This window comes from Tamandua tetradactyla, chromosome 6, assembly GCF_023851605.1.
Source record: "Tamandua tetradactyla isolate mTamTet1 chromosome 6, mTamTet1.pri, whole genome shotgun sequence".
Taxonomy (NCBI): domain Eukaryota; kingdom Metazoa; phylum Chordata; class Mammalia; order Pilosa; family Myrmecophagidae; genus Tamandua; species Tamandua tetradactyla.
Window position 1 is genome coordinate 168078812 of NC_135332.1, and position 280980 is coordinate 168359791.

Consider the following 280980-nt stretch of genomic DNA (forward strand, 5'->3'; position numbering starts at 1 on the left):
CAAGAACCACTCCTGTCTTGTTCCACCATCTGGCACAGGGTCTAGCATATAGTAGCTATTCAGTCAATATCTGTTGGCTTAATAAATTCATTATTCACTTTCCTAATCAACCTACTCTATGAACAGTATATGTAAATACCCCCATTTAAGCACAACTGGTTCAAGGTGGGTCCCCAGCAACAGCTTATTTTTCTATCTATTCCTAGAAATATTTAAACAATGGTAACAGGTTTCTGGAGAAGGAATATGTCTCAATAGGCAAATGATAAATACATTCAGCATGATTAGAGAGCCAGCTGGAATCGACGCAGAAAAAAAATGCACCAGTGTGTGTTGTTGGAAAAACATTTATTGCAATTCAGTGTCAAAAAATTTTTTACAAAAATATGCCACCGTCTGGTACAAACAACTATAAAATATCAGTTCATCATGCAAGAAAAGTGTGCAAATAATTTATACAGAAGGAGTCAGCTCACACAATATTAGATGAACATCTTTGCATGTAATTGGTCTAACCTTACACTTTCAGTTACGATATTCAACCCCTATGATATTTTTCATTTAAAAAGTACGTTAAAGCATCTAAGCTTAGGACACAGAGTGTAAGATACACCTCCGCTAGCCAGGGGGATTGGCACTTGGTGGGATAAAGATGGCATCAAGGCTTCTCAAGTATAGAGCAGCGCCAGGAGCCTTCTGCTTAACAGACTTGTGTGTTGTAAATTCAGTCTCTAAACTCAAAGACAGAAAAAGCCATGTTCGAACTGCAGAAGTAATGTTGGAGCAGATGGATTTTCAGGGGAGCTCTGGGTTTTTTTTTTTGAGCCACCATCCATTTTTGGCCAAATGGAGCACAGCCTAAGTTTTGAGAGATGTTTTTGTTGCATGAATTCAAGGACACTGATGCCCAGAAGACAGGGTAATGAATATCGTGATCCCTTGCCCCTTGCTGCTTCATGGAATAATTCCTCTCTGCTTAGTGAAGATAAGGTTCAGCAGAGAATGAAGTTCCACTAAAAGAGAAGCTGACCGATCTCACAGCAGGCACTGGAGGACGGGGTGACAGAAAGGAAGGATGAAGTGTACCTCTTGGTCTGAAGGGAGAAGGAAATACCTGCTTGTGGCCATCAAAGCCTCAGTTCTAGAAAGTAAGCCAGCTGCTCAGCCCTAATCTTCATAATTAAAGGGCTTACCTTTGTAATTAAAATACGAGTATCCTGGGAGAAAAAATGAATGTCAAATTATGCTGCTTACTTTATGGCAAATAGGTTGTACTCACTAGACGTCTGTATAAAAAGTTACGTGCCTCCTTAATTTTTCCAGTAAGAATCAGGAACTCAAAATGTTTGGAAAAGTTAGTGGCCAGAAGCCTGACACTGGGCAGTGACAGGGGCCTTCACAGAAGGGGGTCTTGGGAAGGACTAGGTCACGTGCCTCCGGCGACACTGGGAGATGCTGGGAGGCAAAAGGCGTGGCCTCAGGGGCCCCCAGGAGTGTCATCCACCCGCCACCCTGCACCAGGGGGCCGAGCCTGTCCCCTAGACGCGCTGGACACGGCTCCTTCAAAGGCAGCCGGAGCGTGGACTCCACCAGCTCTAACCTCCCCTCCAGGTTCTAAAGTCTGGGGTGGGATTTCCTTCCCTTGAAAACCATGGAGCGTTTACTGTCCTTAACAAAACGGGGAGGAAAACAACTAGGAAAGAGCAGAGCGTGAAGGGATGGTGATCTGTTTGTTAGAGACATCAGGGGCCCAAGATGTATCAAAGAGCCACGTCTCTGCGTTTGCCTAGAGGTTCAGAGTGTTTCTGAGCTCTGTTTAAACACTAAAAGGATTTTAGGCCAGCATCCAGTCAGAAGGGATGGTTCACAGACTCAGATACTTGGAAAACGATAAAAAAACAACAGATGTCAACGTATAAAACAATGATAAAGTTTAGTTTTAAAAAAAAAACCTCACGCATTAAGTTACAGTTTAAAAATTTCACACACAAAATAGAGTGTTTGCATAGCAAGACATTATTGCCCTACAGCCTGGCAGAAAAATATAAACCCAGGTGCGTATTTTATAATAAACACTGTATTGGACATTAAGAATTATATACTGCTGAACATCTCCTGAAATGAGATGTTCCCTCCTTGTAAATTACACCACTTTGCTTAGACAAATGAAATGCCAAGCTCTTTCTTTTCTTCCATATAAAAACAAGAGAAACAAGGAACCTCGGTTCATAGCCAGCGCCTCCTGAGAAGCTGTGAATCACAAAGAGGATAAGGTCGGACCACAATACACACCCGCTGTCTGACTTCACAATCACAAGTAAAGCCTGCTCTTGCTGGGAGAGTTTTGCAGAGTAAACTCAATGCATTAAACCATCTTTTCTAAGTCACTTCACTATAAAATTGATCATCATTAAAGAAATGTCATCTCACAGCTGACACATCTGGAACTTTTTATTTTTTACCTTGTACTTTTGTCAGCTTCTGCCACCCTCCCATTCAACTGATCATCTGTTTAAAGTGCCAGCATAAATAATAATACAACCTAGTTTTTTCTGGAGCTTTCTATAAAGCGAGCACTCCTAAACTTTACATAATCTTTTTCCCCAAATGCTGCACCTTTCTAACAAGAGAGCAGGCTCGTAGCTCATAAACCTTTGAGTTGGACCAGGTTATAATGTCCCTGTGCATCTACTCATATCGTCCTGAGCAGAACTCTTTCCTTCTCTGGAAGTCTCAATTATTTCATATTTGCCTTCACTTCCAAATTCTACTTTATAGGGTTTTGGGGTAGGTATTGGTCTCAGAGACAGCCAAGAGAGTAGAGCATTCTATCTATTCCAGCAATTTCCACTGTTATATCCCTTCTGACTTTTAGACTAGCAATTCTCAGACAGGGATTCCTTGTTTTTGTTTTTTAGGTCAGAGCGTTCTGGGAGGGCTTGCCAGTAGGAATTCTATAGACCATTAGTGCCCAGGGAGCAAGATTTAAAAAAAAATTTTTTTTTTTATCTCACTTTATTTTTATGTGAGGCTGTGTCCATGCTTAATAGATACCATGTGGAGCTAAAACAGACTGTTCCTTCTGGGACCTTCCCTTTGTCCTCACACAAACCATGGCATCAAAGATCTTCCATTTCTACTCCTTTCCCTGTCCCTCTCCACCTGCCATTTCCTTCCTTAGTCTCCTCTTCCAAGGAAAGAGGACCACAAACTCTGTTATTTTTCTTCAAAAAGTTCCTTGATTCTGTCATACTCCACCCCCAAAGGAGAGCTCAGAGGCACCGTCTTGGTAGACATCTCAGAAAGTCTTAACTCTGTCTCTTGGGGTAGGGATCATTTTGCACAAATGTGCATTATTGCCTGGAGAGTGAAATCACCTCCACTGCTGACAGTGCAAATGAGACCACTTCACCAGTTTTGGGCCAACAGACCAAAGTTGGCAATATTTCTGGGACTGCAAACCTGAAGGTGTCTAGGGCTTTCCATTTGCTTGGACAGTGGTTTGTGGCCCTCCAACCTCAACCCTACCTGACAAAATCTTATTCCTTACATTTATTTTTCTCATTAGGGAGGATTCAATTCAATATTTATTTTTTCTTTTTAGGAGGTGATAATGTAAAAAATGATTGAGAAACACTGGTCTAGGCACAGACATTGCAAAGTCAGGAGAACTAAACAGGGATACTTAGATTGCACATTATTGACTGAAAAGGCATGAAGAGGACATTGCATTACCAGCTTGTCCTTTGTCTTAGTTCCCCCCCTTGTTCCTCTTCCTGACCATTCCAACTCTCAGTTCAACCCCTGAAGACACGTTGTTCCTCAACCCAAATGTGAATCAAGTTCCTATTCTTTCTTCACATCTTTGCCAAGGGCATGGAGTGTGGCAACTTTATTTGCCAAAAGAAAGAAAAAAAAGCAAATGTAACTGCAAAAATATGTACATTGTTGTAGAAAAGCAAAGTTCCATAAAAAGTAAAAAAACCAAAAACACCCTTCCCCCAGGAATATTTGACAATTAACTTGAGTCCTGAGATTTCCTTCCTTTCACAGCACTGCCTCACAAGATCCCCTGGAGTAGATTTTCACTAGCCAGCCCTGAAACAGGTTTAAGATGAATTTACAGTCCCTCCTCTCCCTGTTTGGCTGGCGCTCCAGGCTTTATTTAATCACCCTTCAAGAAGACTTAATGCAGGTTGACTAAGTTTTGAACTGAGAGAGAGAAAAGCCAACTCCTCAGCCCATCACCCTACCAAGGGGAACAGCAGCTGGCAAAATGTTTCATCAGCTGACATGTAAAACTTGTGTTAAAAGCCTTTATCAGCACTGGGTCTCCAACCAGTCCACGTAAGACCTCCTATCTACGAAGATACCCCAGGAAGCCCCCACAAACCAGGAAGTTAAACAGGAATAAGGAAGTCTTCACAGCTCCTGGGTGACTCATTCTCTCTTTGCTGTAGCAGGACTTCCTCAAGGCCTGTCTTTAATTGTCCCTCAGTTTCCCCTAATGAGCAACAACACAAAATAATAATAAAAAAAAAAGGCATTTGTGCTTTGGGGCTGTCCTTAAAGGCAACTCCTAAGAGGGCCCTGTTTGCCTAAAAAGGAAGTCTGAAACAAGATGAGGATTGCTTCCAACATCTCCCAACATCTTTGATCTCTTTTAAATCACTTTTTATAGTGATGGAAAAACTTACAAGAAAAACAGACACTGCCTACTGGGTAATGTACTTTGTCAGAAAGAGCATTGTATGCTTTCTGAGGTAGACTATTGTGTGGTATCTTTGTACAAAAAGGCCCTCGCGCCAGCCCGGTTTAAGATGGGTGGTGTTTCCTTTACCTTTTCAAGACAAACACAAAATCAAAACCAAAAGCCCAGGGATTTCTCATATGTGGCTCCTCTCTCTCTCTCTCTTTTTTTTTTCTGCAAATCTTCATCATGTTGTAAACAAAGAGTGTTCTATCTTGTATTCGAGTTTTGTTTTTTTCTTCCACTCTCTAGGGAACTATAAAGGAGTTTCAGTGAACAAAAAGGAGAGTTCCATTTTCATCAGTGAAATAGAATTCCTGCTCCCACAGTCTTGCTGGCAAATCACTAGAAAAAAAAGTTTATTTACAGGATTTCTACTTTTCCATACCAATTCTAAAGAGAAGTCCATATTCTTAAATCCCAGTCAGCAATTGCATCTCTCTTCTCCAATGTCTTCCCCATGTCTTATCTCAGGAGCCAATATTTAAATTGTACACTATTTACAAACAAAGTGTCCATTCACTGTATTCCCAATTATCCAATCAGCAGGGACACTGTGAAGTGTCGTCATGTGCTGGGATTCAGAATTTGAACAAGTTGATAAAGTCCTGGGGTGAAAGTGAAACGGAGCAGCTCTCTGGGTTATTGGCTGTGCACGGGTGGTCAGTGCCCTGGAAAGGAATAGCATGGTTAGGTTTGAGTTTTCAGAGGCACCTCCCTGGCTTTTAGCAACCTAAGGTGGTGACCAACCTCAAAACAACATTCCTATGTCAAGAATGCCACAGATCTGGAAAAACTAAGAAGCTACATGAATGTGTGCACACGTGTGTGTGTGTGCGTGCATAAGCATACACGCATGTGTGTACCCGTGCACACATCGATAGGAGAATTTGGGGATGGGTGGGTCACAGAAAGAAGTAAATTTAAGGGATGAAAGGGATAAGGTCTTTGTAAGTTACTCTCCCCAAAGACTGAATCAGTCGTTACTCCTGTCTTCTGTGGGGGCTGCAGTCCCACTGCATGGGAAAGGGCAGGGGTCTGGCAGCCACCTGCTGAGACACATACCTTCCAGGAAAGAATGTGGCAGTGTCTGCAAAGCTGGAGGGTGTCTCCATACTGCTCTTTCCTTGGGTAGCATCGCACGAGTTTAAAATACATCTTCTTCCAATCCAGCTGCCCTTTGTCTGATACAATTAACCGCTTGCGGATCTAAAAATCAAATTAATAAAAGTAGTTGCAGTCCAGTTTGTCGAGAAGATGGTTTGAGGTTTTCTGGTTATGAAAAGTTCCGTCCCCATGCCTTTTCCCCCATTTTCATCTCTACCCGGCAATATGCAGAGAAAAAAAAAAACCAGCCAAGCTATAAAGGATTTCCTACTTGGCTCACCCCACTTACACAGTAGCTTTTAACTAGTCTTTTAAAGAAGCAGGTAGCTGGCGACATCCTACTAGAGACCTTGACTGAATGGTCTGTGGCTGGTCCTTTAACGTTTGGGTGCGCTCCACCCCCAGCCACATCTTTCCTTTGCTATAGACTTGAGTGAACATTTACAGGGAAGGGCACTAACTGCTTGGCACCACAGCTTTATTTTTGCATCAAATATTAGTGATTTCATGAATGGAACTTGTTGAATCGATACATCTATATAAAGCAGAAGGGAAAAAACAGCTTGGAGACAGTGTGGTCTGGAGTTGATGTCAGAGGCCCAGATTCAGATCCAAGGCCACTTTCCTTACCCAGAGAGCCACTTAGACAGCATGGGTCTGCCACTTAGCTGCCACTGGCCTTAAGTCTCTTCATCTCTTTTAAGTGGGAATAATAATGCCTACCTTCTCTGGGTTGTTTGAATGAAATGAAATAATGTCTGTAAAAGATTTTAACTGTAAAGTACCATAAAGGTCTACGTTATTTTGTTATAGAAAAATGAACTGGAACCAATTTATGAATTTTTTTTAATGACTTATGAAATGCGAATAGAATGTAAGTTTTTTGTTTTTCTGCCAAAACCATCTGCAAAATGCACACCCACATATGTGCTTATGTGTTCTTAAGAAACTCCTTGGACTGAGGTGTTCTAGTCAAACCAGGGGGACCTGGAGAGAGGGCACCCACACCTCAAGCTCAGGGATGCAAAGGCAGCTTGAGGCTGGGGGATGAAGGAGACGGGCAGGAAGGGTCTCCACACCACCCACCTGGCGCTCAGAGAAGTGGTACTGGCAGAGTTTCTTCCACAGCAGCCGGTCCTCGCTGAGCACATGTAGGTCAGGGGCCACCTGGCCCAGGCTGACCAGGTCGCGCCCATCACTCAGCCTCTGCATGATGTTGAGTTGCAAACACAAGGGCAGGTCGGTGAAGGTGAGGCCTTTGAAGGCAGGCTGCAGGGAGCAGGATGATGTTATGTCAGAGGGACGGAGAGCAATGCACAAGTTGGCACCATCTAAGCGGGCATCTGTCCCTCATCCTCCACCCTCCAGTGGTCTACAGATCAGAGATGAAGAGCAGTGAGCCCCCCCATCCTAGCTGCAGAAACAGGATCCATGGCTGAGACCAACAGACGACAGTCCAGGGGCTGGGAGTTGACAGCTGCCAGAGAAGTTTCCTAAATTTCACAAAGCTTTATACTTTGATGCTTAAAGATACTCCAAACAGCACAGGTTGGAATTTTGTGCTTCACTTGGTCCACTCAATCCTAAGATTTGCTGCCTTCCAAAGGACTCACTGCCCTGGACACAGCTCCCAGCCTACCACCTGGCATCCCATCTCACTGCCCCCTCGTGATCTCTGATCCCTCCAAGCAGGTTTACTTGCCAGCACCGGGACAAGCCTTGTCCACCTGTCCACAAGGTCCCTGCCATCCCCAGCCCCCTCTGCATGTCCAAATCCCACTCGTCCTCAGATCCAGTTCAAACCCACTTCCTCTGAAATACTTTCTTCACTGCTGTGTCTGCCTTACGCCTTACTAACAGCACCTTCCTAGAGCTAGGATCCCTCTTAAACACCTTTTGCAAGGCCTTCCTCTTTTGTTATGTATTTCAATCCTTTCTTCAAAGAAACATTTAATGGAATGTTCCTGCTAGAATTTAAGATCCATGAAGGGGAAATCTCTTGTCTTTTTTTCTTCACTGTATCCCCAGTGCATTTAGAATAAAACTTAGCGTTCCATGGAATACTTTGGAAAACCATCAGTGTGTGGATAATAGAATGGCAATTAATCATGAACTTATGTGGGAGTGTATTTTACTACCCCCTGAGCCTTTAGTTAAGCCCTTTATTCTTACTGGTATCGTGATGAGCTTATGTCTACGTTACCCGACCCCAACCACTGTCCTTGAATCCCTTGCAGATTAGCCCAGCAAAAACAACCTCTCTTGGCTGCCTACTATGGCCTGGTACTGCAGCTGCTACACTGGGCTCACTGTAGGTGGGAGACCCAGAAATCTAAGTGAAATATTACAGAACAAATGCCAAATGTTAACGAGGAGGTGGGAACAGTCCACATATAGCAGGCCCTCGGTAGTATAAGCAGATATGTCTTAACAGCAATAGGATGTTACCATTTGGATAAGAAGTCATCAGCCATCTGGGACTGTGGTTCCTTGTCCTTCCTAAGCCAGTCCTGGGTGAGCTCCTAATTTGGGACTAATGACTTTTTTAAGCCAATATTTTATTACCTCTAAAAGGTCCCAGGGTAAAAACATAACACAAGGAAACCCTTCCCTTGCTCAGAGGAAGATACCCTGGGGTTAGCGTCAACTTCCCTCAAATTTTTAGGGAACTAGACTATAGAAGGCCCATCAAAGCCCAAACACACAGAAGATTCCAGGGGGACCACTTGGTCTCAGCAATGCCCTACTGCGTCTCCTACCAGGTAGGGTAGGAGTGTTGAGGGACGGTGGCAAGGAGCTGTGGTTAGATCAAACTAGTAAGAAGAATGGAAGGTGGCACGGAAAGGACATCAATGGGCAAGCAGCAGGTGTGGACCTCAGACGCGCAGGGGAAATGTGGGCCTTGGTGTCCCCACACACAAAATGAATGGTTTTCAAAGACTTTGGCGATCTCTTCCAGCTCTAGCAGTCAGACTTGGAGTGGCTTTAGACTCCAATTTCATCAAAAGTGTCTATGACTTGACAATTTATAATGCTTGATTCTACCTCAGGCTGCCAGGCTGAACTCTGAATAGTTTGCAGAATTCAGGACTTCGTTGGATTGCAGGATGCCTTAGACCTATTTGTTATTTATCATCTGCTGCTGATCATATGAGCTAATAAAACTGCCATGAGATTTTCTTTTTGTGTGCAGCACTTCAAAGGATCTACTTTTTTGGTTAAAACTCCCAGGCCGATTATTACATTAGCTCCTATTAAAGGCAAGTCCACTTGGCAGAGCACACTGTCAAATTTTCAAATCCAAAGTTTTCCAAAAACCTTGCCCAGACCCCTTGCCGAGCCCTTACTCCTGATAAATGGTTAACTGCTTGCAGGCTTTCTACCTTTTGACTGTAAACACATAAAAGAAAAAACGAAGTTACTTTTACTCCACCAATCAAATACCTGGCTAAAATCCATTGATACCTAACCCTGCTCCCCATGCTTCAAAACACTGCCTTTTGCCGACAGCATACTCTCAGTGTAATTAATTTTCTCTTCCACAAGCCAGTTCTCTTAATTTTTTTCTTTCATCCTTATTATATTAATTATTTTTGCCAAATAAAAATTGGCTCCATAGAATTAGATACGGAAAATTTGCAGGAAAACAAGACTATGAGCTGGGAAGATAATGATAGGACTCTGGCAAATAGAAAGCAATTTCCATAAATGTCACCTTAACATTTTCGTGTAATAACATATTTCTCTTTGGTCCAAAACTGCTGAAGAGTAAGTTTTAAAATATGATCCAGACTGAAGTAATTAAGTCCTGTATTTCATTCTTTCTTTCTTTCCTCTGGAGGGTTGGGCCTTTGTGTGAAAAGTTTTCAAGACTCTGCATCCCCAGCTATCTCTCCGGGATGTAGCTCAGAGCCAAGGAGGGTTGGGACCCTGGGGCCAGAAGGCAGTAGGGTGTCAGGGTTAAAAGCACAGCCTCCAAGCGCAATCCCTGTGCTACACCCTACCTGGTCCCAGGCCAAATTATTTCCACTCAGTCTGTTTTCTCATTTATAAAATGGGTAAATGTATATCTTATGTACAGAGTGGGTAAGATAATGCATATAAGTACATGGCACAGTGCCTGGCTATCAGGAAAAGGCTGATCTTAGGAGGTGCCCCTTGAGCCCAGTCTCAAATGTTAAGAAGCCACCATACAAAGAGGGGACAGTGAACTTAAAATCCCCAAGGCAGGAAAAAGCTTGGAGTGTGTGGAAAAAAGGCAGGTTTGGCCGGGGTGCAATCAGCAAGGGGAGGATGAGATGAACTTTAGTGTTGGATCTGTTCTGCCTGAGATTTCATTGGATTAAAAAGGTTTGACAAAAGATGGATCACTGGATAACTAGCTGGGAGAGGGCTGAATTGGAAGAGAGTTTAGAAATCACTGATGTTAAGAAAACCTCACCATTTTAGGAATAAGGAGTCCAGGGTGCTGGCCCCAGTTATGCATAACCCCAGGGAAGTTATGGGGCTTCTCCAGCCCATGCCCCACCCCAATCCCACCCTATCCCCTAACCCCTGAAAGAGTAAAAGCAACTATAATAGCTATTTCTCAGGAGTGTCTTGTGGATCACCTGAGGGGAATTCTGAGCAGTAAGTTGGTGTAATGCAAGGTGCAGGGGCAGATGTGAGCAAGGAGGCCCCTGATGTGGACGGGGGAACAGAGCGCACTGCAGGTAGGCACAGCCGTATAAATGGGAGTGCGGCAAAGGAGCTGCAGGGAAGATGCCCGTGGGACAAATCAGACTTACTCAGTTATAGCCCTGGCTAGGTAATTCTCTTAGGGGTGCAGAAAAAACAGCTAAGTTTTAAGTCCAGGCCATAGAGAGGATGCCAGAAATCAGGTAGAAAGGGTAAGCGGGTTTTCTTTGTGAAGTTTAACTATGAATTTGGGCCTCAGATTGACATTGTCAAAACTATGCCCTTCTTGAGAGATGGGGGTGGGGTAAATTATTAGAATAAATCAGGTAAATGCTCAGAATAAAAACTCCTATTTCCTTAAACTAATCAAATAATTGAGATATTTTTTAAAGATTACCTGTGCTTGAGCTCTGTTCCATGTACGTGCATGCATGAGTGTGTGCCTGTGTGGATGTCTGCAGTCTAAGCAACTGTGAGGTTTTCTAATTGTTCCCTTTATTTTAGAGCTTAAGAAATTAAGGCTCAAAGAGGTTATTAACAGGAAAGTCAAGGACATTGTATTTTGAAAACATCATAGAGTAAAATAAAATAAAAGAAGTCAAAGAGGCTTCTTCATGCTACCTTCTCTTCAGATGGGGCAGCCCCAAACTATCAGCTCGGGTCCCGGAAACAACTTAGGGCAACCATGTCGGTGATTAGATAAGTAAGCAAAGTGCTAAGTGAGCTGCCCAAGAGCATCTGTCCATTAGTGAACCTTAAGAGATTAGACCCACATCTTTGTCACATTCTTTGTGTGCCTTAGTCCTGCTGGCTATTAACAGGACAAAAGCTGGGGGCCAAGTTATCTTCTGAAAGCAAAAAGAAACTATAGATACAGGCAGCCATGTTTAATTGGTGATGCAGAGCCTTTTTTTTTTTGCTTTGAATGAGATCTGCTCATCTCTTTTCCTACACGTGTGCTCACCATCTTTAATCAAAGGCTTTCTTTGTCATGACTACCCATCATTAGAACCAGAAATGCGGAAGATTGGTACCAGTTCTCCAAGCCATAACTGCTCTATTGTACTCCAGGCAGTGTCCTAAAGCTATAAACAAGTTCTTTAAGAGGAAAGGGGCAAAGAGGAGAGGTCTCCAAACGCCATTAAGAATTTCTGAGTGATTCAGCTGGAACTCCCCAAATACCAAGTTTCCAATTTTCCCACGAGGTTTCACTGGGCTGTCACCCTTCACCTACTTGCAGCCTGTTTTGCTCTCCCGTTCTCAGGAGTCCCCCACCCCACCATCAGCATCCACTGTAAAGCATCAGCTCAGAGCAGTCCAGCCTCTTTGCCCAGCACAGGGGATTTAAAGCCCAGCCTTGCCGGGGAGGACCCACCTGAACCCTTCCCTGCAAGGGGAAGCTTGAGCATTGCTGCTTACCCTGGTGATCTGGATGCTGTTCAGCTGCTGCTGCCAGTGCAGGATGGTCTCCATGCGGTGCACCCACATGTTAATGTTCCCGACCAGCACGGACTTGCCTACCCTTTGGACCAGCGTACACAGGGATGTGTAGAGGGTCTGGAGCAGTTCCCGTATTAATCTAATGTTCTGCTGGTCTTCAAGGACTTGAGAAGGGAAGAAAAAGAAGATAAACATTATGATGCTGGAACTCTGTTTTGTAAGTGGGCTTTTCTTCTTGTCCATTCTGCTCCTGTTACCTGGGCACTGCCCCTAGGGACATGGTTTTCTTTCTTGCAGGTGTTCTTTCTATGCTTGGCTGAGCTCCTGCACTGGAGGTTACTGGATGGAGTTTCTACTACCTTTGTTCTCTGCTCCCCAGTTTTCTATAAAGCCTCTTTCTCTTTTCATTGTTCCACCGATACTGGTGGCTCACTTGATCTGAAAGCCATTTCTTGTGCCCATCAGTGACATCCCTTTGAGGTGATCAGTGGAAGGAGCACAGGTCTGAGATTCAGGAGCGTGGGCTCTAGTCCTATCTAGTTGACTCTCTGTGTGATCATGGACAAATCTCTTTCTCCATGGGCCTCAGTTTCTCCCTATGCATGAGTCAGCTGAACCAAAGAGCTAAGGATCCTTCCAGCTCAGACAGTCTAAGCATCTGTTCTGCCTTGCCCACAGCTTTACTTTTTAGAAATTTGGAATCCTGAGGCTCAGAAGCCTGCAATGAGAAGCCTGAGAAGCTCTTACTGAGGTAAATGGATGATCCCAATGATGGGACAGGAGGGTGATGGTTCCACTCTTTGCTCTGAGTATGAGTTGCACCCCTTCCTGAGTTGGAATACGACATCCCTGAAAATGCATCTGAATTTATTCATTTCCATCCACTCACATTCTTTTATATCTAATGACATGTCCACTCTATTGGAAAATCCACTCCCCCATCCCATGCATACAAAAAGGGGTGAGAGAGTGTGGGAGAGTTCACCTTTCAGTACCACTTTTTCCAAAATGTTCATGAAGTTCTTTTGGGCGATGCCACTCAGGGATGTGAGCTGTGACTTTGCTATCAGTTCCAACAGCTGTGGATAAAAATAGAAGTTTCCACGTTTAGAATACAGAGATATTTTTCTCCTCTAATCTTCACTTTTGAGTCACACGATCCGTAGATACAGGCAGACAGGGAGAGATAAATGGCAGGCAGGGCCACAAGGCAATGGAAAGCAGATACCGACAGTAAAAGACAAATGGGGGCAATACAAAGCCCAGAAATAAGGCTGAATACTTCATGCTTTTTTTTTCTTTTAAGTTTTTCTTTTAAGTTTGGCTAATCCTTCCTACTTGTCCTACTTCAGCAAGTGAAGCTGACGTGCTCTGAAGGGAACAACACCTCCCATGACCTGTCAGCTTCTGCATAATCACCCCCAGGGGGATTTCTGCCCCCACTTGAACTCCTTCTCCATTAGCACTTCTGCTCTCATTCCCCCGAAAACTCAGTCAGCAACACTGTGCATTGCCCAAGGAAGGGGCAATTCTTAACCAGACAGCTCCTGCCTATGCAGTGCCCAAGAAAAGTATCTACCATTTACACTCTCCCTTTTTCTGGCGAAAAAGGCCAATCATGGAAAGAGAAAGAACATTCAGGGATGTATACTATATATACATATTTCTATTTAGAGGTAGTGAGGTCACAGTGGTTAGGAGCTCAGGTACTTAAACTCTCAGCCTTAGGTTCAAGACTTGATTTGTCCACTTAATAGCCCCGTGACTAAGGGCAAGATCCCAGATGTGTGTGTTTGGTGCTCTAGTTTCTTCAGCTGTCATAATAATTCCTAGAGACCCCCAAGTTTTCATGAGTTTTAAATGAGGGGATGCACAGAAAGCTCCAATCACAGTGCCTGGCATACATTAAGTACTAAAATAAAGGTTGGTTGGTTTGTTGATGCTTTATGTCCCATTTCCATTATCCCTAAACAAAAAAAAATACAGATAACTTAAGTGGTGTCCCATGGTTGATGTCTTCTTAGCGCAATCTTTCTTTCCTTCTACAGCAAAATTCTTTACAGATGTGGTAAGACTTTCTCAAAACAGCAAATATTCTATTGTTGAAAAAGAAAACGTCTAGAGATCATTCAGTTCAACCTACTTCACAGATGAGCAAAGAGAGGCCCAAAAGGCTAAAGTGTTACTAGCTAGCTACCTCACAGCCCGCAAGGGGACTCAGTAATGTCTTTCTTAAAGGAAAATAAACAGACATGCTTCGTACTTTCGGGAGACTATCAAACAAAAGAGGTTGATATAAAGTGAAAATGAATCATTTCACCAGAACCCATATGGCCTTCAACCATAGTTGATAAAGTAAACTAGATGTAGAGAACCAAGACTCCTTTATGGAAAACCCTGGATCTCTTACTTCCACCAAACTACCAAGGGGGTGTCATCTCTGCCAGGCCCTAGCCCAGCCTTCATCTCAGGTCAATAAAGGCCAAGTACACATTGTGCTGGGCGCTGGAACCAAGGCCCAGAGCCCCCAAAGTGAAATGGTTCAAAATTGAGCTTCACAGGAGACAGGTAAAGCTGTATCAAAGCCCCTGGCAATCCCGTGCACCTCTGCTTCCGAGGCATTTGTTTAGAATTTTGGTCTCCATGGAGCCCTATAGGAGGCTGTCAAACCACGTATGGACTTTCAGTTTCCTGAACATAAATTTTAAGTTAGAAAAAGAAAAAGCAAAACAAAACCCTTTTCCTGCCTGTCTTGTATATCTTTCACACCTGCAGGGAGGGGGCTGGTCCTCTGTGGGAGGAGGGGGCAAGGGAAGGCTGAGGTTTGTTTTTTAAGTTTAGATGATCTAAGGCTGGAAAGTCAGGAGCTGACCGGGTGCCCCTAGGAGAGGTAAGACATCAGAACATCAGCGGAGGCCACGTCCACGGGCAGTGACCACATGGGATGCCCGCTGCCTGTCTGATTCGGCTCTGTCACCAGCCAGCACGTGACAGCCAAGAGAGGATGGAAGGTGGCAAAAAGAGACTGGCCAAACTTCCATTTATCTCCTGGACGCATATTAAGATTCAGAAGACTGAGCGGATGGTGTGTTAATACCCTGAACCTCACACATGCAGTCCAAAGCAAGATGAAAGCAAACTGCAGCCCTCAGTCTGCTCTCAGAAGGGCAGCGGCTGTGTCCTGTGACTCACGGCTGGGTGGGGGCGGGTCCAGGTGTGGAGGAGGGAGGGGGCGGGGCCCTGGTGGCTGACGGAAATCCATCTGCTCAGATGCCATGTGACCACTGTCTCATGAGGGTGTCACTTTTAATCATGTCTAAAAAGGCACCTATCACAAGGACAAGAACACTCTCATGGCTATGACCGCATGTTTCAGGGCACAAAAAAGCCCTCTGGTCTGAACTGAGATTATCTTCTTTAAGGAGGAGGAGGACTAGAGCAGGAAAAATCTGTCAGTTGGCAGAATGACATGTCAGGCACCTGTGTTTAATCCTATCCCAAGGGAAAGTCCCTCTTTCTACTGCCACGCAGCAACGGGGTCGGGACACAGAGCCCCAGAGGAGGCCTGGATTCTCTTGCTGGGTGACCTTTGTAACTGTCATTCATTCACCCAGTACCTACCGAGCAACCGCTGTGTTCTAGAGCCGTGACAGGTACTGGAGATGTGACGACACAGCCACAGTCCCTACACTCATGGAGTTTATCCTCTAGTCTTTGGTCTAAGTCATTTAACCACTCTGAAACCCAGTTTTTTTTTAATCTTTCAAGTGGAAATGAAAAGACTTTACCTACTTTACAAGGTTATGAGAATTGTACGAAATAGAGATGCAAAAATTCACCATAAATGCCAATCAATCAGTCATTATTATTACTGTAAGGTATTATTTATTTTCTCCCCAAACCCCAGTCTCTCAGTGGGGTTTAAAAGTCACTATCAGGAGCCGGCAATTTTTTTTTTTTTTCTGAAAAGAGCCAGATGGTAAATATTTTAGACTTTCTGGGGCATATGGTCTCTGTTGCAAGGGTTCAACACTGCTGCTGAAATGCAAAAATCCCCATACCCAGAATGTAAACAAGTGGGTGTGGCTGTATTCCAATACAACTTTATTTAAAAAAACAGGCAGACAGCCAGATTTGGCATTTGGACCATAGTTATGCTGACCCTTTGTCTATATGGTAAAGTTTAAGGGTGAGGACTCCACAGCCAGGTGCCTGCCTCAGTTTCCCTGCCTGTCAAATGTGCATATTAATAGCACCTACCTCCAAGTTACTGTGAAGATTAAATGTGTTTGTAAAGCATTCATAACAGTTCCTGGTACAAAGAATATACTCAATAAATTATCATTAGCCTTTATCATAACATAGAGAGCACTGGTGGGTAAAATCATTGCCCTGGAGAGAATCATGGATTAATAGGGCAAAGTAGAGCTGTTTTAGAGTCCTTTAAAAAATAACTGTTTCAATTTTATATACCATTAACCAAATTCTTTGCTTTCCAATTTTAATACTCCTTGCTGTCATTTTTATTATGTCTGTGATACAATTAATAGCTCTCTGTTGATAAAAGTTCATGTTGACACATTTTTATGCCTTACATAGTTGCGTCTACCATGCAACTTTATTTTGTGAACAAAAAATGGGGGTTTACTATGTGCCAGTGGCTGCGCTAAGCACTTTACACACATGATCTTGTTTAATCTTCAACGACAACCCAGTAAAGTGGGTTCTATTAACCCAGCTTGATAGTTGAGGATCCTGAGGCTCAGAGAGATTAACTTACCCACAGACACACCAGTAGCAGCAAATGGTGCAGCCAGGACTTGTGCCCAGGTGTGTCTATCAGGGATCACGTGTTTTTTTTTTAGAAATCATTCCATTCTACATATGCAATCAGTAATTCTTAACATCATCACATAGATGCATGATCATCATTTCTTAGTACATTTGCATCGATTTAGGAAAAGAACTAGCAAAACAACAGAAAAAGATATAGAATGTTAATATAGAAAAAAAAATAAAAATAATAATAATAGTAAAAAAAAAAAGAAAAAAAGACAAACAGACACAAAAAAACCTATAGCTCAGATGCATTTTAACATGCTTACTTTACAATTAGGTATTATTGTGCTGTCCATTTTTGAGTTTTTGTATCTAGTCCTGTTGCACAGTCTGTATCCCTTCAACTCCAATTGGCCATTATCTTACCCTGTTTCTAACTCCTGCTGGACTCTGTTACCAATGACATATTCCAAGTTTATTCTCGAATGTCGGTTCACATCATTGGGACCATACAGTATTTGTCCTTTAGTTTTTGGCTAGACGCACTCAGCATAATGTTCTCTAGGTCCACAGGATCATGTGTTTTGATAGCCGAAGGACTTCCATTTGTCAAGGCCAACTGATTTTGCATTTAGGGCCAAGTTTTACTTTAAAAATGGAAGCAAGACCATGCATTACGCTCCGGAGAAATAAGAGTCTGGACATTGTATATGAACATTATGTCGTGACTTTTAACATTAAAGGAGAAATAATACCCAGAAAGTGTTCATAGACTGTTTAGGGTGAGGCAGTTCTTTGGGTAAACCATTCAGGTCTGCTTTCCACATCAGCTATAATTCTAGAGGTTCAGAACCAGTAAGTAGCATTGTGGGGAATTAGTAGTAAAGAGGACAGAACTGATTAATTTTATTTCTGTGTGCCTGGGGGAGTAGGTTTGTACCTGAGCTGTTCGCTTACCAAGATGCCTTAGCCAGTGTGATCTTTGCCTCTAGCCACAGAGAAAAGGAGAGTAAAGAAAAATGTCTTGCGTGGAAACGGCTGTTTGTTTTCTGGCCAGCAAATTTTAGAACAGGTGCCAGTAATGTGTGGCAGTGTTTCAGCAGAGGCAGGGGGTGCAGCGGCACAGGGAGGGGGCTGGCGGCCTGGCCTCTCCCGAGTCCCACGGTATCGTCCCAGCGTAGGCAGCTTGGGGATCTAGCATGACTTACAGGGACCACGCCATGCAGTAGTAAGAACGGTTCTGAGCAACCAGAGGAAGGATTTGGTGGCCACTGCCGGCTGAGACCACATCCTGCTCTTGCGCTTTTGCTCATGCTCGTTCAGTAGATTGTTGAGCAGGAAAAAAAGCTAGTTGCGGGCAGTATCCTAATCTAAGAGCAGAGATCAACCTCGATTTGAAGTGAATGGGCAGGAGACAGAGCTCCACGACTCTACCCACATAAAAAGTAGGTTTCTTTTCTTCCCCTCGATTCATCTTGGCATCCATTCATATTAAAAAAAATGCATCAGCTCATCTTACTTCTTTGCTTGATGCTCTGAAACGGCTTTCCTTTACATTTAGAAAAAAACCCAGGCTCCTTTGCACGACTGGTCCTTGTGCCTTCTCCAGCCTCATCTTGCCCGCATTTCCCACGCTCATTCCGCTCCAGCCACAGAAGCCAACTATTGTTTCCCAGCAGGCCAAGTTCATTCCCACATTCCGGCTTTTGTCCTGCCTGAAATCCACTTCTTCACATGGCCGGCTCTCACTCATCTCAGGTTCAGTTCAAATGTCGCCTTCGTGGTGCCCAGAGCCCTCCTGTATGAAAAGCTCCAGGAACCTGTCATTAACCCTAGTATGAGTTCTCTGTTCTTCACGGCACTTGGACGTGTCTGAAATGAGCCTGTTTATTTATTTGCTTAGAGTCTAATTAGGATATTAATTCCAAACAGCAGGGGCATATTTTGTTCACCGCTCTGTCTCAAGCCTGGCACATGTTAGATACTCAACAAATTCTTGTGTTTTTTTTCTCCTTTCTTTCTTTCTTTCCTTTTATAAATACATTTTCTTTTAGAATTATGGAGTGTTAGAGCTGAAAGGGGCCTGAGAAACGATTTCCCCGAATTCCCTCCTGCTGTAAATGACGAGGCTCGTGACGGCCGAGGGGCATACCCAAGGTCAATGGTCAGTGGTCTGGACTGTCAGAAAGGTATGCATATGGGATCTGGTCCTGGACTGATGCCCCAGGAGCAGCACATGGGCCTAGGAGTAAATCACTTTTAATACAAACATATTGCAAACATTTTCCAGCAGCTGAGATCTAGACAGGTGCTAAATAATCAGGGTTTCAGAAGCAACAACAGAAACAGCAGCTTCCTTGGCCTGTTAATTTAATGAGACAAAAACCACGCCAAAGTTGATCATGAGGCTGTTGCCTAAGCAAGCTCTATCTCATAGACTATTAAGAAAATAATTTGTCCCCCAAGTCTACCACTGTCCCATGACAGTGGGACTTTATAGCCTGAAGTATATATCTGACTGGAAAACACTGACAGTTATCAAAAGAGTTCCAGCTTTAAGAAGCCCCTTCCATGTCTCACATGCTCAATATCCAAGTTAGGTGCCTATTAGAAGATTATGTCTTTTGCAGCAAAACTCTTGGTTACATTTGGCAGTGCCTCTGCCTGCTCTGAGTGCTGCGTACTTCCAACACCCTTATTTACTCAATGGATGATACAGATTAAAAACCTGGAAAGTTTTGTCCTAACTTTGAGCTTGAACACTGACAGGCTGGACAAGCAAAGTTTTCAACTACGTTAATAATCTTCAGGCGTGTCAAGATTGGGTAAATATTATTTGCAAGTGAAACATCTCTCTAACTGAGGGAGTTAAAATAAGAAGATGATGGCCAAGTTTACACAAATTAATTGTATTCTCAGCGGAGAAATTTGCCTGTCTGACTGGCTATCATCCTTCCAGATACTTTTGAACTTAAGAGTGACACCCTACTCCCAACTGCTGCTCAGTCTGAGCAGCTTTGTGTGGGTCAGTGGTTTTGCTTAAACTGGGTGTTCTAGTTTGCTAGCTGCCGGAATGCAATATACCAGAAATGGAATGGCTTCTAAAAGTGGGAATTTAATGAGATGCTAGTTTACAGTTCTAAGGTGGAGAAAATATCCCAGTTAAAGCACGTCTATAGAAATGTCCAATCAAAGGCATCCAGGGAAAGATACCTTGGTTCAAGAAGGCTGATGAAGTTCAGGGTTTCTCTCTAGTAAGAAGGCACATGGCAAACTGGAAGGGCACATGGTGAACATGGCGTCACCTGCTAGCTTCTTCTCCTGGCTTCCTGTTTCATGAAGCTCCCCGGGAGGCATTTTTCTTCTTCATCTCCAAAGGTCGCTGGCTGGTGGACTCTGCTCCTCGTGGCTATGTCGTTCTGCTCTGCTCTCTCTGAATCTCTTTCATTCTCCCAAATGTTTCCTCATTCATAGGACTGCAGAAACTTATCAAGACCCACCCAAATGGGTGGAGACATGTCGTCACCTAATCCAGTTTAACAACCGCTCTTGATTAAATCACATCTCCAGGGAGATGATCTGATTACAGCTTCAAACATACAGTACTGAATAGGGATTATTCTGCTTTTACGAAATGGGATTTTGATTAAAACATGGCTTTTCTAGGGGACATACATCCTTTCAAACCAGCACACTGGGCCTCTCTTCCATGCCAGACTCTCTCTCTCTACCCTGTGATTCTATGAAGTTGAATGGCACATCCTCTGTCCTTGGACACCATCGCTCTTCCCCCCACTCCCCAGTCTTGGTTTCTGCTCATGCCATTTGTCTAGGAAAAGCTTTTCCCTTGTGGGGTAGCTAATTTTATGTGTCAACTTGGTTAGATTATGGTGTTCAGCTGTTTGGTCAAACACTGGTCTCGATCTTGCTGTGAGGTGTTTTGTGGATGTGATTACATTTACAGTCAGTTGACTTGAAATAAAGATTACTCTTGGCGATGTGGGTGGGCATCATCCAATCTGTTGAAGGCCTTAAGAGCAAAAGAATGAGGTTTCCAGAGGAAGGAGAAGTTCTGCCTCAGTATTACACCATCTTTTCCCCTGAGTTTACAGTCGGCTGGTCTTCCCCACAGATGGTGGACTCAAGACTTCAACATCAACTCTTGTTGGAACTTCCAGCTTGAGGGCCTGCCCTATGAATTTCAGATTTGCAGCCCCCACAGTCAAGTGAGCCAATTCCTTAAAGTAAATCTCTTACTGCACACACACACACTCCACACACAGATCCTATTGGTTCTGTTTCTTTGGAAAACCCCGGCTAATACTACCTGCCCCTCTCCTCTGGCCAAATCCCAGCCATCCTTCAAGGAAGGAGAATTTCAGGTTCTTCCTGTTCTAAGAAGCTGTCTCCAATCCCTCTTCTGTTCTCCTTGCCAGTACCAAATTCAACTTGCCACTTAAGAAATTGTGTTTTATCCTTCAAAGGATCCTAGAAGCTCCCAAGAAACAGCGGCCAAGTCTGACAAGATCCTTGTTTCCATTCAATTAGCAATGGCAATATTGGATATATAGCATGGACTTAACAGAATTATCCGTTGAGGAATTCAGAAGCATTGACTCAATGCAAATTCACTGCATATGGGAACCTACCAGGAGGATATTGTTGACTTTTTCTTTGCCTTTAAGAGAATTGAGGTGGGTTTGTATCCTAGCTCACAGACACTTAAAATAAGCCTCTTGTCCTACGCCCAATCAGAGCCACTCAGAGTACAGTGTGCAGTACAGCGTGCAGAGTCAAAGGCTCTCGGAATACCTCTTTTCAGATGGGAGAAGAGCCCGCTGAAATAGCACTTAAAACTTGGCTCACCTGTTCTGCTTCAACAGCTAATGCACTTATAGAATAAACAGAATTGAGACTACACATTTAAATTATTTTTTTACTGTGAGGGTCCATATCAAAAACACCACTGTTCTGATCTTTCAGCCTTCCCCCATTCCCCAGGAGGCCCCCCCATACTTTTGCAGGTGACCCCCACCCACTTCTTTGGGCACTGAAGGACCTATTTGCCTGCATGATAATTCTGAGAGACACTGGCTTTCTCCAGCAAAATTACTGGCAGCCTAAGCAGCATTCACCAAAGAACTGACCCTTTGTCCTCACTGTTAATTCCCTGCAGTCGGTTCTCTTGTCACAATCAGTGGTCTGACTCATTTTCAAATGGGCTCACGGCTCTGCTCTTTTGATTCTGTTGCTGCTGCAGTGGCTGGTCTCCTTCCCTCCATCCTGGCTTCTCTGTCCCAATGGAAAAAGACACCACTAGTTTTGAGACCCAGGTGGCAGAGGCTGCCCTCCACTGGAGGAGGGCACTGAGTGTGAGCTGCCCCACATTAGTCCAAGGTCACTGCAGTGAGGGGCCTGCAGGAAGGGGCCAGGCGGCCACGCACATCACGTTCCATCAGAGGCTTGGCAACAGCGTGCCCTTAATTGAAGGCACTGGGTTTAAATTTGACTCACAGTGCCATATGTCAGCCTTTCGTTTGCCAAGCCACCAGTCAACTTAAACTAAAACACGTTTTTGGAAAATGTTTTTAAGTGTGGTAGGAATGAAGCAACTCACTGGAAACATTCAAATGGACTAGGGTGGTAATGCAGAAAAAAATAAGCATGTGTGTCAATTCAGGTTGCGATGTTCTTTGCGGCGGCGGGCAGAGGGTGGGTTACAAGCTATGTTTGTCCTTCTTGATCCATTAGCAGCCCTGGGCCAGTTTATTCCAGTCAAGAAATTGGTGTCATGTTCTTCACGCACTTCCTCTAATGATGATGGCTGCAGCCTCTGTATAGTTGGCCTCATTCTCATCTCCTAGACAGAGCTGAGAGTGACCAGATCAAAGGTCACTCTGCATTAGGGCCCTTTACCGAGAGGGTATGTATGGGCGTGTGCGCACACACATGCAGGCTCGTATTTCAGTTATGATAAAAGACAGCAGGCTCCGTTAGGTATTCTGCCATCCAGGCAGTGCAGTGGAGGGGAAAGAGCACTGGACCAGGAGTCGGAGAGCAGGTTTAAGCCCTCCCACATACCCCTTCCTGGTGAGGCAACCTTGTGCACATCTCTCAGTTCCCTGCTTCTGCTTCCTCATCTTAAAAATGGCTTAACAACATCTGCCTAATTCATATCCTGATTGTGTTCATCAATAAGCAGATGTATAGGGACATAATTTGTAAACTGCAAAGCGATGTACTTGTAATTTGATAGCTGATGGTATCTGGGGGTGACAGAAGCCATTCTGGGCTGGGGAATCAAGAAGTCACAACTTTCTAAAACACTGCTTTTGTCAAGGTGCTCCGTTTCTCAGTGGCTCTCTTGCTTACCAAATGAGCATCAAGTTAAGTAGCCTCACCCTCCTCTGAAGTCTTTCCAATCTCCTTTTCTAGTGATATTTAATATGAATAATATAATCACCGACATTTATGGATCTCTTGCCATACATGAAAATGCAGTATAAGCTGCTTATCTTATTTAAGTAGTAAATACCCCCTGCGATGGCTCCGTGAAAGGGGATTATTATCTTCCCCAATTTTTTTTTTTTTGCATGGGCAGGAACCGGGAATCGAACCCGGGTCTCGGGCATGGCAGGCGTGAACTCTGCCAGTGTGCCACCATCACCCACCCTATCTTCCTCATTTTATAGAGGGGGAGTGAGATCACATATAACTAGCAAGTGGCAACACCCTTATTTGATCATATATTCTTAAACACTTTCCTATTTTCGTCCAGAAAAAATGTTCGGCTCACTGGTCTCTGAACACACCTGAGGCTTACTTGCCTCTATTCCCTCTTCACAAGTCTTACCCTCAGCCAAGACCCAGTTCAAGCCCTACCCAATCCCTCAAGTCTTTCTCGAATATCCTGTCCACAGTGACCCTACCTTCTGAAACTGTAGAGCCCTCCTGGCTCTATCACTCCTGGGTTCTTTTCAAATACTGCCTCATGGGGTCAGGTCAGATAGCATCTTTTAATGAATATTTTTCAGCTCCCCAATTAAACTGCAGACCAGGGGTCAGCAAATTTTCTCTGCAAAGGGCCAGATGGTAAATATTTTAGGCTTACAAGCCATAAGATTTCTGCTGCTGAATTCTACTCATATTTCTTTTAATTTTTTTCAACCATTAAAAAATGTAAAAATCATTCTTAGCTTGCAGTCGATATAAAAACAGGTGGTAGGCTGGATTTAGCCTGAGGGGGGCGGCACAGTTTGCTAATCCCTGCTATAGACTTCAAAGCGGGGACCCTGCCTTTTTCATCCTTACACTTCCCTCAGTGGCTAGTGGCAGGGCCTGGTGGAAATAATGCAGGTTTTAGAGTAATACAAGTTTTTTTTTTAAAGAACTCAAGGATTTATTAAGTCACAGATACAAAACATACCACTAATTGCATTAGCAAAAGATCAGTATAAAAACACTCCACAATTTTGCAACTGTCAATTAAAAAACTTCGGTTCTAGAGTTCAAAGTTCTACCATGTTCTTGCTGGTGTGTAGGATGTACACAACGCTGTCAGCACTAGCTCAGCTTACAGAACTTCACAGACCCCAAGGAACGTTCTAAGGAAAAGCAACAGAGGAAGCCCTTGTCCGTGAAGGTGAGGTAAAGGGCAGGGCCAGTATGAGTCAGGTTTCAGTGTCAGTCAGCTGGCGAGACAGTGATAATGCAAGTTTTGGAGAACTGCAAGTCTGAGTTCAAGTTCCAGCTTTACTTTACATAACACATACTTTGCAACTATTGGTTCCCTACCCCTAAGCCACATTTTTTATTAGTAAGGCTCACTTTTCATCCCGTATCATGATTCCATCCCACATCAATAATACAGTTTTCTCCACTGACACACTGGGGCGCAGGGGCAGTCTGGGTAAATGTTGGTGTTTTGTGTCACTCAGCCTCACCAAGGGGAACATAAGGATTTTAAAATTTAACAGCAATTTTAAGTACTCCAGAAGTCCCACTTCAAATACACAATATTTGCCTCGATCGTATCTGGCCTATGAATTGAGACCAGAGCTTAAAGATCCAGGAAAGGTGACTGCATATGATTAAATCCTACTTCTATTCTGAAAAATAAGTTATAATGCATTTTGAAATTTATAAATCTTCTTCATACCCATTACTTTTTTTCCTCGTCACATTTTTTTTCAGTTCACAAAATGCATCAAATAGATCTGATTATCCTAGTTGTATAGTTTGGAGAGAGAAAGTGATTTGCAGAAGGTCTCACAGCTACTAAGTCTTGAACTTTAAGTTGGACTCACTCAGTTCAACTTTAAATCTCCGTGGGAGGGACAGAGATTCCTTTTATGTGACCACATTCCTGATAGATGATGGTGTATTCCTCAGAAGTCGTATCTAGAATATATTGCCTCAGTATCTTGTTTAAAAACTCCTTATGCAGAATATAACATTTGGGTTCCAAAGCAGCTTTTGTAAAAGCCTTTTATTGTTATAACTGATATAAAGCACAAAATCTCCCATTTTAACCACATTCAGTGGTTTTAATTTAGTATTAATTCTATTTACAATATTGCACTACCATCCATTGCCCCTCCTACTCATCACCTCAAAGAGAAACTGCTCACCCATTAAGCTGTACTCCCTTCTTCCTGCCCCACCACCCCTGGTAAACTATAACCCACGGCTGTGTCTTTTGAGGTGGCTGCAAACTTTAAGCACACTGCAATCACCTGGGGGATTCTGAAGACAAATGCCTGGGCACTACCGGACACTAATTAAGTCAGAAGCTTCCTTATTCTAGCAAGTTCCAGCAGTTGCTCAATTATGCAGCCAGGCTGGGAGCCTCACTCAGAGGGATGCAAGTTTGTGTGTGGTCTCTGACACTCTCCCAGGCTCATGCTGGAGACCCACTTTCTTCCCTGGCCTCCCAGTGCCCTGACTTAGTTGGCACTCGCCTCTTCTCGGTTGCCAAGGCGCAGCCCCTCCATCCCCCCACCCCCCTGCCCGTGCCTCTCCAGCTCCCTAGGGGAATTTCCAAAATGTGTTGCTCTTGAGGCTTAGGGTAAAGCTTTTTAATTTATTTTTTATGGCCTTCTACAAATGGGTAACTTGCTGCTTCTAAAGATTTGAAATCATCTTAAAAACCTATAGTTAAAATTGTATTCAAATTATTGGGAGTGTGTGGGGGAAGGGGCAGGGACAATGAGGGCAGCCTGAAGTCAATTAAAATAAGGCACTAAAGCTATATAAAAGTCTCTCCAATTTATAGTCCGCATTTTTCTGATTCCAAAAATTCCACATAATTTTTGTGCTAGCCAATAAAAATCATAATATTTTAAGATAGCAGTGCTGACCATCTCTTTTATTGCTTCTGCATGTCTCTCTTTTTAAAAAAAATGACAGCCAATATAAACACTACAAATTTTTTAAAATGTACTTTGGCTTTAGAGAGATTAAAAAATATAACTTAAAAAAAATGGCCCTCAAAGTTTGTTTAGTTTATTAATGGAACCAAGGAATTGTAGTATTAAAACACCATTAGGTCAAAGTAGTAAGATGGGGATAACACGGGTGTATTCTGCAGAGTTGGTTTTAGGATACAAAGAATATATGAGAAGTGTATTAAATTCCTTGGAAGAAAAACCTCAAAACACAGTACACGTCATTAAAATGTTTTAGGCTTTTTGTAAAAATAACATATTATTTTTCAAATTACAGAGGAACTGTAACAGTGAAGGGGGAAAAAAACCTGCTCTTTCCAAAATAGGAATATTCTTCCACTACTTTTGAACCTAGTAATAACTTTGAAAGCATTCAACAATTCCTTTAACTTTAAGATTATTTAAGGGGAAGTGTCTAAATAATTAGATACAATCAGACATAAGTTCTTTGTGCTGACTCGCAATCAAATGCAAGATTCCCCAGTTATGTTTTCAAATAGAAAAACATTTTTTAAATTGATTAAATGGAAGCAACACATAAGTTTAGGGGGAATCAGCAGCAAATGGTAAGTGGGTAATAAGAAATATTAGTAGCTAACTTTGCAGAGTGGGTTCTGGTGGGCAAAGTACTTCCATATGTGAAATATCACGGAGCTTTACAGCTACACTACAAAGTTAAGACAATTATAGGTCCCTCTTACATAGACGAAACTGAGTCTTAGAGAGGTTGACACAGCTTGAAGGTAGTGGAGCTGGGATCTGACCTCGAGGTGTGTTTCTTTAAATTCTGGGCTGAGTCACCTCTGCTTACAAAAGATGTATTGTAGCAGTTAAGAGAATGAGCTGTGACACTGCCCACATTTCAAATCCTGCTTTCTACACTTAATGTATCTTTGTGACTTTGGACAAGCCATTTTAACTTGTGGCCCCTCCTTCTCTTTAAATGGAGATGACAAAAGTATCTGCATATCATGGGGTTATGGAAAGTATAAAATGAGATAATGCACAAAAAGTACAGTAAGTAGATTTTAGCCCTTATGATCTTTGTTCATTTGCTTAGTTTTATTGTGAAAGGAAAAACAGGAAGGAGAACCAGCTAAAAATGGATAATTTTGATGGTCAGTTTCTAATAAAGACAAAGATCTAGGTGTCTTCCTTGAATACCTAGAAGGTGGAAATTATCCCTGTTCACTGAGAAGGTGGAAATTATTCCTGTTCTCAGTGAACAAGAGTTTCCTGCTCCAGCCACCTGGACGCAGCCACGGCAGGGTCACCTCCCTGAACTGGCAGAGTCACCCTGAATAAAGTGAACACTTTGCTCAAAAAGGTCTCTTATTTTCATTCCTTTTTGGACTGGGATAAGGGCTCACTGAAGGACACACAGTTTGGCTCTCATGGTCACAGACTCAGCTCAGAGTTCCCAACCTACAAGAAGGCCTGGGTTTCATCAGGTCAGTTCAGATGGCCAGGCCTGCATCGCCCAGGTGACAGGTGAGTGATTCGGGCCTCAAGGGGGATTAAATGTCATCGCTCTGGCTGAGCCTTTGGAATCATCTGACCCGATAACATGGCACTCAGAAGCACAACAACCCAGGGAGAGGTAAACAAAAACCAAATCAACCCTCACCCACAGGGGGAAAATTCCCTCCTACTTCAAAACCTAAAACCCAGACAGCTGCTACCTCCCAGGTTGAACCACTGATAAAAATGCACAAGAGGAGCTCAGGGAGAAAAACAACAAATAAACCAGCAAAGCCATGGTTAATCAAAATGATTTGTTGTACTACCTTTATCATTAATATGTTGCTAAAGTGCATTTAAAATGCCTTTTTTTTTTTACCCCCTAAAATAAGATTTCAATTGGAAAGTAAATGACTTAAGCAGGTAGTGTCTAAGTGTCAAGATTTAGTAAACATGGGACTGAGCACTATGACCACATGGGGGTGGGGGTGAGAGAGAGTAGTGGGGAAAGACAGGCCTTTGAACTAGGTTTCGTGGCCTAAGTCAGGAATGCCTAGGGGTTAGATAATTCTCAAGCTGACCCTGAAGTCAGCTGGAGCATGACAAGAGGGAGGACAGGGAGAACAGAGTTGTGGAAAAAATTTTAAAACAAACCTACATGCTTCATGGCTTGCTTACTGCTAAACTCTCTCTTGCTAAGGTGGTTGCCACAGCCTGCCCTGCTTGCAGCATGCTCCCATTGTAAGGCCTGGGCTGGGCTGGGCAGGAGGCGGGGAATGAACGGCTCACTCAAGAGGACTGATGAGGTGTCTGGTGGGGCCTGTCTCAGGCTCCCATAGAAACTTAAAGTTGGGGGGGGGGGGGCGAGCAGCGTTGAGGAAGCTACTTTCTGCTTTCCTCAAAATTCTCAGGCCCCTATAAAGTTATTTTGGGTGGAAACTACTTCAGGATAAACAGAAGAAACAAATTACCTTGAGAGAGTCTAGATAAACCTGTGGGTTCTTGAAACTTACCCGAACCACATAGTTGAATCGCCTGGAATCCAGAATAGCAGTTGAGAAATCCAGTCTGTTGAAAGCTTCCCCCAGAGTGCAGTATCCATGGCGCTGAACGTGAAAACAGAGGGTGCAGTGATGATTCCAGTCACACTGAGGCCATTCTCCGTGACCATCTACACAGACCTACTGGACAAGCTTGATGACTGCCTTCGTGGACCTTTGGCCATGTGTTCCCCCATGGTTGGCTCTTTCTGGAAATCCCCGTGAGTCACAAGGATGATGGCTAACACAGCCAACAGCCGCTGGAGTCTCTGATTTACACGTTAAACCTCCCATTTTCATGACCTGTACCACCTGGGCCCTGGCTCTCTGTTCACACTTGTCTGGGAAAATCAAAAGTAGGATAGGTTGGGAGCTGAAGCTATGATGTGTGGTCCAATGAGGGATGGTGATTGTGACGGATTCGAGGGAGGAGAATGAGGCTTCCCCGTGCCAACTCTGCCTCCCACCTGGCCTTGTGTTTCTAGAGCTTTGCTCATTATGGGCATCAAAAGAGTTTTTAAGGCTTCATAAGGAAGCAAAAGAAGCTGTGACCCTTTACCTATGGATGTACAAGGAATCGTGAGTTTTGAGCCCTGGCTGGCAGTCCCAGCTCTGCTCCAAGTATCGGGGTGGTCTTAGATATGTATATCACCCACCCTCTCTACGCCCCAAGTCATGGATCTAGATGCTCCTCGAGGCCCCTGACAATGACAATGACAGATCTCATCCTCCATTCACACTGCCTCGTGCCATGGTTATTTCGGCAAATGCGTGTGCAGAGAGAAAATGTACCTAAAAGGGTTTCTAAAGTGCCATCCAAATGTAGTTGTTATAATATGCTGTCCCTTTCCACATCTATCCTGGTCCCTCACACTGAGCAGGCACTGAAGACCTCTGCCACATTTATTTTCCAGGGCTAAAAGTTATCCTAGTTGAAGTCTGAAGAGATCTTAGAACAAAAGGGAGACACAGTCCTCTAGGCAAAGCCCAAGGCAGTACAGTGATACATTTGAGATGGGCATATTAATTTTTATAAAGCACTCTACATACATTATCTCACTGAGTGATTCAGAATCCACCTAGTGACTTCTGCTTCTTTCTCTGTCTCTTTGTAGCCCCAAATTCTGCAGGCTGGCTCGGTAGCTGGCTGTGGCCACCAGCACCCACACCCAAAGAGACAGGCAGAGGCACATGATCTGAAGCAACACTGTTGCCCAATTCCCCCTTCCCTGTCATGGGGAGGCAGAAGGCTAAGCATAACTGTTTAATAAGTGCAGGGATACTCACCTCTTTAGTACTTCCTTTGTGAACATAGATCCATTTTTCTTGGTGGAAATCTAGAGACAAAAAAAACCAAAATCACAATTTTATAATTTGCAACATGCCCAAGATTTAAAGTGTACTTTCTTTTACATGTATCCAGAAGTTTTACAAGTTTTGACAAAAAAAAAATACAAAGACTCTACTGATAATCTAAGATGAATTGAATACCTAATTTTTGCAGTACATAAATATTGCAGCTATAATTGGCTTTGAAGCACTCCAAATATTTGAGGGCCATATTTAGGATACCAAAACTGAAAATTAAGAAAATTCTAATACCAAGTACTAGTTAGTTCTAATTGCCAAATCTAAATCTTATACAAGACCATTAAAAAGTAGAAATAAAACAGATGAAATAACATGAAGAAATCATGCAGTACAGATGGATTAAACTAAAGATCTGTAAATCATGCTTATTAATAGCATTCTATACTCTGTTAATACTTGCAGCATCTAGAAACATGACTAGTATTTATATAAGGAAAGAGGGAGAAGCAAAAACCTTTTTCAAGGCCTCAAAACACAATTCAAAATAAAAGTACACACTGGAACTGATTCAGTCAACCATGTCACTATAAAGTAACTATATTTCCCTATGCCAAACACAAGTGACAAGTAGGGGGGAAATGATTTATAAACAGTATCATAAAGATGACATAAATCTCCCTTATAAACGCCCAGCCAGGTTTTTGAGTGCAAAGATCCCTGTAACTTCTGTCAGTGACATGGTAAATATTAAGGTAGATATTTAACACACAAGGTATGATTTCTTTTTTTTCAAGAACCAATCATAACTATCTTCAAACAGTTTTCTTCTTAAATTCAAAACAAATGACTTACACTGAGTTTTGGTTTTGCTATTCAGCATGTCCTTCTTTCTCTTCTTGGCTGCCACATCATAATTGAGGCTGTTGAAAAGATTTTCCTTATTGTATACCTCCTTGTTGCAGTAGCTATGAATAACAGAGGACAGGAGATGAGTGTAACAGCTCAACTTTAATAGGCACTGCTCCTGTAAATAGCTTACTGGGTTATAACACACACACCCTCCTCAAACAAAATAAAACAAAATAATCACTCCAAAGTTTACACACACACAGACTTCTATTAGGACAAAATATTGTCACAGCTGAGTGGAAGGCAGGGATGGGAGCTTCTACTTCTTTTGAATTCCCCAACAGTGCCTGCCATTGTGTTCCACACACAGCACAAACTCTCTGACAAGAGCAATGCAGGGTACTACAATATTACTTTACGCACGAATGATGAATGGGGGTGGAGGGGTGTGATTATTGGTATCACTGAAATACACAATGCCTTCATTTTGCAAAAGCCCAAGTTCATCGAGATATAGTTCACCTACCATACAATTCACTCATTTAAACTTTTTTAAAGCTAGCATCTTCCTATCATGTCTTTAAAACATCACATTTACAAAACTCTGACTTACCACCCTCCTTTCTAGGAGATACTTAGTCTATACACTAGTTGTTTAGGTTTCATGTAGTTTCTTTACTAACACTAGGTGCCATGCTGCGAGGTGAAGAGCGTGGGTCCTAATTGAAACAAGCTACATTCATAATTCATAAATCTATAAGGGCTAAACAGAAATAGAATGTCCCTTCCCAATTCACAGGTGATTGAAGGATGGGCAGGTTCATCTCAGGTCAGGGGCGTGATTCCCTTAGTTGGCTGAACTATCGCTTGGCAGGGGGAGGGGCTGATCGAGTTCTGTCCGACTGCCCTAGGTAACTGCAAGGGAAATCTCCGAATAGCTTCCACAGAAGGGAGGCAGGAGATACAGTGAGGCATAATGAGATGCTAGGTCTCCCAGACCCCAACTCCCATGGGGTATGTATATTCAAGGCGGAATTTAGAATGTCACCTAGTAAACATAAATCAGAGGATTTTTGTTAAACAACCAATATATGGTAGCTTCCCTGCTGGATTTAAAATGTGATATGATTTATATCTTTTTTTTGGCCATACATTCGTTGGGTGAAATGGGCCCACCTGTACTTCCCCATTCCACTGGCACTGTGTAAATGGTAGAAAAGAGGGTTTGAATCAATTTTCAGTATCCTGTTGTAATCGTCTCTCACGTTAACGCATCAATTAGTAGAATAAGTATCTTGCTAAAAATGCTTGTACATGATTATCACAGGTATACTCAGTGCTGCTTTTCTGCACCCTTAGAGAGAAACTTGATGGATAAGCAATCATTGGTTGATCCTTCTTCTTAAGACCAAGCTTGAAATATCTTTAGCCGTCTCCTTTTAATTTAGGGAAACAAGTTATTTTTAGGTTTCAGATGGATTATAGCAGAAATGTCCTTCCCTTGGCAGCACTCGCTTAAGCAAGCCAGGGGTGAGTTTTGGGGTCAGGCTTTGTTTGACATATGAGTGTCTGTCCACTTAACTGACTCTAGGGGTACAAAAGTACAGGCCAGCCAGTTATCTGCTCCAAGGTCAGGAGGAAAAGAGGGGCAGGACAAAGGGAGAACAGAACTCTCAGTCCCTGAGGCTAACTTAAGAAATTTCAACTGAAGTTGACGAAAAGGGGAAGAGATGGAAGGTCACTTGACTGGTTCATGATGTACTGAAGCCTAGAACAGCTTTAGAAAGCAAATCTAGAACGTTTTGCATGCAAAAAATACCACATCAAGGCTTATTTTTAAAGGAGCACACATGCTTACAACCACAGACAATAAATACCTACAGTATAAACTCCACATACAGAGAACCATAAAACGAAGCTGTCCTATTCTCAATCACACACGTAAGATTCAGCAGAAAATTTTCATTGCTTGGATCTAGATTGTGACCATTTCTTAGAAATTTAAAATACTTATATTTCATCTTACTCTTTTCTAACTGAAAACATTTCTCAAAGGAATTTGAGCACTTGCTTTCCTCACAGAAACAATAACCTGCCTTAAGCCAGAGTGAGTCATTTCAAAAGCTAGTGTGAGAAGAATTTACATAATGAATGATGCTGTCATGCTGCAGAATGCTGAAAAGCTTTAACCAAAGAGAAACCCTGTGCTTTTCACTTGGTTTTAGGTTTTGGACTCCGCTGGAAGGGCCTGGAAGGGAGGGCCATGGGGTGTATTTGTGTTGCCTACTTACATGTTTTCTTTTAAGCAATAATCAACTCAGTTAGAGGCTATTTCGAGAGTTCAATTATGTCCATTTCAAGGAAATGCAAAGCCAATGGAAAATTGCAACTGAATTTTTAACAAGTAAAACCACTGCCATTTAGGAACCACAGTATTTAATTTTAAAAAAAAGAACTGAGCATAAACCATCTTAAAGAGGCTGATTTCTTCACTAAATTCAGTAATAGCCAACACATCGTTACTTGGCAGTCAGTTCTTACTAATCCTGATTTTTATACGCCTGTGCCAGAATAAAGAAAAGATCTCTCCCTCCCCTACACTACAATCAGACACATACCAAGATACTTGAGACAACTTTAGGAAAGGTAGAAGGATTTCAAAATAAGACCACTTTGGCAGTAGAGACAAAGGAAGGGAAGGGGAAAAAAAAAAACCCTTTATTTCTCATTTCAATTGCAATAGCAGCCCTTTTGAAAGTTGCCGCTTATTCCAAAGAACCTATTTGAAGTTATACGAAGTTTGATTAAGGCCAATGAGATTTCTAAACTAATTTGCTGCAATACATACTCAAATTGCCAAACTCCCAGGCCCAGTGCCTGGACTGCACTGGTGAAACAACTTTGTGTATAAAGCCCTTAGAGCAGTGCCTGGCTGCCTATAGTAAGCACTCTATAAAATCTTAACTATTATTTTTATTTTATTATGCACCACTCATCCAGGGCACCAAGTAAACTTCCTGCTTCCTGGTTCAGCCTTAGGTGTAAGGTAAAGCCACAGAGTTTTCAACTGCAGAAGTGTAGGCTGGGAGAAGTGAGGCTGAAGCTCAGACCTGTTAGATTACTCATCCTGGGGGTGGGGTGGGCAGCGGGGCCTCAGGGTGTGAGGGAGGCCCCAGGGGGTGGGGGACACTTCAATCTCCACCTCCCCGAGGCACTCTTGGACCACCCCAACTCATGCTGAGCTCCTTCTCTGGAAGATTTTAATTTGTCCCATCAATTTTTTTTTTGCATGGGCAGGCACCGGGAATCGAACCCAGGTCTCTGGCACGGCAGGAGAGAACTCTGCCTGCTGAGCCACCGTGGCCCACCCTGCCTCATTCCACCCTGCCTACGTTCCCCTTTTTCAAACAGGGGTCCTGTTTGATGCTTATCTTAACTTCTCCCATTTTGTTCTGTTCGCTTAGCCCTGACTTGCAGCTGGACGGCCACAGGGAGAACGGCAGGCAGAGTTCAGGGTGGGTGTGTTGTGCAGACCAGCCGGGGTCAACATTAAACAAAACGGCCACACTGAAAAATGCTAAATGCGTCCTTCTCCTGCCTCTTATTTGGGCAGTTCACAGGCCTGCACCTGGAATTAGAGAAGTATACCTTGCCTCTGTAGTCTTTTTTAACAGCCTCCCCACCCCCTTTGAAGGGTCTGCCTTTTGTTTTCTCACCACAAGAGAAGTATTCAGCATCACCTGTGCGGGCAGGCACTCAGCCCAAAGCTGACCTCACAGAGAAGCTGACACCAGGACGGAAAACAGTGGGGAGACCTGAGATCACCAGCCCAGGCCTCGGAAGGCCAAAGGCTTTTAAGAAGTTGGCAGGCTTCTCATGCTAAGTAAGGAAGGGTTTGTTTACAATTGCTGGGAAAAAAAAAATACCCTGCAAACAAACAGCCAGTTGCTTTGCTAGGAGGCTACCAAATGATTCCTAAACAATGACTCACCCAGTAACCACAGGTGGTCACTCTACTGATGACCTTTGCTGATGGTGAACTTGACAGTTCTGGCTCAGAGGGTGCCAAATGGGAGGAAAGAAAGGAGGCAAAGGGACAAGAAAGGAGACCAGCTACCTGATCCCAGCCTAGTCTGAACTTTTGAGGTAAGTTAAAACTATCTTCAGATCTTCTTACTGTGTGGAGAAAGAAGCACTGCCATTTATTTCTAAAGGAGAGCGATACCAGCTTATCTTCTGGGGCAGGGACAGTGTGACTACTCTACAACTAGAAGGTCTGCATGTTAAATTCTCTCCTGCTGAACCCAGTAACTGGCTCCCCGCCCAGGAGACCCTACAGTTACATGTGGGTGCGCCATTATGGGCGCCACTGCTGCACTTTCCTAAAAAGAACCTGAACCTCTACACAGAACCAAAAGCCAAACTAGCAGATCATCATTCCTTAGGAAAGAAAGGAAGTTTCTACTCTACCCCTTCCTATTTGTTGAGGGGGAATAATTTAGACATAATTAGTCATTTGATTCTCTAAAAGATACCGTCTGATGACACGAGTTGGTCTTTTTTGCCCCTGCAAATAAACTAAATCATGATCTGGCGTAAATAAGATTTTAAAAATAATGCTCCCCTCGGCAGCCAGGTGGGCCTTCTGCAGCGGATAAGCCGCACTGAAATGGGTTTGCATCACTGAACAGTGAGGAAGAAGACGGACCGGACCGGTCAGTTGAGGAAACAGCTGCAAATGGATGGTCCTCCGGCAAGCAGAGGGCTGTGGGTTTGATCTCTGCATCCCTGGCCGCTGACCACCGCTCGGGACCCCCGACAAGCGCAGGTCCCTGAACAACCATCTGGCCGGTCTTGTCGCCGCAGCTTCCTGGTTACTCATAACTCCCTGCCCACCCAGCGGCGCGTGGGAAGAAACAGGGGGCGCTCTGGGCAGGGCCGGCGTCGGATCCCATCTCCCGGCCCGCGCCCACCGCGCCCCGCGACCCGGCGGTGAACGGCGCGCTGCCACTCGCCCGCGCCCGGACACACGCAAACGGCTCCACTCCGGGGTCCCTAAGGCAGGGTCCTAATCTGGGTTCGGGAACCCCTAGAGTAATGTGCGTAAATTTGAGCGTCTGGGGACATGGTCGACGATTGTCATCAAATTCTCCGAGAGATCCGGGGCTCCAAGGAGTGATGCCCACTTGGGGACGCTGACCTTGAACCAAACTCGGAGCTCGTGCTCGGGCGACCTCTACAGAATTGCGGGCAACTCACCCGGCCGCCTGGTCAGGGCTCCCTCCTCGGCCTGCCCCAGCCCCGCCTGGCCCTCACCCTTCATTCCTCTGCCCCGCGACCCCAAACCAGCTCCGGTCGTTTCTGCGGGCTGGAGGGTGGTGGCGTGTCCCCTCACCTGCTGAGGTCGCCTACAAAGCTGCCGCTCTTCTCATCCAGGAAGCGCTTCCAGCCGTCGGCCGTCTTCACCCAACTCTGGCCCGGGGACCGCCAGTCCTGTCCGAGGAATGGCATGACACCGGCGAGGGGACGCGACGAACAGACTGGACGGACAGATAGACGCTATCGGCCTGGCGGCCTCGAGCACCCGCTCAGGGGGGCGGGGGGCGGCGAGGAAAGCGGGTGCAGAGAAACGCGGTGGGGGCCGCGGATTTGGAGGAGCAGAGCGGGGTGCCCTGAGCTGGCAGAGAACGCTGGCGCTGGGCAGGGTCGCACGGAGCGTCGCGCCGCCCGAGTGCTGCGCCGCTGCCCCGCGCGGTATTTATCCCGGCGCCTGGCCGCCGCGCTTTGTTGCCGGAAGAGCCGCCTGCTCTAAGCCCGCCCCCGGCCCGGAGCCCACGTGGCTTTGTTTATGGGCTCCGCTTGTTTTCCGAGGTGCTCTTGCACAATCGCTCGCCTGTGGAAACCCGAAGCCGCGCGGCGAGACCGGCTCTCCCGCCGCCCCTCCCGCCGCCCCTCCCGCAGCTGGCACCGCCGCGCCCCTCCCCGCCTGCCGCGCCCAGCCCCGCGCAGCTGCTGCGGTGGGGAGAGCCCGGCCCAGCGTCGGAGAAGCCGCGCCGGGTCCTCCTGCTGCTCCCGGCCGGCGAGATGCAGGGCAGGCCGAGGCCCGAGCGGCGTCTGGGTCACCGCGGGGCTGGGGTGGGAAGGGAGGACTGCCCCCTTTCCGCCCCAAGCTGTCATAGTCGAACTCCGCAGTCAGATCAGCTCTCCAGGGACGGCCGTGCAGTGGGGGCCGGGCAGAGGGCAGCCTGGCCTCTCTCGCTGCCCTGATGCGCTGTAGGGCGCCCAGGGTTGCGGGGGAGGGGGAGGGGTGGCCGCGTGGCGTGAGAGGGAGGAGGGACAGCTCCCACCCATTTTGCCCCTGAACTGTCATTAGCAAGTGTGCTGTCAGGCTCGCCGCCCAAGGTGGCAAAGGAGAGAAGGAGGAGGCCGGAACGGCCTGGTCCCCGCGGGGTGGGAGCGGATGACCAGGACGGACCAGCTTCGCCATCCCAGCGCCCTGAGCGAGCAGCACCCGCGTCGGCGGTGCCTTTCCAGTCTCGGCAGGCCAGGGCTCTTCTGAGCCCTGTCCCTGTGCAATCTGGCTCTTGGCGCCGCAGCTGGACTTTCTTTTGTGAAAACACAGTAGCACCTTTCTGCTGGTCGCATCCTTTCAGCCATTGAGTTCTTCCTGAAGAATATCAGGCCAGGGGTTCTGTTAGTTCTGGCGAGAGTGGATAGAGAACAGCCCTGCATGTTCTCCCTTTCCCGGCCGGTGGGGACTAAAGAAACTGCATGTTTACAGTGCGGGTGAGGCCTGAAGCACCGTGTACTGGAGGCCCTCACATGCCTTAGTTTATTAACCCTAATCAGCGAAGCTCTGGCAACGTAGAAATTATTATCCTGCTTGCAGATGAGGGGACCGAGAGCCTCAGAGAGGGGCTAAGCCAGTGATGCGCCCAGGGTCATACAGCCAGTTTCTTCACAGCCCTTACTATAATCTGAAATCACCCTGTTTGTTTTTTCCTTTACTTTTGTGAGGTAGCAGTTTACCCCTCTTTGCAAAATGGAAGCTCCATAAGAGGTCAGTCTTTTTGGAGATGTGTCCAGCCCCAGCATCATGCCAGTCCTGGAATAGGCCTTTAAAAACTGCTTGTATGAATAAGTGAATGGATGTGGGAGGCTCCAGTATCACCTGGCTTCTTGCCCTTTATGACCTCCACTTATAATGCTTTCCAGTCTGACCCTTTTGGCAGTTGGATTGCACAGGGCAATGGCAGCAGAGTAAAAATCCCATGCCAAGAATTAGCTTCAAACTAGATTCTTCCATTCTTCTTTCTTGGCCCACATTGACTATGGGCAATCTTTAAAGCTCAGAGTAGGCAAAGAAATGGTGTGTTTTCTGTGAGGCAGAAGAGGATGTTTTTTAATAAAGTCTGTTTTCAAGAAATCCGGTTTCTCTGATTCAGGTTTCCCACCATAAATGATTAGTCTAGTAATAGCAAAACATCTTGCAAACACACTGCAGACGGTCCTAAGCAAATGTTAAATGCTATGTTCATGCTAACAGATCAGATGATGTTGTATCTGGCCTTTGTTGGAGAAAATATCTGTAAGGATGCAAACTTAAAGGATGTGATTATTAAAGATGCATGCTAGTCACATATCAGTAAGGTACATCCTAGCAGAAACCACAGAGGGCTAGAAAGTGGAAATATTTGAACTCTAACTTTGCCAAGCACCTTACTCCCTGTCTGACATTGGATTAATGACTTAAACTTCTGAAGTTCAGTTTTCCCAGCTGATGTCAAGAAAAAAAAAAAGGAGCCAATAATGCCTTCTTTTAAGGAATATTTAGAAAGTGTGGTAGATTAGATTATTGGTACCAGTTCTTCACTCCTATTTAGTAGTGCTATCCACCCATACCCTTATAATGTCCTTGTGGTGGGTGATGTGAATTTCCCCAATCCTTGACGTTGGGACTGGCCGTGTGATTTGCTTTGACCAATGGGATGTTGGTGGATGTCATGTGAGCAGACGACTCACTGTGCGTTTGCCTGGTTGGACTTGTCATCTTGAGCTTCTACCAACACCATGAACAGAATGTACCCTGGGAAGCCACTGCGCCTCTAGCCTGGAGTCCAGGATGAGCAGACACCTCAGCTGATCCACAGATGTATTAGGAAGAAATAAGGGTTTATTGCTGAATGTCCCTGAGATTTTTCTGTCATTTGTTACACAGCTTTATTGTGTCAATAGCTGACTACTACAAAGAGTTGAGTGACTGAAAGTTTGTAAAACTTTTGTAACCTATAAAATTCAAACACAAATAAGAAATCACATTTTTTTTTGGCTAAGAATTAGTCTTAGGAAGCTTCATTGTTCGTCTCTAGCCCTTAACCTTTCTTCTTCTCTGCCCCTTCAAAAAAAAATGTGGCTGTCTTATTTTAACTCAGAGTATTTTTCAAAGTATGGGTGACTGCTTTAGATTTCCACACTGTTAAAAATCTAACTTGACACTTCCTCAAATGCATGAAATCTACTGGGCAACCTTGTAATGCTGAGCCCCTCAAAATAAAGAATGTGCTAGGCTGTGTCCAGAGCAGTTACTTCCACATCAGATGTTGGCTTAACTTTGCAAAGGCTCTCTGGGAGCCTAATCATAGCGGTGCATATGAGAATCACCAAAGGCAAAGGGTCACTACTGCAGCTTCAGGCTGAAGATGCAAAGGCAGATGGAAACTTGGAGGATTTTACAACGCTTAGACTGGTTTGGACCCAGTGTGGTCTGGTATTTTGAGCAGTATACACCCTTCGAGCACCATGGCTGGGGGCTGTCTTGTACTGCTGTGCTACAACAGCTTGCTTAGACTGCTTGCAGGGTGTTTGGCTTTTGTCACGTGCATCACCCCTGTAGGGCCATATACTCCTAGACAGGAGGATTGTGTCTTATCAGTTGAGTCACTACAGTGTCTGACATGGTGCTTGGTACATGGAAAGTAGTCGATGAATAGCTCAATAAATGTTTGTTGAACTGATCTAGAATGCTGTTATTCCTTACTGACATCTCATTACCCCTAGGGACATAGCAGCTAGTATATGATAACCTGGATTGGTTCCCAGGTCTATCCCTAGCCCCCACTAGAGTCAGATTTCCTGGGTTTGAATCGTGGGTCCCACCTAACTATCTGTGTAACCTCGGGAAAATTACCTAATCTCTCTGTGCCGTACTTTACTAATTTGTTAAATGGGAATATTATATATACATATATTATATATATATATAATCCTCCTTCAGAGGATTTATTGAGATAATACGTTTAAAATACTTATAACAATAACAATGTCAAGGTTGGTGTTATTATCAATGTATTATCTTCATGCAAGTTTGTACCTCTATGTTTTACTTGGTTCAGTCCATGTGCATCTTCCCCATTAAATTGTAACTTTGGAGGGCAAGGAGCATGGCTCACTCAGCTAATTTGGAGATATAGTAAAATGTGCTTATTGAAGTAAAAGTATAATGAAAGATAGCTTACACATTATTCGTTCTTATTGCACTTAAATGGTGGAAATGAGCCTTATTCTGCTCAGAAGACTACATTTTCAAAAGTAGACCTGGCATGGGTTTAGCCTTTCCACTGCCTTGTAAGGCTATAAAGCTGTTTAGAGAAACTGTTTGTAAAAGGACTGAGGAAACTTGATAAAAATGAATTGCTCTCTTGCTTCTAAATCAAAATGACATACATTTATAGTTTTGGCCAAGAGACTGACTACTTCTTACTGAAAGGCGATGGTATTTTGTTTTCTCATAGTTTCTCCTTCTGAAAGGGTATTTTATTGTGAAGAATACTTATTAGTGGTAATTGTAAGTTAAAAATAACTTGAGCTTATGGGGTGAAGCAGGGACAAGAATCAACCAAATCTGTCTACTTACCCTGTTCTAATTGGAGTGAATTTTACAAAAGAGGAGTTAGAGGAACTCAGCGGATTAAATTCAACCTGCCATGGTTCTCACAGGAATGTATGTCTAATGTCACAACCGTTTGCATATGACCTTACACCCTTCTCTGTCTAGGGTGGGGCATCCTTGAAACAGTGGAAATTCATCTGTTAGGTGTGTTTGGGCAGGAACTTCCAGCTGTGTGTGTTATTTTTGGGTCTCTGTTTGCTAGGAGTCCTGCCAACTAAATTAAAGTTGGTCAGACACATGTCACTGAAAATATGCTCATTCCTTTAATGAAAATCATTTGGCTTCCTCAAATGTGGGCCTGGTTCTGTTTTCAAGAGAGGGTCAAGGGCATTTTTCTATAATCCTCATTCTCCCATAGCCCAGTTGCTCAGTTTTAATGAAAACTCTCTTTTTAATAAGCAGCAGAAGGATTTGGACATGAGACTGCTGCTCACTTTTGTATAATACAGGGAAATGGATGGAACCACATTTATCAATAGCCCAGACTTTCACTGTTTTTAAAAAAGACACGCACATAGATTTTAAAGAGATGTTGACTTTATTATAGATGCAAAGCTTTAAATGCAGTCTTAGTACCTGAAATTTGTTAAAGCCAGTTTATCTATAACCCCCCAGGTGATAGATTTGGTGGTTGAGTAGCAAATTTTAGTACTGAGATTTCTCATATGTGAAAATAGCTTTAATAAAGTTACATAATAAAATTCATGAAGACATCGTGTCTGGTGGTTTATTTATTATCACTAATGTTTACCTACCTTGAAAGGTGGATATTTGTATCCTGTTTTAAAGATGAAGAGACTGAGGTTCAGATATGTTAACAACTTACTCAGAGGTGTGTTTAATAAGCAGAACAAACTGCTGAAGTTACCTAATCCAGTGCCTTCCTTTTACCCACAAGAAGGCCAAGGTCCAAAGAAAAGAGACTCATCTAGGAACACAGAGCTAGTCAGTAGCAGTCCTGGGAATAGGGCCATTTTTGTTCCTATAGCACCAGGACACCAAACCAAGAGGGTTAGACGATTTTATCTAATTTTGCTATATACTGACCAATATCTCTGAGAAATGTAAATTTCGAAGTAAAATTCAATTCAAGTCCTCTAATTTACACACTCTAATGATTGGATATTATCAGGACTTCTTATTGAATGAGTGTGGTTCAAAGAGCACAAGACAAACAATAACTTTGAGTTGAAGAGGCTATTCCTTCAAAGTCAACCAGAATCCTAGAGAAACAGGAGATTTGAAAAACCAGGTGCCTGTTGAGTCCTTACCTGACCATCAGGTTAAATGCAGATCTGCTGGCTGTCCTTTTCTTGACAAACCATTATAATCACTGTGTGTCTTGACTCATTAATCAACCTGGCCTAGTGATTGAAGAAGCATTTGGTAAGTCTTGTTAACTGTGGTTCCTCACTTATGAGTCAGCTACTGATTTGTTAAATCCTGGAGAAGTCGTCTAACCTGTTCAGTGTTTGGTTTTCCCATTTACACACATGTGTTTAGAAAAAGTCGAAAGAGTCTTTGACATCATTCATTGAAAGGTGATCATTGACAATAATGACAAATTTTCTTTGGGAAATAGAGAAACAGAATTGTCCTCTATCCTGCTTCTTGGGTAATTTGGGTATCTCTGCCTGATTTAACTGTCACTTTTCCATAGAAAGCAAAAGTTTAGAGAAATCTTGCTGCTGTCTACCTGGTACGTGGCACACATGAGGGCTCTGTGTATGTGTAATTGAACTTGTTTGTTGTAGCCTAGCAATTGAGGTCCATGAATTGCAAACCATTTTATTGCTTCTCTCAGACAATAAGATAAAAGTAAAAGGAAAACGAACCCGTGATTTATTTTTTTTTAAACAACAGTACATTCATTTCAGGAAGAAGAATAATTTTAAAAAGGAGGACAGAACAACGTTCATCTTCTTTTCTATTCTGACTATAGCCTGAGAAATTCAATCCCTTAAGGGACATGATATTTTCAACCAGGGTTTACTGTTGATATTAAGAAATAATTAGATCTTTTAAACATCTGTCTTGCTAAAAATGGTATTCCGTAAAAGCGTTTGCTGAATGTCTTTAAATTGTGTTTATGAAAAGGATGGTGTATAAATTAGATTTTTTTTCCTCCACTGTCAACTAAGCAAAGGACTGATTACCTTTAGTTGTACCTCTGATCATTTTATGGGTTGGAAAATTTATTATAGAATATTACTAATTCACTGTCTTAACAGGGATACATCACGGTCTTGCTTTGTTCCTGGCACACTTCTAAGCAGGTTTGCGAACAGAAAGATGAGCACTTACCCTCAGGGAGTTTATAGGCCATAAGGGGAGTGTTGCGGGTTGAATGGTGTCCCCCCCAAAAAAGATATGTTCAACCTGTGAATTTGACCTTATCTGGAAATAGGATCTTTGCAGATGCAATCAGGATAAACTGAGGTCATACTGGATATGAATGAGCCCTAATCCAATGACAGATGTCTTTATTAGAAGAGGGAAACTTGAACACAGAAACACAGAGAGACACAGGGAGAATGGCACATAACCTCAGAGGTAAGTGATGGGTTTATAAATCAAGGAATTCCAAGGATTGCCAGCAACCACCCAAAGATAGGAAGAGGTAAAGAAGGATCTTTTCTTAGAGACTTTAGAGAATGGTAGTCCTGATGATACCTTGATTTCAGACTTCTGGCCCCAGTACTGTGAGACAATAAATATCTGTTGTTTCAGCCTCCTAGTTTGTGCTAATTTGTAACAGCAGCCTTAGGAAATTAAGTAGAGAGGTAGACATATAAATATATATTCCTAAAACCATGTGGCATGTGTGGTAATAGAGAGGGCAGTGAAGAATTGGAATTTGGATGTGTCAAGTTGGGTGGCCTAGGGAACATCAGGTGGACAAGTTAAGTTGAGTATTGGACATATAATCAGAGCAGAGGGCTGGATTGGAGAGAGAGTCTTCAATTTAGCAGTTGCCTAAACCATAAAGATAGTTGAGATCACCCAGGGTGAGTGGGAGGAGTATGCCAAGGATGGAGTTCTGGAGAACATATATTTACAAGGGAGAAAGAGAAGTCTACTGAAGAAGTAATAGACAAAGGAGTAGACTGGAAGAAGTGAGGAGAACTCAGGGACCTGGGCATAGTGAGCTTCAAGGAGGAGGGAGTGGTCAATATTGTCAGATTTGATGGAAACATCCCCTGGGACCAATAAGAGGGGGTCTCACTGGATTTGGTGAGTGTTTCAATTTACTAAAGCTGCTGGAATGCAATATACTAGAAATGGATTGGCTTTTACAAAGGGAATTTATTAAGTTACAAGTTACAATTCTAAAGCTGTGAAAATGTATGAATTAAGGCACCAACAAGATAATACTTTCTCAGAGGAAAGACTGCTGGCATCTGGGCTTCCTCTGTCACACGTGAAGGAACATGGTGACATCTGCTGTCCTTCTCTCCAGGCTTCTGGTTTCAAACAGCTCTCTTAGCTCGGTGGGTCCTACTTGCTTCTCCCTGGGGCATTTTGTTTCTGAGTTTCTCTCCCATAAAGGGCTTCAGGAAAGGCTTAAAATCCACCTTGAATTGGGTGGGTCGCATCTCCATGGAAACAGACTAATCAAAAGGTCCTGCCTATAATAGGTCTACCCCCACAAGGATGGATTAGAAGAACATGGCTTTTCTGAGGTGCATAACAGATTCAAGCCAGCACAGTGAGGAAGAGGAGAAGGAGGAGGAGGAGGAGGTCCAGGTGACCAGAGAGGTCAGGTGACTTTGGTAGAGAGGTAGGAGAAGCAGTCAGAGGTGTAGCCAGTATAGGTTGATGATTCTTGAGAATTTATGTGTAGAGTGGAGGATGGTAGCTAGAGGGGTACTTGGGAAAAGGGAGGATTTTCTTTTAAGTCTTGGAGGCATTTAAGAGTGTTTATAGATGGGAGAGAGGGCAAGTCAGTGGCAATGAATCAGCTAAATAAATAAAAAAGAGAATGGGGATATATGATAGAATAACACCCTGGAGGAGGAGGAGGAAGGATTGTAGCAAGAAGAACATGTAGGAAAAAAAACCTCATTCCATGAGAGTAGAGAAGATATGGGAAAGGAGGAAGTGATTGTGGGCATGGGAAATGGAGGGAGAGAAAGGCTGATGGCTTCATTGTCATGAGTAAGCACAGTACAGGGTTTTCTGCTGAGAGGGATGTAGGACTTGAGATCTGAGAAGATGGATGAAGATTTGGCAAAGGTTTTCAGAAGAATGGGAGAAAGAATAGGTCAAGGAGAGCTGGAAGGTCTGGTGGGCAGCACCAAGGGCCCAGATGAAGCTTTGACTTTGAGGAGAACCCATGTGTATGGTTGTGTGGTGGGTTAGTGTGGATTGATGTGGTGAAGGGAGGAAGGGCAGGGGAATAGACAGGGCTGGAGAAGAGTTACTCCAAAGTGAAGCTAGGAATCCAGTCTCATCAGGGAGATGAGAAATCTCAGGAGATGGTGATAAACTGTGACAAAATGGGGAAAAGGGGACTAAAGGTCTTTGGGAGATGGAAGTGAAATGTAATAAGAATGAAGATATGAGAGAGAAGAAAGGATGAGGAAGTTGAGGTCAGAGAGAGATTTCAGGTTAAAAAGTCTAAGATCCTGGGTGTACCCCAAGAGTAGGTGGTTCTGTAGGAGTCATTGGAGTTGAGAGATTGCAGATTATGTGGCTGGAGTATTGGATGCATGGGACACTTGGACTTTGAGATCTCTTGGATTCTGGTAGATGTTGCAGTGGAGATGAGTTCCACGAGGAACTATTCTGGGTCTTCAAAGAATAAGGGGATGGACTGGGTAAAGTCATGAGATGGGGTTACTGAATAAAATGAATCTCGAAGGAGGATAAATGTTTGCATGGGGGGAATAATGATGGCCTGGAATTGCAAAGGAGCCAAAAGAATTCTAGCTCCTTCTAGGCCACTCCCCTCCCGCATTTTTTTTTTTTTTTTTTTTTTTTTTTTTTTTTTTAAAGAAAGACAGAGAAGGAAGGAAGGATAGAAGGAAGGAAAGGAGGAAGAAAGGGAAACATCTTTAAACATTTTCTTATTTTTATTATATTTTGTTTGTTTGCTTGTTTTTTACATGGACTGGGGCCGGGAATCGAACCGGGGTCCTCCGGCATGGCAGGCAAGCACTCTTGCCCGCTGAGCCACCGCGGCCCGCCCTCCCGCATTTTTTTAAACAGTGTTTACTACCAAATTTGTGTAATAGCAAAATACATTTGATTAAATGTCACCCAATTTACAGAATTTGATTTATGCACAACTTATCAAGATGTATCTTCATTGGTGATTGTTGTACAAGACTTATACCCAGGGCAGAGAGTTTGAGCATGCTTTCTGGGAAACTTGGGGTAGAGAATTTTTAGGGAGCCAGTACTACAAGGCAGGAGGGTTCAGCTGAGGGAAAGCAACAAGCAGCTGGGGAGAAGAGATCTCTAAACTCTTGAACACAGCCTTCTGGGCCCTTGATCACCACTTAGCTCTCCGATATCATCTTAAGTCACTCCCCTCCTACCGCCAGGAACCAGCTAACCTGAATTACTAAAGTTCCATCTCACAACTTAGGTACCCACTGTTTTGTTTTCCCAGAATATTCCTTCCCTCATTTTTCAACTGGTAAACTCCAGCTCATGCTAAAGGTCCCAAAGTAGGCAATACTTTCTCCAGGGCTGAATTAAATGCCCCTGCTGTGTGTTGTGATGGAACCTGCATTTGTCTTCACCACCACTCTTCCAGTGTTGAATGGGAATGGCTTGTGGACTTGTTTGCCTCCCCTCAGATAGGGAACGGTTTGATGGCTGGGACCGTGCTTAGTCCACTGGCATTTTCCCAGCAGCTGTCCTCATGTCTGCACAAAGCAGAGGCTCGCTGACTGTTGAATGAATGAAGAAGTGAACGGTTGGGCGGGTGGCGGAAGAATAGGGTCTCATTGTTCTGAACGAGCCCTTGCTTTCACTGGTTTTAAGGCCAAAAACAGAAAAAAACCTCAGTGTTTCCTCTGCCCCCGCAGACGGTCTGTGCTGTTGGAAAGGTTTCTCCCTAACTGTCCAGGCCTGCCCAGAGGAAAAGGTAGGAACTCCGGTTGGAACAACATTCAGAAGGAATTTTCTCTTTTTGTCTTCACCGAACTGATCCATGAATAAGATGGTTTTTCTTTGCTGGTGGTTATGGGATTCTGAAACACAATCCTGTACGTATTTCACATGCCCTAAAAAGAGGTATAAATTTATGTTGTGTTAAATTTCACTGATAATAAGTTGTAATAGACTTTCTTTTAAACAAAAAGCAAAGGACAAAATTACCAAAAATTAACAAGTAGATGAACACGTGTTGAAAAGTTGTCGCATATGTATTTTTTAAACAGTCAGTTAGTAGCTCTTTCCTGCTAAGCTCCTGATTTGGGAGAAGGCGTCACTGAGTGTAGTGTTGGTAGAAGGTGTGCTCACTTCCCGGTACTGGACCTCAAGGCACATCTCTAGAGGCATGTGGCAGGCTTGACCAGCCATGTGCTTTCCTGGGAGAGCGACAGAAGGAGGCTGGCAATTCGGCATTGGAGTGCATTCCCTGGCAGCATCAGTGGAAGCTGCAGCAGCTTTGCCAGTGTCCTTGCTGCCTGGTTCTCTAAGACTGTCAGCCCCACTTGCTTTTTAAGATGTTTCCTCAGCGTCATGTTAATGTTATGGATCCTGATAGTCTTCCCAAAAAAGCTTTGTGCTTAAGATAGCCAGGATGACTTCTGTGCTTGCAGTCAATCTGGCCAGGTAGAATTTCCACGCAGGAGAGGTGTCAGAGACAGGGTGTTCCCCCTCCCCCATCGCTTCGCTCCTCACTCCCTTACCCTCCTCCAAACTCAGGCCAAGGCTAAATTAGACGAGAGAAGATGATTTGAAAGTAATAGGACTTACTAAAAGAAATCATCTGCTGAGAAAACTGGACTCAAGCCCAGAGAAGGGATTTTCATTTGCGTAAATCGGGCAGATTTAGAAATACTGGAAAAGAGAAGAATGTTAACTGCCCATGTGTGAAAGTTAAATGTGAAGAATGGCAAAGCTTAGAGCTGTAGGTTTTTCCTATAAATCCATGACATGGGGACCATCAGGGCAGCAAGACTGAGCCCAAAGAAAGTCCATCTGGTGAGATTTTATTAATTTCCCGAAGGTATGCGTTTAGTTATAAACATTTTCTCAGCTTTGGAATTTTGCTTGAAGACATGGAGAAGGGAGTAATATTTATTGAATGCCTATCGTGTGTTTGACTACATGGGTTTATTAATTCATCCCAGACCCCTATGAGGTAGGCATCATTATTCCTACTTTATTCACAAGGAAACTACGCAGTCAGGTGACTTGCTCAGAATCACATAGCTTGTTAGTGACAGAGCTGGGATTGGAACCCAGGACTCTGACTCCAAAGCTCATGCTCTTCTACAACACCATTCTGCCTCCAGAAGTTTGCATGATGGCTATGGGAAAGTAAGGAGGGAGGGGAGAGAGAGAGAGAGGACTTCTGGACCTTGAGAAGAAAATTCTTCTTTCATATAAACTAGAATTGGGACTGGAGACTTAGCTGGCTAGTGTTTTGTTTTGCTTTGTTTTGTTTCCAAATACTTGGTCACAAGGACCTTGCCTCATAGGTATTTGTTTTTATTTTTAAAGTATTTTTATTGAAATATCTTCACAATCAGTGGTTCACAGTATCATCATATAGTTGTGTATTCATCACCGGAATAATTTTTAGAACATTTACATCACTCCAGAAAAAGAAATTAAAAGAAAAAACAAACAAACAAAAACCCCATACAGCCTATGTACTTTACCCCTCCCTCTCATTGACCCCTAGTATTTCAATCTACTAATTATTTTTTTTACCCTTTATCCCTCCTATTATTTATTTATTTTTTACTCATCTGTCCATAACCTGGATAAAGGAAGCATCAGCCACAAGGTTTTCACAATCACATGGTCATGTTGTAAAAACTATATGGTTATACAATCGTCATCAAGAATCAAGGCTACTGGAATTCAGTTCAACAGTTTCAGGTACTCCATCCACTCCAATGCACCATAAACTAAAAAGGGATATCTACATAATGCATAACAATAACCTCTAGGATAACCTATTGACTCTGTTTGAAATCTCTCAGTCACTGAAACTTTGTCTCATTTCTCTCTTCCCCCGTTTGGTCAAGAAGGCTTTCTCAATCCTATGATGCCAGGTCCCAGCTCATCTCTGGGGGTCATGTCCCATGTTACCAAGGAGATTTACACCCCTGGGAGTCATGTCCTATGTAGTGGTGAGGGCAGTGAATTCACCTGCATGGCTGGCTTAGAGAGAGAGGCCACATCTGAGCAATAAAAGAGGTACTCTGGGGGTGGCTCAGGCATAATTGTAAGTAGGCTTAGCTTCTCCTTTGCAGGAATAAGCTTCATATGAGCAAACCCCAAGATCAAACTCAGCCTATAGAATTGGTTGTTCCCACTGCTTGTTAGAAAATCAGGAATTCTCCAGATAGGGGAGTTTAATATTTCCCTCTTTCTTCCCAGTCTCCCAAGGGAACTTAGCAATATTTTTTAATTCTCTGCCCAAATTATGCTAGGGTATAATATTGGGGCATCACACTAACCTGTACAAATCCACAAGATCTCACACCCTATTCAAGATTCCATATAATTATGGTGTTTAACTAAACTGACCACACAAGTTAAATTAGATAATGCACTACCAAAAATATAAATTTTGTGCCAAATAAACATCTCTTCCTTTGGTCTCATACAAAGTCGAAGTTTTAAAATATAGACCATATCATTCTTTACCCTGTATTCTGTATCTTAGTCCTATCCAGATCAGCTTCATTCATATTTCTAGTGAAGTCTGATCACTTTTTCAACTTTTTATCAGTTGCAGTATGGGGTAATGCGACATTCATAGCTTCAGAGCTCTAACTCTCAGTCTCAGGTATCACACAAATACCTGAAGTTTCAGGGAATGACCAGGTTATACACAAATATCTAAGTATCTCAAAATTTAGCAATAACAATTACAAATCCTGCATATATATATATATATATATATATATATATATATTACTGCTGTAAGATCTTACAATCTAGGACCCTTTACAATAGGCCCTGTGGTAGTTAGATTCATTGCCAGCTTGGCCAGGTGAAGGTACCTAGTTCTGTTGCTGTGGCGTGAGCCAATGGTACATGAACCTCATCTGTTGCTCATTACATCTACAGTCAGCTAAGAGGTGTGCCTACTGTAATAAATGTTGTTTGATTTATTTGACTGGTGCTTAAATGAGAGAGCTCAACATAGCATAGCCCAAGCAGGTCTGCATACCTCATCTCAGTACTCACAGCTCAGCCCAGGTCTTTGGAGATGCAGAAAGAAATCCCCTGGGGAAATTAGTTGGAACCCAGAGGCCTGGAGAGAAGGCCAGCAGAGATCATCATGTGCCTTCCTATGTAAGAAAGAACCTCAGTTGAAAGTTATCTGCCTTTCCTCTGAAGAACTAATGAAATAAATCCCCTTTTATTAAAAGTCAATCCGTCTCTGGTATGTGGCATTCTGGCAGCTAGCAAACTAGAACAGACCCCAACCTGGTAACCCATACTCTCAACTTAAATTCTAAGTTTGTATATTATAGTTAATCCATATGAGTGAAGCATGATCATATTTGTCTTTTTGTTTCTGACATTTCATTCAACATACTATCCTTGAGTTTCATTCACCTAGTTGCATGCCTCACAACCACTTAGTAGTCCATTGTATGTATATACCACAGTCCCCTCTTCCATTCCTTAGTCATTGTACTCTTAAGCCACCTCCATCCATTGCGAATTATGAACACTGAGCTGGCTGGTTTTTAATACAAGCTGCCATTTCACAGTCTGGAAGGACTGTCTTGGAACCCCACACAATCTCACAACTGAATAATCAGGGGACTCATTTTATGTCAAAGAAATGTGACACAGGGCTCTTGATGACTGAATTAAGTGGTTTGATGGAACCGTGAATGGTATCTTAAAGACAGGCTTGGAAGTAATTCCCAGAATGTTTAGGAATCCTGTCCTACAGAATATAGAAAATAGTGTTTCTGTTTCTTCTAGGATATATGGTCTTGGAACCAAAAAAGGAGGTAGGAGTAGCCCCAACTCACTTATAGACCATTAAATTTAATAACATACAGCATTTTGGCTTCCCATGCCATAATGTTGGGTTGAGGGGTTGGAGGTCCTGGAAACAATGACATGTTTCCATTAAATTTGAAGCTGAAACTGGCCATTTGAGGATCCTAATTAACAAGAGAAATTAGGTTATTGTTACTTGATGAAAGCAACAAAAACCACGTCCAGAAACTGGTGGACTCACTGGTCACTTCTTAGCACTCCCACATACAAAGTAATGATGGTTAATGGAAAACTATGACAATCCAGTAAATACGGGATCACTAAGGTCTCTGAGAATGTGGAAATAAAGATTTCATTCCTCCTTTTGGGTAAAAAATACAATCATCTGAGATGTAGAGGCTAAGGAGAAGATAGAAAGGGGAGTGAAAGAAGGAAGCTATGATCGTTAATTTTGGTTCCATGACCATCTACTGAGGTGTGGACTGTATGTCTTATCCAATTGATTATTTCTCTTTCCTTCAGCCTTTTTTGCTACCTTGTGTGAAAAGTTTAGAATTTAGGTTCCAGGTAAGAGTGTGACTGAATTGACATCATGTGACCATGATATGATCGTTCATGAGATATTGTATCAGCAATATTAGGGATGAGAGTTTCTTCATCTGAATGAGGGGCAAGAATGGATACTAAGCAGATGTGACGGGGGTAGACCATGCAGTTATTCTCTGCATCAACACTCCTGGTCCACTTTCTGTCCTTCTCTCCCTGGCAGGCTGAGCCTTATGGACCACTTCACCTGGGCTCCATTGCCTCTGGTTTCTGGTTGGGATGGATCAATGAGGGTTACTGGTAGGAGACCAGAGAGGGGAGAAGGAAGAGCTGGGTATTCCTTCCTGCATCAGCACAGTTGTCTTAGCCTTTCTATCACCTCAGTTCCTGCCAGACAGCTCCTTCTCCCTGATTTAAGCCCTCACTGTATCCTGTTAAATCTCTTTCTTTCCTTTGCCCCTAAGACCCAGAGGTAGTAACAGCTTCCTGCTGCTTTTTGACTCTTATTGTTCCTTCAACTCTGTCCACACCTCTGGAACTGGTTCCTTCATTAAAACCTCTTAAGTTAAATCATTTGAGCAGATTTCTGTAACCTGCTGTGTTGATGAGTAACAGATTGGAAGCCGGATTTCATTTTATTGAAGCAGTTCTCATTTTACCAAAGGATAGCTGGTGATGTTTCTTGAAAAAGCTAGAGTTCCTACATTACTTAAATTATTTTAATCTACAAACATATGTTTTACATGAAGCTTTCCATAAAGATAACTTTAGGTAAAGTTTTTTTTTTTAATTTTTTAATTTTATTTTTTTAAATACCAAAAACACCTAACAAACTCAAACATTACTATTTTGATCATTCCGTTCTACATATATAATCAGTAATTCACAATATCATCACATAGTTGCATAGTCATCATCATGATCATTTCTTGGAACATTTGCATCTATTCAGAAAAAGAAATAAAATGAAAATAGAAAAAAAAAATTTATGCATACCACACCCCTTACCCCTCCCTTTCATTGATCACTAGCATTTCAAGCTAAATTTATTTTAACATTTGTTCCCCCTATTATTTATTTTTATTCCATATGTTCTACTCATCTGTTGACAAGGTAGATAAAACGAGCATCAGACACAAGGTTTTCACAATCGCACAGTCACATTGTGAAAGCCATATCACTATATAATCATCTTCAAGAAACATGGCTACTGGAACACAGCTCTACATTTTCAGGCAGTTCCCTCCAGCCTCTCCACTACATCTTGACTAACAAGGTGATATCTACTTAATGCGGAAGAAAAACCTCCAGGATAACCTCTCCACTCTGTTTGGAATCTCTCAGCCTTTGACACTTCATCTCATTTCACTCTTCCTCCTTTTCATCCGGAAGGCTTTCTCAATGCCTTGATGCTGAGTCTCAGCTCATTCTAGGATTTCTGTCCCACGTTGCCAGGAAGGTCCACACCCTTGGTAGTCATGTCCCACGTAGACAGGGGGAGGGTGGTGAGTTTGCTTGTTGTGTTGGCTGGAGAGAGAGGCCACATCTGAGCAACAAAAGAGGTTCTCTTGGGGGTGACTCTTAGGCCTAATTTTAAGTAAGCTTGACCTATCCTTTGTGGGGTTAATTTTCAAATGAACAAACCCCGAGACTGGGGGCTCAGCCTATAGCTTTGGTTGTCCCCACTGCTTGTGAGATATCAAGGATATTTTCTTGATATTTGTGGAGGTTGAATTTTCCCCCGTTCTCACCATTCGCCGAAGGGGACTTTGCAAATACTTTTTATTCACTGTTCAAATCACTCTGGGATTTATTGGGGCATCACTCTGGACAAACCAACAAAATCTCATGTCCTACTCAAGGTTCCATGTACTTATGGTGTTCAATTAAGATGTCTACATAAGTTATATTAGGAAATCCACTAGTCAAAATATAAATTTTGCACCTCTAGGTAAAGTCTTCCCAGAAATAATTTAAAAATAAGTATGTGTGTGTGTATATATATATATGATATTTTTAAAATATATTTTTATTGAGAAATCTTCACACATATACATTCCATACATGGTGTATAATCAGTGGCTCACATCATTATCACAAGTTGTGCATTCATCACCATGGTCATTTTTTCTAATGTTTGTATGTGGTATTTTATGTTTCTTTTACCTAAGGAACTTCGGCAAATGTGATTTCTTGCTAGCACTACATGTAGCAGGGTACATGATTTCCATGTTATAAATGATTTAAATTATTTCTACAGATGTGGTAGAATTTAGTTGTTTATTTCACCTTTTTCTATCTGCTCTCCTTAAATTATAATCCTTTGGGGATATGCAATAACTAAGCATTCAATTATTCCTTCTTCAACCTTTTATTTTGAATTTACTGAGTGCCACACAAAGTACCTGCCATTGATGAAACAAAGACCAATAAGATGTGGAACTTGTTCACCAAGCACAAGCTGAACATAATTTTCATTCATTCAACATATATTTGTTGAACACCTGCTATGTGCCTATGCTAGTCCCTGGGGGTAAGACTGAGGGGGGTAAAAAAACTGAAAAAGAAAGAAAACAAACCCACCAAACCCTAAAATATGCAAACAAATACAAAAGCAAAAAAAAAAAAAATTCTTAGGCTAAATGGTCTCTGCAGTCCTGGCATTTACAGTCTAAGGACCTATTTTGCAGAGTTGTGGTGAAAATTAAATGAGATGTTTATGGAAAAGCATACATATACTAGATATTTAATAAATGCCAGAAATTATCTTCCTGGGGTGACAGACCCATTGCAATAAAATGAGAGTATGGTATATGTGTGCAAAATAATAGAGGAGAACAGAGAAGCGAGAAACTCATTCTGTTAAGGTAATTATGGAGGGTCCCATAGAAGAGGTGACATTGAAAAGACGAGCCTGGTTTCACTAGACAAAGGACCAGGAAGACAACATTCCAGAGAGAAGCCAAAAGCCTGCACGAGTGAATGTGCCTGTAGCATTTTGGAAATGATTTTGAACTTAGTTTGGCTGGAGCCGAGGTTGCATGGACGAGACAGAAGATGAGGCTGGAAGCAAGCTGGGGGCTGATTGCGAGGAATCTCCTTTGGCATGTGAAGTCCTTGTCTAGGGTAGAGGCAGAGAGCCCTTTGCAGAGAAGCAAACATCTTCCAAATGCTCAACCCTAGAACACTGGAGAGATGTTGAACCACAGCATGCACCCATGATTGTGTACTGGGTGCTCAAGAAAGAATGCCATGTCAGAAACAAAAAGACAAATATTATCATGCCTCACTCATATGGACGAACCACAATACACAAACTTAGAGAATTTAAGTTGAAAGCATGAGTTATGAGGTTGAGGTCTATTGTGAAGGATCCTAGATTGTAAGCTCTTACAGCAGTCACATACATTCAGGAGTTGTAACTGTTATTTCTAAATTCTGAGATACTGAGATATTTGTGTATAACCTGGTTATTCCCTGAAACTTCGGGTATTTGTATGACACCCAAGACTCAGAGTTAGAGCACTGAAGCGATGAAAGTCAGCATTACCCTATATAGCAACTGTTAAAAAAATTTAAATAGTGATCAGACTTTGACTAGAAATATGAATGAAGCTAATCTGGATGGGACTAAGGTAAATCAGAATACAGGGTAAAGGATGATATGGTCCATATGTTAAAACTTTAAATTCTGTGTGAGACCAAAGGGAGAGATGTTCATTTGGTACAAAGTTTATATTTTGGGTAGCACACTATCTAATTTAACTTGTATGGTCAATTCATTTGAACACCATTATTACGTGAAATCTTGAATAGGATGTGAGATCTTGTAGGTTTGTATAGGTTAGTATGATGCCCCAACATATCCCAGAGTGATTTGGGCGGAGAATAAAAAAGTATTTGCAACATCCCTTTGGGGGACTGGGGAGAAAGGAGGAAATATTAAACTTCCCCATCTGGAGAATTCCTGATATTCTCACAAGCAGTGGGGACAACCAAGTCAATAGGCTGAGCCCTCGATCTTGGGTTCGAATCTATGAAACTTATTCCTGCAAAGGAGAAGGTAAGCCTACTTGCAATTATGCATGAGTCACCCCCACAGAACCTCTTTTCTTGCTCAGATGTGGCCTCTCTCTCTAAGACAGCTCCGCAGGTGAACTCTCTGCCCTCCCCCCACTATGTGGGACATGACTTCCAGGAGTCTCCCTGGCAGTGTGGGACAAAACTCTCAGGATGAGCAGAGACCTGGCATCATGGGATTGAGGAAGCCTTCTTGACCAAAAGGGGGAAGAGAGAAATGAGACAAAATAAAGTTTCAGTGGATGAGAGATTTCAGAGTTGAGAGGTTATCCTGGAGGTTATTTTTATGCATTATATAGCTATCCCTTTTTAGTTTATGGTGCATTGGAGTGGCTAGAGGGAAGTACCTGAAACTGTTGAACTGCATTCCAGTAGCCTTGATTCTTGAAGATAATTGTGTAACTATACAGCTTTTACAATGTGACCATATGATTGTGAAAACCTTGTGTCTGTGGTTCCTTTTATCCAGGGTATGGACAGATGAGTAAAAAAATAACAATAAATAAATAAATAATAGGGGATGATAAAGGGTAAAAAAAATTGGTAGATTGCAATACTATAGTCCATGAGAGGGAGGGATATGGGGTATAGGATGTGTGAGTTTTTTCTTTTTATTTCTTTTTCTGTAGTGATGCAAATGTTCTAAAAATGATCCTGTGATGAATATACAATTATGTGATGATATTGTGAGCCATTGATTTGTACTATGTCTCGACTGTATGTGTATGAAGATTTCTCAATATAAATATTTATAAAAAAGAATGCTTGTTTTCATCTTCTGTGCTTTAAATAGTTTTAAAGGCCAAAACAACATTAGAAGCCAATGGATCCAGAGTGCTGTCTCAAAGTAGAAAGACTACAAATATCGGCGAAAGTCAACCATGTTTAAATGGCATCACTGCTTAGCACAGTTCTTTATAAAAAAGCTCATGGATCATGTGTGACAATGAGTTTCCTTTTGTAATGTATCAAGAATGTAAGGTTTGATTTCTGTAAGCTTCTGGGACTGGTGGACATCAAGGGATCAATGTCTAGTGTAGTCTTATTTTTCTAATCTATTTTCCGGAACCAAAAGAAAGGAATAAAGGACGAACAACTGATTTACAATACATAAACCAACATTTTCTGGGCATGTACAGTGTACCAGGCACAGTACTAGATTCAAAGATGAATAAAATGAGGTCCCAGCCTGGGATGAGTTTACAGTACAGTGAGAGAGTGTTTGCTGAGTATCAGGCAAGGTGTCTGGCTTCATACATGTTATCTCACAATGACCTTGACAGTTATCCTTGCTCTTAGTTGGGAGAACTGAGGTTTGAAGAAGTTAAGTTACTTGCTCGAGGTCTCGTAGCTGGGATACCAATCAGGGTCCCTGCAGGACACAGCCGACATAGCTCACACAGGGTAACTGAGAACAATTAAATAAAGGGACAATTTGCAATGGTATCAGAAGGTTAAGCAAAATGATCAAAGGATGTTGGGATACCATGAGATTAGCAATGGGAGGTTGGGGTTGAGGGAGGAGTATTACCACATTTAGACCTAAAGAGACAAATGGAAGGAGGAGGTAGAGGAACCTGGAGAGTGGGACTTTGATCATGGGAAAGTTTCGGTCAGATGGGACTGGGCCTTTGGTGGAAGGAGTCAGCCAACTCCCAGCGACTCTGGAGGAGGGAGCCAACAAAAAGGAAAAAAACATGTCTCTTGCTTTTTCTACTTTGCCATCTTGAAGCAGTGGGCCTTTGACATATTCGTGTTTTACCTTCAAATTACCTGGAGGATAACATGAAAATTAAGCAGGATTACATCAGCCTCATATGGTGGAAAGTTGCAATAGATGTACATGGTTTTTGACTACTCAGCCCCCTTCTTTTGGCAATCACATCTCCATTTTACCTGCAGTGGACAGGGCTGGAGGCTTGGCTAGCACGAGACTGACCCTTACAGACGGTACAGCTCTCTGTGAGAAGCTGGAGGGTACACTCTAAACAAGGAGTACCAGGAGATTTCGAGCTGGAAGATGTTTGGGGAGAACAGCTTCCTCTCAGGAGACACACTGGGATTTAAGGTGATGAGATTCTGCCTGTCCAGGGTGAGGTCCTGTGGAAACTATGGCAGTGATATTTTAAGCCCCATTGTCTGGCTCTGGCATCTAGTTTCTGGGAACAATTTCTTACTGGGCCACCAGCACCAACTTTTTTTTTTAGCACCAACTTTTTATGCAGTCAAGAGCATGGGCTTGTGTCGTCATTTCTATAGAAGATCCTAAGAGGGGCTGAGCCCAATCATTGTCTTGGATATAGTGATTTAAATAACTTATATGACCCAAATAGGGCCTATCAGAGCAAACTGCAGGATTCTCACTGGTAAGACTGGGAGAAGGTTCCTTCTGCAGAAGAAGCTGAGTGAATGGCATGTAAGCCTGTTGCTGTTGGCAGCCATCTTCTCACAGTAAAGCAGGGGCCCTGCTAGAGAACAGAGCTAAGAGAGAGGCCAGCACAGCTGAAGATGTACACTAAAATGACTAGCTCATCCCAGTTTTCTGGGACTGTCCTGATTTTTCTTTTTTTTTTACATGGGTCAGCACCAGGAATTGAACCCGGGTCCTCTGGCATGGCAGGCGAGCATTCTTGCCTGCTGAGCCACGTGGTCCACCCTGTCCTGATTTTTAAAACGGAAAGCCCCACATCCCAGGATGCACTCATCAGCCATGGGCAAACAGGAATAGTTGGTATCCCTGAATAGTGAGTGAGAACGTGTTCTGAAGACATCATCTGAGCTCTTGGGTGGGACTGAGTTCTGCCTGTGGATTTTTCATTGGTTTCTATCCTTTGTATCCAAAAGGGTCCTGATTAACGTAGAAATGGGCAGCTCAGGGGACAGGAGCAAGCGTGTGGCTTTGCCTCCCTGTTTTCTTTGATTTTAAAATGAGGGGTTTGATGATTTTTATGTTCTCTTCCAGTCCCATAAATATCCCCCTTTCTCTTTTTTCCATTAAAAAAGAAAAAAAGACCTGCTGTGTAGAGTGTTCCCAGACGCAAGCAATGTTGCTTCAGTTGATGTTATCATCCCTTTGTACAGTTTAACCTAGATGAAAGCAAAGACTATTAAAATATCTTCTAGTAACTTTTATGTGAGAGGAGAGCTGGAGCACAAGGCATGAAATAGTATTCTTTGTACTTGTGATTCCAACAGCTGGAGTCTGCAAGCGTTGGACATGTTGCTCCACCAAGGCTGAGCTTCTGCAGGGAAAGCAGAGGCCAGGGCTTTTTTTAAGTCACAGCTCCCCAGCAGAAAGAACTAGTCTGGGAGTCAGGATTCCCGGGTCCTAGGTTATAGCTTATATTTACTCAGTGCTTTAGAGTTGAAGATGCTTCCTAACATATATTTCCATCTGTGAAACATTCCCTCTACCTTTGCTTGTAGTATTCTTTCGCAGTACTCGACTTTGTTTCAGCAGTTTGTTCTTATTGTCTTGGTTGTATCTTTTTTTTTTGGCATGGGCAGGCACCGGGAATCGAACCTGGGTCTCCAGCATGGCAGGCAAGAACCCTGCCACCGAGCCACCATTGCCCACTCTCTTAGTTGTATCTTAAATGTCCTTAGGGAGGTTTTTCTGACACCCCTGGAAAGGGCTTGGTTTCAGTGGTGACCATGGGTAAGTGTCATAGAGATCATTTGCAAAGCACATCTCCCTGTGCCCCCATTTTGGTAACACCCCATCTTTCCTTGGTTGGGGTGGGGGTGTGTGTGATATTTCCGCCTTTCTGGGTGATTCAGAGGGGGCTGTAAATAGGGTCCTCCTCCCTCTCACGAGGAGGTTGCCAGGTAACCTTGCTGAGCCAATTGCAGTCTCCACCCCTGGCACAGTGATTCGTCCACAGGTGAGCATGTGACCTAAGCAGGGCCAATCAGAGTCTTCTCTGGAAGTCATCTATAGAGACCTGGAGAGAGGGAGTCTCTTTCTGACAAGTCTGCTAAGGCAGAAGAAGGCTTTATCTCTTAGCAACATGGAGGAAAACCATCAGCATTAGGAAAGAAAGAACCCAGGGGATCAAAGGGAATTTGTGATGAGAAATGGAATAAGGGCGAGAACCCTGGAGACATTATTTTAGCCACTGGATCCACCCCACGCTTGAAACTGGATCTATACCGAATCTCCTGTTTTGTGAGCCGCTATTCCAACTCCCTGTATCTTGTACTTTTTCATATAATTTCTTTTGAGATATAATTCACATACTGTAAAATTCACCATTTTAGTGTTCACTTCAGTGGTGTTCACTATATTTACAAGGCTACGCAACCATCAAAATGGTCTATTGCAGAACATTTTAATCATTAAAAAGAACCCTGGTTTATTTAAACACCATAATTACATGGAACCTTGAATAGGGACTGAGATCTTGTTGGTTTGTACAGGTTAGTGTGATGCCCCAATAGATCTCAGAGTAATCGGGGCAGAAGATAAAGTATTTGCAAACTCCCCTTGAAGGACTGGTGAAAAATGTGGAAATATTAAACTTCCCCACCTGGAGAGGACCTGATACACTCTCAAGTTCTGGGGACTACCAATTTAATAGGCTAAGCCCTGGATTTTGGGGCTTGCCTTTATGAAACTTATTCCTGCAAAGGAGAAGCTAAGCCTACATACAATTATGCCTATGAGTCACCCCAAATAACCTCTGCATTGCTCAAATGTAGCCTCTTTCTTTAAGCCAACTCTGCAGGTAAACTCAACTGCTCACCCCCTTATGTGGGCCATAATTCCCAGAAGTATAAATCTCTCTGACAATGTGGGACATGTCTCCAGGGGATGAGCTTGACCCTGGCATTGTGAGATTGAGAAAGACTTCTTGACCAAAGAGGAAAGAGAAATGAAGCAAAGTAAAGTTTCAGTGGCTGAGAGATTTCAAATAGAGTCAAGAGGTCATTCTGGAAGTTATTCTTATGCATTATATAGATATCTCTTTTTCAGTTTTTGGTGTGTTGGAGTAGCTAGAGGGAAATGCTTGAAACTGCTGAACTGTAACCCAATAGCCTTGATTCTTAAAGATGCTTTATGAGTATATAGCGTTTATGGTGTGACTGTGCAATTTTGAAAACATTTGACTGACATGCCTTTTATCCAGTGTATGGACAGATGAGTAAGAAAATAAAGACAATAAATAAATAATGGACGAGGGTATAAGCATAAGGATTTTTCGGTATTCTTTTCTACTTTTACTTTTATTTTTAATATTATTTTTATTGTTTATAGAATAATGAAAATGTAAAAAATTTGATTGTGTGATGGATGCACAACTATGTGATGATACTGTGAACCATTGATTGCATACTTTGGATGATTATATGGTATGTGACTATATCTCAATAAAATTGCATTAAAAAAAAAAGAAACCCTGTACCCATTAGCAGTCACTCTCCATTTTGCTTTCCCCCCATTACCTAGCAACAATCTACTGTCCATCTCCATGGATTCTGGCCATTGCATATAAATGAAACCATACAATATGTGGCCTTTTGTGTCTAGTTTCTCTCACCCAGCAAAATATCCTCAAGGTTCATCTGTTTGTATCCTATATCAGTATTTCATTCCTTTTTTTTTTTTGGCTCACAAAAGGACTTTTTATTTGAGGCAAGCAGAAATCTGAATGAAAGGAATCCAATTCTAAGCAATTAAAACTGAACATTAGTGGCATTATTTTGACATTATAGATTTTTTTCTCCTTGGTCAAAAAGGGGTATTCAACCTGGACTTCCTAAATGGGAAAAAAAAGGCAAAGAAAACTGGAAGAGACTTCTATCCCACAGATACTGCTCTTCAAACTCAGCTGGGTTGGTCATCAGACTGCTAATGCACTGATGAGGAACTCGGGTCACACAACACTTGCAAGAAAAAGGAGGCAGGAAAAGCAGGAGAGGTCACTTGGGGAAGAGCTGGCATCCACAGCTTCAAAACTCAGTAGTGAAAGGGCAATCCTTGTGGGAGGAAGCGCTCACCAAGGCACAGACCTCCAGTTCCTGTTGTAACTGAGTAAGGTGGTCATATCTACACTACTTGGTTCAAAGTCAAAGACCTGAAAGTTCTCAGTGATGCATTCAGGTGCCACAGACTTGGGGGTCACCATCATATTCCTCTATGTGGGGAGATGGATCAGCACCTGGGCTGTGGTTTTATTATGTTTGGCTGTGATTGCTTTGATCCTGGAATTCTGCAGTAGGGAAGGGTCCTCAGGCTTGGTCCAGAGCCTGTCAGTAGAGTCTAGGGGACTCCAAGCAGTCACCATGATGCCTTTGGACTGACCGAACTGGAATAACTTTTCCTGATTTAGGTATGGGAGACAATCTGGCTAACCACAGGCTTATATTTTAAGCCAGGTTTGTTGAAGATCCTCTTGAGTTGGAGATAGTTGAAGTTAGATACTGCAGTAGCTTTGAGCAGCCCTTTATCCACCAGCTCATCCATGGCTGACCACGTGTCCACAAAATCGGTGTCACTAGGAATTGAGTTGCTTGCTTCATCCAATGGGAAAAACTCCTTCCCAGGCTGAAAGCCTCTAGGCCAGTGAATTAGGTAGAGGTCAAGGTAGTCCAGCTTGAGGTCACTAAGTGTCTTCTGGAAGGCTCCTTCACCAGGCTTTTCTCATGGTATGTGCATCAACGCTTGCTGACAACGAAGAGGTTCTTGCCCTTCATCACCTTCTCCTTGAGCTCCTACTGGATGGCCACCTCAACCTCATTCTCATTCTGGCACATGTGAGTGCAGTCAATATAGTGGTGCCCAACATCAATGGCTGCCTTCATATCCTCTGTCACTTTGCCTTGGAGGGAGCTTGCAGGTGCCCAGCCCCAGGATGGCATCTTGGCACCATTGTAGAGCACAATGTGGTTAGCCATGGCTACAAGAATTTGTATACCTGACCCAGAACTAGACCTTCGTTCCTTTATATGGATGAATAATATATCAAATTGTATGTATATACCACATTTTGTTTTTTCATCTGTTGATGGACACTTGAGTTGTTTTGGGCTTTTATGAATAATGAAGCTATGAATTTTCCACTGAACTTCAATTGGTAGAAAGCCAGGGCTCCGACCTGGGTCTTCTGGCTCCAAATTTAATACATTATCGCTGTTTGATAGTTTCTGATGAAATATCCAGTGCTCTGAACCTTTTGAGTCAATGAGAGCTTCATCTGATTAGTTTTCATCTACTCCTTCCACTTGCCAAATGTCAGGCGTCAAAGCTGTGACAGGTCATCATGTTCTCAAAAGGCCTATTAATTTCTTATCTACCCCCCACCTTTTATTTTAAAAGCAAATTCTGCAAAAAACGCAGTTCCCTTTTAAAGGTAAGCAGGAGTTGATTGCCAAGAAAAGAAGGAAAGAAGTGAAGAAGGAAGTAAGAAAGGTTAGAAGGAAGGAAGAAAAGGAGGGGGAGGAAAAAAAGAAATAGAAAAACACTAGAGTTTCTGCCTGTGATTTTGCTATGCATGTGTGATTGGGGAATTTCCCTGCTGTTTTAGATCTTGAATGGAGAGAACTGTTGCCTCTGTTTTCCCATCCTCTGTACTAAAGGGGAATAGATTGAGAAATGCTTGGCTTTTCCCCTTGGTTATGCCCCTAAGACTTTTCATGAGTGAATTCTCTGTGTCATTTCCTCAACATTACCTGCCCCAGCGTGTCCTGGACCATCCACTTGATGCCTATTGAAAAAGAGAGGTTGCACTGCACAAGAGACCCTGTCCTGAATTGAGCAGCCTTTAATTAGAGCAGTGCGAAAAATGTACCCACTCTTCTCTGCCCTTGGGTGCACAGATAATTAAGCTGCAAAAGTACTCACACCCAGTAAGGAGATGCCAACCCACCTGCATTAAATCCAAGACACTTAAAGTTTGCCCCTGTAGGAGGATGACATTCCAGAGAAGGCCTTCTTCTGCATTACCTTGGGTATTTGAGCTGGAGGGAACTTAGAGAGAATCTGTTCCATCCCTTCCACTTTACAGAGCAGTAAATTGAGACCTAAAGAAGGAAAGTGACCTGCTCAGCCTTGCCTAGCTTAGCAGTGGCAGGGCCAAGGCAAAACTTTGGTTCTCCATCTCTAAAATGGAGGTGATAAAAATAATAAACTACTCTGTGAATCACAAGCCTTGTTATGACAGCATATAAGAAAATGCATATGGAAACACTATCTGTAAAAATATTCGAAATATTCAGCAGACCTTGAGCAAATGCTTAATTTCTCTGTGTCTCAATTACATCACCTGTGAAATGGAAATAACATTATTAGGAATAGCCCCATCTTGGTTGGGTGAAGATTAAATAAATAAAAACAAGTAAAGTGCTTGGGGCAGGACCTGTCATAGAGAGTATACTAGATGAATGTTAGCTATTATGTTGGTTAATTTTTGGTTAATGTAATAACCTGAGGAAACTTTAATTAGGTCCTATGACTTAATTGATTAATTAAAAAGTTAATTAAGTGATTAACTTACTCCCCTCCGAATTTTCTTGTTGGAACTCTGTCCCAAATGAAAGGTCTAACTGTCCTGCTTTAAGGACAGTGGCAACAGAAGGGAAGGTTGTCACAAAGACTGGGGTTCTTGACTGGGTCATTTTTCTGTACAGGCAATGCCTGGGTACAGTCCTGTAGGTATGAACTTGTTTCAGGTCCTGGCTCTGTTAGTTGCTGGCTCGGTGTCCACAGCCTGACTCCTTCCTCTCTTTGAGCATCCATTTTCTCAAAGAGAGGGTGAATATGTTCCTCTTGGTTCTGGGTGTTTCTGTAGAAAGTATAGGCATTGGATCAGAATTTATTGATTTTCTAGTACAGTATAGGTTAAGCATGTGGACTTGGCATTGAGTACAGGGTTCAAGGGAGTCTGTGTGACCTTGGGCAAATTATTTAAGCACTCTAAGCCTCAGTTTTCTTGTCTGTAAAATGGGTATGCTAGCTACTTCCTTCAAGGGTTATTGTGAGGATTGAATGTGATAATGCATGTAAACTACTTAGCATAGTGCCTGTCATCCCTTAAGCTCCTAGTAAGAATAGCTATAAAAACAGCAGCCACCTGAAGTAGTTTGTTTCTTAACCTAATCCCCCAATATTAGCTCCTTTCCTCCATATTCTTCATTTTTTTCCTCTGAAGTAAAGTGCAAAGTTTTGGATAACTGAGTTCTGATTGGTCAAGTTCTGGTTGGCTTCCCTCCCATTTTGTAGTTCATATGTATTTATAGACAGAATTTACAAGGGGCCTGCTGGGCATCAGATGGCACTTGTCTTCAGCACGTTTCATTTTGAGGGAAGGAAATACATGTGGATTCCCATGGCAGTGGCCACCATTTTAAACCATTAAGGCAGTCAAGCCTCTGGGAGATCCAGGCCAGACAATATCTTACCAGAAGAAGAAGCTACTTCCTTGGGAAAAGAAAAATATATCAAATATCACATTTTGTCTGAGTGTATCAGGGAATATATTTTTCTTGGAGATAAATAAAAAGAAGCATCCTCTGCTGTTTCCACACACAAGTAATAAATAGTAATAAGATCTCCTGTGAATGGTCACTCTTAGTAATTTGGACCCAGAAGATGTAGGTTCAAAGTCATGGCTAGAAGGATATTAGATGCATCACATGAAAAGACAAAAACGTGGAGAACTTGGTTGTGGATTTATGACACGTTTATGAGTTGGATATATTTTTTTTAAGAGTCTCCTTCCCATGACTTTGAAAGGAAAGGTGGCTCTTGGGAATGTTTCTACTCAGCCTCCTGGAGAGTGATGGGGGAAGGCAGCAGAGGGGCTGTTTATCTGGAGATGGGGGAAAGAAAGCGAACTCGTTCAAGAGGATGTGAGCTTGTTCAAGAGTCCCAGTCCCTTTGCATAGGAAGTGAACTCAAGGGTCTTGGTGTTAGGTCAGCGTCTGGGCAAGTGGTCCTTCTGGAGGGGAGATCTTACAGGGAGTGCTGCCTTCAGCCAGCTTTTGGGTTCCTAAGTCCCTGGCACATGGATAATGGTGATTTATCTTCTGTGAATCTCAGTTCTTCTACAGTTCCTGGTCTACTCTGTAATTTCCTTATCATTGCAAGTTGCTGTCTGGTGACCTCTACCCTACCTGACCTTCCAGTTCCCTAACAGATCCCTCCCCCAGGCCTTCTTTCAGTAGGTTTTCTACCCTCACCATCTGCCCATTCATTGAATCTCTCACTCTGTCCCTTATGGTAACATAACCACTGATACTAATGGACACTTACTGTGTGCTTGCTGCTAGGTGGTTTGCAAATATTGCATAATCTCCTTACGAAGATGAATGTTCTTAGCTCCACTTTTCATATGAGGAAATGGAAGCTCAGTTTGGTTAATTGACTTGCCCTAAGTTGCGCAGCTAGTTAGCAGCAGGGCCAGAATTTGACTCCAGACCCTTTTTCTCTAAGATCTGGGCTCTTTCTACAACCCCGGTGGCCCTCAAACTACGTGCCATGGAGCGTTTCCCGTAATGAAGTCACATAGAGATAAACAGAAGTGGACCTGTTCCAGGAACAGCAAGGATGGTTAGGCCACTCTGTGGTATATTTGCACTCTCATATATTAGTTACTCATTTTGGGTTAATCGCTCAGTAAATTTTATTTATAAGTTAATTCAGTGGGTTTGAGATATTCTTGAGCATATCCCTTCTTGTTGTAGGTGAGACTGGGGTAACTCATTTGCCCTCCCTGCATTTGTAAAACAGCAAGAGTAGAGCCTCCTTGGAAGGTTCTAAGGTTTAGAGGCGGTACAGTTCTAACCCCGGAAAGAACTATGATTTTATGCTTTATTTTAGGCAAAATACCAAGATTATGTGGATTAATTTCTCATTTAATGGATGACCCAAGAGGGTTTCTGTTTCCTTAAAGATGCCAGAATCCAGGTAGGTCTTATCAGCTGCTTGGCCCTGTGCTAGTGGTGCTAAGTAGAGAAGGCCACGTCCACCTGGGAGAAAGGAAGCAACTGGGAAATGTTTAATGACTTGGAGGGGATGCATACATCTACTGTCCCGAGCTGGCCATGCCACCAGCAGAAGATTCTGAGATGGGGCAAACGTGTTAGCAGCTTCCCAATTTTTTTTGTAAAATTCATCTAATTCCATTGCTCTTAATCAGACTCTGATTCGGACATCGGCCCAGCCAGAGGATGGGCAGGGAATGCTTCTCTCTTCTAAATGTCTTTCTCAGTGGCTGACTTCCCTGGAGATAGTATTCCTCCTTCAGGCTACATTTCAAGGAGTGTTTTGCACCTGGACCAGAGCTCAGAGCTGGGCAGTGGGTGTCTTGCACTTGGACCAGAGTTCAGAACTGGGCAGTAGGAGGGACTCAGGCCAGGAAAAGCTGTGCTAGGAAAGGGGTTGGGAGGGAGGAGAAATACCCACACTCTCTTGCAGCTGTCACAGATCCTCTCCTTCTCCAGCTGCCACAGGTTTCCATATGGAAGCCCTACAAGAGCCATGGAGGTCTCCAGTTACCCTGGAGTATTTATTAGTGTTATAAGGACAACATAAGGCAAAGAAAAGTAGAGTTATCAGGAAGGGCCTATGGTTATATGAGGGTTTTCCCATGCAGACTTGGGGGAAATTGCATGTGCCTTTGGACTGAATGAAGCAAGTGAAGCCAAGGGTGTTAAAGTATCTATTAGGGCTTTAAAAACCTGGAAAGGTTTTCTGGGTCCTGATCATTGATTTAAATCAGAGCATTTTAGAGCTGGATATAGGAGACACTCCAGGGTTCAGGAAAGTTGTGACTTGCCCCTACAGGTATTTCTTGAGTATATTAGTCAGCATACTTGGCTGCAAGTGAAAGAAACTTAAATTAGTTTAAGGAAAAAATAAGAGAGTGGAGGGAATTTATTGGCACATGCTCCTGAAAAGCCCAGGGGTGGATCTCAGGCTGTGGGTACAGCTGGAGGTCCATCTGCGACTTTGCCTCTTTCTCCCCACTTCACTTGCTTGCTTACTCTGCACTGGCTTTAACACCAGCAGGCTTTTCTCAGTTTACATTGTCCTCAGAGCTGGTGATCTTAGAAAAAAAGTGGTATTAGGAATGATTCCAAGCATTAGGAATGATACCATTGACCTGGTTTGAATCACTTACCTGTTTCCAGAAGCACTGCTCTATCCAGGAGAATTCTGGTTAGCACCATCTAAAGCTGGGAAGGTTCAGGCTATCCCACTGAACACCTGGCCTGCATGTAGGTGACAGTTGCAAGGTGAGAAAGCATGCCTCCTCTGCAACAAGCACCTCCTATGCCTTCCTCATGGAGCAAGGGAGGCCTGACACCTGTTTTCTGAGAGATCATAGCTGCTTCAGGAAGTGTGGCATGTCCTTTCACCCCTTCTTCTATAGTGATGGAATTCTTAGCCATGACTACTGGTGGTAGGCTGAATAATGGCCCCCCAAAGATGTCCACATCCTAATTCCTGGAATCTGTGATGTACATGGCAAGGGGGAATTAAGTTTGCAGAAGGAATTAATCAGCTAATTGCTAATCAGCTGACTTTAAAAGATTACTCTGGATTATCCAGTCAGGCCCAACATGATCACAAACATCCTTAAACAGGAAAGACTGAGGCAGAAGAGTCAGAACCAGAGGGAGAGCATCATGAGAAAGGCTCAGCAAAACCATTGCTGGCATCAATGATGGAAAGGGACCATGACCCAAGGAATTCCTCTAGAAGCTAAAAAAGGCAAGGAAACAGGTTCTCTCCTAGAGTCTCCAAAAGGAACGCTATCCTAGTTTTTATCCTAGTGAGAAACACTTCAGACTGCTGACCTCCAGAACTGTGAGATACTGTATGTGTTGTTTTAAGCCACTGTGTTTGTGGTAATTTGTTATAGCAGTGATAGGAAACTAATACATTGTTCAAAACATATCTAGGTGTGGTCTTGACTAAGTTCTGGCTAGAGGTAGAGCACTTGTGTAGCAACTCCTGGGAATCTTAGGCCACTATGGCCCCCACTCTGCCCTGTTCTTCCTTCCTCCTCCATCCAGCTGCCTAGAAGACGGATACCAAATGGATCACAAGGATGGTGGGGGTGTGAGCTGGACAGACGGAGGTTCCTGAGGATTCACAGAGCAGAGCCACAAGGCCTGCCTTGAAATTCCCACCTCTGCACTTTGACTTGAAAAAGAAATAAATTTCTATCTTGTTCAAGCCATTGTTGTTTTGGACATTTTTATAACTCACAGCTGGAGCCAATCCTAATCATAGGAGAAAGAAAAGACATTGACACTGACCTTTAAGGTGGCCCAATAGATCCAATCTCTACATTCCCAAGATGAGAGCATTCTGAGAGTGTGCTGGCAACAGTTCAGGAACTCCTCCTGGATCCCTGACTCTCCCTCCAGCATCTTTTTTAATGGACTCTGCAGTCTTGGCTTTGCAGCCCTCTTCACCATCTTGACTCTTGCCTTGGCACTTGGTATCTGTTTTTAGGCAGTAACCCAACCTAACCCTGATTCAACTTAACCTTATGGCTGTCTGAACCCTGGGCAACCTTGGTGAACACCCCTACTCAGGCTAGTATCCCTTCCCATGCCACACAGAGAAAGCCAAATAAGAATACAGGGTTTAATTAATAGTGGAAGACTTTTTTAGGTCTCTGAGTGTGTGTCTTTAGAAGAAATCATAGTTATAAGAGCTAATACTCTTGACCACTTTCCATGGGACAGAAACTTGGTTGTGTACTTTGTATTTTAACTTCAATTAATCTTTACAACACCCATACATGGGGCAGGTATTTGTGTTATCCCACCTTACAGGTGAGAAACCTGAAGCCCAGAGAAGTGAAATAATTTGGCCAAGGTTGCTCACTGCACAGTGGCAGAGCCACTGTTGAAACAAGGCAATCCGATTCCTGAGTCCACTCTGTGGTTCATTATGTGTGTGGTCTCCAAAAACACCCTCTCAATGCTGCTTTCATCTTCTCAGTCGCACTGTGTCTAGAAAAACGTTTAGGCAATCATGATACTGGCTCAGGGCACCAGGGAGGGCTGCCGCGTATGGCTGTGTGGTCTGTACTCTGCACAACTCAGAGTGCCATTCCCATATCAACTGTCAATTGTATTTCTGGAGTTGTGAGTGGACAACATGCCCAACTATATGTGATTGCTTTAGGCTTTGGGGCCTGCACGCACAAGCCAATAGTGGGAGGTCACATGGAATTGCTGAGTTCAGTTGGAGAGCTATTAAAAACTGTACTTAGGAGTTGGTGTTGAAGATTAGGAATCAGGGAAGCAAGCCAGGGTAATGGGAGACAGGAATGCAGAGGACTCTTGCTGGGGCAATCTGAAAAAAAATCTGCTGGATGGTTGCTTTTATGCCCAAATCTGCATTAGAGTCTTCTTTTTAATAAAGTGGAAGGGGTGTAGTTTTGGTTTTGTATCATAACAGCAAAACATGCTTATTGGACATGTTTTAATAAAAGTTTAAATAAGAAACCAGTGGTTGCCAGTCATTGTCCCATGACCCAGAATAAACCACTGCTAATATTTTATTGTATTTCTTTCAGAATTTTCTTCCCATCTATCTCTTGCTATCTACCTGTCAATTGATTGACCTATCAATCTATTGATCCATCATCTATCTACGTATCATCTTCTTTCTATCATCTATTTATCTCTATTTGTCCATGGTTGATCATGTTAGAAATATTAGCTTACATTAATTGCATAGCTTTCACTTGGTCCTCTTGAAATAGTTTGTACGGGATTGTGCTGACTTTTCAAATATCATCTGGCCATTGACACAGGCTACCATGAGATTCTTTCAAGAATTAGTAGTGGAGAGGCTTAGAGTGGAGAGGCTGTTAATGGTATCGAAGGGGAGAAATGGGAGTGACTCTTGGGATTGAGAATGCATCACATTCCTGGTCTTCAGCCCCTAAGCTTGGGCTCAGTGGAGGGCAGCCATGCACTCTTGCAACACTTTTCTCTCCTATCAGAGAGCAAATTCCTGAGAATGATGGAGGCTTTGACCCTGTGTGACATCTCTTACATCCTCAGGTATTGAGTGCTGAGGGGTCATCAAAACATGGGAACCAACACCCAGAGGCAGGGCCCTGCTGGTCCTCCAGGGAACTTGGTGACCTCACAGATGATGGAACATTCTATCTGGAGGAGCCCTTTGAGATGATGCCTTCCAGCTTCTTCCTTGCTTTACGCCGTCCTCCTGCCTTACCTTGACAGCCCACACACGTTTTCTACGTGAACGACCTGCTTGAGGCCATACAGAGAGCCATGGCATACAGGGGCCACAGTGTGAGGCTTCTGACTTCCTTCTGAGATGCCAGCCTGTCTGAAAATGTGTGCTGTACAAGACTGGTTTTATGATATGCTCTGGAACCATGGAGTGCCCCATGGTCACTGAAGCACAGAAAGAGCTGCACATTGTAATCGCCTCTTGGAGATTCACAAGCACCTCAGCCTATTCAAGGTTCTGAGAAGTCCTGCAACAAAGAAACCTACTAAACAGTCTGTTTGTCTTGAACTTATCTGGACAAGAAACGCTTTTCTTTTCTTTTCTCATTGATTGTCTGTTCACATCCTGAGGAACATTACTCGAGAAGGAGAGTCAGTGTTATGTCCTGCTGCCTCTCTACTTCAGCTGGAAAGGATACCTGAGGATGTACCAAATGTCAGACGGGGTCACAGCCTCCGTCCTTCTAGCCTAGGAATTTGCTCTCCGATGGGGCCACCAAGGAGAGGGAGCGGGTAGCTACCCTCTGCGGAGGCCAAGCTTAGGGCTGGAGACTAGGCTTTCCTTAATGGCCTGACAGCTTGAAATGACACTGTTGTCCCCAGATGGATTTAAACTTCTGAAAATTTTAGATAGTTTACACTCAAATAATCCAGGAGAGCAACTTTTCGGGCTTCCCGTTCATTCCTGCACCGTCAGGGCCTGGGACAGGGTAAGCACACAATAAGGACTGTGGAACGAATGAAATTAAAATTTCAATTACTTTTGTGGGTGGCAGAGTTCAAAAATCACTTTCCTCTGGACCACATCAAATCTTTAGCTTTCCTCTTGCAGGCTCTGAGATTTACAACTTCGGGTTCAGATTTAGCAGCTGTTTATTGGGGCCTTAAAGAGTGCAAAGCCCCGCGCTAGCCATGTGTTCAATGCTCTTATTGAATATTCCCGATGGCCCTGTAAAGTGCTGCCTTTGTTTTTCTGGGAGACGAGCCCTGGAGGTGCAAGGTGATTTGTCCAAGGTCATGTTCTCAATAGTCGCAAAGCCAAGAATGCAGCCAGGCTTCCAGGCCAGATCCGCATGTAACTCATTAATGGAGCTCGCCTGGGAAGACCAAAGCAGACTCAGATGAATCCACGAGAGGCAGGTGTTGGTCGAAGTCTCCCTCCGGTTTTAAAGAAAGACATTTCTGCTTCTGAAAAGTGGTCTGCAGCAAGGGGCGGCCAGGCTGATTGTCCTAGGGGCTGCAGGGAGGACCCCAGGCCGCCTGTCATGTGTCTTTGTGGAAAGTAACTCTGCCCAAGGCCACTCACTCCGAGAACTGAGAAACATGGCTAGTTCCCAGGCCACAGGACAGCTGAGGCAGTAAGCTTCCCAGGCCTTGGTTACAGCAATACAGAGGCACAACACAGCAGCATGGCTTCAGCTTGTCCGAACCCAGACTGACTTTTTTTTTCCTCCCCACTTAGCCCCCTGAATGTGGAGGCATTAATCTTACTAGTGCTAGGGTAACTATTTTTCAGTTTAAGAATTAAAGAGAGAATACCATTATAACACCCTGGGAACAGTGTCTGTTCCTTTGAGCTGGTGCAGAGTTCTACTGATTACACTGCGAACCAGAGAGTGTCTGTTTTTTGGGGGAGGGCTCATGGGTGAAAGATTATTTCTCAGTAGATTCATAGGCTATTGAATTGGGACCAGTCCTGAGATCTTCTAGCCCCTCATCTCACACAGAGGAGGAAACCTAGGCTCTGTGAAAAGAATAGGCCAAGGCCACGTAACAAGTCTCTTGATTTTTTTTGAAAATCTGCAACATGTTGAATATAATTTTGGCTCCGTCACTCATGCTGGGTGTCCTTGGGTGAGTATTTAACCTCTCTGTTCTCTGCTCACCTATAAAATGCAGGTAATAATAGTTACCTCCCTTATAGAGTAAGGGATGAATGAGATTTTGTCTGTAAAGTGCTTTCCCAAGTGCTGGACACACATCATTGCTCAGTAAATTAGAGTTTTTAAAATTTGTAACATTATTGTCAATATCCTTCTACATTCTAGAACAGCACAATCGCCCGCCCTAGTTGGGAGGATGGTTTTATAGAAGAATGAGGTATCTCTGTCTACCTACCCCTTGTACCTTGGGCATCAGTGATGCTCATATTTGGGGCTTTCCTGCATGCTGGCCTCCATGTTTTGCAGGTTATACAGTGAGACCCTGGGCTCTTCCTGCCATTGGGAAAATTAATCCCATAAACCCATCCACATTTGCAACAATGATAATGTCTTATTACTCTCTGAATGCCTGGAATATGCTACTTAATTCATATTCAAAAGTAATTCCCTTCTGGTAACAGTGCCAGGTGGATGGGAGAGAGAATTTGGGCCTCTGGGACCACAGGAGATGCTCACCTGCTTAGCCTATATCCAGAGTTCTCCTTGCCCCTCTTCCATCATCCCTCCAAGATGCTCCCATACGGAGGACTTGCAGTAGAGAATCCAGGCTGGAGGGAGCTGCTTCTTGGTGGTGGGAAGGGGCAGGACTGAGCTTTCACCCCTGAGTCAAAGCACCTGAGACATGGGCTGCGCTTAAGAAGCTGGAACGTGCAGACTGAATGCTGTGAGGCTTTTGTAGTCCTCCATAGTCCAGTATGGGTTCAGGGTTCAAAATATACAATACTTGAAACCTTTTCTCTCATATGGGAATGTAATTAAAACAGAGCTGGCCTCTCAGTGCTGCAGCCAGGGGAGCCCTTTCAGTGGCAGTTGTGATTGTGAGGCTCTGTGCTGCGCTCCTTTCAGTGGCTTCCGATTGCCCTTAGGGGAGTTCTGCAAAGCCTCACCTAAACCTCTTGCCTCCCTCCACTCCTTGCTTTCTCTGCTCTGGCCCCAGGTGCTTCCTTACATAGCTGGGGCTGCCCCATGCTCCCTCCTGCCCAGGGCCCTTACACATTCTTCCTGTCCTCCTTTCCCAGTTCAGCTTTGATTCTACTTCCTCAGGGAATCCTTTCCTTGCTTCCAGACCAGGTCGGATTTTCTGAATGTGATCCATTCTTACGGAATTGAGCTCTTTCTTTTCATTGCACTTGCCTAAGTCTGTAACTATAGACTCCTCAGAGTGATTGCTGATGTCTGTCTCTCCTTCCAGACCGTAGTCTCCAAGAAGGCTCCCTCCCCAGGGTCCATGCCAGAGCCCAGCACATAGTAGGCATCCAACAACTTGTGGACTAAATGAAGGCTCACTTATAGTCCAAGGTTAAAATTGCAAAAGGGTAAGATGTGATCCTTGTAAACCAGCTGGTAGATGAATCATCATTGCATGAGAAGTTCAACATTCGAAGAGATAAGAATACAATAATTGTAGTTCATGGTTGGCGTGTGGTTAATTGTTGAACAAGTACAGTGGATGTCAAATGCATCAAGTTCAAAGGGATAACACTCTCCGGGGGGTGGCCTGGGCTGGCCTTAGACTATATTATCTTTTGAAATATAAAAGCCATATGTGAACAAACACATATTGACGTCTGATGGATGCTGAAATCTTTGCTTGTGATACTGAAAGCATAATTTAATCTTGATTTACAAGAGTCTCCAATTCATCCCTGAAGTCATAATGATAATGTCATCTTCCCAGATCATTCCAGTGTGAATAAAATCTGCCCCCTCTGTCGGCTCCCGATCCACTATGGCCTTGAAGCCAGAGCTGTGGTTTATTAGCAATAACATCTCTTCTTAGTCTTGCAACAGCTTCCCTTCTGGTTGACTTTTGACTGGGCTATCGTGTGGTGGCTTTTTTTGTGTGTGTGGTTTTGTAATAAAGGGGTTTGTTTTCCTGTAACCTGGTTAATAGAGAACCATGCTCTTTGCATTAATTTAGAAGGTTGTAGGCTGATTGGTGAAGTTCAGCCTGACATTAATATGATCTGAGTTTGTTATTGCCCAAGAGAAGCTATTTGCATCTGTTTTCATTTCAACACACACTTCTTTGTTTCTTTACAAGGCTGTCACTTGTCTCTCTCTATAGTATGTAAGTTTCATGAGAGCAATGGCCTTAAATGTCTTGTCCCCATTGTAACCTCAGCACTTAGAATAGTGCCTGGCACAGAGCAGGGGCTCAGTAAATATACGTTGAGGAAGCCACGAATAGGGTGACATTCTGGAGGGTGGAGTTCATGGTTGCATTTCAAGGCACTTGGGCCAGAAGGCTCTACACTATTGTGCCAAGATCTCTCAAACTTATAAGTAACTTGTGGGCCAAGGACAAGTTTTGTCATCTTTGTGTTTCTGATACTATTGCCTAGCAGTAGACTCTTGCTCATGGTAGGTGCTGAGAGGGCACCGATTAAGTGGAAATGAAGAGAACTGCGGACCGTCATTTGAACATGGTGGTGGAGAAAGAAGAGCAGGTGGGAGAGGATGGACTGTCAAACGAGAGGACCTGGCGTGAAGATCCAGGTCCCCTTCCCAGCCTCAGTCACTCGTTTTGTATAATGGGGGAATGACAGCGGGGGTCCTTTTTCCAGGGCTGGTGTGAGGCCTCCTGTAGGGGAGGGCTCTGTAGAAAATGAAATGCTGAGGGGTGTGAGTTCTGATGGACTCTGACCAAGGCAGTTAAGAAATGCTAGGGATTCCCAGAGCTGTTAGCTGTGTCCTTGCCCTTCAGGTGGGTGCTGGGCTCAGAAGCTGAGCCTTCAAAGCTGAGTCTTTCATCGCCTTCATTTATACCCGCCCCCCTCCCCACTGGCTTTACTTCCCCCTCCCCCCATCTCCCTTTATGCTGGCTCATCCAGTCCGTCTGGATTGCCAGATGAAATGCAACTTGATAGCCTGAGTTATCTAGTATTACACTGCACACACCTCTGCATTTCCTCAGGGGAGGAAGGAAAACAGGGTCCAGGGCCCAAGAGGGCACAGAGGACACGTCAGCCGTGTTCTACCTTCTCCTTTATGCAGTTACCCTATGGGTTTCTAAAGAGTTTTCCAAATGCCAGTCCCGGTCCTGGAGATGGAATAAGAAGTCTCCTGCTGGGTGTGGAAGGCGTTCTCCATGCTACTCACCCAGCCAGGGGTGTGGGCAGGGAGAGGAGTGAAAAACAAGCACGCCCTCGACTCTGACAGGCAGCAGGGAAGTGGGGGCTTAAGAGGCAAATAAATAAGCCTGTCCAGACACCGCACAGAAATCACAAGAAACTGCAGGGGCTGAGCGAGTTCGGGCTGTGCTCTGAGGGAAAAGAATTCCAGCAGGAACAGGAAGCAGTGAGGGCACTCCTGGGGAGGGGAATTGGAAGGCGCTCCCCTCCCCAAACTCGGTTATTGGCCTGTAATTCTTCCATTACCTGCATTTTTTTTTTTAGTTCATAGCCAACATGTTATCACTGACGATCATTATCAACCATCATTCCCTGAACTCCAGTGAGGTATTTCAGACTCCAAGGACATGGAACACAGAAGAGGTCGGTTTTGATGGAAACGACAAGCTCAGGGAAGTATCACCTTGAAAGGACATCATGGAAGGGGAACCCAGAGTAGCTTAGGGCACATGGAAACTCCAGAATTGAACCAGGGGGACAGAATGGAAAAATTCAGATGGGGGAGTGGGAGAAAGGGTTGGAGGTACTTAGAAAATAAGCCAATTGCCTCACGGATCTGCCCAGAGTAACTCTGCTCTGCCTTTTACATTTTAATCCTCAATCAACCAATTAATAATTAGTTAATTATTAATTAAGATGGTAGAGGTACTGTTATTTTATTATTATTATTTTATTTATTTATTTTTTGCATGGGCAGGCACCCAGAATAGTTACTGTTATTTCAATTTCAATTTTAAAATGCTGGGCAGGCCACGGTGGCTCAGCAGGTAGAGTGCTTACCTGCCATGCCAGAGATCCAGCGTCAATTCCCCATGCCTGCCCATGCAAAAAATAAAAAAATTAAAGAAATAAGATGCTCTTTATTTTTCATAATATTTCTATTATTTTATCATTATTTCATTAATTTTAAGCTATACAGAGAAGATGGTGGGCTTCTGATAATAGTGTCTGATTGCTTTTCTTGATGCTCCCTTCCCGTGCCCATGGTTCCATCCCTTGTCCCATGCTCTGCCACCTCCACCCTTGCTTAGGCTTCCCCTCCCCAAGACTGTCCTCACTGCTCCCTCTTCCTGTTGGAATCCTTTCCTTCAAAGCAGAGCCAAAGCTTGCTCAGCCCCTGAAGTTTCTCCTGATCTCTGTGGGGCGTCTGAACACACGTATTTGCCTCGTAGGCACCCACTCCCCTGCCTCCTTGTCAGAGTCAAGAGTGTGCTGGTTTTTCCACTCTTCTCCCTGCCCACACCCCTGGCTGGGCGAGTCACATAAGGAATGCCTTCCTCATCCTTTGTAGCCCCTAAATGTCTGTTGAATTGAATTGGATTGCACGCAGTTGGTGCACAATGTACTTCTGTAGGGATTTCAGCAGACTTGGAAAGAAAACACCCAATTCCCTGACTGATGCCCTAACTCCCCTCCTTACATGTGCACTTTTGCTTTACTTCAAAGGCAATAGATACTGAAAGGTTTGGAGTTTCCAGGTCTCCTGAGAATATCTGACCTAACCACCCAGATGCAAGCTGTGCTCTATATTCCATGCACTCCACTCAGGGGCTGGGCAGTGCGGGAATCAAGAGCTTGGGCTCTGGGACCAGCCCATCTGGTTCAGGACCATTGCCTAATCTGTATAGTTTCCACACACAAGGCTGCCGCGAGATTATCTGGACCCATTTGCAATAAAGCATCAAGTACACGGGCCTGTCCTGGCACATGCTGGCACTCAGCAAGTGGTGTGGCCGTTTTTGTTAGTGTTTCCTTGTCGATAGTGTCCATCTCATTTAAATGCGGCTGCACCCCTTTGGGCAGCCTCTTCTCTCGCTCCATATCCAAGCTGAGACCAAACTCAGCATCACTTCTTAAAATCAAAGTGAACTCCAAAAGTTTTGGTGAGAAATGCAGACTTTACTGAAGATTTCTTAGGGAAAATGGAGCATAACATTGCACATGATATAGAAAAGATATGCCCCCTTTAAACATCTCTGTTCTTTCCTCTAAGTTCATCTTTCAACATTAGCAACCTCATTTCCTTCTCTTCCCTGAAAGCTCTCCCACCCCCTTTGGTGGGCAGGGTCACAGGATACCAGAGGCCACCTTTGCAGGTAAGTGAATACCTAAGGTATCATAGTAGCAAACTTGGCAGATACACCAAAAGATGTTCACCATAGCCTACACAGAGAACCACTGACAAAAACAGAAACTAACCTACAAATGGAGATAAAGCACTGGGAGAAAGAGAGAGGAGGCAGGTGGGCTTGGGTAGGTGAGTGAAAGCAAAGAACTCTCTCTTCTACTTCCCAGTTAAGATGGGAATGAGTTGCTAGCTTGTCTCCCTGGATCAGATTTTAGGCTCTAATCCCAAGGGCCTGGAAAGGACAAATGTTCCCAACGCTGATTTCTTGGCTGCCTTTGGACCTCTCATGCCAGTGGAAGGGAGAAAATCAGATGGACTGGTGCCCAGTCTGCAGAGAGGAGATGGCTGGCTCCAGAAGGGGTTGGCATTATTCAGATCTTGGTGACTAACATGGAGTTGTTGACAATGGGGGAGGGTAGAAACCCCGAAATGAGAGAGCCATGAGAGGCCCGGAGCTCTACAGGTGAGGCTGTCTGAAAGTGGGGTGAGGGTGGGGTGGCGTAGAGAGTGAGGGTAGGAGTGAACAAACTTGCCACACAGGGAGCTCCAAGGCAGGGATCCGAGAGAGCTGTTCTGTTCATGATTCTGTAATTAATGATTCATTGAGTGTCTATTCAGGCCAGGGGTTATAACGGTGAATAAGACATAGCGTCTGCCATCATAGAACATAGTCTAATGGAGGAGACAGAAGCAGTCAGGCGATTATAGAGCAATATGATTGGTGGGTGTTGTAAGAGAGGCATCTGGTGCCAAGGAAGCACATGGATGGGGCACCAACCTAGGGAATCAGGGAAGGCTTCCTGGAGGAGGTGATATACAAGTTGGGACCCAAGGAGCAAAATAAATGAGATTTAGCCAGGTGAATAAGGATCATGGTGGGGAATTAAGTGAGGAATAGAATTTCCCAGTTCTGGGAAGCATCCGAGGAAAAAGGATATATTCAGTTCTGTTCCTTCTCAGGTTTTATATTTATTTACAGCACATAAATATAAGAGGATTTGAAATAGGGGATGTTCTAGTTTGCTAGCTGCCAGAATGCAATATACCCGAAATGGAAAGGCTTTTAACAAGGGGAATTTAATAAGTTGCTAGTTTACAGTTCTAAGGCCGAGAAAATGTCCCAATTAAAACAAATCAATAGAAATGTCCAATCAAAGGCATTCAGGAAAAGAGACCTTGGTTCAAGAAGGCTGATGAAGTTCAGGGTTTCTCTCTCAAGTGAGAAGGCACATGGTGAACACAGTCACAGTTTCTCTCTTGGCTGGAAGGGCACATGGTGAACACAGCGTCATCTGCTAGCTTTCACTCCTGGCTTCCTGTTTCATGAAGCTCCCCAAGAGGTGTTTTCCTTCTTCATCTCCAAAGCGTTGGCTGATGGACTCTCTGCTTCTCGTGGCTCCGTCATTCTTCTCTGCTGTCTCTGAATCTCTTTCATTCTCCCAAATGTTTCCTCATTCATAGGACTTCAGAAACTATCAAGACCCACCCAAATGGGTGGAGACATGTCGTCACCTAATCCAGCTTAACAACCGCTCTTGACTAAATCACATCTCCAGGGAGATGATCTGATTACAGATCTGTTTCAAACATACAGTATTGAATAGGGATTATTCTGTCTCGTGAAATGGGATTTAGATTAAAACATGGCTTTTCTAGGGGACATACATCCATTCAAACCAGCACAGGGGAGATGGGAGTAAGAAAAGAATTTAGCCATCCAAAAGATACTGAAAAGAGATTTATGAAATCGTGACTGAAACCTCAGAGGTGGTGGATTGAATTAATTTTAGAAAATGGTAGACTCATCCCAGTGCCATAGGATTCAGTGCTGTAATTTCAAGGACTTAAGTGCAGTTTGAAATTTCTTGGGTCCCCTGCCCATGTTTTTACTTTCTCTTATACATCCAGAAGTCCTCTGCCTCTGCAAACATCAGCCTTGATCAATGCTTTCAATAGGTCATTACCAAAATGTAATTCTATATTTAATATTGTTTCCCACAATGAAAAACGAAATCCCTCAAGCAAGAAAAGATAAAATCCCAAGGAAGTCTGATTCAGAAATAGAGGCTCCCACGCTTTTTTCTTTTCTTATTTCTTTCCTGCTAAGAGAAATTTCTTTTAGGGGAAAAAAAAAAAACCTCAAGAGGTTATATTGCCTGAAACCAAAACAAGTGTCTCAGTCGTCTTAACTGGAATTCTGCCAAGGAGACAGCTGAGACCTAGGTCATTCCCTTGTTGATGTTGATACTTGAGTTTAACCAGCAGAAAGAGCCATGAACTAACGACTCAGTACCGAGGGCTGTAGAAGGGGCCTCCTTAGACCTGGCAGTGTAAATAGTATACTTGATGAGCTCAGACATTTGCAAGAGGCAAAGACAGATGATTTTCTTCTTTTAACCCTTTACAATCTCATGCAAAACATCCTCTTTGGATGGAAGAGGAAGGAAAAGCAGGACATTGATTATTCTTTACAATTGGAAATGTTATCAGGGAGTGCATGAAGTCACAGGCTAAACATGTGAACCTTCCCAAAGTTGATTTGGGAAATTCATTTAATTTTATTGAAGGAAAGAAAGAAAAAAAGAAAGGAAGACGGTGGGGAAGAGAGAGAAAGAAAGATATACTGTTGGAGATGGAATGTCCCCCACAGAAGAAATGTTCAGGTCTTAATCCACATACCAGTATGTGTGAACTCATTTGTAAATAGGACCTCTGAAGACATTATTATTAGTTAAGGTGTGGACTCATTTGCGAAAAGCATCGTTGAAGATCCTTTATAGATGAGCCAAATTGAATCAGGGTGGGCCCTAGCTGTATGGCTGCAGGTCTTATAAAGAGAGGAAATTTGAATTTAGTCAGTCATTTGAGGCCAAAAGTCAAAAGAAGCCAGAAGTGGCTGGAAATCAGAGAAGGAGCAGACACAGGGAGAGAGAGGACTGTTGGTGCCGCAGACTCCAGGAGAAAGCAAGTCCTGCCAAAACCTTGATGTTGGACTCCTAGTCTCCAAAACTGTGAGACAATAAATTCCTGTTGTGATATGTGTCACGGCAACTCTGGCAAACTAAGACACACACACATACACCTTCACACATACTATAATATAAGGCAGAAGGCAAAATACATGTGGATTTTTTTAACTGTGAAAAATAGCACATATACCAAAAAGCAGTAACTTTCAAAGCACACAGCAACAATTAGTTAGAGAACAGATTTAGAGTCTGGTATGGGTTACAACTCCACAATTTTACGTTTTTCCTTCTAGCTGCACCAAGACACAAGAATAAAAGAAATATCGATATAATAATTCAGCAGTCAAACTCATTTGTTACACCCTGTCTTCTCTGCTATAATTCCACCTTCTCTGTTATAATTCCACCTTCTCCTTTGATCTTTCTTCCAATTTTTAGGGGTATTTGGGCTATGCCAGTCTAACTTTTTCATGTTGGAAAGGGCTGTTGATATGGAATAGGGGAATGGAACTAGTTGATGTTACATGTGGACTTTTAAGATATAGCACAATTTTAAAGAAATTATGTGCTTGTAGTGGGGCATTTGGGGTTTTGACTCTCTCCAAGATCCTCTGTTTCCCTGGGGGTTTGCTCTCTTCTGCTGTTTAGAGAAACATGAACACGAGTTGATATGATATCCCGGGGGTGGGGAGGGGTGTCATTCAGTAGGGGAAGAATTTGTGTGGAACCCTAGAAAATGAGGACCCAGAGAAGAAAGAGATGGCAGTGCCCAGCCAAGATACTCTCCAGGGGCTAGCCCAACACAAATCCATCAAATATTTATATCATATTACACAAACAAACAAATACTGCCTTTGTTGTGACTTCTTGTTTTCTCAGCAGCTTCCACTGTAAGTTGATTTCCCATGTAGTCTTTCTGCAATGAAAGCATCTGGCCTTCTTGGCAGTTACAATTCTTGCTGTAAATCAGTGCTTCTCCACTGGTGACAATTTTGACTACTCCTCCCCAGGAGACATCTGGCAATGTCTGGAGACAATGTTGGCTGTTGTGACTTGGGACAGTGAGAGGGTGGTACTTTGGACACAGTCATCTAGTGGGCAGAGGCCAGGGGTGCTGCTGGACATCCTAGAATGAACAGGACAGGGGCACCCCCCCACCACTGTCCCTGCCGGCCAACACAGAATTATCCAGCCCCAAATGTCAGTAGTACTGAGGCTGCGAAAACCTGTTGTAAATAAACGAATTGATATTTCTAGTTTGTCTCTTGTGAGCTTAGTTAGTTTGAATGTGTTGCTGAGGGATTAAACCACTGTCTCAGGCTGCGTGAGGGTCAAAGCCTGGTGCATCAAATTCACCAAGGCAAATGCCACTACTCTTGGTTCTTGAAATGAGAGCTTTTGAAAGTCCTACTCTGGCTTTTGGCAGACAGTCTGCCTCTGTTGACTTGAAAATTCTTTCAGCTTTCTATTATCATGATCAAAATACTTTCAGTTTTCGAAAAGTCAAGAAGTGGTACATGAATGCACATTGTAAAAAATTTAGATAATAGAGACTGGCGACAACTCCTTCCTACATTTGCATTCACACACGGATACACATAGATGTTTTTTTAACCGTAATTAGGACCAGACACTTGTATTTTTCACTCATCAGTATATCCATCATATACTGATCATATCAAAATATCTTATATTGCTGTACGTTTTATTCCTTAATATGAACATGTCATAATTGATTTGACCATTGCTTTATTGATGGTCATTTGGTTTGTTTACAGTCTTCTGCTATGGGAAACACCTATATGAGACTCTCTGGTCATAAAGCCTTTGCACATGTGTGAGTTTCTGGTTAAAGTCTTTACATTTGACCTTTTTACAGATGTTTCCAATTGCCATGCAAAGAGGTTAAGCCAGTTTATATTCCAACCAGCAGTGAATGAGAGTGTCCATTTCCTCTGAGCCTGAACAACACTGGATTTTATGCAGCGATTTTGCTGTTTTACTAGTTGCTAGGGAGGCTTCCGCAACTGTTTGCATGCATATGGCCATTTGTATGCCTTGTGTTTTCAAAAGCCCTCATTTCAACAGAAAAGATAGACCTGCTTCTCAGTCCAGACATCCAGGGATCTAGGTTCTAGGAACCAAAAATGTTCTCTAGTTCTCAGGCCCCTAAAATAACCCAGCTTTAGTGAAGCACGGCAGGGAAAGGGTTTCTTCTTGTTTTTGAAATCCCTGGGCTCTGCTTTGGCCTTGACCTGGCTGGAGGAACTGAGGGGATCTTTTGGGTCTCAAACTTTTGTACAAATGCAGGAACCTTAATTTCTTCCAGACCACAGACCCATCCCACCCCAAGGATAGGCTCACTCACACCTGTGATTTTATGCTTCCTTCTGCAATACCTTAGGTAGTTGTCCTTTCATTCTATTTTGCCACTCATTGTTTTGTGATGCAGTCATCTACATTTTTGTCCCAGATCTTAATCAGAAGGTTTTGGCATTATTCATCCCTGCACCTCCAGGCCTAGCAGTTGTGTCTTCCGGAGCTTGCACCTTGTCAGTAAATGCTGGGGGAAGGGCTGGTTTTTTTCTCTCCACCTCCAGTAGAAGAGCTCTTTTGACCAGAAGTTCTCAGAACTCCTTCAAAAGTCACTCGCTTCATCGCTGCCAGACCTGGGAGGACAATCCTTTGAAAGCAGACCAAGCAAATTCCTGCAGCCTAGCCATTAGATAGACATTTCAGTGGGTTCCCATTTCTCAATCCTGGAAAAGTGACAAGAGGACTATTTTTGTTTTGATTTGTTTTGTAAACCCCACTTCCACCCGCTCCTCCCCAAGAAGACAGTCTAACCAAAAATATCTTCTTCATCAGACTGCTGCCAACAAACAAAATTCCACTGTTAGGCATGAATGTTCTTGGCTTAGTGCCTTTTCCTTTATTAAAATAATATAATTTCCTTGACCATTTCCCCAACTCCTAGTAATGATTCCACTCTTCTTCTATTAGGTAGGCTGTTTTTAAATGAAAAAAAAAATTAAGGCAGGGGGAATTGGCACTTTAAAATAGTTTCTGAAAAAGCTAAAATAATGATCAAGGATTACATTGAAAAATGAGATAGATATTTGAGTTGAGAAAATAAGAGCACGTATTCAGAGACATGCATGAAGAAATAAGGTTTTAGAGCAATAAATTTTGTCACAAAAACAGAGAGGATCTCAAGATGCTAAGAGTAGAAGTTCAAGAAGGGTATTAGTTGGGGAATGTTAAGGACCATCTCTCTTTTGGAGCCATAGCTGAGGTGGGAAGTGTGCAGAGTCAAGAGAATAAAGAGAGAAAACAGAGTAAACCCAAGGACTGTGAGGCAGAATGCTGGGGTTCAAACCCCGCTCTCCCATTATTAGCTGTGTGATTTGGGGAAAGTTATGGAGCATCTCTGTGTCTCAGTTCCTGTGTGGACTCAGGTAAAGATGAAAGGAAACAGAGAATTTAGCACAGTGTTTGGCATAAAGTAAGTTATCATTCTATACATATTAGCTGTTATTATTGAGGCAATTAATATCAGTGGTCTAATTTAGATACAAATCAGAATAAACTGGAGAAGACCTGGGGGTTAGTTGAGCTTGGCTGGATAACTGTTTAGTGACAAGTGTATTTAGGTTATTTATGCATACTTCACTCTGACATTTATTATTATGTTGTTGCAAGAAGAAACTAAGATGTATAAGAACGTTGCGCTGTTTACTCAGTAATGAGCAACTATCCATTTGGTTGGAAAGCATATTAATTCAGTGACAGATGACCATGTTTCTCCATGGTAGGATGTTCTAAGGTGCTGGACCTATTAACAGGTACAGCTGTTCACCTGTAGCAACTACTCAATGTTCAGACACAGAATTCAGATGGAATGAGCTCCTATAGGAAAGTCGCGTGTTTTCACCTCAAATTTCTCAGGTGGCGGATGATCCAAGCAGAGCCCACACATCCTATTTATTGAACACATTATTTTGTCACTTCTTTCAGGTGATACACCCACCTGAAAGGGTAGCTCCTTAAAAGAAGTGTAAGCCATGGTTCAGGTGTGATGAATTCCGGCTAGGGGTCTTGAGAGGAGGTAGAACTGAGGTGAGAGGGAGGGACTGGGAACTATGGAGAAAAGAAGGGAACTGGATGCTTGGAGCCAGGAGGAAGCAGAATCTTTATTTCTAATCTCACCTGAGGAGGGATGAGGCAGTTGAAAGACAAAGCGGTTGGGGCAGAAAGGGAGGCTTCTTCAGCCTCAGAGTCACCCAGGAGGGCTGTAGATTAAAAAACAAAATAAGGCAGTTCCTAAGCTAGTTGGCATCAGTTGTCTAATTTTAATATATCCTCTTACATTTTACTGTTGCATTTTCTTTTCCTTGATCAACAAAGTAGAATTGACTCATTGTAGAAAACTCTAGAAGAATTACAGAAACAAACAAATGAAAATCCCATAAACTAATCACACAGTGATAAACTTTGCTACACTTTGACAGTTTCTTTCCAGCTTTTGTTCTAATCTAGACATTTTTCTTTATTTGACTGAGGTCGAGCTCTATATACATGGCTTTGTATGTAACTTGTCTTTTCTATATAACATGACATCACATTTCCCCATAGCTTTACGTCCTCTTTGTGAACTCTATTTTTAATTGCTGCCCAATATGTCATTGCATTGATGAGCCATGTTTTATTCATCCATTTTCCCTAATGTTAGACATTTAAGTTGTTTTCAATTTTTTTTCTGGTTATAAATAACATTAGCATGGCTATTTTAAAACATACAATCATTGTCCATATATCCAATTACTTCCTTAATGCAGATGTTTAGCAGTGGAATTGCAGGACTCAAAGGGAATGTCACAGTGATTTTTTTGGAAAACGTATAATAATTTATGCCCTCATCTGGCTTTTATAAAGCATGGGGATTTTATAGGCTCTATTTCTGTGCCTTTCCATATATGTAGCTCCCTATTTCATCTCTCCGTCCATATCCCTCAGGCCCTACTCCTATGTTTTCTCTACTTTTCACTGGCAGCCATGTAGGAGGCACATCAGCCTAGAAAGCTAAACTTGATGATCAACTTACTGCCTGGAGGATATTGAATACAAGTGTTTTTTCAGGGCTGAGGATGGTGTGTTTTCTCACATTTCTCAGGGACCCCAAGGCTCAGCCGGTGGAGAAGGAATATGGGTCGTAGTGCTACCTGAATCTTATATATACGTAATTTCCAAGCCCTTCTCTCTTTTCTTCCAAGCTCACCTGGAAAGTAGGGCGCTTTTCTCCCTCTCTCTCACTCCCTGCCCCTGCCCCTTCCCTTGCCTCTTCCTCCCTGTCTCTCTCCCTCCCTCCCTTCCTTATCCATTCATTCATTCACACACTGAGTACCAGTTAGATATTAGGCACTCTGCTAGAGGCTGGGATTAAGAGATAAGTAAGTCCAGGTTTATCATCAAGGTTCTTAGTTACAAGACCCAGAGGCTGACCCTACGAATACTTATCCATAAAATGGGTATGTCAGAAGGATATTGGTCACTTCTCTGAATTGATGGGGAGGTGGAGGACTGGGCTTGGGCAACAGACAGGGATCAAGGGAGCCAGACTGCTGAGAACATAGCCAAGGTTCTACCTCATGGACAGTCTTCTGGTTAGACCTCACTTCTGCACCACCCCACTGGAGAGCCACCACTGATGGCTAGAGCGTGGATAAGCTCTAAATGAACCTACCTCTTTATTCTACTCCCTCCAGCTTTTTAAGCCTCTGGTTGGGTGAATCCAGGCCATGCGATTGTAACTGTAGGGAGGAGGGGTAATCTGGTTTTCTTGGCTACTGTAGCTGGAGGTGAGGCCCTGCTTTTCACCAACTCTCACTTAATGGGGGGTTTTCCAAAAATAAGAAGAAGGTATTCACATTCTGTACACATCCCTTTCCTCCAAGGCAAGGGTCAGTAGCTCAGGTCTTTGCCATCAAAGGATTCACTGTTAAGTTATAAAAGCAGAAAAGTACACAGATGACTACCATTCATCATTGCAAGTGGGGAGGGAGAAAACTGAATAAGAGATATTGAGGCGTTAGAACTTGGAGACTTATTGAAAGTGGGAGGTGATGGAGAGCAAAGGAGATAGAGATGGTTCTCTGATTTCACAACTGAGCAAGGAAATGGATGGTGAATGAATCAATAAGATAGAGAACACAAGAGGAGGGCGAGGTTTGGAGGGTGTGGTGGTTTGAAGCTGTATGTACCCCAGAAAAATATCCTCTTAAATCTAATCCATTCCTGTGGGTGTGAACCCATTATAAATTGGACATTTTGATGAAACTACTTCAGTTAAGGCATGACCCACCTCATTCAGGATGGGTCTTAATCTTCTTGCTGGATTCTTTAATAACTGGAATGAATAGAAAGGGTGAGAGAAAGCCACAGAAACAATAAGCTGAAAGCAATGAAACCTGGAAGAGAAGGTAGACACCAGCAGATGCCACCATGGACATGTCTTGCCATGTGACAGAGGAGTCGGGTACAACCGACAGCTGGTCTTTGGAAAGATAGCATTGCCTTGATGTTGCTTTGATTTAGACATTTTCACAGCCTCAAAACTGTAAGCTAATAAATTCCTGTTGTTTAAGCTGTAACCATCTCATGGTATCTGCTTTAAGCAGTCTAGAAAACTAAAACAGAGGAAGAATAAGTTTTATACAAATGGAGCCCAAGGGAGTCCAACTAGAGATGTCCAAAAGGCTGCTGGGTACAGCCTCACTCATTGCTTTAACTGATAGTTATTAACCCCCAATTATGTTCCAGGAACTGTTCTAGGTGCTGGAGGCACATCAGAGAACAAGAAATGGCAACTGTTGCTCTTGTGGAGCTTATATTCTAGAAGAGTTTAGGTCAGGATCGCAGAAGAAAAGTCAGAGTTCTATGTCCAGATTTGGGTTTCATCCAAAGAGGGGGGCAATTGAAAGCCTGAATGGGGTGACACTCTACTGGAAGAGAAGAGGACTTGGAATGGGACTTTAGACACTCAGGATTTAAGGAGGAAGAAAAACTAGCAAAAGAGGCGTGAACAAGCAGTTATCTCCTGTCTGTGGTCTCCCTGGAAGCTGTGGCTGAGACTGACTTGGAGTACGTTAAATGAAAGGCATGAAAAGGCTTGGGAAGAATCAAGGAAACAGCTAGCATGGGGTGGGCACTTCCCAGTCTCTGTGGTTCTAGAACAGATTTGAATATCAGCCTGCTCCCCCTCTTCTTCCTCTCCCTTAAACTGTCTCTCGGAGACAGTCTTCTCTTTTCCTCTGCAGCAGATGCTCTGCTCTGCAACATCTCATTATTCACTAGTAAAGAACAGTTTCCTTTATTCCTGCAAAGGACAATCTAAGCCTACTTATAATTATGCCTAAGAGTCATTCCCAGAGAACTTCTTTTGTTGCTCAGATGTGGCCTCTCTGAATGCACTGTCCTCCCCATTGTGTGGGACAGGACTCCCAGGGGTGTAAGTCTCCCTGGCAATGTGAGACAGGACTCCTGGGATGAGTCAGGACCCAGCATGGGATTGAGAAAGACTTCCTGACCGGAAGGGGGAAGAGGGAAATAAGACAAAGTTTCAGTGGCTGAGAGGCTTCAGACAGAGTCAAGAGGTTATCCTGGAGGTTATTCTTATGCATTATATAGATATCACCTTTTTAAGTTATGGTGTATTGGAGTGGTTAGGGGGATGTACCTGAAACTGCTGAACTGTGTTCCAGTAGCCTTGATTTTTTTTAGTAGCCTTGATTTTTGAAGATGATGGTATAACTATATAACTTTTAGAATGTGACCATGTGATTGTGAAAAACTTGTGTCTGGTGCTCCTTTTATCCAGGGTATGGACAGATGAGTAAAAAAATAAGGATAAATAAATAAATAAATAATACGGGGGATAAGGGGTAGAATAAATTGGGTAGATTGAAATATTAGTGGTCAATGAGAGGGAGGGGTAAAGGTTATGGGATGTATGACTTTTTTTTCTTTGTTTTTTTTTGTTCTAGAACAATGTGAATGTTCTAAAAATGATCATGGTGATGAATACACAACTATTTGATGATATTGTGTGCCACTGATTGTGTACTGTGGAAGGACTCTATGTATGTGAAAATTATGCAATACAATTATTTTTTAAAAAAAGTTTCTGCGCCTGGGGACAACAGCATTGTGATGTGGCAAGCAGCTGGAGAAGTCCTGACAGAAGATGGCCAAGCTAGAGGAACATGAAGCTATCTCCAGGGCAGAAGTATAACCTCCCATTTTGGATTTCCTCTTGGCTGCATTCACATCAGTTTATGTCTCTCCATATCCCTACAGTACTCCGTGTACCAGTTCTGGAACTACTGGTATTTATTGCTGTGCCATGGAGGCCCATTGCACAAGCCTTTCTGAAAGAGGACATTGTCCCAATCACTTTAACAGCCCTGCCCTGGGATGCTGCAGCTGAGAAATGGGCCTAACTTTCCCTTCCACAAGGCTTCAGAGCTGGAAAGATCTGTGGTGTCTTAGAGCTGGAAAGAACCTTGTTGTCAGCTAGTTCAGCCACTCACTCTGCAGGTTGGCCATGAGTGATCTGCCTACCAATTTAGTGGGAGAGTCAGGATGGAAATGCCCATCTCCTGACTCCAGTCCTGTGCACTTTCCACTGCTCCCCTCTCAAGGATCTCTTGCCCCTGGGGCTGGGCAGAAACCAGCACATGGCAAAACTGGAGCCATAGCTTTGGCACCAAAGAGAGACATGTCCCACCCCGGCATCCTTCCGATGTATTGGACTGGCTTGCTCATGGAGCTGTAGGGTGTGTTTTAGAGGAGAGCTCTCTTAGGAAGAGGCAGCCTGGAGTGTCGTATGTATTGGACGGCCTGGAGTGTTTTTCTGGATCCCCCAGTGTGGTACCTTGGTTAGAATTGCAGGTAATGAGTGGTGGAAACCTGGGCATCTTTTCATGCCTTTAATCAGGCCATGCATCCCCTCTGCAGTATGTATCACACTGTCTCCCTTGTTTTCAAGGGAATTTTATGGTACAGTTTTGAGCATTTGCTACATACCTCAATAAATACTTGTTGGATGATGAATAATATAGAATCTGCCTTGGCTTCCAGCCTGGGTTGGGAAAATAGGGTGTGATTCTTTACCATGGCTGTGACCCATCTTCTGCCTTTTTTCTAAGTCCTGCCTCTTTCTCCATGTCACCTATTCAGGCACCTGCTCCCCTGCCAGAACTTGCTATTCCCACCTGCTCTGGGAACATATTCCAATCCTAAGTCATGGAGGAGGGGTGGACTCAGTAGCAGAGGGTCTATCTTTGTGGTACAGCTGAATTTAGAAGTGACAGCAGTTGTTTTATGTAAGGATAGTGATCATACTATGATAAATAACGGTGAGTGATCATATTGTGATAAATTACGGTGGCCTTTTATGAACTACCATAAATAATTCATTTATCTGGCAGAGAGATATCCTGACTATATCAGATCAATTTTGTTTTGGTGGGGGGTGCATGGTCCAAAAATCAAACCCAGGTCTCCTGCATGAAAGGCGAGCATTCTCCTGCTGAGCCACTCGTGTCCCCGCCCAGATCAATGTTAATTCACAGTCTGGGGCAGAGTGCAGTGCTTTCTTGGACGGCACTGGAGTTCTGATAACCATAGAGAAGAATGTCTATGTGAGGACATCTTCCATCAAAGCAGCAAACATCATCTGTTTAGATCCTCACGATTTCCTTGCATTATTAGGAATGATTACTCTCCCCACTTCCTGTTGAGGAAACTGAGGCTCAGAATGGTAAAGCAATTTGTTGGAGACCGCATAGGCTATTGGGATGTCTTTCTGGGAAAAGGGCAGCCTCGTAATTCCTGTGCACGTCCCTTAGTGCCTCTGTTGCTTGGCAAGCATTCACCGAAGGCTTGCTGGTTGGAAGGCTGTATGGAGGATACCCATTTAAGGCAGAGGTCATGTACTGGGATCCCATGTTGGGAATATGAGTTCAGCAGTTCCTTGTCTCACTGGGTAGAGGGTGGCTTCCCTGAAGGAAGATTCCCTGGATTTCATGGAAATAACCTGACAGTAGACTTTGATAGCTGGCTAAATAAAAATTACTCAATATAATCCTCTAGCTGGAAAATGCTTAGTACAGTCTTCAGTAGCTAAAAAACTGTTTGCTATAATCACTTCACTGAAGCAGCCTTGAATTATTTTATTATTGTTTTAAGCCTTGAATTATTTTAAGTTGGTTTAATGTCAACAAAAAGAAAGCTTACTCTGTTCCCAGAAACCCTCCCTTGCTCTGCTTGCAGGAATGAAACATCATATGAACCAATATCAGCCCTTTCTCCTCTTGAAGGACAAGCTCAAAGGCCTGAGTGGTCAACAACGAGAGAAGGGCCGACCAGCCAACAGGATATGCCGACTAAGCAAATGAAGCAAGTGACCGTTACTCAGTTTTAATGAATCCTATGACTGTTACTTAGCTTTTGAATTTTTTCCTGCTTCCTTCTGGACTTTTGCCATCTCTTTGTCTGTTTGCGATTCTAAAAGCCCAAACCACCCTTCCCACTCCAAACTGGTCTAGGAAAAGTTTTTCCTCCAGTTCCTTGATGATGCATCTTCCATAAACTCACCTTCTCACCAAAATTAAGAGACTTATTTCTCTGATGTGGGATCAGGTGGGTCTGATTATTTAGGACCGTGTTTTCTGATCGTGTCAACCTTCCTCGAAAAGGGATTTCAGGTAGTAAGTAGAGACTCTGAATGTGGCTCAGTGGATCCAAGGCCATTCTGTATTTGCCTGTTCTGACTTCCCCAAGTGTTCCAATGAGCTGAGGGGGTGTGTCCAGTTGTAGTTGACAACTCTGGAGCAGGGTGCTGCCAAAGTGGGAAGAAATGGTCATGAAGAAGAGGAGGTGACTTCCTTCCAGAGAGAAGAACAGAACAAATGATTGAATTTATCAAGCAGAAGAACAAGTATAGATTTGGGTAGGGGGTAGGTGGGAGAAAGATCTGGTTTTCAACCCAGCTATTGTGAAGATTTAGTGAAATGATATATGTGGGGTGCTAAGAACAGTGCCAAGAACATAAATACTTCCTGGCTTGACTCAAATCGAGGCTATCCAACTACAGAAGAGAATCCAGATGAAAGTGAGTCTTCCTTGTCCCTGAGACATTCAAGCATTTCACCTACTATTAAGAGTTAGTAACCCAACAGCCACAGCACTACCACTACCAAAGAAAGAGCCAACATTTATTTGACACATCCTCTAAGTGACTAGAATTATCCCTTATTGAATATTTCTTGTGTGCCAGGTGCCTTGCTAAAAGCACTTTATGTGAATTTTCTCATTAATCCTCAGAGCAACTCTAGGAGGTAGATACTGTTGTTATCTCTAATATGTGGATGAGAAAACTGAGGTTAAATGTGATTAAAAAACCTAGACAAAGTCAGCCAGTGATGGAGATGGAATTTGAAGCCAAATCTGTCTCTTGCCTTAACCCATGTTGTTAATCACCATAGCACATGGTTTCTATAAAATGAATCCCTGCTTGGGCGAATATTCCATGAGATCGGTGGTTCTCAGCCTTTCCTCTCTTATCAGTTATTTCTGTCAAACAACCAGGAGCCAATTGTGACAGATTTAAAAAGCCTAGTTTTCCCAAGTATTTTTTATATCTTTATAGACTTGAAAAAATAAGTTTTAGAAGCAGATAAAATACCAAGTCTTGTTGGAATAAATTCTATGGCTTTACAGGACAAACAAAAGCAGTAAGTGTTTTGGCAGCTGAAGATGGTGGTAACAGTAGGAAACGTGAAGTTTGCTACTGACTGGGCTGCCCTCTTTGCCCAACTTAGAACCCAGGGTCCACTGAGTCAGCAGCCCTTGGCCCCTCTCCTTCTATTCTTTACTTGCACCGAGTAGCTGGACCAACTACTTAATGACGTTAACTAACCTCACTTTTAATCGGGACCACCATTTTTAAGAGGGTCCTAGTCATATCCAGCATTGCCTTCAATTCACTGGTCAATTTCAATGCCAGTCTCCCAAATGACTATTTCGTCACTTCTCTCCTCTGACTCCTAAGACCCCTTCCCTCATCCTCTGACTGAAGAAATAGAAACAATCAGAAGAGAGTTTCCTTTTCCTTCCACCACCAAATCTATGGACTTACCTGCTGTGGTTCCCACAGATTGAGCTAGTTTAGCCTCAGTGAGGCCTCACAAGGAAGCAAAGTCAGCATATGGTCCATCCAGTGACATGATAGGATATGGCCAACCAAAATCATGCTCAAGGAAAGATTTTGTCTAATAGTTCTTTCTCGTTTTTTTTCATATTATTTCATTTATATGAAATTCTAGAAAAAACAAACTAACGTCATGACATAAAGCAGGTTAATGGTTTCTTGCTGCAGGGGTCAGGGAAGGGAGGATACAAGAAGACACAAGGATCTCTTTTTTTTTTAACATTTTTTGTTGTGAAATATAACATATATACAGGAAAGCAGTAAATTTCAAAGCACAGTTTAACAAGTAGTAATAGAGAAAATTTCAAAGAATAGTACGGATTACAGTTCCTCATCTCATTTGTTTTTAAAATCGTGAGATGTGGCGTACATTTAGAAGAGTCCATAAAATATCTGTGCATAATTTAAACGATAATTATAAAGCAAACATCCATGAAACATTGCAGCACCTCAGACTCATCCCCTCCCCTCACAGTGCCCTCCTTGCCTTCTTAGAGGTGATTGCTATCTGAGTTCTGTCATAATAGTTTCCTTGCTTTTCTTTATAAGTTTTATCACTTATGTATGCATCCTGAAGCAATATACTAGTTTAGTTTTGCCTGTTTTTAATTTTTTTGTGACTTAAAAAATAATTGTATCTATTTGTTCAATATTTGTGAGTTATTTTCATTGAGCTGATAGGTCTGATACATTAAAGCTGACATTATACATTCGTCAAGGTCACAGTGCAGTTTTTTTCTTCAATCTACCCAATTTACTTTACCTTTTGTCCTCCCTATTTTTTGTCCTTATTTTTTTTTCACTCATCTGTCCATATCCTGGAGAGAAGGAGCATCAGATACAAAGTTTTCACAATCATACAGCCACATTGTAAAAGTTATATTGTTAACATAATCGTCTTTGAGAATCAAGGCTGCTGGAACACTCAACAGTTTCAGGGACTTCCCTCAATTATTCTTATTTCTTCTAAAAGCTCAACATTGTGTTTGCAGCACTCATCCATGGTGTTGTCCCTGGTGGCTCTTTTTCATCGCTGAAGATCATTTCATTGAGCCAACATCACCCAATTTATTGATCGCTTCTACTACTGAAGGGCATTTGGGTTGTTTTGTGTTGGGTGCTATCATGAACAATGTCACTGACAACATCTTGTGTATGTTTTATGGGGCATGTGCGCTAGGGTTCTCTGTGGTGGATACTTAGGAATAGAATTGCTGGGCTGTGGGTAGACGCTTCGGGATAGAATTGTGGGTTATGCAATATCTAAACGTTCACCAGATACTGCAAAATGTTTTCCGTTCTGTGTTTCTTGAAACTGTGCCAATACTTTAAGAGTTATTTTTAATCTTAGTATATTTTCTTCAAGCTCACCAGCTATCTCTATGTCGCCAAATCCAGTGATCAGTTCTGAGTCTGCATCTTGACCTGTTAAGAACTTTCAACACTATCGATCCCTTCCTCTTCAACACACATCCTCACCTGTATTCTGGCTGATTATTTTGCCTATTTGCTGCATGGGCCTCTTCTTCACAACCTATAAATCTTGGAGTGTCCCAGGACTCAATCCTTAGCCTTCTTTTCTATCTATGCACATTCTCTAGGCTATTTCATCTGGTCCCATGACACTGGATATCTTCTATTTGTTGACTCTCAAATTTGTGTTTCCAGTCCCAATATCTCCCCTAACCTGCAGACTCATATACCCAACTGTCTACTTGATATCTCCACTTGGAGGTCTAAAGACACTGTTATACATGTGAAATAGAACCCTAATACACTTCCTCACTCCCTAAAGTCCCTCCAACTCAGTATTCCATATCTTGGTGATGTCACCACCATTCAGGCTGAAAACCCTGACAAGATTCCATTTTGCCATCTCTTTTTCTTATACCAATAATAAAAAATATATATAACAACAAACAAACACAAACATTCTTAACATATGATCATTCTTTTCTACATATATATTTAGTAATTCACATTGTCTTCACATAGCTATATATTCCTCATCACGGTCATTTCTTAGGACATTTGCATCCATTCAGAAAACAAAATAAAAAGACAACAGAAAAAAATTCATACATACCATACCCGTTACCCCTCCCTTTCATTGATCACTAGCATTTCAATCTTCCCCCTATTATTTATTTTTATTCCGTATGTTTTACTCATCTGTCGATAAGGTAGATAAAAGGAGCATCACACACAAGGTTTTCACAATCACATAGTCACATTGTGAAAGCTGTATCATTATACTATCATCTTTAAGAAACATGGCTACTGGAACACAGCTCTGCATTTTCAGGCAGTTCTCTCCAGCCTCTCCATTACATCTTGACTAACAAGGTGATATCTATTTAATGCGTAAGAATAACCTCCAGGATAACCTCTCGACTCTGGAATCTCTCAGTCATTGTCACTTTATTTCATCTCATTTTGCTCTACTCCCTTTGGTTGAGATTTTCTCAATCCCTTGATGCTGAGTTCCAGCTCATTCTAGGATTTCTGTCCCACGTTGCCAGGAAGGTTTACACTCCTGGGAGTAAGACTGGGGCTCAGCCTATCCAAGCTTCTACTCTTGCTTTCTTACCATTTATTTCCAATCAGCAGCAGGAGGATCTTTTAAAAACATAGGTCAGTTCATGTTTCATTATTACTCAAAAGCCTCTAACAGCTTCCCATGTGGCACAGATTAAAATTCAAAGTCTTTGCATGGCCTTCCAACTTCTACCTGACCTGGCCCCTGCTCTCTCTCTGATTTCACCTTCTGCAGTTGCCTTCCCACATAAAGTAAAAAACTGTTTAACTCCTTTTGAACACTTTGCCTTTCTTACTACTTATAGACCTTCTGTGTATCCTCCCACCTGCAGCTTTTGCACTGGCTGTTCCTTTGCCTGGAATGCCCCTCCCCCCCAGATATTAATATGTACCATTTCCTCTTTTCTTTCAGGTCTAATGCCACGTTCTCAAAGCTTCTTCCTGACCACCTCATCCAATAGAATCTTCCACCCAAGGCTTCTCCCCCATTACTCACAATCCTTTTATCTTAGTTCACAGTAAGATCTGATGACCTGTCATTTTATATATTTGTTTACTGACTGTCTTCTTTCTGTCCATGAATTCAGGGTCTGATTTGTTCACTCATGTTTCCCTAAGGCCTAGCATAGTGTTTGGCACATAGTAACCATCCAATGAGTATTTGTTGAATAAATGAATAAACCATTTGTAAACTATATAAAATACATTTAAAAAGTATATTAGACTAATGATACTGTGAACCACTGATTGTGCACTTTGGCTGATTGAATGGTATGTGAATATATAATATATATCAATAAAATCGTATTAAAATTTAAAAATTAAAAAAAAAACTAGGGAAAAAAAGTAATGCTAGAGCAGCTGCAAGAAGGAGTGAAGATTTGAGACATGCAACAAGGTGAATAAAACTGAGGCCAGTATGTTGAGGGAAATAAGCCAGAAACAAATAGACAAATACTGTAAGCCTTCACCAATATGGACTAACTATAACGGACAAACTCTGAGAACAGGTTATGAGGCAAAGGCCTACTGTAAAGATTCCTAGATTGTAAGCTCTTAAAGCAGTCACATCTGTTCTAGAGTTGTAATTGTTACTACTAAATTCTGAGATGCTGAACTCTTTTATATAACCTGGTCACTCCCTGAAATGTTGGGTATTTTTCTGTGTGACACCTGAGACTTAGAGCTAAAGTTCTGCAGCTACAAAAGTCAGCATTACTCCAATTAGCAATGGTTACAAACACTAAAAAAGTGATCAGAGATATGAATGAAACTAATCTGGGTAAGACTAAGGTAAATCCGACTAAAGGGTAAAGGATGATTGTGATGGTTAGGTTCTTGTGTCAACTCGACAGTATTTAAAACTTCAACTTCTGTGAGAGACCAAAGGTTTACTTAGTGCAAAATTTAAATTTTCGGTAGCACACTATCTAATTTAACTTGAATGGTCAGCTTATTCGAACCCCACAATTACACGGAACCTTGAATAAAGAGTGAGATCTTTTTGGTTTGTACAGGTTAGTGTGATGCCCTGCAACGTCCCAGAGTAAGCTTGGCAGAAGATGGAAAGGTATTTGCAAAGTCCCCTTGCGGCACTAGGGGAAAAGGTAGAAATATTAAACTTCCCCACTTGGGAAGACCTGATATTCTTGCAAGCACTGGGGACTGCCAAATTGATGAGCCAGGCCCTTGATCTTGGGGCTTGGCCTTATGAAACTTATTCCTGCAAAGAAGAAGCTATGCCTACTTATGATGCCTAAGAATCACCTCCAGAGAACCTCTTCTGTTGTTCAGATGCCTCTTTCTCTAAGCCGACAGCACAGGTGAACTCACTGCCCTCCCCCCTACATGGGACAGGACTCCCAGGGGTGTACGTCTCCCTGGAAATGTGGGACATGACTCTAGGATATGAGCCTGGCCCTGGAATCCTGGGATTGAGAAAGCCTTGTTGACAAAAAGGAGGAAGAGAAATGAAACAAAGTTTCAATAGCTGAGAGATTTCAATTAGAGTCCAGAGGTCATTCTGGAGGTTATTCTTATACAGTATATAGATATCCCTTTTCAGTTTTTGGTGTATTGAAATAGCTAGAGGGAAAAATCTGAAACTGTTGAGCTGCAATCCAATAGCCTTGATTCTTGAAGATGATTATATAACTATATAGCTTTTATGGTGTGACTGTGTGATTGTTAAAACCTTGTGACTGACACTCTCTTTATCCAGTGTATGGACAGATGATTAAGAAAATAAAGGTTAAAAAAAAATAGTAGGGGGAAATGGAGGGTGGTATGGGATGTTTTGGGGTGTTTATTTTTTATTTTATTTTAATATTTATTTATTCTTTATTTTTTTGGAGATTTTAATTTTTTTTGGAATTAAAAAATCTATTGTGATGATGAATGCACAGCTACATAATGATACTGTGAATTTTGAACACTTTGAATAATTATATGGTATGTGAATATATACTATATCTCAATAAAATTGCAAAACAGAAAAAAAAGTAATACTAATGTAAAAGCCTAGGGGTTAGAGCTTGGGATCTGGAGGCAAACCCAGGAGGCAGACAAACCAGAGTTTGAATTTATGTATCTCTCCTTAGGTGTGTGATCACAGGCAATTTATTGAACTTCTACCATCTAAAATTGTTGTATCATGTTTGATACACATGCAAAGTGCTTGGCTTGGTGCTTGGCTCGTATTAATACTAAACGACTGGTGTTGATTATGAGTTTGGATATATCAGGAAGTTAGGTGGCTAGGCAAAGGCAGGTGTGCAGGTGAACTGGGAGATTGAGGATGAGTCATTCTTTTGAATGCTAATGAAAACTCGCTTAGACCAGTACTAAGAGATCCCGGAGGACATGTGGCCTTTGGAAAGAGCATGAACTGTGGATTTAGAGATGAGGTTCCTAATTTTGTCTCTATCACTAAGGGGTGGCCTGGGACAAAAGCCTTTAAATTTATGAGCCTTCCTTTCCTCATTTGTAGTCCCTCATAAAGGTACTTTGATGATCAAAAGAAATATTGCATTTATTTTATTGCAAAACATTGCATTTTATAAAGTATCAAATAAAAGGAAATTTGCCCAGAAATGATGCCAGAAATTGTGCAAAGTGCTTTCTCTATATGAACTCATTTAATCCTCACAGCATTCCAGGACAGAAGTATGATTATTATCCCTGTTTTTTAGATGTAGAAATTAGACATGGTGACTGGATCCGGATTTGAATTCAAATTGTCTAACTGCAAAATATGTGCCTGTTTTGCAAAGGAATGTCATTACTGCAGGGTGCTGAAAATAGATGGTAATTAATATTTTAAAATTTCAACATATATGTGAGACTAAAGCAAAAAATGTTTATTTGGTACAAAATTTATATTTTGACTAGTGCATCTCCTAATATAACTTATGTAGATAGTTGGTTGAACAACATAAGTGAAAGGTTTTAAGATATGAGGTATGTGAGAGAAAGGAAAGTAGACGAAATGATTTTAAGTGAGTGTGCTTTATTGGCTGTGCTCCCGGGCACAGCTCATCGAACCCAAGATGGAGTGAGGTCAGTCAGCGCACGGGCTTTGGCGAGTGCAGTTTTTAAGGGCAGAGGTAGGTGATGGCATGAAAGGGGCGGCACATTAAACAAAGGATTATTCTGCTAGTGGGTTGAGCAGCGGGTGGTAAAGACCTTGGTTGTAATGATTCACCTCCTGTTCCAAAGTAACTTCATGAGTCCAGGTGTAGAGCCCTCCCTTATTCCCCCGACCTAACATGAAGTACATGGAACCTTGGGTAGGACATGAGATTTTGTTGGTTTGTCCAGGTGATGCCCTGATGAATCCCAGAGTGATTTGAACAGTGAGTGGAAAAGTATTTGCAAAGTCCCCTTCGGAGAATGGTGAGAACCGGGGAAAATTCATCCTCCCCAAGTTGAATTCCTGATATTCCTACAAGCAGTGTGGACAACCAAAGCTATAGGCTGAGCCCCCAGTCTTGGGGTTTGTTCATATGAAACTTAACCACACAAAGGATAGGCCAAGCCTACTTAAAATTAGGCCTAAGAGTCACCCCCAAGAGAGCCTCTTTTGTTGCTCAGATGTGGCCTCTCTCTTCAGCCAACACAACAAGCAAACTCACCACCCTCCCCCTGTCTACATGGACATGACTCCCAGGGGTGTGGACCTTCCTGGCAACGTGGGACAGAAATCCTAGATGAGCTGAGACTCAGCATCAAGGGATTGAGAAAAACCCTAGAATGAGCTGAGACCCAGCATCAAGGGATTGAGAAAATCTTCTTGACCAAAAGGGGGAAGAGTGAAATGAGACAGAGTGTCAATGGCTGAGAGATTCCAAACACAGTCAAGAGGTTATCCTGAAGGTTATTCTTATGCATTAAGTAGATATCACCTTGTTATCCAAGATGTAATGAAGAGGTTGGAGGGAACTGCCTGAAAATGAAGAGCTGTGTTCCAGTAGCCATGTTTCTTGAACATGATTGTACAATGATACAGCTTTCCAATGTGACTGTGTGATTGTGAAAACCTTGTGTCTGATGCTCCTTTTATCTACCTTGTCAACAGATGAGTAGAACATATGGAATAAAAATAAATAGTAGGGGGAACAAATGTTAAAATAAACTTAGTTTGAAATGCTAGTGATCAATTGAAAGGGAGGGGTAAGGGGTATGGTGTATGTAAAAATTTTTTTTCTGTTTTCATTTTATTTTTCTGTTGTCTTTTTATTTCTTTTTTGGAATTGATGCAAATGTTCTAAGAAATGATCATGATGATAAATATGCCACTATGTGCTGATATTGTGAATTACTGATTATATATGTAGAGCGGAATGAGCATATACTAAGAATGTTTGTGTTTCTTTCTTGTAATTTTTTTTAATTAATATAAAATTAAAAAAAAAAGTGCCTGTTTTGGTTTGGTAAAGTTGCCGGAATGCAATCCAGAAATGGGTTGGCTTTTACAATGGGGATTTATTAACTTACAACCTACAGCTTGTAGGCTATGAAAATGTCCAACTCAAGGCATCAATAGGATCATACCTTCTACCCCTAAAAAGGTAGCTGGCATCTGGGGCACCTCTGTCATATGGGAAGGCACATGACAATGTCTACTGGTCCTTCTTTCCTGGGTTTCATTGCCTTCAGTTTCTAAGCTTCTCTTTCTTAGCTTCTGTCTCTCTTAGCTTTGCTGGGTCTTTTCTGTCCTTTATCCTCTTAAAAAGGACTCCAGTAAGAAGAGTAAGACTTGAATGAGGTGGGTCACATCTCAGTTGAAATAACCCACAGTAGGTCTACACCTGCAGGAACGCACCCACAGGAACGGATTAAAAGAACATAATCTTTCTGGGGTATATAACAGCTTCGAACTACTGCAGGGCCCTTAACCACTCGAGTCTGCTGCTTTTCTAATGCTATGGAAATGTCAAGTATTCGTACTGGGTAGGGCTGAAAGGGAAAGAAAATAGCCAGGGGAGACGGTTGAGGTGATACCATGAGGAACAAAGCAAACTTTCCATGATTGCACAGGAGATAAACACCAAGACATTTTAAAAAACCCACGTACTAAATTCCAGCTGGCTATTTATTTTCTTAGTTGCAGAAGTTAATAAGCTTAAGTGAGAATAAGAAAGCTTGTTGGAACCAGGCAAAATGTTGAAAGTCACATGAAACAGCACGTAGTAGAGCAACTAGAGGCCAGAGGCAAAATTGCATGCAGTACATAACCCTGGATAGGCTCTAATAATGCAGGAGAAAAGGCTCAAAAGGACATTATTAAGACATAAGAAAAAAACTGGAATGCAGACTGTAAACTTTTTAATCAATATTAACTTTCCCGAATTTAACTGTACTTAAGGTAGTCACAAGAGTGAATAACCTTGTTCTTAAGAAATGTGTAGGGAAGTATTGTGTGTTCAAGGAGCATGACATGTTCAGTTGACTCTCAAATGTTCAGAAAATAGATAGATAAATACGTAGATAGACACGTAGATGGCCAGATAGATGGACAGATAGATTGATAGATAAGTAAAATGATACAGCAAATGTGGCAAAATGTTAAAATTGGTGGATCTGGGTGTCTGGGGTAGGGTTATTTTGGAATTCTTTGAATGGGTTTTGTATTAATTTTGTAGCTGTCCTGTAAATATGAAATTATGTCAAAATAAAATTTAAAAAGGCACCCAGTGGGTCCTGACGGACAGTCAGTGCTGCAGTCAGGCGGTGTAGAAACTCCGCCCACCCGGCTGCCCTTCAAGGCCCAGACGCTCTTGGCAGTTCTTTAGCTAGCTCTGATTTTGCTGTTAAGAATCTTAACTAGTCTTAAATTCTCTTCCTCCAGATCATGCACTTTGTATATGTTATAATAGACTCATTCAATCATTTGTTTACAGGATTTACTAAGTGCTGTAACGTGCTAGGTCCTGTCATTAATGCTAGAAAAGTGAGGGTGAATGAGAGGCAAACCCTGCACCCAAGGAGAAGCCAGTCTGAAAGGGGACAGGCACATAAGCATGGTGTATTGAGTGTGATTAACACCACGACAGAGACATGCACGTGGCCTTCTTTGTGTTTGGAGAAGAGGGGGCGATAGAGGTTTTGTAAGAGATGTCAACCCCTGGGCAGAGTCTTGCGAGGTGACAGAAATTCAGTGAGGCAGAAGGGGTGATGGAATACAGAGTTCAGGGCCTGGGAGCAGGAAACAGTCCAGAGAAGTTCGGAACTGCGGAAATCGTCAGCTGTGGCTGAGCCATTAAGTTTAAAGCAGGCAATAAGGCCAGGGAAGAGGCTGGAGCAGCCACGGAGGACAGATGCCGGAAGGCCTGTGCTCTCATCTCAAGGAGCTTGGCTTCACGTGCTAGATCAGGGGCCAGGCACAGCATGTAAACTGGTGTGGCTGTTTATGGAGACCAAAGCCACCTGGGCACAACTGCCTTGTCTTAGGGGCAGCTGGAGCTCATCAACCCATGTGGGAATGCCAGGCCAAGATTGCCCCTTCCTCCAGTTATCCAAGGAACGCTCTTGGCAGTTCTTTAGCTAGTTCTGATATTGCTGGTTAAGGAAGCCAGAAGCCTGGTGTATGGGTAAAGTTTTTCAGTTTTTAATGTGGGAAACTAGTTTTTAAAGTAACCAGGCAGAAGAGAGACAGGGCTGCTGGGTAGATGAGCCTTCTCAGGAAGGTCCTGATTGCACTTGTGGAGACAATTCCATACTCTAAGGGAGTGATTTTTATAGCACATGCTAAGCTTGTGGAAGCTTTTGGGGTAGAGCATGGAAACCTTTCTGACTCCTCAGATTACATCAGTGGTTGTGGTGGGGCAGGGAGACCTAGGATAAACAAATGCCCCATTTTATTTTGCTTATTTCACAAAGAGCTGCTTTAGAGCACACATGTATTTTATCTCCTTGAATTGACTGTGGATGATGGTGGTCTGATCGAAAGTTTCTTTTTAGTGACTCACCGGGGTGAGGAGAAGGGGAGTCTACCACAGAGAAGGTCAAATCCAGCCAAGTACAATGTGTTTGTTCCTTTCCAAACTCACAAAGAGAAATGAAGAGCTCATGACAACTATTTGGGGTGATTCTGTCTTTGAATCCCGCTACAGAAGAGAGTAGGCTTAAAAAAAAAAAAGTTAAGGATGGATGTGTCCCAGGTGGTTTTCGACATTTATGAAACTTGCTGAAGAGTTTCTCTACCATTGACAGCCACTCTGTCATTTCAACTCTCTCTCCCCTACCGTAGTTAGGTTCAGAGTCTCTCTAGAGCTGCCGTGCTTTTTTTGGCTCTCTAATTCACACCCAGGAGCTCAGGATCATCCCACACTCTGGTACCACTTCCTGCCTAGGCAAGAAGTTTCAAAGATTCTCTGAGATCAAGCTGTCTCAGCTCTCGGCCTTTGCCCATGGCGTTGCACAGCCTGGAATGCCCTTTCCTTTCTGTCTGGGGCTAACTCCTCCTCCTACTTCAAGACATTTGTAGGGCGTACACCGGGCAAGAGCACGTCCACCTGTTCCCTCTACAAAGGCACCTGGCTGAAGGGCTGAATGGCGACTGAGATCCAACCTGTGATCTCCTCGCCAAGCCCTGAGCTCTGTGTCTGCCCAGAGGTGGGTGCGTCTTTCTAGTAAGCCTACCTGAAGCAGCAGCATTTTCCGAATTTGCCCCAAGGCATCATCTAAACTAGCGGAGGCCGTGTAGACCCCCTTCAAAGCTGTCTACCCCCACCCCCACCCCCGCCCCCGAGCTTTTCCAGCACCCCTTAGGCAGAGGTTGTTCACTTCTCTGTTTCTGTGACATATGCACATTCCTCGATTAGATTCCTCACCAATCGCAGGGCTCGGTCTGTACCCCTGTGCCCGCCTTAGTTATCGCGGCAGACCCACTGCCATGGACAATGGCACAGACATGGATGGCCCCAACAATAAATGCTTTTCTCAGGTTTTAAAACAGCTGGCCACATACCTTTCACTGCTTGTGCAGGGCCCTAAGCGCCGGCCTCCTGCATCCCGGCTCCTTCTCTCTCTGCTTTGACGGTGAGCACCCACCTCCTCTTTCCCTCTGCCATCTACTTGCATCTCATGGAGACTCTCCTTTTTAAAGCTGCCATTTACCTGAGGCCTTGAGCTCACCTGGGCCAGCTCCCTGGCCTATAGGCACTCAAGACACAGGTTGGGCATGGCCTGAGAAGCCATAACACAGGGCATTAAACTAAATGACATGAGAAGACTTCCCTCCCCTTTATTCTCCCATTTTCCCAAATTAGATATTCTTCTTATGGGCTCCATAGCACCTTGTCCTTGCTGTATTATAGTATTTTGCCATCATATGGATGTAGTATGATGAGGCCTAGGTTTATTATTATTGTTATTATTATTGTTATTGGGGACTGCCACCCTTCTGGCCTGTGAAGGGTCACTTGAGTTGAGCGCCCATTTTGGTGGCTGTAAGGTTAGTGGGCACCCGTGGTCCAAACAAAAGAGTAAGTAGGGCACTTGAGCAAGACCTGTGTTTCTCCTTAATCTGCAGAGTTCTGGAGGAAAGGATGGGAAAAAACTATTTGAGTAATGAGCCATGGCCTTCCAGGAGGAAAAGACTGGCACCCCAACTTCTGAGATCCTAGGACTGGAAGTTAGGGAGCTTTTCTAGGATAGACCAGAATGGCTTTGCCCAAGGCTTAGTGGTAGGGAAAGGGCAAGAGAGTCCCTGAGATTAAATTCCTTCAAGCAAGGGGAATCCAGGCTGGGTCTCAGGCTCCAGGAAGGGTCTAAGGGTTAGTGGGGAGGGCTGGTCCAGTACTGAATGTGGCTGACACTGGAAATTTCTCCAGACCAAGCAAGTTGGGCCCACAGCTTGAGGTTTGGAGAATAGTGACTGAGCAGGGGGAGTGGAAATCACAAAGGACCCCGCTCACTGGCAGTGCTGGGGGGTAGGTTGGGATCTGGCCTGGACTGCTTAGTCCTGTGGCAGCAGATAAGCACCATTTGTTCAGCTGTGCATACCCCATGGCCCTCAGCAACACTGAGAATGGCTGATTCCAGTTCTTCTTGTGCCTGGAAGAAAAATGGCTCTGCCACCACCTCCCACTCCTTTGGACTAAGTCCCCTGGGTTATGCCCTAAAGAAGGAGACGCCTGAATTTCTGCCAATATTGGCATGTGGAAGCTTGAACTATTGATTGCAAAAATAAAATCGAATGAGTGGATTTGTACCCTGAGTTGAGGAAGCAAGCCATACTGAATATAGAAGTGCATATTTCTAATTATCTGTCTGTGTCTCTTTTCTCCACTAGGCTAAGAGCTTTGGAAGGCAGGAATCATGTCATTTATATCTCCAAAGCCCCAGCACCCAGCACTGCGCCTGTCACTTAGTTTGTAGCCCTGAGATGAATTATTTAATTGGGCAGTTTGATTTGTGCAGATTCTAAGTCAGTGCATTTTAATGCTGGGGCTAATAATGAAGGCACATGCCAGCTATGTATGAGGTGCCTGCAGGTGCAATGGACAATATAAAAATGAACCAGCTCTAGTTCTTGTCGTTAAGAAGCTGACGTTCACAGAGCAAAGAGACAGACTCTCCCTGCTGAGTATTTGATGAAGAGTGGTAACATCCATACTAATGAATCGAATAAGGGTATGATGGAATGCAGAAGGAGCAGTTCATTTCAATATAGGAACTATGCAAGGCTGCAGAGTTATTCTGAGGATGAATATAATTTTAACATGTGGAGAGGAAGGACATTTCATGCTGAGGAAATGGACAAGCAAATTAGGAAGACATTATTAGTCAGAGGCATTTAATGAGTATCCAGGAAGAATGACAGGCAGGTGGCAGAGTGCTATAACTGGTTCACTGGCATTCCAGTTGGGAGAAAGACTAGCATATCTGTCAAGAGAAGAAGGTATATCAGTCAAGATAGGCTAAGTTATGCTGCAGTAGCAAATAATCCCAGTATCTCAATGGCTTAGGATAACACAGGTTTATTTCTCACTTATATTGCATGCTTACTATGAGTCATCTAGAGACTGTTTCCTGGCCTCCTTACTCTGTAACTCAGGCTGACAGAGCAGTCACCTGTGAACGCAGGTAATCACTGAGAAAGAGGGAATGTAAACTCTGGAGAGTCTCCTCCCATAAGTAAATACTCTGCTGGGACACATCACTTTTGGCTACAAAAAAGTGATTGGCTGAAAGTGGTCACGTGATCCTACCCCCCCCCCCAGGGAACCAGGAAGTACATTCTTACCATGTGCCCAGAAGGCAGAGAGCCAGTAATAACTGTTGAACAAGCAGCAAAATGGTCATCCCAGAGGGCAAGATTGAATGCACTGTGGAATACAGGATCATGGGCCTCCTATTCATTCTTTGATGGTGACAGATTTGGGATGTTTGTGCAGGGGGAGGGGCAGTGCATGAGTGTAGAGGGAGGGGATTTGCCTTCTTTTTAGTTTTTTTTTTTTAGGTTTTATTGTTATTTGTTATGTCATGTTTTTGTAGTAATAGCTAACCAATATACCTGACTAGACATGGTCTTTCCTCAACTGAGCTCCCACAGTATTTGCAGTGCCTCTTTTTTTTAAAAAATGAACTTTATATTTTGAAATAATTTTAGAGTTACAGGAAGATTGCAAAGATGATACAGAGAGTTCGCATGTACCACTCACTCAGTTTCAATTTCCCCTATTTCTGTGGTACTTCTTTAGGTTTTAGATTTTAAGAACCTTGAGGACTATATCCTTTCACAATACAATTCCTTGGTATTCTTCAGAGAACTATGACAGTTGAAGAGCTTGAAGACTGATGCTCTTCTCTGTTGGCCGTAGACCTGTTTGGGCTTGTCCAGCAACCAGGAAGGTCAGCCTTCCAGAGGTCTGTGAGCAGAAGACAATGAGGGACCCCTTGGTGATGAAAGAGAGTAGAGGCGGGGGTGGAGGTACCCAAATGGTTGGTTGGTGTTGGAAAGGCTTTTGAGCCCAATGAGAAGTGTGTGGCTCAAGATCTTTCTTTCACTCTCTTAGCTCTTAGACTCAGGTGAGAGGGGATGGTTATACTGACAGAGCCATAATCAAACTTCGGCAAAGGACATAGAGTACAAGGACCACAGTACTCTATGAAGTACTCAGTAGAGCATGGACTGAGGTGTGGGCAAGAGGACATTATGTGTCTGAGCTGCAGTAGGAAAGGGACACCATGACCTGAGTTGGGAGCCAGTATCCGGGTGGAGCAGATGCTCCAAGAGCCATCACTGGGGCAGGAGACAGATTTCACATGAGATCCCAGAAGATGACATTCTCTGGCACATGTGAGCATCCTCCTGTGGACAGCCTGAATGAGCTGGGTAGAGTTAGTGGTATTGGTGGTGGGGGTGGGCTCATAAGTGGAAAAACTTTGCATTGTTGTTGTTGAGGCCCTGTTGTACCCACAAGACAACTGTGGCTGGGCAAATACAAGTAACACTTGTGTATTGGACTGGGACACTTGATAAATATTGTCGCCTCATTGTCCAAGAGCCTCTCAAGTGAGGGAAAGTCCCCAGGGTCCAGGTATCCAAGAGATGAGCGTTACCTTGACCTGGGCCCCTCAAAGATGTAATTCACCTACTTGAGTTGATTGTGCATCTGAGGGGACCTTTGACTCCAAGGTCCACTGGCAGAGATGCTGGGCTTTCATGCCGGAGGAAGTTACCATGCCCCCTCCAAAGGAAGAGCTCAGGAGGTGGGAGTTTGGTGAGCACCTCCTTCAGCAATGAAGGCAGAGAACCAGAACTTAAAGGCGTTTCCAAGGACAGTCTCAGAGAGAAGTCAGAACCACATCCTAAGAACTTCATGGCATTCTGTAGGTTTCAGAAAATTATCTGTATTGTTGTCTGTTGCGTAGTGAGGCCTGTGGGCAGCAAAAGTGTGTCTGCAAGGGACACGAAGCCATTCTCAGGAGGAGAAACTCTAAGGTCAGCTGTAGGGCAGCAGCACGAAGAAAGGAGAGTTAACTCCTGGGTCCAGGTAGGACCTGATGGGGCAGGTGAATAACTAAACTTGGGGCTTCTCTGTGAGTCTTTTAACATCACAGTTAGGCTTGGAGTCCCCTTATCTGCTCCCAGCCTGTTAATTCCAATTATTGGTGTCATCTTTTCTGAGGACCTCACCATTTCCTGGTAACCTGGGCTAGAAAGGACTTCTGTGATGTGCCATCAGTCCATAGGAAGTAAACTTGTACTGAAGGTCAAATGTACCGTGGACAGTACTGGGTGACTGACAAGTAATTTTGCATTTAATCCTCACGCCAATCTTGTGAAATGGGCATTATTACTCTTATTTTTACAAATGATGAAACTAATGCCAACCAAGGTTAAGTAACTAATTCAAACTTAAAGGATAGAGATTAATATTATTACCACACGGCTGATATAGAAACAGGATTAGAGAAAAAGTTGAATCTCTTGCTTATGGTCACATAGCTAGTAGATGCTGGGGTCAGGGTTCAAACCCAGCCCAGACACTAGGCATTCAGGGTCCCAAGCTCAGTGAGTATGACCGTCTTCTGATATTTTTAGCTGAATGGATCAACCATTCCTTAGTGAATCTGCCTTTATATATTTTTTGAGCCTGAGACTCTGCTGGATGCTGAGGGAGCCCCCAGAAACTCACAGAGTAACTACGAAAACTAGTTATATGCAAGTAACTATAGAAAGTCAAATGAGTTTGCTGGGATTTTCGCTCTGTGGTCTGTGTGTGTGTGTGTGTGTGTGTGTGTGTGTGTGTGTAATGGGGGAAGGGGTGTGAGAAGTGAAGAAGGCAGCATTAAAGTGATCTTGGGGAGTTAATATGGCTACAGAGGGCAGAGGGAACGCATGTGTTGGTTCTCAGGGGGATACAGGGTCTATCTGGCTGGTGGGATGAAAGAATTCCATGTGGAAAGTGATACTCAAGTTCAAGGAAGAGGCACATTAGACCATCTGGGAAGCTTTTAAAACGACCGATGCCTGGGTCCTTCCTGAGATATTGATTTAGTTTGGCCAGGTGGATGTTGGAGATAGGTGAGTATTTTTTAGAAGACCCAAGCATGATTCTAGTGAGCCTCCGGACTCTGAATCACTGGGCCAATGCCTGCTTTTTCCGCGTCTCTCTTGGCCTGCTAATTTGAAACCCAGCTACAGATCTTTCAACACATTTCTCAGTCCTGGGCCTCCTTGTTCTCTCTTTCGTGTGACTGAGAGGCCCGATGACCACATATATGCCTGCTAGGAGCAGCCACCACCTGTCGCTGTAAATCTGGTGCAATTTCATCATCTCGTTGCCCCACAAATTTTCCATATCTTAGAAGTACATCTGAATGATCTGTTGTTTTCTGCTTTGCAGCAATTTGTTCAGTCACAAGGGGATGAGTGCTGTGGTGTTGCTGGGTTTTTGCCTGGTAAATATAGGCTGGGTGAGTTTATTTAAGGAAATTGGGCTGATTGCATTTGGTTGCTATTGACCAGAGTGGGATTTCAAGCAGCTCATCTTTCCTTAACTTGTTGGTGGGAAAAGACTCTCAAATATACCTTTGTAAAGGCCAAGTGAATCCTAACCCCTTTATACACATTTCCCCTAATAGAGGCATTTGGTGAGGTCAGAAGGGATCGAAATTTCCCCAAAGTCAGTAGAAAGATGGAAAATCTAGGAGAGAAGATCACTGATGCACTTGACAATGCATTAAAGGAGTGGATCTCAATCTTGGCTGCATATCAGAATCTTCTGGGCAGCTTAAATAAAAACCAAATCCCAAGCTGCCCCTTGGAACATTTAAATAAGAACCTCTGGGGCACTGAATCCCGCGTCAGTATTTTCTTAAAACTTCTCCAGTGATTCCAATGTGTAGCAAAGTTTAGAACCATTGCATTAAGGGATAAGAAAAGCTTAAGAAAATATAAGGGCTCCCCAATATGTTGGAAGGAAGAAAGAAAAACAGGAAGGCAAGGTTAAGGAATAGTGATATACAACAGCTTCGGAATGTTACTAGTTAAGCCCAGCCAGTTCCAAGAACTCAGTTTAGCCTTAAGAAACGGATGGCCGCTTTCCAAACATCCCTGCAATCCCCAGTTTGTTAGCCATTTGCATCACGCGGCCCCCAGCACACGCGAGGGCTGATAATGACGGCAGCATGCCCCGCTTCTTCTGCTCCTCCGTTCAGGCAGGAAGGGAGAGAGACCTTCAGGATCACCCCGGTTCTCTATGCAGCCAGTGATCCAAATGGAGGGCTGCCAGGGAGGGCTAGGAAGGTACCTGCAGCAGGGAGGGTGTGATTGCTCCTTGGGGCACAGCCAGAAAGAGCCACCACTTCCGCATTTGTGATTGTGTAAGGGGAGCAGACACACCGAAAAGTGACCCAGACGAGCCATGAGTCCTCATCCAAGGTCTTGGGTGAACAGGTGTGCACTGTTCTGTCAGGATGTAAGCAGTCAGCTGGGGAAGCTTTCAAGACACCTTCCATTTTGAAATAATTTAAAACTTGCCGAAGAGTTGCAAGAATAATCCAACATACCATTCACCCAGATCCACTAATTGTGAACTCTGTCAACCCATTTTCTTTATTGCTTCTTCCTTCCTGCCTTCTCTCTCTCTATGCATGTATTTTTTTCCTGACCATTAGACAGTTAAAGGCAGATGTCTTGTCCCTCTACCCCTAACTTGCTTCGGCATGTATTTCCTACAAACAAGGACATTCGCTTATATAACTACAGTTTGATAAAGTCTGGATTTAACTTTGGCTCAACAAGATTATCTAATATACATGCCACATTCAGATTTTGCTAATTGCCCCCATAATACCCTTGATCCTTTATGCCCATTTCCCCAATCCAAGCCACAGTCCAGGCTCACGCATGGCAGTTCGTGGCCACAGTGTGTAATCTCCTTTAACCTGGCGCAGCTCTCAGCCTTCGTATGTCTTTCATGACAGTGACATTTTTGAAGCCCACAGCCCAGTTGTTCGTGGTAGGGAAACTCTCGAAGCCACACGTCTATCCGAGTCAACTGTGAAAATGTGCCCACATTCATTGCAACTTTAGGCCTTGCTCCTTGAGTCCTGTCCTAGCGACTCCGGGAACTGTCGGTGTTTACGCAGTTCAGGTGACTGGGTCATCAGCCCTTCAGGGAGGTCACGGAAAGTCACAGCTCCGCGCAGGCGGAGGAGAAGTGTGTAAGCAGAGAGTGGCACCCACCGTCGTGTCCTTTCGCGCTAATCTCACTTCACAGGGCCAGACAGTTTATGAAATATGTTTTGTTTCCATTTGTGGAAATATGTTCTTTCAGTGGCTCAGCCTCTCTCTGCATTTTACATAAGCAGACTCATTCCCCCCCCACTCCCTACCCTCTTCCCTGCCTCCTCCCGGCCCCAGCTCTCCGTTCCTACAGAGATGACACAAACGTTTTCCAGGCCCAGCGCGGGAGGTTCAGGGGGCCCTGCCTGCAGCATGGCCTGGCTTCTTTAAGGACGTCAGGGCATCAGAGAAAGCTTTGTTTGGAGCCTGAAACGCTTTGGGGACTGTCCTGGCACTCTGAAAACTTTCGCCCGCAGGAACTCACACAGCGATTTCCAGGTCTGTCAACAGCCTGGATCGAAGTTAAAATCCCCTTGATCCTCATTCCTCTTGTCCGGAGCAGTGACAAGCTTTCTATATGGGGGGTTTGAACTAAAATAAGTTTGCTGCGTGCAGTGGTTTTGCTTATGGGCTTTGGCATCAGCTCAGCTGGCTTCAATCTTGTCTCTGCACCTAACCCCAACTCCCTGGGCAAATCAGGTTCCTCGGCAGTGAAATGGGGACAGTATTAGGTGTTTTACAGGGTTATAGTGAAGATGAACCATCATGATAAATTATGGCATTTAGCACAGTGCGTGACAAATAATAATAGTCCTCCTTGAGTGGTGATCATTATTATTACTTTTCTTCTCACTTAAATGGAAAGGTAAAACTCATCTGCTAGAACTCATTTTCAGTGGCCAAGTGGATTTGAATCCTGGCTGTGCTCCCCACCGAGCCTCAGTGCCTTCATCTGGAGAATGGGTATGATGATATCTTTTTTGCAAATTTCTCAGGAGGCTCAAATGAGGGTGCCCAGCCCAGTACCTGTTGTAGAGCAGATGCTTAATCAATGGTACCCATGTTTATTTTCTGCTTCTCCCTCCCTCCTTAGTTTCCTAGGGTTGCCATATCAAATCACCACCAACTGGATGTCATGACATGTCAGAAATTTATTGCCTCATGGTTCCAGAGGTTAAAAGTCTGAAATTAAGGTGTTAGCAGTGCTGTGTTCCATCTAAAACTTGCAGGGGAGAACCCTTCCTCGCCTCTTCTAGCTTCCATCCTTGGTGTTTCTTAGCTTGTAGCTATAGCCTCCTGCCTCCTCTACCCTCACGTGACCTTCTCCCAGAGCTTGTGTCTCTTCTCTCTATCTTATAAGGACCTCCTCTGAATTTAACCCATGATGACCCTATTTCCAAATAAGACCACATTCTGAGGCACTGGGGGCTAGGACTTCCACATCTTTCTTGGGGAAACACAGTTCAACTCAGAACACTCCCGACCTTTCTGGGCTGGGCTTCACCAGTTGAGTCCCATTTCTCGAATGGGAAAGAGAGACGCTAGAGTGACATGTGTCAGGGCAGTGTGGAGTTTGCTGTTGAGTTCCCCATGGGGTTAGAATTCCTCAGGGTCATTCTTTGAGTAGTTACTTACTGATCTTCTGTGGTGTCCCTCAGGTCCAGTGAGAAGATGAGCCAGCTGAGCTCAGAGGCTCATTTGAGGTAAGGGGTAATATGGCGAATAGTTGATTAATGTGCCACCGTTTTGAGGCAGTTTATTTGTATTTTAAACAGAGGGCTTCAGTCTTGGAATCCTCGATATTTTAGGGCGTAGAGAATTTCCATTGGGTTTGCATCCTGTGTTTGCCAGTTGAGGACACTGAGACCCGAGACCCCACATTAGCAGGTGTTCTGACTGCCAGCCCAGATTTCTTCCTGCAAAAACTGAGTCGTGACAGGAATTTCTGATTCCAAGGTGGGCGAGTTGGAAAAATTGCTTTGGTCAGAGGGACAAATTTAGTGCTTTCTTCTCCTCCGCAATGAGCCAGGGCCCAGGGCTGGGATGTGCCTGGAGTGTAAACCACCCACCCAAATGTGCCACAGGAACAGACAGTAATGGCTTGGGAGGATGAGTTTCAGATTTCCATTTTTTTATTCAATTTTTGAGTTGGTTTTATTTTCCATGTTAAGAAAAAATATTTTGTTAATTTGGACAAGAAAGAAAAACTAGATACTAGGTCCCAGGAAAGGTCACTTTATACCCACATTAAGAGGTATTCTTTATACCCACATTAAGAATATCTTTTTCTTTTCTCGGTACCTGAGTTCTTCTCAGTTACTCAAGATGGGACCTGGGACTTCTCTGGTCATTACACACACCTGGTGGCAAGGAGACCGTGCAGTGCTTTCTCACGCCATCTCACACCAGCACATGAAGCTTCCACTGCCGGTTACCTCAGGGATTGGCCTTTTGCCATCCCTATCAAACTGCAAAATGGAACCTGAGAGACGATAATCAAATTGTAGTCTACTCGTGCTATGGGAAGGATTAGTCATCTATCTGCTTAGGCTTGGGAAAGGCCCAGAGGGGATGGGAACTGGGAATTGGATGTTTTGATGGAAGGGTGGCTGGTTAAAGAAAGACTGAAGAAAGATGTGCTAACATTTCCAGAACATAAGTTACTTCCTCTCTAAGCCTCCTTTGGGTGGGGAGCCTGAGTTTGGGGAGTAACTGAGAAACAGAGAGGTAAGATGAGGATAGAGAATAAGGAAAACGGGCCAGAGGAGACTAAAAACAGGACTGGGAGGAGGTTGCTGAAGTAAATTTTACCTACTTTACAAGTTTGCTCACACTGATTCCATATTTGCTAACTCCAGGCTTGCCAGTTTGAGATTTATCAAATGCCCATGTCAAAGTGTTTGCCTCTTTTGACTGACTGTTGAGAGAGGTGAATAGTCCACCAACTTAACTTTCAGAGATATTTTTTTCTTTTTGTTGCTCCCAAATAAACCTTTGAGCAGGAAACAACATGCAGACTTTGACCTTGTTCATGTCTAACTGAAGCAGGACTGTGGGAGGCCAGTGCCTGAAAAGCACGTTTCTTATCTGAATTCCTTAAAGAAAATCTTCTCGTGGAAGCAGCTGGCCTCAGCCAGACTTCACCCACACTGACCAGCCCTTTGAAACTCTGTCTGCAGATAAATGGCAGACTCACAGCCTGTCTGTCTTCCTGAGACAACCCTGTTGTCTGTGATACAGTCCAGAAGAATCTCCGAGGTGTCTGACGAGATTTGCTTTCTGGAGGAAAAGATAACAAGGATTAGAACACATTTGTTTTTCCAAAATTAAGAGGCTGACTAAACCTTCGAGTTGAATTTAGAGTGATCACTGGGTTAAAGAGGGTTCAGGTACCGCCATCTCCTGAACTGAGTTTTTCATAGATACAGGCTTTTCTTTCCATGAGGCAGCCCGCTTCATTTTCACAGTTACAACCCTTGAAGCCTGATTCTAGTTCTGTATAATACCCCCTACCATCCACGAGAACGAGGTTCAAATGTGGATTGTGATTTCAGACCGTAAATTCCTCTACCAGGCTAAGCTGTTCTGGCCCAGGCCTGTGCATTTCCTGTGTCCAGCCTGGAGTCCCTGGCACATTATAGGTGCTAAGAAAATGCATGTTGAATGTTCTTGAATTTACATACAAGCGCATTTACATCAACCTGGAGAGTGGAGTTGGGTTTGATGTGCATGTTGAGTTCCTCTCAAATAGTTCATTATTGCAGTCATATTTTCTCCAAGTCAGAATCACCCCAGGTAGTTTATGGGTAAAATGTGGGAGTGATAAATCAAGAGAACACTGTCCTGAATATTGACTACCGAAGGTGAATTATTTAAAATCACAGAAGAAATCCTGATATTTTGGAATCAGAATTTTAATAACCACAAAATAATATGTGGTGTTCAGTTTGTAGAAGGGGTCAGTAAACTATAGCCTCCAGGCCAAATTCCGCCCACCGCCTATTTTTATACATAAAGCTTTTCTGCAATACAGCCATGCCCATTGGTTTCCATATTGTCTAAGGCTGTTTTTGTGCTACAACAGCAGAGTCAGACAGTTGTGTCAGAGACCGCACGGCCCTGCCAAGCCTAAAATATTTCCTAACTAGTGCTTTACAGAAAATTTTGCAGACCCCTGGTAAAAGACTCTCCTTGATCCCTTTGTTCTCTGTTATTTTACTTGGAAAATTTGAAGGGGTCAGAAAAGCCTCTTATTTCCACATTTCTAGACTTTATTCCCAACCTGAGGATGGTTCTCCAGCCTTTGTCCATGTTGGGAATGCAGTGATGCTGAACTTCTTAGTAAAAACAAAATAGTCCTCTACCTAACCAACTAATTAGACTACACCAAGAACTAGCATAAGGATGAGAGAACTGTCTGGGTTTGGGGGCTGTTCTAGTTTGCTAGCTGCCGGAATGCGATATACTAGAAACAGAGCAGCTTTTAAAAGGGGGAATTAATAGATTAAGTTGCAAGTTTACAGTTTTAAGTCTGTGAGAATGTCCAAATTAAAGCAAGGCTATAAAAATGTCTAAATTAAGGCACCAAGAAGAAGTTATTGTCACTCAAGAAAGGTTAATGTAGTTCAGGGTTTCTCTCTCAACTGGAAAGACACATGGCGAACATGGCAACTTCTGCTAGCTTTCTCTCCAGGCTTCTTGTTTCATGAAGCTCCATCTCCCGGGGGCAGTTTCCTTCTTCATCTCTAAAAGTTCCTAGCTGTGTGGGCTCTGCTGGTTCTCGTAGCTCTAAAACTTTTTCCAAAATTTTTCCCGCTTTCAAAGGATTCCAGTAAACTAATCAAGACCCACCTGGAATGGATGGAGTCTCATCCCTGTGGAGATAATCTAATCAAGTTTCTCACCTGCAGTGCTGAATAGGAATTAAAAGAAACATTGAGGTTGTTAATTGGTGTTTCCTTTCTTGATATTATTTTTTGCATCATGTGTCAAGAATATTTGGAAAGTCCCTACTTTTTGACCTAACTGTGCCACTTTTAAGCATTCGTTCTAAAAAAAAATACCAGGTGATAGAGTATAATTTATGTACAAAGTTGTTCACTGCAAGGTTATTTATAGGAACACGAAATTGGAAGTTTCTTCAGTGTCCAACATTAGGAGGGTGGTCAAGTAAATAAAATATGAGGTGGTGGTTAAAAGTTTGGCCGCTGGAGTTGGTCAGCCTGGCTTCAAATAGTAATTCTACTGCTGACCAGCTGTGCAACCTTGGGCCAGTTACTCAGACTTTTGTGTGTAAAATGTCAATAGAACGATATTACTCAGGCATGGTAGCCAACCTTCCAAAATGGGCACCAACGACATCTGCCTCGTGGTGTTCATGTGTTGGGGAATCCCTCACCGTCCAGGATAAGGTCATCCACATAACCAACAAGAGATTGTGGCTTCTGAGTAGACATCATAAAAAATGTCGTAGCTTCCATCTTGTTCTCTCTTGGATGAGTTAGTCTGGGGGGATGGCAGTGGCATGTTGGGGGGATGCTCACGCAGCCCTATGGAGAGTTCCAGCTGGCAGGGAACTCAGGCCTCCTGACCACAGCCATGTGAGTAAGCTTCAGCCCCACCTGCAGAAAACTGCAGATAAGAGACCAACATCTTTCACTACAACCTCATGGGAGACCTCAAGCCAGGACCACTTAACCAAGCTGCTCCCAAATCCGCGATGCACAGAAATTGTGTGAAATAATGAATGTTTATTGTTGTTTTAAGCCATAAAGTTCTGGACTAGTGTGTCACTTAACAATAGATACTATATCAACTGCCAAGGTTGTTATAAGGATCAAATAATATAATGCTTAAAAAATGCTTTACGAATTGTCTCCTAATTAATAATGTTGGTATTTTAAATGTTATTTCATATGTCCATATTTACTGGATAAATATTATGGAGACAATAAAATGGAAAGAAATAAAAGCAAAATGTTAACAGTAGTTATCCCTGGAATAGAATTATGGTAATTTCCTTTGCCTCACCTTTTTATATTTTTCAAATTTTCTACCATTTCTATTCTGTTTTATACTTATTTATAATTAGAAACACCCTTAAGATATTTTTCAAAAATCACCAGCGCTATTTATGTTGAGACTGGGTTTAATAAACTGCAGGCTGAGAGAATCTGCAAAATAACATTCAGGTAGGAGAGGCAAGAAAGCATTTGGGGATGTCCAAAGAACACAAGCCCAGATTTATTTAGATGCCAGCTGGGGTCCATGGCCAGCTGCTTCTTTAGGCCTCAGTACTGTTTATGGGCTAGGAAGTGCTCATGGGTAATGCTCATGAATCCGGAAGGTCAAAATCAGCTGTAAGAAAGCAACTGGGGAAAGAAAAAGAATATTTTGATATTGGGGGCATGGTGAAAGAGGGCAGTAGATGGAGAGGGAGGTAGGAGAGTATCACTTAGTAATATGAACTGTTGGGTGCTAGACACTTGGCTTAATTTAACTTTAATGTTCACAGCAACTCTGAAATGTAGGTTTTATCCATACTGTTGCACAAATTAATAACAGCTAAAATTAATTCAGTGCTTTTTAGGTGATATGCCCTGCTCTAAGCCTTTTATTTGTAATCTATGTAATTTGTAATATATGTAATCTTTTCCCTTAATGGATGGAGGAAAGAGTGGAAAACCAGGAGCCAGAAGTGATTTTTGTCTGCAAGAACAGAAACCAACTCAGGCCAATTTACATGCAAAACAATAATTTGTTGGAAGGATATGAGTTAATTCCCAGACTCTAAGAACAGGCTGCAGAGTCAGGCCTCAGAAAAGACAGGAACCAGGGCAGCTGGAGCTGCTTCAGTGGCCTGCCCCTGGGACTGCTCGGTGCTCGCTGTGTTGGTCCCTGGATCGCTGCTCTCAGGATCCAATTACCAGAGAGAATGAGAGTCTGGTTGGCTTCGCCTGGGGCATGTGCCCTTCTATCGCCCTGGGGAAAGTGGGTCCCGGCAAGTTTGCAAACAGTGAGGGGTGTGTGGCTTTCTAAAGTAAAATGTAGGTGCTTTTACAAAAACACAGATGGTTAGCAGGGAAAACAACAGATACCTGGGTTCTAGTCCAGTTTTAAATTTTAATTACCTGGGCATAAACAAGTTTTTTAATGTCTCAGAGCCTCAGCTGATTTATTTGTTAATTGGGGACAATCTTGCCCCCAGGTTTTTGTGAAGATCATAACTAATGAAGAATTAGAGTGTACTATCCTTACCTGAAATCTTAAGAACAAGATGTGTTTTGGAATTAAGAATTTTTCAACTTTTATAAGTGTAGTTAGATGCAAATACACTACATTATGTAACATTCCATTGGGGTCTGATTTAGTACCTTGTAATCTGTGAAAGACAAATTGGAGTCAGGTTTGTAGACTGTAGCATTTTATGTGGGACACCAAAATTTTGCTGCAGCAAAGGAAGTCAGAATGGAAGTGGCTTCAGGGTTCTAGGGATGGCAAATGGTTTTTATAGACATAAAAGGAAGTTAGCTTGACTCCTATTGATTAGATGAGGGTTTGCCTAGCTCACAGGGGAAGGTTAGGGCAGGTAGACTTTACTTTGTATTGGGTCAAAAGTAATGAACTATGACTGTTCTAGTTTGCTAGCTGCCAGAATGCACTATACCAGAAACGGAATGGCTTTTAAAAGGGGTGATTTAATGAGTTGCTAGTTTACAGTTCTAAGGCCAAGAAAATGTCCCAATTACAACAAGTCTGTAGTAATGTCCAATCAAAGGCATCCAGGGAAAGATACCTTGGTTCAAGAAGGCCGATGAAGTTCAGGGTTTCTCTCTCAAGTGAGATGGCACATGGCAAACACAGTCAGGGCTTCTCTCTCAGCTGGAAGGGCACATGGCAAATACGGCGTCATCTGCTAGCTTTCTCTCCTGGCTTCCTATTTCATGAAGCTCCCCGGGAGGCGTTTTCCTTCTTCATCTCCAAAGGTCACTGGCTGGTAGACTCTCTGCTTCGTGGTGCTGCAGCATTCTCTGCCCTCTCTGAGTCTCTCATTCTCCAAAATGTTTCCTCTTTTATAGGACTTCAGAAACTAATCAAGACCCACTCAAATGGGTGGAGACATGTCATCCCCTAATCCAGTTTAACAACCATTCTTAACTAAATCACATCAGCCAGGGAGAAGATCTCATTACAGTTTCAAACATACAGCATTGAATAGAGATTATTCTACCTTTACGAAATGGGATTTATATTAAAACATGGCTTTCTTAGGGGGCATATATCCTTTCAAACCAGCGCAATGACCTTGACTGACTATGTGGGTCAACTGTCTTGGCGGGGATTTCAAATTTCAAAAGATAAAAGGGAAACTTGAGAAGGCCTGGGTTTTTGTTTGTTTGTTTGTTTGTTTTTGCTCTGAGAGCCCCCCTGGGATCTCTCTATGCAATTTTATCAAACTGAACAGCAGTAATATTCTTATATCAAAATGTAAGAGTTTCACCCACAAGTGGATAAATAAAGACTAAAAACAACCTTATGTCAGTTTTTGCTATCCAACTTTGCTGCCAAATGAATTTACTACAAATATATAAAAACAAACAAGCAAAAAATTCAGTTTTTATAGCTTTTTTTGGCTTTTGAACTTATGATAAGGGACTGTGGATCTGTATGGTTTTTATCATCCCAGATTGAAGATTCTTCACAAAAACTAGCTTCTTATGTTATCTAGTTGGTCTCTGGTTTTCTTTTCCCATTTATTTAGATTAATAAGTGGCCAAATGTCCTTTATCACTCTTTGGATTTGCAAGGATTGAAGGACTGGAAAAGCCAAAGTAGCAACTACAGAATCTCTTTCCCTTTGAGTTTTAATTTAATTGCCATTTCTGGGTTGGCATCTGATAGTCATGACCCTAGAGGAGACCGGTGAATCATCCAGTCATGGGGTTTGGACATGATTCAGCAAGATTGAAGTGGTGTCAGGAGTACTTTTGGCTGCACTTCAATAAGGTATTGATTACACACCCAATTTTGCAACTGGCCCTAAGGCTAGCATTGTGGAACTAAGCATGTGAGACAGGGCTCTCACCTGGTTGTCCATGATGTCCTGCCAGATCTTGGACCCTTGGAGTCCAGGGAAATTGTTCCTGATAAGATAGTTCTCTTTCTCCTCTTCAGAGGGTGGATGATGGACTGAGAGCCAACCCTGTCCATATTACTCTCTCAGTGTTCTCTTCCACTGAACTAAGGGCAAGGATCACTTAGGGGAATCAGAAGTGATCTCCAGTAAGGGAAAGGTGGGACTTCTTGTCTTATATCCTCTTGGTGTGTCATTCCTATGGAACAAGGGCTTGTCTCCTGTTCTTGTAGGCACTAATATGCTAGGCCTAGAAGTCATGAGCCTGCCTTCAGATCTAATCTCTGTTGCTGACCATGAACTTGGCCTAGTTGCTTCATCTTTCTGACCTTCATTTTTATCACTTGACGGTGGGCAAAAAAATGGAGGGGACTGCACTAGTTTTGATATTCTGTAATTATCTTTCAGCATGCTAACAATGAATTTTTTCTCTTTCATTTTGCCCTCATTTGACACATATTTACTGAATACTTACTGCGTGTACTTTCTATGCACTGACAGTACACAGTCTTTGCTCTTAGGGAGCTTATATTCTAGTGTGATGAGGCAGAAAACAAATAAATTTTTTTTAAAGCATGAGGAGGATGTAATGGTGAGTGCTAAAGGGAAAATAAAGCAAGATATTGGGCTAGAGAGTGAGTGTGGAGTGAAGGTGGAAGAGTCACCATGACTACACTGGATGGTGGTCAGAGAAGAATCCTTGGAGGGAGGTGGCATTTGAGATGAGATCTGATAAGTCTTAATAATATGTGAGTGTATGAATGAATGAAAAAGGAATCAGTCATGTGACTATCTGGAGGAGAGCTTTCCAAATGTAAAGATCCTGAGGTGGTAATGACCTTGGCCTATTTAGAGACTAGAAAGAAGGCTAGTGTGGCCGAAGCACAGTGAGTGATGGAGAGAGTGGTTGGAGTTAAAGTCAGAAGTAATTAGACTCTTGTAGGTCAAGACAGGGAGTTGGACTTTATTCTGAGTGCAAATGGAAACCACTGGCAGAGTAACATGATATGATTTTTACGCTTTAAAACTATCTCTACAATACCTCTTCCCAACCTCCAGAATGGTGAAAAGGAAAAACAGACAATGCTGTGTGTTGTTAAGGATGTGGAGCAACTGGAACTCTCATCCACTGCTGGTGCATATAGAAATTGGTACAACCAGTTTGGGAAACTGATTGGCAGTATCTATAAAGTTGAACTTAAAAGTCACCCTATGACCCATCAATTCCACTCCTAGGTTTATGCTCCAAAGATATGCATATACGTATATCATCAAAAGATATGAGCAAGAACATTCATAAGAGCTCTGAACTGGAAACTGCACAAATGCCTATCAAGAGTAGAATGGATACCTGGATTGTGATCTAGTCGTATAGTTGATATATAGTAATAAGAATGAACATACTACAGCTATGCACAACAACATGGATGAATTTCACAGACTTAATGTTGTACAAAAAGAGCCAGGTAGAAGATTTATTTGTATAACATTCTGTTTACATAATGTTCATAAACAGACACAACTAATCTAAGATTCTGAAAGTCAGGATAGTGATTAATTTTGAAGAGCTACTGACTGTAAGGGGGTGGAAAAGGGTCCTCTAGGGTGCTTTAACTATCTCATTTCTTGAACTGGGTGCTGGTTATGTGAGTATGTTCCGTTACTTTCCCTAATCATCCCTTTACTTGTTACCCCTGGCAAATGGGCTTTGAGCCCAGAGAGATGGGGTGAAGAATGTAGTAGAATACTTCTCCTTGGTTGCAACAGAGCACAGTTTACTGTCTTCTTTCATATTGAATATTTCAATTTTCTCAAACATGTTGGGCAGATGAGGTTAATCATACTTTGTAGGCAAAGGACAGTCATAATTCATGCCCAAGGTCCCATGCCTAGTGCAGGAAGAGTTGGAGTTGAAACCCAGGTCTTTGGATGCTGTTTAGATCCATTGGTGTTTCCATTTCTGTTGCCTCTCTGAACTGGACCAACTGGACTCTCAGGCCTTCTGGCTTCATGATTCAGGAATGCTATATTTGCTTTTAATAGTCTGTATCTTGAATTATCAAAAAACCCATAGTGCTTTGACTATCATTTTTATTTGGCTTTATATCTGATGACATTTTTAAAAGCCATGTGTTTGATTAAGGGGGTAAAAATACTATAATTTGAAAAATCATATTGGAGGGCCATTAACTGTACTCACTGGGTGGGTACAGAACATGATGGTTTTCATTGTCATATTTTCCCAGCCCCACTCTATGGACATATGGGATTGTGTGTGACACTTTTTTTTTCTATAACCACAAAATTTCATAAATTTTCACTGAAAAATGAAAGAAAGTATTATTCCAGATTAAAAAGTGGGTACTTTTGAGGGCAAAAACTTTTCCTTAAAAAGCCTTTTGAGAAAATAAGGCCTTGGCCATGTTCCCTGGCACTGAACTTTTCCAGGATGAGTGTCCTGTGCCTTTGGCATGGAAGAGCAGGTCTCTCTGTCCCCATAAGGTGAAGACCTTATAGACAAGCATCTGAGATGTCTATTCAGTCTCTACTTGTACATGTCTATAGCTATAACCAATAGCTAGGCATTACTTGCTAATAGGCAAATAAGAGAGTTCTCTTTTGACCAGTTGAAGAGAATAGAGAGTTTGGGGACAGTGATGAAAGTAGCATCCACTGAAGGTTTATTGGATGGACCTTCTGTTCACATTTTGTTTGTTATCTAATCAAGCAGTGGCTGTTTATTCTTTCACACAAAAATGTCCCCAGGAATATGGAAGTGGAGCCAGAATTCTTCGAGGTGAGAAACCATTAAAGGGACTTATGCCAGGAAGACATATGGCCAGATTTATCTTTCAGGAAGATAAATGGATTTATTCCTCCCTTCCCTGGGGTTGGGTGGGGAGTGGGGCTCAGGGTAGGATGGGTGGTTAGAAGACGAGGGACTGGAGCCAGGGAGAGTATTTAGGGGGCATCTTAGTCTATCCAGATGAGAGATAATTGCATATTTATCTAATATATCCACAAAGCATTGACATCTGTACATGGCCATCTTCCATTCCTCCCTCCCATCCTTTCTGCTATTCTTGTCGTGCATTTTACTTTTGTATGTTCTAACCCCACCATTTATAGCTACTATTTTTTTTTTCAGGGAGAGAAGTATACATTTATTTATTTTTTAAAAATTTATTTTATTTATTAAACATACCAACATACAAAAACAAACATTCTTACCATACAATCATTCCATTTTACATATATAATCAGTAATTCACAATATCATCCCATAGTTGTATATTCATCATCATGATAATTTCTTAGAACATTTGCATCAATTCAGAAAAAGAAATAAAAAGAAAACAGAAAAAAATTCATTCATACCACACTCCTTACCCCTTCCTTTCACTGATCACTAGCATTTCAATCTGCTAAATTTATTTTAACATTTGTTTCACCTATTATTTATTTATTTTTGATCCATGTGTTTTACTCATCTGTCCATAAGATAGATAAAAGAAGCATCAGATACAAGGTTTTCACAATCGCACAGTCACATTGTGAAAGCTATATCATTATACAATCATCTTCAAGAAACATGGCTACTGGAACATAGCTCTACATTTTCAGGCAGTTCCCTCCAGCCTCTCCATTACACCTTAACTAAAAAGGTGATACCTATTTAATGTGTAAGAACAACCTCCAGGATAACCTCTCACCTCTGTTTGGAATCTCTCAGCCATTGACATTTTATTCTGTCTCATTTCTCTCTTCCCCATTTCCGTCGAGAAGGTTTTCTCAGTCCCTTGATGCTGAGTCCCAGCTCATTTTAGGATTTCTGTCCCACTTTGCCAGGAAGGTCCACACCCCTGGGAGTCATGTCCCACATAGAGAGGGGGAGAGCAGTGAGTTTGCTTGTCGTGTTGGCTGAGAGAGAGAGGCCAAATCTGAGCAACAGAAGATGATCTCTTGGGGTGGCTCTTAGGCCTAATTTTAAGTAAGCTTAGCCTATCCTTTGTGGGGTTAAGTTTCATATGAACAAACCCCAAAATTGGGGGCTCAGCCCATTTATAGCTACTATTTTTGCTTTAGATATGTATATGGTCATCTTAAATGCTTCCTCCTCATCAGGCCTTGAGAAGGAGAATACCATTTCAATAATTCAATTTGAGTAACCTACTTTGTAATTCAGAGTTCTCTAGGGAAACAACCAACAGTAGGGACCTGTAAATGTGAGATTCATAAAGGTGTCTCACACAACCATGGGAATGGAAGAGTCCAAAATCTGTAGGGTGGGCTGTGAAACTGGCAGCTCCAATGAAGTGTCTGGGGTTCTAGTGCTGCAGCTGTCCATCTCCAGGTGGTCCCTGCATAACGTGCAGAACTATCTGTAAACCAGGCCCAAGTTTTTTCTTCCTCAGTTAACTGATTGTAAGAACTTCCCAAGAAGCCATAGCTCTGGTCTGTGAAAGAGAAGGTGATGTGGTAGGAGGGGGGGCCATGGGTATTTGGGCCACTTCCTCAAGTAACTTAATTGTGCCTTCAGCCCTATCTCTAATATGCCATTTCCATTTTATGATGGAGTGCTGCTGTGCATGCCCAACTTTATGGTTTAATGGGTCAGACAATATCCAGCTCATGATAGGCAACTCAGATCTCATGGTAACTTGGTGGCCCAAGGATAATCGTTCAGTCTCTACTAAGGCCCGTTGGCAGGCTAAAAACTGTTTCTCAAAAGGAGAGTAGTTATTTGCAGTGGATGGTAAGATTTTGCTCTAAAATCCTAAGGGTCTGCATTGTGATTCTCCTATATGGGCCTGCCTAAGGCTTCAGAGAGCATCCCTATTTGCCACTGGCACTTCCAGCACCATTGTATCTGCTGGATCATATGACACAAGTGGCAGAGCAACTTCCACAGAAGCCTGGATCTGTTGCAGAGCCTCCTCTTATTCAGGTCCCCACTCAAAACTAGCAGTTTTTCTGGTCGTTTGGTAAATGGACTGGAGTGGCACACCCAAATGAAGACTATATTGTCTCCAAAATCCAAAGAGGTCAACTAGGTGTCATGCTTCTTTTTTGGTCATAGGAGGGACCAGATGCAACAGCTTATCTTTCACCTTAGAAGAGATATCTTGACATGCCCCACACCACTGGACACCTAGAAATTTCACAGGTGGAAGGCCCCTGTATTTTTGTTGTATTTCTCTCCCATCCCCTGACATGCAAATGCCTTACCACTATGTCTAGAGCAGTTGCTACTTCTTGCTCACTAGGTCAAATCAGCATGACGTCATCAATATAATGGACCAGTGTGATGTCTTGTGGGAGGGAGAAACAATCAAGGTCCCTGCGGACAAGATTGTGACATAGGGCTGGAGACATAGGCTGCCCGTCCCTAAGGCAGGACAGTGATGTGAAAGTTACTGCTGGCCTTGCCAGCTGAATGCAAACTATAATGGTGGTCCTTACTGATAGCTATTGAGAAAAAGGCATTTGCCAGATCGATAGCTGGATACCAGGTACCAGGAGATGTATTGATTTGCTCAAGCAATGATACCACATCTGAAACAGCAGCTACAATTGGAGTCACCATCTGGTTAAGTTTATTATAAACCACTGTCATCTTCCAAGACCCAACTGTTTTCTGCACAGGCCAAATAGGAAAGTTGAATGAGGATGTGGTGGCATCCTTCAAGTCCTTAAGAGTGGCACTAATCTCTGAACCCCTCCAGGAATATAGTATTGTTTCTGATTCAGTATTTTGCTAGGTAGGGGCAGTTCTAGTGGCTTCCACTTGGCCTTTCCTGCCATGATAGCCCTCACTCCATGAGTCAGAGAACGAATGTGGCGATTCCGCCAGTTGCTGAGTATGTCGATTAAAATTATACATTCTGGAACTGGGGAAATGACCACAGAATAGGTCCAGGGACCCACTGGACCCACTGTGAAGGACCTGAGCTAAAACCCCATCAATCATCAGACTTCCATAAGTCCTTACTCTGACTGGTGGACCAGAGTGACGTTTTGAGTCTGAGCGAGTGTCTAACAATCCCCCAAATATCTGAACATTTTCTTTTCCCTAGTGCACAGTCACTCTGGTAAAAGGCCATAGCACTCCTTGGGGAAGGCTGAGAGGAAGGTTAACAGTATAAATTCTGGGCAGTGTAAAAGGGTCCTTCCCTAAGGGTACCGAGCCCTCCCCTCCTCTGGGTCTGTAAACTGTCTCAAGTCTGGGAATTGGTCAAGGGGCTGTGGCTTCTGATTTTGTAATTCAAGTTAGACTTCTGTTCATTGACCTAGAATTCTTCTGTTTGTATAGCTCAAACAAGTATTTAGTAGACTGCCCATCTATTTTACTTCTAGGTACCCCATGATCTGCTAGGCAATGCTACAAGTCTCTGAGAGTCAGATTTTTGTGACTGCTGTTTTGAGTCTGCTTTCCATTATGGTGGCCACGTCCACCTTGTCAATGGTGATTAACTGTAGCCACATGACTTCTGCCAACTTGGGATCTGATCATCCCCATTACGTTTAAAAATCCCAGCTCAGAGACAGCAGCTCCCACAGTAATATCTGACCTTCAGAGAAGTGCAACTATAGAACTCTTCAGTGATAATGGAGCTAGTTTCATGAACTTATTTCTCAAGGTTCTGGTGGAAGATGCATCCTCTGAACATTCCTGAGGTGTGTGAGCAGGTCTTCCATGATAGATCCCCTCTAGCATTCCAATCTCTCTAAGCCTCTGGATCCCCTCATCTACATTATACCAGAGCAGTTCTGGCAATTGAACCTCAGGTAAAATCACCCACCTTTGGATCCTTGTTTCAGCCAACCATCCAGATAAACAGGTAACACCCTTTCTACAAATTGAAAGCAGAACCTTTGCTTATGGGCCCATATCAATAAATTCAGCATGATCCTTCCACCATTATCCCACACCCTTAATATCTATTCCCCTGATTTCTGTCTATGTAGATTGGAAAATTTATGCAATTTTTTTGGAGTATAGCATACCTCTTCATGGGTCACATTTTGTACCTCACCTTTTGGGACTGGTTGGGACTTTAGTTATAGGGCTTGAGGAAAAGAGGGGTAGTGCAGGCAGGTCTAGAAAAGAAATAGAAGTATCTTTCAAGCCAATTGCCAGAACTGCTCTGGTATAATGTAGATGAGGGGATCCAGAGGCTTAGAGAAATTGGAATGTTAGAGGGAATTTATCGTGGAAAACCTACTTGCACACCTCAGGAATGTCCAGAGGACACATCTTTCACCAGAACCTTGCAGTTTCATCTGGTGAGAGAGGATTAGTCTCTCCAGACAGAGAAGTGAGAACTGTTTCCCCAGAAGTATGGTTACAGGGTTAGCAGACACTGAAGGGTTAATCTCATTAGGTAAAGGTTGGATGGCAGACTCTCTGGGGAGACTGGAGGCTGGGAAGCTGCTTCCTCAAGACAGGCTGGAGGTCAGGAAGCTCTTTCTTAAGGGCTCTTTCCTCAGAAAGTACGCTATACTCCATTACAGGTCTATCTAGCAGAGCCTCAGCAGATCCCAGGGATTGCATCTCCCCATCGCCATCATTATCAAACCATATATCACCATCCCACATTTAGGATTCTTTTCCAATCAAAGCCCTTACTTTAACAGCAGACACCCTGCAAGGTTGAGATTTTAGTTTACATTATGAATCTGCTACTCGTACAATGAGGCTTTGTGTCTGGTTTTCAGAGATCTCAGTCTGTGACCACAGGAAATAAGATTTTCTCTCAGGACACACATGGGAGCTTTTACATCATTTATATGGCTCTTAAGTTTCAAATTTGAAGTCCTGAGCTCATCCCTTTCCCTCATCACTGTATCTAGCATATCTAACAACCAACTAACATCTTAATTCCACAAAACTTCACAAAGATGTCAAAAACGTTCTCACCCAGAGCCTTGTCTCACATAAGCATACCATTAGCAGAATCTAATGGTGATATTTTGAGCATCTCTTTTGCCAATTCACCCCATGGACTGTCAGTGCCACCTTGATTACTGGAAATACAGTCATTAGTGCCTCTGATCTAGTCAGAGTGTAAAACCAATTGTAAATACCCATTTCTAAGATTCTGTTTCTCAAGAACCACTCCCAATGCCAAGTTGTGTTAGGGTTCTCCAGAGAACAGAACCAGCAGGAGATATCTGTAAACATGAGATTTATAAACGTATCTCATGCAACCACGGGAATGGAACAGTCCAAAATCTGTAAGGCAGCCTGTGAAGCTGGTGGCACTGATGAAGGGTCTGGATGAACTTCACAGGAGAGTTTCCTGGCTGAAAAAGCAGTGAAAGAGTTTCTCTTCTCCCTTAAAATCTATCATGAATTCCTGAGGTGAGGAAGAAGAGGAAGAAGGAGGAAGATGGAGAATTAGCACATTAGACTGTTGAAAAAGCTGGCCCAAGGCAGCAAAAACCTGAACATCTTTATCCCATCCCATATCCCCATTTTCTACAGGGGGTAATGAATGTCCAGAGAAGGGATGTGAATTATAATAACTGGTAAAAGTTACTGAGTGCTGGCTGAACATTACCTCTTTTAGTCCTTGCAGCAATCCTATGAGGAAAGTATCATCATGTCCATTTTACTGACTTGGACATTGAAGCTCAGAGAGGTGAAGTGACCTTACAGAGACCACACAGCCAGCAAATGGCAGAGGCAGGTTCCATAGGCAATACTCTTTGTAGAGCGCTATGTTTAATAGCAGCCATGGTAACAGTGGTTAACCCTCAGAGAGCACTTGCCTGGCTTAATTCAATTAGTCCTCTCAAAAACTCTAAGGGGAGGAATGTGCTATCAGTATCCCCATTTTATAAATGAGGAAACTGGGGAACAGAGAGTTTGGTTAATTTTCCACGCAGTATGCAGACAATGAGTTGCAAGCACAGAGTCTATGCTCTCCTCTACTCTGAGTCATGCTTCCTCCAAAGATGCCAAGGGCCACAGTACAAACTATGGTTAGAGATACTTTCAGTGATAATTCTGGAAAATTGGTCCCTAAGATCTAATGGAAGAGACCAACTATAGGCAAGATTGTAAGATGTGAGACCTGGAAGAAGGAACTCTTGTCTGGGACTTGGGAGGCTTTGGTACCTGGCTCAGGGCTTTCCCCTACTCCCCTACTTGTTTGAAGTCTCGTGACAAACTTCCTCTTCTTTTGGTTTTTCCACCTTCTGGTGGCACAGTTTCTTAGTTTGCCAGGGTTGCTATAACAAATCCCAGGCAGTAGGTTGGCTTAACAACAAGAGTTTATTGGCATATGGTTCAGAAGGTTAGAAGTTCAAAATCCAGATGTCAGGAAGGCCTTGCTTTCTCCCCCAAGTCTGTAGAGTTCTGCTGCTGGCTTGCTGCAATCCTTGGGGCTCCATGGCTTGTGTCTTTGCCTCCCATCACAGGATAATCTTTTTCTCCCTTGTGTTTGCCGTTCTGGTTTCCACTGATTTCCAGCTTCTCCCTGTGACTTTCTTTTTAGAAGGCCCCCAGTAAGGTGGATTAAAGCCCTCCCTGATTCTGATGGACCATTCCTGGACAGAATCTTAGAAGATCCTAGTCACAAGTAAGTTCACAACTTAACTGATAATATGTCTTCAAAGGGTCCTATTTACAAATGGGTCCGCACACACAGGGACTCAGATCAAGATCAAGAACGTGTCTTTAGTCGGGGTACACAATTCGGTCTACTACACACAGGCATCCTGCGGGTTAGCCCGGACTGAAATCACTCTCCTCCTCGCTTGCCATGCCCCAACCCTATGCATATCCAATTAGTGACCAGTTCCCCTTGGATTCTTTGCCTCCTCAGTGTTTCATGCACTTTCCCCTCCCTCCACTTCTCGCTGTTCTGTGTTAGTGGTCATGGCTCATCATTGCCCTCAGGGTACGGGAATAGCTTGTCACCTAAGCTCTCTGGACTTCTCCATCCTTCCTACTGACAGCCTGCAGAGCGATCTTCCTACAGTCCTGGATCCAGTCACCTGGATAAAGACCACAATGCCCTGCCATTGCCATTTAACCCCTTCCTAACCTGCTCCGCCTTTCCTCCCTCTTATAGGTCATTCCAGAAACATTCCTTGGACTGTGTCCTAAATACCTGGAATTCCATTCATGCTTCCATTCACCATACAGCAATTTTTCTTTTGATTGCCTACTATGTGTCAAGTCCCAGGGAAAGCAGATGTGAACAAGGAAGACGTGTTCTCAGTTCTCATGTAAGCCTCCATTCTGGTGGGGGATGTCAACTTAATGAAGTGAGAAAAATAAATAAAAGCTAAATAATTTCAATGAAACATATGAAGGGAAGAAGCAAGGGTGAGAATGAATAATGCAGTGGTAAGGTGGAGGCTACTTTGTATAAGGTGGTCAGGGATGGGCATTTAGGTGGTATCAGAAGGTTCTTGGGAAATCAAGATTATGTAGATAAAGCAATTAACACGGGCCTGATGCGGAGTAAATGGACAATAAATGTTAGCCATGATTATTCATTAGTTCATTCATTCAGCAAACTGTTTTTGTTCTTTAAACATTCTTTTCCCATTTTAACCACGTAAGTATAAGTCAGTGGCATTAATGATATTATATCCCATCTCATCCATTACCAAAACTTTTTCATTACTCCAAATAGAAACTCTGGACCCATTAAATGATAACTCCCCATTCTCCCCTCTCCCGGCTCCTGGTAACCTCTAATCTACTTTCCTTCTTTATGAATTTGCTTATTTTATATATTTCATATAAGTAGAATCATAGAATACTTGTCCTTTTGTGTCTGACTTATTTCACTTGGCATGATGTTTTCGAGGTTCATCCATGTTGCAACATGTGTCAGAACTTCATTCCTCTTTATGGTTGAGTAATATTCCACTGCATATGGATACCATGCTTTGTTTGTCCACAGGTCCTGACAATTCTTCTCCTAGGTATATACCCCAAAGAATTGAAAACAGGAACTTGTTATCCAGTGTTCATCACAGCATTATTTGCAATACCCAAAAGGTGAAAACAACCCAAATGTCCATCAGCAGATGAATGGATAAATGGCAAACATTTTTGGAGGGCTCATCCCATGTGCTTAAAGAGTCCCAAGTGGAGAATTATCTGAGCTCCCTCAAACCTATTAGCATTCTTAGTTTTGCCCTTCAGATAAATAAGCTAAATAAATCCATACCCAAAGTGGGAATTAATTCTGCTTTCTTCTCAAACACTCCACAAAAGATAAATGTCTCAGCAGCCTGGCTAGTAAATTCCACTGTTTTTTTCCTTGGTGTTATCTCGAGCACAGGTGTCTCCACATTGCTCTCCCACAGCCCCTTTCCAAAGGTTTTGATGTTGCAGTTGTCTTGAGGCCTCTAAATATGGACAGTGCTGACAGGAAACCACCAAGACGACCTCTGATTTTGAGTAGGACAGACGTCAGTGCCTGCTTCTTCCTAACTTGCAAATATCCCTGAGATTCTTGGTTTCATGTCAGTGTTCTCAAAGCATCATTTTCTGGGCTGTTGGCTTGTTATGGGAGGATTGCTGGGGAATTCTGGATCACAGGCCCTGGCATGCTGATTAAATCAAACAAATGAAATGGAGAGGAAAAAAGACTCATGGGTATCTTTAGGAAAAACAAAAACCAAATTCCCCACATGTAGAGAATGACGTGGCGTTTGAATGGGAGCCAAAAATTCCTATCACATTGCGCGAGAGCTGACATTTCAGGGCTCCCACCCCTCATCACCCCCAGGATTGGATTCTGCTTTAATGTGCAGCCTCTCACAATGTCACAAAGGTTGGCAGGACCAAGAACAGCACATTGCTGGTGACTCCATGCTAATGATCAGTTCTTTTAGATAATTTCTCATGCCTGACCCTGGGCTTCTCTTCATGAACCCTAACTCCTTCTCTATTGGCATTTGGCAAATATTGCTTACCTTGGACGTTTGGGAAGCTGCCCAGAAGTTATGTCTTGTGTACATTGGCCTTGAGTCCATTAAAGTATTTCTAGTCGTTGTGAAATGGTTTAGTTTAGTTCAGTACACATTTACTGAGTATTTTCTCAGTGCCAGGCCCTGGTGCTAGGAGTGGGGGGTCGGAGATGAAAAGGTCTGGTCCCTGCCCATGATATGCCCTTGATGAAATGGGGGAGGTGAAGGTGATTCAGGGCTGGGATGGCCCCGCCTGGGGCAGAGCGGGCAAGGGGCAACAAGGATGCTGTTTGGGGGAGATGGTAATTGAGCTGAGTTCTGAAGGACAGCCCTCAGCCTTACCACTTTCTTGTTTGAGCACACTGGACTGGGAAAACTCCACTGTTCTGTGTGATCTATGCAGGACCCTCATTTTCTCATTGTTTGATCTGTAGCCCCCACATCTAGCACTGCCAAGCACATAGTGGGATCTGGTCAATACTTGTTGAATGAATGAATGGGCATGTGTGCATGAATGAATGGATAGAAAAGTGGTGCCTTTAGTTAGCAAGCTGCAGAAAGTGGGTCCCCAGGTGCTAGAGGCATCAGGAGTGGAGGTGGGCATTCTGGGTCACCTGGGTGGCTTGCTATTCCTTGATAAAAGTTGATATTTAGGATAGTCTTCTGTTGATGTGCAGATTAACCTGTAATAAAGTTGAGGAGGACTGAATAGGGAGGAGGAGAAGGGACCCTAGCTTTGTCCATTGCCCACTCTGTACCAGAAGCTGGGCTGGGTCTGTTAATGCCCATTATTACCCTTCTCGTCATCATCCAAAGAACTCTTCAGGTGGGTAAAAATGCCCCCATTTTCCAGATGTGGAAACTGAGGCTCAGAGAAGTGAAGTAACCTGTCAAAGTTGCACTGCTATGTAAGCACCTGAAGCAGAACTTGGATCCAGGTCTTTTCTGCTCCCGGGTCTCTGTTCTTTGCAGTACAACCTGCTGCTTCCAAAGACAATTGCTGGCAAGGGAAAGTAGTTGGGGTCTCCCAGGCAGGAGCTCTGAGGCTGAAGAGGCTTTAATGCCTTCCAAGTCCAGATAACTGGGGGGTGGGGGGTTGGGAGAGTCGGTCAGGATTCTCTGAAAAATGATCCAAGGATGTAGCATGGAATACAGTACGGAGTGCTGGGGTCTAGATCATCAGCAGGCCATCAGACGTGCACTGTCAGGGTAAAAAAGCAATCTAATTTTCTTCTTACTTACATTTCATACTACTCCAGGCTATATTTTTTTCATTATTCTCAGATAGATCTGCAGTAACAGCAGTCTTTAAAGGTCAGACACCCTCTGGTTTCCTATCTGATTTAAACAGCAATTTATCTGAGCATATCATTAAGCCCTTGTTTTCACCCAGAGCAGCCTGGATTCGTTCAGTGATGCACCCACTGACTCCCTCGGCGGGCATGCTAGCACCCTGTGTGCCGAGGACTGACAGCTCGGGTTGGGGTTCGAGGGGCATCAGGACTGCCTCTGCCCCCTTCAAGAGCTCCCGTTCCAACTCGAACTAGCCCTGATGGTGCTGTGAGGCGAGCGGCGCTAGAACAAATGGAGCAGAGGGAGGTTGGTGGGGTGGACAGGTAGGAGGAGACTCCACGGAGAAGGTGAAGGCCAAGTAAGACTTGGCCAGGCACGGCAGGGACAAGGCGCAACGGCGGAGGCTGGGAGCGCAAGACCCGTCAAGGCTGGGGGCAGAGTCAGACATCCCAGGAAGGATTACACATTTCTGTAAAACCAGTCATAGTCCTTGCCCCCTGGGACATTACAGATTTTTACTATAGGCCACGAAGGTCAATTCAGCCTTAGGTTTTAAGATGCGAGCACTCGGGATGTCCTGTTGGTTATGAGCGAGAGGATGCAGCAGTGGGTGGGGCGGGGGGGACGGTGGCAGCCCCAGGCATGGGACGGGTTCATCTTCCTTCCTGGCCACCCCTGCTTATGGGGAGAGAATCAGGAAGAGTCTGATCAGGGTGGGGCCAGGATGCCAGCGACCCAGGCCTGCTGGAGCCACGTCACCCTGCCGGGGCCTGCCTGATGCAGTTTCTGGCTTGGCCGTGACCTGGTCAGTGGCTGGTGGTGGCCTCAGCAGAGGCAGTTCTGACAAATGCTGCTGGGAGTTGGGGGTTAGTGGCATTTTGCAGTGCTAAAGACACGCAGCTTTCTCGGGCTGCCCGCTCCCACTTCCATTCATCCTGCTCCGGTGTCTTCCCTCTGTTGCTGTTTGCTCTGCTGGCTCCTCCTCCTTCTTTCCCCTGCTCACGGTGGTAGGTTGGGGTGGGTGTTCCAGATTGTTGTCTGAGTTTTCCTGCTTAGCCCTTGTTCTGCTTCATTTTTCCCCTTGCCTCCTTGCCTGCAGAGACGACTAGTCAGGCTATTTGACATTTTTTACTTAAAACTCTTCAGTGTAACTGCTGCTGGCTAAATATACTTTGGCCCTTTGCTATGGACTGTGAGTCTATACTAGGCCAGCAAAGCCAAAGTAGGCTTGTGCCAAAACCATCTCTTGCTTTCTTTTTGAGCTGAGATTATCCTAAGCAGCTTGGAAAGGATCCCTCAGATTCTGAGGGTGTTTGCAACCTAATTAAGATATGGGTGGGGTGGGGGGAGGTTGGCCGTGGGACGTGCAGGTGTGTGAACTCATCTGCCACCAAGGCCTCTTATGTGACACACACAGCTGGCTTGCAGTGGGTTTCCAAATGAGTTTGGCCTTGGTGCCAGCCTTCTTTATAAATCCCAGAGGGCAATTTACATAGCTCTTCTGTGCCTCCAGGAGGCTTGGGCAAGCTTTGGGTCACCACAAACTCTAGCAGCTTATTAAATACTGGACTGAGAGAAAAGGAAAAGAAACTCAAGGCATTAGCAAGTCTATGACAGAAGGATTTCTAGAGGCTGCAGGAAGGCATAGATGACAGGACTCCTACTTCTAATTCTGAGCAGATAGGGCCCTGCAGGCGAGGCCTTGCACACATCAGGCTTGACCAAGTAGGCCGCGTTGCTTCACACCCATCGCTATTGCCGGCCTCAGTTCAGGGCAGAAAAGGGAGCGGGAAAGAGGAAAGGAAAGAAGAACAGTTTAGCAGAGAATCTGGGGCACTTAAACTAGTTTTTGTACTCTCGTCTATCTTGGAGTTTGAGTTGGAGATCCCAGAGAAAATGCACCTGCAATCTCTTGATTCATGTATTGATGCTTAGTCCACTTGTCATATATTTATTGAGGATCTGCAATATGCATGGCAGGTCCTGAGCCCAGCACTGGAAATGCAGAGGAGACCCAGACAGATGTAAGCAGTCTAGGGGGGAGGTCAGTGATAGAGTATTTGCAAATATGATGAGGGTCTCAAAAGGAGGTATAAGTATTTGTAAATAAATTAATTTTAAAAATTCATTGAACTGAACACTTGAGATCTATGTCTTTCCTAGTATGTAAATTATACTGCAATAAGAATATACCAGCACCATTCACACAGCCCCCAAACTGGGGTCATGGAAGTCTTCCCCAGAACTAATATAGTCCCTGAAGCCTTGGAGGAACCGCTCCACCCCAGCCCAGGATGCAGCTACTGGAGGAATCACACCCCTGCTCTGGGAGTTAAAACCCTCTAGCTGAGAATGAAAAGTATTTGCAAAGTGCCCTTGGGGGACGTGGAGAAAGGGGGAAATATTTAACATTCTCATCTGGGGAATTTCTGATATTCTTGCAAACAGTGGGGACAAACTATTCAATAGGCTGAGCCCTCAATTTTGGGGCTCGCCCCTATGAGGCTTATTCCTGCAAAGAAGAGGCTAAGCCTACTGATAATTATACATAAGAGTCGCCCTGGGGAGTCTCTTTTGTTGCTCAGATGTGGCTTCTCTCTCTCTCTCTCTCTAAGCCAGCTTGGCAGGTGAACTCACTGCCTTCCCCCCTACATGAGACATGACTCCCAGGGATGTAAATCTCCTGGCAATGTGGGACAGGACTCTCAGGGATGAGCCAGGACCCAGCCATCATTGGAATGAGAAAGGCTTCTTGACCAAAAGGGGAAAGTTTCAGTGGCTGAGAGATTTCAGAGTCAAGAGGTTATCCTAGAGGTTATTCTTATGCATTATATAGATATCCCTTTTCAGTTTATGGTGTATTGGAGTGGCTGGAGAGAAGTAACTGAAACTGTTGAGCTGTGTTCCAGTAGCCTTGATTCTTGAAGAGGACTGTATAACTATATAACTTTCACAATATGACTATGTGATTGTGAAAACCTTGTGTCTGATGCTCCTTTTATCCAGAGTATGGACAGATGAGTAACAAAATATGGATAAAGAATAAATAAATAATAGTGGGAACAAAGGGTAAAATAAATTGGATGGATATAAATACTAGTGGTCAGTGAGCTGGAGGAGTAAGGGATGTGATATGTATGAGTTTTTTTTTTTCTTTGTTTCTTTTTCTGGAGTGATGCAAATGTTCTAAAAAATGATCATGATGATGAGTACACAACTATGCGATGATATTACAAGCCATTGATTGTACACCATGTTTGGAATGTATGTGTGTGACGACTTCTTATTGGCATTTAGTGATTAGAGTATCTTAATACCATCATTTAATATCATTGAAGAACCTTCCATCGCTATCTTAGGTAATGTGACTGGAGAAAATAGAACAGAAAGTGACTTGTCAGCATTGGGTGCAGAATATATTTAATACTAATGTATTATTCAGTGTTGTTTGGGACTTTCTGGGGCTCGTGGTGCCAGGGGACACAAAAAAGGGGCAGTGGTTGGCATTGGACTGGTGGTCTGGTGAACGTGGGGCAGGGACCCTAATTAGATTGCTGAGCTCCTCCCCCAGCTAGACAGCCTCTTCTCTGCTGGGTCATTTGCTTAATCGTCAGGCCTAACAGGTTAAAGAGGAAATGCTTAGGAAAGTTCAGGGTGTGTGGTGTGGGGGGGAATGTCTCCTTTCCTACTACTGATAGTTGCTTCCTGATGGAGATACACTGGCCACTCCATCTGTCACTCACTTTGCCCTGGGGAGGTGAAGTTAAGTTAACTATCTGGTAAACTTGGAGAGAATGACTAGGCATGCCTCCCTCAGCTGGATCCTTCTTGCCCTTGGGAGCAAGCTGTCCATGTTCCCCGTTTGGGGAGGTCTTCCCTGGCCTGGCATTGTCTGGATCTAGAAGGGTAATTTTGTCTAATTCTGGGATTCACTTATCCCCCATTTAACTTTTACATGAAGCTACTTCCTTTGACTTATCTTTATTGCTAGTAAAGATAATATTTTGTCCTCAAAAAAAGAGGGGGGGGACAGAGAGAACATTTAATAGGAGAGCTTGCCTGGCCTCAGGGGGAGAGGCTTTGGTACAGTGACTTTTACCTAATGTGTAAGATTTAAGTTGAAATTAACTCAGGTGAAGAGGTGAGAGAAGTGTGGATCACACAGGGGCAATTGCATAGGCAGGAGTGGAGGGCAGGTGCAAGAAAATAAAAGAAAGACTAGAGCAGAGACAACTGCCTGGGGTAGGGGCTAGGTGTGTGGGTGGTAAAAGATGAGCCTGGAAAAAGATAGATAGGTGCTGGATTATAGAATTTCGATAGGCGATATTGAGGATAGGACCTCTAGGCAAAGGTCTCTAGGAAGCTATGATTAGATTTGTGTTTTAAGAAGATTTCTCTGGGTAAAGCTTCAACGAAGGACTGGGGGGGCAAGGAAAGAAGCAGGGAGTTCACTTAGGAGGCTAGTTAGAGATGGTTTGCTCTAGAGAAGTAATGATGATAGAGGAACGAAGAGGTGTTTGTGATATATTACAAGGATGCGGTTGACAGGACCTGTTGTATTGAATGAGAGGATGGGGGAAAGAGATAATGGTTGGGTTTTTTACTTGAAATCTGAAAACTTGTTATTGCCTCATATTACAAGTGGGGAAGACTCAGGGAGGAGTCGATTTGTGGAGGAAGAGGTTAGCCTGTTTATGTTAGGTTGAATGGGCCCAGGAGACATCTAGGAAGCTATGTGGAGCTCAGATGAGAGTCTGAACTGTGCACTTGGGAGTAGGATGGCCAAACTTCATCATGGCTCTTCTGAGCCTCACCTCCTGGCATTCTCACTGAATAGGGTTGATCTGTGTAATTGTTAAGATATTGCTGAAATGATGCAAAAATTCTAAGGCTAGGTCATGAAAAATGCTGCAGCTTCCACCTTCTCCCTCTTGGATCACTCATTCTGGGGGAAAGCCAACTACCATGTTGTAAGGACACTCAAGCAGCCCTATAGGAGTGTTGCTGGGTTTGGCTTCCCAGGTTCTAAGCCATGCCACGAGAAAGAATTCAAGGGCATAGCACAGCATCTATCTGCTTACTACTCTGTAAGCAGGAGAAAATTTATTGAGAGCACGTGTGAGATGACAGGCGGGTACTCTCGCAAAGACAGAAGTGAGAGACAAGAGGCCTCAGCAGAGTGGGGCAATCTGCCTCCGTAGATTAGCCTTACTTACTCCCCTGACCCCTCCTTTTTGGGGGGATCTTTCTCCTACTTTCCGTTCTCTCCAGGGAGGTGCCTGGTGATAGATTGTGCGTTGGGTAGGTCAGTTGGTCCACCCTTCCTCATAGATGACCCACTCAGGTGGGGGTTATTTGGCCCCCAGGTACTTTTTTTTGCTGTTCTTCCAGAGATGTCTTTCTCCTTGAGGCCTGACCACTTCTGGGAATTTGTCTTGCTCAGCCTAGCCAGCTGACACCCTCATCTGAACCCTATCTCAGGAGGCCCCCCACGGTGAGAAACAGTCATCCTTCCAATGGCCAACACCACTTTGCCGGCCCTGTGAGTGCACCACCTTGGAAGGAGATGCGTCAGTCCAGCCAGGCCCTCCGATGACTGCAGCCCCGGGCAACATCTTGACGACAATCTCCTGAGAGATCCTGAGCCAGAACTGCTCGACTACATCAGTCCTGGATTCTTGACTCACAGGAATTGGGTGAGAGAATAAATGGTTACTGTTTAAAGCTAGCACATTTTGAGGTACTTTATTAAGCAGCTGAGAACATCACGTTCAATATGAATTTGCCCCAAACTGTATGACTTCTTTAATAAACCATTCTATGTGGTACATAAACATGGGCCTTGGCCACTCTGGCCTGCCCGTGACCTCCATCCCCAACTGCCTGGCTGGTGGTCAGACACAGGCTTTTTGGCCTGTTTCTAATCCTCCTGGATTCTATCCTCAAGTGGCTCACTGGTTATAGCCCCTCATGCCTGCAGATCCAGCTCTTTGCCTAGCTCTGGGTTCCCTGGCTTCTCTCCTCAATCACAACTCACTCAGACCCTTTGTCGACTTGTTGGGAGGATGAAACAGCCTTTCCTTTGGGCCCACCTCCTGCCCTAGAGTTTGTGCTCCAGAGTTGGATGTCAGGGATTCACGTCGCCACTGAACTTTATCTGATCTGATGCTTTAGTATTTCTGGCAACCGAGACCATCATAGAGAAACAGAGATGAAGCAGGAAGAATAGAAGGACATTGAATCTAATATGGTGAGATCTCAGGCCTTCTGGATGGGAGGAGAAAGTGAAAGTAGTAATAGGGGTAGGGTAGGAGACTGTGGTAACAGGAGTAGGGGGGTGGGGGTGTGGCAGTAATAATGAGGGGTACTAATACTAAATTGGAGAATCCTCCTGAATGCAGTAAATCTGACCTGGTTTAGGCCAGCATCTATACCTGAAGGATCTACGCCAGTGTTTAGAGCTACAGCAGCAGGGGCTTCTGGGAAATGGCAATGCTGGGCATTAGACTAGGTGGCAGTGAGACTGTTTCTAACTGCCCACCTGTACTTATTCATCCAATTATGTCATTCAGCAAACATTTATTGAGCACCTATTACGTGTCAGACACTACTCTAAGCAGCTACAGCAGTGAATGCATAGAAAAATCCTACCCTCATGGAGCTTATGATTGCATGTGTGGTGGAGTAGATAGGAAATAAACCACTAAGCGTATGGTAATGTCAGGTGGTATTTAGTGCTATGAAGAAAAGTAAAGCAGGGTAAGAAAACAGAGTGTAACAGGGGTGTGATGTGTGTGTGTGGGGGGTGGGGGTAGGTATTTCAGGAAGGGCATCTCTGAGCAGAGGCCTGGGAGGAGGGAGTGAATCATGCAGTTGTGATACTCACAGTAAGTAAGAAAGCAGAAGTGGGGACATGCTTGGAATGTGTGAGCCCGGAGGCCAGTGTGGCTGGTACTGAGTGAGATGGGGTATGTGATGAGATGAGATCAGAGAGGTCGCCGGGCGGTGGGGCTGGGGCAGGAATCCTGCAGGTCCCTGAAGTTCATCTGAGTGAGCTGGGAGGGCTGCAGAGGATTTCAGATAGGGGAGTTGTCTGGTTAGACTTAGGTTAATGTTTTTAAAAGTTCACACAGGTGCTGTGTTGAGAAGAGACTCGGGGCGAGGATGGAAGCAAAGAGACCCGTGGCCGGGACCATTGTACTACTCCAGGCGAGGCAAGATGGCAGCTTGGGCTGGAGTCGAAGCTGCGAGTGGTGGGAAGGGGTTGGACTCTAGATGCCTTTGGAACCAACAGACTGGGATGTGAGAGAAAGAGAGGAGCTGAGAGCAGTCTGAGGTTTGGGGCCTGAGAAACTGGATGGAAGGTATTTCCCTCTCCCAGGACGGGAAGCCTATGAGGGAAAAAGATTCAATGAGGTTAAGGGTGGTTTTCAACATATTTAACTTGCAATATCTATTTAACATCAAAGTGAGATGTAGAGCAAGCAATTGAGTATGTGAGTTTGGAATTAGAAGAAATGGAAAGTCATCAATATTTATGCTAATGGGTTGAATTGTGTATCTCCACAAATGATCCTTAAGCCTTAACCCTCAGTACCTCAGATAGGGCAGTTGCAGATGGCATTAGTTAAGATGAGGTCATGCAGGAGTAGGGTGGGCCCTTAATTCAGTGTGATGGTGTTCCTATAAGTAGGGGAAAGGAAAGACAAACAAAGAGTAGAAGGCAGAGATTGGAGTGGTGCATTTACAAACCAAGGAACACCAAAGGTTGCTGGCAAACATGAGAAACTAAGAAGAGCAAGGAAGGTTTCTCCCCTGTAGGCTTTAGAGGAAGCCTGGCCCTGCTGACACCTTAAATTTTAGACGTCTAGTCTCTAGACCGTGAGACAATAAGCTTCTGTTGTTTCAAGCCACCAACTTTGTGCTACCTTTTTTTTTTACTGTGGCCCTAGCAAACTAAGACACATGGCATTTGAAGTCATGGGGCTGGATGAGGGGCTCACCTAGGGACAGAGAAGGACTGGGGTCCACGGACTGAGTCCTGGAGAAACTCCAGCCTTTGTTAGTCAGGAAAATGAGGAGACAAGAATGAAGGAGAAGCAAGAGGGAGTGGCGTCCCAGTGGCTAAGTGAAAAACGAATTTCAAGATGGTGGGGATCAGCTGTGTCACAGGCTGCTGATGGGTTGAGTAAGCTGAGAAATGGACATTGGCTGTTTTCGCATGGGGGAGTTTTCAGCTATGTGTACAAGCACAGTTTCAGAGAGAGGCAGTATTGAGAGCCTGAAAAGAGAGGGTTAAATGTAGATTTGAGTAAGATGCCAGCCAACGGCTTGAGAGGACAGTGGCCAGGCCTGGAGAAGAGGCTGAAGGTGTGGGCAGGGTCTCTGAACTGCAGCCAAGAGGTCTGCAGGGCAGGCGGAGCTTCAGGTGGAGAAACCAAAGTACAAAATAGGCAAACTAGGGAGAAAGGACCTGGGGAGCCAGATGGAGAGGGAGGCTGTGCTTGGGGCCACCCTGGTGCCGGGTTCAGGATAGCAAGGCTCATTCCAGCTGCTTCCACTGGGGAGGAGAGGACTCTGCATACCTGCTGTGCATGGACAGGGCAGGCCCAGGACAGGATGGGACCAGCATGTGAAGATCTTCAGTGCCCACAGCTGAGCAGGGCAGGGCGGGAAGGGAATGGGGAGCAAAGGCTTTAGATGGTGGTTTGCAGCCCTGACTGCTCATTGCAACCATTTGGGAAATTTCTGAAAAACAGAGACTCTGGGCCCCACTCTGAGGATCCAGGTTCGTCTGTGCGGAATGGGGTCCAGCCCCACATTAAACATCTTCCCAGGTGAGGGTGATGTGCAGCCAGGGCTGAGAATCTCTGCTCTGCATTTCTGCTTACCTCTGAGCTTGGGCCCGAGCCAGCGTGGGAGGCCCTTTGAGATAAAGGGGGCTCTAGGAATAGTCAGCATTGGCAGCAGGAGGGTAATAATTGCTATAATCACTGAAGGAATTTGTTGGTTTTCCCCCGAAGAGCAATATTCATCACATTTACCAAAATGAAAAACCTGACTAATTCTGCAGGCTTATAGCTCCCCAGAGACTGGAGAAAAATATCATTTGGCACAAGAAACAAACTTTATTCAGGAAGCGCAATAATTTACAAACACTGAATTGCACATACTTTTCTGGAATTTCCATGTAATACATCCATAGAGCGCAGAGAGATGCTGTAAGGGCCAATTTCTCACGCGGCCGAGTGGACAAGCATTCCCAGGGGCCCGTTGGGCTCTCTCCGCCCTCTCATCCTGGGTGCCAGTGGTGTCCCGGGCAGACACGATTTCTGTCCAGCCTGGCAAGTCTTCCTTCGGGGATCTGCTCAGTCCCATTACGGGCCATTCGGGTGGGCTGCCAGTCACAATAGCCAACCCCACCGCGGTCCATACAGCCAACTAGAGCGACCCACTCCCTGGCAAAAGCGAGTGGTTCAAGCGGTAGGGATGGGATTGGAAATGGGCCAGTCAGCATCAGATTTGAGGGTTAATGTATGGGTAATGGTAGAGTAAATCTCTCTCCTGAAGGTGCAAAGTGGGAGCATGTGAATCTGGGTTTCTCGGATATTGTGGTCCTTACGCTATGGATAAAGAAGCTTGTTTGTAGACTGAAAACTAATAGAGAGGGAGGGGATGGGAGAGGGAGGGGTGGGGGAAAGGAGAAAGAGACAGACAGACAGACAGAGGGATCCCAACCCTTCTGGCAACAATGTGCCTGGCTCCAGGCTTCCAGGCTCTGGTACCCACAGTCCTGCATGCTCCCCCCGAACCCTTTTAGGTTTAAGCTACCTGGAGACAAGTTTCTGTCACTTGCAATGGAAAGCATCTTGACTAAGACAGAAGGCTTTTCGTCGGCGTCATGGGAAGGTGGCTGCGTGGGGTACGCACTGGAGAGTGACGCAAGCATGGTCAAAGAGTTTGTGTGGCAGCTGTCCCTGGGACGTCCACGTGTCCGACTCAGGATCGTAGCAGTCGAAGGAGTCTAAGTCCTCGATGCTGCAGTCCACCGTCAGCCGCCGCCCTCCGGTCACATAGAGCTTGTTCCCCATCACCGTGGCCCCGTGGTGCATCCTCCGGTCCCTCATGTCCGCACACTTGACGAACTTGTTGGCCTGGGGATCATATGCAAGAATCCTCCTTGTGTAGCCTGAGAAGCAAGCAGACATCGGCAAGCTCAGCAGTGCTCATTTAGGTCGGAGGACAGCAGTCCTGGGGGCGCGTCCGGCCTCTGCCAGTGCCTACCGTTGAGGTTGGGGCTCTGAGGAAACTCAGCCTAGAGGAAGTAACCGCCTGTGGTCACACGCTGGCTACGTGGCCCAGGTGAGGTCTGGACCCAGATCTGTGGTGCTGGGTCACTAAGGCGGCATGCAGGTCATACCCAGATGGCCTCCTGATTCCAGTGGTTTCCTCAGCCCCATTGGCTCCTTCATCTCTCATATGCCCATCCCAAAGCCATCCCAATGGGAAGAAAAGGGCTTTGAGAACTGGGAATGGGCCTCAGCCCTCTGTGGTAGGTACTTTTATGACACTTCTTTTACAAATGAGAACACTGGGGCATAGGGAGATTGGTAACCAGGTACTGGCAGGGCCAGGATTTGAACCCTGATCCATCTGCTCCCAAACCAGTTCTCTTAACCATGACACTATACTGCTATGACAGAGAAACGATCCATTAATAGCCGACATTATTGACAAAAGTAAACATTTTTTGAGCATTTACCATGTATCTGGGACATTACTAAGCGCTTTAGATAACCTGAGTGTAATTAATTATTGCAACAACACTGAGAAATGGTATTATTTCCTGTAAGGCATGGAGAAACTTCTGGATGAGGAGAGAGCTTCGAGAGGCTGCTGGCATCCCCAGGTTGGAAGGCTGTGCTTTAAAAAGACCTTGTAGAGTAACATCCGTCTATTAGTGAGCCCTTTTTCCACAGGAGATGCCAACTTTGCGTCCAGTCTAGTCATGCTCTGTTCAAACTCACCTCCCACGATGACAATTCGCTCCCCAAGCACCACTGCAGGGGCACACACATTCTTGATCATTCTAGTCTCCATTTTGAACCACATGTTTCTGGAAATGTGATAAACCTGATGGAGAAATATTATAATCATGGCATTGCATTTTAAAGTTTTATGTATGCATATATAAATATATAGAGAGAGTAGGAGTAGTCATTAAGATGGTGAAATAGAAGTGATGTTTTTCTTTTCAGTTTTTCCAAGTTAAAACCTATCTATATTACTACCAATAAACAAACTATTATTAAATAACAGAAAGGAGGATATGACTAGAAATCCTAGTCTTTATGTGGTCCCATGAGATGGATCAATGACAGTATTTCTATAGAAGGGACTGAAAGTTCTGTATTGTGGAATGCTCTTGCTTTCCCTTTCTTGGAACACTTTTTCTTTTATTGAGAAATGGAGCAACTTGGGCTTTCATAAAACCAGTGATTTTTCAATCATTTTAATCTCTAGCTCATGTTTAAGTTTCTAAATGTTCCAGTGTATCTGGGGTGTGAGGGTTCTCAGAGTGATGAAGCAATTTGGGGCTAGAGAGTACAGGATTGTGAACAGTTCATGCCTGACTCATCAGCATCCTAGGAAGAGAGAAGCATGAGGAGGGGGCAGGGCTGAGGGGGAGCCTCTATTCCCAGACTCTCCTTTGTCATGCTCTGAAACAGTGTATCAAATCACAAGCCCCTAGAATATGTTGGCTGGTGAGTTTTCTTAGATTGAAATTTAAACATCAAATGTAGATTCACTCAACACGGGCAAAATTTAGCACAGGAGAGATAGACTGGACTTCTAAATAAGAAAAGAAGTAATAAAAACATTTCTTGACAGAGGAATATGGTGCGGTCTGTCCTGGAAATTCTTTCCATATAAAACATAACTGCGAGCATTTTTAATGTCTTTAACTTTATCATTTTACTGAATTTAATCTTCACAACCATCCTATGTGGTAGGTTTACTCCCACCCATTTTTCAGATTAGACCATTGAGACTCAGAGAGGTTAAGTAATGTGCCTGAGATCACACAGCTAGAGTAAGTGGAGATGCTGGTTTGGTTCACCCCAGAGTCCGTTCTCTTAATCACCATGCCTGAGGCTCTTCCTGGAACCATGCAAATGTGGCCTTTTCTGAGAGGGTGGGGTTTGGGACTAGAGTCCTCTTGAAATTTCTGTCAGTCCCCCAAGTTGGAGAAGCTTAAAGAGAACAAGTGCTAGGGAAAGGGCAACCAAATGGTTGTGAAGCCTCGTGGTTTCATCTAAAAATATGTAGGTGACAAAATTCTTTGGAAAGCGTGGGGGGATCCCCAGAGGAAAAGCAAACACTGGTTGCATTTCATTAGAGTGACTAATTGCCTCCTGTATTTCTGTTCTCTTTCAGGTTTGGGTATGGTTTAAAAACAGATTAAACCTCCCAGGGATGAGTCTGACCCTGGCACTGTGAAATCAACAATGCCTTCCTGACCAAAAGGGGGGAAAGAATGATAACAAATCAGGTATTAGTGGCTGAGAGAGTTCAAATAGAGTTGAGAGGCTACTCTGGAGGTTACTCTTATGCAAGCTTCAGTTAGATATTGCTGTTTATCATAGTGTGCCAACCCCTAATCAAAACCATTCCTGCCAACTCTAAAGCACACCTAGGGCTTTATCTGTGATTCTACATGTATTACTTTCCTGAAACCCACAACCGCCAGGTGGGCTCTTGGGCCAGATAAGTCCCGAAACCCTGAGGGGCCACCCTCTCCAGAACATCAGCTAGTTCTATCTCCCCCATCTCATAGTATCGACAGCCCTTTCCAACAAGAAAAATTTAGGATGGACATAGCCCAAATACCCCTAAAGATTGGGAGAAAGATCAAAGGAGAAGCAGGAATTATAACAGAGAAGATAGGATTTAACAAATGAGTATGACTGCTGAGTCATTATATTGATATTTCTTTTAGTCTCTAGTGTCTTGGAGCAGCTAGCAGGAAAAACCTAAAATTGTGGAACTAACCCATACCACACTGTGAAATCTGTTCTATAATTAATTGTTGCAGTATGCTTTGAAATTTATGGCTTTTTTTTGGTAAATATGCTATTTTTCACAATTGAAAAAATGGATTAGACATTCACTGCCAATTTGCATGATACCCTGGTCATTCCCTGGTAATTTGGGTATTTATGTGACACCTCGGCCTCAGAGTGAGAGCACTGAAGCTTTGAAAGTCAGCATTACCCCATTCAGCAACTGTTAAAAAAGTTGAAAAAGTGATGAGACTTTGACCAGAGATATGAATAAAGCTGATCTTGATAGGACTAAGGTAAATCAGAATACAGGGTAAAGGATGACATGGTCCATATTTTAAAACTTCAACTTCTGTACTAGACCAAAGGGAGAGATGTTTATTAGTTGCAAAATTTATATGTTGGGTACCACATTATCTAATTTAACTTGTATGGTGAGTTTATTTGAACACCATAAGTACATGGATTCTTGAATAGGGCATGAGATCTTGGTGGTTTGTACAGGTTAGTGTGATGCTCCAATATATCCCAGAGTAATGTGGGCAGAGAATAAAAAAATATTTGCAAAGTGCCTTTGGGGGACTGGAAAGAAAGGAGGAAATATTAAACTTTCCCATCTGGGGAATTCCTGACATGCTTGCAAGAAGTGGAGACAACCAATTCAACAGGCTGAGCCCTCAATCTTGGGGCTTGCCCCTAAGAAGCTTATTCCTACAAAGGAGTAACTAAGCCTACTTACAATTATGCCTAAGAGTCACCCCCAGAGAACCCCTTTTGTTGCTCAATTGTGGTCTTTCTCTCCACACCAACTCTGCAGGTGAATTCACTGCCATCCCCCCTACATGGGACATGACTCCCAGGGATAACCCAGGACCTGGCCTCGTGGGGTTGAGAAAGCTGATCAAAAGGAGGAAGAGAGAAATGAGATAAAATAAAGTTTCAGTGGCTGAGAGATTTCAGAGTTGAAAGGTTATCCTGTAGGTTATTCTTATGCGATATATATGTATATATATGTATCCCTTTTTAGTTTGTGGTGTATTGGAGAGGCTGGAGAGAAGTACCTGAAACTGTTGAGCTGTGTTCCAGTAGCCTTGATTCTTGAAGGTGCTTGTAAAATGTTATAGCTTTTACAATGTGACTGTGTGATTGTGAAAACCTTGTGTCTGATGCTCCTTTTATCCAAGGTATGGACAGATGAGTTAAAAAATATGGATAAAAAAATAAATGAATAATGGGGGGATAAGGGGTAAAATAAATTGGATAGATTGAAATACTAGTGGTCAATGAGAGGGAGGGGTAAGGTGTATGGGAAGTATGAGTTTTTTCTTTTTATTCTTTTCTGGAGTGAGGCAAATGTTCTAAAAGTGATCATGGTGGTGAATACACAACTATGTGATGAGATTGTGAACCACTGACTGTATACCATGAATGGACTGTATGCATGTGAAGATTTATCAATAAAAATGTTTAAAAAAATCATTGCATTAGAAAAATGGAGATTTTGACATTATTTTCAATCAGAAATGTAAACCGTCTAAATGTGTACCCATGTTAAAATTTATCTGTTCGAAATGTACAATTTGGAGCCAATGTAAATTGAAAATAATAAAAGTTTTCTTAAAAAAGAAAAAAAAAAAAAAAGGAAAACACCAAACCTCTACCTAAAAATCCAACCTACTCTTTAGTGTCCTGGGGATTCATCTAAAACTATATTTGAAAGAGTGAAATTTCCATTTCAAAGCTAGTGCTATGTGGAAAAGAAAAGCATGCTTAGGAGGTAGATGCTGTCCTTAGGAAGTAGATGACAATTCTGCAATGTGAATTCATCAGCATATTTTTTACTCTATTTTGCAAAATAGTCAAAAGGTGGTGGGAAGGTTCTAACTTTCGTAGACGCACTTTATCATTTGCACTGTGTGATCAGAGCTTGCCGGGCAGCAGAACAACATGTACCCCAGCTCAAGTAAATGAGTGGGATTTGGAATAGAAACTCTGGGAAGAATAAGAAACTGCCTAGACAGTCCAAGAGGAACACCTGAAAGTATGGGATGGAGAAAAAAACAAGAGAAGATTTAAATTTTTCAGAGATTGTCCATTTTCTCCAACTCCACTGGCACTGACCTGGTCCAAGCCATCATCATCCCTCACCTGCACCTCTAAAAGAGCCCCCCACCCCATCCATCTCTCTTGGCCCACTAAGGCCTCCTCCCATCCATTCTCCATAAGGCATCAGGGGGAGCTTCTAAAAATGCAATTTTTATTATCTCATTGGCCTTGCTTGAAACCCTTTAATGAAGTTCCATTACTCTCATCCTGCAACCTCAAATCCTGGGCAGAGTCTACAAAGCCCTACCAGACCAACCTCATCTCCCGAGCTTCCTCATCCCCGAGAGGCTCCAGAATTTCTACGTAGCAGGGGCCCAGGACAGCAGTCTGGGTGGACTGGGTTGCTCATGGTAGCTTGGGAAGGGGCCTTAAGGAGAGTAAGCGGGGGTTAACATCCCCACCCCCACCCCAGCTACTCCTCTGCACACCCCTTTTTTCCCCTTGCTCTGTGTTGCAACTACTTTGCTCATTCTTTCAGTTCCTCAAGGCAATGGGCTGTACACCCTTTCTGCTTTACCCGGGTACACACCCCTGCCCTCACTAGATAACTCTTGACTCCTCCTTGAAATAGCAAGTTCAACTTCATGTGCATAGAGAAGCTTCCTTGCCCTCCCCCATGTCAGATCCTCTACTACATGCTTTTTTAGCACCCACCCTCCACTGCTTCCTCTTTTGCCTCCATCTTCACCTGCCATCTCTCCAATACTGCTTCTCTGTTAAAGTCAGCTTTAGCTAACCTTGCAGGGTTCCCCCCAAAGTCCTGGGAATCCTGAAGCAGTCTCCGACTCCCTCTAGACTGACTTAGAGTATCCCTTATGCTCTGTTGCAGCACCTAAATTTAATGTCTTGCATACTCCTTGAGGGCAGGTGCAATTTGCTGCTTGTGTTCACAGGGTCTTCACAGTGGCTGGCACTCAATAGAGCTCTTTCATATAAAAAGGCAAATCTCATGTGGTTTCCTTGATTATCTTTAAAGGTAGGATTGTTATTCATTATCATTGGGTGAAGTGCAGAGACTACTAGAACTTTCATAAAATTGGAAAATATTTTAAATAAAATTCATATAAATATTTTATTCATCCTACTTCTCAGAGAGCTGTGAGTAAAGTTAATATTTACGTATCATATAAGGCAGTGGTTCACCAACCTGGCTGCACCTTAGAATCTCCTGGAGACTTTTGCAACCATCAATGTCAGGACCCCATGCAAAGAGATTTTGGTTTGGTAGATCTAAGGTAGGGTTCAAGAGGATTTGGTAACAGGCAGGCTGTTACCAAAGCTTGGGAGTCTCTTTTTTAAGGCCCCCTTATTTGAATCAGAAGCATCTACCAAACTACTATAGGACTTCATGATCTGACATTAAGTGTGTTCTAGTTTGAATTGTTAGTACATAATTTTTTCTCTCAAATAAAGATAAACTTTGTGGGCTGGGATTGTGTTTGATGTACCTTTGTACACATTAGTCTTACACAAAAAGCATTCATCAACTTTTTGTAAGTTGATGAAATCTTGCTGAAAATTATTTTTTCTGCCCCCTTCTCCCCTTCCTTCTTTCCTCTCCTTTTCCTTCCTTCTTTTTTCCTTTCTTCCCCTGCAAATGACAAATGCATGTGTATGTGTGATTGTGTGTATGCATGTGTGTATATATGCATGTGTGTATGCATATGTGTGTGTACACATGCACATTCACCCACTCACAAGCTGAGAAAGAGCAGTTGTTCACCTGGATGAGACGGACAGGGTTCTGCATGATGTCCTCTCCTCCAAAGAGGTAGAGTCTTTGGTCTTTTACGGCAACTGCGGGGTGGAGAACCCCCACTGGCATGCCAGCCATGCTCTCCCAGACATTGCAGATGCTGTCATATCTTTCCATGGAGCCCATGACTTCCTGCCTTTCTCCAATCCCCCCAATGGAGAAGATGAAGTTCTTATGGGCAGTGCTTCTGTGAGAGTAGCGGGCCACCAGCATGGGCTCCCCCAGCCTCCACTGGTTGAGTTTCAGGGAGAAGATATAAACATTGTGACTGACCAGACTCTTCCCGGCGCTGACAGCCATGCCCCCCAGCACGTAGACACTGCGGTGCAAGGCCACGGCTGAGGTCTTGTACAGCCGGGTCGGAAGTTTGGCCAGGTTCTGCCATTGGTCTGTCTGTCCATTGTAGAGCAGAACGTCCCTGGTGGTCTGCTGATTGTCCTTCCTTCCACCCAAGAGGATGAGGAAATCTTGGTAAGAGTTCCTTGGGGGGGCATGACACAGAGGTCTAGGATCTGGGGCACTAGAACCATACCAAGAAAACATCTGCCTCTTAGCTGTCTCCAGGATGGTCTGGCAGGCGGGCGAGGCTTGAAGGAGGCTGTCGCTGGCGATGAAGTGGTAGAAGAAGGCCGGGTGGACGTACTGAAGCCGGACCTGTGTGAACAGTTCCTGCAGATAATGTTTCCGGGCCTGGAGGTCATGCCTGACCCAAACCATGAGAGCCTCAAACACCTTTTCCTCCTCCCCGCAGAGCCCATCGTCTCCAAGGTAGTCTCTCAGTTCTAAGGGGCAGAGGTCCTTCAGATCGGCCGATGCAGCCACCTCAGGGAAACACTTCAGGGCCACGGCCCTGGCTTTCTTTTTGAGGGTTTCGCAGCTTAAGATTTCAGACAGTCTGATCATGCCCAGGCAATTGCTGGGGGACAGCTGGCCCTGAAGGTACAAGGAGCAGGCCTCGAACAACTTGGGGTACTGCAGCATGGAGCCCGCCTCCATCAAAGGAAGCACGTTCTCAGCTGTGATGTGCACCTCCCCAGTGTACACGTACAGGACAATCTGGTCCAGAGTGGTGGAGTCGATGCCTTTCAGCTGGACCTTGGCTTCGTGGCTCTCCCTGAAGTTGCTGCAGAACATGGCCTTGAAGTAGGGGCTGCTGGAGGCCAGCACATTGCGGTGGCAGGGCACCTCCCAAGCCCCGGCACACAGGCTCACATCAGTCAGGACCCTGTTTTGCCTTAAGCCGTTGAGCTGCCTCAACAAGTCAGAAGAGAAGTCATGGTCTTTGAAGCGCAGCCCGTCTGGTGATGCTTCGTCCATCTTCAGGGTGGGGCAAAAGCCCCAAGAGGGAGCAAGAGTCAATTCTGTCTCAATGGCATGTGCTGGAGGGTTCAGCTGTGGGGACTCCAAAACTTACAGCATCTATGTCCATTCACCAAGATGCTTGTGGGTGTCACCACCCACGCCCCAGACTGCAAAGTTGACAGCTCTCTTTCTGGTTATGACTGTTCTCACAGGTAACAGGCAAATGGGATCTTCAGCTAATCTGGAAAAAAAAAAAGCTGTTGTACATTACTGGAATGTCAAGGGCTGCAATGTGAGCTGAAGCATTATAACAGCCATGCCTTCCACCCACAGAAGAGTGTGAGCCTTTCTCCAGTTTCCTGGCATTTCTGTTGTTTAGAAAACTCATCTAAACATCTCTTTGTGGGATGCCATTCCGGGGACATGGCCCTCCGGCAACTAGACAGAAATGAGCGATACAAATGGACTACTGCAATTTTTTTTTTTAACTTGACTTTGCTGGGTCTCTTTCGTTGTGTTTTTAAAATGGGACAAATAGAAAGCAGAGACCAAACAACAGCCTGGGGCAGGGCTTATTGGGTGACATCAGCAGTCCCACTAGAGAAAATTAGCTGGGGGTGGGGGGGCGGAGGGGCATTTACCTCGTTTTGCTGCAGGGACGTCCCCGGATGTTGGGTCCGTTCTGTTCACCCCCCTTGAGAGTTTCCACCTTGGGCGCTGAGTGAAACCATAAACCCAGGCCTTTCCTTCAGTTGGCAAATGGCTTGTCCTGGGAGATCTCTCGATTTGTTTATGCTGAAGGCACTTTCACAGTCTTCTAGAGCTTTGTGAAAGAACTGCTGGGCAGGAGACAGTGTATACATTCCAGGGCTAAGAATAGTTGCATATGTACTTTCCACTGTTAGGACATGTGACTTTCCAGTTGTTTTTTTGCAGCCACCCAGGGGCCTGCAGGGCAGCGCATGCCCACACGCCTGGTTTCCTTGGCAAGTGTTTACAGCTGCATAAATAGATCCAGAGGGATGGCTTCCCTTAAGAGAGACCACGCTGCCCACTTGGAAACACTCTGAGAGCCCTGTCCTAAAAGTGCCTTGGAATTCTAGATGCCTGTAAACAGGTTTCTGTGACCTGTCACTGAAGATAGTTCTGGGCCACACTGCAGGCGGTGGATGGTCACAAGGGAAGCCAGCAGATGGGCCCACGGCCCAGCTCAGTGGGTCTCTACTTCTCACCGTCTGCCTGGCAGGATCACTGCAGAGGGCTGTGGTCTCCTCCTCCAGGTTCCAACGTCACCAGACCTGACAGAGGTGCATCTGCTATTTGCTGAGCAGTCTGGCATCTCCAGACCTGGGAAAAACCAAACCCTTGCTGGACCTCCTTACCCCAGGAACTTCTGTTTTAAAAGGGCAAGACCTGCCTCTCACAGCCATATGCTGATTTTGTTCAGTTAGGTTTTTATAGTTTGGGCTTGTTTTTCTGTTTTACTTTTCCATTTTTTCCCCATCAGTTAGGCTTAAACTAAAGGCAGGGAGACAAGGCACATTGACTTAGGTTAATGGAGAGAGAGGAGAAAAAAAAAAGAAAGAGGGAGGGAGGAGGGAGAGGAAGGGGAGGGGTTTGAGAGGGGGAGATGGGGAGGAGGTGGCATCAGCAGCAGAGAGAGGAAGAGAATGACGATGGTGAGAGGGCAGGAGGCGGTCTCTATCTGTAAGAATCAGAACCATGACTGAGCGCTGAGCAACCATGAGGGTGAGTGAAGGGATCCCAGGCTGTCCCCTGCCCCTGCTCCAGGCAGGGCCATGGCTGAATGTACCAGCGGAGAGTGGCAGGGTAGCCTGGCTTTCTTTCCTTCATAAGTCTTGTTTGGACGATTGCAACACCTGTCCCCCCTCGCTCAGAGTCTCACTCCCTCAATGTATCCACCTGTCACCACCAGGTTAGTCCCTGTGAAGGCAATCAGACTATGCTTGTTCCCTGCATCCTACCCTTCCACGCTCCTCATGTCTACAGGGTAGCATCCAGGCTTCTCAGCAGGAACTGGATTGGTCTCCTGCCCACCTCCAGATCCTAGTCTTCTGCTACCTCTTGCCTCCCACTTATATATACTTTTCGTTCTAGCTCGATAAGACAACTTACACACCTTTGTATGTGTCTACTCCCACTTGGGGATGCTGGGATAGCCTGATCTTTAGGGTACTGTGGGGTGGGGTAGAGGGAGAGCATTTCTCATCCATAGTTGCAGATTCTAGAGTGGATCATTCCCAGAAGAGTCCAGAAGGTCTAGGTGAGAAAAGTATATCCAAAACATGTCACTGGGGCCAGGGGTCCAGAGGCCAACAGGCCAAAATTAGGGGATAAGGGGGCCAGAGACCCATGAGGACCCGTGAGCAAGGAACTGGAGAGATAGGCTGTTTGTATAGATATCAGAGTGAGCTATTCCTGGGCTTCTGAGGGACGCAGGTGATATAATATGTGAGTAACAAAACTCCTTAAAGGGACTGAAGTCTTGATATTTCTGCTGCAGTGCCTTTGCATGTACTCTTCCCTTTGCGGTCTCCTCCATTCCCACTGCTGAACGCCTATTCATCTATGGTTGTTAGGTTCACGTGTCAACTTGGCCAGGTGAAGGCACCTAGTTCTATTGCTGTGGACATGAGCCAATGGCATGTGAACCTCATTTGTTGCTGATTACATCTGCAGTTGGCTAGGAGGCGTGCCTGCTGCAATGAATGATGTTTGATTTAACTGTCCAGAAGCTTAAATGAGAGAGTTCAACATAGCACAGCCCGAGCAGCTCAGCATACCTCATCTCAGCATTCATAGCTTAGCCCAGGCCTTTGGAGATGCAGAAAGGAATCACCCCAGGGAAAGTTGTTGGAACCCAGAGGCCTGGAAAGAAGGCCAGCAGAGATCGCCCTGTGCCTTCCCATGTAAGAAAGAACCTCAGTTGAAAGCTGCATTTCCTCTGAAGAACTATATATTTTTAACTAAATAAATCCCCTTTTATTAAAAGCCAATCCATCTCTGGTGTGTTGCATTCTGGCAGGTAGCAAACTAGAACATCATCCTTCAACACTTAGTTTGTCTATCAGCTTCTCTGCAAGTCTTCTTGACCTTCACAGATAATTAATATCTTGCTTCTCTCTACTGTCTCCATTCTGTCTACGTACTTCTAATATTACATGCCTGATACTTCACTGGATGTATGTCTACCTGACCGTGTCTCTCCATTAAATGGAGGGGTCTACTCAGCAGGAAACTTGTCTTAATTGTCTCTCCACCTCCAGTACCTAGCACAGTGCCTAGCACATGTGGGTGATTTATGTATGGTTATGAATTGAGCTGTAACAGAATGGAGAATGGGGAAAGAGAAAGAGCTTGGTTGGGGTGAGGGGGGTGGGGTGGTCCTTATGTCCCTGCCTGCTGTATAGGTTTATCAGGGCTGCCGTGGACAGCCTGGTGTGTGGTCAGCAATGTAAGTGGCGCTCTGGAGGTGGTCCTCAATTTAATCAAATCCAGGAACAAGAGGAAGTAAAAAGCAAAAATAACTGCTTCATAGAGCAGAGCAAGAGTTAAGTTCAAGGCCTGGAACTGAGCTGAAGTTCTCCCAACTCCAAGACTAGTCCTTTAGCACTTAGCCTCAGATTCAGCACAAGGAAAAATAACTTCCTTCTTGCCCTGAAATACCTACATTATTTCTCCTTCAGCCAATGAAGACGCCAAGGGTTTGTTTTGAAGGTAGTAGGTAGAGATTCCCAGGAGCAACTTTACATGGTGTCAACCACTTGCAGGGACCTTGGCATCCTCCCCTTCATTCCCCTAAACAATGAGACCTTTTGGAACCCAGCTCTGTCAAGTGTTCACTTGAGCCTGGTGTGCAGTGAGTAACTTTAACAAATCCTCCGGATGCTAACATTTAGGAAAAACAGACTCCATTCTGTTGGCCAGGACTGTGAGGGGGGAATTCTGGCTCTACAGTGAATATCAGGAAAAGACACAGAGAGAGTCGTGGCATTCAACTCCTAGAAAACGTACTCCACTTAAACTCAAGCCCAAGCTAGAAGGCTTCTCCTACTGCCCAGATGACTCCTATCTCAGTCCATGAATCCATGTCTCTCAGAGGGGTTATACATTTTATTTTAACTTTCATCCAGAAGGTGTCTTAGTTTAGGACTGAACATATGGGAGACTAAAATAAATGGGGCATTCAACTCATTGCCCCTTGAGTTAGTCAGGATTTCTGGAGAAACAGAACCAAAAGGAGATATCTGTAAATATGACATTTATAAAGGTGTCTCATGCAATCGTGGGAGTGGAAGAGTCCAAAATCTGTAGGGCAGGCTGCGAAGCTGGCAGCTTGGTTGAAGGGTCTGGACGAACTTCATAGAAGAGGCTTGCTGACTGAAGAAGCAGTGAAAGAGTCTCTTTTCTCCTTAAAAGCCTTCAATTGATTGGATTATCTCATTGTGGGAGACACTGAAGCAGATGTCAGGCACAGATGCAATCAACTGACTGATGATTTAATACACCAGCCTTCCGGTTTATCAGCCAGCTGTGAAATACCCTTGCAGCAATGGCCAGACCAGTGCTTGCCTGACCAGACAACTGGGCATCATCACTTGGCCAACTGGACACCAGAACTGAACCATCACATCCCTCCTTTTGAACAGAAAACCTGGATATTGTAATGCATCAAGATCCAGGTCTGGGGACAAGAAAGACTTGGGGTGGGTGGGTAGAGGGTAATCTCAGCAACTCCCCTCATTACCTGTGAAATCTTGGGCAACTACATTCTTCCAGCCTTAGCTTTCCCATCTGTTAAGTGGAGTTGACAATCCTTATCTCTGAGAAATAATGTATGTGAAACACATAGTAAAGAGCCTGGCACAGTGTGGGGTCATAGTTCCTAATGGGTTTTAGTGCCTGGTGGTCATCATCTAATTTGGCCTCATGCTCATTCTAGCTGTTTCCTCTGTCTTGAGCAACTGTAATAGGTATCAATATCTACTCTGTCTCCAGGAGACTCCTGGATTCCATTCCAGGCTCTGCCATAGACTGGCTGTGTGTATTTGAGCAAGTCCCTTACTTCTGTACTTCACTCCCTCACCTGGCTGAGAAGAGGTGGGCCAGATGACCTCTGAGCTCTGCCCCTTCTAGCTCACCCTTCTGTGGCTTGTGCCCTGCAGTGTTTTCTGCAGGACTGCCAGAGGCTGAGCCTCAGTAACGGGGGCTCCTCAAAGCCTTGGTGCATCAGCCAGCTGAAGCCGGGTGCAGAGAAGAAATGTCAGTCAAGCTGTCAGCTGGTGATCTTTCTTCCTCTGCCCTTTTAAGTAAATCCAGAAAGTCTCCTTTCTCTTCATAGAGTATTTTTTTTATTAATGTTTACACAGAGCAAATTTCTGGGCATAATTTATGTAGATGAAGTGTGCAGAATGTTTTTATTTCTCACCTCTGCATGAACTTCCCAAACCCAGATCTACTCCAAATACTTATTCCCCTTCTCCGCTCTTCCCTCCAATGTGTTGCTTTCCCAACTTTCATGTTCTGACCTGGAATTTGAGGATTTGTAGGGGGTTGATTCTCTTTTCCATCTGGAATCCCAGGCAAATGGTTTATCTAAATGTCATGGATCCATTGTGCTTTGAAAACTATTTAGGTCATCAATCACATTATTTAGAAAGAAATCAGTTTTGGCTGTTGAGTGAGACACTGTCATTTTAGAAGAACTTTTCCATGGTGCTTTTCCTCAAAGGCACTCAGGTACTTGACCAAATTTCTCCTTCATTTTGACAGCAAATTTACTTAGAAGTTAAGTACCATGTTACTAGCTCATTTCATAGGAAGGAAAACAGGTCATTCATTCCCTTTGAGGAGTGGGAACCATCAGCTCAAGATCCCAGGCCTTTTTGCTCTAACTGATGGGTTTTCTATGTCCTCATCCAAGGATTGTCATATTAGGAGTCCGGCTTCAGGCCCTGAGGTGTTTTAACTGGGTCCCCATACCCTCTCCCCTTGGAGTTCTTTGCTATGCCCTGGGCTCATTTTCTGCCCTGATTCCACCCCTATTTTGGTGGACCTGGGCAATTCATGGAGTTTTTGATTGATGTCACAAGGCACTTTGCCTCAAGAGGCCTCTGTTTCTTTCCAGGATGGGTGAGCTGGGCCCAGAGTCCCATGGAAAAGGCAGGCTGCCTCAGGTCACAGCAGGCTGGACAACCGCAGGTATGGAAGACCAAAAACAGGCTCCACCCCCACATCCAGCCCTCCTAACACCCTTTCGGGCTGCGTCCCCTTTTCTCCCCTTTCTATGGTGTTCTTCCATTCACACTGCGTGCCAACAACACACAATGTGCGTTTAAAGGCACTTGAGGAGGTGTCGGGCTAACGGGAAGGCTGTTCCCTCCCAGCTTCTTTGTTGTTTCCATAGCAGGCAGGTGGAGGAAAAAAGTGAGGAGCAGACAAGTAAGGTTTGAATTATTGGTGTCACTAAATGCTGTAGGAAGGAGCTTGCCCCTTCCTGTGTGACTTAAACAGTTGTCTGTGCTGTGCGTGCCATTCCTTCTGTGTCTGTATCTCTCCAGCTGGCTGTGGGAAGCTGAGGCTGGCATCTGGGCTCTAGAAAAGACTGCAGAGGGGACCTGCTTCTTGAGTCTAGGGGTTTCCATAACTAACTTCCTCTGGGAGCCAAAAACCCCACACTACTTTTACTAGGTCAGCATTACAAATGACTGTTTTCCTAATTCTTCCTGCACCCTGCCCCAAGACCAGGAAGTCATGGTTTTTCCCCCTCGGGAAGGCAAGGGAAAGAAAGGTCGACAGAGAAGATGATGGGACTGTTGGTGGATTGTTGGTATAACTTGGCTGTCTGGCCCCACCTCTTCCCGCAAACTAAAGTCTGACCTCATATACCATCTATGCCACAGATCAGCTTTTTGGGCTCTAAATCAAACTGGGGAAGAAGGAAATAATATGATCAAGGATGCGTTCTTACACTCCTGTTTTAGCACTGTGAGTCACAAAGAATAATACACTGCAGGCCTCCTGCTCCCCGGGCACAAGTGCTCCCTGATGCTATGACAAGTCCTCTAGGCCACTCAGGGATGGTTTAGCAATTTGCTGTTGTGCAACAGACCTACAGGGGGATGTCCCACTAGGGGGATGAACTTGACTACCTCAGAAGTAGGGGATTAATTAGGGTCCCTAGGGAACCAGGACTTGAATTAGGTAAGGGTCTGATTAGCTAAGGATCCATCTGTCTCTCTCTCTTTCCATCTGTCCAACCATCCATCCATCCATCCATCCATCCATCCATCCATCCATCCATCCATCCATCCATCCATCCATCCATTCGTCCAACCATCTATCCATTGAGCCCCCAGGCTTGTAGGGAAGACAAATAAAGTGTCTTAGTGTTTTGAAGGGAAGTTTTCCCCACCCCCCAGCCCCCCTTGACATCAGGGATAAGTTTTATCCTGCAACCCTCATTATGAAAGGCAAGAAATGATGCATGATGGAATTTGTTAACAGAGACTGACCCTGGAGATTGCTTACTTTTTACCTTTTCCAAATTCTTTATATATTTACTAGTGGCTCTCTTTTAAGTTTTCCAAAATATTTTTTTACCTAGATTTTCCTAATTGTCAGAAAAAAAAGTTAAAATATCCTTTGACTCCCTGTTATGTAGGAAAAGGAACCTGGAACATATTTACCCCTTTCTCCCCATTTTTTTTGTAAAGATAACTTGGAGTTTAAGACCCAGATTGCGGTCATCAAATAATTTCACCTAATGTATCTTGCCTTTTAAGAAGTACATTGCTCTCTGCTTTTTGGACTGTATTTACAAATTATTTGTACTTAGCTCTCTATCTGGCTATTTTCAAGGTCACTGACAGTTCTTTTATACCACAGCTTCCTTATTCATAAATGCTAATTTTTTTTCTATATGAGAGAAGTTGTGGGTTTATAGAACAATCATGTGTAAAATCCAGGATTCCTATACACCACCCCACCAAAAACAACTTGCGTTAGTGTGGAATATTTGTTACGATTCATGATAGCACGTGTTTATTACTGTAATATTAATTACAGTCCAAGGCACTGTTTGTTTAGTGTAGTTGCATGGACTTTTTTAAAAAAGATTTTATTCTGTTACAGTATATACAATCTAACATTTCCCCTTTTAATCACATGCAGATATACATATTTCAGTGCTGTTAATTACTGAAATGTTTAATTTTGACTTGTCTTTTGCTTAACTAGAGTTCACTGACTAGCAACACTTTCCCAGGAAGATTATGGAAGAGGTGCATTTTCTGAATTCTTCCCTGTATAAGTCTCTCCTACCTATGCACAACAACTTGACTGAGTATCATAGTTTACGGTCAAAACTGTTTCTTCAACATTTTGTTGACATGACCCCTTTTATTTCTGGAAAAACTGCAGTGCTGCAGAGTGGAAGTTTGAGAATTGAGAACTGGCTCAACTAAATCCTTCTTCTTTTTTTTTTCTTTATTCTTGTAATTAAAAGACATTGCCAGATGTGTCTAGCTCTGTGTTTTTTTTTGTAAAATTGGCCTAACATGGCTGTTGATTTGTACACTTTGGCCTTTTCTTCAGCCCAGGAAAATTTTCTTTGATTGTTAGTTATCAGTTCATTTTCAGTTTTGTCTCTTCATGAGCAATGCCTGCATTTTCTAGCTTGGACTTCTGATCTAATAATTATCTCTTTCTTAATACTTACTTATTTGACCTTTCCCTATTCATTCTAGAACACCATCCCAAATTTGACCTTTACACAGTTGACTAGTTTCCATAAGGTTTTTCTAATGCGGACTTGAAATCTGTTTTGTATTTATTTCTGTGAAACAATCTGAAAATTCATGTAGCTCCCTTTCCAGCTCAGCTTAATCTCTACTGATTTCTGCCCATTTACAGGAGGAATGTATTGTTTTCTTTCTATCAATGTTGGATTTTTGGAAAAACTTTCTTCTGGAATATTCCTAGTCTTCAGAATCATATTCCTTTTCCTTGTCCTGCAGTATTTTTCCTTAGTCCGCTTTCTTTATTTCTTCATCTCTAAATGAGAAGATTTATTCAGACCCAGTGATGGCCAATTAATTAACAGACTGTGTAGTTTGCTCTTCAAGCCACTGACCTTCCCCTGGGGGGCTAACTAAATATTTTTATTCCTACAGTTGGAGGGATGGCTGACTGTTCTTCCCCATTCCTGCCTCATTCCCAGAGGGTCAGCTAGCATCCATGTAGTTTAGCCTTGCTGGATTAAGGTGTGACTTTCTTCTATCTCCAGTGCTTGAAAAACTATAACCTCCAACTATCCAACAAATGACCCCAACGGGCTCTTCCTGTCTTCCCTTCAGCTTTCAAAACTTTACTTATTTATGCCAAATACCACCTTCCAGGATGCAGAGGATGCCTGCTGGGGACAATCCCCACCAGTTCCACACCTCACATTGCAGCCTGCTTGAGTATGGTAGTCTCTCAAAGGCTATGAAAGATTTTGTGATGTGTGTGTGTGTGTGTGTGTGTGTGTGTGTGTGTGGAAGAGAGAGAGAGAGGGAGAATGAATGAATGAATATAAAGCTGTATTCTGGCTGCTTTGAAAGTAATCACCTGCCCAGTAGAAGAATAGCTGGTCAATTTTAGGATTTGTCTATCCTCTGGGTCCCCGAGTCAAGAAAAAGGAGTCCTGCAGAGATGAACTCTCTCCTTACTTTTAGAAAATTGGCTCTCCTCTCTTCCATAAGTTACTCACCATTTCTTTCAAACTAATTCACATGACTCCCAGATTTAGATACCAGGTTATCAGTCCTAGTTTTCTGGGATACAGTGAACATTCACTGTTCCTTGTAAATCATTTTTGGGGGAACAGATGCTACTAGAGAGACACTGTTTCATATTACTCCACCAGCTTCACATTTTGTTCTTAAGATGGAGTTCTTAGAATCTACCAATGGTTCAGGAGCCCTTAGGTTTAAAGCTTCCCTTATCATCTATTTACTTTCTCCTACTCCTGAATAATCAAGAGGTAGAACAAAGAGTGGGCAAAGCAAACATGGCTGATTTGGTAACTCCCATTCCTAGGAAACCTTGCCAAAGTCCCCAGGCCTTTGGGTAAGGAAGTGTAAAGTATCTTCTCGTGTTTTTCATTCCAAAGGGCAGGCCAGCACAGGCCATGGAGTTTCAGACATGAGCTGGAGGTTGCGAAGTCTGTTTTTTAAACCCTTCATAACACCTAGTACATTGTCATTGCTCAAAGGTGTTGCACAATATTTATAGTAATAATAACAATCAGGAATCTGCCATTCCACCTGGGAGATGTGTACATTATTCCTATTGTCATCTCCATAATTTTCTTCTATTCAAGTGCCTGAAGGTGAACTTGCTGTTTGTGGTTCCCAAAGTAGAACATTATTCAGTGGTGGTGTGTGTGGGTAGCTGATGGCATGCTTGAGCTTCTTGGTCATCAGTGGATATCCCTACAGAAATGATTGTATAAGAAATAGTAGTAAGGGTGATATTTTCTGAAATTAGGAGAGCCAGAGCATACTAAAGGATGGGATCATTTTAACATGAAATTAGTGGATATCTACTACACACCTACTATGTCTGTTGCTCCTGGGATGTATTTGGAGAGACACACAAAGATCTCAGTTTTACCAGGTCACACACCAGTCCCCCTCCTCTACCTGTAAAGCACCTTCTGCTCTGATTAGATAATGGGTTAGATGACATTGGGAAGAAATGTGAATGGCAGATGAGAAAAAGATTGTCTTCAGAAGGTGTAATTAAGAGTGAATCAGGGTGGGCCACGGTGGCTCAGCAGGCAGTGTTCTCACCTGCCACGCCGGAGGCCTGGGTTTGATTCCTGGTGCTTGCCCGTGCAAAAAAAAAGTGAACCACCTGAGTTACAATTAGTTTGTCAGGTGTAGGGGCTGTCTCAGAAAAGGGGGACCCTGGACAGATAAATACAGCAGTACCAAACCTGGGGCAGTGAGGAGTGGGGTGGCATTATGGTGGCACTCATCTCAGAATGATGTCTCTGAGATGCTTCCTTGAAGTGACCAAAAGAAGGCAGAGGAAAGTGGGTCAAAGACAAACTCTTCTGCCTCATAACTCTGTCTGAGGATATCCAGGGACCTTTGAAAAATATTTCTATCCTTCTAGTGTGTCACACAAGGTGCCAAGATGTTCTGATTTAGGTGGAACAGACCTTTCCCACTTGACATTATCCCACAAACTTGCTCCACGTGGTCTCTCCCTCGGCCCCATTCCCCACCTGTTTTTTTTCCCCTGCTATCTCCTCATCTCATTTTCTCCTCTTGTTCAGCCGAGTTGTTTTCATTTTCGAAGTCAGTATCCTGTTATCACTTCTCATGAGGAACTTGTCTGGACTTAACTGATTTGGCTGCTAGATTTTGCTTCCCTCCCCTCCTTCCTTGAGCACTTCTACTTCTCCCGAACGGGGGAGGGGGGTCAATTTCTGTGGTTATAGATCCAGGATGGAAGCTGCCTCTGGTCAAGGCAACACATCTCAGAGGAGAAAGAACAGACTGGCTATAGAGAGAAAAAACATCTCTGGGGCAAGGAGAGAACAGAGAGCCTCACACATGGAAGGGAAATCCATGTTTTCTCAAGGTAAATATTTGTATTAAACTGTGAGGAAAGATTCCATGATAGTCATTTTTCTATACTGCATGAGAATCCAGAATTGTCCATTTTCGACCACATAAAGTTCAAAAAACAGTTTTTTGAACAGACCTCGGTACAACCAAATGCTGTCATTCAACCAGTCCGGTCCGCAAGCATTTTACACTCAATATGTTGTTGGATCCTCAGGATAGTCCCACGGGGAAGATTTCATTACGCGAGAGATTTTAGTATAAGTACGTCCCAAATATTGCACAAGATATACTGATACTAAAAATATTTCATTGTTTATATGAACTATTTTATTGCTTGCCTGAGATTCAAATTTAACTGTGCAGCCTGTGTTTTTATTTTATTTCTGCCCCTTCCCCCAAGTAACTTGCTGAGGGTGCTTGATCAATGTCGGATTCTTGCACTTGAGTTTCCCCATCTCTGTCATTCAAGCAGTGGAAAGAAAGAGTGAAAGAGAGAGAAAGGAAACTGTTAAAAGTGAAGGAAAATGTTCTGGCCTTGGGCCCATCTGCTGCTTCATTAGACGCTTTCATGTGCGGTCAGGCCATCCCTGACAGCACTTAAATTCAGTGCAGGGCACAGTGCTTATTTGATCCTTTGGCTAAATCCCAAGCAGAATTTTGACCTTTCTGAAAGGGACGTGGTAAAGTGGAGAGCCCAGAATCCTTGGCGTTTTTGGCCGTGAATGTTTGCTGTGGCTTTGGCACCAACTCAATGCATAACACAGGCCACCTGTGTTAACTCTCTTATGAGTATCATTTCTTTGTTGAAAAACTGAGAATGAGAATAGTACTGACCTCCATTCTTAGTGGGACCAGCTGTGTGACCTTGGGCAAGTTACATAATCTCTCTGTGCCTTAGTTTTTTCATCCACAAAATGGAGATAATGATGGTACATCTTAGAATGAAGGCTGTGTGGTTTTGAGGCAAGGCTTTACTGATCAGTCCTTTCATTCAAGCACTTACTGACAACCTAGTCAACTTCTGCTATCAAAAGATCTGTTCAGAGGATGTAATGAATGCCTAGCTCTGTTCCAGGAGCAACTGGGGTTAATAAAGAAGCAGAAAACCTGATCTGTGCCCTGAAGTTCCAACAATCACATAGGAGGAGACAAGTTGTATCCAGGTGAGACAACAACAAAATCAAGGGTGCAATGATTTAACAGAAATTCAGTCATGATATTAAGGATGTGTGAATCGTGGCATTCATATCTCATGCTTTTATATCCATTACAATTTACTAAGGACATTCATAGACATAGAGGCGAAGTAGAGTGGTACAGAGTGAGGAGAGGCTGGTCATGGGAAACTTCTGGGAGGAGGGGGTTTCTTGAAGGAAGCAATAGATTTGGATTGGCAGATGGCACGTCTGGTGGGGCAAATCCAAAGTGCAAAGTCAGGAAAACCAGTGGCACCCAGCATGGCAGTGGGAGAGTTGGTGTGGGGCTGTAAGAAAACTGAAACTGGAGGCCTTTGCACTAGCTAGTCCCTCTGCTAGAATGCTTTTCCCTTAGATATCCATGTGGTTGGCTTCTCAATGTTTAGGACTCAGCTCAGATATTATTTAATCAAACACACCTTCCCTGGCCACCTAGAAAGGTTGCCTCTCACCTGTCTCTGTCATATCATCCCTCTTCAATTTTTTTTTATTGCACTCTTCATTTTTAAAAATTCATCTATTTTGGATGTTTAATTGATTATTCTGTTTCCTCTCATAAAATGGAGAGCACCAAGAAAATGAGAACATTGGCTCAAACTCATATAAACATGTGGATGAATATATGAGTAGGTGGACAGAGGCCTCAGAATGCTAGCCTAAGGAATTAGGATTTTAGCGCAAACTATGAGGGCTTCAGTAAAATCCATATTTGGAAGAATACTGTATGTCCCCAGAAGGGCCCTGCAGTGACAAGAGTCAGTGAGTGGTACTTCCTCTTCTCTTTAAAATGAGTGCTGGGTGGTGCAATGTGGCTCAGTGGCAGAGTTCTCACCTGCCATGCTGGAGACCCGGGTTTGATTCCCAGTGCCTGTCCGTGCCAAAATAAATAAGTAAATAAATAAATAAATAAATAAATAAAATGAGTGCTGAGGGTGATGGGAACACCTAGGAATATCTCTGGGTGAAGATGGAGGCTGCGTTCCAGAGCCTTCTCAATCTGAGACTGTGTTGGGACAGTAGTTCTTAACCCTGGCTTCACATTAAAGTCCTGGGGAGATTTTAAAGCTCCCAATTCCTTGGTTGCACCCTGGTCCAAGTCCAGTTAAATCCAAACCTTTGGAGGTTTGAAAGCTTCCAGGTGATTCCATGGTGCCGCCAAGGTCAAGAACTACTGTGTGGCAAGAATCTTGTGTCTCTTACAGGGCTTTAAGGCACAATTAATTAATTAATTTATATTACCCACAGTAAGAGATGAAAGTAAGAACACAGTATTTATTACTCACAGTAAAAGAAGAAAGTAAGCAACTTTTCTTCTTCTCAAAGGTGATGTGAAGCCAGTTTGAGTGCTTGGATGCTCTTCTATGTTGATATATCTGTTTGTAATTAACCATACATTTCCCTCAGCTGATGTGGACCAGGTCTAGCCAGGCCTCCCATGCCATCCTGACAAAACATTATTTTGGGGGCTGGCAACCCAAGCTGGCTTCTGATCTGCTGGCTCCAATGGCCTGGCTCAGTCACAGCCTCTGTTTCCACTACCCCAATGGCTGCCAAAATTGCCCAACTTCTATCCATCATGTCTTTAGCAATGCTGTGAACCTAGAGTGACTTAATGTGGTTGATATTATTCACATGTCACATGGGAGATGCCAACCCAATGTCACCAACAAATCTCCTCTATACTCCCCAGCTGACCCAGGGCGAGTTGGCCTCTGGAAGGAGGTAGCCTGAGGCCGCCCTCTTGGAAAGGGGCTACTGAATCTCTTTCCACCCTTCTTGGAACTTGAATTTGCAACCTGTTTTGCTGAGAGTCATCTTCCCCACCCCACCCCATTCTCCTCTCACCCATATTCACATTAATCTTCCTGAGCTGCGCAAACTAAGTCACATTGCATGTGATTTCTGATGAAATCGAACATCTGGGCAATTATCTATAGACCTGTTTCTAATTGGATTAATTGGAATACAATTAGCAGCACTGCAGAGACCTACTGAACCATTCTTTCAGCACCAAACAGAAGAAGCAACCAGACCTCAATATGACAAGGGAATATATGAAAAACCGATAGCCAGCATCATACTCAATGGAGAGAGACTGAAAGCCTTCCCCCTAAGATCAGGTACAAGACAAGGATGCCCACTGTCACCACTATAATTCAAAATTGTGCTAGAAGTTCTAGTTAGAGCAATCAGGCAGGACAAAGAAATAAAAGGCATCCAAATTGGAAAGGAAGAAGTAAAACTCTCATTATTTGCAGATGACATGATACTATTCTTAGGAAGATCCTGAGAAATCTACAGCAAAGTTACTTGGGCTGGTAAACAAATTCAGCAAGGTGGCAGGATATAAAATTAATGTGCAAAAATCAGTAACATTTCTAGACACAAGCAATGACCTAACTGAGGAGTCAGTAAAGGAAAAAATTCCATTCGAAATAGCATCTAAAAGAATCAAATACTTAGGAAGGAACTTAACTAGGAACGTAAAGGCACATTAGAAATGTGAATGAGTTCTCATAAGAATTGCTTCAAAGATATGATTCTTGTATAAAGAGTGTTTAAGTCCAGGATATAGGGGGAAAACTGCTATTGCATGCTATGAGCTATGTTCAAAAGGAAACCATCAGCACTACCACAGCAACAGCAGAGGTAAACAATGGAGTGAGGGACAAGAGTTAAGAGTTAAGATGTTTAGCTTTCCTATTTGGCAAGGGTGTGTTTATTGGTTTTCTGTCTCTTGAGAACAATGAAATTATCTAAAATTGAGAATGTTAATGGACTGTGTACTTTGGGCCCTCTACATGATGCCCGAGGAATGCATGTGGCTGAAGGATGCACTGACGGAGAAGTAGATTGGTGAACGATGGTGTATACTTATGAATGAAGGTTGTGCTGCTACAAAAAGGAACAAAGTCATGAGGCATGCAACGATGTGAATGAACATGTGGGGCATTTGATGAGACAAGATAAGCCAGAAACAAAAAAACAATGATATGGTCACCTTTAGAAAATGCTTGTAAGAAAACAGGGGCCTAGATTGTAAGCTTTTAGAGTAGACACATAAGTCTGGAGTAGTGTTTATTATTTCTGGATTTTTGAGAGGCTGTTACATATATATATATATATATATATATATATATATATATATGTATATATATATAACCTGATATTTAGAGATAAGAACAAAACTGAACAGGTTGGGGTTAAAGTAATTCAGAACATAGGGGTAAGGAAGACAGTGTCTGTATTTTAGAACCTCACATACTTTTTGAGACTAATGGAAGACAGGTTTATTTGATCTGGAACTGAAATTTTCTGTAGTGCATAATTTAATTCAACCAATCTGTATAGCTCATTTGAACAACTGAAACAGAGAGCACAGAATAAGAAACAGGTCTTTTTTAATCCTGTATAGATTATTGCAATGCCTGGAAACATCCTAGAGTATATTAACCAGATAATCAAAAAATATTGGCAAAGTCCCCTGAGGGAGGGAAGAAAAACTATGGAACTATTAAACCTTACCATTGGAAATTCCCTGATACTGTGTCAAACTTTAGGGACACCCAAATCAATAGGCCATGCCTTTGATCATGAGGCTTAACCTTGTGAAGCTTATGTAGGTAGCATAGAAGCTGAGACTATGTATAGGCATGCCTAAGGGTTACTTCTGGAGGACCTCTTTTGTTGCTCAGATGTGGCCTCAGTCTGTCTAAGTCCAACTCTGCAAGCAAAATCGTGGCCCTCCCCTCTATGTGGGACATGACATCCAGAGGTGAAAATCTCCCTGGTGACGTAGGAGAGGACTTCCAGTGATGAATCCATAGACCTGGCACCGTGGGATCAGCAATTACATCCTGACCAAATGGGGGAAAAGAAATGTAATTAATAAAGTATCAGTGGCAGAGACAGTTCAAATAGAGTTGAGAGGCTACTCTGGAGGTTGCTCCTATGCAAGCTTCGGGTAGATCTTGCTACCTATCATAACCTGCCAACCCCCAACCAGGACCATTCCAGCCAATCCTAAAGAATACCTAGGGCAATATGTAAGATTCCACAAGGGTTCCAGGCACTAGAGTAACTTTCCAGAAACCTACAACCTCCAGATGGGTCCCTGGTCCAGATAAGTCCTGAAACCTAGCCCAGCCTCTCCAGAACATCAGATAGTTCCATCTCCCTACACCATATTAGTGACAGACACTTCCAATATAAAAAATTTAGAATTGCCATAGCCCAAACAACCCCAAAGAGAGGTATGGAAAGACCAAAGGTGATGGTGGAATTATACATAGAAGATAGGACTTAACAAATTAATATGAATGCTGAATAATTAAATTGATATCTCTTTTAGTCTCCAGTATTTTAGAGCAGTTAGAAATAAAAACCTAAAATTGTGGAATTGTAACCCATGTCAAAGCCTGAAATATGTTCTACAACTAACTGTGGTGCTGTGCTGGGAAATTCATAGCTTTTTTGTATATATGTTATTATTCACATAAAAAGAAGGAAGAAATAGTCGATTGTGATGATAAAAAAGTATTTAAACCCTATAGCCTCCTATATTCTGGAGCAGCTAGAAGGAAAAATATGAGAGGATCGTATGGTAGCCCATGACAAACTCCGGGATCTGTCCTGTAACCACTTGTTGAAGAGTGCTTTGAAAACTACTGTTTATTTATTTCTTTGCTTTGTATACATGTTATACCATACAATAAAAAAAAGTTAAGAAAAAAAAAAGAAGCAACTGGTCACTCAGGTTGTGGATATCTGGAGCATTTTGAGACATGTTTTGCTCATCAGCTAAATCTATACTTGCCCTCTTCCTCACCCTACATTTGCTGCAGATTGTGATTTTCATGAATCATTTCTGTGTGCTTTGTTTGGAAACCGTGAGTTACTCCTGTAAACATAGTTTATCGACTGTCCCTGCTTTTTGGATAACCTGAAGTTTATGGTGGTCATGGTAGCAAATCAATTAACATCCCTTCATTTAATGAACATGTTATTGGTAAACAGATCTTTATTAAGCATCAGCTATGTCTCAGCCACTATTCTAGGCATGGGGAATAGAATGAGTAAGAGAGACAATATACGAGCAGAATAAATGAGTCAATAAATAGAGAAAATATGATATTATGTGATGATAAGTGCTATAAAAGCAGCAAATAGAGAAGGGAGTGGGAAGGAATTATTGCTTTAGATCTAATGGCCTGGGCAGCAAAAGATGTCAGTGATGCAGAGAATTGCTCTGTGCACAGGAGCTAGAAGGCTGAGTGAGCTTCATCCTTGGTCTTACAGAGCTGCCAGTCTAGTTGGGGATATGGATAAAGAGAATGACATGAAAAATAAATGCTGCATCAAACTGTGTAGAAAGGAGAGCCCTGAGGAGTGATTAGCTGTATGGGGGTGGGGCAGGCAAAGCTTGCTGGCTAAGCGATTGTGAGGCTTGAGCTACAACTAAGAGGAAAGGTGAGAGTCAAGAGATCAAGTTAGCTGAAGAAAGGGAGGAAGGAATTTGTGTCAGGTGTTCATATGCTCAACTAAATTTTACTGAGCATCTACCATGTGCCACAGGCATTGTTCTAGGTGCTGGGGTTACAGTGGTGAACAGTAGAGAGAAACAGTCCTGACCTCCTAGGACTAATGGGGTGCTGGGGTTAAAGGATCAGTGACGAAGAGAAATGACAGCTCCTGTGAAGGCAATGCACGACAGTGTTAAAGGAAGAGTTTGAGTGTGGTCTGTGGACAGTGCTGAGGAAAAGACTTGATAAGAGGCCAGGGTAAGCCTTTGTTGACAGTGACATGGGCACTGAGGCTGGAAAGGGGAAATTCTAAGCAGAGGTAACTACAAGTGCAAAAGTCCTGAGGCAGGAATTTTTTTTTTCCTTTTTTAATGCAATTTTATTGAGATCTATTTACACAGCATAAGAAGCCATCTGAAGTATACGATTACTGGCTCACATTATCATCACATGGTTGTGCATACAGCCCTGTGATCAAATTTAGAACATTTTCATTGCCCCAGAAAATAAATAAAAGAAAAAAGAAAACCCTAATCCTCCCATATTATTGATGCATAGTGTTGGTGTGGTACATTTGTCACTGTTGATGAAAGAGTATTAAAATACAACTGTCCATCGTTTGTAATATGTACTTTTTTCCCACATACCAATCTATTATTATTTTAATGCAATTTTATTGAGATAGATTATATATTCACATACCGTATATCATCCAAATTGTACAATCAGTGGTTCTCAGTTTCATCATTCAGCTGTGCATTCATCACAATCAATTTTTAACCTTTTTATTGTAAAATATAATATATATACAAAGCAAATAAAGATGAAAAAATAATTTTCAAAGCACACTTCAAGAAGTAGGTATAGAACAGATCCCAGAATTTGTCATGTGTTACCATTCCACCATCTCAGATTTTTCCTTTTAGCTACTCCAAAATACTGGAGGCAGGAAGGAATATTAATATAGTGATTCAGCAGTCATACTCATTTGTAAAATCCTATTTTCTCTGTTTTACCTCTGATCCCTCTCCTAATCTGTAGGGATCCTTAGGCAATGCCCGTTCTGATTCTTCCATGTTGGAAAGCATAGGGGGATGTAATCAATAGTTACTCTTGGAGAGGCTGGTCCCTCTGGGTTTCAGAATTTATCTGACCTAGAAACCTTCCAGGAATTATAGGCTCCAGGAGAGCAAACTTAGTACCTGAAACCTTTACAGAGTCTCAGTTCAAGCCCTAGGTGTTCTTAAGAGTCAACAGGAGTGATGTTGGTTGAGGTTTAGCAAACCATGGCAGTCAGCACTATCTTAACTAAAGCTTGCATAAGAGTCGCCTCCAGAATAGTCTCTTGATTCTATTTGATCTTTCTTGGCCACTGATGCCTTATTTTATTACATTTCTTTTCCTCCTTTTGGTCCAGAAGGCATTTTCAATTCCACAGTGCCAGGCCCAAACTCATCCTTGGAAGTCATGCCCCACATTGCCAGGGAGATTTTCAGCCCCATCATGTCCCATGTAGGCAGGTAGGTAATGATTTTTCTTGAAGAGTTGGGCTTAGAGAGAGAGAGAGACTACATCTGAGCAACAAAAGAGGTTTTCTAGAAGTAAAACTTAGGCCTCATTATGGGTGGTATTAGCTTATCCCCTACAGAAATAAGTTTCATAAGGGCAAGCCTCAAAATCAACTGTTTGGCTTATTTTCTTGGGAGTCCTCAAAGGTCGAGAGAGTACCCAGGGTTTCCCAGAAGGGAAAGTTTAATAGCTCCATATATATATATCCTCCCCACCCCTGACCTTTGGACCCTCAAGAACTCTACCACTACTTTGTTTTTTTTTTTTTTGCATGGGCAGACACTGGGAATCGAACCCGGGTCTCTAGCATTCTACCAGTACTTTTTAATTATCCGTCCATTATAGTCTGAGATGTGACCTGGTATTCCATAAAGCTATACAGAATTACAAAGGCTCATCCATTCTTGATTCCAGGAGTTTGGGTTGTTTAAATGAACTATCCAGAAAGATTGATTTAGATTACTGAGGCAGAAAAAATTTTGACATGTTTGGGGAACATAGAAAAGACAAGAGTGGCTGGTGCATGGTGAGTGAGGGAGAGAATGAATCAGTGATGTTGGCAAGGGCATCATAGACCAAAGTACGGTGTCTGGATTTTTATTTTGAGTGTTATAGACATCAATAGAGGATTTTAGGGCTACTCCATGAGAATGGAAACAATCATGGAAATGGGAAGCCCAGTTATGAAGCCAATGCAGGGGTCCAAGCTAGAGAGGGTGCTGACTAGGCCAGGGGTGAGGAATCATGGAGATATATCGAGTAACAAAACTAATAAAGTTTCTGATGCATGGCCCATGAGGATTGAGAGATGGGGAGAAACTAAAGATGACTCTAAGTATTTGGCTTGAGCAGCTGGATGGATGGGAGGTGGCCACTGAAATAGGGAAGACCAAGAAAGGAACTGGCCTTGTGAGGAACATCAAAATTTTGTTTTTTGTTTTGGCCATGTTGAGTAGGAGATGCTAATTGGACATCCTGTTGGAGAGAAAACAATTCTCATAAGGCTTGAGAGGAAAGTGGCAAACCCTTTAGAGGATACTGGGTGCTCAGGGACAGTGTATTGGGAAAGGCAACCTGGCAGTAAGATGGGAAAGAGCCCAGAGGAGGCATGTGACTGGAGGTGTGCAGACTACCCTGGCCTGTTACATTAGAGCAGTTGAGGAAAGGTGAGGGCTGAATCCATCTGACATCTGGCCTCAGATTCACCTTCACATGCAGGACATGGCTTCATGCTTTTCTTCAAGGTTGTGCATTGCTTTAATTTTCTAGGATGCTTGAAACAAATACCATGAAATGTTTCAGCTTGAACAATGGGAAGGTAGTTGCTTACAGTTTTGAGGTCTAAAAAATGTCCAAATCAAAGCATACTTTCTTCCCAAAGACTGGCTGCTCATAATCCTTGGCACCCCTACCACGTGGCGTCGTCTGCTGGTCTTTCCCTTCTCTTCTTGATTTCACTGATTTCAGCTTCTGGCTTCTGTGGCTTTCTCTCTTTGTGTGCATTTCATTCTCTTAGAAAGGCCTCCAGTAATAGGATTAAGACCCATCTTAAATGAGTTTGGTCACACCTTAACTGAAGTAGCCTTGTCAAAAGGTCCTGTTTACATGGGTCCACACTCACAGGCATGGATTAATTTTAAGAACATGTTTTTTTCTGGGATACATAGAGCTTCAAACCACTCAGGCACTCGGCACAGAGAATGGGGTGACTTGGTTAGTTAGATAACAAGCGCAGCCAACATGTAGGGAGCTCATGGCAAGGGTCCATCAGTGTGCTGAGGGCTTGGATATTTTCTCTCACTGAATCCACATGAAGATGCTGTGAGGTTGGGACTGCTTTTCCACGTATGCATACATGTAGTTGTTGTTGCTGTGGTTTTGGCAAGTCCAAAATGACACTAAGTAAGTGGCTCCCAAAAACATCTCTTGTTAGCAGGCAGAGTTGTCCTGTTTGTTCCGGGAGGTAGTTCTGTTCTAATCTGTGAAAAAGCAATTTTGCTTTTTTTTCTTACTGATTCAATCTCAGTTTTATTGAATTCTTGATTACAGGAACAGGATTTTCAGAGAGAGAGGGGTTATCAGAAAGGTCTATACTGGATGTTTTCTGAGAGGCCAACAGAGAAGCTGCTGTCTGAATAGTTTTTGATTGAATTGTACTTATCTCTGTATCAAGTTGTTCCTTCATTTCTGTTTTATCATGTCCACCCAGAGAAAGACAGCATCTTCGCTTATTTCATCCTCTCTTGTTTTGGTTTTCTTAGGGCTCTCTTCTGTATGAGGCAAGGATTTCCTCTTGACCCCTACTATAGGATTAGGTATTTTTGTTGCTGCATTTCCTGTAGGTCTAAGTGGTTGGTTTACCAGATGGTTGAAGAAACAATTCTGGAGACTGTAGGCTTTGGTGGTGGAGAAGTGCTGGTTGTGTGGCTGTTCGAGGAAGGCTTTCATTTGATGTCCCCTCTGAACTTTTACTGGAATATACTTGTGGTGCAGATATGTCAGTAACTTGTGTGTTAGTCACAGATGCTGCTATAGCTGGAGCAGAACTGTTTCTGCCCTGTATGCTGCCGGAATTATTCAATGGACTGGCCTTCATAGCACTAGTAGGTGAAAGAATAGACATGTGTTATCACTGTCCACAGACAAGTTGAGACTGTTGTCATTCAGGGCTGTCAATTTGACACCTTCTGTTGAATGCTTTTTCTTTTTCTGAAGCACATGATCAGTAGTAGTTGACAGAATTGCTTTTTTTACCCCCACATGCATTGCAGCAGTTTTCATAAGCACCTCAAACATCTTGCTGTTTATTGCTTGCCTATAAACTGTATCTGTGAAAGAGTGACTATCATAGGTGAAATCAATACAGGTTTTTTGAGTTTTCTGTTTTTTAAAATACTAACCCAATCATGCACATTGTACGAAATTCTTCCTTGTCAGGTTTTTCTTTGGGAGCTGGAAATGACTGGGGAGTCACATGAACCAGTGTAATAAATTTATTCTTCTCCAAGCTTCTAACCAGGATTCGGACTTTTGATTCCACTAAGCCCACCCATTTTAAGCGTTGCTTTTCTTTTGGTGCACTTAGTAGAAGTACAATGTAATGCTGGTAGTTTTGAAAGAAAGAAATTCAGAGCTTCAAAAAGTTTGGACCACTCTGCCTTACTCAGCAAAATTCATCTCTGACAGCAGGACCTTGTTTAAACTCCTCAATCATGACCACCCATGTCGAAACGGACACATCGTGCCTGGAGCTCTGCTGTGGGTATGCTGGTACAATTATGGGCAAACTCCTATCACTGGGGTTTACTCTTGGGTCCCGTACAGACAAATTAAGTTTATATTCTTCAGGCTGTTTCAAAAGCACAGGATTTGGCCATTCCCATTTAGAAAAATACCAAGAAAAATTTCTTTCTTTTGCTTTTTTTTCTACCCTTAAGTAGAGGAGCTTCTGAACTGTTATCACCCACTTTCCAGACAAGGGAGCTGAGTTGCAGAGGAGCAAAGTGCCTTCCAAAAGCGGCGCAGCTTCTCAGTGGGGGGCCAAGACCCCCTGCCTGGTCTCCTTGACCCTCAGCCTTAATCATAGGGCAGAGGGTTAGGGTAAGACAATGGTGAGGTCTTGGACCAGGAGAAAAGCCTGCTGATGTGATGGTCATAGATAGATTAGCGTTTCAGAAGGAGAAAAAAAAAAATATATATATATATATATAGTAAAAACCCTATCTGACATACTTGAGAAGAGCATTCAGCCATTTATATTTGTCTAAAGCAGAGAACATTAAAATTTAACAGCATAACTTAATTGTACGTTCATACAAAACATTCAAATGTACAGTGATTTACTGAGAGTTTTTCTTTGAATTGGAGCCACTGATGGACATTCAGGGTGTTGTTTATATTTTTAACACAGCGCACGTTTGTCTAGTTTATCCAAAGCTTTCAGTTTAGCGTTCATGGAAACAAGGAAGCTCTCTTTTTGCACTGATGGTTGATTAGCTTATTTGATATTTTAATTAAATTATGGAATTACAATAACAAGTAAAACTGTTATACACAGGTTTGGGGACAAACACTTCCGACTCTCACAAAGGACACAATCCACCAGGACAGAGAGGGTTCCCACCCTGTAGCCCGCCGGCTGGGAGCCTCCGAGACATCCATGGAGGGAATGGGGCTTGTTGGTTAATCTGGCAATCGGTTAAGTGAGGTTCAATTAAAAGAGCTTTTACTGATAGAAATGCACATGCAACGCGTGTTTGCGTGTGCCAGACGCTTGAAGTGAATGAAATACTCGTACGGAAATGACTTTGCTTTTCTGACTTCTTTCTTCTGGCTTGGCCTTTTCTGAAGACTGGTTCTAATTTGAATTGGGTCAGTAGGACTTAAAAAACAACAACATTGATTTTGTTTGCAGTGCAGTAAAAAAAAATTAATACTTGGATTAGGTTCAGAGTTCAGTCAATTAGTGTAGTCCATTTTGGTTCGTGAGTCACATAATCCTGGCCTGCGTTACTCACAGTGAGGAATGATTTAAAACCAGGGCTTTTATTTTTCCTGGCTCAGAGTCTAAAAGTGCCCCAGGTCTCTTTTGTCCTAAGTCACTCGTGTGTGTGTGTGTGCATGGGCAGGCACCGGGAATCGAGCCGGGGTCTCGGCATGGCAGGCGAGAACTCTGCCACCAAGCCACCATGGCCTGCCCTGTTCTAATTCACTCTTGTTCTAAACAATCCTGAAGTGACACTTACTGGGGACCAGAAAGTCACAGGAAGAGACTGATGTAAAACCCTGCTGCATCTTGACTCTGATGCCGAGGGGGCAGCATCATCCTGGGAGGCAGACAGGGTAGGTTTCTCACTCTTCACACTCAAATGCTCTCACAACAGAACTGCCCCTCGCAGTGGTTGGCCTGTGTGTTAGGGAAAGGACCCAGTGCATCATGACAGCTGTGCAAGGGCTCCCAGGGACAGGTCAGGGTCTAGGTTCCTTCCTTTCCCTTCTCGGTACTCATAGTTCCTAGATTTTCTTCCAGTCCCCTTTCCTTTCATGGCAGCAATATTGGCTGAACACAGTTTGAACTCCTTGAAAGTTGGTTACTTTAGGAAGAAAAGACATCAGTATTTCCAGTTTAGACACCAAGAAGCCCTGGTGCCTTCTCTTCAAAGCTTGAGGACAGTTCTTGGGTCTGAGGACTGCTCAGAGATGGCCTGCCTCTTCTCCCCAGCCCCTAGGCACAGCTCCACCACTGGGAACGGAAGCACAATCAGTGGCACATGCAGGGTACTATGCAGTTTGCTTTAATCCTTCCCTTGGCCCCTCTATGAGGTTCCCTCTCACTATCTTCTGTCCTTGAGCTGTTTTCAAGATGTCAAAATTCTCCTTCTAGAGAGGGCTAGAATGAACCATGGAGTACTAGATGAAAGTCAGAGATATTGGTATGAAGTCATATTTAGTATAGGTATGGATGGATATATGGATATAGAAGTAGATATAGACGGATTGATAGTGGTGTACATATTTATAGATATGTGTGTGTTCTAGTTTGCTAGCTGTTGGAATGCAATATACCAGAAACAAAATGGCTTTTCAAAAGGGGGAATTTAATAAGTTGCAAGTTTACAGTTCTAAGGCCAAGAAGATGTCCCAATTAAAACAAGTCTATAAAAATGTCCAATCTAAGGCATCCAGAAAAAGATACCTTGGCTCAAGAAGGCTGATGAAGATCAGGGTTTCTCGCTCAAGTGAGAAGGCACATGGCGAACACAGTCAGGCCATCTCTCAGCTGGAAGGGCACATGGCGAACACGGAGTCATCTGCTAGCTTTCTCTCCTGGCTTCTGTTTTCATGAAGCTCCCCAGGAGGCATTTTCCTTCTTCATTTCCAAAGGTCGCTGGCTCAGGACTCTCTGCTTCATGGTGCTGCAGCATTCTCTGCTCTCTCCGAATCTCCTTCATTCTCCAAAATGTTTCCTCTTTTATAGGACTCCAGAAACTTATCAAGAGCCACCCAAATGGGTGGAGACATGTTGTCACCTAATCCAGTTTAACAACCACTCTTGATTAAATCACATCTCCAGGGAGATGATCTGATTACAATTTCAAACATAAAGTATTGAATAGGGATTATTCTGCCTTTGTGAATTGGGATTTAGATTAAAACATGGCTTTTCTAGGGGACATACATCCTTTCAAACCAGCACATTGTGCATATCACAGATTAATATATACACATGTGTCCTAGCTCTTTCTACTGAGTGAGCTCAGAAGCAATGACACCTCAATTGCAATGAACATTCCCAGGGCCCACATCTTGGTTTCTACTACGATTATCCAAAAAAAGGAACCAATGTTTCTTGGAGAAATGACTGATTCTAGATGTGGGGCAGAGAATATACAGGATTAGCTGGAGCATCTTGTAGTGCCAGAAAGCAAGGAATTACTCAAAAAACAAAATGATGGAGGCACATCAAAGGGACACAAAAATAAACTCAAAAAACTTTCAAGGGTCAAAGCTGACACAACTTGATCAACACAATAGAAAACGTAGCATTGGATTATATCCCAAAGCATAAAATAAATATCTATCAGTCCATACTAATATAAACCTTATAGGGTGAATATATAAATGGGGGAGAATAGTCAAACCTTTCATACAGAAGAATTTCAATAATTTATGCAGATACTCCCCCCAAAAGAGATGGAGTATAACTTAAGTGTGGCTGCATATGGTGACTGCGTATGGCTGCATATGGTGACTTCCTTTTAAACAGGACATGTGTAAAGGGGGAACAAAAACAGTAACTTGACAGTGAAGAAACCAGACAAATACTACTTCAGCTAGGTGATCAAGGTGAAACGTCATTAGTGACAAGTCATGTTAATAGCAAGTACCTTTGATATGATGTAATGAGGACAGCACTTTACCTTCAAAGACTTTCTCTTTCAAACCTCTAACCCTACCCTAACTATGAGAAAAACACCAGACAGACTCAGACTGAACGACAGTCTATAAAATACCCGACCTGTATTCCTCAAAACAGTCAAGATGATCAAAAGCAAGGAAAGTCTGAGAGGCTGTCATAGCCCAGATGAGCCCAAGGAGACATGACAACTGAGTGTAATGTGGTTTCCTGGATGGGATGCTGGAAAAGGAAAAAAAAAAAAAAAAATTCGGTAAAAACTAAGGAAATCTGAATAAGGTATGGACTTTCTTCATAATGTATCAATATTGGCTTTTTAATTGTAACAAATGTACCCTTGGCAATGATAACAAGGAAACGGGTATATGGTAACTTTCTGTAATATTCTTACCATTTTTCTGTAAATATAAAATTGACAGAAATAAAGTTTATTTTAAAAAATCCCCCTCCTGTCCTTTTCATTCTCCTGACTCTTACTCTCCCAATATGCTGGTCTGGACCCCATGCCCTGGTCATACATGAGACTGCAGTGACACACAGAAGGAGACTTGACATCTGTTAGATGAAGCATGAAGAGCCAGATACCCTTTGGTCTTCTGGTGCCCTTCTGTCTGTGGCTTCTCTGGTTTCTGGGGCTTACCTGAGGCGTTTTTATTGCTTCTGATGTGGTTTGACTAATGGGGACTGCTTGTAGTACAGAGGAATCCCGGGTACTGGTGTCTTGTTGCTGAAGAAGCCACATTGCATACAGCTGTACAAGGAACACACGGTCTCGGGGTGAGGACTTTGCATGTGAGTTCTCGCGTGAGGGGACCCCCAGAGTCAAGAATCTGGGATCTGTATTCTGCTTGTACATGAAGAGAAATATTCAGCAGCCACCCGAGGCCCTTGATGACTTTCTCAGCAAGTTCCAGAAAAAGGATTTGTGGTCTGTGACCTGGTGTGTCAAGAGCACAGGGTCAGAAGGCCTTGGTTTGCACTCTGACTCCAGGATTTCCTGGGTGTGACCTTGGGTAAGTGACTTAGTTTCTCAGCTTTAGCTTCAGTTATGAAGATTGGGTTGTGGCTGTAAAGTTTTTGGCATAGGACCTGGCACAGAGCAAATCCCTGGTTAAAGGCAGACATTACTAATTGGGTTTTCTTTACCTGAGAACATAGATAGGAAATACCTCCAGCCTCTTCTCTATGTGCATTATAGCTATCAACAGTCTCAAATCGTGTCTGTTTTAAATAGATCTCTTTCAGTCCATTGGTTTGTTTTCCTGTTCTTAACTATTTGCTCAGATCCCCCAAACCTGTTGCTTTTGTTTCTGTTTTTAGAAGCACAGACCAGCTTTGGCAACAAATTAGCAACCATGAATATATTTGATCGTTGAGCTTGGTTCTAGAATACCACTTTGTGTGTTAACACTGCCAGTGAGGACAGTGATTGTTAGGTAGACACGCCAGCCTCTTGACATAAATGATAAGTTCTTAATTTGTTGGTCATTGTTTCATAACCCCTGCAAAGACACACTGTAACAGAGATCCTTCTACTGAGTGTTGGGACTATTTGCTACATGTTGCTCACACCACCAAAGTGATTTCCTAAGGCCCGAGTGTGATCGTGTCCCTTATGAACTTACAAACCTCCAATGACTGCCATTGCCCACAATGCTAATGTGATCCAGACGTACTTTTCAGCAGCCTCATCGCCTGCTCCCCAATGCTCCTTCCTCCCACCACATTTGTGTCCCAGGAGAACAGATTTCACCACTTCCTGAACAAACCCTGTCCACTCATGCTTCTGAACCCCTGCCAGTGCCCTTCTTCCTTTTATTTCTCCAGGGAGCTTCTACTCATTCCTCAAAACCCTGAACAAATGCACCTCTGTGAGTGTTTCCCAGATCCCCCAGGTAGATCTTGAGTGTCTGTCTTCTTTGTCCTCCGTAGACAAAGGAGCTTCTACTCATTCCTCAAAACCCTGAACAAATGCACCTCTGTGAGTGTTTCCCAGATCCCCCAGGTAGATCTTTTCATGTCTTTATTAAGAGACATTTGTCTATTAATGGTGGACAACAGAGACATCTGTCTCCATTACTGTCCTGGAGATACACTAAGGTGTAGTCAGTGTTCCACTTACCTTTGTATACCTCAGAGCCCAGTGATTGGCAGATAGTAGGGAATTACGCAAGTGAATGAATGCATACTCGTCACCAACTGCCAAAAGAGGCAGTTAATAGCATGATTTCTGGAGTCACAGCCCTGGATTCAAATCCTGATTCTATCACTTGCTTGTTCTGGGTTAATTAACATCTCAGTTTCCTCAGCTGATAAATGGGAATACTATTAACCTCATACAGTTGTTGGGAAGACTAAATATCAAACTATACCACTAGCAGTGCCATGCATAAATAAACATCCAATGAATGGTAACTACGTATTGGACCAAGGTGTCCGTGTTCCCTTGACAAACCCTTCTTATGTCTAGAAACACATGGCTATGAGACAAACATCTTGGAACAGAGAATTATTTTGTTGTGGAACCAATTCACTTGGAGTCAGAACACTGATTTAACTGCTCAGTGCTTAGCCTAATTGTATTTGGAATCAGACAGAAGGCTCAAGCAGGGTAAAAGAGTAAAGAAGCAAGAAAAAACAATAAAACCAGGTAGCAAATTGGTGAATATTATCCCTAGTTACGTTTAATAAAGGCAAGTCAGCTATCCCTTTGCTGTCAGCCTGGATTACTGTCCTTGGGGATTATTAATAAATATAACCATTTACATTTCCCAAGTATATTTGGATTTTACCAGTCATATATTTCTAGGCCAAGAGCCAAGACGAATCAACCCAATCTTTGGAAAAGCAGCTGATGGAAGCATAAAACCTGCAACTTTAATTATCATTTAGCCTTTGGAATTGAATACACAGAAAGAAAGTTAGTTAATTGGGGTAAATTTACTCTTTACCCCCAAAATACACACCCTGGGTGCTGCACATTTTTCCAAAAAATATTATTACAGATTTGTGCTTTTTTTTTAACAACATGCAGTTTCATTTGTGCCTAGAACACACTGAATTACCATGCTAAAGGAAAGGGAGGAGGAAGCCCAGATACTTGCTAAGCAGTGTTCAGGGTGACTTGCCCAAGCCATTGGAGGCTGCTGCCCTTTACTTAAAACAGCTTGGCCTGGCTGCACTGATCAAACTGCCTAGGGAATGATCCAGGATCCTTGAGGGTCTTGCATGCTGGAGTCCCATTTACAAATCCAGTTTGGAGCAGGCTCTTGAGAAAGATGGGACCTCCCTGTGCTGCTCCTGCTCTGACTTGGCTCAGTGCAAGAGGGCCACCAGCAGTTTCCGGAAGTCCCCAGATGTGTCAGAGCGAACCATGTCAGTGAGAGACTGCTGGTACTTCTCTTGGAACTTTGCTTTTATCTCCTGAAGGTCAATCTGTAGGAGAGAGAACAATAGCCAAGGAACACAGGCACCTAGAGTGTTCACCACAAATGGCAGGCACTCTTCTAACTGAGAGTTTTATGCTCATTTGCTAATTTATGCCATAAAAACAAGTGGGAGCTATTATTATTTCTGTTTTGCAGATGAGAAAAGGAAAGCTGAGTTCAGGTCTGCAAAGGCCTCAGAAAAGATGTTCAACTTCGCTGGCTATTAGGGAAATGCAAATCAAAACCGCAATGAGATATCACCTGACACCTACTAGAATGGCCATTATCAAAACCAAAACAAAACAGAAATGCCCATCAATGGACGAGTGGCTAAACAAGCTGTGGTATATACACATATTCTGCAGCTGTGAGACAGAATAAAGTTATGAAGCATGAAACTGTGGATGAAGCTTGAAGACATTATGCTGAGTAAGATTAGCTAGAAACAAAAGGATAAATACCATATGATCTCACGAATATGAACTAACATTAAGAGTGAACTTTGAGAGTTAAAGTTAAGAACATAAGTTTTCAGGAGGTAGAAAGAGGGTTGAGATTGGGCATTTGGTGTTGAAGGAATACAGAATGTGAAATGGGACTGATTGTAAAATTTCAGAAATGGATAGCACAATACTATCTGATGTTAGCACACTAATATAAGTCCACTGAATGAAGCTGAGTGTGCTTGAGGGAGAAGGACTTGGGGCATATATGACACCAGAAGGAAAGACAGAGGATAAAGACTGAGAATGCCTAGAGTGGACAGTGATGATGATTAAATGTACAAATATAAGAATGTTTTTGCATGAGGGAGAATAAGTAAATTGTTGAAAGTTGGATGGTATCTAGGAAAAAATGCAATCAATGCAAGCTAGGGTCCATAGTCTACAGTGACATTGTAATATGCTTCCACTGAATGTAACAAAGGCATTATGCCAAAACTGAATGTCAATAAGCAGGGGATATGGGGAAGGGGTATGGAATACTTGTGGAAGAAAAGGAAATGATTTCATATAGATTATGGTGGTGAAGGTATGACTATGTGACTATACCAGGAACCATTGATTTTTTTAGTTAGGTTGGATTCTATGATGTGAGAATAAAACTGTTTGGAAATGAACAGTGAGAAACAAGTGCTAGAGAAAATGTGGAGAAAGAGATGTACCTATTCAGTGTCAATAGGGAAGCTGAGAGGTGCAGCCCTTGGAGGGCAGTGTGGTGGTTCCACAGGAGGCTAGGGGTGGCGTTGCCAGTTGATCCTGAAACCCCGTTGCTAGGTATGTACCTGGAGGAACTAAGAGTGGGGACACGAATGGACATTTGCACACTGGTGTTTCTGGTGGCAGTGTTCATGATTGGCAAGGGATGGAGGTGGCCTAAGGGTACAACAACTGAGGAATGGAAGGGGAACTGTGGTATATACATATAACGGACTACTGAGTGGCTACAAGAAGGAATGAAGTGAGGCATGCAACTAGGATAATGAAACTTGAGGACAGTAGGTCGATCAAATGTCAGAAACAGAAAGTCAAATATTATCATGCCTTACTCATATGGACTAAATGTAATGTAGAAACTCAGAAAATTGAAGTCAGGAGCATGCCTGATCAGATTGGGGCCTATTGTAAAGGGTCCTAGATTGTAAGCTCTTAAGCAAGCACATCTATTCTGCAGTTGTAACTGTTATTTCTAAATTCTGAGATACTGAGCTATTGGTGCATAACTGGCCATTCCCTGAAACTTCAGGTACCTATGTGACATCTGAGACTCAGAATTAAAGTTCTGAAGCTATGAAAGCCAGAATTACCCCATACAGCAACTGTTAAAAAAGTTACAATAGGGATCAGACTTCAACTAGAAATATGAATGGTCTGGATAGGACCCAGAATACTGGGTAAAGACGTTATGGTCCATATTTTAAAACTTCAACTTCTGTGTGAAACCAAAGGGAGAGATGTTTATTTGGTGAAAAATTTACATTTTGGGTAGCATATTATCTAATTTAACTTGTATGTTTAGTTTATTTGAACACCATAATTACATGGAAACTTGAATAGGGTGTGAGATCTTGTGGATTTGTACAGGTTACTGTGATGATATCCCAGAGTAATTTCGGCAGAGACTAAAAAAGTATCTGCAAAGTGCCCTTGGGGGACTGGGGAGAAAGGAGGAAATATTCAACTTCCCCTTTGGGGGATTTCCTAATATTCTCACAAGCAGTGGGGACAACCAATTCAATAGTCTGAGTTATTGGTCTTGGGGTTCACCCCTATGAAACTTATTCCTGCAAAGGATTAGCTAAGCCTACTGATAAGTATGCCTAAGAGTCACCCCCAGAGAACCTCTTTTGTTCCTCAGATGTGGCTTCATTCTCTCTAAGCCACCTAGGCAGGTGAACTCACTGCCCTCCTTCGTACATGGGACAGGACTCCCAGGGTTCTAAGTCTCCCTGGCAACTGGAGACAGGACTCCTAGAAAGGCATGAACAACCAACTTTGACTCAAGAAGAAATAGATGATCTCAACAAACCAATCACAAGTAAAGAAATTGAATCAGTCATTAAAAAGCTTCCCAAAAGGTCCAGGACCAGAAGGCTTCACATGTGAATTCTACCAAACATTCCAGAAAGAATTAGTGCCAATCCTGCTCAAACTCTTCAAAAAAATTGAAGAGGAGGGAAAGCTACCTAATTCATCCTATGAAGCCAACATCATCCTCATACTAAAACCAGACAAAGATATTACAAAAAAAGAAAACTACAGACCAACCTCTGAATATAGATGCAAAAATCCTCAACAAAATTCTAGCAAATCGAATTCAGCAACACATTAAAAGAATTATACTTCATGACCAAGTAGGATTCATCCCAGGTATGCAAAGATGGTTCAACATAAGAAAATCAATTAATGTAATACAACAGATCAACAAATCAAAGCAGAAAAATCACATGATCATCTCAATTGATGCAGAGAAGGCATTTTACAAAATTCAACATCCTTTCCTGTTGAAAACACTTCAAAGGATAGGAATACAAGGGAACTTCCTTAAAATGATAGAGGGAATATATGAAAAACCCACAGCTAATATCATCCTCAATGGGGAAAAACTGAAAAGATCCTAAGATCAGGAACAAGACAAGGATGTCCACTATCACCACTGATATTCAACATTGTGTTGGAAGTTCTAGCCAGAGCAATTAGACAAGAAAAAGAAATACAAGGCATCAAAATTGGAAAGGAAGAAATAAAACTATCACTGTTTGCAGACGATATGATACTATATGTTGAAAACCCAGAAAAATCCACAGCAAAACTACTAGAGCTAATAAACAAGTACAGCAAAGTAGCAGGTTACAAGATCAACATTCAAAAATCTGTAGTGTTTCTGTACACTAGTAATGAACAATCTGAGGGGGAAATCAAGAAACGAATTCCATTTACAATTGCAACTAAAAGAATAAAATCCTTAGGAATAAATTTAACTAAAGAGACAAAAGACCTATAGAAAGAAAACTACAAGAAACTGTTAACAGAAATCACAGAAGACCTAAATAGATGGAAGGGCATACCGTGTTCATGGATTGGAAGACTAAATACAGTGAAGATGTCAATTCTACCTAAATTGATTTACAGATTCAACGCAATACCAATCAAAATCCCAACAACTTACTTTTCAGAAATAGAAAAACCAATAAGCAAATTTATCTGGAAGGGCAGGGTGCCCCGAATTGCTAAAAGTATCTTGAGGAAAAAAAAGGTGAGGTCTCACGCTGCCTGACTTTAAGGCATATTATGAAGCCACAGTGGTCAAAACAGCATGGTACTGGCATAAAGAAAGATATATTGACCAATGGAATCGAATAGAGTGTCCAGATATAGACCCTCTCATCTATGATCTTTGATAGGCAGTCAAGCCAACTCACCTGGGACAGAACAATCTCTTCAATAAATGGTGCCTAGAGAACTGGATATCCATATGCAAAAGAATGAAAGAGAACCCGTATCTCACACCCTATACAAAAGTTAACTCAAAACGGATCAAAGATCTAAACATTAGGTCTAAGACCATAAAACAGTTAGAGGAAAATGTAGGGAAATATCTTATAAATCTCATCATTGGAGGTGGTTTTATAGACCTTACATTCAAAGCAAGAGCACTGAAGAAATAAATAAATAACTGGGAACTCCTCAAAATTAAACACTTTCATGCATCAAAGAACTTCATCAAGAAAGTAAAAAGGCAGCCTATACAATTGGAGACAATATTTGGAAATGACATATCAGATAAAGGTCTAGTATCCAGAATTTATTAAGAGATTGTTCAACTCAACAACAAAAAGACAGCCAACCCAATTACAAAATGGGAAAAAGACTTGAACAGATACTTCTCAGAAGAGGAAATACAAATGGCCAAAAGGCACATGAAGAGATGCTCAATGTCCCTGGCCATTAGAGAAATGCAAATCAAAACCACAATGAGATATCATCTCACACCCACCAGAATGGCCATTATCAACAAAACAGAAAATGACAAGTGCTGGAGAGGATGTGGAGAAAGAGGCACAATTATTCACTGTTGGCGGGTATGTCAAATGGTGCAACCGCTGTGGAAGGCAGTTTGGCGGTTCCTCAAAAAGATGAATATAGAATTGCCATATGACTTGGCAATACCATTGCTAGGTATCTACTCAGAAGATATAAGGGCAAAGACACAAATGGACATTTGCACACCAATGTTTATAGCAGCATTATTTACAATTGCAAAGAGATGGAAACAGCCAAAATGTCCATCAACAGATGAGTGGCTAAACAAACTGTGGTATATACATACGATGGAATATTATGTAGCTTTAAGACAGAATAAACTTATAAAGTATGTAACAACATGGATGGACCTTGAGAACAGTATGCTGAGTGAGACTAGCCAAAAACAAAAGGACAAATACTGTATGATCTCACTGATATGAACTGACATTAGTAAATAAACTTGGAATATTTCGCTGGTAACAGAGACCATCAGGAGATAGAAATAGGGTAAGATATAGGGTAATTGGAGCTGAAGGGATACCGACTGTGCAACAGGACTGGATACAAAAACTCAGAAATGGACAGCACAATACTACCTAACTGTAATACAATTATGTTAAAACACTGAATGAAGCTGCATGTGAGAATGAGAGAGGGAGGAGGGCTGGGGACATAAATGAAATCAGAAAGAAAAATAGATGTTAAAGACTGAGATGGTATGATCTAGGAATGCCTAGAGTGTATAATAATAGTGACTAAATGTACAAATTTAAAATATGTTTTTGCATGAGGAAGAACAAAGGAATGTCATTATCTCAGGGAGCTGAAAATAGATGGCAATTAATATTTTAAAATGTCACCTTATGTGTGAGACTAAAGCAAAAAATGCTTATTTGTTACAAAATTTATATTTTGACTAGTGCATTTCCTAATATAACTTATGTAGATAGTTTGATAGAACACCATAAGTACATGGAATCTCAGGTAGGACATGAGATTTTGTTGGTTTGTCCAGAGTGATGCCCCGATGAATCCCAGAAGTGATTGATCAGTGAGTGGAAAAGTATTTGCAAAGCCCCCTTCGGGGAGTGGTGAGAATGGGGAGAAATGCAACTTCCCCAAGTTGAATTCTTGATATTCTCACAAGCAGTGTGGACAACCAAAGCTATAGGCTGAGCCCCCAGTCTTGGGGTTTGTTCATATGAAACTTAACCCCACACAGGATAGGTCAAGTCTACTTAAAATTTAGGCCTAAGAGTCACTCCCAAGAGAGCCTCTTCTGTTGCTCAGATGTGGCCTCTTTCTCCAGCCAACATAGCAAGCAATCTCACCACCCTCCCCCTGTTAAAAAAAAAAAAAAGTCTCAGTGGCTGAGAGATTTCAAACAGACTTGAGAGGTTATCATGGAGGTTATTCTTATGCATTACAGAGATATCCCTTTTTAGGTTATGGTCTATTGGAGTGGCTGGAAGGAAGTACCTGAAACTGTTGAACTGTGTTCCTATAGCCTTGATTCTTGATGAGAATTACATAACTATATAGCTTTGACAGTGTGACCACACGATTGTGAAAACCTTGTGTCTGATGCTCCTTTTATCTGGGCTATGGACAGATGAGTAAAAAAAATAAGGACAATAGATAATAGAGGGAATAAGGGGTAAAAAAAATTGGGTAGAATGAAATATGAGTAATCAATGAAAGGGAAGGGTAAGGGGTATGGGATGTATGTTTCTTCTTTGTATTTCTCTTTCTGGAGTGATGCAGATGTTCTCAAAATGATCATGGTGATGAATACACAACTGTGTGATGATATTGTGAGCCACTGATTGTATAGTTTGGATGAACTGTATATTTGTGAGAACATCTCAATAAAAATATTAAAAAATAAAAGATGACGCCCAGCAAAAGGAGAGAAACTATGAAGAGGCAGGTGGTCTATAACCTCCTTCTCCCCTGACCTGTACAGTGCTTGGCACCTGGTGGCGAGCTGGCAGGAGGGAGGGGCGGGAAGGAGGGTCAGTGTTGGGGGCAGGGCACGGGGCTCTGTTCTCGAACCTGCTGTGTGACTCCAGGGCATTAGGAAATCCCACCAAGCTTTACCTGGTGGGGCCTGAAGCACGCTGAGGAAAGACTCCCACATCTGGAGATGACCCAGGGCACGTGGTCAACACTGAGATAGGGCAGAGTGTCCTGGAATAAAACACTCTGTGGCCACGTTGGGGTGAGCATGATACCCTGCAAGCCCCTCTGGATTGATCCAGTGCCCTGGAGTCCTTTGAATCCTTGGTTCGCTCTGTGGCCAACCTGCCTCCTTTGGGTCCCTCAAGATCTCTCAGTTTGGCTGAGAGGTCAGTTGCTAAGAGACAAGAGGCAGAGAGACAGTGACTTGGAGAAACAAGGGAAAGAGGGTGATTTGGGGCAAGGGGGGAGAGAAAAGAGAACATGCAGGAGAGTGACAGAGAGACTGGGAAAGGGAAAGAAGGAGGAACAAGGAAAGGGGACTTGAAGAGAGAAAGAGAAAGATGAGTAGTGCAGGAGGAAGATGGGGAAGAGAAATTCCAGGAATAGAAATAAAAATGAAAGAACTGTCTTGTTGCTGCTAAGCTATATTTTAAAACAGTGTCAGCTGTTAAGTATTATTTGTCAAAAAACTGTGGATCAGATTGTGGGTTGGCATCTTTACCCCTTCATTTGACAGGTTTTGGAGGGAAGATGTGTGTGGTTTTCAAGTGCTCAGTTCCACTTACTTCTCCAAGCTTCTCCTACTGCCACAGAGCGACATTTTGTAACCCCTTCTGTCTGTGGCCTTATGTTCCAAAATGTTAGCTGTGAATCTGGACAGCTGTTCCCATTCTTTTGGCTACTCATTTCCCTGTTCTTTCCTCTTATACTCATGCATTCCTCAACATGTGGCTGATATTGTCCCCAAAGGGCAAAAACTGGGTTCTTTTTTGATTTTGGGTGGGGGGGAGGGAGCAAAAAATCATACTCTTTATATCATCTATCTATCTATCTATCTATCTATCTATCTATCTATCTATCTATCTATCATCTATCTATCTATCTATTATTAATGTATTTAGATATATAAAGCACACACATGCACATATATATAGTACATAAACAGTTACACAGTATAACTATAGTGTTACAATTTTTTGGGGGGGGTGATTAGGGAAAAAGTGTCTAAAAAAGCTCTGGGTGGGGGTGGGAGGGAAATAATGAACAGAAGGTTGACAAACACTATCTTACACTGGTATGTTTCTTGTGCAAAATTGTGCTTCTGCAGTGTGTTCAGTTAAATAAATGCCTAGCTTGGGTGTTGGGAAATCATGGGTCTGTTGTCCATGGTGCTGGGTGACCTCATCAGCCCTTAACCTTTCAGTGTTTCTGTTTTGACTTCCTTAAACTGGAGCCGAACCTAGCTGTACCATCATCTCACAGCAGCTCGGTAAGCTATCCCCTGCACCCCGCCTCCAGCTCACCGGTACTGTTAATGACAAAAATAGAAGCTGGAATCATTATTGTGTTTTTATAAAAGGAAACAGATTGAAGCATAGCCCAATGTCTTCTACAAATTCTGGGAAGGCAAGGGCATCTCTTTTCATTTTCTCTGTAAATAAGCCCTTGAAACTATTTGTTGATGACATCAGTGATGGAAAAATAGAGACATTCCATTCCAACTCTTTGGAGTGGGTCTTACCTCCGCTCTGGTCACGATAATGCGGATTAATGTCTTCTCGTCTGTCCCTGCACCCTTCATGGACTTGTATAGGCGCTCAGCAAAATAGCCCGCGCGGTCCTGGGCACACCTCACTGGGCAGGAGGGAGGGAAAAGAGAACGTGAGGGTTTCATGTTTTACTGAATAACGTGGAGACACTCAGAAGGAGAAGAGATGGCTCGGTTTGTCACCTGGCTGCCCCTGGAGCTGACTTAATTGTGTGGCAGATGTTTGGTGGAGGTGACAGCATCTTGTTGTGTAATGGGGTCTGGAAGATTCCGCCGGGGTCAGGGCACAAGAGCTCAACCCCAGAGCCAGGTGAAACCAGCTCTTACAAAAGAGAACTACCTCATCCCTGGAGTGCCTGTGGAGGAGGTCTACAGCCACCCTCAGGCTCTCCCTGCAAAGTTCATGGTTCTCATCAGCAGAAAGATCTCATAACTAAGTGAAATCTTGGATGCTTGGAGTTCAGTCCTGAATTGAAATAGATTGGCTGACCCGCAAACTTGCTGTAATAAAACTTCATAATCTTGAAGGTTTATTTGGTTGGACTGTGGCCTGTTTTCCTGTGCTAAACAACCTCACTATCCTTTGTTTTTCCTTGTGGGGTTTGTTTTCTGAGTTGCATCTCTGAGTCCTTTCCAAGTTCCCCACAATCTTCTCAGTTTGAGGCCTGGGATGTGGGCTTGAAGAAATGTTTGATCCTTTCTACAGATCCCCTTCTGAGGAAGCTGGCATTTGCTCTTTTCTGGCCCTCCCCTGGCCTGCCACTTTGATCTAAATCCACAGATTGATGAAGCATGGTTTCTATTCATCAACCAGGTGGGAGGGTTTCTTTCCACGCCTAGCATGAATCACTATTTTTCTCCCCTCCACCTGGGCATATTGACCCATCATGGCTGATACTTTGAGTGGAATGAACCATTGATTTTTTAGGTTGTTGACAATTCTCTGGAAGACTTAAAATTATTTGGTGTTGGTGATTAATACAGGGTGAATTCAGCATATGAGTGGAACGTGCATCCTTAATATGCCCTTTAATGGAGACCCTTGTTTTCTAGGTAATTGTTGCTATGGTTGATGCTCAGCAGCAAGGGAGAGGAACAGGAATAGGGAAGGAGACGCTAGTTTGAGTGTCTGTCTCCTATTCTAGGCTGCATGGCAGCCATCAGCGTTTAGAGGAAAAGAAAAGCTCAGACCCAGGGAGATGGCCTCTTTATCCTGAGAATAATCCAAATGTTGCTGGATTGGAGGAGGGCTTGTCGATTTGGGGAATAGCATATTTGAGACTGTGATCCCAGACAGTTTTAGCAGGTGAACCCCAAAAGGCTTTCCTGAATGCTCCCATGCAGTACTAATTGATACTGGAAAGACTGCTTGCCTCAAGTCAGTGTTTTCCATATCTACATATGTGTGTTCTCCCCTGACAGTCCTTCTTTCTGGTATTTTTTGAAGAAAATGTCCATTTTTCTATTGTATATAATCCATGTCTATGAACAATCTTCATTATTTACAGCAGGAATCCCTCAAAAGGTTAGATGGATATAGCTAATAAAGACATGGAAATAAAACTATTTATCAAAAGAGAAGAACAGGATAGTTTTATCTCTTGTGTCTCCTTGCCGTCAGAGCAGGGGTTCTCAAATAAAGTGAACAGAAGAGAATTATTTGGGGGTGTGCAGAAGTGTGGCTTCCTGGGCTCTATTCTTGGGGATTCTAATGGGTAATCTGGGGTGACGCCCAGGAAACTGCATTATGACAGTCTTCCCCTAGTTGGTTCTGGTGAAGAGGCTGCAAGTGTGCATCATTTGGTCTCAGAGCCTCCTCCTAGATGGTTTCCATAAATTGGCATCTTTATGAGTTAGGTGGGAGTGGGGGTGTGTGTAAAAAATACAGTCATGAAGTTATTTCTACTTCTTTGTATGGTATATTCTCAAGGTCTTTTCTAATCACTTTTACTTCCCTGGCTATGCCTTCCCCTTCCATTTGATGGTCCTCAACTCCTCTCCTGCCTGGGTTTTCATCTTTCCTGTAGCCTGATCTGTTGACTTGTGTGTATCCACCATGGCCTTGACGTTCCTTGAGAGTTAGAATTGGGTTTTATTCACCTGTGATCGCCAGTCCTACCACAACCCCTAAGGCCCTAATATTTGCTAAGTAAATACTAAATAATGGAGCATTTTGGGTGCTCTCTTCTGGCTGCACTTCACCACTCTCCCTGACTCTCTGCACCACCACAAGTACAGAAAGAACTTATGACCTCAGATCCAGGCCAGCAGACCCTTCCTTTAAGCCCTGAGCTCTGCACCACCACAAGTACAGAAAGAACTTATGACCTCAGATCCAGGCCAGCAGACCCTTCCTTTAAGCCCTGAGGATGGTCCCCACAAGGACTCATGCGTGCACCAGTGGGGTCAGGAGTGATGGTGAGGATGCCCAGGCCCGTGTGCACCAGTGGGGTCAGGAGTGATGGTGAGGATGCCCAGGCCCGTGTGCACCAGTGGGGTCAGGAGTGATGGTGAGGACGCCCAGGCCTGTGTACGTCTTCCGAGAGGTTCTGCTCCTCTGAATGCAAAATGAAGAATGGGTGGAAAAAAAATCAATTGCGGATATTGTTCCTAAAAAATTGTTTTTTTGGCAACTGGCCCACATTTTTTAACTTCCAGCATGGCTTTTTCAGTTCTTCCTCTTCTTCTGGGGATATGCCTCTTCATTTCTTGTGCCATTTGGGACGGTGCCCTGGACTCCTCACTGTTGGAGTGTGGACAATGGACAATGCCTTCATTCCAGGGCTGGCACAGAGGAATAAAGAGCCTGCCAAACACAGTCCATGGCCCATCTCTCTGCTATTTCCTGCCTATGGGCAAAACCTGGAGAGAAGGGCCTGGTGTTTGTTTGGTACCGTCAAGACTCAGTCTCTCTCCCTCTCTTTGTAAGCAGACTTCATTCTTTCCAAGTGTTACAGGGAATCAAATAGAAACGGAAACCCTTGAGCCATCAGGCACATGCAAAAACTTGCTCAAGGATCCTAAAGTTGAGTACTTTGGTTTGATGTCATATGAACCACATTCTGGATATGGTTTCAGCTGTTGATAGAAACCCATGACCTTGGTGGGACTGTAGTGGACACCACACTGTGCCACCCAGACCCCTGATGAGGGACTTACCCCTCTGAGCATTGCCTCCTGATTGCCCACAGCTGAGTCTCTCCAGGAAACTCCCTCCTCAGGAGGGAGATGGCTTGCCCAAGGTTACAAGTGCTCCCTGGGTGTAGCCAGAATCTAGTGACTTGTTGATGTGGGGTACAAAGACCTGCCCCCCTTACCTTGGCTTTGGACATTGCAGCCTCAGAACTCCCTGTGGGACTGGCCAAGCTTCTGTTGCAAGGACATTGCATTTGACCTCTCTCTTGCCCAATGCAGCTTAGATATGTTTTTCCCAAAAGTACTTTCCCCAAACTTCTAGTTTGAAAATCTCTGTCTCAGACTCTGTTTCCAGCCAGCCCATCCTATGATAGGGACTCTCCCAACTTTACTTTACCTAGAGTTAAATAGGCCTTCTGCAGATCCCCCGATGTTTCTTCTTCAATGGACTCTTCGATGTCTTTACCGATGATCTAGAGAGACAACCAAAGTCCAGCTGTTAGTCCGATTTGTTTATGGTCTTGATCCTCTTGGGGTTGTTTCTCTACAGAAAACCCCAAACTCTTCCAGATTTAATCTTGTGGCCTTGAGGAATTCCTATCTTGCTTAATGCCTCATAGGGCTGGGGGTAGTTGCAACCCGTTTAAGAGGGGGCATTCATCATGGAGAAGGTAGTCCAGATATGACCCCTAATGGGTCTGTCACAAGCAGTGCTACTCTTTTGGCCTCAGTTTCCTCATCTGTAAAATTCAGATGTTGAAGAGAAAGTAACAGATGCCATCGCAATAATCCTTTAAATGTATATAGTATTTGAGTCTTCCAAGCATGATCTCATTTCATCCTTTCCAGTTCCACTTTTCTAGAAGGTTGTGGTTATTATCTTACCTGCACCTCCTTCGTCTCCCTTGTCCTGGGACTGGGGGACTTAGTTGCCTACAGTTTAGGTGAAGCAAGTGGAGGCTGTAAAGCCCATGACAGCAATGTGGTGTAACTTTCCTGATCAAGTGGGACTGGTGGGCTGGGAGCCAGGAGTGGGGGGCTGACATATCAAAATGTGACTTTCCTTCACTCTGGGGTGATGCCAAATGATCATGCATTTACCAGTGGCTCATATATTGCTCTGACTGGCGTGACACTGTGGGTTTCTTTTCACATATTTACAGGCACTGAATTTCAGGGTCAATTATGACTCTGCTTAACACAAATACTGCCTGGGCCAAGCTCAGGGCAGACAAATAAAGATAAAGATGAGCTCTCTGCTGGGTTTGGGGAGATGTAGTTAAGCACTAGAAATATTGAAACTTTTTTCCTAGAAATCATCTTTGAAGGATATGACAGTTGATTCTATAAATAACTGGGGACTTTGAGTATGCACCAGTGGAGCTTAGGTTGTTATTTTGAAAATCCATGTCAACAAAACATTCTTTGTGCAGGGAGGTGGCTCCAAATCTAATGAAGCCTGTTGGTGGATCTCATTGCCATCGTTCGCATGTCCAGAGGCTTGGGCGTGTGGAAATGGGGTAGATTAGAAGGGGATTGGGGGTTCTCAGTCCTGTGTCTTCCTTAGCTGTCCTCAGCCTTTCTTAAGTCTGATGTGGGAGTTGGTATTTCAGGAGGGACTGGATTCACTTTCTCATAAAGGCAGGATTGTTGTTCTGTAGACTGAGATTACATTTCAAGAGGACATCTTGTTCATACAGGTCTGCATTTACTAAAAAATCTTATGAAACCACTTTTTGTTTCTGTTGTTAATGCTGGGCCAGACTGTATTTCTGCAATTTTATGTGTCATCTCAGCCTACAAAAAAGATGAAAGTAGAAGGGCACAACTGTTGGGGGTGAGGGCATAGGCTTCTTCTAGCCTAGGTGCTGACACCACGTTTGGGCCTTCTCAGGACCTCTTTGTTGCACAACTCCAGGGGGCACTATTCATGCAATACAGAGTGAGCCATGCCTGTATGGAGTTTGGCAACGAGATGGTACTGTGCCTCTTCTCTACCTACCTCCTGCCCCCAGCCGCTTCCTGGTTGCTACCTCCGTACCTCCATGGTCCCATCATGGCCCCGCCACGGCCCCTCCATGGCCCCTCCATGGCCCCAGGGGACACAATTTGAAAAATGAGTGGCTGGCCCAAGCTCTAGTGACTCTTCTCTGAGAGTGGTAAGCTTTTCCCTTCAGTTACTGGAACATTTCATTCTTGGGGAGTTCTTTGGGGAGAAACCTGGATCTCAGTTCCCGAATACCCATTCCCAGGGTGGATTCCAAACAAGCCCCAGAGGCCTCTGGCTAAATAGGCAGCAGTGCTTGTAGCGAGCTTACTAGAAGAACTGGGGAGACATTTCTGTCTTTGAAAACCAATCCCCCCAAATTTTATGGTATGCTTTACAATAGAGCCTTATGCATTCTGTCTTTGACTATAGCAATTAAAGGGCTTTACAGAGGGGAGAGGAGAATTGGTGAGGAGGTGTGGAGGTAGCAGTGTGGTGGTTATGTCTACCTACAATTCATACTGACCTCTGTTTGGGAACTTAATTTGGCTTTATAAGGGTCGTGCATACTTTCATATTTGGTAAAACTTGAGACTAATATAAAAATCTTGTATTGTGCAGCAGATTGGGGAAGCTCTATTGTCTGAATCGGGATTGCTGAGAGCATTAGCAGGTAAAAGTCAGGCCTAAAGAACAAATAAAGGGCAAAAACTTGAGTTCTTGTGCCCCAAATCCACACTATGCCAGGGCAACCTATGCCACATAAAGCACTGCAGTGATGTCATGCTAACATCTTAGTGTTTATGGTCAGAGACCATCAGAAAACTTACAGAGCCAGGGTAAAAAGCAAAATTAATGATAAAGTTCAAGACGAATAATGTTAAAGCAAGCTTTTTTTCGACAGCTGAGTCAGTAACCTTTTAGAGAAGGTTTCATGTAAAGAATCATCAAATCAATAGATTACCTTGCCCATTTCAGCTTTGGCCCTAATTTCTGACACTATTTGGTACACATAGGAAGACCCCCAATAGCAACAGCTAATGTTACTGAGCACCTACTGCATGCCTTCAATCCATATAATAACGCTATAGAGTAGATGCTATTGTCCCTATTTCGCAGATGGGGAAACTGAGGCACCAAACCTTTAGTAACCTGTTCAAGATCACACGATTACTAGTCTAGAACTGACTTCTCAAACTTCAGTATGGATCAGGATCACTCGGAAGACTTATTAAAATACAGATTGCAGGACCGCCAACCCAGGGAATCTGATGCAGTAGTTCTGGGGTGGGGACTGAGCATTCTCGTTTGTAACACGTTCTCAAATGCTGCAGCTGCGGCTGTTTCGGGATCAACTTCGAGCACATGCACATTCACTCCTGTGCATGCGTGTGTCTACAGTGATCACCAGTGACAGCCATGCCAGACGCTCCAGTCGTGACCCCCGTCACGTGAGAAGAGGGTCATGGAGAAGTTCTCCAGCTCAGGGCTCCACAGCTTCGGGCATGCGGGCCAGGGGAGTGCAGGGTCAGCTGCCTTTGATCATGATGCTGGGCATGGTTTGAAAGGGAAGGGCCCCAAAGGCTTATATACAGTAATGATAACATTCCAAAATGTTACTGTCTTTTCATCCGCTGGCAACACGTAGGAAATGCTATTTCTAGTGAGGAGCGGCCAGCTCCAGCTGAGGTAGACGCGCAGGCTGGGGAGTCTTGGAGTCCTCATCCACTCTCTGCTACCAGCTTGCTGTGTGGTCCTGATAAGTTGCAGATGGTTTCTCACTCATAACAGAGTTTCCCTGTCCAGCAGTTCTGCATAACAATAGCTGTTCGTCCTCATTAGGGTTACAGTTTTGCGGTGAAGATGAAACGAGATACAGGGCATAGAAGGGCTTTGAGTAGTTAAAAGCACTCTACAAATATAAAATAGGAGATAAAAAAATCTGATACTCTACAAAAGACTTTTTGAAATTAAAGACTACTTTTCATGGGAGGATTTACCGCTATGTGTCTTGACATAGCTGACCCATGGTTGGCTTAAAAATATCGTTAGATTAAAAATATACATCTACACAGCCTCGCAGGAGTCTGTCTCTGACGTGTATCATATCTGTCCTTAGAGTGATAGGCACTGTTTTTCTGAATGCAAAGGCGGGGTAAAAAGAATAGCAAATGTGTATGCTTACCACATGCTGTTCTGAGCCTGCCTTTTGCATTTACCTTATTTAACTCTTAACCCATGAGGGGGTCATGATGATCATGTCCCTGTTTCACAAATGGGGAAACTGAGGCACGGAGGGGTTAGGCCACTTGCCAGTGGTGGAACCAGGAATTTGAACCTGGATCTTGTGACTCTCGTCCTTTACTCCTAAACACGAGGCTCCTCCGCCTTCCCAGCCTCTGTTGTAAAGCAGGGCTTCTCATTTGGGGCTCGATCACCCTTTATTGTAGGGGGCTGTCCTGTGCAGCATTGTTGGATGCTTATCAGCATCCCTGGCCTCTACCTGCTAGACGCCAGAAGCAAACTCCTCACCCCCCACCCCAACCCTCAACACCATCAATTGTGACAATAAAAAACAACTCTAGACATTATGAATTGTTCCCTGAGGGGCTTGGTTGGAGCCAGTGCAGCCCTGTTGTAAAGGAGGCTTCCAGTTCCCCCATCACAGATTTTGGCTTATTTCTCGGAAATAGCTTAAGAGTCAGTTTTGGTGTGACCTCTGTTGCCCCAGTACCTGCTTACTTACGGTCTTATAGGCTTGGAAAGTGACTCGTAACTGTTTGGAGCTCCTCTTGGCCAAGACTTCAGCGAAAGCAAGCTCATCAGTGCCCCAGCGGCCTTCCCCTGCCTCAAAGCACCAAATGCAAACACTTTGAAAAAGACCTTTTGCAAAAAGACTGAATATACTGAACTGGGAGCATTTCCCACCCAGACCTCTCATAGGAAATTATAAAATGTGCACCAAGTAGAAGTCAAATAATGGATTGAGCACTTGAAACTTCTAACCCATGAGTGTACGTTTACATATTTATTTATATTATTTCTATTCACCCTTGTTCCAAAGTGAATCTGGGCTGGTTAACCCAGAGTATAAGAGTAGAGACAATTCTTTCAGGTTAATAAAGACTGTGTATATGAAAAAATATTTTGAAGATCTAAGCATATTTTCATATCTTAAAGATCATACTTATTTTCTAAGTAACTCCCCCTTACATGAAATAAAGATCTAAGCATATTTTCAGGTCTTAAAGATCATACTTATTTTCTAAGTAACTCCCACATGCATGAAATAAACATTTGTTGAAAATAACGTTAATCATAAAAAACAGAAAGAATTTGCCGGGCCTGGCATCTCCACACTTACATCATACAGAGCTTTGGCATCCTGACCAGCTAGGTCACTGTCAACGTCACTGCCCTCATCGCGATTAGCCTAGAAAAATTGACATCTTGTTATTAACTGGCTCTCCTGCTTGACCACAGAAAACAAAAAGAAAAAGGCATGGAAAACAGGGGGATTTCAGAGCAGGGTGGCCTGAAGCCCCATTCCGCCTGGCAAAGCATCAACACCTGCTCTTTGCTGCCATCTTTCGGGCATGCCAGTAAACAGATTAACTCTTGCGGCAACTCTTTTTCATTGTTTTTCGCAGAAACCAGGGTCACTCACAAAACGCATCATTGCCGAAGCAGGCTGGAAGCAACCTCATGATGGTCCTTAAAGTGAGTACCTTGGAAAGCAAGGGGTCTTTCTTCCAAAATATCAAAATTTTCCACCCGGGGTCCCAGGGTGGAAGAACCCTAAGAGTTGGCCATGGAAGGGTTTCCTGGAGTCTAACCTATGGCCTTCGTGGTAGGCAGCATTCTAAGATGACCCCTAATGAACCATGACCTTGGATAGTCCTCTCCCCTTGAGTGTGGACCAAACCTGTGGCTATGATGGGATATCACCCCCCATGCTATGTTATATGGCAAACAGATTTTTACAGATGCATTTAAGATCCCTAGTGAGTTGAGTTCATCAAAAGGGAAGTCTCTTGGGTGGGTCTGACCTAATCAGGTGAGCTTTTTCTTAACATTTTTTACTGTGAAATATAACATATATCCAAAAAAAAAAAAAAAAGCAATGAATTTCAAAGTACATTTTAACAAATAGTTATAGAACAGATTTCAAAGTTTGGTATGGGTTCCAGTTTCACAATTTCAGGTTTTTCCTTCTAGCCGCTCCCAGACACTGGAGGCTAAAAAGAAATATCGATATAATAAATCTGTAATCATATTATTTGTTAATTCCTAATTTCTCTACCTCCTCCTCTCCTTTGATCCTTCTCCCAATCTTTAGGGGTAGTTGAGCTATGCCCATTCTAACTTTTTCATTGAAAAGAGGTGTCGACAGAATGGGGTAAGGGGATGGAACTAGCTGATGTTTTTGGAGAGGCTGAGACCTCTGGGTTTCAGGACTTATCTGGTCTAGGAAATCAGGTGAGCTTTTAAAAGGGGGATCCAGAGGTTAGTAATGGAAGAAGGTGGAGAGGTGCCTTCTGGCAGGTCTGGAAGGTAGCGACCGCCATGTTGTGAACTGCATGTGGAGGCTACCTGCAAGGAACAGCCTCTAGGAGGTCAGAGTGGTTTCCATTCAAAGGCTGTAAGAAAATGGAAGGAAATGAGTTCTGCTAACAACCAGTGAGCTCAGAAGAGGGCCTTGAGTCTTGGATGAGAATTGTAGCCCTGGCCAAACCTTGATTTTAGCCTAGTGAGACCCTGAACAAATGAGCCAGCTCACCTGTGCCAAGACTCCTGACCCAGGGAAACTATGACATGATAAATATGTATTTTTTGGTTGCTTAGTTTGTGGCAATTTATTGTGCAGCAATAGAAAATTAATACACTCTTTCTGCTGCAGTTGACGACCATTCTCTTTTGTTCTCTGCTGCCAGCCTATCCACATTGGGAGAAATGAAACTGAGAAAATGCACAAAGTTCATAAAGACGGGTGTGTTGATGAGAAAACAGTATCAGACAGGGCCGCTCCAAATGCCCAGCTTTCCTGGCCAAGCTCCTTGTACTTGTTCTTCTAGGCCTAGACTTGGGGTAAATTCTGGAAGTAAGTGCAGGGATGTGTGTGCAAAAGTCCCTGCTTAGGGTCGGATGCTCTGGCTCTTGCTTCTGAGCTGGGTTTTACTGGCTGTGTGAACTGGGGAAGGTTATCCACCCTCTCTGGGCCTGAGTTTCTCATTGGCAAAATGAAGCAATGATACTTAATGAGATAAACATTAACCAAGTAGGATCATAAACTTCAAAAGAGCTGGGATGATGGAGCACTGGTTGAGTATCCCTCAATATTTTTTCTTTTTAATAAAAGAGATGTCTATTTACACTGCCTTTTTTGTCATGACACCATGTTGAAAGAGAAATTTCCCAAGGTCATAAGGTGGGTGAGACCTCTTTACTCTTACCTGTAAGAGGGACACCAGAATTTTTTTTAGGTTTCCACTTGTATCACCTTTGACATCTGATTCAAGGCTCCTGTCAAATACTTTTAAGGAAGGAAAAAGGAGGGAAGGAAGATTTATTTTCCTGGAGGTATCTTGAAATGAACAATTCTTTATCCAAAGTCAGAACAAAAGGTCACTTACACCTTTGGTAGGCCTCTTTCATGGCAATGATTTCCTAGAGAAGTGATTAAAAAAAAAATCAATACTCCAAGAAGGGGTTAATCAATAAGAGACACAGACGTACAGAGGGAAGGGCAGAAGCCTGTCTCTGGACCTGAGCTGCCTTCCCAGCATCCTCCTGGGAGGGGCAGTCCCTATGTGTCAGTGCACAGAGCTGGAACAGGTGCCTGGAGATGGGAGGGGCCCTCTCCACGCAAATATTTCAAACCGTGCAAGTGATGCATGCCTATGTCTCCTTATTTAAAGATGGAATTATTGTAGCTTCCACCACCTCCCCACCCTCTCTCATGCCCCCTCTTCCACCTAAGGAACCAGCTTTAGAAGTCTGGTATGCATCTTCTCAAGTGTTTTTCTTGCATTTTTATTTGTGTAGATGTAATTCTGAAAATATATAGAATTGTTTGGTGTGTGTGCTAGGTGTTTAAAAAGTGGAATCTTATTTCATCCTTTTTCTTGAATGCTGTATGGCAGGGTCACATTTCATTCCTCTTCGATGTGACTATTCCATTATTGCAGCACCATTTGTTGCTTGTTTTTTTTTTTTAGGAAATACATGGGCCGGGAATTCAACTTGGGTCACCCGCATGGCATGCAAGAATTCTACCACTGAACTACCTTCGCACCCCTTGTATCATTCTTCGAATCATTTTTTTCACTCATTAATGTCTTGGAGATCTAGCTGTGTTCCTTCAGGGATAGTCACCAAGTGACTATCCTGCATGATGCCCCATCCTACAGTAAGCCAGTGTCATCGGCCAGCCTCCTCTTGGTGGCAATTTGGTTATTTCCAATTATTCTCTACCTCAAACAAGGCTGCATTCAGTAGACAACTGGCTGAGTGCAGGAGTGCAAGTTTCTCTCTAGGATGTGTACCAGGAAGAACAGCTTCACATTTCAATGGTTTGAGCCAAGTTGCCCGCCTGAGGAGCTGCCTCAGTTTACACATGAACAAGCGATGCATACGAGCTGGAAAGTCAGTGGGCAGCCACGGGGAGGGGAGGGCGGGGAGGAGCTTGGCCGCCTTGCATTGGTGGGTGGGAAGCCAGTGGGAGCTGACCACTTGCTTGTGCAGCTCCCTCCATCTTCCAGCCCACTTCTAGCCTCTGTCTGAACCCCAGGCCTGCTCTCTCTATGTTTCTTCTCTTTACTCTCAGATATATCAGACTGGAAAAAATGCCATGCTTAATGGTTGAGGGCAGAAGCTGAAAGAAACTTGGGGGAAAAGCTGTGGTCAAATAAGAATAGAAAAATAACAGCATTAGCCTTCTTGTCCCCTGGCATTGGATGCTTCATGACTGGGACCCATGAGCATCTGGGGAGGGTGGGGACCCTGAGTGAGGCAACTTGTGTGCTCACTTGTGTGGGGCGATGGAGCCCACCTGCCCATCTGTACAGACCCTCCACTGAGGCCAACTCCTAGATGGAAACTCCTTCTTGAAATGGGTGTCTTATTATCTTATGGGAAGAAAAGGCGTCCAGGGATGCTCAGAGAAGAGGTTTGCAGCTGCAGCTTGCATCCTTCTGGTCCTTCAGTAACAAGGTGGAGCCTAACAGAATCAACCCCTTCAGGGGTGTTGGCTTTCAAGGCTCAAATACCATTTTAGCGCCAAAGCAAAGCAATGTTGCTCGGTTTTCTCTGATTGGATGTCTGCTCCAATCAACTGCTTCTGTTTCTTACGGGAGACTTGAGGAATGGCCTTGATTTTCTGGCATTTTCCCCAGCGGATCCCCCACCCCTTCTGCTGTGATGTTTGGTTGGAGAGGAGGGCAGCGTCTCATATCAATGACTTGGGGACCCTCTTTACTCTTGACAAATTCCTTGGCCCTCACAGCTTCAAATGTGCCTCCACTGGGGTCTTAACAAAATGCTCTTTCCGGGTCTTGAAATGGCGGCATGTGCCCCAGGGACAAGGGGAAAAGCCCAGTGAACGGGGAGGCAGGACCCTGCAGAGCGGACAGCCCACCTCTGGGGGGCTCACCCGGGTCCCCCTGCACCACCCAGCTCCCGCCTCAATGGTACTTGACGTCAGACGCTGGCGGTGACGGGGCAGCTACCCCCACCTACTCGGACTACTGAGTGCCGGGCACGTGCCAGGAGGCCCGCAGAGTCAGGCTGGGAGGGCCACAGGAGAATCTTGCTTCCTGAAAATAAACTGAGCCTCGGATTTCAAAAATAAAAACGCGACATGGATACGGCTCTTCCGGCCGGCATGTCTTCTGCCTAGCGAGGGGCAGCAGCTCCAGGACTGGCCTCGGGGAAACGGGACGAGGCGACCTTCCCGCAAGGGCCTTGCAGACACATCTCTGCCCAGACTCTTGCTCGCCCCGTGGGTGGGGTCCCGGGGAGTTTCCCTACCGGCACCTGCGAGGTGTGGCTGGGCTCACCTTATTGGTTGCTGTGCACAGGACCTCGATGAGCACCGGCTCGTCCGTGCCCAGCCCCTCCACGGCCTCCCGCAGCTGCCGGGCAGCGTACTCGCTGGGGCGGTCCAGCAGGGCCAACGCTGTCTTCTCGAAGTTTCCACTCAGGTCACCCTTGAGCACCTCCTCCAAGTCCTGTGGGAACACAGCGAGAGATGCACCCCAGCGAACCTCAGCGGGAGCCAGAGAGGCACAATGCCTGCTCTGGAGGACAGTCATGGTGACTGCCCATCCGTGTGTCCCGCGGGGCTGGCAGACAGACAGGAGGACCTTGGCTCAGGGCTGAGGCCATGGAGTGGAATCCCAGGAATGACCAACATTTGCCTAACACTTGAGGGTTCCCGAGCTTTCTCAATGGATCCTTAAGACAGCCTTGGGACACTTCCAGGGGTGGAATTCCCAGTATCGCCATTCATTCAACCTCAGAAGAAGGAAGACCTGGCCCCAAAACCCTTTTCTGGCAGAAAAATGGGTCTGTTGTCTCTAGAGTGAACAGGTCATTGACCATCCAAACTGGGATGCTTTGAGAAAGGGGCTCTATTAATAATTGCAGAGTAGAGACAGGAATAAACACGGAAAACAGGGATGTACAGTTACTGTAGTTCTTTTCTATGTAACTTCATCAAGTGTCAGCTTCCTTCTCTGAAAAATGGGGATCCTAATAGGGTTTACCTCATAGAGTTGGTGAGAGAATTAAAAGGAGACAATGCATGTAAACACTGGGCACAATGCCTGGCATACCTTAAATGCTCAATAAATACTGTTATTATTTTCCAGAAAGAAGAAACTTTCTGAGGGTAAGCATATCAACTATTTCTCAAATAGTTGAGATCTGAGCCTGGGGGAAAAAATCCAAAAGATTTTTGTCTGAGTCCCTGGATCTGAGGTTTTAAAAGGTGGCTGTAATATTACTGCCTTTATCCCCTGGAAGGTGGTACATTTTATGTGGTGCCTGGGGAAGCCTTTGCTTGGTCTTCTGCAGTGCTGATCCACCCGAAGGCTGGGAATACTTTTACAGGTTAGATGTGCATTATCTAGAACTGCAGGGGAAAGAAATTTTGGTTCCCGCCTCTTACTAGACACAAGAAGAAAAACAAATACTGGAGTGTTTGCATTCTGTTTGGGCAGAGAAGCAGGCACAGGGTACTCAGGTCTAGTCCTGATTTTCCTGCTAACTAGCAGGATGGTTATTCAGCTGGTTATTCCCTTGGAACTTAATTGCTGCATCTCTGACACGGGGACTTGGATGTGATCATCTCTAACATCTTTCTGACTTTGTGTTTTTGTGTTCTCGGTCATCTCTTCAGCAATCTCAACTTTCTGAAACACAACTGAGAACTGAAAAATAAGCAAAAGGCTTCCCGGTTGGCAAATGAACGTATCACGAAGTCCTTGCATTAGAGCATGCCCGCTTTATTTTTAGCAGAGACCTAGGCCTTCACTCTGAACCTAGGTGCTCTTATTTTAGATGAAATTTTAAGAAGCCTGGCAGCTGACTTTCCACATCAGTAGGGTGGAAGTAGACTTGGGAGCTTGGGAGGCTGCTAGAGTTCAGCACGTTGGCAAAGATGAAAATGTTACTTCACTCAATCCGTCAAATGCAGTCAAACTGAACATTCACTTGTTATTCTCACCAAAGATGACACTGACAAGCCTGTCACTGAGGAGAGAGGCAGAAGAACTTTAAGAAGCACAACCACCAGAGACTCATTTATTGCATAAGGAAATGGCCCCACTCAGATTCTGGGTCACCCAGAAGTAAGGACAGTGGCTGTGGTGCCAGAAGACATAAATTCAAGTCCTGGTTCTTCTTTTTACTAAGTGTGTGATTTTACACAACTCATTTAAACATTATGAGCTTCTCTTTTCCCATCTGTAAAATGGAAGCAATCAGACCTATCATGGGTGGTCACAGCTGCCCTTAGAAATCTATGCCAGCATTGCACCTTTATAATTCTCCCAGCAACCCAAGAAAAGTTGATATTTGCATTTTATAGGTGAGCAGCCCAAGGCCTTAAAGAGATTGTTACCTACACAATGTCAAATAAGTAGGAAATTCATCTCTACTTTCATCTCTCTCTGTCTGCTTATACATATAATGATTGAAACTGTAAATGTGTAATTAATGTGCACTAGAATAATTAATATTCATTTTGCATGATGATAATCCTTATGATAATCAGGAAAGGTTAAATTGTATTTGTTATATATTAATAAAGAAACAAGAAAGCCTAGTGTGCATTTAACGATATCCATACATAGAAGCGAAATAATAATAATATTATTATTAAAGAAAGAAGGAGGTTTTGACACTTCATGAAATGGATCTATCTCAATTTTCCAAAACAGTCACTTGTGAAGAGTATTTCATTCCTGAAGATGCCTGAATACATGAAGAATTCCTGTATAAATTCAGACCCAGCTGTGGAAATTTATTTTTAAATCATTGGCCTATCTAAATTGACATGTGGAATTAGTCCAAATTGAGTGGAAACACTGACTACGGACATCGTAGAAAAATGCAATTTTAAAAATAATGCATTTAAGAACATTGATTTTTCAGGCTGTGAAGTTAACAGCAATTTCTGTTTTTCTGAAGCCAATTAAAGTTTTAAATGGTTGTTTCATCATTTCTCCTCAGCTCACTCAATAAAGCTTTAAAGACTTTCTCCACTGAGAATCAGAGGAAGCAGAGCCAGTCAAGGCCAAGGCGTGCCCACACCTGCCAGAAACCCTGGGAGTCACCTTGCCATACGTTGCCTTGTATTTGTGTTTTATTTTTTGCCTCTCCTCCGATGTCCTGCTTGATAAGATTTCAATGATAGCTGCTTCATCAGTTCCTAAAGTGCAAGAGAAAGAAACAAAGTCACAAGTAAGAATAAGAAAGAAGAAGGAGGTTTATTTTAGTCAAGTCTGAGGAAGCCAGGGTTCATGACTGAGAGGCTTGGGTAGAGTTTAGATGCACCCTTGGGCTCTAATGTCTTGTGCTGAAAATGCTCTTCTTTTCACATATTCACAAAAAATATCTACCTAGGGCCCCATCCTGCACAGCACTAGGCACTGTGCCTGAAAAGGACAAATATGGCCTTTTCCTGGACTCCACTCCAGGTTTATGCCCAGGCGACATGAAAGTAGGTGTCCACACGTGACTTGTCCAGCAGTGTCCACAGGAGCAGTAAGCACAAGGCCAAAGCAGAGACACGGCCCCCTTGTCCATTACACGATGACGGGATAACGAAATGTGGTCTACCCATACAGAGGACTGGTGGACGGCCATAAAAGGAATGACGTTCTGACAATTCTGCAATGTGCTGAGCCTTGGAACATGACACTGAATGAAAGAAGCCAGACACAAAAGACTACATATTGTATAATTCCATTCATGTTAAAGTCCAAAGTAGGGAAATCGATAGAGACAGAACTAAGATCAGTGTTTGCTCGGGATGGAGGCTGAGGGTGGGGATGGGAGGGTAGAAGCCATTTGAACAGTCCCAGAACTGTCACAGATGAGAAAGAAGGAGGAATATCTTTCTTTGAATGTGGAGAGATGGATTTTCCTAAAGGATTGGAGAAGATAACCCAGGAGCTGCAAGTGTGGGAATGAGGAAGACTAACCAGCAAACCCCGAAGTGGATTTCTGCAGACTGGATTTGATGGATGGCTCTGCCCCTTCCCAGCTGTATGGCACTGGGCAAAGTATCTGCTTTGCTAAGTCCCAGTTTTCCCATCTATAAGATGGGGATAACAATGTGCAGAACTTTGAGGAGAATGAAAGGAGATAATCCAAGCAGGGCTCTGTGTGGCCCTGAGAAGGCGCCTCTGAGGCCTCGGACACTAGGCAGCGTAATTGGCCAGCGGCCCCTGAAGTCACACCCCGTGCACCCCACCGGCTGCCCCCGTGACCCAGAGCCTCTGGGATGCGAGGGCTTCACACTCAGTAATGGCACTGTTTCTCCCTGGTTTGCATAATTATACAGGGACAGCTCCGAGAGAGGCTGATGGGGCCTCGGAGGGGGCTAAAGACAGTTCCCTAACCGGACATCAAGACCCCTGCTGCCAGGCAGTGCAAGGATAGCTCAGTGGTGGAATTCTCGCCTGCCATGAGGGAGACGTGGGTTCGAGTACCAGTGACTGCACATACCAAAAAACAAAAGATCCCTGCTGAGCAAAATAATATGGATAAGAAAATAAATAAGAGGGGGAGTAAGGGGCAAAATAAACTGGGTAGATTGAAATACTAGTGGCCAATGAGAGGGAGGGATAACGGGTATGGGATTAATAGGTGTTTTTCTTTTTGTGACACGGATGTTCTAAAAACTGTCATGGGGATAAATGCACAGCTGTGTGATGATATTCTGAGCCATTGATTGTACACCACATATGGTTTGAACGCGTGGGAAGATTTGTCAATAAAAGTATCAGAAAAAATATATATCCCTGCTGTCTCTGTCCCTGTTGGGATTAGAGTGCAGTGAGAGCAGCGGGGGCTCACCTAGTGGGATTTGGGGTTTCCTGGAGGGGGACCTCTCCCTGGTATCCAAGTGCCTTCTCTACTGCTTCTGCCTTGGGCCCTGCAGCCACCACTTTTGGAGTCACTCCAGCTAAGGCATTCTCTCTAGAAGCTCTTTTCAAAATTATTGTAATACGGAGTAACACTTCATGAACGTGGGGACTAGTTCCCGGAGCTCGGCAGTCTCAGGGCAGGCCCCAGGGGTGAGAAGCAGCTGGTGTGGCAGGAGGCTGACTGAGCTGGGTTGGAATTCCAGCCCTGTTGTGCTGAGCTCCGGCCTCTGTGCTCGCTCAGACCACACTGTCTGGTGCCAAAGCTGCTCACACAGGGACCAAGAGCACTTGAGATGTGGCCTAGTTTAAATTAAGATGTGCTATGGGTGTAAAATACATACCGAATTTCAAAGGCAGTATTTAAAGAGTGTAAAATAACTCATTAATAATTTCTATACTAATTATATGTTTGGCTAAAGTAGCTTAAATACAATATACTGGTAAAAGTAATTTCACCTGCTTCTCTTTACTTTAAAAGAAATGTGGCTTGGCTTCTAGAAAATCTGAAATTGCATTTATGGCTTACATTATATTTCTGTTGGACAACACCGCTCTAGAGCCTCTCTTTTGCTGTTTGGTAGATGGAGGTTATAACACTGTTATCTCAGGGGCTAGGAGAAGATTTGTCACTGTGTTCTCCAAACCTTCTCTAGATGACGGATCACTGTCCAAATGTCAGCACTTGGTTCTCCCTGGGCCCACTGCTCTGAGTGTATTCCCGCAGGAAGGTGTACACGGGGAGGGCTCCCATCAGGCACTTCTCCTGTATCCTGGCTACTGGGGGGACACCTGCTAGACTCAGCAGTGCCTCAGGCCTTCAAGAAAAATAAAATACTACAACCCTCTTCATAGACGAAAGACTGGAGACTCCCGCATTAGCCTGTTGCTAGTTCCCGTCTTGCTGTCCACTGCCCGTGAAAAGCAAATGTTCAGTAATGTTGGAAAGGAACTGACCACTTGGCTCTAGATGGGTGCTACCCAGGATCCTGAAGGAACAAGAAATGGGTGGATCCATTCTGATGCGAAGAGTGGAGAAAAGGCAAAGTTGAGGACACAGACTTGGGGAGGGGTGGAAGGAGGGCTGGTTGGAGATGGGGAAGGGGAAAAAGGAATGCTGCCAGAGACTTGATATTTCACCCTTGCCTCAGCTCTGGCACCAGCCTTCACAGAGGGCTTGGAAAGTCAGTGGGGAGTAGAAAGAGAGTCCTGACTTAGGGGTCAGGAGACCTTAGTGGTCCTGACACTGCCCGTAGCTTTGTGTCCTTGGACAGTTCATCTCAGGGATTATTTTCCACCTGAGACTTCGGGAGGATGTAGCGGCTTGTGCCCAATTGGAGAAAGAAAGTTCTAAGATGCGCTCAGTTGCAGAACCAGTAGGAGTTAACTGCTGCCTCATTCTGGTTCATTTCCAATGTTGTTATTTAAGTAGTCGTTTCCTCCTGACGCTTCACCTGTGGAATGTGTGTCTAATTGCTTCCGCTGTGGCATTACTCTTTTTTAACTTCTGTGTGCCAGAAATCTCACCTCAACAGGATTTCTTTTTCTGGTAAGTAGGACTTGAGTTGGCCTTTTCCTCTTCCTTCTAGTGTTCTGCCCCTCTTTCCAGGGCGCTCACATCCCGGCCGGTTCCTCGCAGTCTTCGCAACATCCCGGCCCGGTTCCTCGCAGTCTTCGCAACGGAAGGAGCCGTCCTGCCTCCACGTGACCCACCCGCTGCCCCGCGCCGGCTGGATGTCTGGGCTCGTCCTGGTCTCTGCGCTTCCTCACGCCACATCCGATAGTGGCCCCAAGACCCCTCTCTTCCACCTCCTCAAAGCCACCCCTCCCTCGCCATCCGCGCTCCACCACACCTCTCAGCAGAACTACTGATACAGCCCCACACAGGGAAGCGAGTGGGGGTCCTGACGTTCCAGCCCCACCCCAACGTCATTCCCACCGCAGCTGGGGCCACCTTTGTGATGTGCAGCTCAGCCTGGTCACTCCTCCGCTTCCTGATGTTCAATTCAGGCTTCTTCTGACCCGGAATAAGCCCCAGCTCTTCAGCGGGGTGCATGGGGGCCCTTTGGAGGAGTTTCTTCTTGCTTCTGGAAGTCTTAACCCTCCCCCTCATTCATCCTTTCCCAATCGACTCTATAATTACTTGCAATTCCTTTCCTTTATCTCTGATCCTTAGCTCCACTCCCTCTCCGCCCTCTTTAAGGAGTCAACTCACTCGCCTTTTGGGGATGAACAAGCCATCTTCCCTCTGTGCCCTTGGTGGCCTGTTCTCCCTCCTGTCTCTCCCACTGCACTGCAGGTTCTAGGGGGGCAGAGAACTGTGGTCATTGCTGTATCCACATAGAAGTCTCCTGCCAGGTATCAGAAGGCAGGCTGCTGAAAGGCATGTAGACACATGAATGAATGAACGAATGGAGGAGTTTGTGCATCATTATGGCTGGACCTTGTCTCTGCCTTAGTGAAAAGATGCCCGTGATTCTAGATGGATTGTTTGTAGCAGGGACCAATGGAAAGGTTGTCTCCACCCTGATGTCATAGGCAACCCACATATGGAGAATTCAGGGAAATCAAGATAATATTTAAAAAGTGTTTTCTAGCCTTTCTTTCCAGAATACTTTAGAAAAAAAAAGAGAGAGCGAGCGAGCAGTATGCAAAGCCATCTGTGAAGGTTCACCAACAGCCTTGAGCTGGGGGGAGGCCGTGAAATGAACACTAGATTTCCCTTATGTCCCGTGAGCCTGGGTCTCGGGTTTATTCCAAGAGCCATTTCCACTACTAGATCGAGAAGTGATTTACCAAACAGTGACCTCATGTGACATTTCACAAGATGTGTGTCATATAAGCAGTCGGTGCTGCTGAACAGTTTCCGGTAAACATTTACAATGGTTTGAAGATCCCTGGACTGGTCCCCTGTGGTTCTGGGAAAGAGTTTTAAAAAGCGTGAGAAAAGAAGAAACCTCAGTCCTGATTGCACGTTGGACGTTGCAGAGTAATTTCACAGTAGCAGTCACAGTGGGGTGACACTCAGCCTTGGGGATGGCCAGCAATTTTCTGAGAGGATACTGAGCTGTGGGCAGGATGGAGGCCACTGGGTTTGAAGGGGGTTTTCAGGTGAAATTCAATACTGTCACTGATCTGGGATGGTCTGAGCAGCTGGTGGCTGGGCTGAGCTCTCCCTGGGGCTGCCCCGGGCTGTCACAGCCTGCCTTGCTGAGCCTGGGGGCTGCACCTCTGGATTAGGGTGTCCTTTGGCCAGTCCCTTCCATCCACACCACTGTGCATCCCAGCCTCTCAGTTTCTCTTTGAAAATGGGGGTGCGGGGGAAGATGGATGAAGTAACTAATGGGGAGAATCTTGCCTCCCTGGGAGAGTCACTGATTTTCACTTGCCATAACAATGACCACAAACTTGGTGGCTTAAAACAAACAAACAAACAAACCAGAAACATATTCTCTCACAGTTCTGATGGTTGGAAGTCCAAATTCACAGCCTCTGGAGGCTCCAGGGGAGAATCTGTTCTTTGTCTCCCAGCTTCTGGTGGCATTGGCAGGTCTCTGCTTTCCTTGGCTTGTAGCCCCATCACTCCAGTCTCAGACCCCATCTCTTCATTGCCTTTTCCTCTTCTCTCTGCTCTTCTTTGGTCTCTTACAAGGACACTTAACATTTGATTTGGGGTCCGCCTGGGTAATCCAGGATGAGCTCTCCTGGAGAAGCTTAATTTAATCCCATCTGCAAAGCTGCTGCTTCCAAATAAGGTCCCACTCCCAGATTCTGCGACTGTGTTGAATTTTATCTGAACCCTGTGATGCTGGACAACCACTGACCAAGCCTGCTCTTGACTCCACAGAGCTGCCGGTGGCATCCCTGCCTCCTCCCCAATCCTAGCTTTTCTTTGAAACTAATCACACAGTTGTCTGATTGCAGAGAGAACCAGCTCTGACTGCCGAGAAGTTCAGCTTCACACCCTCGCTCTTCCAAGGGTCAAACTCTCCCCTGACCTCCCCTTCCCGTCCACCTGGTGGCCGTCCCACTCTCCCAGTGCCTTTGCCCTTGCTGTAAAACCCACCAACTCTCGGCTTTCCTGGAAGTTGAGTTCCAGCCTCTCTCCCCTGCTGCAGCAGCCCTGGGATAAGTCATCCTTGCCTGTTTAACTTTGTCTGGAGCAATTTTCTCTTTGCCGCAAGTAGATATACCATTGGGGAACCACCATTCAACCCACTGCGCCCTCAGTAATGGAGAACAAAGGACTCTCGGGGGAGGGCTTATTTGCCACTCACTCTGATCAAGCTGGATGTGGGTGGATGTAGGATCCGAGCATATTGTTCTGAAGGGAAAGATTAGCATGAAATTAGCATTAAATGGTTCAACATCTCTGTGAGCAGACATGATTAGCTCCATTTTGCAGATGAGAAAATTGAAGCCTGGAAAGGTTAAGAAGCCTGAGGTCACAGTGCCTCAGGGGGACAAACTCAGATCTGAAGCTGTCTGAGGTTCACTCCCTCGAGAGTGGAGAGAGTGCAGGGCTGGGAGCTGGAGGCCAGGCTCTGTCCCCAGCAGACTTGAGTCCAGTTGCTTCACCTGCCTGGATCTCAGATGAACCAGACCTCTGCTCCCCAAAGTGTGGTTCCCAAGACCAGCAGCATCAGCCTGGCCCGAGAGCTTGTTGGAAAAGCGAAAACCTTGGGCCCCACTCACACCTACCAGATCAGAATCTGCATATTAACAAGATCTCCTGATGATTGGAATGCATCTTGAAGTTTGAGGAGTCTTGGTTAATTTCCAAGGCAGGGTTACCTCTAAGAGCTTATGTTTCCATAGTTCTGGGAGCAGAATGATGAGCATCATTTTACTTCTCAGAGAGAACAACCAGCCCCTGGAAACTGTTCACCTTCAGGATTAAGCATTCCCTTTGGAAGGACCCAGCTAGAAACAGATCTGGGCAGAGCCTGGTGGGAGGTGCTGGGGGCTGAGTAGGGGCAGCAGAGGGATGCTAAGCCTTGAGAGGAAGAGGGTTGACCAAGAGCAGTCATTGGAGCGAGAGGACTGCTCAGGGTTACCCAATAGGCAGGCCAAGCACACACTTAGACACCATCCAAGTAGGGCACCAAAACAAAACAAACAATGAGGAAATCTAAAAGCAGCTTTTTACTTTCAGTGTACCTGTAGGTTTTATGTCATTTTGAAAACTAAAGTGTTATTTCATGGTAGAGCAGTCTTATTATTTTTAGATTGCATAGCGAGGTGAGTGGTTGAGGGGAGGGCACCTGATCTTTCAGAAGCTTCGGGTCTCTAGATGGGCTCTGTCCACTACGGTAGCCACCACCCACATGTGACTATTGAGGACCGGAAATGTAGCTGGCCCAAGTTGAAATGTTCTCTAAGTGTAAAATCCACACTGGATTTTGAAGACAATGTGGGAAAAAAGAAAGAAGGTAAAATATCTCATTAATGATTTTTATGTTGATAACCCGTTGAAATGACACTTGTTATATAGCATTAGTTTAACTAAAATATATTGTTGAAATTCATTTCATCTGCTCTTCTTTTTCTTCTTTTTTCAAATTTGGTCTCTCAAAAATTGAAAGTTACAAATGTGGCCCACAGTTGTGGCTATTGGACAGCATTGCCCTGGACATTTGAATCCAGCCCTGGGAGGACTGGTGCACTGATGAGGTGGGTGCCTGGCCTCATGGACAAATTTTGCCAGGGATGCAGTTTTGCTTCTGCTCGTGCTTATTGATAGATGTTGGAATTTCTAGACCTTCAACCAAATCACAGCCCTCTAGGGTTCGCTTCTATAAACTCCATGACCTTGGGCAAGACACTTCATCTCTGAGACTTGGCGCTGTCACCTGTCAAGTGGCTATAATAACTCCAACCTTGAGGCTTGGTGGGAGGATCAATGACACGTGCAACACCCAGTGAAGGGCTTGGCACATAGAAGGTGCTCCATGGGGCAACCGGCGGAATATTGACCCCCAATTGTGGCCACATCCAAAAGGAAGAAGAGACTACTACATGACTTTGGCACGCAGTAGGTGCTCAGCCTGTGCTTACTGAACTGAACTCAAATGGTGGTTAAGAATGCAAGAATATATCAACTGCAGCTGATTCAATCCCACACCCATTTCAACTTCTGTCTCTATTACACATGCAGGTGCGGGGACCTCACGTGAGAGGCAGCAGGGAAATTTTGCCTGGAAAGCACCTGCAGGCTCAGCTGCTCAGAATGAAAAAAAACCCCATAAACATCCTGCCACATCCAGACAAAACAAATCTCCCCATGGCTGCTGTCCAAATGTAAGATCAGCCAGGATATAACAGGGAAAAGCTTCTTTCTGCAGTTAGAACCTCCCAGCTTTCCTCTGATGCCCCATAAACCAAGCAACATGTCATCTTTCGTGCACAGCTCTCTCTCTCTCTCTTTGTTCTCTCATCTCTCACAGGAATAAATCAATCCCAGTGTTCACCATTTACTGGCTGTGTGACCTTGGGCAACTTGCTTAACATTTCAGGGCCTTGATTTCCTCTTATAAAAATGGACTTATGTGGGGATATCTCAGTGAGATTTTATTTATAAAGTATTTAGTTCAATGCTGGGAACATTAAAGTTACCAAAAAATGTAAAAGAAGAATTTTTTATTTGGTAAAAAGAAAAATCCACAAAATTAATCAAAGTTTTCTCTTTACCTCTCTATTCGTTGAGGAGGCAATTGCCTCACTCCCTTCGTCTTCTTGAATTCTTAATCAACAAATGTGGGGTCAATCTAACAAATCCATTGCTTCTGTCCTACTTTCAGACTAAAGGAGAAAATCACCTAATCATGCAGGCTGAAGCCATTGAAAAATCATGATCACCTTACTCAGTGACAATCTCAGCAAGGATCAGCAGTCCTGTACAGGTCATCTCTCCCTTCTCTTCTACTCAAGGGCGATTCCAAACTATTACTCAAGCCCCATATTCCATTATCAAATCCATGTCTTTAGCAGATAACCTCACTTCCCACCTCACTGAGAAATATCGAATTGTTAGGCATGAGTTCCTTCAATGTCCTGCCCCAGCTACCTCTACAAATACCCCTATTCCTACTCTCAATCTCCTGCTCAAGTAAATCCTTCTATCTGTGCTTTGGATTCCACCCTCTTCTGGGCTTTCTGGGACTAGAATCTTGTTTCAAACTCTCCCTCTCAATTGATTACTTCTTTAGAAGTCTAGTCTTCCCTAACTTAAAAATTCTCTTAGATGTGAGCATTTCTCCTCTAGGGCAAAATGGCCCACACTCACCTCCATTCTTATCCCAACTCAGGGCAATTAAACTGCTGCTTCCAAATCTCCACTGGTTTCTCCTTGGTTTCAAAATTCAAAAAAACCTTCATTTCTCACTTTACGTGATCTCAGGGTGGGTAGAGTTGTACACTGTTGTGTACCCCTTTCTTCAGAAAACTCTCTTCTCTCTTAGCCTCTGAAGAGACAGTTCTCTCTGTTACCATTCTAACTCTTTGGGTGCCATTCCTTGTTAGTCTTACTTTTAGGGTTTTTCTTTACATGCTCCTTAAATGCTGGGGTGTCCAGGATTTATTCTCTGAGTCTCTCCTCTCTTTACACAGGCTTTCATGGTGAGCTCATCCACAGCTATGGCTTCAACTGCCACCCACGTGTCAGTGGCTCTCAAATTTATGGCTCCTGGTCCCATCTCTGTCCCTAGTTCTAGACCCATTCCTATTGATCTTCTGGATAATCCTATTGGATTTCTCAGGCACCTGATTTCAGTATATCTAATATCTAACCTATACTTTCTTTTATATTTCTTTTCTTGATGAATGAATGAAACACCTTCTATTACCAAGGCAGCAAACTAGGGATTCCTTTTGATTTCTCCATTTTCCAAACCCATATGCTCAGTCTGACAAAACCCTGTAGTGTTTACACCTTAACATTTTGTGTAGCTTTTCCTTCTTTTCTGTATCCATCGCCTTATTCAGTCTCATCAGTCTCTTGGTCACCTTCTAATTTGTTTCCCTACATCCATCTCCACTACTCTCCAATCAGTTCTCCATATTGCTCTCTATATTAAAACTACTCCTTGGATTCACGCTGTCTCAGAATAAAGTATAGGCTTACTTAACATGTCACATGAGACCCTCCAGAGAAGGTGCTTGATAAATATTGGTTTGTTGAATGAATGAATGGATGGATGAATGAGTGCCAAGATGTGTGTTAAAAAAGCTCTGAAGGACCAACTTGGAAATGAAAGGTGCCCTTGATTGAGAAGGTAAAAAACCCCGTGTTTAAAAGCAGGGGTTTAATTCCTGCCTGAGTTTAATGCTAATTTCACCACTTAACTACGTTGTGACCTGGGACAAGTACTTAACCCCTTTAAGCCTCAAGTTAGCCATCTGAAAAATTAAGATTAAATGAGATTTGCTGTTATTAAATGAAGTAGTACATGCAAAATACATGGCACAAAGATTTCAATAAATATTGTCTAATACTGTTAAGTCATCTTTTCTGTATATCATCTGAGAACTTAAGATATCATTGAAGGCAGGTGGCTTTGTTCTTGCTGCTTTCTCTTCCTTCTTCTCCTTTTCCTCCTCCTTCTTGTGGGCCCATATTTTGCACTCCTAACTATAATCTGTCACCCATGAAGTATCCATATGTGGGATGTGGGTCTCATGGCCTTAGTCCTACATGCTCCCTCTTGCTTTCCACCCCGATCCTGGGTCCACCTGACTCCTAACTTCTTCCTTTACCCTCGTTCTTGGCCACATATTTACCTTTAGGCTTAGATGTAAACAGCTTCTCCAGTTTTGACTCTTGATTTTTCACCTTGGCCACAGTTTTACACTCACTGGTCTACTTCTAGATGCATCTCCAAGGTCCCTAGTCCAGTTCTCATGACACCTGGTTCCCCACCACCTCCCATGAAAGGAATCAGAGGAACATAAGCAACATTAGGACTTTGTGAACTGTACTTCTCATGGTTTCCTCCACCTCCAGGTCAAATTACATTTTAAAGCTTCCAATTTATAATTGTTGTATTGAATCCTGGAATGTAATAGGATCTGATTATAACTTGGGGAGCTTTTGTAAAGAGATCCTTAGACATGATCGACTTGAGTTAGCTTGGAGTATACAAGACAAGTGGGGGACAATCTTGCTAAGATCATGGGAAATTTGGACTTGAGATCATATTTAATCAACTTCAAATATAAAGAAGGAAACAAAATATCTTTCATACCCATTCCTTTGCAGGCTTTGTTTAGTCTTTTGGCATCTCGATCTGCATCAAAACCCTGAGGACTTCGTGTTTTGGCCTGGAGGAAATAATCGAAAAGGTGAGTGGACTATGGGCATTCTTAAATGAGTTCTGGCTGAAACTGGCAGCTAACTGGAAGACCAAGCAGTCATCCAAACCAGGGTCCAGCTACCACTTTACATGTGGGTGCATATGGGTATTCTGGGTCCAGAGAGATGGTTGATACTCCTTTGGGCTAGCTGGCTTTAGATAACCACATGAAAATGGTTCCTCCGTTCTCAAGAACAGTCAGCCTGGTGAACTCTGGGACAAGTGATTTTCACATCAACCCCACATTCATGTATTTCTTTCCTTAACAAAGAACCGGGTATGTGGATCAATGTCCTGGAGTGCCGAAGCTCTCATTTTGCCATGAGACGTTAGTAATCAAGGGGATCCATTTTGTCAGCCAGCAGCTGAAGATTTTAGGTTCTCACTATTGATTCATTTGATGACCTGGGCTAAAGCTTTGCTAACCACACAATGAGAGACTTAATATATTTTTTTGTCAGAGAAACCAAGCACAGTGTTTGTTTTTTCCACTGTTGGGAAGAGAATGTTCTTATTCATATACTAAGTTATTTCCCAAGCTTTAGTCATTGGCATAACACTTGCATTAATTAATCTGCCATTACCCATGTCTATATTATTATTATTATTCATTCATTTTTTTTCCCGACTCATCTACTTTGCTTTTACTTAAATGAAGTTATTTTTTAAAAGGAAACATTCAGTCAGCAACAAACTGGAAAACCAGTATCACTTACATAAACACAAGGTAACCTTAAAAGTAAACAAATGACAAAATTTTTTAAACATGAGGTTACTTGCAGTTATGCCACTAGTAGCTCCTTTTACACATACTGTGTTTTCTCAGTGTTTTGTCTTCCTTGTGGAGATTTTCCTTGATTACTTGTGTCCTTGGCTTAAGGGCTACTGCCTACATCACCCAAGTCCTAGCTCCCTCCTTTTATTTACTGTGGTAAATATTGGGGTTGAACAGTAAACCAGCTAAGGCACAGCAGGCATGTATTTGACTGCCTGGAATCCCTATTTTCTTTGGGGGATTCCCCTTCCCCATTTCAGGTGGTTACACTGGGGGTCAGCTGTGAGAACTGCCCCAGCCACCAGTGTGGACACATAGGCTGTCACCCTGGCAATCATGATTGGTTCAGGAGTGAGGGTGTAATCCCAGGGGGATCAACTAGGTTTTCCCTAATATAGATATTGGGAGTGTCACATATTTCTCCTTACTGGACTAGCTAAGCTGAGAGAGTGTGAGTCTAAGGCTGTTGACAGCCATCCGTCCCTCTTCACAAAGGAAGCATGAATTCAGAATGAAGCAAAGAGAGACAAGAAAAGTGAAATTTCGGACTGAGAAAGAGAGAACGATTCTCAGCTATAGCCGTGCCTGAAATCAACTCCATCTTGCCTATCTTTGCACTGCAAAATTACATGAACTAATAGATTCCTGCTTTGCCCACACCAGTGTGAGTTGGGTTTCTGCTCTTGCCAAAAGTGAACCGACGGGTGGGCCATGGTGGCTCAGCAGGCAGACTTCTCGCCTGCCATGCCGAAGACCTGGGTTTGATTCCTGGTGCCTGCCCATGCGAAAAAAAAAAAAGGCAAAAAAAAAGTGAACTGACTAATATCCCAGGTCTCGAGGACACATGATGCTGGGCCTTGGTTAAGGGAGAGTCATGAGAGTCTAGCGCTGAAGGGATCTTCAGGGCCACCTGTCATCCCACGTTTTTTAGGAATGTGCATGCACAGCCCATCTTGAAGTATCTATTCCTGAAACAGATCAGTGGCTGGGAACAGGCCTGACATTTGTTAAGCACCCACCTTGTACCAGGCAATGTACAGACCTTTTTCCATTACTAATAGGAGAGAGTAAGCATTATTATTCCTACTTTGCAGATAAGGAAACCTGGGTCCAGGCAGGTTTGAAAATTTGGGAATTGTACCCCACTCTATTTGCCTCCTAAAGCCAATGCTCTCCAGTGCTCCATTCTGCCTTACATTCCAACTAAGACTGGTACCTCTCCCAGCCAACACAACAAGCCAACTCACCACCCTCCCCCTCTCTACGTGGGACATGACTCCCAGGGGTGTGGACCTTCCTGGCAACATGGGACAGAGATCCTAGAATGAGCTGGTACTCAGCCCCAAGGGATTGAGAAAACCTTCTCGACCAAAAGGGGGCACAGCGAAATGAGACAAAATAAAGTGTCAATGGCTGAGAGATTCCAAACAGAGTTGAGAGGTTGTTCTGGAGGTTATTCTTATGCATTAAATAGATATCACCTTGTTAGTTAAGACGTAATGGAGAGGATGGAGGAAACTGCCTGAAAATGTAGAGCTGTGCTACAGTAGCCATGTTTCTTGAAGATGATTGTATAATGGTATAGCTTTCGCAATGTGACTGTGTGATTGTGAAAACCTTGTGTCTGATGCTCCTTTTATCTACCTTATCGATAGACAAGTAAAACATATGGAATAAAAATAAATAATAGGGAAACAAATGTTAAAATAAATTTAGTAGATTGAAATGCTAGTGATCAATGAAAGGGAGAGATAAGGTGTATGGTATGTATGAATTTTTTTCTGTTTTCTTTTTATTCTTTTTCTGAATTAATGCAAATGTTCTAAGAAATGATCATGATGATGAATATACAACTTAAAAAAAAAAACAACAAAAAAGAACCCTGGGGCAGGCAATGGCCGAGTGGGAGCCAGGACTGGACCCAGAGTCTGTGACCCTACCGGGTCTGAAACGATATCCCTGAACCCACACCACCTTCCTGTTTTAAGGTTGTTCCATGATACAAATGCCACAGACCTACAGGACCTGACAGAGTGGGGAAAGAACTCTCTGACCATGTCTAATTTGTTTACTCAAGGTCAAAAACTGAATAAATGAGTGTTTGCTTCAAATCAGCAGTAATGTCTGCAGCAGGCAGTGGGAGAGGACTGAGCTACATATTAAGAATGAAGATGACATTGGAACTTAATTTTTTTCTTTTTGATTAACAAGTAATCTTGGGTAGAACTTTATAGCAGACGCACAACCATCCTCAGGGCAGGTTGAAATCACAGCCATGAGGCTTTCTGTAGGAACCACTGATAGCCAGGCCATTATCTTTCCTCAACATCTTGAGAAAATAATTCAGTCTTGTTCTTTAAAACAGTAGGATATTTGAAGTTATTATATGATATGATTTTCAAAATAAGGAGGGAAAAAAAGAGGAATTTTCCCTGTCTGTTGCTGGTACTACATGGACAATGGATGTATTCATTGGTGACGCACAGTGTTTGTGCAAGGAGCATCCTATGGTTTGTTGAGATGAGCTGGTGACGAAACTCTGCTCTGGAATATGTATGGCTACAATGTTCCTCATCCATTATTTATTGTTTGTGGGCCAGGCAGCTGATTTTAGGACCAGGCAGCTGATTTTAGGACATCAGACTTGTTTGTCAAACAGGACTTTTTGTTCTTGAAACTTGGAGCTACTGAGAAGAATTTTCAAATAAAGCAGGCCTGCAGAAATGTGAGTCGGGCACTAAATAAGTGTGAAGTGGATTCCAGGAAGGAGACAGGAAAGTGTGAAGGTGAACATGCATGTATGCACAGATATGACACACCTATGTTCAACTCTGAGGCATGATAGAGGCAGAACCACACAACTACTTTTGTTTGCTTTTACATTGCTTGCACTGATACTCAGGAAACAAAGAAAGGATGGTACAAGTAAGATATTAAGAGGTACTATTAAAAATGATGTTGTCAGGACTTCTGGTTGACTAAGATGGCAATGTAAGATGGTTACAGTTCCATTTCTCAACAATTCTTTGAACAACTGGCAAAAACTGGCAGAACCATCTTCCTCAAAATTCTGGAAAACAGATTAAAGCATTTCAGTAACTGGGCAAGTGCTGAATCAAGAAAGTCAAAGAATACCTAAATAAATGGAAGGACATTCTGCGTCCATGGATTGGAAGTCTAAATATTGTTAAGATGTCAATTTTACCCAAAGCAATTTACAAAAGATGGGTGCAACCCAGGTGTCCATTGTCAGATGTATGGATAAACAAATGTACATAAATACACTGGAAGTTTATTCAACTGCAAAAAAAGGAATGAAGCTCTCATACATATGACAACATGGGTGAACCTTGAAGACATCATGTTGAGTGAAATAAGCCAGACGCGAAAGAGCAAATATTGCATGATCTCACTGATATGAAATAACTAGAATAAGCAAATTCATAGAATCAGAAACTAGAATGCACATGACCAAGGGCCAGGGGCAGGTTAGGGAATGAGGAGTTGTGCTGGCTTGAAAGGATTATGCACCCTAGAAAAGCCATGTTTTCATCCTGTTTCATGACATGGAGGCATCGTTTCCTTTAAACCACATTCAGCACTGTAGGCTGGAAGCTTGATTAGATTATCTCCATGGAAATGTGGCGATTGTGGGTATTAACTTTTGAATAGAAGGAGCTATGACTCCACCCGTTCCAGGTGGGTCTTGATTAGTTTACTTCCTTTAAAAGAGGCAGCATTTTGGAAAGGCTTGAGATTCTGAGAGAGCAGAGCCACAACAGATGAGAACCATGAGAGCCTACACAGCTAAAGACCTTTGGAGATAAAGAAGGAAAATGTCCCCAGGGGAACTTCATGAAACAAGAAACATGGAGAGAAAGCTTGCAGACGTTGCCATGTTCACTATGTGCTTTTCCAGTTGAGGGAGAAACTCTGAACTTCATTGGCTTTTCTTCAGTGAAGGTAACCTCTTGTTGGTGTCTTAATTTGGACATTTTGATAGACTTGCTTTAACTGGGACATTTTCATGGCCTTAGAATTGTAAACTTGCAACTTATTAAATTCTCCTTTTTAAAATCCATTCTGTTTCTGGTACATTGCATTCCGGCAGCTAACAAACTACAATAGGAGTTAATGTTTAATTTGTCCAGTTTCTTTTTGGGCTGATGGGAAAGTTTTAGTAAGGGATAGTGGTGATGGTAACACAACATTGTGGATGTAATTAACTCCACTGAGTTATATATTTGAATGTGGTTAAAGAATTTTATATTGTGTGTATTTTACTAGAATAAAAATTAAAAAAAAAAATAACCCAACAATGGGACTGTACAACACAAATGCTGAATACTATATGGGCTAGAGTTAGTAGTATAATTATAATAATATTGTTTTGTCAGTTGTAAGAAAGGCACCAGACAAATGCAAAGTGTTGACAGTAGTGAAAACACAGGGTGGGGTGTGGGGGCAGGGCATATGGGAGAACTCTGCTTTCTTTCTGCCTGATTTTTCTGTAAACCCACAACTCCTCTAACTAAAAAAAAAAAAAGATAGAATAAAAGATCTCTGAATCTTTGATCCCGTGTGCATCCGGGTTAGAGGGCTGGTTCGGCCCCTCTGCACACATGTGAACTTGGGCCGTTGTTCTCTAAGCCTTTAGACCAGGATAGTGACTGCCTCGCAAGGTTTGAGAGTCACATGAGATAACACTTCAAATGTCAGCTACAGAGAGGAGCTACACAAATGCTAGTCCTCTCCTTATTCTTTGAGGCATCTCTTGGCTTTTCGCCTTGTAATGACATTTTGGTTTTCTAATCTGCATATTTCAATTTTAAAAATGTGGAGAATTATACACACACACACATATTCTGCACATGCCCCAAACAGCATCATGTTCATAACAGGTAGCCACTGAGAACCTAACAATCAAATTTAAGACATGGTTTCTAGCCAGATTGGATTTGAATCCCAGCACAACTGCTTATTAACAGGGTACCTTGGGCAAATCACAGACTCCTTCTGGTTGTGGTTTCCCCATCTGTGAAATGGAGATAATAATGCCCACCTTGTTGGCCATCGGGAGAATTTTTTCTTTTTTTAAACATGGGCAGGCACCGGGAATTGAACCCGGGTCTCTGGCACGGCAGGCGAGAAATCTGCCTGCTGAGCCACTGTGGCCCGCCTGGGGGAATTTTAATGAAATAATTCATGCAAAGCTCCTGAAGCAAAGCCTATCCAAGAAATTGTGCTTAATAATTGAAAGCAGTTCATATTTGCTGGAAACATGTCCTCAACAAACTCACCAGAATATTACAAACCCTTCCTGAAGAGGAATTTTCACCTTGTAAGTGGCACTGTAAGGACAGTTTACACAGATAACTTGCAGCTTGGATCTGGAATTCCAGGCATATGTTTAACACAGGGCAGCAGAGCATTAAAATTCAGGCTGCAGAGTGTGAGTGAGCTGGGATCATGCCCTGCATGAGCTGTCTCACTTGACAAGTGGAGTAACGCATGCCCTTTTGGGGGCCCGCTCTCATGGGGAGGACCCATGCGCACCCTGGAGAGAAGCTTCGAGTCATGCCCAGGATGTTGGGCTCCAAAATGGAAGCAAATACTCTGAGCTCTACGAGAGGTCCTGCCTTGTGAATGGAATAAGCTGACGACTTCAGTCTCGGTCCCTCTTCCTTCTGACATGCCTCCGTGTCACTTCTCTGGGTCTCTGTGCTCCTTCATCTAAAGCAATGAAATGAATCTATTTTTCTCGTAGAAGGAGACCTACAAAAGGAATATAGATTCTCTGAGCCTAGGAAACGGTGTCCCCCTGGGCAGAAAGAAGACTGAAAACACTGACTCTATGAAATGACTCAGGGACGCCCCTGTGCCACCTCATTGACTGCCCGGGAGGAAAGGCAGCTGTTCTATCAGGTTCCTGACTCCCCACCCCACCCCAGCCAGAAGGGCCGGAATGGCAGGACATAGTCCTGATCAAATGCCCCTGTCCCAGTCCAATTCAAGGCTGTTCTAACTCTTCCTCCAGTTCCCAGAAAATTCTGGGGATGGAGTTTGCAAAGGAGTTGACTGAGTGATGTGATTTGCAAATTGGTGGCTACTTGTATTATATAGTAATCAAGACTTTTTCCACAACACAGCCTAAGTACAGTCATCAGTTCTTGGGTCCTAATTTTCTATTTGGAAGGCATAAAGACTGGAAAATAAAATTATATTGTCTCATGAAAAACATAGGAATTAATTAAAAAGCAGCAGGCTAACTGGACTCTCCTCTGAATAATTCCTCACGCTTCCTCTCCTCTCCTCCCTTCTCTCCTCTCTCCCTTTTCTTCCTCCTGCAAACAAGCATTGAGTAGCCACTGTGTGCCTAGCACTACCCCAGGTGAGATGGCAATGATCTATGAAGCACAGTCCTTGCCCCAGAGAAAGAGACATGCAAACAGATAAATGACACTTGCATTATGATATGGGAAACACTTTGGGTGCAAATAGCAGAGAGGACAAGGAGGAATTTTCATGGAGGAGTTGATATTTGTGCTGGTTCTTGAAAGATGAATAGGAGTGAGTCCAGCCAAAGAGGCAGGGTAGGGATGAGGGTGGGAGTGGGGGAAGGACATTCCAGGAGAGCCTGAATCACTGCACTTTCTAGGACTGTGTACCGGTGTGCTTACTGGGGCCCTGCACTGTGCTACTGGGTCACAGATATATTGAATCTAAACTTGGCAGAATGATAAGTGTGGACATTGGAGATGGATCTACTGTGTCAATCACTGCTTTGCCCCTCCCTAGTTGTCTGACCCAGGGTAAGCTGATTAGGCTCCTTGGACTTTAGTTGCCTCTTCTGCAAATTGGGTGTTATAGGTTGAACTGTGTCCTTCAAACCCCCTGTACCTGTGAATGTGGCCTTATTTGGAAATAGGGTCATTGCAGATGGAATTAGTTAAGTTAAAATGAGGTCAGACTGGAGTATTAATCCACTGTGACTAGTGTGCTCATAAGAAGGAGAGAGACACCGATAGATCCAGGGGAGAAGGCTTGTGAAGACAGAGGCAGAGATGGAGTTCTGCAGCTTCGGACCCTGGGATGCCAAGGGATACTGGCCACTACCAGAAGCTAGGGGCAGAGAAGGAAGGACTTTTCCCTAGAACCTTGAGAAATCATGGCCCTGCTAACCATTGATTTCAGATGTCAGGCCTCCATAGAGAGAATAAATTCTGTTGTTTTATGTCACTAAGCTTGTCGTGCTTCATTGCTGTGACTTGTCCACTCATCAGGGAAGCCAAAATTTTCTTGCACAGTATGGAATCAATAAATGCTCCTGATGATGAGACAGTTGGAAGTGAAATGGAAAATGAAGGCCGGATATCACTATTTGCTAGACAAAATGGAATGCCCCTTCTCTGTGAGCAAAGTATGTGTATAGGAGAGGCACGATTATCAAATTCTGCTCACTGCAATCCTTCCAGTTCAGAGGAATCATGTTTTATGCTTCTCATCTGAACCACAGGTAATACTACCTGCCATCCCCTGCAGAATCTCAGGAGAATCAAGTAAGACAATGTGAGAATGCTGGGCAAGGGGGTTTCATTAGCATGGTGAGCCACGGTTGGCAAGGGACGAATTGGCCTTCATGCTCCTTCTCCAACAGCTTCTCCAGATTCTTTCTCTTCCTCCTCTTCTCCCGTCTCATCATAAACCTTTGATTCCCCCTTTCCTAAAATGTCTTGCCCTCAAAATAGTAGAGGGAGCATAGCTGAAGGACTGCATGGTGCCTGGGGGTTGAACTTCAGCAGAGAAGTTTTGAAGACTGAAAAGGCGTGAGGTTGTGTTTTAGGTTATAAAAAAATGATCTTTCTCTTAAACTGGGGATAATTTATATGTTAGCATTTTAAAAATGTCTTTTTGTGAAGCTTGGTATCATTAGGTCATTTTGCAAAAGACAGGCTTTCTCAGACCACAGTCTCCAGGTTATACGTACTGATATGAACTTTATCTGTCAGGGGTGACTCTGGGGCTGGGCAGGAGCAAGGAAATCTAACTCACCTTAAAGCTCTCCCAATGTGCTGCACCCCAAGGCAGTGGGCACCGTGTTTGCTGTAGGTGCTGGTGATATACTCAGAAGTGTAAACAATAGGGAGGCCAGGTGGGGCCGTGGGTTCGGGCATACCCCCAAACAGAGGAGAGATGAGCAAATCAACTCATGATCTTTTCAACCAATGTCTGCCCCCATGAGCATTTCTCATCTAGGCAGGAAAACCAGCAGCTCAGCAGCCTTGTTACTGGCCTTCAGTGAGACCCTACTGTGGATGTGAGATGTTACCTGATAAGCGGGCTGTCTTTTGGGAAAAACTGCTGCCTCACTGCTGCTGCTACCAGCAATGGGATAAGGATTGGTCTTTAGGATGAGTAGGCTTTTGCTAGGAGATAAGGGAGGGAATCATTATAGGGAATGCCCGGGCCAGAGGGGCAGGAATGGGTAATTGTTGGTTGGAGACCCAGCTAGAGAAAGAAAGCACCTTCTTCAGCCTTCTGCAGCCTTGTACTCTCATCACAGGGCTGGGTCTGCTGCAGAGGGTCTCAACTGACCTGGGACGAGTTTGCTTTCCAGGAGACAATTCGCCATGTCTGGAAGCATTTTGGTTGTTAGGGTGTGTTACTGGCATCTAGCTCGTAGGAATTTGGAATGGTGCTAAACATCCTTTAAAGCACAGGGCAACCCCCCACAAGAAAGAATGATCGATCCCAAATTTCAGTAGTGCCGCAGTTGAGAAATCCTGGCCTAATGGTTGTAACAGGACTTCTGGTGATAAATGAGACTCAAGTACAACCTAAAGCAAGGCCTCCAGTCACAAAGAGTGAATTTCTGTGCTTACCTAAAAGGGAATGTTAGAAATTGACCCCAGTGTCTTTCTTTCTTTAATTTTTTTGCAACGTTCTGCAGGTGAAATGCTGAAAGATGACTATTGGGATAATGTAACGCGTAAAAGAGTTTGTGTTAAAGTTGGTCCAAATAAGTGAGAAACCTGTCATCAACCCCCCTGCCTCTTTATCTGTATCATGATTGTTGTAGGGTATCACAGTTTAAATCAGCTAGATGTCTGGGCAATGTACCATCTCTCAGTTGACTCATTCCTAGGGGCACATTAATATTGCCTTAGGCTGGAGAACATGGAATTACTAGTAGAGGCAGAATAACATTCATTATCTGAAAACAAGATTTTGTGTCCTGGGAAAAATGACTGTCTACTTTGAGGTTGTTCATACATTGTTTGGGGAGTTAAGACCCTTAAGAGTGTTAAACTTCCAGATCTCCATTTGCTGATGCACTGCATTAACAAAAGTGAACTTGAGGGCTAAAGTGGTTGTGAAGAAATGATGGCTATTACTCAACAGTGGAGGAAGTCAAATCTTCAAGAGTTAAGAGATATGAAGCACTTCTTTCATTAGAAAATAATTACCCATTTCCTTTGCTATTACCAAGGACTATTTTTGGTCAACTCAATGAGAATGTAAACTTGAGATTAATTACTAGTGAAAAAAAAAAGTTAGTATCTTCTGGTATTTTCAAGAGTCAATGATAACTGGCCAGACAGAATTGAAAAGAGAAAATATTGGGGATTGAGCTGGTCCATCATCTCATCAAATGGTGCTGTGCAGGAGAATCTACCCAACAATATGTGAACAAGTTCTGATTTGCTGAAAACGAAACAAGGTGAAAATAGCTAAGTTTGCTTTGAGCCATTTTCTGTCTCAATCAGTATCAAAAACAATGAATGTTATTCTTTCCTCTGGTAAGAATTTAAATTTGCATTGGCTCCAAATCTATTAATTCTTTCTCTAAAATTTTTCCTTTCTCTAACATTTTTGTCTTCCATTCCATTCTGACTATGATCATCCAAGCCCTTATCACCTGAAGAGTGAATTATGTTATTGCATTTCTACTTGCATAAGATCTTTAAGTCTTTATTCTTTTTCTACTTCAGTTCATCAAGCAGCAGCAGCAGCTACAACAACAACAATAGTTGTAAGAAAGCAGTAATGATAAAGCAATATCTCCCATTCCCAAAAGTAGGTAAGGCCAACCTTGAGCATGGTGATAGCCCAAGGGTTAGGTACATGACCCAAGCCAATCAGAATTTTCCCTGACATTTTATATATAACGAGGAAACATTTTGGAGGGAGTCCCTTTTTTTGTTAGAGTCACGAGACAGCCAGCAGATGCCGCCATGTTCACCATGTGCTCTTCCAGCTGAGAGAAAAACGTGAAACGTAGTCAGCCTTTTTGAACCAAGGTGTCTTTCCCCGGATGCCTTTGATGGGACATTTCTATAGACTTGCTTTAATTGGGACATTTTTCTTGGCCTTAAAACTGTAAACTAGCAACTTATTAAATTCCCCTTTCTAAAAGCCATTCTGTTTCTGGTATATTGCATTCTGGCACCTAGCAAACTAGAACAGAAGCCAACATGTAGAAAGGATAGGGAGAAGGAAAGAGACAGAGTGCTGACAAGGTAATCTGAGTCCTTGTACTTACCTTTGCCATGTGCTTTAGTTGGGTTGAGCTGGGTTTCTGTCCCTTCTACTAAAAGAATCATCATCAAACCTATTTTCTGTTCAGTCCTCTCTCCCTGAGAGATCCTATTAAGTTCTATGGTTTTAATCACTATTGGCAGTAGATGCTATTCATAGCTTACCCAACAGCAGGTAACCTTTCTTCCTTGCTTATAGAACTCTGATTTGCCCAGCCCCAAGACTGAATCATGATCATAGCATTCCTATTCCACTTTGCCAGTAATTCATCTAGGAATGGACATTTGACCAGTACCGGCCAATGAAATAGAAAGGGATGTCTGCTTGGAGTTTCAGAAACTCTTCACTGATGGGAGACTGGTACATAAAGAGAAATGCGCTATTTTCTCTAACCCTTTTCTTCTTGCTTGTGACTCATCATATGAGACTATTAACTTGAACGCATGATCAGAATCTCGTATCCCTGATGGGAGACACCATCAGTGAGGGAAGTATGGAAAGACAGACATAATCTTGGTCCTTAATGACATAACCAAACAGTGAACCAAGAGCTGGTAATTAAATGTCTTTGTTATTAAACCATTGGTAGGCTAGTAGTCTGCTACTTGAGGTCAAACACATGCTAATTATTATTGTTTTTAAAACCAGCACCTGTGAATTCATACCTCCCAAATTACCTGAAAGCCAGACTTCTCTCTTGAGTTTCAGATCCAGCTACCAGCTGGGTAGCTGGATCTGAACAGGTCCCCGAACTAAACTCATCCTCTCATCTTGAAAACTTTGTCTTATATCCCCTCGGTACAAAAATCAGATACCTGGGAGACACTCTTTAGTCTCCCTTTCCTCTCATATTCCATGTCCAATAAATCAACAAGTTATGTTGATTTGATCCCCCAATCTGTCTTCTCCTTCCAATTCCATTGTCGCAATCTGGTTCCGGGAGAAGGATCTCATCATTTCTCTCCAGGGCCACTGCCTCCTTCCAACTGCTCTCCTTGCCTCTGGGCATGTTTTCTCCAAACCATCCTCCACCAATTTCCAGCATAATCAATCCAAAATGTCCTCCCCATTTAAGGCTTCCCTCGACTAAGGTAGGGTCTCAAAGTTTGGTCCTGGCACCACCAGCATGACTATTACCTGGGAACTGAATAGAAATGCAAATTCAAACCCCACCCCAGACATACTGAAACAGCTACTCTGGGGGCAGATCCCAGACCTCTGTTTTAACAAGCCCTCAGAAGGAATCTTATGTGCTCAAGTTTAAAAACCTCTACTAGCCCAAGGTAACAAAACCCAAATTTGTTGGCCAACTATATAAGGGTCTTCAGCCTCACTACTGTGCCCCTGTCTAGCTTCATCTCCTGTTACTGCTCTCTGTTCATTGATCTATCTGTCAAAAACATTTATGGAGTGTCTATTATGTGTCAAGTACAAGGGATGCAGCAATAAGTAAGATAGAGTCTGCCTTGCCGAAGCCCTTAGTCTTGAGATAGCAGATAGCAGCTATGTAGGCAATTGCTGTATGAAGTACCAAGAGCTTTGGCAGAGCTAAATCTTTGCACATGGGCATCTCTAGCCTTGTTAGAACTCTGTGAACACACTTTTCTATACCCTCTGTGCGTATGATCCTCCACTGCAAAGAATGCCTTATCCACTTTCAGAATCCTTCCTTCTCCTCATTTCTTCTTCACAGAATCATCCCCTTCACTGTCCAATTTCTGAACTTTGTAACTGAAGACACACTTCTTTTAGTGGGCCCATCACACATTATTATAATTGGTTATTAGATGTCTCCCTCACTAGACTCTGAGCTATTTAAGGACATGGTCGTCTTCTTCTTTCTATCAACAACCTCAAGCAGTACCTGGCTAACGGTAGCTTCTTTAGACCTGAACTGGAATTGTAAAATCAACCAAAACGATGAGGAGTGCCTTCCTCGCTCTATGCTGGCAGAGAAACTCTTTTTTCAACTGTCTATTCACTGTGAAGTCCTAGGAGGAGGGTTGGAAGTGGGTGCAGCAGAGGGCAGGGTGGAGGAGGGAGCTGAAGGGGGTCAGTGCTCGAGGCTGCAGACTCTGTGCAGGCCAGGGAGGAGAGTGTGGAGCAAAGCAGGCTTTAAGTGCCATGATCTGGGCATTTCTGCAGGCTGAAGAAGGATGGGAGTGGTGCATAAACCAAATCTGAGGCCCAGCGCTAGCCTGGTGCTGTGAGAGGCTTCTGCATGAACAGTGGTTCTCAGATTTGAGTGGGCATCAGAATTGCCTGGAAGGCTTGTTAAAATGCAGATTGCTAAACCCACCCCTGAGCTAATTCAGTAGATCTGGGGCGGGGGACTTAAGAATTTGCATTCCTAACAAGATCCCGGTTTTACTAAAGATGCTGATCCTTTGTCACATTTGGAAAGCACTGTGCTAGTAGAATATCTGACATCAGATATTCTGATGTGGTTCTCAAGTTTGGGTACATATTAGAAACACTTGGAGAGTTCTGAAAAATATAGACACCTGAGCCTCATCCACAAATTGGTCTGTGGATATGACCTGGACGTAGGAATTTTAAAAAGAAATACTGAGTTAGTGCAATGGGCTCCAAATGAGCAAAACACCTGTTTGGTTAAGGCTCATGAAAATGTAATGAATTGATAAATTCATGAAACTTTTATCGAGCATTTGCTATGTTCCAGACATTGTATTGGTAATGGGGATGCAAAGATGAGCAAGAGGCAGTCCTACTCTCAGGGAAACCCTGGTCCAGTGTGGGGCAGATGTATAGACAGATGGCTTTAAAACCTTGTGGGAGAGCAGGGATATACAAACTTATGGGAGCACTAAGGAGAAGTATCTGAACCAGCTTAAGGACGGGGGAGGCTCAGGAGTGCTGATGGTCCAGTTCAATAGCTTTAGAAATCCTGAGAGGCTACCTTTATAGGTCATATAATATGAAGCTTTATTAATTCCAAGGCATGGTTAGGAACTTCCACCTGAATCCAAATCCATCCTTTACCTCTTACTAGATGTGTCACCTTGGGCAATTAACAATGTCTCTTTGCCTCACTTTATCCATATTTAAGATGGGAATAATATTATCTCCCTTGTAGGATTGTTGGGAAGACTAAATAGCACAACGTATGTGACATTAGTATTGTGAAGGACTCAAATCAAGTGCTCAGTGAAAGTCAGTTACTGTTATTAGCATTTCAGGAAGTCCCCTTTGAACCTCCTATTGGCGCCATTGCCACTGTGAATGTGGGTTCTTGCTGTGCTGGGGAGCCGGGATGCCTTCCTGTGCTGCTGAATGAGCAGGATTCCATCTCCTCCACTAAGTGGCCCGGGCTCCCATGGCTTTACAATTCTTGTGGTTAACCTTTGCCAGTGTGTACGTTCTTCCTTCTGTCCGTGTATTTGTTTCTGGCAGCCTTCTTTCCCCTGTTGAAAACGACTGCTGTTTATCTACCATAGACAAAAAACCCAAAAGGGCCAGATGATATAATTGTGATTCAAATATAGCTAGACTTTGAATGAGAGGCTTGTCTTTAAATAAAGACAACAAATAAATAATGTATTTGTCATGCTTTAGCATCAGAGGCCCTCTTTTTTCCTCTCCTATACTCATGGAGGTGTTCCTATGGACTGATGTTCTGAGACAAAATATTTTCACATAAGGGAGGTTTGACTGCCTGATCGGGGCTGGTTTCTATTTAGGATTCATTGCACTTCCTTTGGGTTCGGGATATCAGGTTGATGCACAACCTTAGATAAAACTAGAGCTTTATCATAGCGCTATCAGTCCTATTTTTACTTGCCTCCAGAGCCTTCTTTCTCTACTCAGGTGATCTGACTCTACTCACCACCCCTCGTGTAGCAATCCTTCTTCATCAGAGCTGGCCTTATTTTTATTAACCAGTTGCAAGTCCCAAACTCTTTCCCATTTTAGACAATATTTATCTTGGCTAAATATTGGCACAAGCAAGTCATAAGCTTGGTGTGTCCTTAAACACCATGATATATCGCTGAGCAGATGTCATAACATTTACAACTTGGTTTTCATTTATGGCCACTCAGGACACCTGCCTGCGTCGTAGCGTGTGGAAGAGTTGTTGTAAGGATAGTGGTGTGCTCCAGTTCAGACTATCTCAAGCTGTGCCACACAGTTAGATTCACTTGGGTAGCATTTACAAATCCAGATGCCCAGGCCAACCATGAGACCAATGACTATCCAGGGATGGCATCCAGGTAGAGTAGCTTTTAAAACTCCCCAGGAGACTCCAATGTGTAGCCAGGTTCTAGAACCTGTGCTCCAGTTCAGTGCTTCTCAAACTTTAAGGTGCTTAAGACTCTCTTGGGGATCTTGTTAAAATATACATGCTGATCTAGAAGGTCTTGGTGGGGTCAAAGTTTGTACATTTATGACAATAGTCCATGCAATACGGATGCTGCTACTACTCCAGGGACTACACCTGAGTAGCCAAACACTTGTCCTTTCTAAGGCTTGTTAATCAGGCTTGCAAATATTTTTCCAGAATGCCTTGGTCCTCTTGAATTTGTGATTATTTCCATATTAATCAATTGCTCCCCTAAATCTTACCCCCTCCCCACCATCTAGCCCACACCCTGCAGCCACACTCTCATGGTTAAGCTATTTCAATATTAATGTTGACTTTCCATTCTCTAGGAGGTGATTTCCTTGACAACAACCACTGCAATAGTATAAAATGGAAAACTCATCTAACTGAACCTAAGCAGATTTTTTTGTGGATGATATTTTTTTTGTTTATGTACACTCTAGCTGCCTGAGATACAAAGCTCACTGAACACAAGGACTTGTCCGCCAGCTAAATAAACTCTGAACAGTGGGTGATTTAGCAAATGATAATGACCCAATATCCCAGTTATTCCCGCTCCAAATATGTTAGTCACAAACATTAGGTCTTCAGCTGGAAAAAAGCATTAATGATGGAAAGAGAACTGGGAGAAATCCAAAGCAAAAATTAACTCAGTTTTCAGAATTGGCTAGGATTCTATAACATGGTATGTTAGAAAATGTAATTTCCTGACTAATATTCTGTTGGCTTTAGAGCAATATTTTTCATATAATTAACTGTGGACTCTGATCTATAGACATATTCTTGTGGATCCAAGTCTTTTGTATGAGGCTTTTAAAATAGTACATCTCATGCTGATAATAACTTAAAATATTAATAAAAAGCATACTGGGTCATTAGGATGACCGACTGCTGGCACATGATTTCAGTGCCTGCATTTATGTTCATATTTATGATGTTTACATGCCAAACAGTCATAGGCTAATTGTTGTAGGCAAATGATAAAAGAAGGAGAACAGGGGGAGGCTATGAAAATCATGCATTTGAACCAAGAGAAGCACAAATGGCATTACAGGGAGTTGAACAAACAAAAGTAACCTTAGTAGATTAGTAGGAGTATTAAGTCACCCACTGCACCATATTTTAGACATGCTGAAACTGAAAAAATAAAGAAAAAGAAAAAAAGCACTGTAGCCATCAGGCCCATTTTTTACATTGAATACAACCCTTTAGTTCAGCAAAATAATAATATTTTCTATCATGCTAAATCATTCATTTGAACATCACTTATTTTAATTTTTCTTGTATTTAACTTATACGTTTGTTTGGGTTGCATAGTTGCTTCACAAAGACAATCATCTTAGTTTTAACTGTGTACACATGCAATCAACTTTCTAGTGCAAATAAATAAATTTGTCATTAACTAGGACAGTATTTTTTGTGATATCCTTTAAAAGGGTTTGATACTTGTTTGGTTAGAAAGATAATTTTAGAGAGCATTCATTCCTTTTGCCCATGCTCTAAATCCATTGCTATTTTTGTAAATGTCATGGCGGCTGGGGTGTAACCTCATGCCCTCAGTTCTAGGGTGCCGTGAAGGGGACATGGCCGGGAAAGTAAGCTGAGCGCCTGGAAGCTTACGTTCTTATTTTAGCAGCAAATATTGTAACAAACATTTTCCAGGGAAAAATTTTCCTTCTTGGAAGGAAGGCCTGCAGCTGAAATGTTCAGACCAGGGGACTGTGGAGGCTCCCCGTGACAGTCATCATGAGTGGCATCAGGTCCATGAGAGGGAAAATAAAGTGCTTACGGGCTGCAGGGCCGCGGTCTCTGCGCTCCCCGAGGGATGGCCGAGGGGCTGCACTGCGGCCGAGGCCTGGCTCTTCCCTTTGGGCAACTGTTGGCTGCCCTCGGAGAGGGAGTAAGACTGGCTCTGAGGATTCAGAAAAAGAATTATGTAAAAATGCTGGACGATTCTCACAGGCCAGCTGCCCTGTGGCGTTGCTTTTCAAAAAATACGAGACAGTTCACCGAAACCGCCAGCGCAGACAATTACTATTCCTGAGGTCTTTTGCAGCTATCGAAGTATTTCTAAAGGAGGTTTCAATTTCTCTCTACCCTGAATGAATGGCTCTTAATCACGATTATTTACAAATGTTTTAAAAAATAATGCCTCTCTCTATGAGCCATGCAACTAGGCGAATGAACCTTAAGGACTGTATGTTGAATAAAATGTCAGAAACAAAATGACAAATATCATCATGCCTCACTCATAGGGACTAACTATAATATACAAACTCAGAGAATTGAAGTCGAGAGCATGGGTATCAGGTTGGGGCCTATTGTAAAGGGTTCTAGATTGTAAGCTCTTACAGCACTCACATCTATTCTGGAGTTGTAACTGTTATTTCTAAATTCTTGAGATATTGAGCTATTTGTGTCATTCCCTGAAACTTCAGGTATTTCTGTGACACCTGAGACGCAGAGTGAGAGCACTGAAGCTATGAAAGTCAGCATTACCCCATTCAGCAACTGTAAAAAAACTGAAAAAGTGATCAGACTTCATCTAGAAATATGAATGAAGTTGATCTGCATAGGACTAAGGTAAATTAGAATACTGGGTAAAAGATGATATGGCTTATATTTTAAAACTTCAACTTCTGTGTGAAATCAAAGGGAGAGACCTTTATTTGGTACAAAATTTATATTTTGGATAGCACCTTATCTAATTTAACTTGTATGGTCAGTTTACTTGAACACCATAATTACATGGAATCTTGAATGAGGCATGAGATCTTGTTGGTTTGTACAGGTTAGTCTGATACCCTGATATATCCCAGAGTATTTTGGGTAGAGAATAAAAAAGCATTTGCTTAGTCCTCTTGGGAGACAAGGGAGGAAGGAAGAAATATTAAACATCCCCCTCTGGGAAATTCCTGATATTCTCACAAGCAATGGAGACAATTTGTTGTGGTCTAAGGCTACAATAGGCTGAGCCCTCAATCTCAGAGCTTGCCTCTATAAAGCTTATTCCTGCAAAGAAAAAGCTAAATCTACTGATAATTATGCCCAAGAGTCACCCTGGAGAACCTCTCTTGTTGCTCAGATGTGGCTTGTCTCTCTAAGCCAACTCAGCAGGTGAACTCACTGCCCTTCCCCCTACATGGGACATGACTCCCAGCAATGTAAATCTCCCTGGCAATGTGGGACAGGACTCCTGGAGATGAGCTGGAATCTGGCATCATCAGAAGGAGAAACAACTTTGTAACCAAAAAGAGGAAGAGAGAAATGAGACAACATAAAGTTTCAGGGGCCAAGAGATTTCAAACACAGTCAAGAAGTTATCCTGGAGGTTATTCTTATGCATTATATAGATATTCTTTTTAATTAACAGTGTATTGGAGTAGCTGGAGGGAAATACCTGAAACTGTAGAGCTGTATTCCAGTAACCTTGATACCTGAAGACAACTGTATAACAATATAGCTTTTACAATGTGACTGTATGATTGTGAAAAACTTGTGTCTGATGCTCCTTTTATCCAGGGTATGGAAAGATGAGTTAAAAAATTATAATAAATAAGCATAATAAATAAATAAACAATAGGGGGATATAAAGGGTAAAAATTGGGGAAATTGAAATACAGTGGGTCAATGAGAGGGAGGGGTAAGGGGTGTGGGATGCATGAGTACTTTTTTTTCTTTTTATTTCTTTTTCTGGAGTGATGTAAATGTTCTCAAAGTGATCACGGTTAAGAATATGCAACTATACAGTAATTAGGAGCCACTGATTACATGCTATGGTTGGACTCTGTGTGTGGATATTTCTCAATAAATTTTTTTTTTAAATAATGCCTCTTTAAAGAAAAAGAAATGTGAAAAAAAGTTAAAGAAACAAAACAAATAATGCTTCTCTTAAGAAAATATGTGTAGGCTCACAAACAGCTAAGTTGAGGTTTAATATATAGCAAAGGTAAAAACTTCACAACCAAAGACCAAGTTTGCGAAAAAATTTGGAGTTTTATTCTTGTCACTCTTTACATATGCACACATCATTCGTGCCATGGGAAGCTATAGCAGGGAAACCTTAAAATTCTTACTGCCTCAACTTTAAATGTACATTTTTCAGTGTGAAAAGTCATGATTCAAATCTGGTCTGCCTTGGGAATAGTTGGTTCTAAATGGTAATGTGTTAGTCAGCTTATGGTCATTAATAGTTTAAAGGTATGCTAATCACATGAGCCTAGATATTTCTGGAGAAAGGTAAAATGATAATTCCATCCTCAGTTATTCCTAAATATCTGGAAGTTTGATGCTGTTTAGAAACAGTGCTGGAATATTTTCATGTTTCAGTCCAAATTACATGGCCCTATAAGAGTCTTTTGTCTCAGTCCACTGGTTTTTGCGTCTTGAAGCTGTCCTTCCTGTCCACCTCTGCATAGGTGCAGTCTGAGAACTTTGGGGCAACTTTGCTACAAACCAACAGTTAAAACCATATATTCCACAAACACATAATAACCCTCTGCCTCTCTGTCAGGCATTGTTTATTCTACCTTGTTTTAAACATAACTTTTTCACCCCTCCTAAGAGAATTTAGGCCAATGAAGACAACGTACACCAAATGCATTTTAAAAGCGTGGTTATGCTGTTGTTAAAACCAAAATAAAAGTAATCATAGCCATACAGTATAAAAGTATCAATCATGTTTTCATGGTTTAAATTTCTCCATATGCAAATCAAACATTAAAACTTCATTCACTTGATTCCCAAAGATAATGAGTACTTACATGGCGGTTGCCCATTTTCTTTTTTCTGAGATAGTTGTTCTTTAAGTTCATTAAGAGGTCTGTCTTCCGGCTGGCAAAGTTTATCATGGTTTTCTCAGGGCTTGGTATCTCTTGAGTTTAATAAGTAACTTTTGGTATTGAATTTGAATACATTGCTGGGGATGGGTAGGGAGTGGCAGCTGTTACAAATGAGCTCAAACTGTCCAAGCTGTTGGAAGGTCATCTCTTTAAAATAAAGTATTTATTAATAACTAAAGTTTAGGCTAAGTTGGGTAACTTATTCACAACTAAAGAGCTAACCCTTCCTCACCTCTGGATTGCTGAGTTATTCTTTTGTATTTTGGATGTTCATTTACAATTTTCCATCTTCTCTTAATAAAAGTATTAACAAAACACAGTGAAAAATCTTACTATTTTATTACATCACTGTTAATTCGAATCTTTTCAGTGGCTACAGTGAGTTATGCTAAAATCATCATTTTTATAATTTAACTAGTTTTTATATTAAAAAGGTATTATATGCAGATGGTCAAAAAGTTTTTTTGTAATACAAAGTATACTATGAAGTGTAAGACTCTATCTCAGTCTTTCCTCCAGAAGTTTCTTCCAGAAATGGTCTATGCATTATACAAGCATGTCTCTTTACTTATCTTTCTCTGTTTATTTGTCTGTCTGCTTCTGGCCTGTTGATACAATGCAGTCTGTTCCAGACTTGCATATTTCCCAAACTAAAGAGATATGCCACAGTGGCACATTGCATTCCATTATGCTATGAACCAACCCTTGTTTAATCAGTCCCCTATTGAAGATTGTTTAAGTTATTTTTTACTGTTACAAAAATGCTGAAACAGATATCCTCATATACACATCTTTAGGTTTATGTGTGTGTTGTATTTAGTATATAATCTTAGAATGGAATTACTGGATCAGAGAGTGTGTGCATTCTTGCCCAGGTGTCCTACACACAGACACAAAAGGTGGGACCTCTCTCAATGACCAGCTGACCGGTGGAGTTGACTTTCAGAAGACAAAGTTTACACCCCCTCCCCCACCTGACTGCGTGAGTGCTTGATTTCACGCATATTAGCCAACACTAAATATCATCAAACTTTTTCAATTTTATCAATTCCAAAGATGAAAAATGGTTATCACATTGTTTTAATTTACATAAATTTCATTTTGATATCTTTAAATGTTTATATACCATTAATGTCTTTAAAAGTGATGCATATAAGAAAAAAATAATAAAAAGAAAAAAGAAAAATTTCTTTTTATATAAAAAATTTATATAAATTTTTCTGTTACTGCCCTTTTATTCGGGGAGGGGTTAATAGTCTTTTCATTACTGATTTGCAATAAAACTTTATTTATATTAAAATCTAAATCTTTGTGTAATGTAGCAATTCTTTTTTCCCAATTTGTTTGTCTCTGGGTTTGTGTTTGAGTCCGTGTGTGTGTTAAAAAAAAATGTTAGTTTTTATGTATTTGATTGTCATTTTCCCCCCTTTTCCTTGCTTAGAAAAACTTTTACTGAATAAAGATGTTTTAAACTTTTTGTACTGTTTCTTCAACTTCTGTTAATGGCTCCATTTTTTTGACGCTTAAATCTTTGATGCATTTGAAATTGATTTTGATAGAAAGTGTAAGGAAGGAAGAGATTCAACTTCATGTTTTCCCCTTAGTAGAACATAGGTAATTATTAAACAATTCATCTTATCTTTGCTGCTTTAAAATACCACTTTTATTGTATACTAAATACTCCTATACTTAGAATTAAATTGCTGGATAGGTTTGTTAAATCCTGCTTGTGTATATTCAATCTTTCGTTCTCTCAACCTTTGTCTACTGAGTGCCTTGGGTGTGCTAGTTGCTGGAGCTACAACAATGAGCAACAGATATGGATTTTATTTTCCCAGAACTTATAGTCAAGAAGAGGAGCTCTACACGAAACAAACAAATAGCTATGGATTGTCTAAGTGCTATGAAGAAAGTAATCAGGATGCTGTGATAGAAACTCACCTCTGTGAGTCTATGTGTGTGCATGATTTACTTTAAGTAGAGATAGGGCTCTTCAAGGAGCTTACATTTAAGATGTGAGCAAAGGGATGAAAAGGAGTCCACTATTTGAAAAGGCAAAGTGTTTCTAAAGGAGTGTTCTTAGTGTGTGCTGAGGCTTGGAAATATGAAAAAGCTTTGCTTTCTAGGAAAGATGGCCAGAGACCAGTCTGTTTTGTATCTGGCAGAGTGCTGGGTGCAGTGGTGAACAAAACAGCATCTCTTTCATCCAGGAATTGACAGTGGATGGAGGAAAAGATAAGAAGACATAGTTAACAATACACTTGACCACTCACTATTATTTTTTCTGCTTTGTCTTCACTGGCTCCTTTGGCCAGCCCTAGACTTCCTTTCAGAGCCAAGCTTTCCTAGCCCCTCTTCTGCACTGACTATGGAGCCAAGCTCTGTCTCACTAAACCCTCCTGGGAACTCATGATCAGTGACAACCCCTCCCTCCTTCTGCATAAAGTTTTTGAAGCTCAAAGTTCAGGAAGAAGCAGCGTTATTTGATATGCAATGTTCATGGTGGAGATAACTTCTGTTCAAGGGTGCCAATGACTACACAGGAAATGCCTAGTTAAAGAAGAGATATAGTTTATGGCTCCAGGGAGGTGAAAGATAGAAAGCTTGGAGGTCACGGCTTAGATACGGGAAGTTGAAATATTTAATTTATAAAGGAAGAAGTGGAAACAACTTTTCATTTTCTAGATCATGAAAAGCACCACCATAACCACCTCTTGCCTAGATTTGTCCATAGTCGAGTTTTGATTTGACAGAAACAGGTCTGTCCCTTGTGTCGTCTCCTTTTCTCCTTCTCCAGTTGGGTGGATTCTCAGGAAGGTAGTAGGATAATTCCAAGCCACAATGGTGGTGAAGAAGGAAGGGAACTCCTGTGACCTCAGACCATCTTTGGGAGGATGTGGATTGTTGGACACCCACAGGGAAGAAGACCGTAACTGAGAAATTAAGAATTAACAAATGATTATGGTTACTGAATCATTATACAGGTGATTTTCTTTCTACACTGTAGAAGAGGTAGAAGTTCATACCTGAACTTACTGAAAGTCAGTTTCCCCTTGTTCATACTTTTTCTTGTGATGGTTATTCTAGCCTGGCCTAAACCTTGTTTATAAGTGTTGTAGTAATGGTTATTATGGTCTAATCTCAGCCCTGTTTATACTTTCTATTGTAATGGTTATTAAGCTTAGCGTCAGCCCTGTGTATATTTACTGTTGTAATGGTAACAACACCATCCCCTCTCGTCCCCCAAACTCTTTAGACACAGGGAGAATGATTTTTGGGCCAAGAGGCCATCTGACCTGCTGCTGTGTGCCTAGTAATAGACTCTTTCTCTCTTTGAAACCCAGGTGTCATGGATCAGCTGTTCTGAGCATCAGGCAGGGAACTCGAGGGCATGGGAGGGTTTCAGTTTTGTATCATTATAGGTATCTAAGTGGTTATAAATTATACCAAGGGCTGCATCATACCCTGCTCTGCTGGATGTATTTATGGACATTTCTGGGATCTTGGCGATTCACAAAGCTGTGGGGCGCTCCCGGAGAGAGCTGTGGGCAGTGTACCGGTGTGCACGGGGGTGCGCGGGGCACAGGGGGGCACAGGGGTGCACAGGGGTATGTGCTGGTTGTCATCATGACCGCTAGGGTGGGGGCGGGGCCTGTGTGTGTGCGGAGATGGGGCCCCATCGAGGGATCATAAATGCCCAGCACTGCACAGGACCGCCCCACACCATGAGGAATTGTCCAGCTCCCAAAGCCCCCAGCGCACCTTCCCACTGAGCAACACCGCTGGAAGCCTCCCTCCTCTCCGTAGCCTTCTGAGGCTCTCTCTGAAGCCCGAGATCCTAAGAGTGCTCTTAGGTGTTTACAATCTGACAATAAAATTTAACACTGATTTCACTATGAGCATCATTATGACACCGGAAAAGTACGGAAGTTGGGGGTCACGTAAATGGATTGGCAGGATGGAAGAGACAAATCATTTAGGCCAGTTCTAATAATACAGATTAAAAAATTCAGGTCCAGAGACACTAAATGGCTTACCCAAGTCAGCCAGCTGGTTAGTAAAGAAGCTGGTGGGATGAGAATATATTGCATTATTCTCAGGTTTATTCCCCTACACGGCACGTCCTGAAGTATACAAAATTGGCCTGCAGTAATTTAATCATTTTATAAGTAATGACTTTAAATTATCTGTATCCTTGGCTTATCAAAAATAAGTTACACGGGGGAAAATTCAACTTCCCCAAGTTGAATTCTTGATATTCTCACAAGCAGTGTGGACAACCAAAGCTATAGGCAGAGCCCCCAGTCTTGGGGTTTGTTCATATGAAACTTAACCCACAAAGGATAAGTCAAGCCTACTTAAAATTAGGCCTAAGAGTCACTCCCCAAAAAACTCTTTTGTTGCTCAGATGTGGCCTCTCTCTCCAGCCAACACAACAAGCAAACTCACCACCGTCCCCCCTGTCTATGTGGGATATGACTCCCAGGGGTGTGGACCTTCCTGGCAATGTGGGACAGAAATCCTAGAATGAGCTGAAACTCAGCATCAAGGGATTGAAAAAAACCCTAGAATGAGTTGAGACTCAGCATCAAGGGATTGAGAAAACCTTCTCCACCAAAAGGGGGAAGAGTGAAATGAGACGAAGTGTCAAAGGCTGAGAGATTCCAGAGTGGAGAGGTTATCCTGGAGGTTGTTCTTATGCATTAAGTAGATATCACCTTGTTATTCAAGATGTAATGCAGAGGCTGGAGGGAACTGCCTGAAAATGTAGTGCTGTGTTTCAGTAGGCATGTTTCTTGAAGATGATTGTATAATGATATAGCTTTCACAGTGTGACTGTGTGATTGTGAAAACCTTGTGTCTGATGCTCCTTTTATCTACCTTGTCAACAGATGAGTAGAACATATGGAATAAAAATAAATAGTAGGAGAACGAATGTTAAAATAAAGTTAGTAGATTGAAATGCTAGTGATCAATGAAAGGGAGGGGTAAGGGGTATGGTATGTATAAATTTTTTTTCTGTTTTCATTTTATTTCTTTTTTTGAATAGATGCAAATGTTCCAAGAAATGATCATGATGATGAATATGCAACTATGTGACGATATTGTGAATTACTGATTATATATATAGAACGGAATGATCAAAAAAGGACTGTTTGCATTTGCTTGGTGTTCTTTGTTATTTAAAAAAATAAAATTAAAAAATTTAAAAAAAAGTGTTCTAGTTTGCTAGCTGCCAGAATGCAATATACCAGAAACAGAATGGCTTTTAATAAGGGGAATTTAATGAGTTGCTAGTTTACAGTTCTAAGGCCGAGAAAATGTCCCAATTAAAACAAGTCTATAGAAATGACAAATCAAAGGCATCTAGGGAAAGATACCTTGGTTCAAGAAGGCCGATGAAGTTCAGGGTTTCTCTCTCTCAAGTGAGAAGGCACATGCCGAACACAGTCAGGGTTTCTCTCTCGGCTGGAAGGGCACATGGTGAACACGGCGTCATCTGCTAGCTTTCTCTCCTGGCTTCCAGTTTCATGAAGCACCCCGGGAGGCGTTTTCCTTCTTCATCTCCAAAGGTTGCTGGCTCGTGGACTCTCTGCATCTCATGGCTACATTGTTCTGCTCTCTCTGAATCTCCCTCTCCAAAATGTTTCCTCTTTTATAGGACTTCAGAAACTACTCAAGACCCACTCAAATGGGTGGAGACATGTCATCCCCTAATCCAGTTTAACAACCATTCTTGACTAAATCACATCAACCAGGGAAATGATCTCATTACAGTTTCAAATATACAATATTGAATAGGGACTATTCTACCTTTATGAAATGGGATTTATATTAAAACATGGCTTTTCTTAGGGGGTATACTTCCTTTCAAACCAGCACAAAAAGTTACAGATTTTTCCTCATTACTAAGCACTCTGCAGAAAATGCATTATGCCAGACACTGTGCTAGCTGCTACCCATAAAACAATGGTGAGATGTGCTGATGTTCTCAGGGAGATGGCAGGCTGGCAGTGGAGATGAACAGGTAGACCATTTCAGTGGCAGTATGGTTCTCTCCCCCAGCCCACCCCTTCTCTCATCCTCACCATCTTCCCTGCTGTCCCTCAGACACTCTAAAGTCTCATGCACCTGAGGGTCTTTGCACAGACTTTGTCATTGCCAGGAAAGCTCTGCCCCTCCACTTCCCCATGACACTCCATCACTTTGGGCATCTGAGCCGGTCTCATCTGTCACATTTCAAATTCCTAAGTTCCTACTTCAGAGAGGCTTTCCCTTAGAGAAACTCACTCTTTGAGTCCCACTGTGAAATTCTTTATTGCGGCACCATGCTAAGTTCTCCATTGCAATACCATGATTTGTGTATCAGCATATGTATGTTTGCTTGTTTGCTCCCCTATATCAACACTGTCTAATAGAAACCTAATGGGCTACATATGTGATTTTATATTTTCTAATAGCCACATTAAAAATAAAAAATAGGTGGAATTATTAATATATAATTAATAGTAATTGGCAATTATGATGGTTAGGTTTTGGTGTCAACTTGACCAAGTGACTATGCCCAGTTTTCTGGTCAGGCAAGCACTGGCCTGACCATTGCTGCAAAAGTATTTCATGGCTGGTTGATGAACAGAAAGGCTGGTGTATTAAATCATCAGTCAGTTTATTGCATCTGTGGCTGATCACATCTGTGATCAACTAAGGTGTGTCTCCTACAATGAAATAATCCAATCCATTGGAGCCTTTTAAGGAAGAAGAGAGACTCTCTCAGTGCTTCTTCAGCCAGCTGAGCCTCTCCTGTGGAGTTCATCCAGACTCTTCATCAGAGCCACCAGCTCCACAGCCTGCCCTGTGGCTTTTGGACCCTTGCATTCCCACGGTTGCATGAGACACCTTTATAAATCTCATGTATACAGGTCTCTCTGTTGGTTCTGTTTCTCTAGAGAACCCTAACATAGCAATATATTTATTTACCCCAATATTCAAAATATTATCAACATATTATACATTTCATGTAATTAATATGAAAAGATATTTTACATTTATTTTGCACCAAGTCTTTGAAATGTGGAATATATTTTCCATGTACAACACATCCCAATTTGGACTATCCACATTTCAAAAGCTCAGTAGCCACATGGGGCCAGTGGCCACCATATTGGTCAGTGTAGCTCTAGACTGTAAAGATACGTAGAGAGCACAGTTCATTGATTCCCTGACATAGTAAGTTTCTCGTGTAAGGTGAGGCATGTGTTGGTTGAATGAATGAATGAGGTAAGTGTAATGGCAGCAGTGTATGTAGTCACTGCATCAGCACAGAGTTAGGACACTTCACGAAGCCTTTGCATATGTGCGAGGATTGAGGTGTGGTAGAGAATGTTAGGGAATGCTTCCTGGAGCAGATTCCTGAACTCAGGCTTGATGGATGAAGGGGGGTCAGCCTGGCAGAGAAGGCATGGGGAAGGGCATTCTAGTCTGAAGTGACTACATCAGCAAAGATATGGAAGCACAGAGCAATATGTGTAGATGGCATCTTAGTAACTGGCCACTCCATTTGTCTGGATGTTCAGATTAAAAACCTTGAAGTCATCCTTGACTCCTCTCTATATCTTTTGTCAATGAATCCTGTCAACTCTATTTTAAAGGTATGTACCGAATCTGCCCATTACTCTTGACCTCTGCAGCTTCCATCCTGATCCAAACATTATCATATTTTGCCTGCATTATTGCACTAACAGATCTCCCCACTTCTGCCCTTACCTTATTTTAGTTTTCCAGCTGCTAAAATAAAAACCATACAATGGGTTGGCCTAAACAATGGGGATTTATTGGTTCATAGGTTCAGGGGCTAGAAGGCTGGCTTGCTCCCAGGATGGGTATCTTCTGGCTGGCCAACAACGTTGGGATTCCTTGGCTTTTCGATCATGTGGTCATGCACAGGTGGCATCTTCTCTTTTCTTTTCTGTATCCTGTTGACTTCCAGCTTCTTGTTTCTCCCATGGCTTCTTTTTAGTGTCCAATTTCCTTGTTTTATAAGGACTTCAGTCGTATTTGATTTAGGCTCACCCTCATTCAGTTTGGGCTCACCTTAACTAATAACATCTTCAAAGATCTTATTGACAAATGGGTCCACGCCTGCAAGACCAGGGGTGGGGATCCAAACATGCCTTCTGTGAGGGACATGATTCAATCCCCAGCACCCACTGTGGCCTGTTTTCAACAGCATGAATGATCCTGTTAACACCATGGACCATGCCACTCCTCTGTCAATACTCTCTAGTGGCTTCTTATCTCACTCATTGAAAGCCAGTCTCTATAATGACTGGGTCCTCCTCCAAGCCTCTTTCCCCCTGATGTCTTCTCCTACTGAGGCAGCATAGAACAGGGCATCGAGCCTGTGGTCCCTGGTTCCTTCCTATCCAGCTCTGAAACAGTGAATGCACAGCTGCAAACTCCATGGGACAAGAATTTCTTCTAAAGCTCTGAAACCCCCTAAAATCATAAAACTTGTAAAATCATGGGCTCGAAGTGGACTCCTAGCTAATGACAGAAAGCCTGAAGTCATGCTGATTGTTAAACATCTGCCACAAAACAAATTTTGAGTATGTGAAGGAGCTCCACAAGCACCAAAAGTTATCTCTTCTTGGACAAAGAAGACACTTCATGTTCAAAGGTTGAGATGGAAAATCATTGCTCCAAGACCTCACTTAAAACAAGTTAATCCATGTGTATCTCACTCTTGAGCACATCCACACTAACCCTTTAGCGTAGAGTAACCTGTCAATAAACTTTACTATTTACTGCTACTGGCCCCTGCTACTGGCCCTTTCTCATCTCTGAATTCTTTCCTGCAACAAGATCCCGAACCTGAACAGGGTTCAGCTGACTCTAATGTCAGCAGAGCTCGGGTTATGCTACTTTCCACCCCCCTCACTCCCTGTGCTGCATCCATAAAGTCCTCCTTGCTGTTTCTTAAACATACCAGTCACATCCCACCTCAGGGCCTTTGCACTTGCTGTCCCTCTGCCTGGTGACCTCTCCCCCAAGTTGTCCACATACTGGCTCCTTGCCTTCTCCAGGCCTTTGGTGAAATGCCACCTTATCAGAAACACCTTCATTGATCACTCTCTTAAAAATTACAACCTTGCCCAACCTCTTTCTAACCCTGGTCTTTCTTCAATGATGCATTTTGTTTCTTTGCACTAACCACCATATGACTCAGTACATTTATTTAAAGTGTATTTTTGTTGTTCGTCTTTCTCCACCTCACTAGCAAGTAAGCTCCATAGGGAAAAGTTCTTTGTTTTGCTCATTGCTGCATTCCCAGCACATAGAACCACACTTGGCAAGCTGTAAGTCCTCACCGCAATAGTAAGCTAGTGAAACAGATTAATTAGATGTTGCATATAAGAAAGAGGAGGGAGTGTAGGATGGCTTCTGGATTTCTAACTTCAGGTGAGTGTACATTAATTTTATTTTAGGCCAAAAACTGCTTTCTACTTGGTTCTTTTCAGTGTTGGGTAAGGTGGGTCAGCCAAGGTTCTAATCTCTTTCTAATCATGTGAATCGTAACAGCAGGTCATGAGTCAATCTTGCCAAGTGTCTTTCTCCCTCCTCCAAGCAGCATGGTTCAGTTTCTAATACTTCTTAAGAATTGCATTTGTACATCTAAAGAAAAGAAAACCCTCATAAGTTGCTGTGATTCTCACAGCATATATATTATGCTGTATAATTAGTATCTAATAAAATTTCTGTCTAGGAATTCTTTGAGAGTGTATCATATATAATAATAAGACTACAAGTGTTTCAGATTCTTTTGTACTTATATAGTAACCATTAAAATAACAAAAGCATATAGATGGTGATTTCCTAAGCATAATATCCAAGTAGGAAACTTGCCTTAGCTCTCTTTCTACAGGGAGAATTAATAGCATTTTATTTATTTAGTGTAATTTAGCTATAACTCAAAAATAGTCGGGTTTTTTCCCTATTTTTCTCCTCATAGAACAAGAAAAACATTAGCATTTCTGTCATGTTTATTGTATTTGCTTTTTCATTCCAACATTAGTTAATAAATTTCCAAGAGCAGAAACAGGCCTATTATTTGGCAAATCCCCAGTGTCTGCATACTATGGTTCTTTATTAAAATTGTTGCTTGACTAAGACAATAAGACTGAAATCTGCAGTAAGTGATTATAGTTATTGGAAGCAACTATATTTCTATATGCCTATACTTTTCCAGAGTAGAAACCCCCAAAGTCACACAGTTCATCTTGTAGGCAGAAAACTAAAAATCTCATGGAGTAAAATGCCTTCTTAACTCATTTATTGTTTCCAAGTATTTATTGTGTATCTGCCATGTGCAAAGCACTCTGCTGGGCTGTGGGGCATATGAAAATTATACAACACAGCTCTTCCTCTCCCCACAAGCTTATGATCTAGTTGGTGAAATAAAATCCCTGTAATTTAATGCAGCATATTATGGCAGAAAAACCTTAGCACTGGAAGAGGCAATGTCTGGGTTTTAGGCCAGTCTCTACTAGGACTTAGGGATAAGATCATATCAGAGTTATTCACTCTCTCCAGTTCTTAGGTTTCTAATATGTAAATGCAAAAATTGTACTTCACCTCCATATTAACTTCCAGATGCAAAATACTATGAACAATTTGGGTTTAGGAGGTATTTAAGGTGGGACTCTTTTGGTTGCAAGGGACTAAAATCTTAACTTACAATAACTTAAGCAAACAAGGAGTTTATTGGTTCACATAATAGAAAAAGTTATGGGTCTCTGGCGTCAGGCATAGCTGGATCCAGCAGTTCAAAAAAAATGTTCTTGGGGCCCACTGTCTCTCTCCATTTCTCAATTCTATCTTCTCCTGTGTTGGCTTTACTTTTTTTAGGAGGATCTTCCATCTCAAAGGCAAGATAGCTACTGGTGGACCCAGGTTTTCATCCTTACAATTTCATAATGATTGAAAAGAACATTAGAGCTTGAATTGCCATGGGTTTGAGTATAAATCCTAGCTGATTCTCTGGCCCAAACTGAGACCTGTGCTCATCTCTGAACCAATCACCATAGGTGGGGGAGGTTATGAAGCATTGCTTGGTCAAACCTGGGTTACATGTACATTTCTAGGGCTGAGAGAGGAGTCATCCCTCCCACCCTCAACTGCTTGGACCAATAGTGGGGCAGGAGTGGTCACTCAGTGAAAATAGGGGTGTTCTGAACAAAAGAAGGGTGAAAGCTGGTAAACTGGCCCAAACCAGAGATATCCATGACAAGGACAAAAGGAACAAATTGAGAGAAGTAAGAGAAGAGAAGAAAAAGGGAAAAGGGAGAGAACAGTCAGAAGGAGAGGATGAGAAGGTGGAAACTATGGCTCAGAATCTATATGAGAATGTCTGGGCTTGGCTAATGGCAAAGGGGGAAAAACCAAAGAGCGATTCAAGTGGGAGTGACTTGGATTCAGGACTATTTATCTTCAGTGATGGGGTAGTTGGGACAGGCGTCACTCTCGGAGGAAAATGCAGACCCCCCCCAAAGGACAGAGTGCAGTGGGCAGCTGGAGGAAGAGGAACCAAATGTGAATGCAAAGGAGGGGGACGCGTCAGACTGAGGAGGCATCTGCATAGGGGGACATCGGAGTCCTGAGAGGGGGTGAATGTGCTAAGGCAGAACATGTAGAAAGAGAATAGAAGGCCAAGGTCAAGGTTTTGCAAGCATATTTGCAGGGTGGTAAGAAGAAAGAGGGTTTCAAGGAAATTGAAGACTCATTGGAGAAAAGACAAAATAAAGCAAAGAAATATCTAGTGTCGTGGCGTGCGGGCTGCCTCCCCCAGGTCAGTCCTGACCCCCTGGATCGTCTTGATTTGTTTCTCTGATCACAATGTCACCTGGACTAGGACTCCTCAAGGACAGTGACTGTGTCCTCATCACCTTTCTATTCACGGAGCCTCTTCTTGTCACATAGAAACCACGAGTGACTGGAAGGGATGGAATCCTTTAAAAAGCTGTCGTAGATCCGATGCTGTTATGACAAACTCCAGGATATATAAAAGTTTGGGTGCAGTAATTTCCTTAAACATTCCTTAAATATATGGATAATTTGGCTGGAAAATTATTTTATTGAGTGTATGCAGGTTTTTCTCACTTTAAACCAAAGCACAGTAAGAACAATGAACGAGTACATGCATCTGAGTGATTCCGTCATTCTTAAATTTTTTCCCATTAGCATTCTTTTAATGGAGATTCATTAGCCTATTCTAATCCATGACTTACTTACTGAGTTAAATAATTTATTGAGTGTCTACCATGAACCAGGCACCCTGCTAGGCACTGTGGATTCTAGTGAAGACAAGATAAGGTCTGTGCCCTGACGGCGCTTACATTTCTATTGGGAAAATGTAAAGGAAACACACAAATACATAGACAACATAATTTCAGTGCAAAGTGCAATGATATAATGGAAGTAAAGGGTGATGTGAAGGTGAGCAACTGGGTAGCGAAGCAGAGCCTGTGAGCAGAGGTGACAAATAGCTGAGACCTGAAGGATGGGCAGGACGCTAAATTTGAAGAACTAGGGCTTCCATTCCAGGTAGAGAGAAAAGACCTGGAGGTGTGTCTGAAAACTAGAAGGGTGTCAGTGTGTCCTCTGGGGGTGGGGGGTGGGGTGGGGGTGGAAGGGAAGGGGAAGAGGCAGCACAAGTCAGGTCAGGCAGGACCTGACAGGCTGTGGTAAGGGATTTGGAGTTTATTTTTAGAAAACTGGGAAATCATTAAAGAATTTTAGATGAGAGAGTGGCATGAACTGATTGAATGTTTAAAGACAGCCCGGCTGCATTTAGGTGTGGATTACTATGGAGCAAAGCAGAAGAGAAGAGGCACATTAAGGGGCTCTTGCGTAGACCAGGTGAGAGATGCTTGTGACTGGACCTAGAGAGGTGGGGTTTGGAAATAGAGAGAGGGCGACAAATTTGGAAGTAGAACCAAGAAGACTGATGGATGCAGTGGTTATGGGGATGGAGTAAAAAGGAAAAACAAGGATATTTCTTCCAAATTTGGTCTCAAACACTCATGTGGAAGATGGCCCCGAAACTTGAGATGAGAAAGATGGGAGTGGAAGAAAAGATTATGGAGTAGAGGATAAAGAGTTTGGCTTTGGTAATTTTAGGCTTGAAGTGTTCATTAGACACTCAGGCAGAGACGTCAAATGCCAGCTGGGTATGAATGATGAATGGGCTAGAGACAGGCATTTGAAACTATCAGAATATGAGTAAGTCATAAGCTAGGTTGAAGTTACTGATAGAATGAGGATAAAGAAGGGAAGAGATAGAAAGGGAAAGAAAGGGAAGAGCAAAGAAGGGAGGGAGGGGAGAGGAGGAGAGTGGTAGGGGGAGGGGAGGGGAGAAGAGTAGAAGGGAAGGGAAAAGAAGAGGGTCCAGGGTTGATCTGAGCCATGTCAACACTGACCTGTTGGAAAGAAGATGAGGAGGAGACAACAGAGGAGGTGGAGAAGGAGCAATTGGTAAGAGCAGAGGAAACGTGGAAGAATGTGGTATGTAGAAAGGCCAGATAAGAGAGTGTTTCAATAAGGAAAGTAGTTAACTATGCTGAATCCACCCTGGAGTAATATGATGAGAGCAAAGTGTCCAAAGTATATTTAATATTTTTAAATGAACATCAGAGCATTTCAGGGACATATGTCCCACATGAACAGAAGCAATATTTTCTCAGATAATTCTATTTTAAAATGATTTGTTTAGGGCGGGCCATGGTGGCTCAGCAGGCAGAGTTCTCACCCGCCATGCCAGAGACCTGGGTTCGATTCCCGATGCCTACTCATGCCAAAAAACAAAAATTTGTTTAAAGAGATTTGATTAGAATCAGTCAATCTGATTTGGATGAGGTAGAGCAGGTGGCTGCTCAAAGATTCCCCTGGAGAGCCTGTAAGTCTCCTCAGCTGCCTGGCCCTCAAGGTGCCACCCCCACAACGCACCCACGTGCTACTTCTCTGCAATCAGCTGATAACTATGAGCAAGTCACTTCCTCTTTATGGGCTTCCATTTTCACAGCTCTGAAAGTTAGGGATCAGATCAGAGGCTTTGTTAAGTCCCTTCCATTTTAACAACACTCTGATTCTATGATTTTGAGTAGGAGCACTTGTCTAGTCCTTTCTTATTAATATGCTTTTTAAAACTTAAAAAAAGAAACTTTTTCTTTTTTCTTCCTTCCTAAAACTTGCCTAAGGTGAGCATTTTCTGCGTTAATATGCAAACGAGTATTTTTATTTCTGACTTTTTATTTCATGATTCCAGGCAAAGACTTGTCAGTAGCAAGGTGCAAGAGCCCTATTCTCAGATTCTCATTACTTTTATGGCATCTCAGGGCCTGCTCTGTTATAAATTATTTTTCTTTTCTTTATAAGGGAACATCCTGCCTAAGATGCATAAGATAAAAAGAGTCCCCTGTCTTTTGAACTTCCTCATATTTTGGCTTCATATTACTGGCTGCCTGTAAGACCTGAACTTCTAAAAAGTAGGTACATGTTGAAATTTTTTTCTTCTGAGGCCATTTGCTCTTCCAAGGACCACAGCATGTGTGGGACCCACCCAAGGAGTCCAAGCTTTATCTGATTATCCACATGTGGTAAAAGATAAAGATCAAGCAAAGAAGTTCCATAGGCATATTTATAAAAAAAATCTAAGTAATCATTGTAAAGCCTATTCATAGAAATATGTTTCATAAACCAATTTAAAATTAAAGCAAGGAAGGAAAGTTTCTATAGATACAGACATCAACATTTCTTAAATTTTAACTATTAAACACTACCTTAAATACCATTTAACTATCAAAACTGTGTATTCTCAAAATATCAAGTAAAAAGTTATTGCAAATATCAACTTTGCTATAGTAGTGAGCTATGTTACTAAATATTTTCAAACTTTTGATTTTGGGAATTTATTTTACATAATATTACTATAGCTGCATACAGTTGTTTGGGTTTTTTTTTTTTTTTTGCCATTTTTGTTGTTTTGTAAAATACAACATATATACAAAGAAGAGAAAGAAAGAAGCAATTTTCAAAGCATACTTCAACAAGCCACTACAGAACAGGTCCCAGAGTTTGTCATGAGCTGACTATTTTAGGTGGTTAAGATTTTCATATATTAATTGAAAAATATTTGTAGCTTCATATTTTCCTGAAATCAGGAAAATACTTAGTAACAAAGTCATTACTATAGCAATGCAGATATTTGTAAGAACTTTCTACTTGATATTTTGAGAACATTCACAGTTTTGACAGCTAATCAAATGGTGTCTAAGTTAGTGCTTAATATTTGGAATTTAAGAACTCTGCCATCTGAGTTTGTAGATTTTTTTCCTTGTTGCCTTCATTTTTAAGTGGTTTATGAAACTTACTGGGCAAATACAGGTTTTACAATTATTATGTGGATACTTTAATTATGCCTATGGTTATGCTAAAAAAAAAAAGTAAAGGGAAGAAGAGAAAAGGAAATTAAAAAAAAAAGGACCAAGTAAAGAAATTCCATAAAAATATTTCTTTAGCCTGTATTTTAGATCTCACGAGTATTCTTAAACTATCTTTCAATGAAGAGCATAGAAAATCGTAATATACATCACACATAATGATAACAGTTAAATAATTAATAGAACAGGAAGCCAATAAAGCCTCTGATGACTAAAGTCTACATGGAAAATGTAGTTGTCAAAGGATGAAGTGATGAAAGCTACACATAACTTTTTAACGACAGCTATGGCTCCCTAATCTTTCCTGATAGTCAGAATACTTTTAATAACAAAAGGAAACAAGAATTACTAGGAATCTAAGTAGTAGTTTAGATATAGTTACTTTGCTTTACTCTCTCCTTCAGTTGAGCCTTCCCCTGAGGATGAGGTGGGCTGTGGGGAAATTTAGGATTGCCTGGAGTTTGTATAACAAATGTGCGCATGGTGGGCTATTTTTTGTTTGTTTTATTTGGTTACCCATCAAGTTTACATAAAAATCAGAATTTCTGTTTTTCTCTTGAAAAATCAGCCATAGTACTATATAGGGCTTTTATTTCCACAAGGAACCCTTTGGTGAGGTGAACAGAAGCCACCATGTGGATGCTTTCATCTGATGAGCTCTCAGATTTGTTCCAGTCCCCCAGAGCTGGTTGAGGCTATTTGTTTATATTACCTGCCTACTCCCTCTAGCATCTGAGTGTGCGAGTCTGGGAATTCTCTCAATATTGGGTAATCTTGAAAAGCTGTAACCAGTGTGTCGACACATCCCAAAGATATACAATACAAGGAAGAAAATATTGAAAGCTGCTGTATTCAGTTTACTTGGCCAATAAGGCAAATGAAAAATTGCCAACTTTTTTTTCTTTCCTTTGGGAAGGTTTGACAGAGCCCAAACTTCCTGGAGCCTCAGGGTGCGATGGCTGGGAAAGCACCAGTCTGGGCACTAAGCCTGGCTCAGCTGCGGCCATGTGGCCAGGTGGAACACACAGCCACCGCGGGCTCAGCTTCCTCATCTATAAAGTGAGAGTGTGTGTGTCAGGCCAGAATAGGAACTGGCCCTGGCTGAACTGAGGATTTAAAAACAAGGACTTATTAGCCAATATTGGATAGCCCACGGAATTGCTGAGATGGGTCTGGAATTTCAGAGTTAGGAACAAGCCCCAAAATCATGCTGCAGAACTGCACCAGTGAGCAAACCGCTGCCCCCTCAGCTGCTCGCGATTGGATGCCACTCTTCCCCCGGGGAACTCATCTTGTGGCAACTAAGAGGATTCCTACAGCCCCTGCCTCTTAGGGTCACCGCCTCCTGCTTCTGAATCAGGCAGGAGCATGGCTGCTCCGTGAAGCTGAAGTCATGTGCTCCTGCCTTGTCCACAAAGGCAGCTGGGAAAGAGAGTAGTTGGCATTCACAGCTTCTCTGATGGGAGGTGATCTCTGCCTTCCAGCAAGACTCGTGAGATGTTTAAATGTTCAACAGCCACATGGAGGACAGAAGTCCGTTAGAAAGGGGTTGGGTTTCTCTGTTCCTTTCCAGATCTGAGGCTCTATACAACAAGGGTTCTTAATAATTGGCATGTTCACCGATGGAGTACATGAGGTCATTTTATGTGGATCACAAAGAACATTGCTTGAATAGCATTGCTTATGTGTATTAGGAAAATCCAGTTATACTATCCAACCTGTGAATGTCACACAAAGTTATAAAAGAGTGTAGTAATTTATTATTCAAGTGACTGAGTTTTGGAAACGGGTCTAGATAAATGCAAGGCTTTACATTTCTCTTTGTGTCTCACGACAACGACAATAACAACAATGATTATAAAGATTACACTTATTTAGTGCTATGGGCCAGACCCTGTGCTAAGCATTTTACATGTGTGTGTTTATTTAAACAACACATCCACCTTACAAGATGTTACCTGTGAGCCTCCAAGACACAATAAGAGATTAAAAAAAAAAAAGACAACAGGGTATAACTGATTGTCGTATTGTTGAAAAAGACAGGTAAACATCATTTTCCTTCCTGGTGGCAGATGGGGACATGAGGAACCAGTGGTTAAACAACCAGAAGCCACTCAAATAGTCAGATGAGGGTTTGAATTTAGGCCACTAGCCTCTACCTGAGAACATGAGATTAGAGCAGGTGTGGATTCCTCTACAACGACTGCAAGGAACATCTTGAGAATTGATTGAGATTTGGGATGAGAAATTTGGGGGATAGTGCTTTTTCCGCATTCTCAGTTTCATACCAAATCGTGAGCAGTCTAGAATGGGGTCCCTTAGCCTCAAAACCATTGACAGGTGGGGCCTGACAAGTCTTTCTTGTTGGAGGCCGTCCTATGCATTGTAGGTTGGTCAGCATCAGTTCTGGCCTCTACCCAGCAGGTGCCAGCAGCACCCTTCCCGGTTGCGACAACCTTAAGCATCTCAGACATTGCCAAATGTTCTCTGGGGGACAAAATCACCTCCAGTTGAGAATCAGTGGTCTAGACAATTCTAAAGTGCCCTGATGAGGAGCCCAGTAATAATTACCAGCATGATGAAACGATATGACTAAGCAGCCCTGGTATACTTTCCTGAATAATCTGTAACAATATCATGTCATTATTTATTAACAGTAGGTGTGTCTCTGGCTTCTCATATCAGAAAGAAATACCTGGTACCAGCTTGTACCAGCCACTAGTTTTTAATGCACTGTGTGGTGAATCGTTAACCATATGGCTTACTTATAAATTGGGTAACTGGCTTCTTGTTTTTCTAGAAACCAATGGCCATACACTTGGCAAGGAACTACAAGGGAGCTCAGTTTCTTTAAATATTTAAGCCAGTCCATAATTCTTTACTAAGTGTTTAGTCACATCCAGAGTTTTCCTTTTGTTCTATGTAAAAATATAACATTATAAAATAGGTCCATTCTCTATATTTGAATATTTATCATGGTCATCATACATTATACATCATGAAACATTGAATAGGTTCAAATGACGAGTCATCTCTAAAGTGGGGTTTTCTAGTTGTTAAATCACTGATGCCAGGGCCCAGCAAGGGCACCACTCTGCTCTTTTTATTTTAGTGTGCAGTGGCCTCTGTGGCCTCTCCCACCCCACTGTCTGCCAGGCAAAACACCCCTCCTATTCCTTTGGATCCATTCAAGCCCTGTGCTGGTTTGAAAGGATGTATGTCCCCTAGAAAAGCCATGTTTTAATCTAAATCCCATTTTGTAAAGGCAGAATAATCCCTATTCAATACTGTATGTTTGAATCTGTAATCAGATCATCTCCCTGGAGATGTAATCCCATCAAGAGTGGTTGTTAAACTGGGTTAAGTGACGACATGTCTCCACCCATTGGGGTGGGTCTTGATTAGTTTCTGAAGTCCTATAAGAGGAAACATTTTGGAGAATGAGAGATTCAGAGAGAGCAGAGCAGAATGACATAGCCACAAGAAGCAGAAGTCCACCAGCCAGCAACCTTTGGAAATGAAGAAGGAGCATGTTTCCTGGGGAGCTTCATGAAACAGGAAGCCAGGAGAAAAAGCTAGCAGATGACGCCGTGTTTGCCATGTGCCCTTCCAGATGAGAGAGGAACCCTGACCATGTTTGCCATGTGCCTTCTCATTTGAGAGAGAAACCCTGAACTTCATTGGCCTTCTTGAACCAAGGTTTCATTCCCTGGATGCCTTAGATTGGACATTTGTGTAGACTTGTTTTATTTGGAACATTTTCTCGGCCTTAGAACTGTAAACTAGCAACTTATTAAATTCCCCTCTTTAAAAGCCATTCTGTTTCTGGCATATTGCATTCTGGCAGCTAGCAAACTAGAATAAGCACTAAGGCATAACAGAAAACCTACCTCCTCCAGATTGCTTCCAGAATCCCTAGAGCTATTTGGAAGTGGAAGGAAGAGCTATTTCATTCCGCTAGACCCATGTAGCATCTTGTCCCCATTTCTACATTCTACTTTACGTTTCCTCAGATTGTGTACCTGGATTCTTAACAAGCTTATAAATTATTTAAAGGTAAGGATCATGTCTATTCACCTTTGGATCCCTAAATACTTAGCATAGTACCTTGCTGTGCGGTTTGAAGGGGTTTATGTATTCTAGAAAAGCCATGTTTTAATCCTAATCAGTCTTGTGGGAGCAATAGTTTCTTCTAATCCCTATTCAGTACTGTAGGTTGGAAATTGATTAGATTATCTCTTTGGAAATGTGACTCAATTATGGGTATTAAACTTGATTAAATGGAGACCTGTCTCCACCCATTCTAGTGAATCTTGATTAGTTTACTAGAATCCTATAAAAGAAGAAATGTTTTTTGAAAAAGCTTCAGAATGCCACAGCACCACAAAGCAGAGTCCAACAGCCAATGACTTTTGGAAATGGAGAGGGAAAATGCCTCCCAGGGAGCCTCATGAAGCAAGAGGCCTGGAGAGGAAGCTAGCAGATGATGCCGTGTTCGCCATGTGCCTTTCCAGATTAGAGAGAAACCCTGACCGTGTTCTCCAGGTGCCTTTCCACTTGAGAGAGACAGCCTGAACTTCATTGGCCTTCTTGAGGAAAGGTGTCTTTCCAGAGATGCCTTAGATTGGACATTTCTATAAACTTGCTTTAATTGGGACATTTTCATGGTCTTAGAACTGTGAACTTGTATCTTGTTAAATATCCCTTTTAAGATGCCATTCCATTTTTGGTATGTTGCATTCAGGCAGCTGGCAAACTAATGCACTTGCATACAGCGATCACTTAGTACATATTTGTTGAAAGTATGTATCTTTTTCTTTAATTAATTCTTCTTTCTAGAATCAGAAATAAATATTTAGCAGTAAGACAAAAATCAGTTGCTAACACCATTTCTGTTCTTGGTTTCCCAGAATCAGGAAAGTGGCATGCTCTAGATGCTGCATACTTCTGTCCTCTTCTCTTCTTTCCAGAGGGAGAGATTTTTCTCTGGGATTTTCTTTAGCCCCAAATGTCAACAGCACTGTGTTTCTTTCATGTCTGAAAATTAATTGTAATCTTTCATATTAATTTCATTTTTGGAGTCCATGAAGCAATCATGTTTCCTATTCTCTTTGTAGCCTAGATTAGGGTTCTCTGCTCAAAATAATCCACAGGAACTTTTATCCTTTGAAGGGTGCATAGTTTTCTTCAGATATAGGCCCTTCAGGAAATCACAGCTTGGGTCCTCTTACTTATTCCCCTTTCTAAGGGGCCCATGAAAACCTGTCTGCCTTTTGTGACAGGCCCTGCTCTTGTTTACTACAAAAGGACCCCAAAGTGTGAACGGCTGATGCTATCTCAGTAGTCAGATAGTGAGAGAGAACGTTCCAATTCAGTCTTGCTCCTTACCTCTCACGTGCAGAAACTATATTTTAGCCCAGGATAAAGTGGCAATTGTGTTGGGGTTAAAAGTGCTCATACATGGCTATTCATACACATAAAGAAAATGTAGCTGCTTTATTTCCCAAGATGAACCTAATCATCCTCACACTCCAACCCCACTGGGTAGTGGGTAGGTGAGGGGTGGGGCGCGTTAAACCTACCAATTAAGATACTCTTAATTCAGCCTCTTCCTGTTCAAATGCAGTGGCTTCTACTGGGCAAATGCTCCATCTTGAAGATTTCATCTTTCTCCCCCGTTTCCCCTGTTTTAGTTTGCTAAAGCTGTGGGAATGCAATATACCAGAAATGGAATGGCTTTTAAAAAGGAATTAAAAAGTTGCAAGTTTACAGTTCTAAACCATAGAAATGGCCAAACTAAGGCATCTAGAGAACGATACCTTGACTCCAAAGAAAGGGGCTGATGACATTTGGGGCTTCTTTCTCAGCTGGAAAGGCACAGGGTGATGCCTGCTAGCTGTCTGTATTCAAGCTATAAGGCTTCCCAGGGGGGCATTTTCCTTCTGCAACTCCAAAGGTCTCTGGCTGCCTGGGCTCTGTGGCACTAAGGCTTTTCTCAAATAGTTCCCTTTTAAAGGACTCCAGTAAGCAACCCCACCTTGAATAGGTGGAGATACATTCCATGGAAACCATCTAATTAAAAGTTACCACCCACAACTGGGTGGATCATATCTCCATGGAAACAATAAAAAAGATCCCACCCAGCAATATTGAATGAGGATTAAAGAACATGGCTTTTCTGGGTTACAGGACCATTTCAAACTGGCCCACTCCTGAAGATATGTCAGTGGGAGCTAAAAGAATTTAGAAATCGCTTTGTCAACAAAGTTTGGCTTTCAGACTACTGTCTTGCTAAGACTCAAAACTCCTATGCTGTATTTCCAAAGCTGTACCTTGAATTTCTCTTTGCCTTTCTTTGTAATAATTCTTTTCAAAGGCATATGAATTGGAAAGGAAGAAGTAAAACTATCACTGTTTGCAGACGATATGATACTATACGTCGAAAACCCGGAAAAATCCACAACAAAACTACTAGAGCTAATAAATGTGTACAGCAAAGTAGCAGGTTACAAGATCAACATTCGAAAATGTGTAGCGTTTCTATACACTAGCAATGAACAAGCTGAGGGGGAAATCAAGAAACGAATTCCATTTACAATTGCAACTAAAAGAATAAAGTACTTAGGAATAAAAAAAAAAAGGCATATGGATGTCTCTGTCTTCTTGATTAATTTTTTCCCGACTTAGTTTCTCTGAACTAGCTCTTTTTTTTAAATGCAATTTTACAGATATATACTATATATTCAAATACCATATAATCATCCAAAGTGTACAATCAGTGTTCATAGTCTTATCATATAGCTGTGTGTTCATCATCACAATCAATTTTTGAACATTTTAATTACTCCCCCAGAATAAAAATAAGGGCAAAATTTAAAAATAAAACTAACAAAGAACACCCGAAACATCTCATCCAATCATATCTTGCCCCCATTATTTGTTTATTTTTTGTCTTTATTTTCTTACTGATCTGTCCATACACTGGATAAAGGGAGTATCAGTCACAAGGTTTTCACAATCACACGGTCACACCTTAAAAGATTGTGTAGATAATTAAACCATCAACTTCAAGAATCAAGGCTATTGGATTACAGTTCAACAGTAACAGGTATTTCCCTCTAACCACTCCAATACACCAAAAACTGAAACAGGATATCTATATACTGCCTAAGAATAGCCTCCAGGGTGACCTCTCAACTCTATTTGTAATCTCTCACCTACTAAAATTTCATTTTGCTTCATTTCTCTTCCACCTTTTGGTAAGGAAAGTTTTCTCTATCCCATGCTGCCAAGCCCAGGGTCACCCCCAGAAGTCATGCCCTATGTCGTCTGGACCAGCTCTTAGCAGGAACAAACATTAGTTGGCTTTCTATAGCAATTATAAAAAAAAAAAAGGAAAGAAAAAAGAATTACTATACATCAAGATTGTGTACAATTTCTAAACTATGTGGTCACTAACTACATTTAATTGCATCTTCACAAATTATAATAGAAAGAATTCCACTGTTCTGTCAAGTGAGAGAACAAATGCTTAAATAGATCTGGGTCAAGAAATGGCCAATTTACATTTTCCTGGGATCAGTTGTAGTTATAGCCAAAAAATTATCCTATCTTTCACTCAGATCTCATCTATGGAGGACATGAAGCTGTTCTACGTGAGGTGAATCCCTGATCACAGTTTACATTAAGTAGACGAACGTGTAATTCTCGTTCGACGGTTAAGAGGTTCCGTGTTGCTAAAGGTGTACAGTTTGGGTGACATAATGTAGAAGGAAACAAAAAATACTTCATTCCATCATGTTCGAGGCCTCCGTGACAATACACCCAAATAAGCTCAAAAGATCTGCAATGGACCAATGCCACATGTGAAACACAGCCTCAGATAATTTCCATGTTAGCCCAATTGTGTAAAATCTTTTGTTTATCTCATGGCTCTGCTGATTGTTATCAACGGGTGGAGAAATTACTTCCGGGGCCACCCGTAGTATGTTGAACAAATGCCTGCTTATTTCTTGCACAAGGGAGGCCTACATTGGGGAGATTATCTTGCATACGCAAAAAGTTTATTGTAGTTGGTTATGGAGTTATTGAGTGGTAAAATTACAAGGGTCATTAGAAATCCTCGTTGTTGAAGCACCTCATCATACTGATTCATTCCAGCAAATGCTATTGAGCACCTGAGGCCCAAAGAGGTTTGATAAATGGTTGTCAGCCCTTATTGCACATTAGAATCACCTGTGGGATATTTTTAAACCTGGGCACCCATCTTAGAAATTCTGATACAATTGATCTGATATGAGGCCAGATCAATTTTAACTAGCACATTAAAAAAACTTCTCGGGTGACTCTCTTGCTCCTGAAACCATCCTCCTTTTTTTTTTTTAAACAGACATTAAAATTTGTATTCTGTATCTTATCCCCTCAAAGTTACTCACATACTTTAATTTGATGAAGGAGTGGAGAAAAAATTTAGAAGAAAGCCCCAGATGCTTCCCTATTTCCCTTGGTTTTCATTACCTTATCCATCTTGCCTCTATTTTTTCCTCCACCTAGTCCAACCTCTTCTGAAAAAATAAATTGAATGCCATTTCCCCACCCCCATTCACTCAAAATATGGTTTTGCTCCTCATCATGGGTGCTGTGAAGATATTTCAATTAAGGACTAATCAGGCTTTGTAGCTGACTGACTTCTCTTGTCCACCAGAGGGACCAAGGGGCATAAGGCTCCAGGCTTCCCTGACCTTCAAATTGGGCAACCACAGCGAGATCTGCCCAGCCGGCCAGTGCAACGGCTTCCAAGGAAGAATCGGCCGTGCCTGGTGCCATTAGATACTGGAGACAAACGAGAGAGAGAATTTCAAGGACTTTAGCACCTGAGACGAAAGTCCAAAGTCAAAAAAAAAATGAAGAAGGATTTTAAGTATGGAAATGTTATGTGAGATCAGCCTCTAGTGGTTGCGTTAACTGTTACAGTTATTCAGCGTTTGCACAGAGGATGTTGCAATGCTCATTTCCACACCAGGGCACTGACGTTCTGAACACAAACTGCCTTCAGAGGGTAGAAATATAACATTCTCTATATTTCTCACAAATATATCATAGGCTTCCTCAGTGGCTCTGTTGCTTTCAAAAGTAACCAAGAGGTTAGGATTTTAGAAATGAGCATGACTACAAAATCATTATATAAATATTCCTTTTTTTTTTTTGTTATGTTAGAGAGAAGGAAATACCTGAAATCCAGTGCCCTGATCTCTGATAATGATTGTAAAAGCCTTTATCTGTGCCTTTGTGATTGTGAAAGCTGGTCTGCCCTTCATCTGTTTTTGTTTTTTTGCTTTAGAAATTTGTGATCACAAGGGCAACCCCCCTAGTGCTAATGGAGGAACATGAATCAGCTCATGTGATGGTTAGCTTCTGGTGTCATCTTGGCCACGTGATGACACTCAGTTGTCTGGTCAGGCAAGCACTGGTCTGACTGTTGCTGCAAAGACATTTTGTGGCTGATTAATACATCAGAAGAGGTTTAATTAAATCAGAGTCCATTGATGGCAGCTGTGGCTGATTACATCTATGCTCAACTAAGGGAGCATCTTTCACAGTGAGAGAATCCAAGCAGTTGGAAACTTTTAAGGGAGAAGAGAGAAATTTCACTTCCTTAGTCAGCCAGCCTCTCCTGGAGGGCTCATCGATGACCTTCATTGGAGTGGTCAGCTTGCACCCTGCCCTATGGAATTTGGGCTTGTGCATCCCCACAGTTCTGTGAGACACTATTATAAAATCTTATCTTTACAGATATCTCCTGTTGGTTCTCTAGAGGAGCCTGACTAATGCTGCTTGGTAAGGGCATGGTTCTTGAGAAATAGAATCTTAAAAATGGGTTTGTACAATAGGTTTTCTATTCTGATTAGATTCAAATGCACTAATGACTCTATTTCCAATAATCAAGATGGTCCTGACAGTCCACGGCATGAATTGGCAGTACAGATACGTAAAATATCACTATTTGATACTCCTAATCATACTCTTGTATGAGGCAAGGCTCTGGGTGACAGTGTTTTTGACACCTTGACAGAGTTTTGTGGCGTGAAGAGGTATAATGATGTTGGCTGGTTGTTCTTAGATACTCTGGATACAGTTATGAGAAAAAGGGATGAACCGAAGGCTTCAAATTTACAACTTAAATGCCACATTAAAGATATAAGTTTCCACATGTGCCCTGAAAGAAAATCTTCTTTCCTGTGGTTGTACACTTGAGAGCTTTGAAAACCAGACCCAGGGCGGGCCACGGTGGCTCAGCAGGCAGAGTGCTCGCCGGCTATGCCAGAGAACCTGGGTTCGATTCCCTGCGCTTGCCCGTGTAAAAAAATATATTTATTGAAAAAAAAAAAAAAAAAACCAGACCCAGAGTTTCATTGTGTGAGTAGCAGATTTACAATGAAAACTAAATTCTCAATCTTGCAGAGGATCTGCTGTTAAAGTGAGGGCTTTGATTAGAAAGGAATGGGATCCTGAAACTTGGGGCGGGGGGACCGATGGATTAATAATGATAAGAGTGGGGACGTGGAAACCCTGGATTTTGCTGACTCTTTGCTACATAGACCTGTAATGGTCTGGTGAGGAAATGGCCACACCCCCTTGAGCCTGCCTTGAGGAAAATGCTTCCAGGCCTCCAGTCCACCCTGAGGAATCTGCTACCCAACCTCCACCTAAAGAGATAAACCCTTCAATGCTTGCTAAACTTGTAACCACCTCCCCTGGGGAAACAACGCTCATTCCTCTGTCTGGTATGACTAATCCTGTTTCACCAAATGAAACTGCAACGGAATGCCCTGAGATAATTGCTTGAAAGACACTTCAATTTCTTTTCATGACCCACCCCCACCACTACTCTTTTCTTCAAGACCTATAACTAGACTAAGGTCCCAACAGGCCCTGAAAGGTGAGGTACACAGTGTGCCCCATGAGGAGGTATGCTATAATCTGAACGTACTGCATGAGTTTTCCAATCTATATAGATAGAAATTAGGGGAATATGTGGGGGAATGGATATTAAGGGTGTGGGAAATGGTGGAAGGAAAATAAAGTTGGATCATGCTGAATTTATTGATATGGCCCACTAAGCAGAGATTCTGCATTCACTGTTGTAGCTGGAGGGGTAGAAAGGGTGTTAACAGTTTGTTTGGATGGTTGGCTGAAACAAGGATCCAAAGGTTTGTTTGGATGGTTGGCTGAAACAAGGGTCCAAAGGTGGCTGACATTACTTGAGGTCAAAATGCCAGGACTGCGCTAGTGTAATGTAGATGAGGGGATCCAGAGGCTTAGAAAAACTGGAATGTTAGAGTGGATTTATCATGGAAGACCACTCACACTGCCCAGGAATGCCCAGAGGACGCATCTTTCACCAGGACTTTGAGGAATAAATTTGTGAGACTAGCTCCATCATCACTGAAGAGCTCTGTATTCGTCTTTCTCTGTAGGTCAGATAGATATTACTGTGCGGATTGAGGTCACTGAGCTGGAATCCTTGAACACAATGGGGATGATCAGATCCCGAGTTGGCAGAAGCCATGTGGTGACAGTTAATCACCATAGACAAGGTGGACATGGCCACCCTGATGGACAGCAGACTCAAAGCAGCAGTCAAAATAATCTGACTTGCAGAGACTTTTGATGTTGGCTAGTAGATCATGGGGCACCTAGAAGTAAAACAAATGGACAGTCTACTAAATTCTTGTTTGGGCAGTATAAGCAGAAGAGTTCTAGGTTAAGTAAACAAAAGTCTAACTTGAATTACAAAAACAGAGAACCACAGCCCCTTAATCAAATCCCAGACTTGAGACAGTTTACAGACCCAGCACCCCTTGAATGAGTGGAAGCCCAGGTATCCGTGGGAAAGGACCCTGTTACTCTGCCAAAAATTTACAGTTAACATTCCTCCCAGCCTTCCCCAAAGTGACCTATGGCCTTTTACCAGGGCATTCTAGTTTGCTAGCTGCCGGAATGCAATATACCAGGAACGGAATGGCTTTTAAAAAGGGGAATTTTAATAAATTGCTAGTTTTTCAGTTCTAAGGCTGAGAAAATGTCCCAATTAAAACAAGTCTATAAAAATGTCCAATCTAAGGCACCCAGGGAAAGATACCAAAGATACCTTGGTTCAAGAAGGCTGATGAAGTTCACAGTTTCTTTCTCAAGTACAAGGGTACACAGCGAACACAGTCAGAATTTCTCTCTCATCTGGAAAGGCACATGGTGAACACGGTCAGGGTTCCTCTCTCATCTAGAAGGGCACATGGCAAACACAGCATCATCTGCTAGCTTCTCCTGGCTTCCTGTTTCATGAAGCTTCCCAGGAGGCATTTTCTTTCTTTATCTCCTAAGGTCGCTGGCTGGTGGACTCTGCTTCTCGTGGCTATGTCATTCTGCTCTGCTCTCTCTGAATCTCTTTCATTCTCCAAAATGTTTCCTCTTTTATAGGACTCCAGAAACTTACCAAGACCTACCCAAATGGTTACATGTGTCACCTATTCCAGCTTAATGACCACTCTTGATTAAATCTCATCTCCAGGGAGATGATTTAATTACAGATTCAAACATACAGTATTGAATAGGGATTCTTCTGCCTTTATGAAATGGGATTTAGATTAAAACATGACTTTTCTAGAGGACATACATCTTTTCAGACCAACACATTCCACCCTCAGGACCCTAAAAAAGACATGTTTTTCCCATATACAAAATACATTAATTTCATAACAATATCAGAAAACTTTGAAGCATTTCAGTAACAATCAAAGGCAATACAAGGCTAAAACTCGTACAAAGTCTCATCGGAGTTAGGTACAAGTGTGGTCTGCACTCAGGCAAATTCTCCTCTATCTCTGGACCTTTGAAAACTCATACCAAGTTATTTGCTGCCAATATACAAAGGAGGAACAGTCATGGGATATATATATACCCATTTCCATAGGGAGGAAGGAACACAGGGGTCACAGGACCCAAGCAGTTTCAAAAACCTGCAGGGCAAAGTCCATTAGATTTCAAAGACAGAGTCATTCATCTTCAGGACTTCTAAAAGCGGCAGTCCCACCCTTTCCAAGGGCCTACACAGAGGCTTGCCTCTCTCCGAATGCAACCTTGGGGGATACTGGGGAGACCACCTTTTTCTCAGCTCCACCCTCTCCAAGCATTGGGGTCACACCTGGACTCTCTGCCAGTTCTGGGGCACATGCTCAACCCCTCCATGTGGTGGCAGCCAGGCTCTCCCCAAACCCCAAGGAATGTGCTTCACCCTCTCCAAGGCCTGAAGCAGCATGACTCTTCCGCTGCAATGAGGTGGAAGACCCGTTCTTTGCCTTTGGGGCAAACTCACCTTCTCCATGGGCTTGGGTGGGTCCACTTTCCTGGCCCGAGGCTTCTTGACTTCAGACCCCGGCCTCCATGGTTTTGCCTCTGAAGTTATTTTTCATCCATTGTGTCCCTTCTCTGAAGCCCCCAGTCCAGACTGGCAGCAGCTCTGTTTATACATGTTCCACTCTCGTTGGCTTTCTGTGCAGTAGCCTTGGATCATGCCCATCAGACATAAGGAGTTTCCACAAATCCTTCCTCGATAACTCCATATCCATTCCTGGCTTTTGCTGAAATGGCTGGCTGGTTCCATATCTGGCCAAATCTTCACATGGAGCACGATTCTCTATGGTCTCCTTCCCTGGAAGCCTCAAATTCTCCAGAACATCAACTTCTGGTTTCTTTGTACCCAAGAGTTCAGTTCTCAGCTTATCTCTTTCCTGTCTCATTTTACTATACGCTGCGAGGAGAAACCAGGTGCACTTTCCACATTTAATTTGGAGATCTCTTCTGTTAAATATCCAAGTTTATGGCTTTTAAAATCTGCCTTCCAGCCAAAGCCACTCATCAATTTTGCCAGATTATCTGCCATTTTAAAACAAGGCTCATCTTCATTCCAGTCTATAACACACGCCTCATTTCTGTCTAAGGCTTTATCAGAAGTGTCTTTAGAGTCCACATTTCTACCAACAGTCTCTTCAAAGCATTCTAGGCCTTCTCTATCAAGCTTCTCACAACTCCTCCAGATTCTTCCCCTTATCCATTTAAAAAGCTGTTTCAACATGTTTGGTATTTGCAAACTGCAGCAACAGCACCCTACTCTCTGGTACCAAAATCTGTTCTAGTTTGCTAGCTGCCGGAATGCAATATACCAGAAACGGAATGGCTTTTAAAAAGGGGAATTTAATAAGTTGCTAGTTTACAGTTCTAAGGCCAAGAAAATGTCCCAGTTAAAACCAGTCTATAGAAATGTCCAATCTAAGGCATCCAGGGAAGGATACCTTGGTTTAAGAAGGCCAATGAAGTTCATGGTTTCTTTCTCAAGTGGAAAGGCACATGGCGAACATGGTCAGGATTCCTCTCTCATCTGGAAGGGCACGTGGCAAACACGGCGTCATTTGCTAGGTTCTTCTCCTGGCTTCCTATTTCATGATGCTCCCAGGGAGGCATTTTCCTTCTTCATCTCCAAAGGTCGCTGGCTGGTGGACTCTGCTTCTCGTGGCTATGTCATTCTGCTCTGCTCTCTCTGAATCTTTTTCATTCTCCAAAATGTTTCCTGTTTTATAGGACTCCAGAAACTTACCAAGACCCACCCAAATGGGTGGAGACATGTCGTTACCTATTCCAGCTTAATGACCACTCTTGATTAAATTTCATCTCCAGGGAGATGATTTAATTATAGGTTTAAACATACAGTATTGAATCAGGATTATTCTGCCTCTATGAAATGTGGTTTAGATTAAAACTTGGCCTTTCTAGGGAACATACATCTTTTCAAACCAGCACACAGGTGTAACTATGTACTGGGGAAAAGGAAATGGTCACATATTTTGTGGATTACTAGACACTGGCTCAGAAGTGACACAACTCCAGGAGAAACAAAATGTCACTCTGATTGAACAGTCAGGGTAGAGCTTATGACAGTCAGGTGATTGATGGATTTTTAGATCAGGTCCATCTCACAGTGGGTCCAGTAGTACCAAGACCCATTCTGTGGTTATTTCTCAATTCTAGAATGCATAATTGTAATAGACATACTCAGCAACTGGCAGAATCCCCACATTGGTTCCCTGACTTGTGGAGTGAGGGCTGTTATGGTAGGAAAGGCTAAGTGGAAGCCACTAGAACTGCCCCCACCTAGCAAAGTAGTGTATCAGAAGCAATACTGAATTCCTAGAGGGATTGCAGAAATTAGTGCCACTCTTAAGGACTAGAAGTACGCAGGGGTGGTGTTTTAGTTTGCTAAAGCTGCTGAAATGCAATATACCAGAAGTGGAATGGCTTTTTAAAAGGAAATTTATTAGTTACAACTTTATAGTTCTAAGGCCATAAAAATGTCCAAACTAAGGCATCCAGGAAAAGACACCTTGACTCAAGAAAGGCCTTTGTCTGTTGGGAAGGCACATGGCTAGCATCTGCTGGGATCTTTTGCTTCAAATAGCTTCCCTGGAGGCATTTTTTTTCTGCATCTCCAAACTTCTGGGTTATAGGTGCATTAGCTCTCTCTGTTTACACTGCAAGCATCTATGCATCCTCCAAAATATTTCCCCCTTTAAAAGACTCCAGCAAACTAATTAAGATGCACCTGGAATGGGCAGAGTCACAACTTCATCTAATAAAAAAGTCACAGAATTTACTGGACTATATCTCCATGGAAACAATCTAATCAAAGGTTTCCACTCCAAACAATATTGAAGCAGGATTAAAAGAAACATGGCTTCCCCCACAAGACTGGATCAGGAAAAAGGACATGGCTTTTCTGAGGTACATAATAGTTTCAAATGGGTTAATTTTCCTATTTGGCCTGTGTGGAAAACAAATGGGTTGTGGAGGATGACAGTGGATTATTGTAAACTTAACCAGGTGGTGACACCAATTATAGCTGCTGCTCCAGATGTGATATCATTGCTTGAGCTAATCAACACATCCCCTGGTACCTTGTAGGCAGCTGTGATCTGGCAAATGCTTCTCTCTCAAAAACTGTTAGTAAGGAACACCAGAAACAGTTTGCTTTCAGCTGGAAAGGCCAGCAGTGTACCTTCACTGAACTACCTTGGGACATAAAAAATCTTTCTAACCCAATGTCATATCTTTTTTGCAGGGACCTTGATCATTTTTTCCTCCCACAAGACATCAAACTGGTCCATTTATTGATGATATCATGTTGATTGGCCTTAGTGAGAAAGAAGTAGCAACTACTCTAGACTTATTGGCAAGGCATTTATGTGTCAGAGGATGGCAGATAAATCCAACAAGAATACAAAGGTCTTCCACCTCAGTGAAATTTCTAGGTGTCCAGTGGTGTGGGGCATGCTGAGATATTCCTTCTAAGATAAAGGATGAACTGTTGTATCTGGCCCCTCCTATGACCAAAAAAGAGGCACAATGCCTATTTGGCCTCTTTGATTTTGGAGACAACATATTCCTTATTTGGATATGCTTCTCTGGCCCATTTACTGAATGACCATTTACTGAATGACCCTTTGAGTGGGGACCTGAACAAGAGGAGGCTCTGTGACATGACCAGGCTGCTATGAAAGCTGCTCTGCCACTTGGGCCGTATGATCTAACAGATCCAATTGTTCTGGAAGTGTCAGTGCAAATAGGAATGCTGTCTGGAGCCTTTGGCAGGTCCCTATAGGAGAATCACAATGCAGGCCTTTAGGATTTTGGAGTAAAACCTTACCATCCACTGCAGATAATAACTCTCCTTTTGAGAAACAGCTTTTGGCCTGCTACTGGATCTTAGTAGAGACTAAACATTTAATCATGTGCCACCAAGTTACCAGGTGATCTGAATTGCCTATCATCAGCTGGATGTTGTCTGATTCACAAAGCCATAAAGTTGGGCATGCACAGTAGCACTTCATCATAAAAGGAAATGGTGTATATGAGATAGGGTTCCAGTGGGTCTTGAAGGCACAAGTAAGTTATATGAAGAAGTGGCCCACATGCCCATGGCCTCCACACTTGCCACATCACCTTCTTCACAGACCAGAGTTATGGCTTCATGGGGGGTTCCTTACAGTCAGTCGGCTGAGGAAAAGAAAACTCGGGCCTGGTTCACAGATAGTTCTGCATGATATGCAGGTACCGCCTGAAAGTGGACAACTGCAGCACTGCAGCCCCTTTCTGAGATGTCCCTGAAGGACAGTGGTGAGGGGAAATCCCCCCTGTGGGTGGAACTTCAAGCAATGCACCTGGTCATTCATTTTGTTTGGAAGGAGAACTGGCCAGAAGTGCATTTATATACTGACTTATGGGATGTTGCTATTGGTTTGGTTGGATGGTCAAGGACTTGGAAGGAGCATGATTAGGAAATTGGTGACAAAGAGGTCTGGGAAGAGGCATGTGGATAGATCTTTCTGACTGGGCAAAAAAATGAAAATATTTGGGTCTCATGAGAATGCTCATGAAAGGGTGACTTCAGCAAAGGAAGGTTTTATAATCAGGTGGATAAGATTATGATTATTTTCATATCTAAATATTGACATATATCTCAGATCTGATTCAGATGTTTTCCAAAGTCATTCGCAAACATATTATTTTCAGCATTTCTTTCACATTTAGACAAAGTATCAAAAACATCTGTATTAGTTTGTAATCTGCCAGAATATAATATGCCAGAAACGGAACTGCTTTTACAAAGGGAATTTAATAAGGTGCAAGTTTACAGTACTAAGCCTATGAAAATGTCCAAAATAAGGCACCAACAAGAGGTTAACTTCACTCAAGAAAGGCTGATTGGTCAGGAACACCTCTGTCGGCTGGGTAGTCATGTGACTGGCATCTGCTGGTCCCTTGCGCCTGGGCTCCATTGCCTTCAGCCTCTGTCCCTGTAGGGGTTCCTCACTTTGCTTCATTCATCTCTTGGCTTCTGTATTAGTTAGGGTTCTCTAGAGAAACAGAATCAACAGGAAACACTCACAAATATAAAATTTATAAAAGTGTCTCACGTAACTGTGGGAACGCAGAGTCCAAAATCCGCAGGACAGACTGTGAAGCCAGTGATTCCAATGGAGGGTCTGGATGAACTCCACAGGAGAGGCTTGCTGGCCAAAGCAGGAAGAGAGCCTGTCTCTTCTGAATCCTCCTTAAAAGCCTTCCAGTGATTAGATTAAGCATCACTCATTGCAGAAGACACTCCCTTTGGCTGATTACAAATGGAATCAGCTGTGGATGCAACTGACATGATCATGTTTAATTCTATGAAATATCCTCATCACAGCAGACAGGCCAGCACTCGCCCAACCAGACAAACAGGTACCACTGCTTGGCCAAGTTGACACATGAACCTGACCATGACAGTCCACTCCTTGTCAACTTGGCAGCTATACATATCACCTTAAATCATACCTAATTTCTAAATAAAAAACAATAAAACACACATTTTTTTTCTTTCACTTAACAATACTTAACTGTCCTGCATATAACTGGAAACACATTAAATCTCTCCAGAATAGGGTGCAAATCTTTGGGTAATATTCATTCTTAAACTTGATATCTTACAACTTAAATAGTATAATATGAACAAAACAGCATTACATTCTTTGTTTCTATAACTGATCACATGGTTGAAGTTCATATTTATCACTACCTTCTTCCACTACGCATTCCATGTTCCCTTTACCCTCAGCAAGCACTTCAGCTGGCAGTGGTTCTTTGCCTGGTGGGATGACCCAAACCTTCATTCCTGAAGTTTCAGAGCCATTGGTAGTCCTGCCTGGATTAGGTTGTTGCAGTTTTCCATTGATTTTAATCATAGGGCACGGCAGTACTAAAAGTCACCCTAGGGGATCTCCTATAGTCCAAGAAAACTCTTCTTTACTTCCATTATATAGTTCCAGTCCTATTTCCCCCTGATAATCAGGGTCAATCACCTCAGCCAATAATGTAATCCCCTTCTTGGCTTATTGATCCAGGGGCATGAGTAGTCCAAAGTGACCAGGTGGCAGTCTTAGATTCCAGTTCAATGGAATCATTGTTGTTTCTCCTGGTGGAAGCACTCCCCCTTTTGGAACTAAAACCTGTAGACAGCAAAGCTCAGGGTGGCAGGGACAGGAAGCAAAAATTTTCCTAGTGGATCACTAGGGGTAATAGTGAGGGGCACCACACCCATTTCCACCCCTTGGTTCCTGGACCCATGGATCCTGGCTATGGGAGAAACAGCACCATACAGCGGACACTGATTCAGAGCATATACAGCTTCCTGGAGAACATTACCCCAGCCTTTCAAGGTATTGCCACCAGTTGGCACCATAATTGAGTTTTCAAAAGGCCATTCCACTGTTGTATCAGTTCAGCTGCTTCTGGATGATGGGGAACATGGTAAGACCAGAGAATTCCATGAGCATGTGCCCATTCCCACACTTTATTTGCTGTAAAGTGTGTTCCTTGATCAGAAGCAATGCTATGTGGAATACCATGATGACGGATAAGGCATTCTGTAAGCCCATGGATGGGAGTCTTGGCAGAAGCATTGTATGCAGGGAAAGCAAACCCATATCCAGAGTATGTGTCTGTTCCAGTTAGAACAAATCGCTGCCCCTTCCATGAAGGGAGTGGTCCATTGTAATCAACCTGCCACCATGTAGCTGGCTGGTCACCTTGGGGAATGGTGCCATATCAGGGATTGAGTGTGGGTCTCTGCTGCTGGCAGATTGGGCACTCAGCAGTGGCTGTAGCCATCAGCCTTGATGAATGGAAGTCCATGTTGCTGACCCCATGCATAACCTCCATCTCTACTACTATGACCACTTTGTTCATGAGCCCATTGGGCAATGACAGGAGTTGCCGGAGAAAGAGGCTGACTGGTATCCACAGAATAGGTCATCTTATCACTTGATTATTAAAACCTTCCTCCACTGAAGTCACCCTCTGGTGTGCATTCACTTGGGACACAAATATGTTCATGTTTTTAGTGCCCTCAGAAAGGTCTATCCACATACTTCTTGCCCAGACCTCTTTGTCACCAATTTTCCAATTATGGTCTTTCCAAGTCCCTGACCATCAAGCCAAACCATTAGCAACAGCCCATGAATCAGTATACAAATGCACCTTTGGCCAGTTCTCTTCATGGTCACAGACTGGATATAGCACTCTGGCAATCACACTATATCAGCCCAATATCAGAAAAACGGGTTATATCTTCCAGGTATATCTTCTTCAAAGATAAGAAACTTTTCTCAAAAGCCCCATTAGACTTCTGTGTTAGTTAGATTCAGTTGTCAACTTGGCCAGGTGAGCATACCTAGTTCTGTTGCTGCGGACACAAGCCAATGGTATGTGAACCTCATCTGTTGCTAATTACATCTGCAGTCAGCTAGGAGGCGTGTCTGCTGCCATGAGTGACGTTTGACTTAATTGGCTGGTGCTTAAATGAGAGATCGCAATGTAGCACAGCTAAGCAGCTCGGCATTCCTCATCTCTGCACTAGCAGCTAAGCCCAGGCCTCTGGAGATGCAGAAAGAAGTCACCCCGGGGAAAGTTGTTGGAACCCAGGGGCCTGGAGAGAAGACCAGCAGAGACCATCTTGTGCCCTCCACGTAAGAAAGAACCTCAGTGGAAAGTTAGCTGCCTTTCCTCTGAAGAACCAACAAAATAAATCCCCTTTTATTAAAAGCCAATCTGTCTCTGGAGTGTTGCATTCTGGCAGCTAGCAAACTAGAACAACTTCTTTCATGTCTTACAATGGCAAGGATTTGGTCACATACTCCTTACTAAGCCATGCACAGGGGAATAGAATTGCTATTAATTTAAATTGCTACCTGAGTTATCCTAAACTTATCAAGATTCTAATCCTAGAACTGGATTGAGGGCAGGCTTTACTGAAACAAGGGACTTCAGTGAATCCTTGAGTAGAATTAGGATATGCGATTAAGGAACAAGGGAGAATGACTATTGGATGGCTGAGGCATCAACAGTGTCTATCTCCCATTTAAAAATTAAAGGTAAATCACAAAACAATCAAGCAAGTGAATGATATAAAAAGTAACTTCCCCACATACTTTGTCTTCAGCTGTGTAGTATCAACATCACCTGGGAACTTGTTAAATATGTACATTCTATGGTTCTACTCAGGACCTATGGAATCAGAATGTCTGGAGATGGGGCCCAGAAATATGTTTTAACAAGTTCACCCAGGTGATGATAAAGCTCTATATAAGCACTGATTTAGAGTTAGACAACATATAGAACCACGTGGTTGATGTTGAGCAAGACGCTAAAGCTATATGGAGAGAGATCATACCAATTAAAACAGAGGCCACATGTGGTGCAAAATAAGGAAGCTATTTACTATCATCTAAATCACATTACCTCTTTATTGGCAGATCCATTCTGGCTGCCAGAATATGACAAATGGAACAAAGACAAGAAAATATCCTGCAAAAAAATATGAGGAATGAATAATAAAAAATTCACTTGAAACAGTACCCAAGCCTAAAAGAGTTTGGGTAAGTTTCAAATTTTGAAAATAGATAGTGAATGCTGGAACATTAGTACAGAAATTGAGACACAGATTTGCTGGGGAAGGCATGCAATTTTATAGATCCAGAATCACAATTATAGGCTCTTTTTTTTAGACATTTCCAGGAAACTATCAAAAAAGGAACACTTGATACAGCTGCAAAAAATGCAACAACAAAAAATATATATGGATATTTATATTCTAAATGGGGAGTACGTTAATGAGACTGAATCATTGGGGGAGGAGTAAAAGTGATCTTGTATTTTCTTTATTAATATGGGTACCTATGGAAGCCACATACAAGTGTTTTAAATATGAAGAGTAAGAAATAGCAGCATATAGTCTATGAAGGTGATCCTAAACAGATTATATGAAAGGAAAATCGATAGATTTTTGCTACCTCAGCACATCCCAATAAGCGGCAGGAAATATGGTGTGGGTAACTATTACAATGGATGCTGCCTGGGACCTAGGAGTGGGAGACACAAGCCCGATGATGGCCCACTGAATCTAACCACAAAAGGCCTGCCTTAGAAAAGAGAAAAAGGGAAAGACAGGGCTTACAAAGGGATTGGGGAAAGGGGTATGTGGCAACCCAGGGAGACTCCCTCCCATAGGGAAGCATGGAGCAGCCTACATCTCATTCATTAAATTCCCCTCCCCTAATCACTGTTGGCAATATACTTTTGCAAGACTCTGCTGAACCAAATCTCATGAGATTTGTATTAGTTAAGGTTCTCTAGGGAAACAAAATCAACAGGAAACACAAATGTAAAATTTATAAAAGTGTCTCATGTAATCATGGAAGCGCAGAGTCCAAAATCTGCAAGGCAGGCTGTGAAGCCCTACAATTCCAATGGAGGGTCTGGACAAACTCCACAGGAGAGGCTCACTGGTCCAAGCAGGAAGAGAGCCTGTCTCTTCTGAATCCTCCTTAAAAGGCTTCCAGTGATTAGATTAAGCATCACTCATTGCAGAAGACACTCCCCTTGGCTGATTACAAATGGAATCAGCTGTGGATGCAACTGACATGATCATGATTTAATTCTATGAAATGTCCTCATGGCAGCAGACAGGCCAGCACTTGCACAGCCAGACAAACAGGTTATCACTGCTTGGCCAAGTTGACACATGAACCTGACCATGACAGCTTCCCTTAGCTCTCTCCAGGTTCTGGCTTGCTTAACATCTCATGGTGATGTCTGCTGGACTCCAAGCATCTCCAAACATTGGTGTCTTTGTTCTCTGAAGCAACTGTTCTCCAAGCATCTGCAACTGCTCTCTCTGTCAGCTCTGAGGTCTATGTTGTTTCTGGCTCTCTCCAAAATGTTTTCTCTTTTAAAGGATCCCAATAAACTATTAAGACCCACTTGGAATGGGTGGGGTCACATCTGTATCTAATTAAAAGGTCACACCCACAAGTGGGCATGCCACAGCTCCGTGGAGAATAGCTAATCAAAAGTTTCCACCTACAATGTCGAATCAGGATTAAAAGAAATAGCAGCTCCCACAAGATCTGATTAGGATTAAAACATGGATTTTCTGGAGTACATAATATTTTCAGACTGGCACACCATTTATATTATATCCTAATGTGGCTGTAACAAAGTACCACAAACTGGGTGGCTTAAAGCAACAGAAGTTTATCCTTTCACTGTTCTAGAGGCTAGAGGTCTGAAAACAAGATGTCAGCAGGGCTGATTCCTTTTGAAGACTCTGGGGAAGAATCTGTTCCACGCCTCTCTCCTAGCTTCTGGTGGTTGCCAGCAATCCTTGGTGTCCGTGGCTTGCAGCTGTATTATTCCAATAACTGTCTCCACTGTCACATGGCTGAACACTGCCTCCAGTTCCTCTTCTGTAGGGTGTGTTACTTGAACTCTTCCCATCCATGTACCTTTGACCCAATATCACTTCCTCTTTCACATTTCTTCCTTCATCAGCCACTCACTGAGTGACAATCTTTTCTGTTCACAATGATCAAATTTTCAAAGGTCTTTTCCTTTTTGATTTAGTGGGTATAAGTTCACCTCCACTGTCCTGTAACTACTAGTTTTAGATATTTCTGTGCTGTACTCAATATTTGTTGATAAGTAAAAGGGTGAATTTAACAGGCAATCATCTAATTAACTGCTATAATTCAATATAACATAATATTTTTTCTTACCTAAACTAGCTTTTCATGGAGTTTTAAACAATCAAATTGACTTTAATGTCATTGTTACTTGTGTTGCATTAAATGAAGGCCAGGCTTAGGAAGAATATGGATTCTTCTACATTTATAATTACAAAAAATAACTGTGGGGGTAGAATTTGTGTCATTGGCTTTCCATGAATGTCATTTAAATAGAAACTGGAGGCCTAATAGGGCAGTGGGTGAGCCTGATAGGGGAATTAAAAGGATAGCACTGGAATAAGACAAGTTTGGGCTCTACTTTGGCTCTGTCACTGCTATCTGTGTGCTCTTGTGAGCAAGTCATATTATCCTGGCAAGCCTCAGTTTCCTATTCTATTAAATTGGGATAGTAACAGTGGTACTTCTTCACAGAGTTGTGATGAATAGCAATCTACTGCAAGCCAAGGACTTAATACTTAGCTGGCAGTCAATCAATACTTGTTGGGTGTACAACTTGTGGCTAGAGCTTAGCTATCTTTAAGATGAGTGTCTGTAAACATAGGGCCCAAAGCACTTAGTTATGAGCTATTACTTTTGAATAAATATACCTTTGCAAGGGCAGCGTGTTCCACATTTCTTTCACATCAACAGACATAACTGAAGCAGCTGCTATGCATCTGACTGGACAGCTGCTGTGGGCTAGCCATTTTATAAAAATTCTAATACACACCTATCAGTGTATAATAAAACATTTGAAATTACTGCGTAAAACTAAACAAAATAGTTAAGAAAATACTGAATGTCTCTAGTTGCTGACAGTGGCAATGGTCATGGTTTTGCTAAGCCAGTATCTTAGTTTCCTTGCTGCTAAAACAAATACCACAATGAATTGGCTTAAACATTGGGAATTTATTGGCTTATGGTTTTGAGGCTAGGAGAATTCCAAAAACTGAGGTGTCAGCAAGTAGATGCTTTCTGCCCAAAGACTGTGGTGTTCTGGGGCTGGCTGCCAGCAATACTTGGTCCTTGGCTTTTCTGTCACATGGCACTTCACATGACATTTCTCCTCTGGGTTCCATTGTCTTCCAACTTCTTGCTTCTCTATACGGTCTCCAGTAATAAGACTAAGACCCATCCTGAGTCACCGGCCTCACCTTAACTAAAAATAACCCCATCAAACGTTTCTATTTATAATGGGTGCACACGCACAGGAATGGATTAAGTTTAAGAACATGTTTGTCTGGGATTGAGAAAGTCTTCCTGACCAAAAGAAGAGGAAAATGAGACAAAATAAAGTTTCAATGGCTGAGGTTATTCTTATGCATTATATAGATATTCCTTTTTAATTTATGGTGTATTGGAGTGGCTTGAGGGAAGTGCTTAAAACTGTTGAGCTGTGTTCCAGTAGCCTTGATTCTTGAAGACGATTGTACACCAATATAGCTTTTACAATGTGACTGTGTGACTGTAAAAACCTTGTATCTGATGCTCTTTTTGTTTCTCATCTGTATTACTGGTGTATTTTATTTTTCAACCAATTTATAAGAGATACTGACCACCTATTCCCACTGATTGTCATTTCTTTTGGTACTGCATAAATGCATTCCTTCTAATAGGCCAGTGGCTTATTATCAGCTCTCATTGCTTTTCCTCTGGTTTATTAACAGTAAGCTCTTTGATTACTGATGCTGGTTTCAACCAGCCACACCAGCATGCGATCTGGCCAAACGCACCACTAGTTTTATTTTACTGATCCCAGAGCTTAGTTAATTACGTTTTCAAAGTAGATCACTTTGCCTCCACAGTATGGAATGAGAAACTGAAAACATTTCACTCAGCAATGCAAGAGAATAGTCTTGTCACAACAGTGACAACAACGACTACAAGAGTAAATAAAGCACACACCTTTCCAGCAGCTCAGGTTACCTGTTCATCATGCAATACACTGAACAGAGGACTTTTGTATCTGTCCAGTCTCAAACTGTGGTGCTATAGAACGTTTTGTCTTTTTTTTTTTTTAAATCTTTTAATTGTATACTATAACATAAATCCAAAGCAAAAAAAAAAAAAAAGAGAAAAAAACAATAATATTCAAAGCACTCTTCAACAAGTAGTTACAGGACAGATCCCAGAGTTTGTCATGGGCTACCCTTCTATCACCTAAGGTTTTTCCTTCTAGCTGCTCCAGAACATTGTAGCCTAGAAAGAATATATATATTTTTTATCATCACAATCAACTTTTTCTTTTTTTTTTTGTGAAAAATAACATAAATACAAAAAAGCAATAAATTTCAAAGCACATCAAAACAATTAGTTGTAGCACAGATTTCAGAGTTTGCTATGGGTAACAATTCGTCAATTGTTACCCAACTTGTTTTTACTTCTAGCTGCTCTGAGATACTGGAGACTAAAAGAAATATCAATTTAATGATTCAGCAATCATACTCATTTGCTAAACCCTACCTTTTCTGTTTAACTCCATCATTATTTTTTATCTTTCTCCCATTCTTAGGGGTATTTGGGCTATGCCCATTCTAACAGTTTCATGATGGAAGGGGCTGTCAGTAATATGGGGTCAGGAGATGGAACTAGTTGATTTTCTGGAGAGGCTGGGCCCTCTGCCCTCTAGGTTTCAGGACTTATCTGGTCCAGGTACCCATCTGGAGGTTGCTGGCTTCTGGAAAGTTACTCTAGTGCATGGAACTTCTGTAGAATTTTATATATCACCCTAGGCGTTTGGCTGGAATGATTTTGGTTGGGGTTTGGCAAGTTATGATAGGTAGCAATGTCTAACTGAAGCTTGCATAAGAGTGGCCTCCAGAGCAGCCAGCCTCTCGACTCTATGAACTCTCTCAGCCACTAATTTATTTCTTCGACTCCTTTTCCCTTTTTGGTCAGGATGGTATCAGGATGGTATTTTCACCCCTTGACATCATGCCCTATGTAGGTGGAAGGGCAATGATTTCACTCGCAGAGTTAGGCTTAGAGAGAGTGAGGATACATCTGAGCAACAAAAGAGGTCCTCCAGAAGTAACTCTTAGGCATACCTACAGGTAGGCTAAGCTTCTCTGCTACGTACATAAGCTTCACAAGAGCAAGCCTCAAGATCAAGGGTTTGTGTCTGATGTTCCTTTATCCAGGGTGTGGACAGATGAGTAAATAATACGGATTAAAAAATAAATAATAACAGGAATGGGGGTAAAATAAATTGGGTAATTGAAATATCCATTTTTGGTCAATAAGAGGGAGGGGTAAGGCATATGGGATGTATGAGTTTTTTTCTTTTTATTTCTTTCCCTGGAGTGATGCATATGTCCTGAAAATGATCATGGTGATGAATACACAACAATGTGATGATATTGTGAGCACTGATTGTACACCATGCACGAACTGTATGTGTGTGACGATTTCCCCCCCAAATATTAACAAAACAAACCAAGTTTTTCCGAGGTACGTAATTCAACCTGCCACAGCCAGTATACCAAAGTGTGGAAGAAACTGTTCCTTAAGATCTTCTCACTAGAGCTGAAATTAAGATAGGTGAAATTTCTTTCCCTAGAGACTGACTCTGACTTTGAAATTCTTTCCTCATGAGCTTGAACCCGGTCCACCCGGGCCCCACCCGGGCATGAGGAGAAGCCCCAGTGGGCTGACTCGCGTCCACTATTTGAAGTCTCATTCCCAAGTTACCCCTTCTCAGGTA

General features: G+C 43.0%; 3 protein-coding genes, 1 long non-coding RNA gene and 2 pseudogenes across 7 annotated transcripts; 1 reads left to right on the top strand and 5 right to left on the bottom strand.

Moving 5' to 3' along the window:
* Positions 1-331: 331 nt before the first annotated feature.
* Positions 332-36618, bottom strand: FBXO32 (F-box protein 32). Its single transcript, XM_077167589.1, has 9 exons — positions 36256-36618; positions 30864-30976; positions 29988-30037; positions 28674-28766; positions 12960-13053; positions 11954-12138; positions 6944-7126; positions 5816-5959; positions 332-5421 (listed from the first exon to the last, which is right to left on the bottom strand). The coding sequence occupies exons 1-9, from the start codon at positions 36369-36371 to the stop codon at positions 5332-5334; spliced, it is 1068 nt and encodes a 355-aa protein (XP_077023704.1). The 5' UTR covers positions 36372-36618; the 3' UTR covers positions 332-5331.
* On the top strand, positions 34681-139549 carry LOC143689019 (uncharacterized). Its single transcript, XR_013178470.1, has 3 exons — positions 34681-35006; positions 43217-43362; positions 139238-139549. It is a non-coding gene; the product is annotated as an uncharacterized LOC143689019 (long non-coding RNA).
* On the bottom strand, positions 61549-62493 carry LOC143686491 (aldo-keto reductase family 1 member B1 pseudogene; annotated as a pseudogene).
* A 3312-nt stretch (positions 139550-142861) lies between the features above and the next one.
* On the bottom strand, positions 142862-152928 carry KLHL38 (kelch like family member 38). Of its 2 annotated transcripts, none has more exons than XM_077167590.1 (4): positions 152626-152928; positions 150650-152225; positions 144784-144889; positions 142862-143945 (listed from the first exon to the last, which is right to left on the bottom strand). In XM_077167590.1, exons 2-4 carry the CDS (start codon positions 151997-151999, stop codon positions 143656-143658), a joined length of 1746 nt encoding a protein of 581 aa, XP_077023705.1. In that variant the 5' UTR covers positions 152000-152225; positions 152626-152928; the 3' UTR covers positions 142862-143655. The 2 variants fall into 2 exon arrangements, with proteins under 2 accessions (XP_077023705.1, XP_077023706.1); XM_077167591.1 differs by having other exon boundaries at positions 150650-152241.
* A 21166-nt stretch (positions 152929-174094) lies between these two features.
* On the bottom strand, positions 174095-179685 carry LOC143686881 (poly(A) polymerase alpha pseudogene; annotated as a pseudogene).
* A 1802-nt stretch (positions 179686-181487) lies between these two features.
* Positions 181488-238182, bottom strand: ANXA13 (annexin A13). Of its 3 annotated transcripts, XM_077167592.1 has the most exons (12): positions 238058-238143; positions 235084-235206; positions 217531-217606; positions 206474-206568; positions 203693-203863; positions 201269-201302; positions 201089-201168; positions 199000-199068; positions 198382-198483; positions 194046-194121; positions 190487-190599; positions 181488-182264 (listed from the first exon to the last, which is right to left on the bottom strand). In XM_077167592.1, the coding sequence occupies exons 1-12, from the start codon at positions 238106-238108 to the stop codon at positions 182145-182147; spliced, it is 1110 nt and encodes a 369-aa protein (XP_077023707.1). In that variant the 5' UTR covers positions 238109-238143; the 3' UTR covers positions 181488-182144. The 3 variants fall into 3 exon arrangements, with proteins under 3 accessions (XP_077023707.1, XP_077023708.1, XP_077023709.1); XM_077167593.1 differs by lacking the exon at positions 235084-235206 and having other exon boundaries at positions 238058-238182; XM_077167594.1 differs by lacking the exons at positions 181488-182264; positions 190487-190599; positions 194046-194121 and adding an exon at positions 194129-197547 and having other exon boundaries at positions 238058-238145.
* Between the last annotated feature and the right edge of the window lie 42798 nt (positions 238183-280980).

Coding starts and splice junctions, on each gene's coding strand:
- FBXO32 (XM_077167589.1), bottom strand. CDS start 36,371: ATGCCATTCCTCGGACAGGACTGGCGGTCCCCGGGCCAGAGTTGGGTG. Junction 30,977..36,255: donor TTTGTAGGCGACCTCAGCAG/GTGAGGGGACAC, acceptor TGTTATTCATAG/CTACTGCAACAAGGAGGTAT. Junction 30,038..30,863: donor TAGCAAAACCAAAACTCAGT/GTAAGTCATTTG, acceptor TTTTGTCTCTAG/ATTTCCACCAAGAAAAATGG.
- KLHL38 (XM_077167590.1), bottom strand. CDS start 151,999: ATGGACGAAGCATCACCAGACGGGCTGCGCTTCAAAGACCATGACTTC. Junction 144,890..150,649: donor ACCCTGTCCGTCTCATCCAG/GTGAACAACTGC, acceptor TTTCTCCATCAG/GTTTATCACATTTCCAGAAA. Junction 143,946..144,783: donor GCGAATTGTCATCGTGGGAG/GTGAGTTTGAAC, acceptor CTTGCTTCTCAG/GCTACACAAGGAGGATTCTT.
- ANXA13 (XM_077167592.1), bottom strand. CDS start 238,108: ATGAACTTAAAGAACAACTATCTCAGAAAAAAGAAAATGGGCAACCGC. Junction 201,303..203,692: donor TGTGCACAGCAACCAATAAG/GTGAGCCCAGCC, acceptor TCACTTCTCTAG/GAAATCATTGCCATGAAAGA. Junction 199,069..201,088: donor TTCTGGTGTCCCTCTTACAG/GTAAGAGTAAAG, acceptor CAATTTTTCTAG/GCTAATCGCGATGAGGGCAG.